The sequence below is a fragment of the Macrotis lagotis genome, chromosome 2 (assembly GCF_037893015.1).
Source record: "Macrotis lagotis isolate mMagLag1 chromosome 2, bilby.v1.9.chrom.fasta, whole genome shotgun sequence".
NCBI classification, from domain to species: Eukaryota; Metazoa; Chordata; class Mammalia; order Peramelemorphia; family Peramelidae; genus Macrotis; species Macrotis lagotis.
In genome coordinates, this window is record NC_133659.1 from 130,318,026 (window position 1) to 130,606,383 (window position 288,358).

Below are 288,358 nucleotides of genomic sequence, written 5' to 3' on the forward strand. Positions count from 1 at the left end.
GCTATAATGAAAAGGCCTTGACTCGGGGCGGGGGGGCTTGTACCTATAGTCTAGCCTGGGCTAGAAGTGCTCCAGACCTCAAAAGTTCATAGAATTAGGAGCTTAGAGGGACCTTGGAGGTCATCTGGTCCAGGCTGCTTACTTAATAGAAGAGTAAAATGAAATTCAGAGAGGTGATGATTTAATAATAATATAATTTTATATAAAGCCTGCTGTGTGATGTTGTTTGTCCTTCATTCTTGAAGAAGACCATGACATGAGGGAGGGTGATGCCATGCATGACAAGCACATGATTTGAATCTGAGTGAGGGGATGCTGTGCTGTGCTAAGTCACCAGCCTGACTCTCTCTCCTCCAGAGCCATCTGGGTCCAATGACCAGGTAGCAAGACAATCGGAGATGGCCCTGGATGTGAGGCAATCAAAGTTAAGTGACTTGCCCAAGGTCACACAGCTAGTAAGTGTTAAGTATCTGAATTCATATTTGAATTCAGGTCCTCCTGACTCCAGGGCTGGTGCTCTATCCCCTGCTCAGAACCTAAGCATTTGATACACGTAACAATTCTTCAAGATAGATGTTACAATTTTACAGTTGAGAAAATTGAGATAAACTTAAGTTACTTGCCCAGGGTCACGTAACTGGTAAATGTCTGTGGTTAGATTTGAACTCAGGTCTTGATTCCAGGTGAAGCCTCTAACCACTATTGCACCCAACTGCCTCAAAGGAAGAGCCAAGACCCAATCCTGCCTCAAAAAAAGTCACCCTGGGCAAGTCACTTAACTTTTTTTTAATTAAAGATTTTATTTATTTTGAGTTTTACAATTTTTCCCCCAATCTTATTTCCCTCCACTACCCCCCCCACAGAAGGCAATTTGTCAGTCTTTACATTGTTTCCATGGTATACATTGATTCAAATTGAGTGTGATGAGAGAGAAATCACATCCTCAAGGAAGAAACATAAAGTATAAGAGGCAGCAAGATCAGACAATAAGATATCAGGTTTTTTTTTCCCTAAATTAAAGGTAATAGTCCTTGGTCTTTGTTCAATCTCCACAGTTCTTTCCCTGAATATAGATGGTATTCTCCATTGCAGACAGCCCCAAATTGTCCCTGATTGTTGCACTGATGGAATGAGCAAATCCATCAAGGTTGATCATCACTCCCATGTTGCTGTTAGGGTGTACAGTGTTTTTCTGGTTCTGCTCATCTCACTCAACATCAGTTCATGCAAATCCTTCCCAGCTTCCCTGAATTCCCACCCTTCCTGGTTTCTAATAAAACAATAGAAGTCACTTAACTTCTATCAATCTTATTTTATTCATTTGTAAAATGAAAATAATAGCACTCACCTCACAGAGTTGTTATAAGCATCACAGCAGAGATAAATAGATTGAATGCAATAAACATAATTTCCAAAATATTGAGCAAAAGAGAGAAAGAGAAGTACAGATAATTGTAAAGCAAAAGGTATGACTGAGTCTTAGTCTGAGCTTTCTCACTGACTGGTGACCTAAAGTAAATCTCTTTCCCTGGTCTCCATGCCAGAAAATTAGGAATAATTGAGTCCAAGAGTGTAGAGTTGACTGAGATCCTAGTATTGTAGACAGAGAGCTGGAAGGGATTTTAGAGGTCCTCTAGCCCAATCTCCTCAATTTACAACATTCAAAGGGGCTGTGATTTACCCAAGATCACATAGCAAGTAAATGACAAAGTCAGGATCCACACTCAGCTCCCTAATCATAAATCCAAAACTCTCTCCACTATACCTTTCCTCTTAGGGGTCTTCTAGTCCAATCCTTTAATTCTGAAGGGAAGGAAACCAAGGTCAAATGATTTGTCCAAAGTCACACGGGAGATAGGTCTCAGAGACCAAATTTGACATCAGATAAATCTGGTGCCCTTACTCCATAGCAGCCCACCTCCATAGGGGTGATGCCTGTTTTTACATCCCTAATAAATGAAATGAAGTTGAAGAGAACGTAGAGGAAAGTTTCTCCCAGAGTTTCTTTCTATCCCCTTTCAGCATTCAGATTGAATAAAGAGAAGTGGAGGGAGTTTCCCCATTTAGAGACAACCAAGAACATCGGGGGGGGGGGCGGTTATGGAGAGGGAGGTAGCATTAGAAACTTTTGGGAGGAAGGAGAAGGTTGAATGATTGTTAAGAAAAACAGAAACTAATATTGCCTCTCTCCACCCCTTACCAAATGAAGCACCCTTCTAAGAAAGCCCAAAAAGGAACCAATGTGACCTAAAAATACTCTCCAAGTGACTCATAATATCCTTATAATTCATGAAAGAGACTAAAAAACTGATACTATTTTCCTGGCCTGTTTGGCTTTTCCTCACAACTGAAACAGGTGCTATGGAATGGGGCTAAGAGATACACTTAATGAACCGTGTGCTGCCCTTCTTTGCCTCTGATATCATCTATTCTTTGGGGCAAGGTTAGCTGGATCCAATTATTAAATGAACTTATTTAAGTTTTTTTATTTTTGATTTATGGAATAAAAAAAATATGAACATATTTAAATAAACCAAGGCCTTGTGGTCTCAAGTTTCACATTCAGACAAGATTGAGTTGGGGTCATCTTATTGCCCCAAGAAAAATGAACTAGTCCCACTAACCCACCCACTTAGGCTGTTTTGCCTTGAAGGTCTATAACTTCTCAATGTGAATTAGTTAATTAACATACTTTATATAAATATATAAGGTTTCTTTGACAGGCCCTGTTCTAACACAGACATTCCACTAAGGGGCCTTTCAAACCTGCTCAGTTAGTCTAACATGGAGCTCACTGTGTCTACTACCATGTGGATTTGGGTAGCCTCCTTTGACTGGGTGTCTACCCCTTTATAACTGATGAGATTGAAGTGAACTTGAGTTCATGGGTGGTTTGGGAATTAAAACTGAGAATGTACTATATAGGAACTATGCTAAAATATGAATATAGTCCCCTTCTCCTCCCCAAACAATGAAGTGATGCACATGCACATGGAATGATGCTTCCCACATGTGGGGGGATGTAAAAACTAATCTGACTGCTACCAGCTAAATGGAACTGGGGTAGAGAAGAATATTCCATATAACTAAGGCAATAACATTGGGGGGCAGGTTCTTCCTTTGCAGAGAGCCTTTTACTCCCTCCCCAAAACCCCAGAGAAGGGGGCATCTGGGTGGTGCAGTGGATAGAGCATCAGTCCTGGAATCAGGAATACCTTTGTTCAAATCTGGCCTCAGACACTTAAAATTACTAAACAGTATGACCTTGGGCAAGTCACATAATCCCATTGCCTTGCAAAGAAACAAACAAAAAAAGTACTACAGAAACTAAGGGAGAAATGGTGAAATATAACCCACTTGGCCTTCAGACAGTAGGAGTCAGGGTGGTCTGTTACATAGAAGACAGGCAGCTTGGTGTTGACAAGTAGTATGGCTTAGTGGATGATGCTGGGCAAGTTATCTGTTCTCTCAATGTGCCAGGTCCCTTTCTAAGACTACAGGTTATGCCTATGTGCATTGGTGGAAAGTTTGCCTGTGCCAATAAAATCATCGGACCAGACCTCCTCCCCCCCAAAAAAATACTGTGAATAGTAGAATCAATCAAATAAAATGAACTTTTTTTCTAGACATTTATTTATGATATACATATTGCTACCTCTTATTATACTATGTTCATATTCTGAGAGGTAAGAAAGGACTCTTTCCAGGCATAGGGGTCAGTTTAGGCAAAGGCATGGAGATGGGAAATGGAATGTCTATTTGCCTCAGTTTCCTCATCTGTAAAGTGAATTAGAAAAGGAAATGACAAACCACTTAGTATCTCTGCCAAGAAAACCTCAAATGGCGTCATGAAGAGTCAGACACAACTGAAAATGACTGAATAACATCTATCAAAGAGTCTATAAGACTTGGACTCTCACTTTCTTCCCTACTTTACTACTTCAAAAGTTCTGCTGTAAATAACTTTGTATATTTGCAATCTTTCTTGCTTTCTTTACTCATCTTAGGTACCTATTAGCTCCTATTCTTTGCGCTGGATCAAAGAGCACATACAGCTTAGTAACTTGCTTAACATCTCCTAAGAAAAACATCTGATCTAGAGAACAGATCAAGAAGAGAAAATATAAGAATAATCAAACTACCCAAATGCACCAGCCCCAGGGTTCAAATCTGGCCTCAGACACTTGATACTGGTGTGTGACCTTGGGCAAATCACTTAACTCTGACAGTCTCACAGCAGGACTACCTCTAGTCTTTCTGATTCATATCTGGTCACTGGACCCAGATGGCCCCAGAGGAAAAAGTAACTTAGCACAGTCTCCCCTCACTCAAATTCAATTCATTTGTATGTCATGGCATCACCTCCCCTGATATCATGGTCTTCTTTGAGAATGAAGGACAAACATCAAACACCATCAAGTTTATTCTAGAACAGAGGAACCAATTCACAGTCCCATCAACAGATTTAATATACCTATGTTCCTACAGTTTGTCCAGCATTCATTTTTTTTCAACTTTGCCAAGTTGATGTTACTAGCCCCTGAATTTCAAATAAATGTTTAGAATATCCATGAGGACCAACTGAAGAGAAGCAATGATATCTAAAAATACCTAGAATCCTCCTCTCTTCTCTTGGCTCTGTATTTGGTTAAGTTCAACATGCTGTTTGTTGCTTCAATCAGCAGGAGTTTAATACACTCTTGCCTTAGGTATGGATCTACCTTTTATGACCAAATATTTGTAGTCCGCCTCTCCAGAATGATGTCAGCTAGTCCTTCCATGACAGACCCCCAGTCCATCCAATGTGTACACTCTTACTCAAAGCCTTTCTAGTTTTGTAAAGTTGGCAGAGTTTATACCCTTTGCTGTGAAAGCCTTCAAGAACCCAAGGTCACCCTTACTTGACTCTGAGGTACAAAGAAAGAACTTAGGTGAGTTCTTATTATTTAGAGAATAGTTCTATTTTCACCAATTTACTATTTTCTCTCTTTACATAAAGATCAAACCATGGAGTCCTTCACTAGGAGGGTTAAGCAGTGAACAAAGAGGTCATGAGATGGGAGGAAAAAATAAAAAGTCAGAGGAAAGCAGAACTGTATCAAAGCTATATCTGTGACTTTCAATGAGCAGGTTTTACATTTCACCACTCTTTCTGAGATTATCTGTTCATGACAACTGGGTTGTGACCAAGTTGAAATCTTTCCAGGTTTTAGCAAGCAGGGTTTGGGTCCCCACTGGGACTATCCTGAAACTGATAAAAAGGAATGATCAAAGGGATTTGAAATAGTACAAAGAAGGTCCAAAGAATTGGGTTTCATGCTCCTGGAGAAGAAATGGCAAAGACTGACTTGATTTATTTTTTTTTTTGGTCATTCAATACAGAAAGGATCTTATGAAGAGGGCACTAATCAGTCATTCTCAGTGACAGAGTAAATTAGGCTAAACGAAATGGGCAATCACTACTTGGGCACAAAGCTAAATTCCTTAGTCCCCAGGGTGATAAGGCACATAGACGCTATATTCTCTTTAGGAATATAAGATGAGAAAGTGACAAAAGAAATAAATTAGAATTAACTAAATTAAAATGTTCTCTAATATTGCCCCTTCTCCCCACAAATATATCAAGGTCTGACTTTGGTCTTGCTCCCTTTCCCAGGTTCAATGTGGCTGCTGTGAATAATCAGTTTTGCCACTCATGACCTTCTCCTAACTCTCTCCATTTACATACCAAGCCAAAAAGTTACAAATTAAATTCTGAAAAAAAAATTGGTGGAGTCAAGACAGCAGAGGAGAGAGTCATCCTAGAAAACAGCTTTAAAAAGAATGCCTTCAACTGAATTTTGGAGCATCCAAATCAACAAAAGGTCAAAGTGGGTCATTTTTCCAATCTAGGACTGCTTAGAAGGTCTTCAGGAGAGGTCTGTGACATGGGGTGAGGACTAATCCTGGGAATACAAGCTACAGCAGCAAGTCCTAGAGGCTATGACAACAGCAGCGGCTTCACAAGCTTTCAGCCCTAGAGATGGTAAGAGAGTCAGACAACTGATCAGAAAGAGACTGCAGAGGACTCTTTGCTAGCACTGGGAGCATCTGGCACTGATTGGTACCTCTATTGCCATAGACAGCTCTGAGTGACAGTTCCAGGGGACAGAGGAGCACTTGTGTCCAGTCACAAAGGAACAGGGGCCCTGGTCACAATTTCAAAGACAGAGAGGAGCACTGGCACTTGCAGGTATAGGAAAGCAAAGAACTTGCTCAAAGTCCCAGAGTCAAGAGGAGTGCTAGGGTTTATGGCTACAGGATAATAGGTGCATTTCAAGGGTCAAGAGGAGCACTAGGACATGCAATGAGGGGAATATGAGCCCTCCCTAAGTAAAGATCAGAGTGCTGGCTAGGGGAGCATTGATCATACCTCTCTAAATATCATAGCCCACTTTTTTTGGTAACAAAAGTACCAAGAACTTAGAGACACCCAGAACTTGTTATGAAAAGAGCAGTTCACCAAAGTCTGAAGTTTGGGACAGGACCTCCCCAATGCCAGGTGAGCAGAAACCAACTTTAACTTAAAGTTAACAGAACATGACCATAAAACAGAAAAGACCGTGACCATTAAAAGTTCCTATGATGGTAGGAAGAACAAGACACAAACTCAGAAGAAGACAACAAAGTGAAAACAGCTACAAACAGAACTCAATGAAAAATGTTAATTGAGCTCAAGTCCAACAAGAAACCTGAATCCAACAACATGTTATTTATAAGAGACATACATGAAACAGAAAAATATACACAGAGTTGAAATTAGGAGATGGAGCCGAATATATTATGCTTTAGCTGAAATAAAAAGTCAGGGATAGCAATCATGAGGTCAGCTAAAGCAAAAGCAGAGACTGATCTAATTAAAATAGATAATCAGGTAAACTACATTTTGATAAAAAGTATAATAGACAATGAATTAATATCAAAATTTTTACAAGTTTTTCTGATTAAACCCCTCTTTCATTAAATATATAGGGAACTAAGTCAAATTTATAAAAATAAGAGCCATTCCCCAACTGATCAATTGACAGGGGATATGAACTGGCATTTTTCAGAAGAAGACACAAATGCTACCTATCGCTACTGAAAAATGCTCTAAATCACTACTGACTGGAGAAAAACAAATTAAAACAACACTTCATACCTATCAAAAATGACAAAAGCTGGAAGGGATGAGGGAAAATGAACTGTTGGTAGAGTTCTAAACTAGTCCAATCATTCTAGAGAACTACTGGAACTATGCCTAAAGAACTATAAAATTGGGGTGACTATGTGGTGCAGTGGATAAAGCACCAGCCCTGGAGTCAGGAGCACCTGGGTTCAAATCCAGTCTCAGACACTTAATAATTACCTAGCTGTGTGGCCTTGGGCAAGCCACTTAACCCTGTTTGCCTTGCAAAAACCTAAAAAAAATAAAGAACTATAAAATTATTCCTACCCATTGACCCAGTAATACTGCTACTAGAGCTATATATCAATGAGGTCAAAGGAAAAGGAAAAGGATTTATATGTACAAAATTATTTATAGAAACTCTTTCTATAGTGACAAAGAATTTGAAATTGAACAGATACCCATGATTTGAGGCTGAAAAAATTGTGGCATACAATTGTGATAGAATACTATTATACTTTTAAAATGACATGACAAGGGGAGGCTAGGTGGCATAGTGGATAAAGCACCAGCCCTGGAGTCAGGAGTACCTGGGTTCAAATCTGGCCTCAGACACTTAATAATTACCTAGCTGTGTGGCTCTGGGCAAGCCATTTAACCCCATTTGCCTTGCAAAAAAACCAAAACAAACCTAAATAAATAAATAAAGATAAAGTGATCCCCTTACACTCTGCATCATTGATATAGGTCTTCTCAGGTTTTCTGAAACCATACTTCTTGCCATGTCATATTTTTTTTAAGTTTTTAGTTCTTTAAAGTTTGTACACATACTTCCATTGATTGCAACAACCTCACAATAACTCTGTAAATTAAGTACTATTATTACACCCATTTTACAAGCGAATTGAAGTTGAAAGCTTAAATGACTTGTCCAAGTCTACATAACTTGTAAATGTTGGAAGAAAGATTATGACTCTGGGTCTTTCTGCAGGTCTAGTCCTATTCATACTACCCCTGCCTGCCTCTCACAGACATAAAAACAATCAAACTATGAAGAAATCTCAAGTAGTGGAATTCTTCTCTACTCCATTAAAAATGGGTATTATATGTCATACTTCCATAAGAGAATGGAAAAAACCTCTCCAGGACAACTGAATGAAGGAAGGATGATAAATGTTTAACAACCTGCTCTCCTATCAGAAAATATACTGTAACACATCTTTAAGTTTTATGGGTGTTTTTTTCCATTACTCTCTTGTCTAGATCATTGATAAAACAACAAATCAAGTCCTAATTTGTAGTGTTTGCTAATTACAAGGCAATGAAGGAAGGAAATGAAGATTTCACAAGTTTCTTCCTGGATTATTAGAGCTGGCTCCAGCTTGCCCATGGGTGTGGGCAATTATTCTTCTATATGTAGGTAGATGAGGTAAGTTTCATTACCTTTTCTAGGCAGATTCTCCCTGACCTGCAGGGAATCCAACCTTGCAACATGATTCTTCTTACCTCCTCTACTCTGCTTTTCACTTTTGATCTCAAGTCCTTCCATCCTCCAAAATCCCTGATTCGATCCTTCCATGCCATTAACTTTCATCCTTTATGTACGCTTTCGCTTTTTTTGGCTCAACTCCTTGAGAACTCTTCCACAATAAGAGACAACAATTTCTCTCCTCCCACTCTTCTTAATCCTTTACAATCTGGTTGCCAACCTCATCATTCCTGCTCTCTCAAAAATGATGATCTGGGTCTTAATTGCCTAATCTGATGATTTTTTCTCAGTCTTCACTTTCTTTGAGCTCTCTTCAGCCTTTGACATTTTTCATCCCTCTCTTCTTGAAATATTCCTCTTTAAGATTTCAGGATACCACTCTCTTCTGGTTATTCTCTTACCCACTGAGGCAGTCTTCTTTACTGGATCCTCACTGAGATCACACCCTCTAAATATAGGTGTCCCTCAGGATTCTGGCATCTTTTCTTCTCCCACCATGCTATTTTATTTGGTGACCTTACCAACTCCCATTAATTTAATGAACATTTCAATGCTCATGATTCTCTAATCTACCTCTACTACCCTAACCTCAATGCCCCCTTCCTGTCTCTTTCATACATCTTAATCTGAACATCTAATAGACATTAACTCAATATGTTCCAAACAGAACTCATTATCTTTTCCCCTAAATCAAGGGTGTTCAAACTTTTAACTCTTCTGGGCCACATCAACTCAACAAAAACTTGTCAAGGGCCACATATTGGATTTAATATTTATTTATGACTGTATTTTCCATCCTCTTCCCCCACTCCCCACCCCCCAATAAACTCCTATGGCTTCCTCTTGCCTACAAGATCAAATACAAAATCCTCCCCTTGGCCTTCGGAACTCTTTCAGTCTTCTTAAACTTCTTATATCAAACCCACCCACCACATACTCTTCCATCGATACTGGCCTCATTGGTGTTCCCTAATCAAAACATGATAGCTTTCCATGATAGCTTCCCCAAGCCTGGAATGCTCTCCCTCCTCATCTCCACTTGCTACTTTCTTTGGCTTCCTTTAAAATCCCATCTTCAAAAGGACACCTTTCCCAACCTATCTAATATTAATTAATGTCTTCTCTCTTAAATTATTTTTTCCTATTTTTCCTGTATATAACTTGCTTGTATATATGTGTTTGGTTACTGACTTCTTCATTAGAGTTAATTCTTGAGGAAAAGTACTGGGTTTTTGCCTCTTTTTTATTCCCAATGCTTAAACATAGGCTTTTCATAAATGTTGTTGACTACTGACTGACTTAGTTATTAAGAGGTTCAGCTGGGTAGTACAGTAGATGGAGCACCAGTCCCAGGAGGGCTTACATTCAAATCTGATCTAATATTTAGTAGCTTGTATGACCCTGGGCAAGTCACCTGACCCTATTTGCCTCAGTTTCCTAATATGTAAAATGAATTAAAGAAGAAAATGGCAAACAACTCCATCACCTTTGCTGAGTCACAGATGGTGGAACAGGGCTGAAACAACTCAACAACAAAACAACTTAAGAGATAGTTGTGATACCTAAAATGGCCACAGGATGGAAGCCTAACTCCATTGTAAAGAATCTACCATACTAAGCATAAACTTGGAAATAAGTCAACTAATTATTATTGTAGGGATACAAGAAAAAAAAAAGCAAGCAAAAAACAGTCCCTGCTCTCAAGGACCTTAAAAGGACTCAAGGATGCCTTTGCATCTAGAAAGCAGATGATAGTAATCTGAAAGAGGAAGGCATTAACTGCAGGAGACCTTGGGGTCCTTTAGAAGACAAAATTTGAGTAATCTTGAAGGAAGCCAGGAAAACTAAGAGTGAGGATGGGAAGGAGAGCTTTTCCAGGTATGGGAAATAGTGAATGCAAAGGTAAGACAAGGAGAGATGGAGTTTCCTGTTCAGAGAATGGCAATTAGGGCAGGGCAGCTGAACCAGAGAGTGCATAGGGGGGGGTCAAGTCAATCAGTCAAAATACATCTATTAAAATAGCACCTCCTCTCTGTCAAATACTGAGTAAAGTCTAAGAAGTCTGGAAATTCAGGAAAATATCAGGTTATAAAGAGTTATTAATGCTAAAATGGAGGGTTTTGTTTTTTTTTTACCCCAGAGGCAACAAGGAGACACTGGAGGTGACAGGGAGAGGACTGGACTGAGGATCAAGCTGGCCAATGTGGCTGAAGTATAGAGTGTCTATTTGGAATAATGTGTAAAAAAGACTAGATGAGTGATTAGAAGCCAAAGGAACTGGCTTCTACTACATATATTAATATATCAATATCCATCTATATCTACAACTCTCTAACTATATACAAATATATATATGTATATATATATATATATATATATATATATATATATATAGAGAGAGAGAGAGAGAGAGAGAGAGAGAGAGAGAGAGAGAGAGAGAGAGAGACAGAGTTAATTTGATCCTAGAACTCATAGGAAACCACTGGAAATGAATTGGTGAGGCACCATGCTCAGACACTTTAGGAAAATCATTTTGTTGGGGAAAGATTAGATGCAAGGAAACCAAATAGAAAATGATTACAATAACCCAGGTGAGAAATGATGCGGACCTGATTTAGTGTGATAACTGTGTGAGTGGTGAAGAAGGACTATATAACAAAGATATTTCAGAGATTAAAAAAAATATAGGAATTAGTAGATGATTGTACTGGGGTTAGTGAGAATTAAGGAGTTAAGGATAAAGCCAGATTGTGAACCTGAATGACTGGAGGAAAGTGATACACTTAATGAGGCAATTAAAAAGTCTGTGGTATAGACAGCTAAGTAGCCAGTGGAGACAATGAGGTTGAGAATCAGGAAGAATGAGTTCAAATTCAGTCTCTTAGTTGTTCACCCTTACTTAGTTGTTCACCCTTGGGCAAGTCATTTAACTTCTGTTTGCCTCAATTTCCTCAAAGGTAAAAATGGGGATGATAATAAAAGCACCTGCTGTGAAAATCAAATGAAGCAATAGTAAAGTAGGGCAGTGCCTGGCTCATAGTAGGTGCTCTATAAATGGTTGTTACCTTCTCCCTGCACCCATCAACCACAGCAGAGAGAAGAGAACTACTTGGAGAAGAGAGGAAAATGTTCTGGTTTTGGATTAAAGTTTGAGATGTCTCCAGACAAGTACCCAATAAATAATTTTGATGCAGACTAGGGCTGGATAAATAGATCTAAGATCCACATGCATCATTATCATTAAATCATGGGAGCCAATGAGGAAACCTAGTGAAAAAAGTAGAAGGAAAAAGAGAAGAGACTCAAGACAGCCTTGAGATACACTCACAGTTAGTAGGCATGACACGGATGATGAATGAACAGACACTAAGGAGCAATCAGAGTTGAAGAGGAGAACCAAGAAAGAAATGATACAAAAAATCCTATAGAAGAGAAAGAAGTCCATAGGTCTATAGTGTCAAATACTGCAGAAAGGTCAAGACAAGTAAAGACTGAGAAAATTAGATTTAATAATTGAGATCATTGCTAATATGTTGAAGGACAGCTTCATTTCATATTTCAGTTTGCTCATCTATTCTTCACTGGCAACTACTCCCTTCCCTTTCAGTTCTTTTCTACACCACCCCCAAAATACCCCTATAACTAGGAAAACAACTATATTTTCTAAAATTAAAAACATTTAGTGAGAAGAAAGAAATTGTTTTACATTTTTTATGTAATATGTAATCTTATGTCTGGCTTAATAGAGGACAGCCTTGGATTCCTATATCCTCTTCTTCATTCATTCTGCATCACAACATATATACTGATATACTGTTTTGGTTAATGTATATAAAGAAAATCCAGCCTCACACTGATAGTTGGAAAAGGAAGGGGTATTTTAATAAGCTAACAACATCTTAGTATTATGGAAATATTTTAAAACCTGTAGGGCCCCTTAAAAAGGTCTTAGGGTACTTACTTAGATACCAGAGGTATTCTGCCCAAAGTTTGAGAACTACTTGGTGTTCATTGTTTTCCTGGCTCTAGTTTATTCATTATATATATATATATATATATTTCATTTTAAGCACAGAAATATCCCTTTACAAGGGTTTTTCATTATTCCCTAATAAATGGGAAGCTACTTGATTTGTTGTTCTTTGCCACCACAAAAATATTGCTACAAATTACTTTATGTACAGCTCATCTTCCTTTGTGAAGCTAGTCCATTTTTGTGATCCCTCATATAAACTTTCATTTTCCTATACCTTTTGTTACTACTTATTACCTCATGGCTCCTTCTGCTACTGCTATTACAGTTGCTGCTGCTGCTGCTGCTGCTGCTGCTAATCTTTCTTTCCTTAAGTTTCTTCTAGGGGCGGCTAGGTGGCGGAGTGGATAAAGCACCGGCCCTGGAGTCAGGAGTACCTGGGTTCAAATTCGGTCTCAGACACTTAATAATTACCTAGCTGTGTGGCCTTGGGCAAGCCACTTAACCCCGTTTGCCTTGCAAAAACCTAAAAAAAAAAGTTTCTTCTAGCCACAGCAATTTCCTAAAAACTTTCTCTTTGTCCCCAAAATAAACCCAAATATATATATATATATATATATATGTATATATATATAGTGACTTTTTTCTTATCAATGATCTCATTAAAGGTATATAGTAGAATGTCTGAGTCAAAGGATATGCATATTTTATCACTTCATTTGCGTAATTTCAAAATTGCTTTCCAAAATGGTTTTATGGGTTCACAAGTTACTGCCAACATTGATGATTCCAATCTTTTGTCATCTTAACACATTTTCTAAATTTGAGATGAAATGTTAGCATTGTTTTGATTTGTGTTTCTTTTATTAGTGATTTGGAGCATTCTTTTGTAGTTTTATTAAATGTAATTCCTTTGAGAATTATTTTTAACTTTTGACTGCTATTTTGGGGAATGGATTTTGGCTTTTCAACTCGCTTGTTGTTTATATATCTTGTATATCTTGAAAAATTTGATTAAGACTTTTGTTTTCCATTTGACTGCTACTCATCTTAACCTTACTGCATTAGTTTTATTTTTCAATTTCATATAATTAAAATGATCTATTTTATGTTTTCTAATTGTTTCTCTCACTTATTTGGCTAAGCATATATTTCCTTACTTAAACATTTTGAAAAACAAATGTAAAATTTTTGTTACATGTATTTGGAGAAAAAATAAAATATTAAGCTATCTATAGTCATATGAAAAATTCTCTAAATCATTACTAATTAGAAAAATGCAAATTAAAGTATCTCTGAGGTACCATCTCATAACTCTCAGATTGACCAATATGACCAGAAAAGAAAATGATCAATGTTGAAGGGGATGTGGGCAATCTGGGACACTAAATGCATTGTTCATGGAGTTGTGAACTTGTCCAACTTTTCTGGAGAGCAATTTGCAATTATGCTCAAAGGGCAATCAAACTGAACATTCCCTTTGATCCAACAATATCATTCTTGGGTCTGTATCCTTAAGAAATCATGAAAAAGGATAAAAACCTCATTTGTACAAAAATATTCATAGCAGCTCTGTTTGTGGTAGCAAAGAATTAGAAATTGAAGGATGTCCATCAAGTGGGGAATGGCTAAACAAATCATGGTATATGTATGTGATGAAACACTATTGTTTTATTAGAAAACAAGAGGGATGGAATTTCAGAGAAGCCTGGAAAGACTTGCACAAAATGATACTGAGTGAGATGAGCAGAACCAGATGAACAATGTATACCCTAACAAAAACATGCAGTGATGGATTTGCTCACTCCATCAGTGCAATAATCAGGGACAATTTAGGGGGATCTGTGGAGCTTGAATGAAGACTAAAGATTATTATCCTCAATTTGTTTTTTTTTAAGTAGACTTAAACATTACAAAATTTTGCTATCCCTACATTTTCTTTCTTAAGGATATATTTTTTCTCTCAACATATTCAATATTGATCTATGCATATCATGGAAACAATATAAAGATTATCAGATTGCTTTCTGTTGGGGGAAGGGGAAGGGAGGGGAGGGAAGGGGAAATATTGCAAAATCCAAAACCTTGCAAAAAATATTGGTAAAAATAAAATATTTAATTTTTAAAAATATGTCCTACTCAAAACTGAAAGGGGGATCCTTTTCTCTTTTAAAATTGCTTTAATAGTATGATCTGTAATATTAAAGTTATGCATTCATTTTGTGATTTTTTAAATATTAAAGTTATGTTAATTTTAAATTTATTATGGAATAGGTAGTAAGATATTAGTCTAAACCTGATTTCTGATAAAGACAGGTAGGTGGGGGTAGCTAGGTGGTGCAGTAGATAGAGCACCAGCCCTGGGGTGAAGAGTACCTGAGTTCAAATCTGGCCTCAGACATTTAACAATTACCTAGCTGTGTGGCCTTGGGTAAGCCACTTAACCCTACTACCTTGCAAAATACAGGTAGCTGTTGCCTGGATCCCAGGGCATAATCTTGTGCCATTCTGCCAAAGGGTGAAGGCTGATAGGAGAGGGGATTAAGGATTCTACACTGTTAATTCATCACCTCATAGACTTCTTGGTGCCTTGACTTATGGAGATAGGTACAAATACTTTTCCTTTTGTATACAATTCTTATTGAGGGAGTTTTGATAGTTTGTGAGAGCTGGAGAAAATGTCCTAGACTTCTATCTTATTGGTCAAATGACCTATATCTTCCCCTATTTAACAGAGCATTAATCAATCTTTGGAGAGAGTTCTTATTCTAAACTCCTACAGTCTACCCCAGACCAAGAGGTGATAGGACTCTAGTTTAAAAATTCTTGGTCTAGATGGGGCCAAGATGGTGGCATGAAGGCAGGAATTACTGGAAACTCGTTCCCCCCAAAACTCCACAAGCTGTCAAATTATGACTCTAGCCAAAATTTAGAGGGGCAGAACCCAGAGAAAGACTAAGTGATACAATTTCCCAGTCCAAAGCAACTTAGAAGTTCCATGGGAAAGGTCTATTCCATCGGGACCAGGTGTTGGAAAAAGCCACTGCGAGCGCAACCTTAGCCACAGCCACAGCCACAGCACAACCAGACTGAGTATCTAGATCCCTGGGTCTCTGGCAGAGGGGGCATTTCCAGACCTCCTCGCCCAGGGATCACTGGTAACAGCTTGACGGGGTGGTGATGCCTCACCAGAGTGATTGTGGAGTGAGCACCTGCCTCAGAGCAGCCCTGTGGTAAGAACTTGCAGCAGGAATTGGGGAAGCCAGCCTGCACCTCCAGGGTGCAGCCCACAACAGTAAGGGGGTCAAGGGAGACTGAGGAAGTCCCTCTGCTCCTGGGGCAAGACTCAGTTGTTTTCCCACACTCAGATCCAGGTTGCACTTTGGGCTTCCATACCACCATAGCCAAGCAGGGATCCTCCTCATAGCTCCAGGGCAGAGGGTATGGCCTGTGGTCATCCACATATCAAAGCACAGGCAAGAGAGCAGTCAGAGCCTCTCATAAGACCTTGGAGGAATTAAAGTTCCAGTGTGGTGTCCCAAAAAAACCCCAAAGTCTTGGAAGTGTGGTAAATCATTCATAGGCTGAGGGAATGAGCAGAGCAAAGAAAAGAAAAGAAGAAGCTGACCATAGAAAATTATTTTGGTCCCATGAAAGATTCAGAAGACAACAAAATCGAAGCTTCTGTATCCAAAACCACCAAGAAAAATGAGCTCAGGCTATGGATGAGCTCAAAAAAAGACTCTGAAAAGCAATTAAGGGAGGTGGAGGAAAAATTGGGAGGAGAAATGAGAGTGATGAAGATAAATCATGAAAACCAAACCAGCAGCTTGGTGAAAGAAATACAAAAAATACTTAAGAAAATAATATGTTAAAAACCAGTTTAGGTCAAATGGAAAAAAGTAACACAAAAGGCAAATGAGTAGAATACTTTGAAAAGCAAAATTGACCAGCTGGAAAAGGAGATTAAAAAAGCTCTCTGAGCAGAATGCAACTAAAGGAAGCTGATGACTTTGCAAGAAATCAGGAAGAAATAAAAATTTAATCTGAAAAAAACAAAAATTAGAAGAAAATGTGAAACACCTCATTGGAAAAACAACCAACCTCTAAAACAGATCCAGTAGAGATAATTTAAAAATTATTGGGCTACCTGAAATTCACAACCAGGAAAAGAGCCTAGACTTCATTTTTCAAGAAATAATATAGCAAAATTGCCCTGAGATCCTAGAAGCAGAGGGTAAAATAGAAATTAAGGGAATTCACTGATCACCTCCTGAAAGAGATCCCAAAGGAAAAACTTCCAGGAATATTATAGCCAAATTCCAAAACTCCCAAGTCAAATAGAAAATACTAAAAGTTGCCAGAAACAAACAATTCAATTACCATAGCTCTATAGTCAGGATTACATAGGATCTGGCAACATCTACATTAAAGGCTTGTAGGACTTGTAATATGATATTCCGGAAGGCAAAAGATCTTGGTTTACAACCAAGAATCAACTACCTAGCAAAACTGAACATCCTCTTTCAGGGGAAAAGATGGATTTTCAATTAAACAGGGGACTTTCAAACTTTCCTACTGAAACAAACAGAGCCGAACAGAAAGTTCAGTCTCCAAGTACAGGACTCAGGTGAACCATAGAGGGGGTGGAAGAGAGGGACTAACTATGAGGAACTTAATGTTAATGAACTGTTTGTATTCCTGCATGGGAAGAAGATATTGATAACTCATATGAACTTTCTCATTTATAAGAGCTGTTAGAAGTAGCAAATATAGACAGGACATGGGAAGGAACAGAATGTAATGGTATAATATAGTAAAAAGATGGAGTCAATGGGTGATAAAGGAAAGTACAGGGAGGAAGGAAAAGGAAGGATAAGGAAGAATAAGCTAAGAAATTTCACATAAGAGTCAAGGAAAAGCTTTTTCAATGGAGTGGAAAGGGGGAAGGCAAGGGGGAATGAGTGAGCCTCCATTCTCATTAAAAAAAATGGCTCAGGGGGCAGCTAGGTGGCGTAGTGGATAAAGCACCAGCCCTGGAGTCAGGAGTACCTAGGTTCAAATCCAGTCTCAGACACTTAATAATTACCTAGCCATGTGGCCTTGGGCAAGCCACTTAACCTTGTTTGCATTGCAAAAACCTAAAAAAATGGCTCAGAGAGGAAATAACATACACACTTAATAGGGAATAGAACTCTACCTTACCCCAGGGAAAAATGAGAAGAAAGGGATGGGATTAGGGAAAATGGGGGGAAGGAAGGGGGAAGTAGGTAATAAGAAGAGAGGGAAGATAGTGGGAGAAGGTACTCTTGGTCTAAAGAATGTCATTAACCTTATTCATAGTCTTGGATTATCAAACCTTAATTCTGTTTGGCTTAGATTCCTTATCTAAATATAAGATCAAAGAATCCTAGATCTAGAAATAAATGTTGTTTGTTATGGTGGTGGTGGTTGTTGGTAGTTATTGTCGGTGTAGTTTTCTCTAACCCTATGACTCCACTTGGGGTTTTCTTGGCAAAGATACTGGAGTGGTTTGCCTTTTTGTTCTCTAACTCATTTTACAGATGAGGAACTAAGGCAAACATAATTAAGTGATTTGCCCAGGGTCACACAGCTAATAGGTATCTAAGGTTGGATATGAACTCAGAAGACAAATCTACATGTTACCAAACCTAGTGTTCTACCACCTACCTATTGGAAGGATCTTAGTGTTCATTGTCCATTCCACTGAAATTTGAATAAACTTTTCACATGAGCTTCAGGGGCTTCAGTGAACTACAAACTCAATGAGTCTGACATGGCAGCCAAAACAAAGCTGTCATCCTGTATATCTCCTCCCATTCATTACCAAACTCCTAGAAAGGGCTGTCTCCTATCTAAATAACCTGTCTCTACTTCCTCACTACCCACTCATTGAATATCCTGCAGCCTGGCCTATTTCCCCATCATCTAACTAAAACAATTCTAGCTAAAATCACACAAAAATCTCTTAATTGCTGATCTTATGACCTTTCCTCAATCCCTATGCCTCTTAAATTCTCAGAAGTTTCTGGTATTGGTGACTACTCCCTACTGAATGTACTTTCCACCCTTGGCTTCTTTGATGCTGCCAAATTTTGTTCTATTTTGTAATATACTCAGTGTTTATTTTCTTCCTAACAACATGACCCCTTCTTCAGTCTCCTTTGCTAGATCATCATCCTTCTCTTGCCTATTTGGCATCTATCTCTTCTGAGGCTTTATCTCAATTCTACAATCTCTTTTGAAAAATCTCATGAGTTTCTATAGGTTCAAATATCTTTTCTTTGGATAAAATTCTTTAACTACAAATCCATTCCAATTTTCAGTCCTGTACTCATACATTGTCATCTGCCTCCTGAACCCTTCCTGGATGCCTCATAGACATGTCAAACTCAACATGCTCTAGATAGAACTCATTATCTCTGTCCCTTCCCCACAAAAACAAAATTTTACCCTCCTTCAAGCTTCTCTTCACTCAGCTTTCAAAGAGATTTCCCAAAAGTGCAGCTATCTCTGACTCCACTTCAAGCAATAAACTCTCCTTGGGTTCCTATCAACTTAAGGGTAAAATAATGTTTGGCATTCAAACCTGTTCCTCTGACCCCTCCAATCTTCTTCCATCAACCTACCCTCACCCCCACCCCTCTTACCCCGCTCTGGACTTGTTATTCTTTCACAAGAGACTCCCCTAAAATGAAATGTTTTTTCTCCCCATTGCTGCTTCCTGACTTCCTTCAAGTACCAGTTAAAATCCCATCTCAATTTGCTATTTCCTCTATATCTCTTTCCATATTTCTAATCTTTCCTGTTTATAGCTTATTTTTACCTAGATGTTTGCATTTTGTCTCCTTCATTAGATTATAATCTCCTTGAGGGAAAGAGTCATTTACTTTTTTTTTGTATCCCTGGTGCTTAGCACATAATAGGCACTTAATAAATATTTCCACTGAAGGCACTACCATACAGTCATCTAAGTTTATATCTTTGAAGTCATCCTCAATTCTTCCTTCTCCTTCATTTCCAGTATGTCTTATCCATTCTACCTCTAGTTTTGGCATCTTCCCCCTTCTCTCCATTTAAAAAGCCATTACCCAAGGAGTGATCTAATTATGTTTCTTCCATTATCTCCCCTTTAAAATCCACTGCCAAAATAATCTTCCTAAGTCATCCAATCTGATTGTAGAAGATATAAGATGGAATGGAGGATGCAGATAGAGCTTGACCTTGACAGAATGATCACTTCAGTCCTACTCAAATTCCAAATCTTTCATTTATTATTTGTGACTCTGGATAAATCATTTAACATCTTTGAGTCTGTTTCCTCATCTGTAAATTGAGGGAGTTGGACTCTATGACCTTTAAGGTCTAAAACCATGATCTTCGGATTTTAGCTGATGCTACTTTTACCTATCTTTTCAAGGAATAAGGGAAGCTGAGAGAGAGAAAAATACATTATATATATATATATATATATATGAGGGGGACAGAGAAAGAAGAGAGAGAGAGAGAGAGAGAGAGAGAGAGAGAGAGAGAGAGAGAGAGAGAGTCAATTTTTGTCCCAGGCTTGTCTAGCAAGAGATAAACTAATATAATCTATTTGCTTCTTTGACCCAAATGTTTCTGTATACTAATTTTTACCTCAAATTTAAAGGGGTGAGTGAACTTCCCCATGACTGGAAATCTTTCATTTCTCTCCCTTGTATTTGTCTCCAACTTTCCCTGTCTTCCTTCAAATTCCTGTTAAAGTAACTTGAACTACTCACTTTATGTCTAAAATCAATGACTGCTTGGACTGAGATTGTGACACCCCCTAAAGCAAGGGGCCCTAAAAAACTCCATGTAGAAAACTTACCAGTTTCCAGAGAGGATAGGCCATTGATTCTCCCTCTTCCCCTCTCCTGAACCTATCTGAAAGTTATGCAAAAAGCTTTAAGAAGCTTCTTTTTCAACTATGGTTTTCTGTCAAAGGGCATACTTGAAATATGTAGAAGTATAAGCTAAAGTCACTTGGAAAAATGCTTAAAATAAAGATAAATGTCAAGATATGCTTTAAAATTTTTTGTTGCTCTTCACTCTTGTTCAACTCTTTGTAACCCAGTGAATCATAGTAAACATGAGGTTTTCTTGGCAAAGATATTAGAAATTTTTGCTATTTTCTTCTCCAGTGGATTAAGATAATCAGAGATTAAGGCACTTCCCCAGGTCATACAGTGTCTGAGGTTGGATTTGAACTCATATCTTCTTAACTCTGGACCCTGTACTCCATCCACAGAGCCACCTCACTGCCTTCTTTGGGGAAAAAAAAATTCTGATTAACCATGGCTACAAAACTAAAAATCAAGGATATTAAAATGTAGGATCACGAAGTTTAGCTTTAGAACAGATCTTGGAGCTATCCACCCCTCCCTGGGATGGAGTAACCCCAAATCTAAGTGTTGAAAAATTCAGGGTTATATACATAATCAATAACTAAGCCAAGATTTAAATCCATGGCTTTCAACTTCAAACGCAAAGTTCTTTCCACAGAGCCTCAGTGTGTGGGAACAAAAAGGGGAATTTTATTTCAAAATTCTAGTCTATCTCTAATATTGACTCTAGACTTAAAGATAAATGGTCTATTGGGAATTGAGCCTGTGTTGAAAATCCCATCCAAGGCTGAGCGGAGCCTTCAGGCAAGTAATGCACTTGGGGTTTTGTCAGGACTTCTTGTGCATGACTGGAGTTCTCTATTTCCATTAGTGTCGTTATAAATGGACCAACAAAGCGGACTGGAGGATCCCGGCTGAGAAGACACTGGTGCTCTGGCTCTGACAGTGAGGCCAGCTGGGACCACAGACATGGCAATGACTCAAGCTTCTGCTGCTCCAGGAGGCTTCCTTCATCCCTGAAATATTTTTTCTTTGAGTCAGCGCCAGTAATACATGCTGTGATGGTTTAATAACTGTAAATGAGAAAGATACAACAAGCAGGGAAGGGCTGTCCCACTGCTCCAACCTTGGTATTAGCAACCACTTGCCTCTTAAAACACAGAAAAACTCTCAAGAATCCTAGGTATGTGAACATACATGTGTTGCCCTAAACCCTGGTTATAAAGACCTTGGCAGTAAAAGATGTTGTATTGGATATTTTTATAACCCATGGCAATTCCAGTGTATTAGTTTGTTTTTCAGGAAAAAAAAACTGGGCCAAAAGTTAGATCCAGGTTTGTGTCTTAGATCCACAGGGGATGTGGACATTTCTGACCAGGTCTCATCTGTACAAATGGGAGAAAGCTGGGTCCTGTCTTACATTCCTAAAATGTCTATAAAACTCTCTATAAAGACATAAGATATAAATACCAGTAACAAATCCCTAAGTCTATTGGCATTTTCTGGAGAAATTTCATTGTGCTAATTCCTCCTTTATTCTTTCTTCCTTGCCTCTCCTCACTTCCAAATTTCATTTTTCCAGAAGTGTGATGCCAGAGAGTAAGAGGAAAAATCAGACACAGAGAGAATGCTAGTCTTGAAACCAAGACCACCAAGTTTAGGTTCTGTCTCTGGACATATGCTTGGTAGTGTGACTCTGGGCAAGTCATTTAAGTGCTTGAGGTCAATGGTGTTCAATAAAAATTAAGTCAAGTAAGCTACCTAAGGACCCCTGTGGGTCACATACTGGTGTAGAAAGTCACACGTTAATAGTTTTATTATTGGAGAAGGAATGGCAAACCATCCACTATCTTCAACAAGAAAACCCCAAATGAGGTCATAGAAAGTGGGATGTAACTGAAATGACTGAACATTTATTTTGTTGAATTTTATTTTAATCTGATTCAGGGTGCCCTTAACCAAACAGCCAGAGTTTGACCCCTCTCTGCTCTAGAGAACTCAAAAGTCAAGGGAATTCCTTCACCTGATACTAATAAAATCATAGTAGTTCCTATCCCCATAAATACTAAAAGATAGGCCATATGAGTGCCAACTTTGGAGTCAAGATCTGGGTTCAAGTTGGCCCCTGACAAGTAGTGAGTGACGACCATCAAAAGCTCCATCAAAAGCTTCCCAAATAGATGACAAAATTCTGGATGCTTCTCTTCCCTCCCAAGATAACCTATCAGTGACTTAACCTCACAGTTCAGCAGTGAATTAATTCATTGACCCTTTCCAATGGCAGTCATTGCTTGAGAAGAAACACACCTGACTAGCAGTTCCTTTCAAAGTGCACTGAGACTTTAGAGTATCTTCTCAATCCATTGTCTTGTTTCCTATTTGGTTACACCTGGGCCAGGGTGCTAGGCATTCATTCCTTCCCACCTAGAGTGCATCATTCATAAACACCTAAAATCATGGGCTGTTCTAATGAAAGATCATAGAGAAAATCTTGTTCCACTGATTTCATTTTACAGTTGGAAACGGTTGAGGTCCAGAGAGGGTGAGATTTTAAGTGTCAGATCCAGGACAGGAACCCAGGTTTCCTGACATCTGGATGCCATTTCCATTAGGCTTGAGCTTAGATGTTCTTTTCTTTGTCTTAGTTGATCCTACCCCAAGCTGGTCCAGAATTTAACTTACGTCATCCACTGTAGAAAATGACTTTTTTGTCTAGCACTTTAGAACTTACAAATTGTTTTCACATATTACTACATTCAATTCTCATGCAATTTTGTAAAATAGGTATATAACTTAAAAATGAGAGAAAAAAGGAATAAGAAGGGTTGTGACTTAACCGAAGTCATATGGTTAGAATTCAATAATCTTTCTGCCAAGTATCTTTAAAGAGATCAGACTCCATGGAAAGAGCTTCCTTCCTACTCATGGTAATAAACATCATTTGAAATTTAGGGTCACCATGTAAGCCTTAGAGGTCTTTTTAATCATAATTTTTTTCTTTTAACTTTTTGATGAGAGGCAGCTTGACTTTAGATAAAATGCTAGGGTCTGCAGATCTGTTTGAATCCTGTCTCAAACATTTAGAGATTCATCTTTATCAGTCTTAGTTTCATCTCTAAGAAAGATTCTAACTCTTAGAAGACCTTCAGAGCATTTCACAATAACTTGTCAAGAACAGTGAATTTATTTATAAATGGCTAGCATCAAAGAAAAGGTTACAATCCAGCCCATATCCAGCAAACATTAGACACAGAGGACAGTAAAAAAACAAATTACACCCCAAGGTTCCTCTTTATCTCATCACTGGGCAGACACCAATTCTTCTTAATATTCCAAAGTGAAAAATAGTAATTTGAAATAGAGAAAGGCCAGTATGCCTATAATTGCAAGTGCTTCACAGCATTGTCATAAGAGGTATCATATCAATGCAACCTCTGTAGGTTAAAATAACGTAGCTAGTACATTTGTGTGTGCATGCACCTATGTAACACCTTAGCATTTGCAAAGCACAAATATTTATTGTCGCAACAATCCTGAAAGAAGGTGCTATTATTGTTTTACATATGATAAAAACAGAGCTGGACAAAGGCTGACTTGTTCAGGGTAACATAGCTAATAAGTACCTGAGGTCAGATTTGAACTTGACCAGCTCTCTAACCACACCCATCTTCCTCAACTAAATAGACTTGGAATACCTATGTGATCTACCATTTTCAAAAAGAAAAAGTTTCAAAAAGGCAATTTACTATGCCCTTGAAATTCAGCTGCTATATTTTCCTCAGGAGATATCTATCACTGGCTGCATCTGAGTTTAGGACCATACTTAAAAGAAGCTAACCCTCCTGTTTTGTGACATCCAATGGCATTACATGAGATAAGATTCCCAGAAATCTTAAAAACATTCGCCCTAATGTTATTTCACACCTGTTTCTAGAACAAGGAGTGGCAAATATTTCTTCCACAAATCCCATTCTTTTGATTACTAGAGCGAAATTGGTGAAATAAATACAAATCTCATTAGTCTTAAGTATTTCAACTTTTATTCGAAAAGATACCAAGAGGCAGAATGAAGCAATTAAAACCAGCAAAGCTGCAAAGTGGGAAAAGGAGAACGTAAGGACAGAATGCATCAGTTCAGTTATGTTGCTTAATGTAAATGTGGAGGGTTCTGATGCTGCAAACCTTAAGTCACATTTGTTCAAATGAGTTCAGTAGGTTTGCTAATGCATCAAACTGGAAGGGCAGAGCCCTAATTTGCTGAGTACTACACATTCTAATAATGTCATGCGCATACAAACACATTGTTTACATGAAATCGCATGCAGTTTACACACAGAATCATTTTGAAGGCACTGTTTTGGGCAGCAAGAGCTGCTACTTTCTGGCAAGTCACTTCATAGGTTGCTTGCAAGTGGTCCTCATTTTCATTTAATTCATTCTCATTTGAAACTTTGGTGAAAAAAACAAGTACCAACTAATCCCATTCTTGCAACTGATTTGGTTTTACTCCCTCTTCAGACCAATCACTTTGAGATGCTAAGCTTAGATGATAGTAGTTAAGAGAACGTGTCTGGACAATAAAGTCCTATCTTATTTACATTTTCAAACTATTTAAAAATAGGCAGCAATTTACAATTTGTAGTTTCAATTTAAAATAAGTAGTTCTCAGGGGTCAACTCAACTACTGTTGAATTTAATAAAGATTTAATGGTAATTTATCAAACTTACCATAGAAAAAAGTAAATTAAGTTTCATGCTAAAACTAACATCCTAATAATTAAAATACCTTGTAATAGTATCAGCCTAGTTAACTTCACTTTAAATCTGTGATCCCATTAAAGGTCCTCATAAGACTTTTAAAGGCTGTGCTATGGTTGACTGCATGTGTTTTATGGATTTTTAGCACAGAAATCATTAGTCACCCATGCAGAGTAATACAGTAAGCATCAAAGCAAGATCACACAAGATTCCAATTCTGAGCAATGGCAGTACATCATGAGAAGTCCAAGCCATCACTAACCATTTGGTCAGACAGAGAATCATCTTTGTGCCACAATGCTAGTCTACCCTTTTAGACAGCAAACCTGAAAGGAAAAAACTTGTTCCAGGCTTTCTAAAATCTGATAGTGTTGAGTTATTTTGACCCACAAGGCTTAGTTAATGCTGCCATGTTCATTCTGAGTGACTTATTTAGACAGGGTATAGAATATATACAATCAGACTAGCTAGTCAAAACTAAAACAGAGACACTGAAAGCTCTTAACAGACATTAGAAATGAGAAGGCTTTAAACCAATGCATATGGAAGAGATATGCTTAAAATCTTGCTTTGCTTTGCTTTTTAATACAATTCTTAGCCCTGCCAGGGATGCTTTCTTTCTATCATGTACCATAAGGTAGAGCCTAGAGCTTTATAACACATTTCTACAATTATGGATCACCAAAAAATCTTTCTTAGTGTTATCAAGCAAGCCAAAAAGTTCATTTCTGTGTAAGCATTTAAATATTTCAAGTGAGAATTGTGGATATACTTTTGGATTAAAAAGACATCTAAATTCACTATGGAGGAAAAACTTCTCATTTTGCATATTTCAAACCATGAATCCATTACTAGGGGGCACCGATAAATGATTTTAACAAATCTAGCATATAAACAGTTGCTTAACATCTGTTGAACCATAAAGAATTAGATAAAACAGGACCTAATCTTCCTAAGACAAAAATCTATCATGCTATATTCTTAATTTCTTCTGTTGCTTATCACCATCTTAAAAAAACAAAAACATAGAACCACACCAAAAAAAAACAAAAACCAAACCTTGGGGAGTAAGACATTTGAGTGGTATAATAATCAAAAATTTGGAACAGCAGAGATCTTGTGATACATTCCTCTGGATTCCTTATAAATAAAAGAAAGGTTAAGAGTCTTCTGAGGTAGAAAGCAACACCCCATCCCACTTCTTTTTCTTTTGTTGGAAGTCAAGAGCATTAGAATTGGAGTTAATGGGTAAAGTCTGGAAGTGAATATGGTTTCTGCTACATATGTTTCACATGACCTAAGGTAAATGAATTTCTTTGGGGTCTCACATTCCTCACCTGTAAAATAAGATAAAATCATCTCTAGGGTTTCTTCCTGTTCTAAATGCAATGATTATGTATTCCTACGTGGTCTCAAAAAGATGGAATGACATGGGAAATGGCACAGAAAAGTAGAAAAATTCATTAACAAAAAAAATGTGTAAGGAGAAAATGTGGCAACTTGGGATACTTGGAATTCTACAGTTTTTAAAGCCTTTATGATAAATGGAAGTACTATCATTGATATATATGGTGGGAGATTCACAAAATCAATTATTTCAACCTTCTATCAGGCCTGAATTGTGGCATTTTATCACTGAATGGGATATTAATGAGTACACTTACATACAAAATATTTAAGGTATCTATCCAATAAAGAGAACCTATAACTATTCTTGGTAACACACCAGTTGTTTCATAATCTTTATTCAACAGAATCCCAACATAACATAGCCTATTCAAGATCAAATAAGACAAACCACACCCATTTAAAAAAAACTTGATATTAATATATAAACACACAGTTTAATTAAACCTATCACCCAACACATGGGTCATAAAATGTATGATTTTACTAAACTGATCTTTTCTAGGAAGGCCTACATGCTTAGTATGATGTAATATACATACTTGTACCAAATCTTGCCTCAACTAACAAGTTAACTCTCAAACTAAATATAAAAAGAGAGAAAGGTTTGAATGACAGTTCTCCTTAATTGTTCCTGTTAAATGAAATATAATTTACTTTGAAGGGTAAGTAGGGGCATTAGGGGTAGGGGAAGGAAAAAAGGACAAGAGTTTTAAGATCTCCCAAGATTTTCTCTATCTTGGGAAGAACAAAGTGAGTTGCTTGTCTTGAATATACAACTTTATGACCTCCTCTCTCCTCTTCCTCACCACTGACCCAACTGTTCCTTCACCAGGTATGGTAGCAAAATGACTTTAGGTCAGTGAAAGGTCAAAAGTGTAAAACATTCTAGTTTTCATTACTATGGCCTTAAAATTAAAAGTGAAATGAGTTAGGTGCTGAGGAACAAAGGTTAGTTTGAGGTAAATAGGGTGGTAGACAGGGTAACATTGCCAATGGACTATTTTGCAACCTACCCTGGCATGAAAAGTTTTATAGTCAACATATGAAAAAATCCAGGTTTTCAAAGAAGCATGCATCAGGAGCACACAAACTGGGTATGGTAAATCTTGCCAGATTAGAAAAGCAACCAAACACCAGCCCAAATATGCTGAGGCCCTCAAAACAAAGGCAACTGGCTTTCTTGGTCACTATTAATACATACAACCTAGCGGACTGTTAATGTATGTTTAAAGGGGAGTTCATACACCAATGAAACATATTTCAAAACACACATGTGAACATGACTATAAATTATGGAGAAATATGTGGTAAACAGCCTCAAAACATGTTTTCTAGGACATTATATGAACTTATATTGTTTTGATTTTTTTTCATTTTTGGAATATTCAATTTTTTTCTTACTTAATACATCCTTATGTGAATATTTAAAATTTTCAAACCCAAAAGCCAAGATGTAGAACAAAATTAACAGTAAGACAGAGCTCAATTTTGTCAGATTAACAAATAGCAAATTCTGTCTAAAAAAAAATTTGGGGACATTAGGATTAAAAGTCATCTGGTCCTGTTCTCTTATTTTTTAAAATAAGAAAATTGTGGTCTGAGGGGAAAATGAGACCTTTCAGAACCATAACAAATGGGAAATAGAAATAGAGGGTCTCAAAACTCAGTTCTTCACAGTAGGGGATAGAAGACAGGAAGACCTAGGCTTGTGATTTTACTGGAAGAGGAAATTCTCAGGAATGGAAACTGCTACCAAAACAGGTTAGCATCTCCTAGTTGTTAAGGATTTGCCTAGGGCGCTGCAGAAGGTAAACAGGTGTCCAGTGTCACACAATCAGGATGCTGTCAGAGGCAGAATTTGAGTAGCAAATTAAGCTTTTCATTCATTTGCCACCTTTCCCACACTAATCCACTTAGTGAGAGACCTTAGGATTAGGGTGTAGATAAAATATAATTTTTCCAGAAAGAATGGTATCCTACCATTTATCAACTAAATTTGGACTTAAGAGATCACAGATTCAAATTCTGCCTTCATTATCATCTGTATTATCTTGGGCAAAATTCTTTTTGCCTTAATTTCATCTTTAAATAAGGAACTTTTATTAGCTGATCTTTAAGTTCTCTTCTTTCATTAGCTATGATCCCATGACCTATGAAGGTCAAATCTGATACGGGAAAAGCAATAATACCTGAAGGGAAAAAATGGTGTTTAGATGATTTAAGAGAAGGAAATTCTTGACCTCTCTCCCATACTAAACAAGAGCCAATCCAAATGACAACAGTGTTGACTGTCTCAACTTCTGAAAGTAAAAGATTAATGCCAGATACTTAACATTTGAAAAGTTTCCTACAAACTTAGTACCTATTAACACTAAATTATACGAGCCTAATACTTATTCCAAGTGAGACTAAAGTCCTTGCCTTAGGTATGTATGTATGTATATACAACTCAGGATCTTAGATCTGGCTTCTGTTTTGGTAAGATGGGAGTAGCCCTTGGGTGGAAGTTTATTTTCACAACTGCCAGGTTTGAAATGGAATGCTTCCTGAGACAAAATAATCAACAAGATTAAGATGACACGGTTCTAGTGATGTTAAAACAAAAAGACAAAACATCCAAAACTACAAAAGAAATCTAAGATGACTTCAGAAATAGTTACAATTTGCCTCATTAATAAATCAAATCAAAGATTTTATTTTCAATAAGTGGAGGCTTCCTTTTTATGATGTCTTTACCTCACCTTTCACAGAACCTGCTCAATTCAGAAATCTTTCCTCTTGACTTTGATCATAAAATACAAAAAGAACAAGTTGATGGTATATTCAAAAGCATTTTAAAATGTCATTCTTGAAATCTTCTAACATTCAACTACAAAGATTAATAAACTAGAATGTTTAACTTTTAAAGTTTCCAAACCTAAAAAAAATCTTTAATTATCATTTTATTGGTGTTATAATCACCATGGTCTTTTTTTAGGGGGAGAAGAGGGAGAACTGCGAACATGCATTCCTAGTCATTATCTTCTCTTACTCCTAACCTCTAGGGTTCATTTTAGAAGCTTGAAGTGGGGGGGCAGCTAGGTGGCACAGTGGATAGAGCACCAGCCCTGGAGTCAGGAGTACCCGAGTTCAAATCTGACCTCAGACACTTAATAATTACCTAGCTGTGTGGCCTTGGGCAAGCCACTTAACCCCATTGCCTTGCAAAAAAAAATCTAAAAAAAAAAAGTATGAAGTGGTCACCTTGCTTCAGAATGAACATGGAATAACTATCCGTGAAAAAATAGAGGGAAAAACTTTTTCAATATGTAAGCCAAATATTAAATGTGACAGGACTATTTAGTATTCTTAAAATATATCTTATGTTAACCTTTTTATCCACTAAAATGTTATTGCCACTACCCACTAAAGTATCAATATCCCCTATCTTCTATGGGGGAAATAATCCAAACACATTAAGACAACACTGTAACACTATTCAACTGGGATAGCTATTTAGATATTGTTCCCTTATTTATTCCTTGATAATCTTAAAATGTAAAAAAAAAAGTATGAAAAAGTTTTGTGTATTCTTTGCTTTTTGGAATTAACATTATTCAATGAAAGTGCCTTTAACCAAAAAAAGTCCATTTTTAATGAGTTATGTTATATAAAAGTAAAGATCTGTTTACAGGATAAGAGCATGGAAGAAACACTCAAGAGTTGAAGGCACTTAAATAATGGCCAACTCCGTGTTATCTTAAGCATCATAATACACAAACAGTTCCTAAATGATGGGAATTGCAGTTATCCTACAAATCTTTTTTTCCTGTTATAATGTTCTTGAATTATCTACACAACTGGTCAAAACAGTGGTGGCCTACACTTTTTCCTTGACTCCCACTACTTCTTTTAATGCAAAACCTGTCAGTGCTGGGGGTGGGGTGGGAGTCCAAAATGTAGATGACAAGGACCCTGACACCTTAAGTTTAATCTAGCAAAAACATTCATTTTATCTTAACTTTGCCTCTTTTTTTGTCTAATAGGCTAAAATTGCAATTGTACTTTTTACCAATAAGTATGCTATACACCTCAAAACTTCTAATATTGAAGGATTTATATATAATTATTAACCTACTTTATTCTGTAGTTTAGTATTTATTGAGCACTTGCTAATTGGTAGATTGTAGAAAATAGGTCAAGAAGAACTGAGTTCAAATCCCACTTATAATACTATTTGTGTAACCTTGGACAAATTATTCAACATCCCTGCATCTCAAGGGTCCTCTGCTCTATTGCTATATGTATTTTTTAAAAAATTCAACTTTTAGAATTTAAATTTGGAAGGGAAAAAAGCTTACATTTTCATTTTTCCATTCTTTTCCCCCAAAAGTGGGGCTTTAGTGGTGGTATTAAAAAAAAAAAGCTTACTGGTCAGAGTGAATCCAAGTCTCACTTGTTAGAGATACTAGCTACCTGACCTAGGCAAATCACTAAGACTCTCAGTGACCCAACTAATTCCTAATTCTTAAGGATCACAAATTTCTTAACACTAGTAAAGGGAAACTAGTTTCAGAGTTACCTATGCCAATGAAGTCATAAAAACCCCTTCTCCCATTCAAGAAATATTTCAAAAGAAATGGGCAATTTTCTCAAGGTCTTTATTATTTTAACAAGGAAAATGCTTGGAAAAATAGAAATAACTTTTAAGTAACTTAAATAACTTTTAGTTAACTAAGTAACTCTTAAGTAACTTATTCATGTTAGAATTTTCATTGGTTTTACCTACCTTATTATGAAACCAAATTTTCTTCTTGCATGGCTTGACCTTTAACATTTATATCTATAATGGATTTAATCTCTTTTGGCTCAAATAATTTGACTAAATTTGATGCTTTCTTGAGCCTTTTCTATAAATTCTAAATGTGATTTATATTCCTGGTTTTGTTTCTACTTGTCACATGAGACTAAAATCATTTTGTTCTTATTCATTAAAAGTAAAAACATTTCCCAGATTTTTCACCAAAAATTTTCATTCTCCAAATGACAATCACTAAAAATGACAGAATCAATATGGATAGAAAGAGCAAGAAATCACTCCACAGTGATTGTAGTAATTCTATAACAGTATTCTAACTCTTCTAATTAACCCACAATAATACAGATTTCCTATCTTGGAATAGTTATACTGTATAACTCCAACATGATATATGGCTCATGTAAATAAACAATCTTTCCTGAGAAGTTATTAAAATAGCAGCATTTCTATCTTAGTTCAATTTATTCACACTCAAATAGGAGCCTTTAAAACACTAACTTAAAAGAGAATTCATTTCCAAATTCTTTGGGTAGCCAACAGTGGAGAAAATAACTGTTTACTGGATTTTTAACCCACAATTTCAGGAAATGAAAATTCCTAATAAAATTAGTCTTAACAATCAAATATCTTCTTATAAGAATTAGATCACCTTTTTTTAAAGTAAATTTTGAGATAATGTCAAGAGACAACAATTCATGAAATTATTCAATTTTTAATTTCCTTGAATATTTCTGTGAGATGGGAAGATACTACAACTCCATCCAATAAAACTCCATTTAGTTTTCCAGAAACAATCAAGTGAATGGTTGCTGAATAAATGTCTAACAAGGTATAGTTATATGGGCTACTTAAGAAACTCTAAGATACCTTTGCACATCGTGCTTTCAAAACCAGAAACTTTGTGTTTATAAATAACATCATTTTAGGAGTTATGCTCAAGGTCTTGTACAAAAAGATTTGAGGAGATTATAATTTACATATGTTCACATTTGCAAAGTGAAAGGGATTTTTTTCTTTATGGATTCAATTTATCTATAGAGGCATTTAAAACAAGACTGATTTGTAAATATACCTTATTCTTTAGGATGGTAGCAGATTTGGGTTATTACTAATACAATGGAGATCAGTCAGAATGGAATTGTATAGACTTGCCCTCCTATAAAAAATGGATGTGAACAAAATTAAAGCAGTCAAAAAATGGGTCTGACAAAAGGAAATGTACAAATCCTTATATTTCTAAATAAGTTCATTAGATAAAAATGGAAGAAATTAAAAAATAACAATGAAACCTCACAATGACACTCTCCAAAGCCCTGATAAAAATAAAAGCAAAAATGTTACCTTTGGGATTTTGAAAGAGTAATAATAAGCATATTGAAAGGGAAAACTACATATATAGGTTTCATAAGAAATTATTTAATGTTCTTTCAATGAAACTATTTTTTCACTCTGAACTTGAAAAGATGAACGTTTGTGACTATAACTGAATTTTAGAAGTTTAATATACGTAAGTAAAAAAAATCTAGCATAAAATGAGGATAAATTAAAAAAGTGTATATGCACAAATATTTAGGCTGTTTGTGTAAAAAAAACTGCATTAAGATACAATAGAAGAAAAGGGCAGACAAGTATAGACATCCATATCTGATTCAAAAGTAGCTGTTAGTTATCATTTCTGGATATTAAGCATTCCTTTCATTTACAGTCTTGGTATATAAAACTTTTCCTTCAAAGAGTAGAAATACCAATATGTAAACCATCAACTAGTGAAATCATGGGACTTCTTCAAAGGTATTTCACATTTACTAGAACTTATTTTAAAATTAATGGATTAATGCAGATTATCTAAAGGTCACAAACAAGTGATTGCAACATGTCTATATTGCAATTTTATTTTAATCGCACAAATGAAAAGTTAGCATGTAAGAAATTTAAATGACACAGTATGGTAAAAATAGCAGAACAAACTGAAAAATAAAATCTAAAAAGGAGGTACACCTAAAGCATGAAAATTCAAACATTCATTAGTGTTTCATCTTCAGTTTTGATTGACACTTGACGTGGAAAATTTTTTTAAAACAATAAACTTTTAAATCATGATGACTCTTCTGAAGAGATTTCAGCACCAGCACTAAGATTTGTACATTCAGTTTGTTTGCGATTGACTTGTTAGCCATTTACAGAGTATATAGTACAGATTTGTCACAGATCAGATCACAGTGTTGAGAAAGCAGTACCTTCCTGGAATTAGAAAGGATCCCCTAAACTGTACTTAGCTTAAGACATCCAATTTACAAAAGCACAAAAACTGTAATATTCGGATTTTAAAGGACATTAATTTTTAACAATAAGGAAAATAACCTTAAGTTTCTATTTCTCACTTTAATTACTGAAATCTCTGGCAATGACATAACTGTCAGGATGACAGCAAATGTTTACAGTAAACCTTAATTCAACAAATTTCCTTTAAAGAACAATTCAGTAATCTGGGGTAACATAAAATACAGATGAAAAGTAGCATGAATCAACATTGGGGTTTTTTTCCTTTTATACAGAAATCATGTTAATTTTTGACCAAGGCACAAAACATTTAGTGCATAAACCAGTTTCTTTCAGGATTCAATGTTTTAGTCTCTTGGACCACTTGTACCCAATATACTATTCCACCAGATTCTGAACTTTTCTAACAAAATCAAACATGATTTCTGACCAGATTGGTGGGGGTGTAAACAATCTTAATGATAAAATGTGTGCTTAAAAAACATTATGTGAACAAAGATGAAAATGCCTCCTAATACTTTTTATAGAGAACAGTACTTTAAAAGCTTGCTTTTTATCTTTAATGCCTTCACTATCACATGCAGAACAATGAACAGTCATTGAAAAGAAGAATTGTATACTATTATAAATTCCATCACAATCTAGTCTTTAAAATGGAATCTCTACAGAAGCAAGAAACATTTTAAAGGGGGTGGGAGGTGGGGGGGAGGGGTAAACATCCCCTATCAACTTTTGTTGAAGTGGTAAGTGCTGTGGATTTGCTTTGGTTAACTTTAGGGGAATATGCTATTTAAAAGCTTTCTGACCTATAAATTGAGACCCAAAGAATCTTACTAATTAAAATTTGACTATTTTTCTAAATTCTGGTAAAATGTCCAATCCCTACAGACTTGAAAACAATATGGCACTAAAATTATGTAGCATAAATCAAAATATGGTGGGACGGGATGGCAGGGGAAGGGGGTCCATGGTGTTAGGTATGATGGAATTTGACTTACTAAAACTTCCCCAAGAACCATACCAGTAGCAACTCAGGAAGATTTTCCCCACTTAATCTTACAAGCTTAAATTAAAAAGGCAAGAGAGAGAAGGTGGATTACACACACACACACACACACACACACACACACACACACACACACACACACGTGTGCGTGCGTACACACAAAATAACTGTTTCTTCTTTCCACCAGCAAAACCTCACTTTATTCCCTAAAGAAAAATGCAGATTCTTCATCACCTTCTCTACTTCCAATATTTTTGTAATTATTACAATTCTTTTTCTTGTTTACTTATCAAAGCAAATTTCAAAAGTAGCCTCAAAGAGAGAGCCAAGAATATGTACCTAGACATTTGTACTCTATATTACTGCAGGGACATGGATGTAATGACTCCCAAATTATGTGATTAAATTTTTTTGAGTTCCACAGTGATAGACAAATGATGTGAAACCCAAACCCATGAAGTTACCTAAGATACAAGTAACTATAAAGAAAGATTAAGTACCTGGTTCTATTAACATGGTTACTGATTAAAGTCACAAAATATTCCTCATTATCTTTCATGCAGAAAATGTCAAGAGGAAAAAATGTATTGCAGAAAATTTAATTTTAAATGAAAAATAATTTCCTTTTTCCTCCCCCAAATAACCCCCCCGGGGTTGTACCTAGAAAAGCTACTTAATGCTTGTGATGTAATTTGATTTGTGTAATAAAAAACAAAAGAAAACAAATTTTGTGGTGGTTGTTACATGTCCACATGCATAAATCTAAAAAAAGCCTGGAAACCTACAGTAAATCTATAACATACTATTTTTTAACATTTGACCACTGATTGTATCATGTAGATTTGGTAAAGCATTGTAACAATTTTAGGAAGGCATCTACATTTTTGAATTTTGGACTGTACTTTTTGTTTTTAATCTATAAAACTGCATGAAGGCTAACGAGAGAGGCTTTCTAATCCTTCTAGAATTCTCCAAACTGGAAAAGTCATGTTTAGGTTTCTTACAAATAACCACTTTTCATAAACACATACATTTCCATTTGTTCCATGTTTTATGAACTGAACTTATACATGTAATAATTCATGGAATATCAAATGTGATAGGAAGACAAAACCTGAGAAACATTTGCAGTACAACAAAATAACTTGCTAAATCCTTCATTAACACTTGAAAACCTCTCTGAAAAGCCTTCTTGAACTTTTCTCCTTTTTGTTTTAACAATGAATTCTGAAAAATGTGCAATCTTATCTTGATATGAGACTATTTCAATGCACTGTGATCTTCTTGCCTGACAGGTATAGAATTTTCTGCATAACCATTACAGTAATTCATAAGACTCTTTTCCATCCTGATGTAAAGGTCAGAAAAAAGCAGCAAACTGGGAGGGAAATAGCAGGTCATCGAAGATGTGTGACAGCTTTATACTATGTTGATTTTCCCTCATTCCAAGTGTTTGTTTCCATTTTCTTCTAACAGCCCACAAAATGTAGTTACTTTATTTTTTTTCCGGTCAAAGTCTTATCTCCTTAGTTTTTTTTTTTTTAAGCAGTATTTGATTTGCTGAGTTCCTGTCTGATTGCTGATTAAAAAGGAGGGGAAAAAAGATTCCATTAGTGATTATTCCAAATCAAATAATTTTCACAAGTAATGACAATAATTAATTGCTCTCAAGCATCTTATTTAAAAAGAGACAATATAAAGATTATTTTTTTCTGAAAACTTTGTAGGTAGAGACTATACATCATTTCATTTCAATCTAAAAGTGCAAGAAATGAAAATGAAGAGTGGCATTATCTTTGAGAAGCTCTTACTCATTTCATTTTATCCTTACTATACTATGTAAGCTTGTATAGCACTAATTATATAAATTCCATTCATTTTCCAAATAAAAAGGTCCTTTCTTTGGGATAGAAATCATTGCTTACAAGCTTAACCTGTCTTAAGATGAATGAAAGTTCAAGTTCAATTCAAAAGCAATGTAGTAATGTAGTTCAAGTACTATTTAAATGGCTATACACTTATTTTTTAATTGTTTTCTTTTAACATCTTAAGTAGCAAACACATTTAAAAACTCACCATCAATGAGCTCTTCTTTTAGTTTTGTTAATTCTTTTCTCATTTCATCTAAAATATCCTAAAATAAGCAGAGAAAAAAAGAAAAGGAAAATAAATGACAGCCACAGACACTTTGATAAATAATTAATATAAACAGAATTTGGCTTTATTGGGAGAAGCAAGAAATGAAGGAGATTATATTTTAAACTAACACAATTACTTCTTTGCCCCAAGGAAAGTATGAATCAGCAAGATTTTTGGAAAGAGTCCAGTTCTTCCTTGACTTAGCTCACTGAATTAAATCAAAAAGGGAAGAAGGAAATGTCTAAGTAGAGAAGCAAGATAGAAATAGTTAAACAGTTGGATTTTAAAAATATTGAATTGCAAATATATACAACATTAAAGCTGAAAGAAGTCAAATGAACATGAAGTTTAACTTCTATTTTGTAAGAAGGTGAAACCCAGGAAGATTGACATTTTTAACATCATAAAAATCCTATATCCAGGGGCGGCTAGGTGGTGCAGTGGATAGAACACTAGCCCTGGAGTCAGGAGTACCTGAGTTCAAATCCAGCCAAAGACACTTAATAATTACCTAGCTGTGTGGCCTTGGCCAAGCCACTTAACCCCATTGCCTTGCAAAAAAAAAAAACCAAAACCTAAAAAAAAAAAAAAAAAAAATTCTATATCCAAAATAAATGAGCAAATAAAAAGCATCTCAGAAATAAGGTAATTTAAGTGGGAAAATGGAATTCAATAAGGAAAAAACCCCCCCTCAATTAACCAAACTTTCAGAAGAAATATGCTATGAAAAATAACCCCATTTCTCAATATTATCTATACCTCTAATCTGTGATGACTATGTTTGTTTTTAAAACCACATTATAGCTGCATTTTTAAAAACCCAATTTAACTTAATATATCTAGCTAGCTAGATAGTTATGTCTTTTTTCCTGAAGATTCATTAAATGAATAAATAAAACTTTATTGTAGGCTTCACCAAATAGTAAACTTTTTGATTATTAAAAAAGAAAAAAACATTTTACTTGCTCAAAATGGGTACTTTACCTAGTTTAACAACTATGTTGTACCATTAAATAGTAAAAAAGACATGTTGAAAACCTGTTTTCATCATATGAAAATGAATTCATAAAAAGAGTTACTATTTCACTGTTTGAAAAAACACAATTTTTAACTTTGTTTATTTTCACGTGTACATTTACCCCCAGATATTCTGGAATAAAGTAAAACTGAATTACAAGTAGAAAAAGATACAAAATATAAATAACTGCCAGTAAATACATTATACCTGTTTCAACCTGTCATAGTCTAGCCCTTCTGACTGCACTCCATTGGCACTGGGTTGCGCAGATGGCGTAGATTTTGGTCTATAGAAAGGAAATTTGGGAAATAAACAAAGGTGAACTTTACTTAAACATTAAATGGTTAACAACTGAATTATTTAAAAATAAATAGTAATTTTAAATTATGTTTTGAAAGAGAAATACATCTGGATAAAAGCTAACCATCCAAAAAAAGTTTTTTCCATTTTTTTCTTCAAGAGAATCTGTTATCTGCTAAAAGTTTAGAAAATAAAAACAAACAGGGGAGGGAAAAGAAGAGTGGAAAGTAGTTCTTTAAGAATATAGAAGGAAAAGAAGATACAGCATGCGAACAAGACAAATATCCCCATTGGGATCATTAAAATCAATAGAATGGTCCATATGGCAGCTTCATTACAAAAACTCTTGTTTTCTTATCTACCAGGTATGTGGCAAAGTGATAGAACAGACAACAGGACTGATTTAGAGCCTATCATTTTTCATCCAACAAGAGTAATTCACAAAAACCATGTACCACAAAAAAGGAATATCAAAGAGAGTTTTCACAAAATAAATATGCCTATTGACTGATTCAAAAATAACAAGAGGCTGGATTTTGAGAAACAAAGACAGTTGTTTATTAGGTTCATGGGAGATCATTATTCAACTTCTTCCACGCAAAATTTTTGGAGAAACTCACCTGATAAAATAGTTTAATACTTCAATGATGTCAGTGTTCACTACATCAAAGTTGACCACCATTCCTCCCTACTTTGTGAACAGGTTTCAATGTGACTCAATATTCATGGGGACTGTTTTTAATGACAAGATTTTCTGTACTTAAGTTAATAGGCTGATTTCTGCATGACGGCCAGTCACCTAAACCACAGCACATACCTGAAGCCACTCCAGTTTGGCAGACTCTACAGACCTTGTGATTCACTGGCATAGACTGAAAACCTAGGGTCACCACCATGCCACCATGAAACATCAGATTAGGATGTTAGTAGAGAAACTGACAAAATAAGCTTATTCTTATTGTATACTACCATGCTTCGTTTAAAATACAGAATCCATTGACAAATATATGGACATATAACCTCTGGTAATTAGGTACATCTTAAGCTCAAATACACTAAAACAAATCACTTTGCCTCTCTTTCTTCGCAAGAAAATAAAACCTTTAATAAAAAAATTAGCTGTAATTGATAACATATTTTAAAAGTTAAAACAGGAGGTTAACTTAAGAGTTCCACATATAAAAAAATTAAAATAGAAATAAGTCATTTAGTTTCAATTTAACAAAGCATTAAAACAATATTAGAACCACAAAGTCTATAAACCATAAAAATAAAATAACTTTTTTATAGAGTATTATTAGATGACAACTTATTTTAATTTACAGTTTTGTGACATCAAATCATCCAATTCTTCCCCCCCCCCCCCTTACACACTTGCCAATGAAGGCTGGAATAGGAAAATCTTTTAGGTGAGAAAAATGCATTTTTGTTAGGCTCTATCCCTCTATTTCCAATGTTTATGCCTTTAGCAAACAGGCTTATCACTTGAGATCTGGAAGGACTTCTATTCCAAACCCCTCATTTTACAGTTGAAGAAATGTAGGAAGATCCAGCATGTAATGTGACTTACCAAGGTCAAAGGAAATGGCATAGCTGGGATTTAATGTTCCAAATTCAGCATTCTGTTCACTATACCACTAAATACTTACTGGGTTGCCCTTGGTATCAGGGTACCTGTTATGTACATATATGGGAATCTGTATGCCTCTGCTATTTCTGCTGTCTATAATTAGCACAAAATAATTAAGCACTGATTGTATTCTAAAATTCTCCTATTTGTATTTCTGGCATATTTCTACTACAGTTAAGTCATTATTTTTTCTTACCTAACTTCCATAATTAATATCTGAATTAACTTCACTAAATGGACAACTATAAGGTGTTATAAAGTATAAAATAGGCCACTGTTTTATCTACTAACAAAAGATCAATTATAATGTTATACAGTAAACTATGGTTGAAACATGCAGTTTTAAAAGACTTAACTCATGCTAACATGCAATCCACCACCAGCACCACCAGGATAATTAGCTAAAGGGGGGAACTTTTCATACTGAAGGAAAGAAGTAATCACCACTTTTTAGAAAAATGTCCCAACTAAAGTGTGAAATAATTTTAGGGAAATGGGCTAGTGAAGAATGAAGTGAACATTTATTTAACTTAACAATGACTAAATTTTCGTGTCACTCTACTATATATATATTAAATATATATTTAAAATTCCATTTGAACCTAGCAAATTAGATATAATCAGAACTAAGTTCAGAAATTATAAATTAAGGCATACTTAAGAAAAAATTACCACTCAAAAAATGTGTGACTGATTACAGAACACCTTAACTGACACCTAATGGCACAAAATGGTTTTTAATATCTGTTCTCAACTGCTTTGGTAAATATTTTAAACAATACACATGTCAAATAATGTGATTAACTTAGCAGTTCTCACTTGTTGGAGTCTTACCTTCACTAGCATAAAGACAAAAGAAAAATAATTATTAGATTTCTGGGACTGTTTCCATTTCATGGGAAAGGAAGAAATGTGCTTAGAGTACTTTCTCATAAGCTATCTAAGATATTATTCAATCTGCTATTAGAATCAATTTAAAAAAAAAGATTTCAAAGCTCTACAATAATCTTTGTGAATCTTTATAACAATATAATTCATGACCAAAAGGCAAAACTTGAGATAAACATTAGTCTATTATTTTAAGTAGGTCAAATGAATTGCTAACTTAAGATGTATTTACTATTAAGAAACTTGGAAACTAAGATGCTTATCAAAAACAAATTGTTAAGACAACAAAGTTTATTTAATCTTGAAAGCCCTCTCAAGATTTCGAGTTTTATTTCTCATGCAGAAGTTGTCCATTTAAAGAAAAAAGTTTCAGATATGTATTGCTAGGGATAACACTTGATCACAGTTTAAGGTAGCCCATTCCTGGCCTGAAAGAAGAGCCAGGAGCACTAATTCATCTGACTCATAAATAAGGCTTTGGTTTTCCTGACCGAGTTCCTTTGGAACTATCTCAAACTAGGGTTTTTGGTTCCAATGAAAGACAGTGTCTCATAGGCAGCTTGAGGTATCAACACACATGACCACTGCTACAACTGTGCAGAGAAATTACTTTCTCAACAAATAGCCATCAGCCAATTTACAAGCTATGACTCCAGGGGAAGAAAAAGCATTAAAAGTTTCTTAATTAAGTTTTTGAGTTCTACCACTCTTAAAATGAATTTTTTAAAAAAGTTGAGAATAGCCAAACTTCATAAAAAAATTTTTTTTGGTGGTGATTACCAATCCATGTAAAAAAAGCTCAGCCCTATCCTGAATACATGTTATTAATAGGTCTCAAATCACAAAATCACAGCAGGATGATACCTGTGTAATGAATCATAGGACCTGTTGTCAAAAACAATCTGATTTTTCCTTGGAGAATCCCGTCTATGAAGGGGAAAAATTATTTAAAAGGGTAACACAGTAGTATGTTTTAAAAGTTTTTATTATGCTACTGTTTTACATGTCTTGCTTTTTGCAAGTTATATCAAATAAAGTAAGGAATAACAGAAGGCAAGAACTACAATATAGCCTTTCAACAAAACCAGAACTAGAAAATTTTTTTTATAAACATTGAAGAAATTCTACTTACTTTTCAATTTTAGTAAGGCAAAAAATTCTGATGTTTACAGTACATTGCCTTAAGAAAGCAGCCTACCAGCACCATAGATCAACCAAAATAAAAGCTGATTATGGATATACTTTTCCAAAAAGCTCTATACTTTAAAGTATCAATCAGGAATCTTTTAAACATATTCAACAAAGCAAAATTATCTCTAATATTTTGAACATACCACCAAATAAAACACTTGATAAAAATCAAGTGAATGACTATATATCAAAGAATCTATAATATGTTTTAGGGAACTTAAAAACTCAAATCAACAAAGTATAATTAATTTATTCTAAACCATTTTCCCCTTCAATTTTCACAGTTGTTGGTTAACATTCTGGCTTAAGGTATATTACTAAGTGTATTAAAACACCCCCCCCCACACACACACACAACCACCCCCACAGACACACACACACACACCGCATGTGATACAGGTCACTATTTCCCTGTACTTCAGAAAGATGAGATGTATTTATATCAGAATATCTGAATATTTGAAACTAGTATTGTTCTTTCAAGTTTACACAGTACTTTATCTACAGTATCTCATTTGATCCCCAGAAATTAAGTTTAATTGCATCTTGTGTGCATGAACTGCTTCTGTGAAGGTGTGGGAAGAGAAGGAAGAGTAGAGTGGGGGAAGAAGGGAAAAGAAAAGGAGGTGGGAGAGAGAACAATAACAACAGTTCAGGGAATCATTGTACTCAATGAACATACAGTCCAAAGTGAATATGAAATGCAAGTCTGCTGAAGCCTCCACCCATCCTCAGATCTCTGGTTTTGCTCCTATGGTACTTTGCTGTGTGGGTATGACTTAGACACTCCTTTCCAACACTGCCAGAGAAAGTCTTTTCAAACTAGCTGGTCTTCCTAATCACTCTGGTCAGCTAGAAACTGTGTTCCTGAAGAATTACTATGAGGTAGTGTTAGCTTCCCTGAATAGAATCTGGTTTATATATGGAAGTCATTCCTTACAGCTAATTCTTTATCTATTTTTATTTTCATCTATGAGTAGAAGTCCTGATTCTAGCAAGAAAGCTGCCTCAAAAAATAGAATTTATAGTTAATTATCTCCACAGCAATAGCCTTGGACCTCCATACTTTCCCATACAGATGGACTTCTTCTTAACCCTTTTCCTACTGCAGCTTTAAAAATACTGTTCTGCCAAAAACAAAAAACCCAAAAATACTGCCTGTACTTTATGGGTGATTCAAAGGCTATTGTGACTAGTCTGACAAAAGCTGACTCTAGCACTTGATTCCCCTCTTATGCTATGTGTTATAGGTATGTTACAGATTAGGAGAAATCACAACTTAGTTGACTAGTCTCAAAGTGACTGGGATGAATTTGGAATTTTCCTGACTCCCAGATGGAGCACCTTCTCCCACTATATCCAAGTAAAAGGGAGGAAAAAAATGAAGGTTCCAAATCTATTAATAGGCTAAAACACATTTAAATTGAATCTTTTAGGGGCAACTAGGTGGCACAGTGGATAGAGTACTAGCCCTGGAGTCAGGAGTACCTGGGTTCAAATCCGGGCTCAAACACATAATAATTACCTAGCTGCATGACCTTGGGCAAATTAGATAACCCCACTGCCTTGTAAAAACAAAAGAAAAATCTTTTACCTAATGTTTTATCTACCAAGACCCTTCTAAAGTTAGTAGTACAATTTTAAAAACAAACATAGTAGTAAGGGGGACTTTCTTAGCCTCAACATCCTAATTTATAAAATGAGGCTAATATTAACTGCACTACCTACCTCACAGAGGTTCTGTGAAAAAGCATAAGCTATTATTATATTCATGGCCAGGAACCATCCAGCATTTTTTACCACTACATACATAAGACTTCATACACAACTGCATGCACACACATACACACAGAGACACAAAAAAAGTGAAAAGGGACGAGGAATAATCTAATTCAATACAACACATATTTACAAAGTGCCTAAATTGGTATGGTACACAGCAAAATTTTATTTCTGGATCACATCTCATTAGCTAACATATCGAATGGAAAGACTATAACAAGACCAATTCTCTAAATGGTGAACTTGTAATACACCTGTCAAGACTTTAAAAGGAAACAGTCTAAATACTTTCAGAAATGAATGAAGCATAATTATGTCACTCATTGTGATCAGAGGGACATCTTTCAATGACCCATCCAAAATTTTATAGGAATCGAATTATGCTCAATTTCAAACATAACAACTATCCTAAAAATGTCCTTTGACTTTTCAATTTGATTTTGATTTGTCAATCCTAGCACTTCACAAATAATTATGTAGAAAAAACTAAGCTTCCTGGGGGAAAAAATCCAGTGTGCTAGCTACGAATATCAGGAAGATGGGTACTATATGGTAACTCCAGGTCCACCCATATGAAATGAATCCTCAGAAGGAAGTACTCTAGCAACCTATGAGAGTTCATTCTCTGCCACGAAATCTGGCCAAATCAGACCTCACAAGTATGGTAACAGTACTTTCCAAACCAATACCTGGGACAAAATCTGACAACTGATATAGAGCTTAAAAAAAAAAAAAAAAACCAAAAAAAAAACCACACCTTGGGCAAATGTATTTTACTCACAATCAAAAGTGCAAGCTTTCTGGGAACTTCAATAATTGAGTCATAAATAGCCACCTGCTTCTAGCAAAAAAAACCACTCACAAAGTCAAATAAAAATATGGGTACAGGTTTAACATAAACCAGATTCGTGAACGTTTCCTTCCTATCTGCTAGATTTCTAAATTCAAAAGTTAAGTGGGTCTAACCTGGAGTAAAATTAGGCAAGGAGCTCAAGAGTTTAGCCTAGAAAGGTCATTGCAAAGAATTCTGTGAAGGAACAACAAATTCAAGGAATTCTGTTTTCTGATGGAGTCTATAAAACTCTATTACAAGGAGCAGCTAGATGGTGCAGTAGATAGAGCACAGGCCCTTGGAGTCAGGAAGACCTGAGTTTAAATCCACTCTCAGACACATAATAATTACCTGTGTGACCTTGGGTACTTAAACCCACTGCCTTGCAAAAAAAAAACAAAAAACAAAAAAACTCCACTACAAATGAAAGGATTTCATTCTTTCATGAGGAAAGCTATAGTATAGTATTGCAGAATGTTAATTTTGACAAGTGTGTGTATGATAAAAACAAGCATTTATGTGATATATATGAAAGTAATATGCCAACTGCTGCTAAATATGAATTGATTGCTTTCCTCTCATTCAAATCACTAAAATCTATTTAATCTAAAAGGTTTTCATGTTTTTAACATGAAACATTAACATTTAACAGTTTTTCAAATCTACTTTTAAAATTTATTAACCAATATGACATGCCATTTTAAAACTATTTCTTCTACAGATAATGATACCTGGAGATAACAGGTGACTTGCTGCCGTTCATTGTATTAGTCCTTTCCCAAGGTTTTCTTGTTGGTTCTTTAAAAATGAGAAACACATACAACCAAAACATAAAACATTTTAAAATTTACAATACAAATTTACTTATCAATTTACACAAAAATGAAAATAACCATGTCTTAATTTGACATTAAGTCAGTCAAAAGGCAAGATCTTCATTCTGATTAAGATGTGTAACAAATTTTCTTATCTTTAACACCAAAGTTCCTCTAGTTCTATATCCTATGATCCTAATAATTATTTTATTATTCCCATTTAAGACTCAAATTCAGAAAATGACTTAGTGTGACAACGGTTGCAGGAAAAACTAGATAACTAGATATAATATACGTTAAAATTTTTATGTTATTTTACTGGTTTTACCATAGGTTGCTAGAATTTTCTTTAATTTTTTCCACTATGCAGAAGGTTCTAATTACTTTTATCATAACAATATTTAAATAAAATACAATAAAAGGGGTTGTCATTTCACTAAAGATGGAATATACAAGTACTTGCTGTAATGTTGTTCTTCTATTGATATATAGATATCAGATTAAGCTCCAATTAAGTTACTCAATACAAAAATTGATCATCTCAATTTAAAATATTTTATGCTACCAAGTTAAACCATCTGCTAAACAGCAACACCAAAAAATAATCCAAATTTAAATTAAAATTAATGGAGGGAGGGCAGCTAGGTGGTGCAATGGATAGAGCACCAGTCCTGGAGTCAGGAGTATCTGAGTTCAAATCCAGCCCCAGACACTTAATAATTTACCTAGCCATGTGGCCTTGGGCAAGCCACTTAACCCCACTGCCTTGCAAAAAAAAAAAAAAAAAAAAATTAATGGGCGCAGGAGGGAGAAGAGAACAAAAATCAGATTAGAGTAGGGTTTCTTAATTTTAGTCACAGAACCCCTCTCAGAATATAATGTTTTTAGTTACATAAAACACACACAAACACACTCTTCTCATATTACAAAGGAAACCAATTATATTGAAATATGGTTATTAAAATATCTTCTCCAAAAAGTATAGTAATTTCACATCACCTCTAAAGGTAAACCAAAAAACTTCCTGAAGATGAAGAAATACAAATATCCTATGAAAATGCCCTGCTTCTGATTCTTACATATGCAGTTAAGGGACCATAAAGTAGAAGAATGCCTATCTTAAATTGATTCTAAGCTCTTCACAACAGAAATTCAATTTCCAAGGAAGAATAATGAGAAGTCATTTTCATTATGGTACAAGAAAAGTAGGAAACTTCTAAAATAAGAAAAGGATAGGGGGAAATAATTTGCATACAGAAGCCAAGTACCATAGAGAGTACCAAGTACCACAAAGAAATTAGAACAGAAAAGGAGACTAATACTATAAGGATGATATTATCTAAGAAATAATCAAGTAATCTATAGCATCATCTAGCAATAAAAAAGCACAGAAAGTATAGGCATGAAAAAGTGAATTAGAAAAGCTATAACAAAAAGGAAATGTGATCTGACAGGTATCACTGAGATTTGATAACCTGAGACATGATTACAATATGGCTCTGAAAGAGGATGCCTCATTCAAAAGAAACAAAAGTATAAAATGAGGATGGGGATTGAGTGGTCTTAAAAGATACATTCAAAAAAAAAAAGGAATCCTAATTTCCAAACAGGAAGATGTGGAAGAAAATATTTGGGGTAAGGAGAAACAGAAACATTATTATTATTATTATTATTATTAATAATAATAATAATAATACCTTAGACTAGACAAAAAGGTGTTTGGAAAAGAGATCACAAAGAATGTGTTGGAGCAGGAGGGGACTTCAATTTTCTTTTTGAAGACATTTCCCTGTCAAAATCAGCACAGCACAAATTTGTAATTTCCTTTAACAATAATTCTAGCCTTCAAAAGGCAAAGGAAAGAACTAAGGAGATTCTGGCTAAGGACCATCAATTACTGGTTGGTTGGTTGGTTCCAAGAACTGTGTTAAAAGATGAACAAAGAAAACCAAAAACCATCACTGCTCCAAAGAAGCTTATATATTAATGGGGAAGACAACATACAAACACAAAAGTACATGTACTTAAGACTGAATACATAAAAGAGAAATCTCAAGTGGATGGAGGATAAGGGGAAAATTTCCTGCAGCGAACGTTACTGGAACTGAGTCTTTACAGAGAACAATCCAAGTCTGAAGTATGTCAGAGCAAAGGTGTGAAGATAAGATACAGTGGATGAGAAAAAGTAAGTAGGGCAGTACCACTGTACCAAAAGAGTGGAGAGGTAAAATGTGAGAATATTAGAAGAAGGAAAGGGTTAGGTGGTGAAGCTCTTTAAATGTCAGCAAAGGATTTTCTATTTCTATTTGAGCTGGGACGGGGTGGGTTGGGGTATGAGAAGAGGGGTCCTACAAATGAGACTAACCTTTTGGTTGCTATGTAGAGGACACACTTAAATGAGAAGAGAAAAGGCAAGGAATCAATCAAAGGGCTATTAGAATAGTTAAGACAAGAGGTTATGAGGACATAAGGTAGAGTAATGGAATTGCAAGTAGAAAAAAGGAAATGTTACGTGAACTAAACTAGAACTAAAAAGATTTAGATAGCATATGAATAAAAATTATAATTGAATCCACAGTAGTTAGATCATCAAGAGAGATAATATGAAGAGGAAAAAAACCCTAAGATATAGGACTGAGCCTCAAAAGATATTCTCATTTAGGTATTGTGCCAATGATGAAGGACCAGAAAAGGACAATGAGAAGCAGCAAGATGATGATGATTCAGGAAGAGAAGGTGATCAATAGCATCAAATGCTACAATCTTCATGAAGGATGAGGATTAAGAAAAGTCTCAGTTTTAGCAATTAAGAGATTAGTAATTATTGCTATCAGAGAGAACATTTCAAGTTGAAATTTGAATTTCAAAGCTACACTGCAGAAGATTTACAAGAGAAGTAAAGATGAATTTTTCAAAAAAGACATGACTACAATATGGCTCTGGAAGAGTATGCCTCATTCAAAAGAAACAAAAGTATAAAATGAGGATGGGCACTGAGTGGTCTTAAAATATATTTAAAAAAAAAGGAAATCCTGATATACAGCAGAAAAATCAAGGAGACAGAAGAATAGCTACCAAGAATGTTAGAATTAAGTGCTAATTTTTTTGAGACCATGGACATGTTTATTAATAGCAAAGAAAGAAATGAAGAGAGACAGAAGATCAGAAAAGAGTTGGCATGGTAGTGCACATGGGAATAAAGGTTACATGCAAAAGACTTATTTATTACAGACTAGAGGGAAGGAGGAATAATAGGGAATGATGTCACAGGAAAGCAAGATGAGGAGTCAATCAATTAGTAATTCTTAAGTGTCTTAAACCAAGCGTGGTGCTAGAGTTGGGGGATTCTCCTATTAGGCTGTGAGTTCTTTAAAGGTAGGTACTGTCTCTTGCTTCTTTTAGAATCGCCCAGGAAATATGGCCAATGAAGTTGGGGAAGGAAAGGTGAAGATAGAAGAAAATGAAGCTTGTGCTTTTGGAAGGGGAAATTTGTTGTTAGGAGGAGGCAGATCTCCAATGAGTCCCAAAAGTTGGGAAAAGTGAGAAAGATAAAAGTTTAAGATGAAAGAAAGGAAAGTTTGTTAACTATGAAAGAAGGCATTTCATAAGACAGAGTGGAGAGGATGGACAAATGTAAATATTGGAAAAAAGAAGTAGGGTTGAGGGGGTTAGATAGTAAGGAAACCCAGAAATGAATGGAGAATGGGGCTAAGGGTTTTACTGGAAGCAGGAAGATGATGAGGTAGAACCTCACCACCTCAAGTAATGAACTGGAGGAATTAGGTGTTTAGAACATTAGGAACCTAAGGGGTGAGTAATCACTGTATTATAGAATATATGAAAGAAAAAAAGGAAAACCAAGCAAAATCTGATGTGTCTTAGAATTTTGTCAGAGAAGATTTCATGGAGGAGTCAGTTAAAATGCAAGCAAAAAATTCAAGGATTCTGAACAAACAACAAGATATTGAGTGTGGGAAAGAACTGCTCCTAGTTAAATAGGAAATTTATCATGAAATTCAGATTATTTTTTAAAAATGCTATTAGATGGAAGAAAAATAATTAAAGAGGAAGACAAAATCATAAGAAGATTCTGCAAAAAATTATGCCAGAAGTACTAAGAGTTAGAATGAAGTGAGACTGGTAATAAAAGCTAAGAAAACAAAATAAAAATTTTTTAAAAAATATTTATATACTATGTATACAGGGGTTGGCAAGAGGAAAATCAAAGAATAATAATGCTGAGTAGGGGCAGAGTAATAAACAAGAACAGCAGTACTGTTCAATTATTTTTGTGTCTGTTTTCTAAGGAAAATGATCTGTGGACTAGGAAGGATAGATCACAAAATGGATTAGTAGGGAATGGAAACTCTAAACAAGTGAGAAGACAGTATCTTCTTGTCCTCAATAAGTTCAAGTCATTAGACCCAGAAAAACTACATTAAAAACACTGAAAGAACTAGAAGATGTGATTAGCAAGTCACTGATGACAATTTTCAAATGACCTTGGAGAATAGGACAGATGATACAGGGCTGGAAAAGAGGAAATGTCCCAATTTTAGGTAGAGTCTGAAAAGTATAAGCAGTGTTAAGGGATGTTTTGTGAACAATTAGAAAAGGAGGCAATGATCATTAAAAGCCTGCAAGATTTCATTAAACACAAATAATGCCAGACCTCATGATTACAGGATCATATATTCAGAGATAAAGAAAATGAGAATTATTTTAACATAAACTGTCATGTATAATTGTATATGGGTAACTGTATAAATGTATAATTTGGAGTTTTTAAATGTAATTTTTTTTTGCTTTAATATCTTGTACTTAAAAGATTAATTCTTATCCTTCTCTGGGGGTAAGAGGTGGAAGTGATTTGACAAAGCAAGTAGAAGAGGGAAGATCTTTAACCAGGGTCTCTGATCTTAAATCCAATTTTTCATTATTCCAAGAAACTTTCCCTATTTTGGAAGAGTAAGATAAGTAGAGAAATAAAATAGAGATATAGTATACTTTAGTCAAAAATAGAGGAGTAAACCAAAACAGCTCTGTGAATACAGCTTTTCAAGAAACTTTGTTTCAAGTAATATGTATAAAATGGATGAATGCTTAAACTTAAAATAGGCAATTTTGAATTTAAGATCACTGAACTAAGATATTTGGAGAATGCTTTTTAGGAGGTAAAACTTCAATGGAGTCTTGAAGAATAGAATCTGAACAGGTGGCAAAGAGGGAGTGTGCTAATGGGAAGAAAGAAATATTTAATGGCAAACCATTAATCCAAACCTTTTAAATAGTCAGATTAATGTTTACCTGCAAAGTCATTTTTTTTTTTTACAAGTCACTTTGCTTATAATTAGATGAAACGAAAATGAAAACTCCTCCTAAGGTAAAATTTTAGTTTCAAGTTCAAAAGTTTCTATCTGGAGAAAAGTGAACAGTTATAAATCACAAAATTTGTAAATCTTTTGCAATCTTGTCCCATCCCTAACCAATCAACATGTTTATTTGCATATGACAGCTTAAAGGAAGTTAACAACATATTTAGCTGGAATTTACCAGGTGTGCTCGTTGAAGAGGTCTTAGAAGCTGAAGGTTCTGCATCTTCCTGAATAAAATGGAAAGTGTATATCACTTATCAAATCTACTGAAAACACAGCCTTTAAAAATCCTCTGATTACACTTTACTCTCTTCATCTCGTCTTTCCTTGCTTTATTTTTATTCAATCTTAATTTGTCTCAGTCCCATTTCGACACTATTCCTCTATCTTTCCATGAATTCCCATGGCTTTGGTTTGTAATCCAATTATCTGAGGCTAATGGTGACAAAGTCCAATACAACAAGCAGAGCTAAGGTAGTTTTAGTATTTATGCTCTCACAGTCACAGAATATTAAGCTGAAAGCCATCTTTAATGTCATTAAGTTCATCTCAATTAATTTTATGGATAAAGAAACTGAAGCATAAGGTTAAATTACTTGTTCACTATTTGCTAAACAGGGGCAGTTTTGATATGCTTAATCTTGTGCTTTTATGTTATACTGTCAATTACCAAAAGATACCCAACAACGAATTTCATTACAAATTTAACGAGAAATGAAAAATAATACCCAACATTTTATAATCCATTTCTAATACTCATATTTAATTTATATTTCATATGACTCCCTTAATTGCTTTTAGGTAGTAAGGTAAAGTGCATCATGTTTACCAACTTACAGTTTTATCCTCTTTTGGTTCTGTTTCTATCGTTGATCCCTTTTCAGCAATTCTTCTTCTAGAATGAAGCAAAACAAAAAAAAAACTGATCTAACTCTGAATGTAAAGAATATTCTCTCTCAAATGAGGGAGAATCTATTTGTAAAAGTTGGTAACTATGATAAATCTCTATTCTGGGCACTGGCATTAAATAATCAAATTTTCAACTTACCTCCTGGCCAGCAGGGCACTCATTTCTTCCATTAAGCCACTACCACCTAAAGGAAGAGGTCCATTACCACGACCTGTGTCTGTTTTAGCTGAAGTTGAGTTCACTCCAATGGCACTTCCTCCACTTGGACTAGATGAGTCCTCAATCTTAATGTAAAAAAAAATAAAAATAAAAATACACATACATATAGGAATACAACAAATATCTAAGTGTTACATTTGTTTATAATCTAGTTCTAAAACAAATGACAACTTTTAATATCAACACATCAGAATCAAGTGTATGCTGGACACTTGTTTAACAAGCAGAGTGCAGTATCAACTGTCAACTACTGGAATCACTTGATATACAAATTCAACACTTTGACCCAATAATTATGAATAACAGTGTTTGATAATAAGAAAAAACTTAGAAATGCATTTACCCGTGAAACTTTCCTAAGTTTGGCTCCAGCAATTGCTGCTGCAAGTCCAGTTAAAGGACGATTGTCTTCTGATACATATGCCACAGAAAATCCAGAGGCAGGAAGGGGAGGGGCAGGGGGTGGTAAGGGAACAGGAAGGGGTGGTGGAGGTGGTGGAGGAGGTGGCCCAGAAGATGGAAGTGGGGGTGGGGGAGGTGGACCTGGGGGAGGTGGGAGTGCTGCTGAAGTCTGGGCTGGACCAGGTGGAAGTGGTGGAGGGGGAGGAGGTGCAGGTGGTCCCAAGACAACACCTAATAAAAAAAAATATTACAAAAGGGTAAAAATTAGAAGGTTAATAGGAACTATTATTGGCAAATGTTATTTATCTAGAAAGTAATAAAAATTGAAATGACACAAATTATCTTATATATGTGTTCAAAGTTAAAATTAGTAAATCTTTATTAATGATCAAAAATTTCTGCTCCTTAAAGCAGTCTGAATAATGCTAATACAACAGAATAAACAAACATTTTGTGAATTGGACTTTTGAAAAAGACATGTCTACATGATATCAAAAAAATTAAATTTACCAGTTAATTGTGGGGAGTTGTGTCTTAATTCAATCTATTTATAGAAGGGTAAAGTTTCTATAGCAACCCTACAGTAGCAAAGAACCCTTTATCTGATTTTATACAAACTCTATACAACTTTATTTACTTAAATGTAGGTCAGAGATTTACTAGGGGCTTAACAAGATTCATAGTCCTTTAATGGCCATGTGCTACAACATCACTGTTGCAGAAGCAACAAAGACAGCTACTTGAATTCTTGTCCTTTTTTTTTGCAAGGCAATGGGGTTAAGTGGCTTGCCCAAGGCCACAAGGCTAGGTAATTAAGTGTCTGAGGCTGGATTTGAAACCAGGTACTACTGATTACAAGCCCGATGCTCTATCCACTGTGCCACCTAGCCACCCATTGAATTCTTGTTCTTAAAGAAAAATTGCCATCTCCTTTCCAGTCTAATTATATGCATGCACATGTTGTGTGAAAATCATAGTAAAATCATAGTAAACACCTAAAACATAATATAAAATGACCTAGCAATGAATTTTTAACTACCCCAAAAAATCATCTGGACTCAATTTTCTTCTTCTTTTCAGTGCTCCATAAGAAAATTAACTAAAAGCAGAATAAACTGAACACAACAAACAAAACATTATGGCTGTTTCATATAGACATAATCTAAATATCTGAAATGAGTAATAAGAATCATTTGAATCTGCAAAGAAATCTGTTAATATTAATTGACATCAATATGAAACAATAACAGCAAAGAAATTAAACAAAGGAATGAGTTTAGGTAAATAATTACAAGATTATAATAATGTCCCTCAAATCTAAATAGGTATATTTTAAGATAATTTTCAAGTTATTTTATATAATGAATGATAAATTTGTGGATTTCATAACCTCCAAGAGTTTATCTGGGATGAAAACAGAAATTGGTTTAATGAATTCATGGATCAATAAATATAAGGCATATTGTGGAAATTAAGTATGGAACTAGATCACGAATTTTTTGAGGCTAACATGCAGAACAAATGGATCCTTACTCAAAATAAGCTTAAGGTGACAGGACAAATATTCTTATATCCAGGACAGGATATAAGGTTGATTAGATTGATTGCACAGCTCCATCTATATAGTTTAAAGACGTTTAAAACTAATTAAGATAAATATATGTATGTCACAAAAGATATGGCAATGTAATTAAGCTACTTGCTTTTCTTAAGAATTTTCAAATTGAGGATATGAAACTGAATTCTGAAACTAACATTTCACAAAAAAAAAAATTAACTGCAAACCTACTAAACAATTTAGATTAACAAACATTTTGAATTTACTTAACATATTTCACCAGGACAGAGATGAAACACTGAGTCTGATTTTCAATGGTAGAAGGAACCTGCCAATGAGGAAACTATTAACTCTTACTTTATAACTTGTAGCCACAGTATGGAGAGGTGAAGTAGCCAAATAACCAAGGTAAGTCAAGAAGCATGTGGACTGAAGTTGTCTTGTCAATGAACTTAGCTCTTTAACAACTAAGTCTTTTTTCCAATATACTTCATAGCTAAAACTATTCTAATCTATGAAAAAATGTGCTTTTATACCTAATGAATATACCATTAATTTTCTTATTAAATATTATAAGGAGCAAATTTTCTAGTTTATAACTTTTCTATATTATTTTTAAAATATTAGCATACACATTAAATAGGAACATATAGATGGGGACTGTGGTACTTTGGTGGAATAATTAAAGTCTGGCTTTACTCATCCATAGAAACCCACAAAGTCTGTTTTCCTGTTCATAATGCAAGTTATTTTTATAATATACAAAATGTATTTTAATGTGCAGAGACAAGATGGGAATTAAGTGATAAAAATGAATAAAAATTAACAAATGATATTCAGAGTAACGTTCAGGTATTTCTATCACATTCCCAACAAGCAAAACACATCTCCTAAGTCACATTTATATCTGAAATTTAAATAAAACAATATTATCATAGTTACCAGCTCCTTATAGATTTCCACATGTGGCACAGTGGAATTAATCCAGGGCTAGGAATCACAGTACCTATGAACTAGAAGTGAAATTTATCTGCTTGTGTCTTGGGGTAAAGTGCAGTTTGCTCTTCTGTAACCTACTGGGGTAAGGTAGGGTGGTGATGATGGAAGTCGACTAAATAATCTCATTAACATTTCTTCAAGTGGTAACATTTTAAGAAATTATTTTCCTCAGCCTTCAAGGTAATTATTCAAGTTGTTGCTATTCAGTGATTAGTGATTAGCAGTAAAAACAGAAAGCCTTACCCTGCGGGGTCGGAGTTTCAGTCGGCTGAGAGGCTGCCTGCAAGGCTGGCTCAGAAGCAGAGGAGTCTCCCAGCACAGAGTTTAGAGAAGTCTCAACAGAGGCAGGGGCAGCTGCAGAGGGAGAAGGGAGAACACTAGGCTTGGATGAGGGAGTTGAGGCAATAGGGGTGCTTGGAGGAGGAGAAGCTTGAGGTCCAGAGTGGGACAGTGACGGAAGGGAAGGCAGTGGAGGTGCTGGAGGTGGTGGTGGCGGAGGTGGAGCTGCTGGACCTGAGGTAGACGGTGAAGGTGCTGGATATGGTACAGAATCAGGAAGCCCATTGGGTGCAGTAGGTGATGGAGGCTTTTGGGGCAACGGATTAGAAACACAAACAGGGAGAACAGGCCTTGGACCAGTAGCTTTGCCTGGAGGGCTGCTAATCATAACTGGAGGTGATGGAGGGAGGGGTGCAAAGTTTGAAGCAGACCAGGCAAAAGGCTTCGTAGCTGGAGGCTGAGAAGGGGGTGCATTCACAGGAGAAGAAGGTCGAGAGTTTTTATTCAGAGGACGAGGAACTGTAGCATAATGGGGCAGAACAGGGTGGAAGGCAGAACCTAAAGAGGTTGCAAAACGTGTCGCTGAGTGTCGTAGTGGTGGTGTAGGGGGTGTGGAAGTAGGTGGTATAGAGGTCACTACAGCATAATCAGGAGTGGCATCTGACACTGGAGCTGAGATGACTTTAGCATATGATGGAGGAGGTGCTGAAGGAGGCTGGCAACTGGAATATTCAGGAAGTGGAGCACTATACAGGGAGTTGTCGAAAGATGGAGCTGGACAGAAGATGGAAAGCAGCAGCAAAAGACAGGATAAAAAAGGGGAGAGAGAGAGAGAAAAAGGGAGCTAATGAAGCAACAAAACCAGCATTCAAACAAAATGTATAAATGTAGACTATAGTTAGTATAAGAGGATTAGGCATATGTGAAAATTATTAGAAGAGTTTGTCAAAAGCTACATTTACTTTTTAGCAACATTCAATATTTTAATTCATAAACAAATTTTTGAAATCTAGAGCACAATTTTTTGTTTTATGTTTCTCAACAATGAAATCATGGTCAGTCTCTAAGACCTTTTTTCTCTTTTTTAGTTAATGAGCTAAAAATTTTGAACTTGTCATTATGAAGTCTACCCAAATGACAGAAAAACGATAGAATTAAAAATAAGATTTCTCAAACCAAAAAGAAAAAAACCCAAAAATTTAGTTAGCAAAAAATTTCCACAAAGACAACCTTTCTTCTCAATGTTTCTATAATTCTTTAGTTTTCTAAGCTGTTCAGTGTTGCTAATACCAAATCTGACAGTATTAAGAACCAAAATACCTCTAAATAGAATTTGGAAAATTAATTTTGTAAAATATTATCCATTGAAATCTGAATTTTAAATGATTTCAGCACATTACTATCCTTAATCAGAAAGTATTAAGAATTTTTATTGCATATGTATGGGAGGAGGGAGAGTACAAGTCTTCAAATGTTTAAACTATACTAAGACATGGGATATTCAATATTATCTATATTTATATACTCCAAACAAATTAGCTGAAATAATGGTATTTAATAATATAACAAGCTTAGTTTTACTAAGTATTTAGAAAGCTAGATCCACAATTACTCATATAGTAAATATATTTCCCACTTACAATTTGAACTTTAGGATCCATGGTACAATCTGGTAACTTAGAATCCCTATTACACTTAATTCTAATATTATGGTGTCTAAAATGTTCTCGTGCTGTTTCACAGGTTGGGAATTTATGATCAGCTTAATCAATCCAAAATTTTCTTCCATAATACATTAACACCTTAAATCTACATCAGGAAGTAAGACAATACCAGACAAAAACTTTCTATAAGGCTATTCTCGTATCTTAATGATATAAAAGGAATAAAAAAAAATGATGAAAATGATGCTCAAACTTAAGTATTTTTTAAAAAACAATTTCATGCAATTTATTCCCAAATTAATTTCAAATAAGTCATCTTTTAAAAAAACCTCAAGTCTCAAAGAACAACATATAAACTTCTTACCAGCATTTGATATTCTTCTTTCTCTTTCCCATTCCAACTGTTCCCTTTCTAACTGTTCTTGCCGCTCTCTTTCTTGTCTTTCCCGTTCAAGCCTCTCCCGATCTTGCCTTTCTCGTTCTAGGCGTTCTTGACGTTCTCTTTCAAGCTGTTCCTGCTCCATTCTCTCCCTTTCAAGTCTTTCCCTTTCTAACCTCTCTCTCTCCAACCTCTCTCGCTCAATTCTTTCACGCTCCAACCTCTCCCGTTCCATCTCCTTCTGACGCTGCTGTTCTTGCAATTGCCTGGAAAAGAAAAAGAAAAAAAGTAAAGATAAGAATCTACCAAATAAAGCTGATGACTGTTTATAAAGTATTTATTGAGGCTAGACTACATGATGACAGAATTGAGATGGAGAAAATGGAAGTAATGGAATGAGGACAATAGTGCTCCATTGGAAATAAAAGATTTTTCCCCCGTTTTTGGCTTGGCAATTATTCTGTGAACTAGTTCTGGACAAAAGAGGAAAGGAAGGATGAGAGGGAGTGAAGGAAACACTTTATAAATATTTTATCATTTGTTTTTTTTTCTAGGTTTTTTCAAGGTAAACGGGGTTAAGTAGCTTGCCCGAGGCCACACAGCTAGGTAATTATTAAGTGTCTGAGGCCAGATTTGAACTCAGGTACTCTTGACTCCAGGGCCGGTGCTTTATCCACTACGCCACCTAGCTGCCCTGAAAATTTGCTTTGCAGGATTATAACAGTGAGGAAGATGTAACTGGTAGAAAATAATTGTTGGAATGATTAAATAGATGATAATAACAGAGAAGGGAGGTGAAGAGATCTTTGCTGATAAAGTTGTATTCATTTTCTTCTTGTGAAGAGGATTTTTCAAAAAAGAATTTATTTAATATAGTGAGAGAATCTAGATGGTTCAAGATGGAATTTCCAGGGGCGGCTAGGTGGCACAGTAGATAGAGCACCAGTCCTGGAGTAAGGAGTACCTGAGTTCAAATCTGGCCTCAGACACTTAATAATTACCTAGCTGTGTGGCCTCGGGCAAGCCACTTAACCCCATTGCCTTGCAAAAAAACTAAAAAAAAAAAGTATTATATAAATGCTATTTATTATTTTTTCTATTTCTTTCAACAAAGAAGAGTGACCAGACCATAGTAGGAACTTTAAAAATGCTTGTTGATTAATCATGACATGTCTTGAATGAATGTGACACTTAGAATGTAATTGGGATTACATTTATCAGATGAAAATTTTATTATGTGTATGTATTTGGTGATATAACTTAAATGCTTGCCAAGACAAGGTTCTAGACATATATGTAAAGAATAAAAAAAAATTCCAACTCACATGGAACTTGTCATATACAATTCATTCTTATTTTTCCTAGAAAATCCTCATTGTTTAATTCTAACAGTCCCTTTACCTTTGAATGGTGTCTTGTTATTTTTTAATCACCATACATTAACAGCACAAAGTTATTAATTTTGAAAATGGGTCTTTATAGATATGGGAAGCTCAGAGTTATGAAATAGCTTTGCAATCAACACCCAGGAATTATACTACATAGTCTGTAGCAATGAATAACTTACCACACAAAAATGAACTATATAAAGTCTATCTTATGAAAACTTAATAATCTTGAGATCATTTTTGACTACTCAAGTAAAAAAAATTGTAGTAGTTAAGTTATAAAATGTTAATTACTGGTATTTTCCTCCTAAGAAAGTCAATTTAACTTGTGGCAAAGATTTTTAAAATCAGGTTACTTAATGACACACAATTACAATGAATTAATGCGAAATCATTAAAATGCATATAAAACATATTTGTGATGTGAATTGCATTTTAAAAAACCTCTAACATATAAGCTTTCTTTAAAAAACAAAATAAATTAATTGTCAAACTTTGCCCATTTTGGAAGCAAAGCGGGGGGGGGGGGGGGGGGGGGGGGGGGGATGCTCTGATAGATAAAAGAAAAATTCTGCTGTTGATACAATAAGTTATTTAGAAGGTCCCAGAAAGTAACTATTTGCTAGTATAATAAAACCTCATCTGTTTTACTTCATTTAAGAAAATTATATTTAATGACATCAAAACTGCGATGTGATGAAACTCTAACAAAATATTATTAGATTTAGTCTCAGTAGAACAAAGAAAAGGTCATAATGGGTTATGAAAATTACTAGGTAATGGTGGAAGTACACAACTGCAAAATTATTTTAAGAGCTAAGAAGAAACTGAGAAATCATCAGTCCAATATCCTAATTTTATAGCATACATCTAATCATTCTGATATTACCCAGATTTGAATTCTGTTCAAAATTTTTTCTAATGTAGACTGACATTGCTATTTACATCCTGTTGTTTATGAACCAGTACTTAAACTCATTTTTAACATCAGAAAAATTAAAATTGTTACTCTGAATCTAGGGTTTGTTTCCCATTAAAGGAGGAAGAAAAAGGAAAAAGAAGAGAGAAGATAAGCATGTCAGGGCACCTAGCTTGTGCTTAGAACTTTACAAATATTTTTGAGAAAATATAAAAGTATTTGTACAGTGACAATAAGGGCCCTTGTTTGATAAAAGGCATAAACAAGACTAAGGATAATATACAACAAATCTTATAAACTCTGAAATTTCAAATGTCATTCTTGGAGATGTCATTCTATGCCATTCTTGGAGAACTTTCAAAAGTTGACCCTAATTGACGGGGGTGGGGGGCGCGCGCCATAGGTGCACAAGAGAAGAGATAAAGTTCAGATAAGACATCTAAACAATGAATAACAAAATAAATTACAAGGCAAACAAAAAATGATAGCAAAAACCTTTATTTAATCAGTATGCCCCAATTTAAAGTCTTAAAATTTTTATATCCTCTAGAATATCATTTTAGCAAGGTATGGGAAATTTCAGCAAGTTATGGGAAATCTACCATTTTCTAATTTTATATGCATGTTTCAAAGAATTACTTATTAAAATACTCAATATGTTTACAAGGACAATATTAAATCCTGGAAATTTTTTTTAAAATAAAAGAATCGAATTAGATATAGAACTTATTCGAAGCAGTGCTAAAACGAGCAAAATTTCTATTTATGGCATAATGAGTGACCTCAATTATGATTATGGGTATGGTTGAAATGACATACAGTGATAAACAAAATGTAAAGTTAAGAGACTTTCCTTGATTCTCAAGGGGATCACTTTTTAAAGCTCTGAAAAATAAGAATTATGTTCAAGAGATAAAATAATTTCAACCATCTCATGTGTGTTTGTGTATGTATGTATGTATGTATGTGTGTCTCTATCAGGCTAGAAGTAAAGTGTGTTGGTCCAAGTGAAGCTAATTCTGTCCCCATGCAAGTCACTTGGTTCTGACACTAAGGTCAATTAACTATGATTTCTCCACTATGGGAGGTGAGACCTTTGAGGTATAATCAACTCCTATGGATCCAATACCAGAGAGGGAAGAGACAGAAATGAAGCCAAAGGGGGGAAAAGAAACAGTGGCAATGGAAACTGCCAAAGATCAAGGTGTCAAAAAACCTCAGTAAAAGACTGAGCATGAACAGATAAATCCAAGAGAGAAATATTAAAGAAGAAAAAAAGTCAGCAGATCATAAATAAGTCTTGATCAGCTATTGCAAACTTAACTGGAGAATGACAAAAATACAATGAGGATTGGGGGATTAAAGAGGAGAAACCCCTTAACAATGAATACCGTGCTTCTATAAAGGGCAAATGTTAAAACTAAGGAGAGGTTTCAAAATGCAAAAGAGAAAAAATACATGTAAAAAACCTATATCTTTTATACGAAAAAAAAAGCATTTTTTTGCAAGAAATACGATAGTTGTAGGAAAGATGAACCTAAGGTCTGAGCTTGTTAGTATTCTTTTTGCCAATATTTCACTAGTTTGTCATCTTTTAATGCATATTTATTATTTATCAAGGACATCTCTTGGCCACTTGGTGAAGATTATACAGAAGAGATTTCAAAAGAATTTCTACTGAACAACATACAATTTAGTAATATCATACATTAAGGCAAGAACCCTAAAATTCAGGTTTCTCTTCTGTAAAATGCAAATAATAGTATCTATTTCACTGGATTGTTATAAGGATCAGAGATAACATGTAAATCACCTTGCAAACCTTAATAGCACTATATAAATGCTAATTATGGTTATTACTATAAACTCAATTCAAATACTACTTCCATTCTTCTAAGACTTCTCGCCCAAACAGACACTACTTTATCCCTCTGACCTTACACATATATGTTATTTAATAATCTTATCATAGAATGAATGTGCAATGATATGAATGGATGGCTTCACACTATCATTTTACTGAACTGCTTTTCTCAAAAGTTATAAAGCCTAATGCATCTGATTCTAAAGAGCACTTTCTATCTCCTATCCAATTGGTTCCTTTTATTTATTCTTCCCCACCTGCTTCCCCCTAAGTCCAGTTTCTCAACCTTTTCCCCCTTTTTTTTATATTCTTTCTTCAAATCTCTTATTTACTTTTATATCTTTAAGAATGATTTCTATACAAATTACTTCCAAATTTTTACCTTGCACCTGTAATGGGCAAGCTACAAGGTACCAAAGCCTCATTTTTATTATTATAAAACAGGGATAATGCCTGTTCTGCCCTTACAAAAATTTTAAGAGGAAAACACTTTGAAAATAAGAATAAAAACTGCAGATGAGTCAAAGGAATCCTAACAGTGGGTGTTAAGTAGGTTGTAACATATTACCAACAATGATTTTGATTCAAGAAGCAGCATAAAAAAAAAAAACAAGCAGCTCTGCAAGGAAGAAAATCTACATTATCTGCATAAATATTTTTTAAAATGCCAAAAATTCCTAATATTTAAAGAAATTCAAGTCAAAGAAAACGCTGAGGTTCCATCCCATGGCCATGATATCGGCAAAGCTGACAAAAGTGGAAAGTGACAAATTTTGGAGAGTTAACCTCCAAAAAGAGATATATTCATCCACTGTTGGTGAAGGCATGAATTTGGTCCATCTATTTTGACAAGTAATTTGGAACTATGAGCAAAACATTTTTAAACTGGCTATATTTTTTAAATGGAATAATGGTAATACCCTAAACAGAAAGAGGGAAGTTATTAAAAAAGGAATCTATTTTGGACATGTTAATGACATCAAATTTGAAAAGTCCAATTGGCAAATGACAAACTAAAGGAGGAAGACTAGGGCTGTGACTCATATGCAGAAAGCTCTTGAGGTTAACAAGAGAGTGAGAATAGAGAAAAAAATGGAAGAGGGAAGAGGAGAAAACCCACAATTTGGAGTTTGAGATATGGAAGATGAGACAGCAAAAGATACTGGTATTCATACTCTTTCCAATAAAATTTTACCTAAAACAGTAATCACCTGACTACTTTCAAAGGGAAGCAGGAAGATTAACATTTTTTAATAGTTCTCTTAAATAATTTTGTAAATAAAATATTAAAGTATATGGTCTTACAGATACTGAACTATTGGGAGAGGTATGTCTCTGTCTTTGTCATTATAGTACTTTGGTAAAAGAAGCAGATGAATGGGACAATGGACAACTGGGGGATGGAATCATGAAGACTCATTTTTCCAAAGTTCATATCTGGCCTCAGATATGTACAAGTTGTGGAATCTTGGGCAATATACGTTAACCTTGTTACATTACCATAAAATGGGTTGGAGAAGGAACTGGCAAAACATTCCAGTATCCTTGCCACCCCCCCCCAACCGAGGTATCACAGTCAGATACATATGAACAGAACAATAAGGGCAGCAAATTTAAGAGAAGCAATTTGAAGTTCCCCCCCAAAATAAACTTGAAGTTTATATTCTATTTCCCAAAGTACCTAAAAACAAAGGCTAAAATAAATTAGAATCTTAAATAAAAGATTACATTATATTTTAAAATCACTTTAGACTTAAGAACTAAAAGCCTTTACATTAAGAGCCTATCAGTTATGCAGTCACTGGGTCACCTAGAATTTGTCAAGTACCTCCTGTGTGATGAACATTGTGCTAAGTTTTATGAATATGAAGAAACATAGTACTCAAAGAAAGACAGTCCCTACACTCAAGGAACTCAAAATTTAATGGGGAAAATGAAAACAGACTTGTATAAATGAGCTTGTCACAGGATTAATTAGAAATAACCAACAGAGAGAGGGGCAGCTAGATGGTGCAGTGGATAGAGCACTGGTCCTGGAGTCATGAGTACCTGAGTTCTAATCTGGCCTCAGACACTTAATAATTACTTAGCTGTGTGGCCTTGGGAAAGCCACTTAACCCCATTGGCTTGCAAAAAAAAAAAAAAAAAGAAATAACCATCAGAGAAAGCACTAAAATAAATGAGGTTGCAGAAGGATTCCTGAGAAAGGTGAGATTTTACCTGGGTCTTAGAAGTTGAGAAAGATAAGAGACAGAGAAGAGGAGGGAAAGCAATCCAGATATGGGAGACTATTAGTGAAAATGGTCAAGATCAGGAGATGGAATGTTTTACCACAGAAAAATAGTTAAAGTGTAAAAAGACTGGAAAATGTTTTTTATTTTATATTTGATCCTGGAGGCCATTAGAAGGTGATATAGTCAGATGAGTATTTTAGCTTGGACCAATTTAACAGCAGCATGAAGGATAAAAAGGAATGAGGAGAGATTTGAGGCAAGGAGACTATTTCAAAAGTGTAGATGTTAGGTTATAAAAAACACTTGTAATCAGGTTAGTGACAAGGTCAAAGAAAAGAAAAAGTCTATGTAAAAAAGTTAGAGATAAAAATATAGGCCTTTCTGACTGAATGAATGCGAGTGCAGATACAAGGATGACCACAGTTGCTCAAATATTATATATACATAAGAAATAGTCTAAGTCATTTGTTGTAGTCATTTGTTACAAGTCATTTTGAAGTTTTCAGTACTATATAAATGAATTCCATTAAAGAACAATGCCAACAATGAAAAAATTTTCCCAAGTAAAACCTTTGGTAGTGTTAAAAGATATCCCTAAAGAGACAAATATCTTATAAAATCAAAGAAGAGGCAAATATTTTTTAATTTAAAGAGTAACGAAAATATGCTATATAAAAATTCTTTATTTAAAAAACACCAACAAAATGTTGTCATTTTAAGGGGTAGAAATCAAAATATGTAACACTGAATCTTACACAGTGTTTAGACAGTAACGTATACTCTATATTTACTCTGTGAAAATCAAAACTCACCAATATTGTCTCTAGAACGAGGATCTTTATGTATTTCAAATATTAAAAGGTAAAGCAAGATGTAAATTCTATAAGTAAATGGGTGACTAAATAAATTAAGCCATCAGTTCTTTTACACTTAGTACTTCATCATCTATAAGAAATAATGACTTCTGTGGGTCAAATTTGGCTAAAACCTAGAGTTAGAAAAATATGTGGATTCTTTTGAGACACCTATATACTAAAGGATTTTTTTACTAAATCCTCTGGTACAACAATCTGAAAAAAGTAGATGGCAGTTTACATTTGTCATTAAATAAAAGCAGATCTATTGTTCTTTGGTGGCATAGTGCTAGTCTTCATACCTTTAAAAATGACTACAAAATTATAAAAAACTTAAGTTTTAACACAGTAACACTTAAGTTTCTCTATCCAGACAATCATCAGTACTTACGAGAGAAGACGGTCAACTTTTGGTCCATTTTGTCTCTGAAGGACAAGCGGAGGGTTATAAACTTTCATTGTTCCAATTCTCCTAAACTTTCTTCCTATGTCTGAGATAAGTATTTCCCTTTTATAACTCTTGTACACAGTAGTAGTGATTTATAAACTATATATAGATATTTTACTAAGCTCTTTGCTAACTGTGACATAATATCCTAGATAATAGTAGCTGACTCATATTTCTTAGGATACATCAACAACTAGGAGAGGAAGAAAGATAGCAAGAATAATAAGGTGAATAGGGCACTAAAGCATGCTATTATATTATTGGAAATACAAAAACAAAATCAGTCATTTTAAGAATTTATTACATGACTATCAATTTGTCAATAAATTGCACAACCATCATTTTCCAAAAGATGCATTAAAGCATATCAAACCCTAAAAATTATGGGAAGTTAAGAGAGAAACTGAAAACCAAAGAGATTATAGAAATGAAACAAAAATCTGGTTCTTTGAAAAGATTAACAATCTGATTAAATAAAAGAAAAATAAATCAAATAAGCAAGTTGAAATCACTTATCCAGCAATTAAATGCTGCCTAAGTTAAACAAATAAAAGAAATAGAGAACACTTTCCAAATTATAAACAGAGCAAATAGAGCAAAATAAAAAAGCTAATCTTGAACAAAGAGACAGAATCAACTAAAAAGAACTATAAAACCTGCTAGGGGGAGGGAAAAGTCCTAGTCCTAATAGACTTTTATTAAAGTTCTAATGGGAAAAAAAAGTACCAATGGCATGCAAATTACTTACAAAATTTGAGAAACATACTAACAAATTCTTTTTATGAGATAAAATAGGGGTAAAACCTAAAGCAAGAAGGATAAAACATAAGAGAACCAAAACCAGTATAAATCAATGAATTTCAACTTAGAGATGTTCAAATCTGGTCAAACAGAGCAAAGAAATATTGTTATTATTATTATTATTATTATGACCATATTGAATTTAGGCCAGGAAGACAAAGATATTCCAACAGTAGAAAAATAATTAGCATAATTAACCATATTAAAAAAGTCAGAAATTTTCAAAACACAACTATGAATAGATGAAGAACCTCTGAGGAAGTATAATATTAAAAACTATAAATATTAGTATGAAAGGTTCTTTTTTAAAAAATGTTATAAAAAAATCTATATAAAACTAAAAAAAATCTCAAATATACTGGAGATACACTGTAAGTTTTCTCAATACAGAATAATGCAAAGGATGTCCATTCTCCCTGATAATATGTAATAGTTCTTTAGAAATACTAGAAATAGGGGGCGGCTAGGTGGCGGCTAGGTGGCGGCTAGGTGGCGGCTAGGTGGCGGCTAGGTGGCGTAGTGGATAAGCACTGGCCTTGGAGTCAGTAGTACCTGGGTTCAAATCCGGTCTCAGACACTTAATAATTACCTAGCTGTGTGGCCTTGGGCAAGCCACTTAACCCCATTTGCCTTGCAAAAACCTAAAAACAAACAAACAAAAAAAAAAAACACCACACAACTAGAAATAGTAGTAAGACAAGAAAAAGAGGCCAAGTGGTAAAGAGAACTGAAAATTTATTTGAAGAAACAAAGGACCTACAAATTCAAGGGAAACAATGAAAAGGAATTAAAAGGGAAGAGGGGGAGAAGCACTTATATTCTAAAACAACTTAAAAGTATTAGTTAAAAAATAGATCAAACAGACTAACTAAGGAAGGAAGAATCAGAAACAATGGAACTCAAGAGTTCCATAAAACATAAATTACTTAGGAAAAAATTCTGGCTTAAGCCAATTTTGTGTCATATTGCTAAATTGAAAAATGAGTCTATGACCTTAATAAAAATCAAACTGAAAAAAAAAACTCAGAAAAAGGATAGATCATATATCTTCCACAGCTATGGGTAAGAGATGTAGTCTTAACCAAAAACATATCTTCAAGTAATAAAATGGATAATATTTTGAATAAGAGAAACTCAAAAGAAAACTCAAAAGCTACTACTGCACAAACAAAATTAATGCATGTAGTGTTAGAAGGGAAGTAATGGAATTTGCATCAATTTCCATGGAGAGGGGTTTGTTGATAATCATGATGTAAGATTTTAACTTCATACCTACATTTTAGTAAGATGGGGAAAAAAGATTTATATAATCTAATAGCATGAGCTAAATAGATTTAAAAAACCAACATGCATACTGACAAACAATGGAAATGGAAAAAAAAAGAATACAAAGTGAATATTGCAAAATTAGAAAGAACAAAAGAAGAGAATGCCAAAGTGACTGAGACCAGACTTGAACCCAGGTACTCCTGACTCCAGGGCCGGTGCTTTATCCACTATGCCACCTAGCTGCCCCTACCCCTATACTATTTAGTTTAGATTATTACAATAGTATCCTAAGTGGACTCTATATTTTAAGTACCTCTCCCTTTGATTACATCCTACAATACTTTGGCGCAAGTGATTTTTCTTAGACACAGAACGGATCATATCATTCCCTATGCAACTAACTCAAGTAGTTTCCTATTACACAGGGATGGTCTTCTATCATTATAGGCCAATATTCATACAGTAGCAAGTCAAAAATAAAGCTGTTATATTTAAAAATTTTTTAAATCATTCAAATTTCCAGGTCCAACAAAGACAGACTGTTTTCTAATTGGACCCTCAGACCTAAGATAGTCAAGGCTTCTCCTACAGGTTCCACCCAGGCAAATAAGCCTTCTCTCTGTTCCTCACATACTGGCTCCCATTCATCTTATCTATAATGTTCTCTCTCTCTCTCTCTCTCTCTCTCTCACCTCTACATAAAAAAAAAGAGAATATCCATTTTCCTAATGCCCACTATATGAGGCATTATGCTAAACTCATTAAAAAAATACCACACTGAATTTTCATGACAAAGATGCTGGAATAGTTTGCCATTTCCTTCACCAAGAGATTAAAACAAATGAGAGTAAGTGACTGAGCCAGGTTCACATAGCTAGTGCCAGGGGCAGATTTTGAACTCATAGCTTACTGACATCTGAGAGTCAGAATGACCAGGCTTTTGGGTGCTGCTGCAACGCATAGATTAACTGTGTGACCTTGGGCAAGGCGATTAAACTCTGGGTTGTGCCAGGGAAAGTCTAAGAATATATGTTGCAAAGATTGTAGAAAACAAGCAATGATAGACGGACTTTGCTCTCAAGCAAGAGAGCTTTGATTCCTGGAAAATGTATGTTTTTGTTGTCATTCCCCAATTCATAAATATCTAACAAAGCCTTCATCCATTAGATTTTTTTTTTCTATTCAAATCTCCAACTCCTTCTGTCTTCCTCTTTGCATAATTAGAGACTTTGGAATCTGTTCAACTTCAAAGCTGAGTAAGCTCTGGGTTAGATGAAGTCTGGTACCCTGGCTCTGATAGGTTTTTAGGATGGCCATTTCTCCAGGCCTCACTATGCTCAACTATAAAAGGAAGAGTTGACCTGATAAAAGTTCAGTGTAAGGCTGTAAGATCATGTAATTGTGAGTCAATGCCACATGGCTATAATATCAGAGGGGAGGTAGGGAAAAAGACTTTAGCCACCTTCTCCAAGCTAAGCACTAATATTATCTCACTTGATCCTTAAAATAATCCTAGAAGGTGGGGGCTATTATGAGGAGAAAACTGCAGTTGAGGAAACTTAGGCCGGTTGAGGTTAACTGACTTTTCTAGGATCATGTGAAGACAAATTTGATCTCAGATCTTACTGAATCAAGTCCAGTCTATTAGCCACTGCAGCACTTAGCTGAGTATACAGATAAGTATACTATAGAATTTTGACAACTGTAACCAACAGAATCCAAGAGCAACTTCTTTAAGAAGTGTGACATAGCTATAAATAACAATACAAACAATTCAGGAATATATTCACTTTGCAGAAGATTGTTTTAGATAGCCTGAAGTTAAAACATCTATTACAGGTCAGAAATTAAGCTAAGAGCTAGGGATACAAAAAAGACATTGCTGCCTTCAAGGAACTCCAGTCTAGTTGGGGAGACAATATGTACACTATAAACACTGTAACAGGATAAATAAGAAATAATCAACAAAGAGAAAAGGCCTAAAGTTAGGACCGAAAGGGAAAGTTAAAGATGGAATTTTAGTTGAAATCTGAAGGAAGCCAGAAATGAAGAGGGAGGGCATTCCAGCAACAGAGGACTTGTGAAAAGGCCCGGATATAGGATGGAGTAGAACACCAAGAAGTCAATGACCCTGAATCACAGAGTAGAAGACTGGAATACTAGGATAGAGCCAGCTTATATATACTGTACTATATTTCCCATGAACTGTTTATAACAACAGAAAAACAATGGATTCCCATGGGGTAATTTAATACCCTAGTCATAAAATGCTTTTAGATTTATTCATTAAATTTTAATAATATCTACTACAACCTTTGTATCCTAAAGTTCCAATTAAAATGTACATTAATTATAAAGTATAAATTTTTTCCTACTTCAAGTATAAAATTTTAAATTTACAAATATATTTTCTAACAATTAAAAAGATTGGTGCAGGGGGCAGCTAAGTAGTGCAGCGGATAAGAGCACCGGCTCTGGAGTCAGGAGTACCTGAGTTCAAATCTGGCCTCAGACATTTAATAATTACCTAGTTGTGTGGCCTTGGGCAAGGTACTTAACCCCATTGCCTTACAAAATAATAATAATAATAATAATAATAATAATAATAATAATAATAATAATAATAATGATGAAAGATTGGTACAGAGCCAAGAAGATAAAGACAGGACTCCCCTAAACTCTCCCCCAGTCCACTCCAAATTCCTTTAAATAATCAAATTTTAGCAGGACAGAACCCACAGCACAGTCCAGGATGCCCCAGAAGAAAATGACTCCAGTCAACCAAGAACAGACCCCAGGGGAGCCTCGGTTCATGGCAGCAATGGTGGTTTCCAGACCTTTCAGTCCTAGGATTGCCAAAGACAATTGGGAAGGTAAACAAGAAAACTGCCACATCAGAGTGAGAACATAGCCCAGGCCAGTGTACGGCTCAGCACAGACCCAGCTCCATGGACCCAGAAGCAGATCTGGGGAACCACTCATCAGCTGCTTCCAAAGTGCTCAGCCCTGTAAGGTGGTCAGGGGAGATTGTAGAGATCTCTTTGCCCATACGCAGATCCAGGTCACAGTCTGAGGACCCAGCCTCAGGAGCAGAGGCAAAAATACAGCTCACTGGCTTCTGTGGAGCAGGGACCCTCCTAAAAGCTCCAGGCAGAGAGGAGTTCTTGTGGTCATCCAGAGACCAGAGCACAGACCAGGAGACCAGTCAAAGCCTCTCCCAAGACCTGGGAGGAACTGAGAACTTGAAAGTCCCTGGGGGGTATTCCTGAAAACCCTCAAAAGTTTGAGAAAGGATTTCCGGGGCAGAGACAATATGCCATGAGCTAGCATGCTCCTGGAGCTTTTTCCCTACAAAATGCTAGATGAAACCACTACAGAGACATTAAAGCTATATACCCCACCAAGAAAAGAAACATTTTTACAACTGTAGACATCATGGAGGATCTTCAGTGAAAGTTTGTTTCTTCAGAGGAAAAGGGGAAGTAAAGACTAGCTGGGGGGAAAAGGGAAAAGCCAGTGGGAGGCTTTAAGCCACCGTGCGGTCCAGGACCCAGAAGCTATAAATAGTAAGCCAGGAGGGGAAGGTCCCAAATCCAAAGAGTCTGAACCCTGGGAACATTGGGGCAAACACAGGACTGGGCTGGGAATGAACCAGTGCATAGGCAGACACAAAGAAGGAAGCTCTACACAGGCAACACCTGAATTGCAAAGGCAGTATCTTGGTCAGTGATAAACAAGGGATCAGATCCCAGACCCAGCACAGAAAAGTTTGGGGCCAACTCCCTATACCCCAGGAGCAGAGCTCAAACATTCAAAATGAGCAAAAAAACTAAAAGGGCACTAACCATAGAAAGTTACTAGAAAGATAGAGATGATAAAAATGCCACCTCAGAAGAAAGCAGTGACAAATTTCCTTTATGGGAAGTCTCAAAGGAGTCTATGGACTGGACTGAAATACAAAACCTTGTTAGGAGATCTTTAAAAAGAATTTTAAAAACTAGGGCAAGAAGAAGAAAAATGAAAAAAAAAAAAAAAAAGAAATTAGAGCCATGCAGGAAAACTATGAAAAATTAACTAAAGAAATCAACTGATCCAACCATTCTGGAGAGCAATATGGAACTATGCCCAAAAAACCAATAAAACTGATCACAACCTTTGACCTAGCAAATCCAATACTAGTCCTGTAACCAAACGAAACCATAAAAAATGGGAAAAGTTCCACAGGTTCCAAAAGAATCATAGTAGCTCTTTTTGAAATGACAAAGAATTGGAAAGGGGGGGGGGGGGGGGCACGGAAATACCCATCAATTGGGAAATGATTGAACAAGTTAAGGTTTATGAATGTTATGGAGTATTATTATTCTATAAGAAATCTTGAATGGTTGGACACTAGAGAAGCATGGAATGAATTATAGAAACTGATGTTGAGTAACAAGAGCAGAACACATTAACAACAATATTGTTAACTGACCAACTGTGATGAATACAGCTCCTCTCAGAAGTTCAGAGAGCTAGGACAACCCTGGGAGACCTGTTATGGACAATGTTATTCATATTCAGAAGAAGGAAAGCAAAAAAAAAAAATGTGAATGACTACATTTACTTTTTTAAAAAATTGGATTTAAGGCAAAGGGGTTAAATGACTTGCCCAAGGTCACACAGCTAGGTAATCATTAAGTATCTGAGGCTGAATTTGAACTCAGGTCCTCCTGACTCCAAGGGCCGGTACTCTATCCACTGTGCAATCTAGCTACTCCTTATATTTACCTTTTAAAAATTTCTCTTATGTTTTTCTTTCCTATCTCATGGATTTTTCCCTTTGCCCCTAAGTCCTAATTCCTCATACAGAAAATGACTAATCTGTAAACATGTTGAACACAAATGTATATGTACAATGTTTACCAGACTGTTTGCTGTTGAGGGGAAGGGAGGGTGGAAGGATATTATGTAATTTGTAACTATGCATATTCATGTAGATGAATGTTGAAAAATTTTTCATAACAACTAATTGGAAACATAAAATAAAATATCAATTATGGAAAAAGAAAACTTCAAACAGTGCATCCTCTACCAGAGAAGCGGAGCCCCGCTTTAACAAGAGCTAAAATGAAGACACAGGCTGGGGAAATGAGCAAACAACAGAAGAAAAAATTCAACATAAACAATTACTTTGGTCTTATGGAGGATGAAAATACATACTCAGACCATAAATCAAAGCTTCTGAATCTAAAGTCTACAAGAAAAATATGAATTGGTTTCAATCTATGGAAGAGCTCAAAAAAGATTTTGAAAATCAAATAAGGAAAAATTGGGAAGAGAATCAGAGTGAGGTAGGAAAATCATGAAAAGCAAGTCTGCAATTTGGAGGAGATACAAATAATATGAAGAAAATAATATCTTCAAAACCAGTCTGGGTCAAATAGAAAAAGCAATCCCAAAGGTCAATGAGGAGAAGAATACCTTAAAAAATAGAACTGGCCAGATGGAAAAGGGTATACAAAAGCTTTCTGAGGAAAATAATTCCTGCAAATGTAGAATGGAGCACAGGGAAGGGAGAGAAATAAAAAAGAATAAAAAAAAATTAAAAGAATGAAAAACTAGCAGAAAATATGAAGTATCTCACTGGAGAGATCCTGATCAGGATCTGAGGGAGAGAATAGAAAAATTATTGGAATACCTGAAAAGTCATGCCCCCAAAAAAGAGCCTAAATGTCATTTTTCAGGAAATTATGCAGAAAAACTGCCCTAATATCCTAGAAGCAGAGGAAAATAGAACTGAAAGAATCCACTGATCATCTCCTAAAAGAGATCTCAAAATGAAAACTGCCAGGAATATCACAGCCAAATTTCAGAACTCCTACATTAAAGAGAAAAAATTATAAGCAGTCAGAAAAAACAATTCAAATATCATGAAGTTAAAGTCAGGATAACACAAGATTTAGCAGCTTCTACATTAGGTTTCATAGGACTTTTAATATAATAATAATAATAATAATAATAATAATAACAACAACAACAACAACAACACCAGAAGGCAGAACAGCTTGGATTACAACCAAGAATCAACTACCCAGCAAAACTGAACATCCTCTTTCAGGGGAAAAGATTCAATGAAATAGGGGACTTTCAAACTTTCCAGATGAAATGATCAGAATTGAACAGAAAGTTTGTTTTTCAAATATAGGACTCAGGTGAAACAGAGAGGGTAGACGGGAAAGGAAAATCATAAGGGCCTTAATGATGCTGAACTGCTTGTATTCCTACATGGGAAAATGATACCAACATCTCATATGAACCTTCTCAATTATTAGAGTAGTGAGAAGATGTATATATAGACAAAACATAGGAGGGAGTTGAATTTGAAGGTATAAGACAGTAAAAAGATGGAGTTAATGGGGGAGAAAGGGAAAGAAGAGGTAGAATGGAGTAAGTTATTTCACATAAAAGAGGCAAGAAAAGTATTTGCAGTGGAGTGGAAGAGGGGAAAGGTAAGGGGGAGTGAGTGAGCCTAACTCTCACTGGAACTGGCTCAGAGAGGGAATAACATACACACTCAATTAGGTATAGAAATCTATCTTACCTTAGAGGATAATAGGAGATGAAAGGGATGGGAGAAAGAAGACGGAAGAAGGGGAAGGGGTGTAGCTGATAGAAGGGAGTGAAGATCATCATGGGAAGGATAGTCAGATGCAACACACTTTTCAGGAGGGACAAGATGAAAGGAGAGAGATAACAGAATAAAGGGGGTGGGGGAATAGAATGGAGGGAAATACAGCTGCAATAGAAACTGTGGGAAAAAATATTGAAGCAATTTCTCTGATGGACTTATGATAAAGAATGCTATCCATCCCAAAGACAGAGCTGATGGTGTCTGAATGCAGACTGAAGCACACTTTTCTTCCCTACTTTATTTTTCTTGAGATTTCTCTTTCTTTGGGGGTGGGAGGGGTGAGGAAAGAATGCTTACTTTTACAACATGACTATTGTGGTAATGTGTTACATGGTTTCACAAGTAATTTGCTTTCTCAATGGGGGTAGGAAGAAGGGAAAGAATTTAGAACTCAAGGTTTTATAAGTTAATATTAAAACTTGCTTTTGCAGGGTCAGTTAGGTGGTGCAGTGAATAGAGCATCAGCCTTGGAGTCAATCAAATCTGGCCTCAGACTCTTAAGGACATCTAGAGCTGGGTGACTGTGGCCAAGTCACTTAACCCCACTGCTTTGAAAAAAAAAAGTAACTGCCTTTGCATGTAGCTGGGAGAAAAATAACAAAAAATTTAAAATGATTATTCAGCAACGTCTCATACTCTTACTACCTGCAAAACTTATTAAATTTCTTATTTTGCAAATTTTTAATGAAATCATTTGCAACTTGAAGATGTTCAAATAGCCACAGAAACAAATTTAATGTTTCAAATATTCACATACTTAATGTTAGAGGGAAATTTTATTTTTTAACATAATTGGACAATTATTTACTGATACCATTAAAGAAATGAACCCAAAGTATGAAGAGGTTAAATAACTTGAGCAGGTAGGAACTGGTATGTGGATGAGGCCAAATTTGAATTATGATCTTCCTGACTAAACCCAAAAACTATATTCACAGCACCACCTAGGTCAAATTTAAAAGTCCACACAGACATACATGCAATTTTTTTTCATATACAAGAATCCCACAGACCACTCCCACTTCCAAGTATTCAATATCTTTCTCTGTCTGTCTCTGTCTCTGTCTCTCTCTCTCTCTCTCCCTCTCCCTTAGTCTTGCCATAGGTCTTCAGTGACACTGGAGGACAGAGTAAAGTTGATGAATTTGCCCAGGACAGCTCCACTTATAACCAATTCATGTGCAAATTAAGATATCACCCTTGTGATGTCATTGGATCTCTTTGAGAACAAAGGACATAAAAACAACAATACAACATTGTTTTTAAATGGAGATTCATTTGCTAGCTAAATAAATGCACAAAACACATCATCAAAAAAGAGTTATAAACTGTTTTAAAAAAACCTCAAAGTCATTTACAATCCACAGCACAAAGAGCTTCCAAGGTCATACAGACAATTACCTGTCAAGAGGTAAATTTGAGCCCTTATGGTTCCTGCATGACAATTCAGGATACTATTCACTACGTCTCACAATTTATAAACTAAGATCAAATTATAGTGACTTTCACATCACAGAACTGGAAACAAAATAGCTGCCCACAAACTATTACCTATAAGGAATGGCTAAAAAGGTTGTGGTAAATGGGGTTTTTAAGGCAATGGGGTTAAGTGGCTTGCCCAAGGTCACACAGCTAGGCAATTATTAGGTATCTGATTCTGGATTTGAACTCAGGTCCCTCCTGACTCCAGGGTCAGTGCTCTAACCACTGTGAAACCTAGCTGGCCCAAGTTGTGGTAAATGAATAAAATGGAATGATATTGTGTTGAAAAATAACAAAAATGATGAAGCACAAGAATACATGAACAGATTCAAAGTAAAGTTAAGCAGAACAAGAAAGCAATATAAACAAAAAAGAATAAATCAAAACCAAATGTCATGAAATTATAAATGAACAACCAATACCAGCTCCAAGAAGATAAGAATCTAATCTTCTTTGAAGAGGTAGGGGACTACAGGCATAAAACACTGCATATAATGACAAATATTGTTCATGAGTTGGTAGTTTTGTTGAACTAGTTTTTAGCCTCCTCTTTATTCTTTATTATAGGGCTGCCTCTCTTAAGAGGTGGTAGGCTGGAATGATACATTCAGGAATAAAGTTGATGTGAAAACAAAACACATCAAAAAAGGTTGCTTAAAAAACAGCAGAGGAGGGGGTGGCTAGGTGGCATAGTAGATAAAGCACTGGCCTTGGAGTCAGGAGTACCTGGGTTCAAATTCGGTCTCAGACACTTAATAATTACCTAGCTGCGTGGCCTTGGGCAAGGCACTTATCCCATTGTATTGCAAAAAAACAAAAAAAACAAAAAAACAAAAAACCCACAGCAGAAACCATCCCTGGAAATCTTAACTTATCATCAACAGATCTTCTATTCCCCAAAACCAACATTCAATCCCACTGGTCCAATAGAACAAAGATAAATAAGCCAAAGACAGTTCAATGGTAAAGGATATCAATATTGTTAATTTAATCTGTTTTTAAGAAATTACAAGAAACTCCCAACTCTCTGCAAATAAGGAGGGTATGATACACTAATAGGAAATATGTACAAGTTTAGCCACTGTTCTAAAATCTTGACTTCCTGAAATGAATTATACCAAAAATGTTTTAAAAAAACTAAACATTACTTTCTTAAGTTTGTGATACACTATGCAGATTATCTACTTTTCTAACTTGAATGTTTTTTATTCTTAATTGTGGATGCTTACAGAAGTTCAGTCTTTATCTCATGTTCTCTTTCTATTTTTTCTTAACTCAAAGATAGTTTCAACTACCACTTTTACTCAAACTATTTACAAACCAATATCTCTTATTCTGCTCTTCCCTTTGTTTCCAAATATGTTCTTGTCATTTCCAATTAACTATCCTGGTGAAACCTTAAAGCAATGTCAAAAACCAAAACAAGCCTCTTTTTTATACTTTTTTTGTTTGGTCAATGAACTACCTACCATGGTTCTTTTAAATATCTCTTCTTTATTACCCTCCTTCCTCTCTTTTTTTCCTTCCCCTTTCCCTTTTCTACTCTCTATTCTCAACCCAACCTACCCCCATTCAATTTGTCACCAATATAAATCTGTTAAAAAGAAATTTCAGGGGTGGCTAGGTGGTGCAGTGGATAGAGCACCGGCCTTGGAGTCAGGAGTACCTGGGTTCAAATCCAACTTCAGACACCTAGTAATTACCTAGCCGTGTGGCCTTGGGCAAGCCACTTAACCCCATTGCCTTGAAAAATCTAAGAAAAAAAAATTTCAAAATTAGATAAGAAAATGTTTACAATTAGGTAACCCTGCTTTTACCTCTCCTTTTCAAATTTCTATTAAATTGTCAGGAAAGAAAAAAAGAGAAATTTCCCTGTGATCCAGATTCCTTGATATCTCTTTTACTACACAGGAACTTTAGCAAACCAACTTCCCTAGAACTTAATTGAAGGAATATTACGATTTCTAAGTTCAGGATCTTTGTTTTATTTTGTTTTGTCCTGATTTGTCTTTTGGAATATCTGTTGCAGTCCCTCCTTCCTTTCTATTTTTCCTAGATCAAGCCTTTATGGCACAACAGGTTTATAATAATACCTCTTAATTTTTCAGTAACCTTCTTTCTAGTCTACAACTCAACTATCTAGGCTGATGTTCTAAAAACAATTCTTTGCATATAGGAGCTTGATAAATAATTTTTGACAAAATGATTTTAACTTATAGAAATTAGGGAGCTATTAAAAACTTTTGACCAATGGAATAAGCACATGGTTCAATTGGCCATGGTACATGTATGTATTCAGGAGGAAAAAGAACTGTGAGCTTTTTTACAGGAGTCTTATCCATATAGCCTAAGCTACAATTACTATATACTACCCGGAGAGCTCATTATCTCTTACCTTCTAAGGAGCAGCATATATTTTTGTCTTCTAATATGAACACATAGAGAAGAGTGCTTAAAACAAATACAAGAGAAAGCTTAGCACTATCCTAGGGTCACTGGTCATCTTTGTTTGCTACATCATATTCTGAAAAGTTATTTTCAGGTTCCCTCTCTCACATATTAGCTGATTTCCAGTTATGATACTATCTCATAAATCACAATAATTCCTCAACACTTAATTTTGAATTTGATTTGTTCCTGTCGTATTATCCACATATTCCTTATTCTGATGATGACTGACCAGTTCTGAGCTCCTGTTAGTATTGTAAACTACAAATCATGTCATTTTATGTTTGTGCTTTTGAACTGTTCACCTAACAAGTGTAGAAGGAAAAATGGGGAATGAGTTTGACTTTATATATAGCTACATAGTCAAATCCAAAATCCTTACCCTGATATTGAAACTCTTCACAATCTTGTCCCAGGCTACCTTTTAATCTGCCATCATTCACAAAATATTTCAGCCTGATCTAATAATTATTATAAGGAGTTAGTCAATCATCTTCTAAAACCATGATACTGCTCATATCAGTTTCCACACCTAAAATGTTCTTCCTTACTACTACCTAAAAACTTCTCTAAAAGTAGATCAAGCACTAGATGTTCTTAATGAAATCTTCTCTGACCAGCTCAGCTTATTGTTATTATTTCCCTACTCTGATGTTACTATTTTTACTACTGACTAGTTAATATTAGCTTTTTCATGTATGTGCTTTTGATTTTTTGCAAGGCAACAGAGTTAAGTGACTTACCCACACAGCTAAGCAATTATTAAGTGTCTGAGGCCAGATATGAACTCAGGTACTCCTGACTTTAGGGCCAGTGTTCTATCCACTGCGCCACCTAGCCGCCCCCCATATATGTGCTTTAATATCTAAACCAAATAAATTCATTGAGATTTCAGAATATGTCTTATGATTCTTTCTATACGGCACTATTCTTATACATATCAGAGGGTTAAAATATGTGTGATGATTACATAAATGTTACTAACAAATTTCTACCACATTCAAAAAGTCAACATTAAGACCACTCCACATCACATTTCTTCAATGGTAGTATGTAAGATGATAGAAAATTACAAATTCCCAATGTGAATTTACCTTCTTTGAATTTCCAATTCTTCTTGTGATGGACCATTCTGCACTTGGGAAGGCAGTTGTGAATTTTGTCTAGGCAATGTAGGACCTATAAAAGGGGAAAACAAGATTATAAATAAGTACTGCTTTTAGATTGATAAGTTGATAAAATATATAAAATCAAAAAAAATACAAAATCATCACAAATATTTACAAATGCATCTTCCTTTTGTAGCAAAACAAAACATAAGCTTTGTAACACACAGCAAATAAAAGAAGACTGCAACAAAATACTGTTATTATTTCCAGAAGACTTACTTGAAACAAATGGAAAAAAATTTCAGGAATAAAGAAAAAAAATAAAAATTTATACATGAAGAGCATAAGAGTAAAAACAAGTATTCAATGAGAATCTGAAGAGGCACCTAAAAACTTGACATTCTTTAAGACAATGAAGGAACATTATCTTTTGAAGTAATTATTCATGGTTGAGGAGAAGGGGGAGGGATGAGAAGGTGCAAAGAGACTCAAAAGGAAGAATCAGAATTGAAAACTCACCTAAATAGAACACTGGAAATGAAAAACAGGAGAGAAAGAGCATGAGAACCTTGTTACTATACTGATTTATGAAGCTACTGCAAATTTAAGGATGCATTATAAATTTGTTGGCCAATTGAAAAATGACTTTTTTTGTTCAATGGTTCAGCATTTCTGGCACTGAATAAAATGATTATTAAATTTAACCATTATAATTAAACTGATTATCTGAATTTTTAACATAGGTAGTCTTCAAGACTTTTATATATAAAGCACTCTCCATACTACCAAAAATGCTTTTTTTGTAGCTCAACAATTCTCACTATATATTCTAATTCTCCAAGTCTATCTTTAACCAACATTCTTCCAGCAATTATTGGAGCAATTTCTTCTCCAAATTATAAAACTGCCCCCCAAATTAGTGACAATAATAAATAGTAAAATAAATTGAAAGCTTTTAAAGATGAGATCAATAAATATTAAAACTATTCCTACATACCATATTTAGGAGTCAAACAATTCAATCTTAAAACTTAGTCCAGTAAAAGAAATGATGATCACCTTCTACTCTTAAATATGAAAACATTTAAACAATATGCCAAAACTTATCAAAAGGGCAAGATATTTATCAATAAAACCAAGAGATATTTACCAAGAGTCATTTTTAAGATCTTCTGAAAAAACCACTAGGCTATTAATATATAAAAAATAAATGTTTCAACAAACTAAATCAAATGTTTAAGATCTGAAAATTGAAAGGGTTAATGTCTAGGCAATATCTTGAGTTTAGATTTTATACTTGAAAGGATCAAATTCATTAGAATTCTGAGGCTAATAGATCCAGCACTAAAGGATCATGATTTACCAGAACTCTATTTTCTCCCTTATACAATGCTCTTTTGGTAATTATTTGCTATGAAATGATTTGTGTTTTCCTGTAAATTAAAGAGTAATTAACTAACATAAATGTTGTAGTACATTTCTTTTATTTCCAAAAAGTAATCCATTCTGAACCTTCAAATGAAGGATATTTAAAATCAACTATTCTCTGTCTTTAAAATTTTACTAATCTCACCTATTCTACACACTGAAGAGTTGAACAATTTTGCAGGCTGGAATGTGTGTTAATTCAGACATAGTAGAGCATATTAAAATATACTGAACCACACACACAGACGCATGCAACCAACCCCCTAATAAAAATATAAATGTAGTTATTATGTTAATTCTTATATTATTAACTATTAACACTTTGGGGGAAGAATGGTTACAACAGGTGGTTGTTTGAATTTCTGTGAAAAGCAGATACAAGTACATGGATAAATTGAAGAAAACAAAAAAAAAGTCTGCATCTAAAGATGGTTACACATTCAGGCCAGTCATATCTAACTATACTAAATAGGCAATTAGCTTTAATACCTGATATCATCACTGTGATTGATCTATTTCCAAGAGTCTGAATAATTTTATCTAGGGTAATTAAATATGAAAATTCATACTGTTGTGAATTTTATACAGGTCAATTTTTTTTACAGGCTAAATAGATGAGGTAGCAATAATTTACAAAAAATAGAATATTTAAAATTTTAAACGCAAAACCATTTATTGGTTTTTTTAGAATTTTTTTTTATAAAAGGTAGTTAAGCTTTCTGTTATGTTGGCAGTGAAATTTTGCTCCAATATTAACATGGCATATAGAAAATATAATGATAAAATGTCTGCAAATGAAATCTTTTTCTTAAAAATAATAGAAATTAAAATATAAAGAGTTAAAAAACTCAATTTCAAGTAGAACATTATGCTAGGGATTTAAGAGACCCTGGGACCTGGACCTAACTCACTGGCTCTCATTTTTTGGTCAACAATAGGCTCTAGGCAAAGCCTCACTTGGTCATTGTTTGGTTCCATATTGTCTCAGAGTGAATATTGCCTCATTTCTTACCTATTCTTAATCACTGAATGGGCCTTAGCTCAGTCAAACTGAGATCTATTAAAGACCTTAACATAAAAAGATCAAGGTCTTTTACTGAATCCAGGGCCATCTTCAGTCATTCTGCTCTGGCCACTAGACTCGGATGGCTCCAGAGGAAAGAGTGAAGCTGGTGATTTTGCACAGCCCTTCTTCACTTAAATCCAATTTACTTGCATGTCATGGCATCATCTCTTTGATGTCATGGTGCTTTAGTTTCTGCTGCCATGGTCCTCTGGGAGAACAAAGGGCAAATAGCAACAACTTAAATTCTGTGAGTTTTTGGAATATAATTTATGATTCTGGGTTCAGGTTCCTCAACTGGAAAAAGGAATTTGAACTAGATGATCTCTAAATCTTTTTCCAATTTCAAAATTCAATGACTTGATGATTCCAGTAAAAACAATATTAATTAATATTTCTATAGTCCATTAAAGTTTACATAGTGTTTGCATACTACATTACTATGAATTCTACAGTGCCTTATTATGAACAATGTCCATGGGTGAATAAGAGATCATACTGGAACCTAGGTCTCCAGCTTTATATTTTCTCACTACATCACATTATCAAGCTACATGTTTTGGAAAACTAAAAACTCAAAAATCTTTCTTAAAGCGAATAATAAAACCTAATTAGTAATTCAAAACAGTGATTTAAGGCTGCTAAAAACCATTAAAATAATCTGGGTAAATATTTTGGCAACCTAACTTACTTATGAAATAATATGCAAATAAAACATTTGCTGATGGTTATAGTTTTACAGACTACTTTAACATGATAATCTAAAAATTTATTAAATTATAGTCTATTAAAAAACTTAACAGAAATAACTTTATAGAAATCTAAAATTATGCACTTTTCAAAAAGAAATTACCTATTATCTTTGAAATAAATATATCAGCAAGACTGAAGTCACAATGGCTAATTCCTTCCACCTAAAAACTTAAAGTTGGTAAAACTGTTTTTTAGGAAACTAATTTCATGAGTTTAAGTGCAGTTTCTTTTATCTAACCAGTCCCATAAATTTTACTAACCTAACAAGTTTTTATATAACTCTTCTTGAATTCACAAAAGTCACAGTAATGATGTATCTAATGATACATTATTGATACTTATCAATATCTCAATTAAGTTTTCTAATAAAAATAGGTCTGTAACATTCTAATATGACTGAATTCTTATTTCTTTCTACCATGAATTGGTTTTTACACTAAATTCATGAGTACCAACCAGGTCATTTGATATTAGAAAAAGCATTTCTCAACAACAACAACAAAAAAAAACCAAACAAACAAAAAAGGGGAAGACTAAAAATCTGCCACTAAACTTTTGTTCATCCTATTCAACATCCAATTATTCAGCAACAGAATTATCCAAATTGTACAGAGTTCTTTTTAAAATGAGCAAAAACTAAATATGTGATTTTAAGATACTGTCTGCAAAACAGCTTTGAACACTTAGGTCTGTCATTTGAGTACCACATGCTGAATGCAACCTGAAAAAAGAAAATGTGAAATGTGGTGGTTTTATTTATTCCAAAGAAACATGTTCCTACATTAATTCAATATTTTAGATAAGAAACCTTGAAGAGATGGGAATTATTTCAAAGTCCTTTTAAAATGATGAAAAGATTCTGAAAAACAAATAGCTCTCACAAGTCTTTTTTAATCTGTTCTGGTAAGTGGAAGTCTTTTCAGACTTCTATTAAAAAAATCATTCAATGACTTGTAGAGCTATAATTCAGAAAAGAAAATCTATCTTAGTTATCTGAATGATATTCATGGAAAGTCTTAGAATTTAGGAAAAAACTACATTTGTTGGTTGAATTTTTTAATATCATATGATAGCTTACTGTCAAATTTTAAATACTTAGAGCACAAAGCATTTTGAATGATTGTCTTGTAATATAAGCATTCTGAAAGTATTAAAAAAAGACAGGATTGAAAAGGATGAATATATTGAAAGAAATGTGGTAACAATTGTCTTTCTTTTTTTATGAGATGATTCATTGGTTTAAAAGAAAAAACAGTTGGCATTGGGTTTCAACTCAAAATAAAACTGGGGGAACCTAAAGTATCAGGTATTCACTGAGAATAGGTAAAGCCATGCATCCTTAAACATCATTACTTTTCCTAAAATATCATAGTCACTATAGAATTCCAAGAAGGGAGAGGCAAATACATGACTCAGAATTTAAAATATTTAAAATTTTAAAAAGCAAGGGGTTGCTAGGTGGCACAGTGAATAGAGCACTGGCCCTGGAATCAGTAGTACCAGAGTTCAAATCCAGCCTCAGACACTTAATAATTACATATCTGTGTGGCCTTGGACAAGCCACTTAACCCCATTTGCCTTGCAAAAACCTTGAAAAAAATATTAAAAAGCAAAACAATAGCATCAAATCTCTTTAACATCAGGGAAATGATTATTTGTACTTTGGCTTTACCTGTCAACATATTTTAAGAGACAGCAATAACTATGATGCATCTAAAAACCTATTCTCTCATAATGAGATTTATAATTATAGGGCAATTTCAAAGACCAAAGTCCTTTATTAGTAGTAGGTGACAAAGGGAATTAAATGAGACAAAGAGATTATTGAAGGAGTGCTCTTTGTTCTTGGTATTATATGAACTGCGTGTTGTTCTTTCATTTTCACCTTTCCATTGAATCCTATTACAGAAATGTTTGGCAGAAGTTAACCTATCCTAGCTGCTGGTGATGGTTGAAAAGATTGCACAGTAGAGAGGGTACAAAAACTCTATTCTTTACCAAAGCAATTGATTTTTATGTCTATTTTTTTTTATTAAGAGGAGAATCTATTAATTGTACTAATACGGTATTTTTCCCATAAAGCATTTTGATCACATTAGGTCTCCCTCAGAAGAATGGCAATGTCAGTATTGAATTCATTATATTCAAATATATTGAATATTTTTGTCCTTTAATTGTCAAGTTGCCAAAAAATCATTCTTTTGTTAACATCACAATATCTATTCCCACTGATAATACAGTTTTCATTCTCTAGACACAAATTAAATTACTTAACCATACATTAAAAGATATTAAAGATTATTAAAATATATTATTTACTTCAACTACATAATACCTTCAAGTTTCAGTGATTTCATAAGTGTGAGTACTTTTTCTATTTACATATTTGAAATTTTTTATAATTTGGAAGAACTTGTATGAATGAAAAATGTTGGCTACCTAAATGGCTGAATCAGATGACAAACCTCCCTAAACTTAGTTAACTTGGTCCTTAAATGACAGCATTGAGTCCATCACTTTGGTTTGAAGCCATTTTAGACTTGATAGGGTCTGACAGAGCTTGTGTTCAATTGGCATAGTCAAGAGAAATTAGGGTCACCTCAACAGCATCATGCAATAGTTAGGATATTTAGTGGAGAATGTCATACACAAATAAAAAATTAAGCTAATAAAATTTTCTTCAAAAAAGAATTGTCATTTCATCATTGAGGATACCTATCTCACTGATAGGTGTTACAACCATGGTTTCAAAAGTTCCTACAGCCAAAAAAATTCATCACTCTTGGAAGTAACTCAGTAGAGTTTGTCAGTGAACACGAAAAATAAAATTCATTATCATGCTATCACACAAACCTTTCTCCTCCTTTCCTTCCATTTCACACTCTATTGGCAAACTTTTCAAAGAACCCATAATCAACCCTACTTCATGAGAACTAGTTAGTAAGGAAGATAATAAACTTTACACTTTTTACTTTCAATGGAAACTCTAAATATTCCTTTCAGGATTCAATTCTGAGGAAACTCAAAAAGAGTAGTTTTTATTTTAATTAAAAAACTGGATTTTTCCCCCCTAGCTTTACTGTCAACTTTCTATAGAATTAATTTGATTGACCAGAGCTGAATTAATCTCTTCTAAATTTACAGAAGGATTGAAAAATTTGCAAACATTATTTTCAGTTAATAGGCCTTAATATAAAAAAGAAATGGTAATGTACCAGAAATGCAAGAAATTTTCAATGAAAACAAGAATAGAATGCCCTTCAAATAGGCATAAATATAGAGGTTTACAATTTTAGACATAATATACATATAAGGCTGCTGAAATGACAGCCTGGATGGCCTCTCTAAGGGAAGAAAATCAGAAATATATGTCCTACAGTACTATAACTAAAGCAAAACATTTTAAGAACATTTTGCTCAACTAGGTAAATGTTGACAAGTTTCAGTCACTGAATGAAAATTGTAAACAATGCAACTGAGGTGTGAATATTACAGTTAAATGCTAATGTTCCATTTTAGTTTTTACTTTGGAATATACAATCAATGCTTTCTTGCTAATTAAAGACAAGCAAGAATATTCACAAATTTAAAATAATTTTCCTTTACCCTTAATAAAGTAAATTAACACTTAAAAGTGCTAGACTCTTGGATACAAAGCTACAAAAGTTGAAATATTCTGAAATGTTCATAGTAATGGAAAAAACCTTAAATGAATTTATACTGTTAACATAAAATCTGAAATATTTTTTTCTCATAAAATCACTAACCTTTTCAAATTATTTAGTACTCTAAATCCTGCCAAATTAAAATTTTTTTTTAGAATTTATAGTTTCAAAACTACAGTTAACTAGAAATATTGCTTGGACACTAAAAGGAAACCAAAAAATGAAAAGTCTAACCAAAAACCAAAGATAGAATGACCAGTTTTTGCTTGGATGTTTTATTTTTTCATAATTTGTCTCATTATAAAATCAAAATGATGTGGGCCCATATATGTGCTCTTGAAAAGGTTACACCTAAGTCACAATAATTTGGCAAACTTATGTCTATCTTTTATTAAGAGGAGAAACTATTAATTGTACTAATATGGTATTTTTCCCATAAAGCTTTTTGGTCACATTAAGTCTTTTTTTTTTTTTGGTAAATTAATAAAGTGTACCCAGGATACCATCCTGTTGATCTTGAAATATAACTTATATTGCCTTTACAGTCATCTAGTATCTGGAGGTAATATTTAAGTCTGAGAGGAGACTTTTTTTTAGCTCCCAATATACCTTAAAAGTATATTATCTTTTTATACATTAAAAACGTTTAAAGAGCATGATAGAGTACAAAGAGCTGATCATGGTCAGGATTTCTCAAAGAGTGATTCTGTACCCCTCCTATGAACAGGTTCAGAAGTTATCAAAGTAATATATACATTTTACAACAACATTGATCACAATATAAAAACAGTAGCTTATAATAAACTCCAATTAATCACATATTAAGACCATGGACTAGGGTTAATAAGACTTATGAAAAGTACAAGCAGCATGTACCACAGCTTGAAAAAAAATAATGTAAATGTAATGTTGCTTACCACAGAAAATACATCGCAAATTAGTGCTGTCCTGGGTAGCAGTAACCTTGCTCTGGGCTGCAACAGACACCTTGGTGTTAGAAGCTTCAAAGGACAAGGGGCCATCTGTAAATGATTAGTCCAGGGACTTCATAGTAGACTAAAAGGTGGTTTTAAATGTTTAGTGTATTATTTATACATACTTCTTGATTATTCCTCTTTTCCCTATAAGTCCTATTAAGAATCTGGTACTCTGTGAGATATATAGATATATAGATATATATAGATATATAGATATATGTGTGTGCATATATACAGATGGACAGATAGTTATATATATATATATGCGCACATATACATAAATTTTTATGACCAAATATTTTTCCCTGTGACCTCATCTATGAGAAGAAAAAAACACCTTATAACAAAACCTATCAGATGAGAAAGTAACATTCATTTCATAAATAAAAGTATAATGAATTTCTGGTTGCTTAAGCTTAAATAGAGATAAGAATCTAAAAGATATGTCATTTTAAGATATGTATCCTATGAACTTGTAGCCTAATTTAAGATAATTTTCACTTGAAAAAATTGGGGATAAGCAAAATATATTTTGAAAGACATCAAAATTGTTTTTTTTCTTGTTTCTATTTATCAAAAAGATTACAGTAACATGAAAAGAGCCTAAAGTAGTTAAGTTTTATATTATAACATGAAAGTAACATTTCATTTGTATTGAAATAGAAAATTATAGTAGCATTGTCTTTTAGTATTCCATTCTGTTGTTTCTTTCCTCCCCCTCAAAATCATTTGTGAAAGTTAATCAACATATGTTTATGTGACAAATAGAAAAAGTGCCAAAATTAACTAACAGTGAATGTCCATGACATAAACTTATTCATATTACCAAATAAATTTAAATTATTAAATGGAACCAAAAATATAAATAATTTCATGGAACTTTAAAAGACTAAGTCTTACTGATTATATCCCAGAAAAAATGAAAGGGGGGGGGGGCAGGGGCACACCTAACAAAAACTTTGTGCAATACTCAAAATTAGATATGAAGAAAAGGAATGGGGGAGAGGAAGAGAGATCTATCTTTATATATACATATATTTTATGAATCTTCAACATCAATATGATCTGTACCAGATTTAAAATTCTTAGATGTTCTCTGTTCTCATTTTCAGTAAATAAGAAACATTTAGTGAGTTAAACATAAACTGGCCCAAATACTGCTAAAAGAAAAATAATTTTTAAAGCAACCACCACACCAAAATCAAAACAGTTTTTTAAGGGGAAAAAAAGGGATACTTTAGAGTACAGCTTGTACTATCTAAAAATAAGGTTTTATAAAAACAGAATGAAACCAGTTTATATTTAGTAGAAGAGTATAAATCTAAAGGTATTTAAATGATAGTATAATACAATAAACCTATTAGGTTTGAAGTAAAGATACTGCAATGTTATAAATGCCTTGCTTTTTAAAGCAGTAATATGTCAGACATTGCTATTTTGAAGATCTATTAAACCATTTTAACACTCAAAACACAACATTCAAAAAGATTTGACAGAAAGGCAAGTCAATAGTCAAAGACTTTCAAAGTATGATAAATATATAGTGATGACATTTAGTAATTTTTTAAAAATTACAAAACTGAATTTATTTTAGAATGCTACTTAATTTTTAAACTAATCTTATAGAATATAGATTAAATTAAAATGAACTAACGGCTGATATTTTAGCTATCTTTTTCTTAAACAATATGCATGTAAAGAAGCATAAGAAAAATAAACACTTACAAGAAAAACTTGAGAAATTATCCCGCTTCTGACAGCACAGAAACTGCCAAATTCTGTTACCAACCATATTGACAAGGAGAGTTGCCAAATACCTCCTGAGAATTGTCAGAATGCAGGTAAGCCATGATTTCTCTTACGCAGTCTTAATGTTTTTAGATCAAAAAAAAAAAATCTGGATCCATAATACAATTTAATCTGCCATAATATTCCTTCAATGAATAGTTTAAACCTTCCTTTACTGATAAGAATTTTCACTTCATGCTGTCAAGCAAAATATTGCTTACTACTCTGATAAAGGTTGCTTGAATTCTTACTGCAGTTTGCATTTCCCGAAGATACTAAATTATTCATTTCATCATATGCATAAGGATAACAGCATTTCCTGCTTAACATCCTTGATGCTATTAACTCTTTCTTTACTAGAAAAGATTAAAACACAGAAGTACAAGCAAAAAGACACTAAACTGAAAATTTTCAACAGAAGATGTTGTAGTAACTTCTAAGCTGGGAGACAAATTTCTGGTCATTTGATGATGACTTTTATACCAGACATTATTTCAGTAAAAAGAATTTCAAAAGAAAAAATGTTTGAAATATTCCCTTATAATAGCAAGATTTGATGATTCTATGCAATACAAATGAACTAATAAATCCTGAAATGCTGTCAGAAGCAGACCAGAGATCCTCAAGAAGGTAACTATAAAATAAACATATCAAATTTGTATGGCACTTTAATTTTTGAATCTTTCTCATTTGTTATCTCATTTGATTCTCATCAGATGGCTGTCAGATAGTCAAGGAAATTATTTTACTAAGTGGGGCTTAATCATTTACCAAAGGTCACCTGGGTTGAGAAAAGAGTAGAATCTTAGATTTCTAGCTGCTGATGTTAAAATAGTATTGTGGAGCTCTATCTTCAGTTTAGGAAGAAGCTTCAGCAATCTCTCCCTCACATTTTTGTGATTAACATTTTTGCTAGATTTTTTTCTATCTTCTCACTAGAATAAAATCTGGCTCTATTATTCAATGACTTTTTACTTTTCCCTTACTGGCTTCTTTAGTGCTAATTCTTCCTAAACCCTCTGTATTATCATTTCATACTATTGGCCATGTCCTCTCGGTTTACATTTTCTTTCCTAAATGCAGCTCTCTGGGGGTCCTCCTCCTAAGTTCCAGACTACCTCCTACTCAATCATCTTTGTTTGATCAACATCCATGTCTTATCCCTTATGCTAGGTGAATCTTTGCCCTTCCCATTTTCTACACATTCTTTCTTGACAATATTGTCAGTTTCCATGGGTTCCATTTAGCATTCCTATGAAGCTGGACTCCCAAACCTACAAAATCTAGCCTTAGCTCTCTCTTGAGCTCCAGTTCCAAATTAACAATTGCCTGTTAGAAGTTTCTATATGGATTTCCCACAGGCATTTCAGACTCAACAAACTTGTTTTAACAAATGAATGTCCCAAATATAATTCCATCTTGTCCCATAAGTCTACCATTCTTCCTAATTTCCCTATTTCTGCTTATGGACATCACTATCTTTTCAGTGACCCAGGTTCACAACTTTAAAGTGATATACTTAGCTTTTCTTCATCTACCACATGTCCTCAATTCTACTTCCACCTTTGCATTACAACCCTTTACATCACCAATTAATTCACAACTGCAACAGCTTCCTATTTAATTGGAGGCTTCCCTAAGCAACATATCCTTCAATTTTTTAAGATATTCCTGAAACACAGTTCTAGGAATTTTCAATAGTTCCCTCTTTGCTCCAGGATGTGTTTAGGATGAAAGGTGTTCATATTCTGTTTCCTGAATATTCTTCTATATTGACTTCATATAACTCCTCTTACACTTCTACACTCCAACCAAACTACTCAATGTGAAGTCTTCCATGCCTTTGCTCACTCCAAGGCTCAGCTAAAGTGTCGCCTTCCTTACTTCCTCTCCCGTCCTCCCTGACAAGTTATATTTTGTCACATGTTTTGCAAATCACTTACCTGTTCATATTTTATATACTCTTTAGTAATATAAGCCCTATGAATGCAAGCTCAGTTTTATTTTATCACAGCACTCCAATGTCACACAATGTGTTTGGCACAAAGTGGGCACTAAATGAATATTTATGAACTGAACTGCATTCTTAAAGTATATGGGGAATCAATATGACTGTAACAAGAAAATAGCTCAGTTAAGAAAGATTAAGTATCACTGATGCAATATAAAAATTTCATTAAATTTCTACATCTAAGCATCTGATAGAAGAGCAGCTAGATAGTACAGGATACAGCACCAGCCCTGGAGTCAGGAGTACCTGAGTTCGAATCTGGCCTCAAACACTTAATAATTACCTAGCTGTGTGACCTTGGGGAAGCCACTTAACCCCACTGCCTTGCAAAAACCTTAAAAAAAAAAAGAATCTGATAGAAAAATACATTAGTCTACATAATCACACACATACACACACACATACACACACACACACACACACACACACACACACAAAACATACTGTAAAAATTTTACTAAGAACCAAATACTGTCAAAAGTGAGTACAGCATTAGGTTGAAAATCCATCCATCACAGGTTATGCATGAATTTTTGTTAATTGTGGATTTTAGTTAGGTAGGCAAGGAAAAAAGAAGACACTAACCCACACTTACTTCCTCTCTCAAATGCAAATTGATTTAAAATATTAACACTAGACAAAGAGGATAGGAAAATATCTAGAAGTCTAATTGTGCCACCTCAGGCAAATCTGACTTAAAATCGAATTTTAAGTAAGATGGGAGTACAAAGACTCAGCTCCAGGAAATAACAAGTATGGAATTCCTTCTTCTCATTCTTATTTTCCTATTTCAATTCATCATGTTGCCAAAACTAGTCCACTACAATGTTAATTCAATTAGATAAACATTTACACAGTATCTACTACACACATAAACATGTTAAGATGCTAGAAGCAGCTAAGTGTGCAATTTAGAACTAAGGCCAGAGTCAGGATGATCTAGTTCAAGATTGAGACAGTCAGACACCAAATATATATGACCTTGGGTAAATTGCTGATCCTTTGTCTGTCTCAGTTTCCTCAAATGTAAAAATCAGGCATAACAAGGTAATTGTGAAAATAAAATGAGATATTTGGAAAGCACTTTGAAAACCTCAAAGTGTTATTTAAATGTTGATTTTAAAAATTATTATCATTAAAGAGATGATGAAAAAGGTTAAAAACAATACTTGTACAAAAACATTCATAGCAGCCCTGTTTGTGGTGGTAAAGAATTGGAAATCAAGTAAATGTCCTTCAATTGGGAAATGGTTTACAAACTTTGATACATGTATGTCATGGAACACTATGGTTCTATTAGAAACCAGGAGGGATGGGAATTCAGTGAAGTCTGGAGGGATCTGCATGAACTGATGCTGAGTGAGATCAGCAGAACCAGAAAAACACTGTACACCCTTAACAGCATCATGGGTGATGATCAACCTTGATGGTCTCAATCATTCCATCAGTGCAACAATCAGGGACAATTTTGGGTTGTCTGCAATGGAGAATACTATCTGTATCCAGATAAAGAACTGTGCAGTTTGAACAAAGACCAAGGACTATTAACTTTAATTTAGAAAAGAAAACTGATTATCTTATTGTCTGATCTTGTTATCTCTTATACTTTATGTTTCTTCCTTAAGAATATGATTTCACTCTCATCACAATTTGGATCAATGTATACTATGGAAACAATGTAAAGACTGGCAAATTACCTTCTGTGCAGAGGTGGAGGGGAGAGAGTAAGATTGGAACAAAAATCTAAAACTCAAAAATTAATAAAATATTTTAAAAAATTATTATCATTAAGCACTGGTTATAAAATGATGGGATTTCCCAGCTTTCAAGATTAAAATATAATAAGGAAAGGATATGTATTTAAGTCAGATATAAGGAATAAAATGATAACTCAGACAAGAACAAGGTAGAAATCTATAAAGTTCTTTGAGACATCTGATGTGGGTAGAGGGAAAGAGATTACTTTCAACTGAGGAAAATAAGTTTATGGAGGCGGTTTCATCAGAACTATACTTTTAAAGGACAAGAATTTTTATAGGCAGATGAGGAGGCAGTATATTCTAGATATGAAAGATGAAATATAGAGACTAAAAAAAAAAAGGCAAGAGGAGATCAGTCTGGAAGTAAAATAGGATCAAATAATACTAGGGAGGTAAGATAGAACCTGACTGTGAAAACTGTAAATATGAGGCTGAGTTATCGTTGTTTTTTGCTTTTGGTTTTTGGGGTTTTTGCAAGGCAATGGGGTTAAGTGACTTGCCCAAGGTCACACAGCTAATTATTAAGTGTCTTGGGTCAAATTTGAACTCAGGTCCTCCTGATTCCAGGGGCCAGTGCTCTATCACTGGTCACCTAGCTCACCCCAATTTATCTTTTTTGGGAAGGAATCACTGAAGTTATTCAATCAGGGGAAAGATACAGTTAGAAATATATATTGGGGGGGGGGGTGGCTAGGTGGCACAATGGATAGAGCACCAGCCCTGGAGTCAGGAGGCCCTGAGCTCCAATCTGGCCTCAGACACTCAGACACCTAGCTGTGTGGCCTTAGGCAAGCCACTTAACCCCATAGCCTTTCAAAAAAAAAAGTATACATTAGGAAAATGATTTGGGCAGCTGTGTGTAAGTCAAACTAGAAAAGCTAAAGGTTAGTGGTAGAGAAATTAGGAGACTAAAATGATATAAAGCAGAGATGATAAGGGATTGAACCAGAATAACTGTCATGAAAAGACTGTAAGTGAAAATGTCCAGTGTCTCCCCTCTACAACTTTACAGTCTCCATTTAGCAGCAAGCGAATGAAAGTAAAATTCTTCTCTTTTTTTTGCTGGCCACCCCAATTCCCATTAGTAGAAAAAGGGTGTAGAGGGAAGTCAGAGACTAAGGGACAGGGAAGGGACTCATTCAGCTCTCATATTAGAATTCTCATTTGTTTCCCTCACATTCAAATGTTGAATTCAGAATATTATGAGCAAAAGAGGTAAGAGAGAAGCAAAGAGAAGAAACACCCCAGTCTACTGCCACCTCAGGACCTTAACTTCTGCTTTTCTTCTTCACTAGCCCCCATCCAAACCACTAAATCAACAGTAATAAAAGATGAGAAAGAAAATGTGACAGGAAATGTACCTGGCCATTCTTTTACACTTCCCTAATTAACTCATCCCACTTTTCATCTCTCCTCAAACCTGTGTTTTCTCCAATAGATTGCCCTGTGGCCTCCCCACATTCTCACTTTTACCTTCAATCTCTCCTTGTATACTGGCTATTTCCCCAACTGCCCATACCTCCCACATCCTCAAAAGTCCTTCACTAGATATTGGACCATCTCTGCCCTCGCCCCATACATACATAAGTGTGTGTGTGTGTGTGTGTGTGTGTGTGTGTGTGTGTATAATCAATGTTTACACTTTCTTTCCTCTCATTTTCTTCTCAACTCTCTAAAAGCCTGGCTTCTACACAAATCATTTAATGGAAGCTACACTCCCCAAAGTTGCCAAATCTTAAGGCCTTTTTGACTCTCTCTGCAGTCTTGAGGGTAATTCACAATCTGTGAATCCTTTTAATAATCTCCTCTGAGGCTTCAAGCCTGCACATATCAAGCTGAATGCTCCATAAATATATCCAAATAGAAATCTTTTTTTTTAGTTTTTTTGCAAGGCAATGCGGTTAAGTGGCTTGCCTGAGGCCACACAGCTAGGTAATTATTAAGTGTCTAAGGCCAGATTTGAACTCAGGTACTCCTGACTCCAAGGCCAGTGTTCTATCCACTGTACCACCTAGCTGCCCCCAAAGAGAAATCTTAAAAACACAGCATATTCAAAACTGAATTCCTTTGGCTTTCTACCACTGTAAAGGGTACTACCAATACCACAGACATCCCGGCTCACAATCTAGGAGTCATTCTCAATTTTTCACTTACCTACTCCCCATATCCGATCAGTTGCTAAGTCCTATCATTTTGACCTTAATAACATTTCTCATATATTCACCTTCAAATCTAGCTATATGATCCTGATCAAGTCACTTACCCCTGCCTGCCTCGATTTCCATATCTGTAAAATTAAAATAAGAATGCCAGCTACTTATCTAGCAGAGAGACTCAAAGGAGATAATGATTATAAATGTTTACTCAAACACATGCCATGCTGTCAAAAAGAAAACACTATATAAATGAAAACTATTATTATACTACCTCCATATTCCACTGACCCCTCAAATCCCCCTCCATTCCCCAAACTATAATCACAGGCTTCCTTAATAAACATTCCCCTCTTCCTGACTTCTCTCATTTCACTGAGAACCATAACAACTTTTTGGTCATTCAATCTTTTTTTTTTTTTGCAGGACAATGGGATTAAAGTGAATTGCCCAAGGTCACACTTAATTATTAAATGTCTGAGGTCACATTTGAACTCAGCTCCTCCTGACTCCAGGGACAGTGCTCTATCCACTGCACCACCTAGCTGCACAAGTCATTCAGACATGCCCACCAACCACTGTGGACTCCTTCCAACTCCATATCATTTCAACTTTTACAGTCTAAAAGTTCATACCCTGTAGAATCTCTTGAATTTTTCCCCTTCCCCTGAATCATATCTTCCAATGCCATTATCCTAACCTAAGTCCACATTATTTCCAGCTTCAACTATTTTAAACAATTACAGTTTATTTTAATTCCCATTCCTCCTTCATATTTTCCCATGCAACCTCCTTCATTCATCATGCTAATTTCATGGTCTCTGGCTCTAAATAAATAGTTAGTGTTTGGTCATTGCCTAATGAGATATGACCTTTAATATTTTGATGGACTTGTGACCTCATTGGCATGGGTCTCATAATGAAAGTCACATACACGTGCCTTTCTTTTCAACTTGAGTTTCAATAAATCCTCCATACAGTTTCCATCCAGTATTCTAAAATGCCACAGCCTACCATTAAGGTCCTTTTCAATAAAGCTCCAACTTAGCTTTTCAGACTTATTTCACATGATACTTCTTTTCATGTAATTTACAAAGCAAAATAGAAACAGACTGTGTAAGCCTTAGGGGCAACTGAATCAGCAGCAGCAACTCTGGAACTCACAGACCCCAGGGACAACTGGTCAGAAAGAGATTATAGGGACTTTTTTTTTTGCAAGGCAATGGGGTTACTTGGCTTGCCCAAGACCACATAGCTAGGTAATTATTAAGTGTCTGAGGCCGGATTTGAACTCAGGGACTCCTGACTCCAGGGCTGGTGCTCTATCCACCCCATTATAGGGACACTTTGCTAGCACTAAGTGCAGGCCTCTGTCCCACTGACCAAATAGGGAACTAGGTCACAGACCCAGGGTGAAGAGGAATATTAGCAGGTTGGAGCATGCAGGCATAAGGGAACAGGGACTCTGGCCACCAGTCCAGACAGAAAACAGTGCTTGGGGTTGAGCACAGGCTGAGAAAGGAAATACCACAAAAACTGATTGAAGAAAAAAAATTGCTTAAAAAGTAGAATTGGCCAAATGGATAAAAAGATCACAAAAGAAAAAAATTCTTTAAAAATTAGATTTGGGGCGGCTAGGTGGTATAGTGGATAGAGCACCGGCCCTGGAGTCAGGAGTACCTGAGTTAAAAATCCGGCCTCAGATACTTAATAATTCCCTAGCTGTGTGGCCTTGAGCAAGCCAAGTAACCCCATTTGCCTTGCAAAATCCTAAAAAAAAAAAAGATTTGGTCCCAGTTGACAAAAGGTCAAAGGATATGCAAAGGCAATTTGTAGATGAGGATATCAGAGCCATCTACAGTCATATACGAAACTACTCTAAATCATTACTGATTAGAGAAAGGCAAATTAAAGTATCTCTGAGGTATCACCTCACACCTCTCAGACTGGTCAATATGACCAGAAAGGACAATGATGGATGTTGGAAGGGATGTGGGAAATCTGGAACAGTAATGCATTGTTGGTGGTGCCGTGAACTGATGCAACCTTTCTGGAGAGCAACTTGGAATTATGCCCAAAGGGCAATAAAAATGTGCATAGCTTTGATCCAGCAATACCACTACTGGGTCTGTTTCCTGAAGAGATCGTGAGAAAGTAAAAGGGTAAAAATATCACTTGTACAAAAATATTCATAGCAGCTCTGTTTGTGATGGCAAATAATTACAAATTGAGTAAATGTCCATCAATTGGGGAAAGACTGAACAAATTGAGGTATATGTATGTTATGGAACACTATTATTCTATTAGGAAGACTATTGTTCTATTAGAAACCAGGAGGGATGGGATTTCAGAGAACCCTGGGAAGACTTATATGAACTGATGCTGAGCAAGATAAGCAAAACCAGAAGAACACTGCAAATCCTAACATGATGATCAATCTTAATGAACTTGTTCAATCCACCAGTGCAATGCAAGAATCAGGGACAATTTTAGGGTATCTGTAATGGAGAATGCCATCTGTATCCAGGGAAAGAACTAAGGAGTTTAAACAAAGACCAAAGATTATTACCTTCAATTTTTAAAAAAAGTTGTCTTGTGTACCACATAATTTTTCTACCTGTGATATTTTATTTCTTCCTCAAGGATATGTTTTTTCTCTCAACACTTTCAATTTTGATCAATGCATAGCATGGAAACAATATAAAGATTATCAGACTGCCATCTGGGGGGAGGAAGGAAAGTGGAAGATAAATTGTAAAATTCAAAACCTTACAAAAATATGATAGTTAGAATAACTACTATTGTATATAATTGGAAAACAAACAAAACATTTATATTAAAAAATATATTTTAAAAATTTGAATTGGGCAAGCAGAAGTTAGATGATTCACATGAAGAAAAAACTTAGAACAATTTTTAAAATCTTTAAAAATTTAAAAAGAAAATGTGATTTAATAGGAAAAAGTGATCCATAAAATAATGGAGATAATTTAAGAAATATTGTGAAAGCCATGATTTAAAAAAAAGAGCATCAACATATTTCCAGAAATTTAAATGGAAAACTGCCCTGATAAAATCCAGAGAATAAAATAGAAATCAAAAATATCCACTGGTTATCTCCTGAAAGAGATTCCAAAATGAAATTAATTCAGCCAAATTCCAAGTTCCCAGGCCAGGAGAAAATACTGCAAGCAGTCAAGATAATAGAAGACTTTGCAGCTTCTACATTGAAGGGTCAGATGAAATGTAGTATAGCATTTTGGAAGGTAAACACCTATCCAAAGAAAGAAAATTATTCTTCAGGGGGAAGAAGAAATATGGGATGGCTAGTGGAGAGGGGATGATCATTTCCCAGATAGGATAAATTGGTAATCTATAATAGAAGAATAAAATCATAACTCACAAAAATATTATACTTAAAAATGTCTTTTTCAAGTATGATCTGATTTTATAATTTTTATTGAATATCAAATTATACTGTGATTCAGTATAGACTGTGAATCAGCTTTTTGATTAAGTCATTAAAATAGAAGTCTTACTAGACTAGTGTAGGGGTTTCACATTGTATTTTCAATTAATTTGCATAATAATAATGTGGTACACTGAAATGTTTCTGCTAATGAATAAAATATGTTTCTATGACAGGGTATTTATCAGAAGTTTCATTGCCAGAGGTAAAAATAAATTAAGATGACAAAAACATCTAAATAATTATAGTATATTACAGCATGGGGTAGTTAGGTTAAGCAATGGATAGAGCAGCAGGAGTCAGAAGGACCTGAGCTTGAATTTGGGTTGAGATACTTACTAGCTTGTGACCCTAAACAAGTCACTTAACTCTGCTTCAATTTCCTCATCTGTAAAATGAGCTAGAGAAGGAAATGGCAAACCACTGCAGTATCTTTGCCTAAAAACCAAATGGGATCACAAAAAAGTTGGACACAACAGATCAACTCCTCCCAACGCCTCCCCCCAAAAAGTAAAGTATAAAAATAACATCAAATTTTAAGGAGAATGATTGGACCTGTGTCTGAAATCACAAAGTATGCTTGGGCAAAGGTAGAGGAGAGCCTGCATTATGGGTGAAGAAAAGAGGCCTAACCTTTTATCATGAAGGCAGAAGACGAAATAGGAAGAAACAACTGAAGGAAAGATAAGACTATTGGTACAACTCAGCAGACACTAAAAATCCTAGAAGCAGTCAGTGCAAAAAATACAAACTTTCACTCCAATGACTTTCCTGAAATAGATCTTTTCTCACTTCCAGCAGGGGCAAAAGTCAAGTAATAGAAGATCCATTGTAAGATTTATATGAATACATCTAGAATGATTTTAGTAAATGTCTTAGGCTACATTTGAATTCAGGTTCTCCTGACTCTGGGGCTGGTGCTCTATCTACGTGGCCACCTAGCTGCTCTATTTCTATAATTTCTTCAGCAGGTGGCATACTGAGATAAAATATTACATATTACACTGACAAGCTCATATAAACACACACACACATACACATACATACACACATACATAATATACATAAATATGTATTATCTGTATATACTCTATAATCATATAATTTAAAATTCAGTAAATATGTCAGTTATTCCCCTGTGTCAAAGAAAAAAATTAATGTGAATGAGAGAGAAAACAGATAAAGAAAACATGGAAGAATTAAACACTGTCAAAATTGACAGTATTCATTCTTCAATGGGGCAAGGACAGAGTATTTAGAGACATTTTTGTCACATAATTTCTTTACTTCACATAATTTATGGAAAATATTTTGTAACCCTTAAGATAAAAAGGAAAAAGGAGCTGACTAAAGAAATTGATGTAAATGTAAAGTGAACTCACTAGTCATTTGGAATTTAAAAGACTATATAAGATGAAGCAATATAGTATGGTATGATTTTATAAGAATGTTAAGAGAGTCAAAGGTGAGACTAAGAAAAAGTTAATTAACAGGAGTTACTGTTTTAGCATTTGGGAAAAGAAGACAAGCACAAAAGGACTAGATCACTGCTTAGGGTAGATATGATTATAATCTACTAGAAAGAAAAGACAAAAGTTAATTTTTACTGTATTATTTTGTCTAATGAGAAAAATTAATCTGAGGGTATCCAAATTAAGGATATGAATCCAAGTCATATGGTCCAGATAAACAATCTGAAAAATTAAAAGAATATTGGGGGGCAGCTAGGTGGCGCAGTGGATAAAGCACCGGACCCGGAGTCAGGAGTACCTGGATTCAAATCTGGTCTCAGGAACTTAATAATTACCTAGCTGTGGGCAAACCACTTAACCCCATTTGCCTTGGCAAAAAAAAAAAGAATATTGGATGCGATTGCTGAGTAATGGCCTTTGAATATTAATGTTAATGATCTTTGAATTATTATCTCAAAATTGAAGATGGATATCTAATGATGTTCTTAATTTTCAAAATAGGAAAAAGAATGAAGTCTGAAAACTACAGGTCAGTGTGAACTTGATTTCTGGTAAAATTTCAAAATACATTATTAAGGGAAGTTTAGGGGTAATCTAGAAAGAGAAATGGTGAAGACAGACAATGTAGCTCTGTCAATCAAAAACAGAAACATTCATTAAGTACCTACTCCATGTCAGGCACTGTGGGAGTTGCTAAACAGTTCCTATTCTTGAGGAGTGCACATTTGTTGGAAGGATAATACATGAAAATGTAAATATGTACAAAATGAACACAAGGTAAGGGAGGATTGGTAGCAGTATTAATACCTCAGTGAGAAAGGTCAATAACAGATCATGTTGAAATAACTGTAATTATTTTACATCTAAATAAAGATTTATTAGCAATTCAGAACTGGCTCAAAAGCTAGAGTCAAAGAAGTTTCTTGAAAGTGAGGAATCTGTACTTGGTCTTATGCTGTTTAATCTTTTTTTATCAATGACTTAAGAGAAGGCATAAAAGAGCAAAAACAATGGGATGGGGGGTGAGGGAGAGAAATAACATCGAACCAAGTCTAAGGAAATTAAATTTAGCTGGAATATTTAGTTAAAACATCAACTTCAAAGTACAAAAAATGAAGATGTGACTAGAAAGCAGCACATCTGAAAAAGACAATTGTGTTGATCTTTCAGATCGAGAAGAGTTGACAGTGAGACATGGTGGCCAAATATGTTAATGGAAACCCAAGCAACCAGGTCTGGTCAGACCACAAGAGTACTGCATACAATACTGTATGAGGACACAGCTACAACCCTAGTTCAAGGATTTATCATCTCTAACCTGGTATATTGCAATAGTCAAATCAAATTAAATCAATTAGTATTTTAACATAGTTACATAAAAACATATTTATAAGATAAACTGGAGATAACCTCAGAGGAAAGGATCCAAAACATTATTAGAAAAGGTTTCTTGGGGCAGCTAGGTGGCCCAGTGGATAAAGCACTGGCCCTGGAGTCAGGAGTACCTGGGTTCAAATCCAGTCTCGGACACTTAATAATTACCTAGCTGTGTGGCCTTGGGCAAGTCACTTAACCCCATTTGCCTTGCAAAAACCTAAAAAAAAAAGATTTCTTGAAGATAAGATTTTATCTGAGAATTAAAGGATGTCAGGAGGTGAAGATGAAAAGTGAGAGAATTCCAGGAACTAGAGCACAACCAATGAAAATTCAAGAAGTCTAGAAATAGAGAGTATATTGCTCTAGGAACATTAAGGAAGCATGGAGAGAAGTAACATGTAAAAAGACTGGAAAGGCAAGAAGAGGACAGTTTTTAAAAACAATATATATTTAATGTTGATGGTAATATGAAGTATTAAAGGGGGCTAGAGACTGGAGGAAACAAAAGTGTAAAAGACTTAAAACAAGGAGACAAACCATCAGGTGACTACAATAAGTCACACATGACCTATATTACCTATATCAAGGTGGTGGCAGTATCAGAGAAGAGAAGGGCATCTACCCAAGAAATATTTCAAACTGATTGAATACAAGGGCATAAAGGGGGGTGGGGGGTGGGAATAGAAGATAACAATAAAAGCTTGACATAAGAGAATGACAGCTTTAAGGAAGTGAGAAAGAAAAGGGTTGGGGGAGGGGAACAAATTCTATTTTGACTTTAAGCTGTCTATGGGACATGCAGTTTAAGTTTTCCAAAAGGTATATGGAGATGCAAGACAGGAGGCCATAAGAGAATTTGGGACTGGAGAAAAAGATTTAAGAATCATTTGCATTGAAATAATAATTGAATCCATGGCTGAGGAGACCACCAAGTGAAAGAGGGAGAGAAGGGGGTCCATGATATATAGTTTCAGGATACCCATTCCTCCCTTCACACCCAGCACAAAATCCAGCATAAAAACCTAGAGAAGAAAATAAAGACAAGAGTGACTGAGAGTGTTCAAAGTCTAAAAAAGAAGTCAAGAATGAGTACTGAGGCAGGCTATTAGTTTTGTTAATTAATGAATCATTGGCAACTTTGGAAAGAGCAGTATCAGTTGAAAGGAACTAACAAATACACAACACAGAAAACAATATCCAACATTTACATAATCAAAATGAACAAATGATTTTCAAAAGAAATTGAGCTTAACCATATGAAAGATTTCTCCAAATCCCTAAAAGAAAATACAAAGCAAAACAATTCAGAGATTTTGCTCCATACCCACAAAATTTTTAAAGATGCTAAAAAATTACAACATACATTGTTGCTTGAACTTTGAATTGATCCAAACATTTTGGAAAGTTCAAAACATTTTGTAATTATACTAAGAAACTGAGAAATTTTACCCAGGTATCTCTCAGTTAGTTATATAGCCCCAAAGTAGCCAAATACTGACAAAAGCATTTCCCATTGTAGTAGTAAGGTGGGGGGGGGGGGGGGGGGGAGAGAATAGCTATCAGCTGTTTAATTGCTAAATCGTAGCACTTAAATATAATGAAATATTAATTAGCTGCCAGATTTTCTTGTTTCTATTACACTATTTCTCGTGGACATTTTCCTCTTCTTGAAAACACAGATACCACACTGGTTCAAAACCTAGTCACCTCTCACCTGGGCACAAGAAGAATATTTCTATTATATACTTTCCCCAAGTTACTAGGTTGCCTGAAACAATTTCTGATATATAAGCAAATTATCAGACACTCTGCCAGCTAGTAATAAAACTAACAAATATAAGGTTCATTTACATATGGCTCAATGACAATTATAACTTAAAGTTATTTATTGCTATGTTTTACAAAAAACTGCACTCACAACAATAGTGCAGGTATTCTTTATTATGGACATTTACATATGCTAATCAAAGATGCAACTGGTTTAAAATAACATTGATTATCAATGGTAGAACCAAAAGATCACTGTAACTCTATTAAGGCACTAAATACATGCAATATCTGTCATCAACTCTGTTCCCTTATCACATTAATCTGGGACAAAACTTTAAGAAATGCTGGTGTCCACTATTGAGTAAAGTGTCAAATGAAAATAACCAACTGGAGTTGAATATTTGCTCTTATGAATAATCAGTTCCAAGATTATGATAAAGAGAAGTTAAAAAAAATCTTAACTTCTGTTCTTACTCATGCACATTTCACAAAAGCAAGAGCTTCTAACCTGGAGTCCATAAACATTTTTTGTTGGATTTTTTATTTCAATAACTTTTTCAACATAATTGGTTTCCATTATACTATATATTTTATAAAGTCAAAAACATTTTTACATGTGATTTCACCGGACTGCCAAAGATAACTAGTTCACACAAAAGTTAAAATGATTTGCCCTAAAAGAAATAAACATACTGTCATCTACATTTTCTCGGTTCTTAATTTGTTTGACATATCTTCTGAACTGGGATTCTAGAGTTATAATTGGGCTTCCAATTCAAGGAATGCTGGGGTTACATTTATTGATAAAAACTTTTAATGAATTGGCATGTGTTTTTGGTGTATCTTTCAAGTAAGACTTGCTTTTGTTTAATAACTGTAAATCTTTCATTTGAATCATTCCTATACCTCTAAAACTTGAAATTGAGCACTGATGGTCCTGTTCATTCAACTTAATATGTGCTATTCAACATGATAAATTGAGTCAATCAAGGATCCTGAAAAGATTGTACGCTAATATCAAGCAATCAAAACACCAAAGACATAAAAGTTGGGGGGAAGGGAGGGAATTCTTCTCTGGACTGTAATTAATTCATAATTGTAACTTGGTTTTCTCAAATATAAAAGGGGGTTATGACAACATAGTATTGTGAGAAATGAGATAACATATATGAAAATGTTTCAAACAATAAAAAGTGCAATACAAATTTGTTTTTTTTAATACATATTTTGTCTAACTTTTAGGGAAAAAAATTTCCCTACCAAGGGCTCTGTTCAATTGAAAAGAGAGGAATCATCAGAATTAGCACAGGATGTTTCTACAAGATTTTTAGATTTTTCTACAAGCCCCCCACTCCATAAAAGGTATCTGAAACAACAGTCTTAAAATAAGATTTATGCAAAATATCTGAATGACAAATCATATATTTTTTAGGTTAAAAAAAGCTGTTCTTCCAATATCATTGTAAAACCTATGGAGAATAACAAAAGGAATTGCATGTTTTAAGTACATGTCAGACACAATTAGCATACAACGGAATGAATTGTGTACATCCATCTCAAATAATTTAAATAGATATTCCTACAGTTACTAAAAACTGTTTTGATAGGAAACGGTCCTTAATTTATATGATAAAAATGCATTAAAAATTAGATTATGGCATTCTTCAAAAAAAGATGTCTAGAATGGGGAAAAGATATAGTGGGAACAATAAGTAATATAAACTCTTAAAGTTTTTTTAAAATCAAGTAATTCTTTGTATTGGTGGCACCGAAATATTGTAAAATAAAAACAACTTTGAATGCCACCTATGATTCATGAACATGGTATTTTTATAAATGACTTTCTGGCTCATCAAATCTCTTAAAAAGTAAAACAGGCTAAATGAATTGTTTTTGGTTTTGTTTGTTTTTTATTTTTTATTTATTAAGGCAATGGGGTTACATGACTTGCCCAAGGTCACACAGCTAGGCCAAATTGTCTGAGGCCAAATTTGAACTCAGGTCCTCCTGACTCCAGGGTTGGTGCTCTATCCACGGCGTCAGCTACCTGCCCCTAGACAAAATTATTTATAATAATATGAGGAGTTACATTTATTATATTGTCATCAATGACTTTTACGAGGTAGCATATAAGCCTGTCTTGAAACCTTCCTGGTTTTTTTCACATTTAAAATGAAGACCGGCTTACATTATACTTATCATCAAATAAAATACTGAATTCGCTGATATAAAAAAGAATTCTAATTTACCTTCTTCCGAAAATGACAAAAAGTATAGGGTCTATGCCTTTAAACCTCAAATATCACCTACTTTCCATGCATTTCAGAATATTCTAGATGAATTTGTATGCCAAGTTCAAAACTAACTAAAAGAAAATATTCCTGGTCATCTATCTTTCAAAAACAAAATGAAAGATAAAAAAAAACAAAATTGTCACTTTAGAGCAGTAAAACATTGTTTTATAAATCTTGTCTTCTTTTTTCTTTAGTGTAATGGTGAGGAGATGTTCTAGCATATGTTCATAACTGTCTAGACTGAGCATCAGCATGAGTTCACTTTTTATCTCAGCAGTATTTACTTAAGATAGAGAGCTAATGCTCTATTTAAGAAAGCATGAGAGTTGAGATAATGCTAAGTTTAACAAAGAAAACACACAAACATACAACATTTTCACTTACACTGAAAAAATACCAATAGTAAAAATTAGTTTCTAAAGTAGTAACTCCTGTGTGTTTACTGTCTAGATAAATTTAATTTGGTGGGTAGAGAAAATGTCAGAAATTGCCAAGTTTGTTAAATTTTTTTCAAATTAGTTTTGTTAGGTTGCCACAAAGTAGGTAATTACCAAGAAGTTGGTAAAGCAAGTAACAGTAGCATTTCTGAGGAGAGTGTAAAAAAAAAAAAGTAAGCTCTGTACACAGTTTAAAAAAATAAATTCTTGGGAAGGGGCGGGAAGTCAATGTAACTCCCCTTTTTATACTCACCATTCTTCCTCCCTCCCTATTTTCTCTGTGGAAAATGTCATATATACACACATATATATCTTAAATCCTGGTCCACATTTTCCCCAGGGATGTTTTATCTATGGTCTAGCTTGCCACATAACCTGTTCCTAAAATAACCTTCACTTAAGGATGATTATAAATGAAATTAAGTTTTGTAAATAGTGTTTAAATATACTCTCCATCACCAATTTAAATATCCAGAATTATGGTTGCTACATTCCCAATTCTGAAATTCTCTGGGATATGCAAGCATCAAGACTTTATTTTTGAGAAATGTTTGTAAGGCAACAAGAATTAAGATATGATGCTTGTCCCCATCTAAAATAATCTCCATTGCTCTCACATTCATCACATTCATCTGGGAAGCAGTTTTAAGAAATCTTGGTGTATTCTATGGGCAAATTATCAGTAAAAATAGCAAATTGGACTATTAAGAAATGTTCCTATTAAGAATCTGTCCTAAGTTTATCAATGAGAAATAAACAGAAAAATTTAATTCTATTCTTACAATAAACCCCTTTATATAAAAGGTCAGTAAAATTTTTAAACATTTTTTGAGAACTATTTCACTATAACTGCTTTCCTTGGTAATCCTAAGCATTTTAAGGAAGGAGTCCATACAATCCCAGACTACCAAATGGGGCTCAATTCATAAAAATGACTATCATTTGTTAACCAGAAAATAACCATAACAAAGATTGATTTAAGTATGGAACTGAAATTGCATAGTTAACCAGCACTTTTAATTATTTAAAAAAAAACCTACAGGAAAGTATATTCAAACACTAGAGGAGTAGCAATCAATTATTTTCCTCAGTTGTCTATTATCATAATTAAAGTGAATCAGTCTCAGTGATACTGGGGGGAAAGAAGAATCTAGAAATTTTATAAGCCATATTAATGGAGGATTGTACTTCAATCCTTTAGAAATGATATTAATACTGTAGAAAGTATAGACTTTAGAAGAATTAGGGCTCTATTCAATTTCCAAGTCTGATATTTAATAGCTTTGACCATGGGCAAATCACTTAACTTTTCATTCTCATCTCAAAAATAGGGACGATAATAATTCAGTAATAATTTCTGAGGAAAGTATTGCATAAATCTCAAAGCACTCAATAAATGAGTCTTTTTGGGAAGACACAACAGTATCATATTCTCCTTCTATAGTGATAACATATTGCCAACAAAGAAGAAAATAACCACAAGCACAAAAGACTATACGACAAGACAATACTTCTTTAGAAAAGGAAATACTGAAGAACATTGGAGGGGCAAGGAATTGTGTTGTAAAGCTTATTTAGATTATAATGCACTCAAAATAAAAAAATTCAATTTTCTGTGCTTCTCATTTTAGCTACAAGGTTACTGGGCATATAATTTATTTTTCCTCAAAATTAAGTAAATAATAATTATCTATTATTTTATCAAAAATATCTACTGTACTTAGTTCTTTATTTGTCAAAAGATCTATACAAAATATTTATGGCCAAGAGTTTAATAAAAAAAAGTATTTAATAAACATTTTTCTCAACAAGAATGCATTTAAGGTTTAAAGTAGTACTACAAAAAAGTAAATCAAGTAAGACTATTCTCTCTAGACCTAACTTCACTAAGGAATTTTTTAATGAAAATATATAACCACATCGAGTCTGTGATACAATTTAATTACCTGTGGTTTGTACTAGTTACACAATTTTGATTAAGTCAGACAACATAAAGGGTGACCACACAGCAGCGATAGGTAGAAAGACACACAAATGAATCTCTTAATATCTATTTTAAGATTTCATAATATTTATGAACTATTAAAATTAAGATCCAGTAAAGATTATTGAATTCTTTAACACATATCTAGCAAATTTCTAACAATAGATATAGAACTCATCTATGTATCATTGCTTTATAGTTATTTAGTAAATTTCCTTTAAAAAATTTAAGAATGGATGTGGATCATTGCATGAACCAGCTGATTTTCCTTCGTTTGCCTTTGCATGGAATATGCCATACGTGTGTGTGTGTGTGTGTGTGTGTGTGTGTGTGTGTGTGTGTTTATGAAATTCTTAGGTCTTCTCCAATATAAAAGTAGGAAATCGTATTTATTCTGTGGCTCAAAAATTTTATTCCACAATGCATCTCAAGGGTCTCTTGAAGAAAGTGTAAGCAAAGAAACCTGGCTAATTTTTATTTATTCTTTGATCAGTATTATAATAAAAGGCTGACGTGATGAAAAATTACAGCATGCTCAAAATGCTTTAAACTAGGAACAAATGACCCATATACTATATGTCCATTAGCAAACACAAGTTTATATTTCTCTAGAATAAATTAATTAGATCAAAGTTTAACTATAAACATGCAAACAAAACAATTTATAATAAAAAAATTTCACTACCCAAAATGCAGCTGTTTTAAAAATAATATTTCATTTTCTAGGGACAATTTAATGTAAAAATTTAACCTTCTATATTAAGCCTAGCTATAAGGATGAAAAATCACTTAGAAACTTTACCTGCTTCCTGTGAATTTAACACTTCTAAGGCATGCATCATGGCACTTGCAAAGACGTTGGCATCTTCTTTACTGCCAAAGTTGAGACCATACACCTGTCTAGCATCTCGCCATTGGTGGAAGGTCTGTGTAGCTTGATTGTACTTCAATCCTTTAGGAATGGCACAATTTATGACGACCTAAAAAAGAATCATTGGTAGTCAATTTTAATGTAATTCAACAAGGATTTAAGGGACTATGATGTAAAATATACTATTCTAAACAGAAGGGATACAAAGACCAAACAGACCCTATCCTCAGGGGATAAGGGAAAAAACATACACAGATATGTAAATATGACTAAGGCAAAGATTAAAAAAAAACTCAGGGGGAGGAGCTGAAGAACTGTCTCAGGGTAGCAACTGAGCTGAGCCCTGAATGTGTGTAGGGATTTCAAGAGGTAGAGGTAAGTTGAGGGTGCAAAATGAGCAAAGAAAAAAAAAAGCACAGATGTGGGAAACATTGTGTGCAAAGAAGAAAGGAAAGAGGGGGTAGCTAGGTGGCACAGTTGATAAGAGTGCGAGATGCAGATTCAAGAGGACCTGAGTCCAAATCTGCCCTCAGACACTTAATAATTACCTAGCTGTGCCACCTCAGGCAAGTTGCTTAACCACATTATCTTGCAAACCACCCCCCCCAAAAAAGAAGGGAAATATGCATTTATCAACAGCTTCTATTTATGTGCCAGAAACTGTACTAAATGCTGGAGATATATATAAAAGTAAAAAGAAAATACAATCCCTTCCTTTAAGGAGTTTTAAGACCAATGGATTTTGGGATTATTTTCAAGATTATCTATCATGTTTGATCAATCACTCCATTTCAATGCAATCATTCATTTAATGCTTGCTATGAACAAACAGCTGTATCTGGAACTGGGAATTCAATAGAAATGAAGCTGGTGATATAATGGGGGAAAAAAGCACAAAGTAAATTACATAACAAAGAAAGAAATACTGATTGCTCAGGGAAATTTGGGAATCAAGGAACAGAGATTATCAAAAAGTAAAATAACCGATCAAATAAAATTGCCAAGCTTTTGTACAAATAAAGTAAATTTAAAAAGATTTAGAAGAAAAATAGAGTTAAGGAAAATATTTGCCACAATTAACAATAAAAACCTGAAGTCCAAAGCATTCGAGGAATTAGAACAAATAATATTAAAAATTATTTTCCAGGAAACCAGTAGTCAAAGATTACAAAGCATATTTCAAAGGGGGTCTAATATCCAAGAAATATAAGGAAAGAATTTAATTGTATAAAAACAAGCTCCATTCCCCCCAACCTCAATTGTCAAATATTTTTCTCAGAGGAAGAAATCAAAGCTATCAACAAATATATGTTTTAAAAATGCTTCAAATCACTAATAACAATGAGAATAAAAAATAAAAATGTTTAAACTACATACTTATCAAATGGAAAAGATTATAAGGGAAAAGTGGCAATTGCTAGAGGAAAGGCACACTAATGCCCTGATCCAAAGACAACAAAAAAGAGGGGGGAATTATTCATGGGGACCAATTATTCCTAACAGAAAAAAACTAAAAATAAATATCCATCTTCTAGAATATAGCAGAAACAATTATGTTACTGAATGCTTTGAAATATTACAAAGCAATAAGAAATGAGAAAAAGAACAGGTGCAGAGAAACCTGTGAAGTACAAGTATGAACTACTAAGAAAGTGAAAATGAGCAGAACCAAAAGAAAAATACATATAATGACCACAACACTATAAAGTAAAACAACTCTGAAATACTTAAGAGCAATGATCAATGTATGACCAATCATGACTCCAGAATATTGATGATGAAATGACTTCTACTTCTTGGAAGTTCAAGCTGAATTAGACTTACAATAATTACCTAGCGGTGTAACCTTAGGCAAGTGATTTAACCCTACTGCCTTAAATATTAAAAAAAAAAAGTTTACAATCTAATGATGGAGGTCAACACACAAAAAGACAATGAAAAGGGGTAATACTAAGCACCAGAACCTGGTGGAGAATTCAGTTAAGTCCCAAAGCAGTGCAGCCAAGTGGGAAATAGACAAAACTCCTGGTATTTCTAATGATATCATATAAATGGTCATACTTCAGATGTGGTATCCATGTGACTAGATTTTATCCTAGATCATATGGAGCTATATTCTTGTAAAATTGTCTCATCTGAAATCAGTCAATAAACATTTATTAAGGATCGATTATGTCCAGGCACTGTGTAAGCACAAGATATACAAAAAGGTAAAAGGAAAGACTTCTGTCAGAAGCTCTCTAATGATACCTGGGAACTGAAAGAAGTCAGGAAAGACAGGAGGCAAAGATGAGAAGATTCTATGTATGGGGGAACAGTCAATGAAAATGCCCAGAAAAAAAAAAGATAAACATCTTGTTTGAGGTGTTTTCCAGGCATGACAAAGATTTTCAGTGGGTTGGTGATAATCTTTCAAAGTATGGTTTTATTTCTTAGAATAAGCAAGCCATTCATTTCTATACTAAGTTCACATCTTCAAAGCTTCTGATCAGTATTTTTAATGTTTTTAAATCCCTTCATAAATTTAAACATATAAATTCTTTGATACCAAATGGTATATCCTTAAGGACCTTTAGAATATTAAGTCAAATAATCTCTCCCTGATATGCATATAGTCAAGAACCCTAGATATCAATCTCAAAACATTACTAATAAAAACTATTTTCTTGTTAATATTGCAGATTGTCATCTATTACTTTAGCAAATCTTTTTGAAAGTTAGTTTCCACATCACAGTCATTAGAAACTTCCCCTCTATACTGAACCCTCCCCTCATAAGCAAAATATGCAATAGAGACCACATCTATATAATAATTATGTACAATCTAATTTCTGACCTGTAATAATGGGTGGGAATTGATCATGAATTCACTTGGACCTTATCTAGTCAATTAATTACTACAAGTTTCTTTTAGTAAAATATTTATGATGTTATAATCACTTTGAATATATTGTTCTCTTGATTTCTGCTTAATTTGTTCACCAATAGTATTTTAAATCTTATAAAATTTTGGGAATAATCTTCTCTGAATTCCTTATTGTCTTTTTTTATAATATTTCAATACATTCATATGATATAATTTTTTTTTGTATTCCCAGTCAATAGCAACATGTTTCTTCAAATACCTAAAGACTGGCATTTTATATCACTACATCTTCTCTTCTTCCACCTAAACATCAACAATCCCTTCAATAAATCCTCATACTAAGAAGTGGGGGCTACATCAACATATATATGTTCCAAATTCTAAAAGTGGCAAGTCTATAACACTCCAACTATATTTCAACAATTTAAGGGCCTTAAATTTAAAAAAAAAAAAGAATTTTTTTTTAAAAAATTGATGAATTTTCTCCATCTTGGCCAAGTAGCACTTTATATGGAGTGGAGGAGTTTTGACCTTCTTAGTTTCTGATGTAGGCAGAATTGTTCCTCCTTAGCAGGTCTCCCAATCCCACGGCCTCATCAAATTAGCAAAAGTATTGTGCAGGATGACTTTGAAAGTAACCTGAGGATTTTGCTGTGTTTCTGGAAAACAGCAAGTTGTATAAATAGAATGAAGAGTATTAGTTTCATGCACAGTTCACTATATTTGAAACTACTTGAGTTTGTTGCTAATGAAATTCAGAATTTTTAAAAAGGATTAATTTATTTTTCAGGAGTACAAATTTATTCAAGATCATGCATGGTTTGTCTAGATGACTGTCAATAGTAAGTTTAATTTTTACATGGTACTAAGCTTAATTTTTATACTTAAAACACAGATCATACTTAGAAGTACTAATTTTAGTTCTTTAGCCAAAATTAATTTAGGGCAATGCTTCTCAAAGTATGGTCCAGGATATCCACAATGTCAAAACTATTTTCATAATAATGCTAATATGTTTCAATTTTGAAAATGGTAACTGTCAACAAATATAACCCTCATAAACAAAAACTATATAGATCTTCAAAAATTTTAAGAGTATAAAAGAATTATGGGACCAAAAAACTTGAGAACATAGGATTTTGAGTGCAGGTAACCCCTTCTAGAATCCTTACATGTACTCAATAAAACAAAATAGGGAGTGTCTAAGGTTGCACAGTGGATAGAGCACCAGTGCTCAAGTCAGGAGTACTTGAGTTCAGATTTGGCCTCAGTCACTTAATAATTACCTAGCTGTGAGGCCTTAAACAACCACTTAACCCCACTGCCTTGCAAAAAAATAAAAAAATAAAATAAAAACAAAAAAAACAAAACAACAAAAAAACCCAGTCTTACCTGATGGTCCTGAATCTTCCTTCCCACAACTCGAAAAGTGTTATTACCCGTATGGTGATATATATGAACTCTGCTGAACCCAGTTGAGCCACCAGCCGGCACCCATTTCTTATTGGCATCATCATAAACCATCACTGCAGCTCTTGCTTGGCAGATACTCTGTTCACTGTAAGAACAAAATTCAGATATTTAAGATTGATAAATCAGTTGATACAAAGTCATAGAAAAGAGTATATATGGTAGTGAACCTGCTCAAAGAAGGAACCCAGATTTTGTCAAGGTCACTGATGACTAATTCATTTACCAAACTGAACATGTTATTTATACATGTATTCAAATGTACATGAAAGCTAATGTTATTTTTATTCATCTATTTGTTCTACTGTATTTTTTTCTTTTACTGCAACTCCATGAAACATGGAAAATCAAAAGATTGAAGAAATATAGGAAGGTGTGAGGAATCTCAGCAAAAACTGACCAGGAAAACAGGGGCAGCTCAAAAATCTTGGGACCAGAAGGCAAAGAATAGAAAGACTCTAGGAGTCATTTCCTGAAAGAAATCTTGGTCAAATGAAATATACTGAAAGTAACTAAAAACAATTAAATGTACCAAAGAGTAAAAGTCAAGATACCATTGGATGTAGCAATCATCACTATAGAAGATGGAGAGCTTGGAATGATATTCCACAGAACAAAAAAACATAAGCTTACATCCAAGAAAAACAGTACAATCTTTTGGTTTAGGGATATGGAAAGGATGCTTTATATTTTAACCAAATAAAGTATACCAAGTATTTCTGGTTTTTTATTTTTTGGCAAGACAATGGGATTAAGTGACTTGCCCAAGGCCACACAGCTAGGTGATTATTAAGTTAGCTCCAACAAGGGAGAAAGTTGAGCATGGATGAGAGTCTCAAAGAGGACAGAAAAGATTAGAGGAATGGAAATGAAGTAGGATATGGATCTTAGTTCAAAAAGGAAATTCAAAAGTCCAAACTTTCCCAATCAGTCAGTAAATATTTTTAAAGTACTTAAGTGCTAAGCACTGGGAATACAAAAAGAGGCAAAAGAGAATTCTTACTTTCCAGGAACAAACAAATATGTACAAGCAATCTACACAAGAGGATAAAGAATAATTAACAGGGAAGGGATTGTAATTAAGAGGAGTAGGAATTTCTAGTGGAACTTCATAGGAAGTCAGGAGAAGCAAGAGGCAGAGATGAAAAGGGAGACATTTCAGGTATGGAAAAGAGCCAAGAGATGGAGAGTAGTAAAGTAGAAGATTGGGGGGGGGGGGGCCCACACCTAGGTTATCAAAGATTTTAAATCCTAGAGAATTTTGTATTTGATCCTACAAGGAACAGGGAATCATTGGAGGGGGTGGACATTGCAGGGTGGGGGCAAAAAGGAAGAGTGGGGAGAGATAAATCATTCAGAAGTCACTCAGATGCAGCAACAGGCCACTGTAATAGTCTAGGCTTGAGATGATAGGGGCCTGTACAGGGGTGGCAGTGCCAGAAGAAAATGGGGTATATTTCAGAGATGTATAGTTGAGGCTGGTAGGCCTTGGCTATAGAAGAGAGCTAGTGAGGAATTGAGGATGACACCAAAGTAGGGGAAAGGGGGAATGACTATAAAATTACTGAATTGTTTTAGATATGGTGCCTTTGAGATATCTAGTAGATATCTTAAAAAGGGGGAAAGACCCATAGGTACAATTTATAGTTCTTTTTTGCAGTGACAAAGCATTGAAAATTGGGGGGATACCCATCAATTAGTAAATGACTAAATAAGTTGTAGTATATGAATGTGCAGTTCTATTGTTCTGTAAGAAATCATGAGCAGCTGGACTTTGAAAAATCCTGGAAAGACTTGTATGAACTGATACTGAGTGAAGTGAGTAGAACCAGGAGAACATTGTACACATTAACAGCAACATTATGTGATGATCAACTACGATGGACTTAGCTATTCTCAGGAGTACAACACAAAGAAAATTCTAAAAGATTTGTGACAGAAAATACGATTCACATTCAGAAAAAGAATGATGGAGTCTAAATGCAGACCAAAGCATAATTTTTCTAAATTTATTTTTTATATTTTTCCTTTCCAAGGTCCCCCCCTCTTTAGTTCTGGTTCTTCTTTCACAACATGACTGACATGAAATGTTTAACATTTATAAATTTTAACAGTTATATACATTTTATACATGTATGCTGTTATACAAATTACTGTCAAAGGAACAGGAGAGAGAAAAATTTGGAACTCAAAATCTTACAAAAAAATGGGACAGCTAGTCCCGGGGCACAATGGCAAGAGTCAGAAGGACTTGTGTTCAAATTCCACTTCAAACACTAGATATTTCCTAGATGTTCCACGGCAAGTCATTTAACCCAATTGCTCCAGAAAAACAAAACAAAAAAGAAGAAGAAGAAGAAGAATAGGACTGGGGAAAGCTCAGCAAATTTGTTAATCAAGAAAAGTAGTGGTAACTTTGGAGAAAGCAACTACAGTTCAGTGATGAGGTCATAAGTCAAACTGCAGGGAGTCAAGGGCAAATAAGAGAAGACCAATTAGATGGAAGCAGCTTTTTCAAGATTGGTTTGAGAGAAAGAGATTTAGAATGATAGCTTGAGGGGATGATAAAAACTTAAGGTTTTTAAAAAATTGGTGAACCTTGGATAGGCTTGAAGGTAGGAGAGAAAGAATTACTAGATGGAATCAAAAGCACGTGTATAGGAGTTGGCTTTGGCTAGATGAGCCTCTTCATTAACAATGCTTTGGATAATGTGAAATTCTAATGTACCTAGTCAGGAAGTTTTGTAACATCTACCAGCTCTAGAGAGCAGCAGGTGAGGAAATGAAAGAAGCAGAAGGGAGTAAGTTTTCACAACAGTTGAGTAGGAACACAACAAGGGGTAAGAGTTCTTAGAATTGAGAACAGCACAGAGCTGAATTGAAAAATAGTAACAACAGAATCATGACTAAAGGAGGAAAGTCAAGTCAAAACAGAAGTAATGAATGGTCTAAGAAAGTACTGAGGAATGGAGGTACTAGAAGTCTCAGTGAAGACCAAAGAAGGGTTCAAGAAGAGTTAGTTATACATAAGGAGAAATGGAACAAGATGATGTACAGACAAGTTATAGTTACATAAAGAATACAAGAATTTACTATTAGGGAAATTCAACACTTATGAGTAATGGGGAGGTCCAAGGTATGTCCATGTCCACATGAGGCTGAGATGGAATGAAGATGATGAAAGTACAAGGGCAAGAGCTGGAAAGGACAGGAAAAAATTAACTAAATGTCAGTATATGGTAGCCATCATAATATGGGTTAAGATAAAAAAAATTTCAACGATGAGAAGCTCCAAACAGATTTTTGAATGTTGGTGAAATCTTTGGGATTAAATAAAGGCAAAGGCAGTGGTGGCAGGAAGGGTCAGGCTTCTGATGTCATCAGAAAGAAACTAGATCACTGGGGGAACTAATAAAGGGAAGGAAGGTCTAAGAAAGAGGATGAGGCTGAAGACAAGTTTGTTCATTATGGAATATGAATTTCAAAGAGCACAGAAGGGAAGGAGGACAAAACTGGAATGAATTAGATGGGTTAAAGATGATCATGATAAAAGAACAGAAAGTGGGGATAGAAGATAGTTTTCTCCTATGTAGATTAAAAACCATTATAAGGGTAGTTGTAGGTAAATAAAAACTAAAGTTCTGAGACATATATACCAAATATAATTATAAGCATTATTTTTTGAGAATTACAATATTACCAAATGGAGATAACAATACTGCAATACAATCTTACATAATATCACATAACTAAATGTTAATAAATGTATCCAAAAGATAAATATTCCAGGGGCGGGGAACTCATCTGATCATCCAATTTGTTGACAAGGTCTGTCGATTTTTTTTTTTTTTGCAAGACAAAGAAAGGGGTTAAGTGGCTTACCCAAGGCCACACAGCTAGGTAATTAAGTAACTGAGGCTGCATTTAAACTCAGGTACTCCTGGCTCCATGGCCAGTGCTCTATCCACTGCACCACCTAGCCCACCCCAAAAGAGCTTTTTTTTTCAATACCATTGTGAAAGCCATTTTTGCTCACATAAACCAGTTATTAAATTCTTTTCCTACTAGACTTGAGTCCTGATAATATTTAACGACCCAAATAAAATTCCACTTCCTCTCAGAAGCCTTCCTTTTGTAGCCATAAACATTCATCTCCCAATATCTTGACTTACTACTTCTTTCTGCAACAAACAACGCCATATTTATATATTCCTTCTCCTGTCTCCCAAACCTTATAAATGCTCTTTCCTCTGAATTGCATAGGTATTTCATGCCTTACTTACTTTTTTGTTTCAGAGCGTTAAAACTATTATTATTGATTGGTTTCTGAGGATGATATGCTTTCATGGAGAAGATATTCTTTGGGAAAGAATGTTATTTGTGACAGTCTGGTTATTAAGATTGGCATAATGTTTATGTAATCATAAGCAAACTAGAAAGCACACGTAAGAAAAAGGAGGATGCTCAGGTAATTAAGAATGATTCATATTTTGAAATTCTAAATTCAAAGGGAAGCTGCTTTCAGATTTGCAAAAAAAAAAAAGACAGTAAACCTCAATACCTAAGATCAACTAAAATCTCAGCCTCCTCTAGTCTTGCAAAATCTTTTTTGTTTTTTTAGGTTTTTTGAAAGGCAAATGGGGTTAAGTGGTTTGCCCAAGGCCACACAGCTAGGTAATTATTAAGTGTCTGAGACTGGACTTGAACCCAGGTACTCCTGACTCCGGGGCTGGTGCTTTATCTACTGCGCCACCTAGACGCCCCTAGTCTTGCTAAATCTTAGTGACATTGCCTTTACTCTGAAAGTTATCTCTAGTTTTCCCTGTAAAAATTGTACACAGATATAGATATATAGATATATATATATATATAGATATAGATATAGATATAAAATTTTATTCTGCCTTTGTTTCCTTAGCACTTTGCAGGGGGGCCAGGCACACTGCAAACAATTAAGAAAGGTCTACTGATTGACAATTATTTGTTCATATCCTCTTGACCATTTATCTATTGGGGAAAGGGTATGTGTGTGGGGAGTGGGGGTATGAATGTATACAAAACCCTTTCAGAGAAATTTGATATAAATTAGACTAAGTAATTGTAAGGACTGAATTTTTTGCTCTGAGTTCAAATTTTTTTTTTTGCATCTGCAACCCTTATGTTGTACCTGACATGTAGTAGATGCTTAAGAAATGATATCTGACATGGACAATATATCACCACATTTATTCTTATCCTAGATAAAATAATTTTGTTTATGCAGAAACTTTTCAGTTTCATGTTATCAAATTTTATTAATTCATTAATTTATCAATCAAATTTTATTAATTTTATTAGCCTTTTCAAAGAAATGACTTGGTTTTATCATTTATATTTTTTTACTTTTGGTTTATTCAATCTTCCTCTAATTTTTAATGTCTTTTTTATATTTACTGGCTCTCATATTTATTGGGGGGGTCCCAAGGCAATGGGGTTAAGTGAGTTGCCAAAGGTCATATAGCTAGATAATTAAATGTCTGAGACCAGATTTGATCTCAAATCCTCCTGATTCCAGGACCATGCTCTATCCACTGAGTCACCTAGCTGCCTCCTTACTGGCTGCTTTCTATTTTATCTTCTGTAATTGCCTCTGTTCCTTGTTTGGATAAGAATATAATCTCCTCTGGAATTTCAGAAAAGCCTGGAAATACTTGCATGAATTGATGCTGAGTGAGATGAGCAGAACCAGAACATTATACACCTTAACAACAATGGGGTGATGATCAAACTTGATGGACTTGCTCATTCCATCACTGTAGTAATCAGGGACAATTTTAGGGGATATGTGATGGAGAATATCATCTGTATCCAAAAAAAATGAACAATGAAGTTTGAAGGAAGATCAAAGCTTATTATCTTCAATTTTTTTAAATTATTTTATTGGTGCAGTGGATAGAGCACTGGCCCTGGAGTCAGGAGTACCTGAGTTCAAATCCGGCCTCAGATACTTTATAATTACCTAGCTGTGTGGCCTTGGGCAAGCCACTTAATCCCATTGCCTTGTAAAAACCTAAAAAACAAACAAAAAAATTATTTTATGTATTACAGAATTTTGCTATCTCTAATATTTTTTCTTCCTTTTTGATCGAATTCTTCTCTCACAACACATTCAATTTCGATCTCTGCTTATCATGGATGCAAATATAAAGCCTCTATCAGACTGCCTTCTTCTGGGGGAGGGGGAAGGGAAGAAAAGGAGGGAGAAAAAATGTAAAACTCAAAACCATACATAAAAAATGATTGGTAGAAATCATCATTTTTGTAACCACAAAACAAATAAATTTATAATAAAAAATAAGAATTTATTTCCTATCTAAAGCTATGACAAGTATGATTTGCTCCTTATTTTCTAAATAGTATTATCTTTGTTATTTCTCCTTCATTCTAACTCTTTATATTACTTACCTTTATAGTCTACGAAAAATTTCACTTTGTTTTTTCGAATGAATACTATAATTTTTTGTTAAATATCCTCTTGTTAATTTGATTAGTATAGCATCATAGAAAGCTAGGCAAAGAGTTGTTAAAACTACTTCAAATTGCTTAGAAAATACTTAATGTCTTTGCTCATTCCATGAAATTTTCTAAGATAGTAGCTTCAAACTTTCAAAAATCAGTGGCATCTATATAATAACAAAATCCAAGAGGCAATGAAAGGGAAATGACATTTCAAATATTTACAAAATGTATAAAATATCTGAGTATCAGGTCATCAAAGCACATGGAAGACATAAAAATTGATTAAATGCTTCAAGAAATAAAGAAGTTAAATAGCTGGAAGAATAGTCAGTACTTAAGTTTGAAACAATATTAAAAATGAGAACATCAATCAAAATTATCAAAGGAATATTTAAAAGAATTCTTTATAATAACTTATTTGCTAGTTTGATGATTTAGTTTTGTGCCCTCTTTTTTTAATTATTTTTTTTTATTTTTGGTTTATCCAGTCTTCCTCTAATTTTTAATTCTCTTTTGTATTTACTGGCTTTCTAATTTTTAAAAATGCATATTAAATCAATTATTTTTCTATTTTGTCTTTGTAGATTTGTACAGATGTGATTTTCCATTCTAGCATTGCTTTAACAGTATGCCATAAATTTAGCATGTTTTAACCACTATTTTCTTTTGCATAATTCTTAATTATTTCTACAATTAATTCTTTCACAAACTCATTATTTAGGGTTTCTTTAGTAAGTCTCCATTTGTGTCTGGGGCTACCCCCCCACAATGATTGCTATTTTTATTGCATTACAGTCTGTAAAGAATGAATTTTATGTCTTTTTATAATTTTTTTTTGTAAAATCTCTGTGCACTGATATAGTAAATGTATAAAATACTTCTACTTATGAAAATACTTTTCAGTACTTCAAGTGATGTCTGAATTTGTTTAGAACAAAAATGACAGACCTACAATTGACAACATTATATCAACATAAGGACATTAAAGATACTATATGAGTGAAGAGATAAATGAAATCGATCAATATCAAAGTTTGAGGAATTCAATCAGTACAGAGCTTCCATGTGGTAATTAAGTTCTTTGAGGTACAGAGAAAACATAGATGCTGTAGCAATCCTATTTTAAAGATGTTAATTGAGTCTTTAACTCTAGTTTCTCCAGGAATTTATTCAATTCTTTATCTTCCCTTTTGTTTAGATGTTATTTAACTTAATAAAGAACACTAAAGTCTTCTGCCACTATTATATTACTGCCTAAGTTTTTTGTGGTTCAATTAATTTCTCCTTTATGAATTTAGATGTTAAAAAGTATTTGCAGCATAAAAGTATAATATTCACATTAGTTTGTTGAACATGGTTCTTTTCAGGAATCTGATATCCTAGTTTATTCCTTTTTATGATGCAAATATTTATTATAATTCTGATAGCATAATTCTACTATTTCTTTTACTTTCCAGGATAATTAAAAAAAATTAGTTTCATTCAGTGTATTTCTTATAAGAAACAGATCAAGGACCTTTGTTTTCTTATCCAAAGTAAACTATCATGTTTTAGACTATTTAAGGCATTCATAACTAAAGTTATAAAAGTCTCTATTATCTATCTCTATTATAAATTTTCCCACATATTATTAACATTTTCCCCTTCTATCATTAACACAGTATTTTGAATCTTCAGTTATTTTAATCTACTTTAAGGCAACATAATTCAAAGTAACTTTCTTTCACCCTAAAACCCTTTCCTCAACTTTAATGCTTAATTTTGTCTAGTTTTAATGTTTTTTTTCTCATGCATAAGCTCCCTTTTTTCATCCCTCTTTTAACCTAATTATAGAACTCTTCCCTTTTTCCTCAGTCAAGAAAAATTCCCCTTTCCCTTTCAACTTAGTTTTGTTCATTGGGTTTTGAAATGATTTTCTGTAAATTTTTATTGAGTAGAACTAAGCTAACAAGCTACTTGTAGAAGAACTCTAAGAGGAAAATGCTTTAATGAACAAAAAAAATGAACATTTTTCAAGATTTTATTAGCACTTAAAATCCAAACCACTTAAGGGTTTGGTACTATGAAACAATTTTAAATATTCTAAAATCTTGTACATGCTATTAATGTGATTTAATAAACCCTTCTGTAGAGGTGGAAATAAAGATAAATTTTAATACAAATTGTCACAAATACCAAATAAAATAAAACATAGGCATGATATGTAAAAATACAACAACCAGGTAACTGGCACCTTCAGTATCAAACCTAGAAGACAAAAAAGTCTATGGCAAAAGAACAAGTGAGTAAGGAAGATAACACATGCTAAGTAAACACTCTAGGTATTGACTGGTTATTTTTGAAGGAAACATTCATAGTAAAATACAAAAAGACAAGAAAGAATCAGAATGCAGGTAGTAGACATTAATGATAGAAACAAGAATTAGGAGGGTCAGTTATTTGAGGGAAGGAAGATGAACAAAAATTGTTGTAAAATTTTCCCATACATACAGATGAGAGCGGTCTCTGCAACTTTACCTTATTATTCCTAATTTTCTCTGGTGGGACAAGAAGTCCAAGAATCACAAAGTTGAAAGGGACTTCAAGAAGCCATCTAGTCCAAATCTGTCATTTTACAAAGACAGATTGTAGCCTAAAGAGCTACTTGTGGACTCCAGCCTAGACTGCTGCCTCCTTAGAGCCAAAAATTCAACCCAAATTCTTTATTTCCTTTCCCTCTTAGAATCCTGTGTTCTATCTACTGTATTAAATTTTATATATAAACACATTATTTATAATATATATATATATAATTTTAATTACTTAATTCCTTTTTCCAGTCAATCCAAATATTTGAAGACATTAATGCAGACCTAACACCAACAATTCTCCTAAATGAAGCTGTCATGGGATGACTGAGGTTCAACCTGATCACCTTGCTTTGGGCCACCATTCAGTTTAGCACTGTTCTTCCTAAAATACAACACCCAAAAATGGAGCAAAATAATCCCTCTGATGTGGTCTAAGCAGGACAGAATATATTAGGACTACTACATCCCTATTCATTTACCCTTTATTTTTTGAATGCAATTCAAATTCTATGAGGTTTTTTTGACTGCCATCTCATACTGCTGACTTATAAGTATCATCTACTACAAATCCTATGTGCAATTCAAAACAATTACAGTTCCTCAAATTATTTGAAGTTGATGAGAGTCACAAAGGATACAAAGATCAAGAGAAGACTTTTTTAGGATCAAGAAGTCCCTGAATCTGATTGCTGTAGATGGAAGTCAGTGACAAAGGTGGGATTTGAAGGCAGGAGAGAAAAGATCAAGGTCCTAAACATTCCTAAAGAATTAACCCAAGGCCCTGATGGATTCACAAGTGAATTCTAAGGGGCAGCTAGGTGGCTTAGTGGATAAAGCACTGGCCTTGGAGTCAGGAGTACCTGGGTTCAAATCTCAGACACTTAATAATTACCTAGCTGTGTGGCCTTGGGCAAGCCACTTAACCCCATTTGCCTTGCAAAAAAAAAAAAACCTAAAAAAAAAAGTAAATTCTACCACACATTTAAGGAACAATTTGGTTCCAATTCTATATAAACTCTTTGAAAAATTGGGGAAGACGGAACTCTAACTCTTTCTATGACACCAATATGGTGTTGATACCTAAACCAGGAAGAGTTAAAGCAGAGAAAGAAAATTATAGACCTATCTCCTTGATGAATATAGATGCAAAAATCTTAAATAAATCTTAGCAAAACAACTACAACAAGTTATCACTAGGATAATACATTTTGACCAAGTAGGATTTATCTCAGGAATGCAGGGTTGGTTCAATATTAGGAAAACTGTTAGTATAATTAAATATATCAACAACAAACCTATCAGAAATTATGATTATATCAATAGATGCTGAAAAAGCTTTTGACAAAATACAGCACCCATTCCTACTAAAAATACTAGAGAGTGTAGGAATAAATGGATTGTTTCTTAGAATAATAAACAGTATCTATCTGAAACCACCAGTAAGCATTATATTCAATGGGGAGAGGCTACTAGAGGTATTCCCAATAAGATCAGCGGTGAAACAAGGATGCCCACTATCACCACTACTATTCAATATCATATTGGAAATGTTAGCTTCAGCAATTAGAGAAGAAAAAGAAATTAAAGGAATTAGAATTGGGAAGGAAGACACAAAACTCTCACTCTTTGCAGATGACTTGATGGTCTACCTAGAGAATCCCAAGAAATCATCCAAAAAATTACTGGAAACAATTAGCAATTTTAGCAAAGTTGCAGGATATAAAATAAACGCTCAAATCCTCAACTTTTCTATATATGACTAGCAAGATACAGCAGGAAGACCTAGAAAGAGAAATCCTATTCAAAGTGACCTCAGGGGTGGTTAGGCGGCATAGTAGATAGAGCACTGGCCCTGGAGTCTGAAGTACCTGAGTTCAAATCTGGCCTCAGGCACTTAATAATTACCTAGCTGTGTGGCCTTGGGCAAGCCACTTAACCCCATTGCCTAGCAAAAACCTATAAAAACAAAAAAGACAAAAGAAAGTGACCTCAGACAGTATAAAATACCTGGGAGTCTATTTACCAAGACAGACTCAAAAACTTTTTGAAAACAATTACAAAACACTTCTCACACAAATTAAATCAGATTTAAATAACTGGGCAAACATCAACTGCTCATAGATAGGTCAAGCCAATATAATAAAAATGACAATTCTACCAAAACTAAACTACCTGTTTAGGCCCTACCAATCAAAATTCCAAAAAATTACTTTAATGAATTAGAAAAAGTTATAAGTAAATTCATATGGAGAAATAAAAAGTTAAGAATTTCCAGGGATTCAATGAAAAAAAGTACAAAAGAAGGGGGCTTGGCCTTCCTGTTCTAAAATTATATTATAAAGCATCAGTCATCAAAACTGTCTGGTATTGGCTAAGAAACAGTAGTGGACCAATGGAATAGACATGGTGCAATAGCAGAAAATGATTATAGTAATCTGCTGTTTGATAAACCCAAAGAGTCCAGCTATTGGGATTAAAAACTCTCTCCAATAAAAACTGCTGGGAAAATTAGAAGTTGGTATGGAAGAAACTTAGATTAGACCAATACCTCACACCCTATACCAAGATAAGATCCATATGGATACAGGATTTAGACATAAAAAAAAATATTATAAGCAAACTAGAAGATCAAGGACTAGTTTACCTGTCAGATCTATGGAAAGGGAAGCAGTTTATGACTAAGGAAGAGATGGAGAACATCACTAAAAACAAACTAGATGATTTTGAATACATTAAATTAAAAATCTTTTGCACAAACAAAACCACTGTAACCAAGAAAAAAAATGTAGTAAACTGGGAAACAATCTTTACAACTAATGATTCTAACAAAGGACTCATTTCTAAAATATACAGAGAACTGAGTCAAATTTAAAAAAAAAAAATCCACTCCCCCCAACTGACAAATGGTCAAAGGATATGCAAAGGCAATTTACAGATGAGATTAAAGCAATCCACAGTCTTATGAAAAATTGCTCTAAATCAAATAGAGAAATGCAAATTCAAGCTTCTCTGAGGTACCACTTCACACCTCTCAGACTGGCCAATATGACCAGAAAGGATAATGGATCATTGTTGGAAGGGTTGGGGGAAATCTGGGATACTATTACATTGTTGATGGAGCTATGATCTCATCCAACCTTTCTGGAGAGCAATTTGGAACTATGACCAAAAGCAACAAAAATATGCATACCCTTTGATCCAGCAATACCACTACTGGGTCTATACCCTGAAGAGATGATGAAAAAGGATAAAAACATCACTTTATACAAAAATATTCATAGTATCCCAGTTTGTGGTGGCAAAGAATTGTAAACCAAGTAAATGTCCTTCAATTAGGAAATGACTTAGCAAACTGTGGTATATGTATATCATGGAACACTGTTGTTCTATTAGAAACCAGGCGGGTGGGAATTCAGGGAAGCCTGGAGGGATTTGCACAAACTGATGCTGAGTGAGATGAGAACCAGAAAAACACTGTATGGGGTGATGGTCAACCTTGATGAACTCACTCATTCCATCAGTGCAACAACCAGAAACAACTTGGGGCTGTCTGTGATGGAGAATAAAAGAACTGTGGAGTTTGAACAAAGACCAAGGACCTTCAATTTAGAAAAAAAAACTGATATCTTATTGTCTGATTTTATCACCTCTTATACTTTATGTTTCTTCCTTAAGGATATGATTTCTCTCTCATCACATTCAATTTGGATCATTGTATACCATGGAGAAAATGTAAGGACTGGCAAATTGCCTTCTGTGGGGAGTGGGGAGCAGGAAGATTAGGGGGGAAATTGTAAAACTATAAAATCTTTAAGGGATTAAAAAAATGAATTAACCCAAGGGGTACCTAGGTGGCACAGCGGATAGAGCACCAGCCCTGGTGTCAGGAGTCAGGGGGATGGACCTGAGTTCAAATTCAGCCTCAGATACTTAATAATTACCTAGCTGTGTGATCTTGGGTAAATAACTTAACCCTATTGCCTTGAAAAAACTAAAATAAGTATTAGCCCTGGCAAGTAGCTAAAGGCCTTCCTTCTAGGGAGGATGAAGTGTCAATGCTAGATGCTGGGCTTGCTCCATCAGAACACGAGGAGTGCAACATAGCCTCCCAGATCTTTTCCTGCCCTATACCATCTGTTCCTCAGTTCTCTGGTCCACACACTGCTATCACAGCAGCATGGAAGTGAGAAATGGGAAGTGAGAAGTCCTTCAGGGGTAGGTCTGATCTCCACTATAAGCCAAGATATGTGTCCTGCCCCATTCTCTTTGTTTCACACCTCTTCTGAACTCTACTATTGAACAGAATACTGCTTGGGCCTATTTTAGCTTGAGTAAATTTCTGCTGTTTAGAGTTTGTACATCTGCAACACTTTAAAGACAGGGGCATGGGGGGAGGATGATATTGGATGTGGAATCTGTGGCAAGTCTATGGATCAGCTCAAGAAGTCATACTACCTAAGTATGCTGAGTAGGTGAGGGAACATAGTATGCACTTATTAGATGGAAGAGAATATTGGTTGTAACTGGTTCAGGGTTTTTTTTCCCCTTGTTTGAGCTCTTGGTATCCTATCCTAGGACCTAGTCCGTGCAGACAGCTAAAATTGCTTTTTCCCTGACACATAATTTCTATTTTGGACAGGTTTGAGAAGTCATGAGAATCAGAGAAAATGTCTAGTCCACTATCTTGTTGCTCACATAATAATGTTTATTATTATTATTATTATTAATCTGAAACAATCTGAGGAATTTTACTAAACAGAAATACAGTTAGGCATGGATAATGGCATAATTAATCCTATTTTCAAGAGTCAGTTATTTACAGAGAGTAAAGTCTATTCATACCTGAGTACCAATCTACCTCTACACTGCCCATTGTGTGCCCAAAACTTTAATTTATTTTTAATACTTTGGAGAATGAGGCATTACATAACTTGAATCCATATAACCTTGAAATTATATTGTTAAAAAAGATGGACCACCATTTATTTCAAGGAGAACCTTGAAGCCTTTAAAAGCAATGCTTCCTCTTTGGTCCAGGTCAACACTTAACCACATATCTGTCCAAGATCTATGAAATGATAAGTTGCTTTATAATACAAACTTCATACCTTAGTCTAGATAATAAGCATTTTCCATCTACTTGTTTTTTGCTGCATATAGTTAGGCCATATAGTGATTATGGATCTCATGGAGGTGACTGAGCACTTTTCTTATCTTGATATGCAGTCAGTACAATGTGATCTACAAGCAGAAGCAAAGGTTTGGTTATCAAGAAATGGAGAATCTGGGTGGCTAGGTAGCACAGCAGATAGAGCACCTGCCCTGGAGTCAGGAGTGCCTGAGTTCAAATCTGACCTCAGACACTTAATAATTACCTAGCTGTGTGGCCTTGGGCAAGCCACTTAAAACCATAGCCTTGCAAAAATCTTTAAAAAAAAAAAAGGGGAGAATCAATCTTCACTTTATGCTCTACAGGATATCTGCAATGACAGTGGTAAACACCACAAGTAAGTATGCGTCTCTCATTTTGGTCTCTTCGAAAATCAGTAAATTAATAAAGATTTATGAAGCACCTTCTCTGCCAGCCGTTTTAGTGCTAGGGGATCCAAAAAGGAGCAAAAGAAAAACTGTCTCTGCCCTTGGAGTAGTTTAATAAGGAAATAATATGTAAAAAAAATACAAACTTCATGAGGGATTAACTGAAAATAATTACCAGAAGTAACATAACTAAGAGGGCTGAGGAAAAATTATTATACAAGGTGGAATTTTAGTTGAGTCTCAAAAGTTTGGGGATTCAGTATTCAGAGCAAAGGAGAAAGAACACTCAGGGTTCTTTGGACAGTCAGTGAAAAAGCTGGGTTCAGACACAGAGCTCATGAACCAATCAAGAGGCCAAGGTCACTGATTCAAACAATACCCTCCAGAGAATAAGGTGTAAGGAAAGCTGTATTATAAAGAGCTTTGAATGCCAAACAGTACATTTTGTATTTCCTTCTAGAGGCAATAGGAAGCTCCTAGAGTGTGAAGGTAACTAGATCTTGAACCTGTACTTTAGGAAAATCATTTTAGTGGTTGAATGGAAGATGAATTGGCATGAGGAGAGTCTTGAGGCAGGCACACCCATCTGAAAGCTCCTGCAATAATTAGACATGAGGTGATATGGGCAGGTAATAATGTGGTGGCAATATTAGAGAAGAGAGCAGATGTGAGAGCTATTGATAGGTCTTGGATATAGGGTAGACAAAAGGTAATATACCTAGGTATTGGGAATGGGAGAAGGTTTATAGGAGGAAAGTTAATGAGTTGTAGACACACTGTTTTAGACACACTGCGTTTCAGATAGCTACTGGACCAATTATTTGAGATGTCAGAAATAATAGGAAATATGAAATTGGAGGCCAACAGAGATTGGGGCAGAAAAGGTAGATTTGAGAATCATCAGCATAGAGATTATATCCATGGGGCTGATGAGATTCTCCAAGTGAAACAGTAAAGAAGAAAAGATTAGATAAGACCAGGACATTCCTAAAGGATACCTGCTGGATAATCTGAAGGAAGATCCAGCAAAGGGAACATCTGAGAATTCATTAAGTCAAATAGGTAAGAGGAAAATCAGAAGAGGGTGGTATCCCAAATTTCTAAAGAAGAGAATATCAAGGAGCAGAGTGATCAACAGTGTCACAGGCTGCAGAGACGTCAAGAAAAATGAAGATGAGAAATGATCATTGGATTTGGCAACTACAAAATGATTAGGAATTTAATGAAATCATTAGTTTAAAAAAACAAAAACAAGGTAAAATTGGAAGTTGAATCTAAGGGGTAAGGAAGAGAGTGGGGATTAAGAAAATGGAAGCACCTAATGTCCTTTTTGAGGAATTTGGCTACAAAGGGCAGAAGAGATAACAGAAAAAATAGCAACAGAAGGATCAAGTGAGGGCTTTTTCAGAATAGGGAAGACATATGCATATTTGCAGGCAGTAGGAAATGAGTCAGGAGACAAAGGGAAAACTGGAAATAAGCAAGAGTGAGTAAGAGGGGGCAATCTGTTGGAGGAGACAGGATGACAAGGACAGGTTGAATAAATAAAGGAATTAACTTCACAAGGAGTAAGGCCACTTCATCATGGAAGACAGGGATGAAGGAAGAAAAAGTGGCAGAAGAGACTTAAATGAGAGGAATAGGGGAGAAGAGAGATTTCAGTATCAATTTTTTCTGTAAAAGCAAGGTCCTTAGTGGAGACAGTAGAAGCCTTAGGAAGTTTGATAAAGGTTTGGAAAAAGTTTGTGAAGAATTAGATAGTGATAAAAAGGGTATAGTAAGATTGCCTAGCACAAATGGGAAGCCAAATGCAATTATGTAACATAAATTTGCATTGGATCAAGTCAAAATCAGTTGAGTGATATTCTCCCCATTCAGCAAGACTTGTGTTTAGAAAGGAAGGAAAGAGTGAGTGATTCAGGTTAAAGGCTTGGCTGGCATAATTAGAATTTGATTCACACTAAGTTGCCCCTGATAATACATCATTCACGAACTCTTAGATGATTTTGACAAAATCATTAGATGACTTTTTTGGAGTTTATAATCTTTTTTGGTTTGTTTTTTTTTTGCAAGGCAAATGGGGTTCAGACACAGCTAGGTAATTATTAAGTGTCTGAGACTGGATTTGAATCCAGGTACTCCTGACTCCAGGGCTGGTGCTTTATCCACTGCACCACCTAGCTGCCCCCAAGTTTATAATCTTTAACAAAGCATTTTGCTCTAGAAAATTAATGGATTTTTTAAACTTTTTTTTTTTCAGTTTTTGCTAGGCAATGGGGTTAAGTGGCTTGCCCAAGGCCACACAGCTAGGTAATTATTAAGTGTCTGAGGCTGGATTTGAACTCAGGTACTCCTGACTCCAGGACTGGTACTCTATCCACTGCGCCACCTAGCTACCCCCTGGAATATCTTTAAAAGTCTGAGTCTGGCACGGCATATAACCTTTTAAAATAATTTTATTTTTTACTAACAACATATAAAAACATATTTGATATTTCAAATTTTTGTAAATTTCTGAATTCTGAATTCTATCCTTCCCTCCCTGAGACAGTAAGCAATCCCATAATAGCTTCTATGTGTGCAATAATGTCAAACATATTTCCATACTAGTCCTTTTTTGAAAGAAAGAAAAAATAAAGCCTCAATCTGTATTCAGATGCCATCAGTTCTTTCTCTGAAGGCAGATAGCATCTTTTATCATGAATTCCTTGGATTGTCTTGGATCACTGTACTGATGAAAATAGCTAAGTTATTCACATGCTCTCCTGGTTCTGCTCACTTCAATCTGTATCAGTTCATGTAAGTCTACCATTTTTTTTCTGAAATCACACTGTTGTCCATTTCTTATAACACAATAATATTCCATTAAAATCAGATACCACGTAGGGGCAGTTAGGTAGAGAAATGAATAGAGCACCGTCCCTGGAGTCAGGAGGACCTGGAATCAAATTCAGCCTCAGACACTTCATATTTATCTGTTTGACCTTGGGCAAGTCACTTAATCCTGGGTGACCAAAAAAAGTCTTAAAAAAAATCATATACCTACAACTTGCAAAGTCATTCCCCATTTGAAGGGAATCCTCTAGATTCCCAATTCTTAACCACCACAAAAAGAGCTATCATTTTTTATTCCAATTTCTTCTATTTCTTTTTCTTTTTTCCACTGCTATTTGCTATGATTCCAATATAATACTGAATGATATAGGTGAACAAAACTCTTGTTTCACAACTTATACATAAGTTCTTTTCCCTATTTTTGCATCTCTTTGGGATACAAACCTGTATCAAAGGATATGAAACAATATCTATAACTTTCAATCAACTGTGACACTATAAAAGTTAATCTGTTATAAGGTATTACTTGCAAAAGCCTTTTTTTCTGCTTATTCCTTCTTTAAGGATGACCTCTGTATGAGAGCATTATTCTCAAAGATTTGTGGAAATGAGAAGTAGACCCATGGGGCAATTATTGTTTTATTCTCGGTTGCTCTTCTTTAGTAATAAAATCCATGAATTTTTTTAAGCATTTGATATTATAACATACCCTCTTTCAATCTTGAGAATAAAACCCTGTATACCATTAAAACTGTATAGAATTCATGCTATTTACTAAGGGGATACTCACGCCAATTATGTCTCTGGAATTGTCAAGAGTGTCTAGAGACTACTAGAATTAAAACACTCTAAAGAGAGTGTTTTTTTCTTCTGGTTTGAGATGAGATCTCCTATCACTCCTAGCTAAAGAACTCATTCACTCTTACAAAGTTTCTTAATATGACTTCCCCATATTTCTGGAAGTTTCCTTAGATAAATGAGTTTATAGTTTACTTACTATTCACTATGTGGAATCATCTTCTATATAACCAGTATTTTAGTTGGAAGGAGCCAAGTTTGCAAATTACCAGATAAGCAGTTTTCCTTTTGAACCTCTCAAACTCTAGATCAGCATTATTTAAGATCATTTAAGAATTTAAGATATAATTCTAATTTAATACCTTAATACCTCTCCTACATTTAGATACAGTAGCCTATCTAGTCATAGTCATTCTTATTAAGGCAGAAATCAGCAGATTTAGATAAAGATGGAACAAAAATCTAGAGATGTCAATCTATTCTCAAGCCAATTCCTCAAATTTAAGTCTTCTCATGTAGACCAACATCTTATGTGGACATGTCATATGTCTTAGATCATCATTATACCTGTTAAGAAAAAATTAAAATTCAAAATACCAAATCATATTTCCTCCTCCAAAGTTAAGTGTGAGGAAGATCTAAATTCAAAGCAAGTATCAGATATATTTACTAGCTGTGTGACCCTGGGCAAATCATTTATTCTGCTGCTTCAACTATTACTATGAATTCTCATAGATAGCACCTACCTCCCTAGGTTGTTGTGAGGATTAAATGAAATAGTATTTGTAAAAGCATATATCACATAGTAATCCTATAATCATTGCTATTTTTCAGCATATATTTACATTTTTCCCTTTCAAAAATATCCCATTTTACAGATAGCCTCTTCTCTATATCCGAAAAAAATTTTAAAGTTAAGCTAACATTTTAGTTAGATCTGCATCAAGCCTGAATCAAAATTTGAAATTCAGTCAACAAACATGCTAGGCATTTAATGTGTCAGAAGTTATTTGAGAGATATATCTTATAAGCAAGATGGAAAATAGGAAATATTAAAATATACACTAGAGATCAATAACATTTAAATTCCTTTTGAACTAAATAGGAACATGCTATTAAAGTGCTTAGAGACTGAGTTTCCAAAAAATATAAAGCTTTCTTATCAAGCAATAAATATGGCTGTACCATGAAAAGATCTAATTACAGCTTAATAATCAAGTTGCAAATGTACTATCTACTTATAAGACAAAGCTCAGAAACAAATTCACCATTCATAAGGAACATAAGCAACAGTTTTCATCCAAACAATGACATACAATTTACAAGCTTTATTCTCATAACAGGCCCAGAGAAAATAATTTTTTAATCAGGAAAAACTGAACACTAATTCTTAAATGACAACTCCTTCCAATGTACAGTAAACCCAAAATTAAAGAACAGTTTGTACTAAAGTGATTATGTTTCTATCATTTGACATTCATATAATTGTTTTTAAAATTTCCTAAGATAATTGGAAATTATATACAAATAATTGTTTTGGCAAAAAAAAGAGAATATTAAGAGTGACTAGATTCGTATGTAACTTAAGATCCAATTTAAAAGAGATATGGAGACTGGATCTACTCAGAATCAGACATGCATACTCTAATAGAAGGGATGAACCAAAGTCTGCCCAAAGCTATGTATCAAAGCAAAAATGAATAATGGATCCGGCAGAGAGAAGTCTGATCTTTCATAGAGAACAAGTAGAAATAGCAATTGGTCACTGCATCATTAAACCACTTGTGGTTCATGGATATGGAAGGGACAGAAGGAGGGAAAATAGAAGTGACACATCCAGGAAAAGCAGCGGCCAAAGACTGTAAATAAAGAGTAAATACAGAAGCAAACAACAGCTGTGTAGTTCTGATCCCTACTAGTAGAGGAGGATTTCAGCAACATTATGACCAAGGCAAGAATCCCAAAAAAAGCAAACCAGCAGTTTAGTCAATGTGAATACCCAGAGATTGAAAATGTTTGTTTGTTTAATGTTACAGTAATGTTTTTTTTATTTTCTCAGTTGAATATAAACAAAAAATTTTTAAAATGTTTTAAAAAAAATTTTAAATGTTATGTTCCATATTATTGTAGAAATCAGGAGGGATGGGATTTCAGAAACTTGGAAAGACGCTCATGAATTGATGCTGAGTGAGATGAGCAGAACCAGAAGAACACTGCACACCTAAAACAACAATGTGGGATGATGATCAATCTTGATGGATTTGCTCACTCCTTCAGTTCAATAATCAAGAGACAATTTTGGAGGATCTGTGATGGAGAATACCATGGGTATCCATAGAAAGAACTGTGGAATTTGAACAAAGATCAAAGATTATCATCTTCAATTTTTAAAAAGTTGTCTTAATATTATATAATTTTGCTATCCCTAATATTTTCTTTCTTCCTTAAGGAACTGCTTTTTTCTCAATACATTCAATATTGATCTATGCATATAAAGGAAACAATGTAAAGACTATTAGATTGTCTTCTGTTGGGGGGAGGCAGGAGGAGGGGGGACTTGTAAAATTCAAAATCTTGCAAAAAAAGATTGATAGAAACTACTATTTATATATAATTGGAAAACAAAATATTTATTTAAAAAAATGTTGTGTTCTAAATTCTCTTCCATGAGAAGGCAATGTGATATGCATTATACATGTGTAATCATAAAAATATTTCCCTATTAACCATGCTGAAAAAGAAAACAGATTAAAAAAACAAAAATAAAGTTTAAAAAGTATGTTTCAGCCTGCTAAAGGTTCTTTCTCTGAATCTCTGTATTGCTGAGAATAGCTAAGTCATTTATAGTTGATCATCACATATTTCTGTTACTATGTAAAATGTTCTCTTAGTTCTGCTTATTTCATTTTATATCAGCTCTTGTCTTATCTGTCATTTCTTATAGAACAAGAGTTTTCCATTGTGATGATCTTTTTTAAAAAATAGAAAGCAAAGGGAAATGGAAATGGGAGTGAAAAATTAATCTCATTTAATTTGGGTGTATAATGGAAAGATAAGGCAGCTAAATGTCATAGTGGCTAGAGTGCCAGACTTGAAGTTACGAAGATCTGAGTTCAAATTTGGCTTTAGATATTTACTAAATTGTGACCATGGACAAGTCACTTAATCCCATTTCCTCATCTATAAAATGAGTTGGAAAAAGAAATGCCAAAGTACTCCAGTATCTTTGCCATGATAACCCCAAATAAAATCATGAAAAGTCAAGACACAACTGAAATGGCATTATAAATAACAAAGGAGAGACAATAAAAATACAAGGAAAAGTTGAGGCAATCAGGGGACACAACTGTCGCTGTCATCTGAAGAAGTCACAAGAGAACACAGTTGTATGTATAAATATATTTCACATAAATGGGAATGGGGAAGGTAGACAAGAGAATAAAATAGGGTAGACTAAGGGAAGGATTAAGCCTAATAAAAAACTAACATAAGATAAAAAACAACCAGTGACTGGGCTCTGGGTGAGAAAAAGAGAAAGGGACCAGGAGCAAGAAATATACCCAATCAAACCTAGAGTAATGGTGCTGAAGCAACCTTACCAAAGCTTCTTTATCAAGAATGGGGGGGGGGGGGGGGGGGGGGGGGGGGGGCGGAGCCAAGATGGGTCACTAAGGACTTTTTGAGAGACACAACCCACAAAGGGACCCAGTGAGGCATTTCTCCTACTCAAGGTAACCTGGAAAAGAGCAGAAAGGCTCTGCTCCCCGGGATCAGAGGGGCGGCCCTCCACCTCGACCCCATGGCAGAGGGGGGCGCTGATGGTCATTCACAGACCAGGAGGGAGGACAGAACCTCACACACTGAGACCCTTGTGGGAGTGTCCCAAAAGCTCAGGCTTAGGCTGGGAAAATGAACAAGCAAAGAAATAAGAAGAAGACCATTGAGAAATATTTTGCAAATGAGCCCAAGAACGATCAAAATACTCAGTTTGAAGATGAGGAAGCACAAGCTCCTGCATCTAAAGACTCCAAGAAAAACAGAAATTGGGCTCAGGCTATTACAGAGCTCAAAAAAGACTTTGAAAATCAAATGAGGGAGTTAGAAGAAAAACTGGGAAAAGAAAGGAGAGAGATGCAGGAAAAACATGAAAATGAAGTCAGCAGCTTAGTCAAGGAAATCCAAAAAAATGCTGAAGAAAATAGCATGCTAAAAACCAGCTTAGGTCAAATGGATAAAACAGTTCAAAAAGTTATGGAGGAGAAGAATGCTTTAAAAAGCAAAATTGGCCAGATGGAAATTGAGATAAGAAAACTCTGAGGAGAACAAATCCTTCAGACAAAGAATAGAATTCAGGGAGATTGATGAATTCACCAGAAATCAGGATTCATTACTTCAAAACAAAAAAAAAAATGAAAAATTAGGAGAAAATGTGAAGTATCTCACTGGAAAAAAAACTGATATGGAAAACAGACTTAGGAAAGATAATTTAAAAATTATTGGAATACCTGAAAGTCATGATCAGGAAAAGAGCCTTGAATTACTACAGGAATATTGCCCTGATATCCTAGAAGCAGAGGGCAAAATAGAAATGGAGAGAATCCACCGATCCCCCAGAGAAAGAGATCCAAAAAACCAACCCCTAGGAATATTATAGCCAAATTCCAGAACTCTCAAGTCAAAGAGAAAATATTACAAGCAGCCAGAAGGACACAGTTCAAATATCGTGGAGCTGCAGTCAGGATCACACAGGACTTAGCAGCAGCTACATTGGAAGCTCGTAGGGCTTGGAATATAATATACCGGAAGGCAAAAGAGCTTAGAATGCAGCCAAGAATGAACTACCCAGCAAGGCTGAATGTCCTCTTCCAGGGAAAAAGATGGACTTTCAATGAACCAGGGGAATTTCAAATGTTCCTGTTGGAATGGCCAGAGCTGAACAGAAGGTTTGATCTTCAGATACAGGACTTGGGTGAAGCATAGAGAATGGAGGAGAGGGGGGAAAATATGAGGGACTTAATGAGGATGAACTGCATGTATTCCTGCATAGAAAAATGACACTGATAATAACTCATATGAACCCTCTCAGTTAATAGAGCAGGTAGAAGGAGCTTTTGTAGTTGAAGCACAGGAGAAAGCTGAGTTCGAAGATAAAATATGGTATAAAAATGGAGTCAATAGAAAAAAAGGGAAATGTAATGGGAGAAAGAAAAAGGAGAGGGGGAATACTCCAAGATATTTCATATAATACGATTTTTTTTAATTACAATGAGCTATTGCAATGATATGGAAGGGGGGGAGGCAAGGGGGAATGAGGGAAACTTTGCTCTCATCAGAGGTGGCTAGGAGAGGAAACAGCAAATATACTCAATGGGGTATAGGCATCTGGAGTAAGAAGGGGGGAGCAGGGGGGGGATGTGAATAAAGGAGGAGAGGATGGGCCATGGGGGGAGAGTGGTCAGATATAACATATTTTCTTTTTTACTTCTTGCAAGGGGCTGGGCTTGCATGGCCTGTCTGGGACCATAGGGCCAGGTAGATGCTGGGCCTAAGGGGTGGTATGGGGGCTCAGGGCTTCTTGGCCCCAGGACCAGGGATCTGTCTGCTGCGCCACTCAGCTACCCTACAGCAGAGTCTGAGTGAAAGGAGAGAGAAAATATAGTACATGGTAGTGGAGAAATACGAAAGGAGGCAGTTGCGATCAGCAATGGCAACGTTGGAAAAATATGGAAGTAACTTTTGTGATGTACTCACCATAAAGAATGTGATCCACCCACGACAGAGTTGTTGGTGTTGGAACAAAGACTGAAGCACATTTTTTTTTATTATTATTATTTGGGGGAGGGTACAGGGCAAATGGGACTGGGTGGCCTGCCTGGGGCCACATAGCAGGGTGATCATTGGGTGTCTGAGGCCAGATTTGGACCCAGGTGCTCCTGGCTCAGGGGCCAATGCTCTGTCTGCCACCCAGCCACCCCTACTATTATTACTATTTTATTTTATTTTGAGTCTTTTTTTTTCTTCTTTTTGGTTTTTGCAGGGCAGTAGGGATCAGGTGGCTTGCATGTCACACAGCTGGGTGATTGTTGGGTGTACAGGGCTGGATGTGGGCTCGGGTGCTTGTGGCTACAGGGCTGGTGCTTCGTCCATTGTGCCACCTGGCCATACCTACAATTATTACTATTTTTTTTTATCTCCCCTTTACTTTATTGCTCAAGCAAGTATATTTATGTGGGGGAGGGGTATTTCATTTACTCTTAAACAAGAATATTTTATTAATGTAATAAAAAACATTTGTACAAAATGAGAATAAAAAAATTTAAAAAAAGATGAAGCACAGGAGAGAGCTGAATTTGAAGATAAAATATGGTGTAAAAATGGAGTCAATAGGAAAAAGGGAAATGTAAGGGGAGAAAGAAAAAGGAGAGGGGGAATAGGCCAAGATATTTCATATAATAAGATTTTTCTTTATTACAATGAGCTATTGCAATGATATGGAAGGGGGGAGGCGAGGGGAAATGAGGGAATCTTCGCTCTCATCAGAGGTGGCTAGGACAGGCAACAGCATATATACTCAATGGGGTATAGACATCTGGAGTAAGAAGAAGGGAGGACAGGGGGAAGGGGGGGACGTGAGTGATGGAAGAGAGGATGGACCATGGAGGGGAGAGACCAAGGGGCTGGGATTGGATGGCCTGTCCGGGACCATAGTGCCAGGTGGATGCTGGGCCTAAGGGGTGGTATGTGGGCTCGGGGCCTCTTGGCCCCAGGGCCATGGATCTGTCTGCTGGGCCACTCAGCTCCCCTACAGCAGAGTCAGTGAAAGGAGAGAGAAAATATAGTATGGAGAAGTATGAAAGGAAGGAGTTGCGATCAGCAATGGCAACGTTGGAAAAGATTGAAGTAACTTTTGTGATGGACTTATCATAAAGAATGTGATCCACCCACGACGGAGTTGGTGGTGTTGGAACACAGACTGAAGCACATTGTTATTATTATTATTATTTGGGGGAGGGTGCAGGCCAAATAGGGCTGGGTGGCCTTCCTGGGGCCGCACAGCAGGGTGATCAATGGGTGTCTGAGGCCGTATTTGAACCCGGGTGCTCCTAGCTCAAAGGTCAGTGCTCTGTCTGCCACTCAGCTGCCCCTACTACTATTACTATTTTATTTTAGGTCTTTTTTTTTCTTTTTTTGGTTCATGCAGGGCAGTGGGGTTGGGATGGTTTGCATGTCACACAACTGGTTGATTGTTGGGTGTACGGAGCCAGATATGGGCTTGGGTGCTCCTGGCTCCAGGGCTGGTGCTCCATCCACTGCACCACCTGTCCCTGTCCATACATACAATTATTACTATTTTTTTATTTTAATTTTAATTTTTTTTCTCCCCTTTACTTTATCACTCAAGTGAGTCTATATTTTGGGGAGGAAGGGATATTTTGTTTACTCTTAAACAAGAATATTTTATTAATGTATTTAAAAATTGTACAAAATGAGAATAAATAAATATTAAAAAAAAAAAAATGAGTGGGCAAGTGATCAATGTAATGACATTAGTCCAGAGGACTGCTGATGATACCTGGTACCTATCCTCCTTTAGAAAGGTAAAATACTCAGGGTAAAGAATAAGAGTTTTTTTAAAATCAACAAAAATCTGCCTTCTTTTCCTCTTTTTCTATCCTCTCATTTGAAAAACAAAAACAAAATCCCTGTAGAAAACATGCATGATCAAGCAAAATAAATTTTCACATATTTTCAAATATGACAATGAAAAAATGTGTTTTTGACTAGGCAAGCGTTACAAGTGCTTTGTTTTTCTTTCAATAAAGGAAGGAGTGGGGCAGCTAGATAGAGCACTAGTGCAGGAATCAGGAGGATCAGAGTTCAGATCCAAACTCATCAGACACTTAATAATTACCTAGTTGTCTGACCTTGGGCAAGTTACTTAACCCCAATGCCTCCCCCCCCCCAAAAAAAATAGAGGAAAGGGAATAGGACGAAGAAGAATTTTCATTAATTTAAAATAAAAAGTTTAGAAAAAGGTTAGAAGTTGAATGAAATATTAGAAGGTAAATAGAACTGGAAAAAAATCATTGCAATAAATGTCTGATAAGTCTCATTTTCAAGATATGTAAGAAAGTAATTCAAATCTATAAGACATTATTGATAAACTGTCAAAGGATATAAAATGGAGGTTTTCAAAGGAAGAAACTAAATCTACCAATAGCCATTGGGGGGTAGGAGGAGAGGGGGAGTGCCCTACAGAAACACAAATGACTGGCAAAGCTGACAAAAAAGGTAACTGAAAAATGTCAAGGGGGGAAGTATTAAAAATAACGTACATTAAAGCATTGCTGGTAAAGCTATTGGCTCAGTCATTCTGTAAAAGAATTTAGAACTATGCATAAAATGTTATTAAACTGTGTTTAATATCCTCAGTCATTGCTACTAGTCACTTAGATACAGCTACTAAGCCTACGTCCTCAAAGAGATCAAAGAAAAAAAGGAAAAGGATCTGTGTGGGCAAATATCTTTATAGCTTCTTTTTATATAGCAAAGAACTGGAAGCTTAAAGAGGAAATTTTCCTTATGGCAATTGGGGAATGACTGAACAAATTATGCCATATGAATGTAAAGGAACATCACTGCCATATATACTATAAAGAAAGGCCATTTTCAAAGTAACCTTTAGAAGACTTGCATTTACTTGGGTTCCAAATTCCATCCCTTCCTCCTACCCCATCTTCCTCCCATTGAGAAAGTAAGTTACTTGGTGTTGGTTTAAAATGTGTAGCCATGAAAAACATTACTATAATAGTGCTGTAAAACTCATGCTATAAAAGTAAACATAAACACCCCACACATTCAGACACAAGAAAAGAAAACACCTCAAGAATTATAAAATGAAGGAAAAAAAATATGCTTCAGTCTGTATTCAGACACCATCAGCTCTGTCCTTGGGATGGATAGCATTCTATCATAAGTCCATCAGAGAAACTGCTTCCCACAGTTGCTACTGCTAGCTGTGCTTCCCTATCCTATTCCCCCTCCCACCCCCATTTATTCTAATGTCTCTCTTTTCACTGTCCCTCCTGAAAAGTGTGTTATATCTGACTACCGTCTCCCACAATCTTTCCTCTCTTCTATCAACTACACTCCCCTCCCCGCTGTTCCCTTTTATCCTACTCCACTGTAAAAGCTTTTTCTTGCCTTTTTTTATGTGAAATAACTTACCCCATTCTACCTCTCTTTTCCCTTTCTCCCAGTCCATTCCTTCCTTCCCCATTAACTCCAATATTTTAATATATTTATACCTTTAAATTCAACTCCCTCCTGTGCCTTGTCTATTATATATGCTCCATCTAACTGACTTAATAAATGAGAAGGTTCATGAGTTATCAATATCATCTTTGCATGCAGGAATAAGCAGTTTTTAGTCTCTTAAATATATTTTTCTATTAGTTTACAAAACTGCAAAATGTTATTCACTAAGTGAATATTATGTGGAGTATTACATTTGCTTTGTATTCACATACAAAATCTGAAGTGAATAATAAAACATAGAAGAATTATAAATACAATCTGAAATGCCATGGGGGGAATATATATATATATGTATGTATATATATATATATATATATATATATACATACATATATATATATATACACACACACACACACACACATATGTGTATATATATACACATATATATGTATATATATACATCTTAAAAATATATGTGTATATCAAAGTTCAAGATCTATAGTTTTCATATTTCTACTAGTACCTCTAAAATCTAACCCAGCAATTGAATCAAAGTCAAAAGATAGCAATATAACTAATTGAAATCTATTGTCCTCAACCTAACACAAAGTGTGATCATAGTGAGAAAGAGTATTGAACTTATCACACTATATTTTACTACATCTACAGCAGGTCTTAGTTTCCCTATTTCAAAAATTAGTAGTCTGGTCTGTACTGCTTTTGTATCTCTAGAAACAATTATCAAAGTTTATTTAAAATCAGTATATACACGTGTCAATCTAATAGGCAAGACAATATGAAGGGGATTCTTCTTTCAAGCACCTTATTAGGTTGACTAACAGAAAGAAGTCAAAGTTAAAGCCTATATATACCACCTACATCTTGGAGGGGGAAGATTAATAACATAACTGATAAGACATTCATTTTTATTTATTTATTTTGGCAAAACAATGGGGTTAAGTGGCTTGCCCAAGCCACACAGCTAGTTAAATTATTAAGTGTGACTCCAGGCCCCATGCTCTATCCACTGTACCACCTAGCCACCCCCAAGACATTCCTTTTAATGGAATGTCTGATATCCAGCTCCCCCAGTCCCATGCTGATTTGGGTCCCCCAATTCTGAGTTGAGGGCTCACTCCCCTGATGGACAAAGATAAAGACTAACTTTTCAGATCCCACCTTTCTGAGATATGAATCCCTCTCCAAAACTCCATTTTGGGGTCCAGTTTTCTAGTTAGGTCTCACTTATACATGCTTATATGCAAACTTAGAGAAATTAATAATATACATGCACTTTAACCTAATTAGGTTTTGCTCTTTCTTGAACCCAAACTCTGGGGGTTAACATTTGTACCTTTGGACAACTGTGAGGCTCAACATGTTTTTAGTATTTTTTTTAAGGCTAAACTCATGTAAGTAGTCAAATCAAATTTATTGAAAACTAGCACCTAAGGTTCAGATTCCATCCACGTAAATATAACAGGCTAAGCTCCAGAAAGTGCATTTTTAGTCTTAGCATCTGACTCACTCAGAGAATAGCTTCCCAGAATTACAAAGACACTAGTTTGCAACAAGGAACTAGAACATACTAGACAAACAGCTCCATCTAGAATTGAGTTGAGGAAAAATCCTGGTCCAGCATGGGATTCAGATTCTACTCGTGCACCACCTGTTTGACAGATCAGTTGACTCATAAATGCAATTCCTATGTAGATAAAACAAAAAGTTAATGAAAATTCTTACATAATGAAAGTATACTGATTTGAAATGATGTAATCTCAAAATGGAATATTAATGACTCTAGTTGGAATAGCATTATTCAGCCAACTGAAAGAATAAGAAGTTTCCCATACCCTAATAAAATTTTACAGAAGAATATAAAAATAATAAGCAAATAACTGGTTATAATTTCTGTAAATAAATTGTTGTGAAGCTATAAAGAACTAAAGACTAAATTAGAATACTCCTTTGCTAAATAGATCCTGAATCAACTGCATTTTTTAAAAATCCAAATATTTTCACTAAAATGTACCTGGCCTACAATCTTAAGGTTTAAAAGAATTAACTTTCAAGTTCTGAGAAAAGCACTTTTTTAACGACCTAGTAATAATATAGATCCTTTTAAAGAAACCCTCATTATGTGCTAATAACTAGGAAAGACCAAATGAATTGAGCTAAAGGGAACAGTAAAGCATTTACTTCAAATTCTGAAGAAATTCAATTTCAGGAACTAGAAGAAAAAAATTTAGCTATGTATCAGTTTACATCTAATTCCCAGAGTGTTCCCGCAGCTGTTAAAGTTTATCATCTAAATCCCCATCTTTATTCATATGGGCCCCTGGAAGAAAATGACCACTTTCCAAACTCATCAGCTTTAAGAACAACTATCTCATCCAATAAATAAATCCAATAATAACTTAAAATTAAAACTAAAAATGCTGTCATTATTTCCCTATTTTTCTCTCTAAATGCTTCTTCAGTGTCTCCTTTTTATTAGTTCCTCCTTTTTGCTAAATAAAAAGCAACACACTGAAATGAGAAGTCACAGCTTGTGATGAGTTTGAGGACATGGTTTCACATATTCTCTAATGAGTTGAGATTTTTCTTATAATACTATGATATATCAGTATAAAATATGCAACAACAAGAAAAAAAAAGCAAAACTTTGATAATCCCAGCACTCAAAACAGAGGATTCTAACTTAACCTATGGATCTCTTCTCAGGATGCTTCTAAGTACATAAAAATAACACAGAATTACAAAAAGTTTTAAAAATAATTTTCTGAAAACCAGATTGTTTTCAAAATATCTTAACATTTTTATACATTTTCCAAACAAAACATCTTTAAAGAAAGACTACACGAGGGGCGGCTAGGTGGCTTAGTGGATAAAGCACCCACTCTGGAGTCAAGAGTACCTGGGTTCAAATCCAGTCTCAGACACTTAATAATTTAGCTGTGTGGCCTTGGGCAAGCCACTTAACCCCGTCTGCATTACAAAAAAAAAATACATGGGTATTTTGCAATATCAAAACAGTATTTTTTTATCTTTATAACTTCTATAATTACCATAATCTCCCTTCAAATTCTTTAATTTATTTTTCTAATAAATAAATTTGTCAGAAATTGGCTTTTCCCTTGAAATATGAAATTCTATTCATGAGACATACAATAACCTAATTTTTTTAAACATGAGTATTATGTGACCTTCATATATGAAAAGAAAACTAACTGTAAATATTACCAATTAATAACAGAAAATGTAAAATGCATGTTTTAAAATAAAACTTAACGATACTTTAAACCTCATCTTTCAGAATATTGAAGAATATGAGGATAAAGGGTACCAAGCATACCAATTTACTATATCCAGTGCCAAGTGACAATGCTTGTTGCATAGCAACAAGGATCTGCTTCCTGAAAACAGTACACAATGCCTTTTCTTGATTTGCCAAGCAACAATTAACCCCATCAGGCTTGCAAAATACATAATATCTATAAGTGTACAGACTCCTGACATCCCAACAATTGAGGAATGGCAGAGCAAAATGTGATATATGCATGCAATGGAACACTATTATTCTATAGGAACTCATGGACAGGCAGGCTTCAGAAAAGCCTGGAATGTCTTATATGAATTGATATTGAATGAAGTAAGCAGAACCAGGAGAATATTATACATGTTTAACAGCAACACTGGGTGATGATCAACTATGATGGATTTAGCTCTCCTTAACAGTACATTAATCAAAGACAATCCAGTCCTATAGGACTTGTGATGGAAAGTACCATCCACATTCAGAGAAATAACTATGGAGTTTTTGTTATATACATAAGTTATATGTTGGGGTTTGTTTTTTTACCCTTTCATGGTTTTGTTTCCTTTTGTTCTGATTCTTCTTTCACATGACTGATATGGAAATATGTTTAACAAAATTATATATGTATATATATATATATGTATAAAACTATATTAGATTTCTTACCATCTCAGGAAAGAGATGGGGAGGGATAGAATTGGAACCTGAAAGTGTTTAAAATTATTTTTATAGTTATTTGAAGGGGGAGAAATTTTTTTAAACTGCTTCTCTACTTATGATAGAGAGCTTCAGCAGATGTCCAATTAAAATCCCTCATATCTTCTTGCTAAGATTGTAATATAGTTTTCTAAGCTCCTCATTATTTCCTTCTGTTTAAGTTCTTCCAAAGTTCTGTTCTTCCAAAATGATACTACTCTCTTTGCATTCAAGGATCTTCATCCAAATGCTCCTCTCATCATATTTTCCTTCAACTGCAATTCCTGAATTGTGTCATAAATTTATCTTTATAATACTATTTCAAACACAAATCATAGCTCATCAGGATTCCCTGGAAACTGTCTCATTTTACGTTTTTTAGGAAACTTGCATCTTGTGCGCATTTGTACCTAGACATCTGGGGAAAAAGGTGTTTTAACATATAGAGTGCGGGATTCAGGAAGAACTGAAATCAAATCTCACTTCAGAACTCACTATCTCTGTGAGCTAGTCGCTTAACATATTTGGCTTCACTTTCAAGTGTAAAATTGGTATAATAATAACACTTCACTCTCAGGCTTCTTGTGAGAGTCAAATGGTATATCTGTAAAGTGCTTAATTAACCCAGAGCCTGGCAGTGATGTATAGGTACGAGATAAATGTTAGACATTATTTAATGTGAATAATTATTGTTATTTTACTACAGGTTCCTTTCTCTAATGACATTGTGCCAATTGCATCAAGCCCCAAGATTATGCAAAAGTTCCTGCAAAAAAGAGACCAGTAATCACTCCTAACAGTTTGGCTCGCTTCTAGAGAATACCAGTAAGAGTCAAATAAACATTGTCTTCCATGTGCCAGGCACTATATTAAGGTGTCAGATACAAATAAAATATGCCAAGAAGCCTTCAAGGACAGTTGAGTGCACTCAGGGGTGCTTTAAAAAAGGTCTCAGCACCTCAGGTGGATCCTTGCGGTGAACCCTCAGGAGAGAAAGATCTGAGTTCAAAATCTACCTCTGATACTAGCTAGAATAAACAAATCACTTACCTAGCTAGGTCAAAGACATACTACAATAGTCCATTAAGAGGTCCCTATAGGGGCAGCAAGGCAGCTCAGTGTTGCAGTGTTGCAGAGTCTCAGTGGATAGAGCACTGGCCCTGGGGTCAGGACAACCTGAGTTCAAATCTGGACTCAGACACTTAATAATTAACTAGCTGTGTGACCATGGGCAAGTCACTTAACCCCATTGCCTTGCAAAAAAAAAAAGGTCCTCATACTAAGAAAATTTTCACCTATGTACTTTTTTCTACTCATTAATGTAAAAATAATTTTTAAAAAATTCATTTCACAAGTATTTTTCATTCTGAAATTTTAGTTTAATCATTTTATCCAAAAAAATTTCAGAAAGCTTCCACATTAAAGTACCCTAAATAACACTGTAAAACAAAGAACTAAAATACATATTTAAAATGACTGAGTAAACAAGATTAAAACTGAATATGTAGTTTTAAAAATTAGAAAAAATAAACCTAAAATTAGAACAAAAGTAGATATTAAAAATTAGAGGGGAAATAGATAAATTCAGAAATAATGCAGAAATGATGAATAAAAGTAAAATAAAAGCTGCTTCTTTGAAAAGACTAATAAAATTAATAAAAATCAGTCAAACCAAAAGAAAAATTAGAACGTGTTTAGTTATATGCTAGAAACACTTAAAACAAAAGAAACAGAATATCTTCAAAAACAAATACCCCAACTATTAAAAAGATGAGATTTAAAATGAGTTTTTTAAAATAGAAATTAGTTATAAAAGAATTGACCAAGGGAGAAAAAACCCTGAAAAATCTATCAAACTTTTCAAGAGTTAGTAGTCATGCTTTACAAATTATTATTGTTATTAAGAAAGCATCTTAACAGAATCCTTTCCTAGACAATTTTTGCCGTAATATCTAACCCAAGGGAGGGAAAAAACACTTAAAACTATAGGCCTTAAAGAACACAGACTCAAACCAAAAAATACAGACTCAAAAATAAAATCTTAACAGACTATAGTGATTTACCATTCCTTATGCTTAACTGGATTTAAAACAGGGATTTAAGGATGGTTCACCAATAGAAAAACAACCAACAATTAATTATATTATCTCAATAGATGCAGAAAGTTTTTAACAATAATGTATAATAATACTCTTTTATGCTAAAAATCCTACCAAATACAGGCATTGACAGATTTATGGTTTTTCATAAAAAGCCTCTATATAAAACCAAAAGCGAGCATCATATGCAATGGGATCCACTAGAACCTTTTCCAGTAAAAAATGGGATGCCCACTCTCCCCACTATTATTTGATGTATATTTCTAGAAATGATAGCAATAAGACATAAGAGAAAAGTTTCAGCAGTTACAAATTACAAAATAAATCCTGAAAGATAAAACAGCATTTTTATAATGTACATAACCATATATAAGAAGAAAGGGAAATCATATTTTGTGGACTATCTAGAGAGCAACCTCCTGATACACTCAAAAGATTGGAAGAGATCCAATTACAAGGCACACAAAGAAAATTTTTTTAAAACCTAAAGCTAAAGGAATATAGTTATCAGGGTAGTGCCAATATAATTAAAAATGTCAGTAACACCAAAGTTAATTTACATTTTTAAAGCTATAGCAATTGAGCTTTAAAAAAAATTAATAAAATTAATTTGAAAAGTCAAAGCTCTAGAATAGCAAGGCAAAAAAAAAGAAAGGACTAAGGAAGAATAGCATTTAACCTCAAAAGATATAAGGAGAACAGCAGTTATTAAAACCATCTGGGGTTAAAGAATAGAAATATAGATCAATGGAACAAAACACATAATGAAGAACCATAAAACAGAATTCAGTACTTGCTATGATGCAAAACATAAGTTACCTAGCAAAAAACTTTATATTCGATAAAAACTTCTGGGTAAACTGTACAGCAGTCTATAAGAAACTATACTTGGAACAGTAACATTCACCACATTGTACAATCCTTTGTGGAAGTGGGAAGACCACAAGAATTACACTTTCTATGTAGTTTTAGACTTTTTCAACACAAATTAGTCAATTATGCTGACTTTCTTCTCTTAAAAAAATACTATTTGGGGGGCGGCTAGGTGGCACAGTAGATAGAACACCGGCCTTGGAGTCAGGAGTACCTGGGTTCAAATCCGATCTCAGACACTTAATAATTACCTAGCTGTGTGGCCTTGGGCAAGACACTTAACCCCATTGCCTTGCAAAATCTAAAAAAAAAAAAAGAAAAATACTATTTGTCATACAGAATCACTCTCAGGCTCTCAGGGAAGGGAGGAATAGGGATACATGGGATACTAAGGTCATGTAAGAAAAAGAAAATATCAATAAAAACTTGAATTAAAAAACTTGAATTAAAAAACTTGGGCTAGATGGTGCAGCCCCGGATTCAGGAGGACCTGAGTTCAAGTTCAGCCTCAGACACTTAATAATTTACCTAGCTGTGTGGCCTTGGGCAAATCACTGAACCCCATTTGCCTTGCAACAAACAAACAAAAAAAAAACTTGGTTTCAGTGATCCATTCTGGCAATTCTATTTCATATAAGTTTTATTTGTTCAAATGAAAATTTGGTGATATGCCACACCCAATTTACTTCAATAAGCATTAATGAATGTGTAAGATACTGGAGATAAGATAAAAAGCAGTCAATAAATATTAATTAAGTGCCTACTACACTCTGCTAATAATTTCCCAAGTTTATATTTTTTACTGGGCTTGAGGAAAAACACTCGTTTCTACAATGAAGCAACAAAATTTTAAAGAAAGTAATCTCAAGAGGGAGAGTACAGATTTTTCTTATTGGCAGTTAGTTTAAAAGGAAGTGGGGAAGTGTAGGTCCAGAGAGCACAATGGAAGGGCATGGAAGAGTGGGGGGACAGAACTTTGGCCCATGCTACCTACAATTCTAAGGAAAATAGAAAGGTAAAGGATATCAAGTCCTTCCCAAAAGCAAGGCAAAATTAACATCAAGAATTTGGGGAAGGAGAGTTGCTCTAGGTGGGAAAGGACAATAACAGGAGACCTGATGATCAAGGTAAGGGTTACGAGAAGGATCAGTGAATAAAGTCCTGGGGCCACACTTTTACCATAGGACTCCATTACTTTGTTATCTATACCAGTGATTTGCAACCAAACACCACTCACCACCACTGACAGCTAACACACATACATACACACACATCTTTCACATCTGTTTATTTATATACAAAAACACATGCATACACACACACACACACACACACACACACACACACACACACACACAAAACCCCTGGGATGGAAGTACTGCTAGGAAAAAATTGTCCTATATACTATGCTTGAAGACCTGATAGCTCTAATTTTTAGGAAGGTTTTCCTTATGTCAAACCTAAATTTGCCTCTTTATAATATTGTTGGGAGGATGTTAGTGTTGGGAGAATATTACTAATCAAAGATGAATTTTTGTTTGGCATAATTAAAAAAATACTTGCAGGGGCGGCTAGGTGGCGCAATGGCTAGAGCACAGGCCCTGGATTCAGGGGTACCCAAGTTCAAATCCTGTCTCAGACACTTAATAATTATCTAGCTATATGGCCTTGGGTAAGCCACTTAACCCTATTTGCCTTGCAAAAATCTAAAAAAAAAATAGTTGCAGGCCATAGCATGTGTTAACCTGGATAAATTAGCAAGTTGCAGTAATATGTATAAGTATTAAGATTTGTTCATAAAAGTAAAAGAAAGAAATCAAATCATCAACATTCCTAAAAGTAGTTAAGTAACACAACATGAATTGTGTCTCAACTCAAAAGAGTTGAGAAAGTGAAGTTGGTGACTTTGCACAGTCCTCCTTCATTTAAATCCAATTCGCTTGCATGTCATAGCATCACCTTCTCAAGTCACGGTCCTCTTCTAGAACAAAGGACAAACACAATAACAACAAATTACAGGTCCTCCTGACTCCAGGGCCAGGGCTTTATCCACTGTGCCACTTGCCCCTCTTACACTTTTTTTTGTTTGGTTTTCTGGGCTTTTTTGCAAGGCAATGAGGTTAAGTGATTTGTCCAAAGTCACACTTTTTTTTTCTTTTAAGGAAAAAAAAGACTAAGTTGGTGAATTTGCTATATACTTCTCCCTCATTCCAATTTTAGTCCAAGGGTCATACTTTCTTTCTCCTCCTGACTCCAGGGTCAGTGCTCTATTCACTGCGCCACCTAGCTGCCCCCATTTCTTTGTCTTAACAGTAAAACTTCACTGCTCTTCCAAAATCTAGGATTCATACCAATTTTCTCATCATTTCCTGTCTTCTATCACAAATTCTAAGATGGAATCATCATATCCTTCCCAAGATTCCCCTCATTTTCACCAAAGTAACCAAATCTCTTTGATGTTGATAATAGATCCAGAAGAAAATATTCCTTCTTTTGGTTCTTTTCATTCTTGAAGAATGAAATTTTCATTAACCTAAGACAAAATATTATTATTAGTCACTGCTTTGGTAGAGAGGAATATAAAGAATGAGTCCAGATAAAATGAATCCACACTAACTATAATTATTCACTTTAAGCTTCTGATTTCCTAAGCTCATCCATTTTCTTCTTTCTTAACAATTATTGTTACTCTGATCATTCTGTTTATATTTCTTTCTCCACTGATCTTCACTCAATCACTCCATTGCCAAACTTCCCACCACTTCCATTTTCTCGACTATCCTTCTTTCTAAACAATACCATTCCATTCATGCCCTTAAACTATCCTGCTGCTTTGAAATAAGATGTGCTTACGCCTGTGTCTCAGTGACACAGCAATTTCAGGAACCTATGACAATAGGATTGGTGACAATATAGTAGTAATAATATGGAAAGATATTGGTCATCCCAAAAATACATGATGTCGGGGTGGGTAGGTAGCATAGTGGATAAAGCACCGACCCTGGAGTCAGGAGTACCTGGGTTCAAATCTGGTCTCAGACACTTAATAATTATCTAGCTGTGCGGCCTTTGGCAAGTCACTTAACCCTGTTTGCCTTGCAAAAATCTAAAAAAAAAAAAAAATACATGCTGTCTGGATATATTATTTTGTGTGTCAATGTCATTTCTCTGATTAGTTGCAAATGACTTAATGATATCATATATCAGAACTATATTCTGCTCATGGATCTCATTCTATCAAATCTGTTTCCTTGCTTTAGAATCAAAGTGCATGAAGGTAAAATGTCTCCCCTTTTTTTGCCTTGATTTTTACTTGATTATTACTCTTGAGATGAACATTTGTTCATGGATACCTGAAATGGTATGTTTTAATTCTGAAACCTTTTGTTTTCAATGAATTTCTTTACTATGATTTTTCCTAGAGCCTGACTGTTCTCTATGCTATCTATTGCTTGGTTAATTCTATGTGTTAGCGGTATTCCTCCCTAACCCATACTCACCTTCCCTACTACTTTGGGCTATTAAATTACTCAAAATAACTGACTAAGCACCCATTATGTTCCAGGTCCTAGAAATACAGAGAATGAAACAATCCCTGCTCATAAGGAATTTAGAGTCAATCACTCTTATGTCCTCTTGCCATACAAATGAACACTCAATCCACATCAAATGTGATAGTAAACCTATCATTTACTTATTGGGGTATTTTCAAATGTTAATACTACTTTCCATAAGATTAGTTTCTTTAAGAACTAAATCAAAAACTCATACCCCTAAGTGACAGTGTACAATGATGTTTGAAAAAAAACACTGAACTTTAAGTCACAGAATCAAAGAATATCAAAGACAGAAGGGACTTCCTAAATTATCCTGTCCACTCCATACCTGAGACACACAGTTCTGTTACCTTGGACAACCAAGTTTTCCCCTCTAGTCTTATTTCACAAGGGTATTGTGAGAATCAAATGAGTTATCACATCTCAGACAATCACATTACACAAATTATTTACATCTATTCAAACTTACCTATCCCCTTCAAGTCTTATTCAAGCATTACTTCGTCTATGCCTATGCCCATAGTAATAGAAAAATTAAATGGCTAAGAAGAATCATTGTCAGAAGATCAGTCCCATGGGGAGGCTAGGTGGCGCAGTAGATACAGAACTGGCCCTGAAGTCAGGAGTACCTGAGTTCAAATCTGGCCTCAGACACTTAATAACTACCTAGCTGTGTGGCCTTGGGCAAGCCACTTAACCCCATTGCCTTGCCAAAAAAAAAAAAACCCCCAAAAAAATCAGTCCCTAATTCAGTAGGTCATGATTTTCTCCAAATGAGTTCTATTTACCCAAGGACTATCCAAACACCTAAAAGAAATCTTATGCTTGCAAAAAAAAAATCTTATGTTCGATGCAATTTACATCTTTCATAATCTATAATTGCTGCATTACAATACTTGAAATCATAAACCTAGAGAGAATATTAGGAGAATATGGTAGTTCTCTCCAAATATCAGCAGGGCAACCAGTCATGAAGATGGAATAGGGAGAAGATTTGTTGTTTGGCCTCAGAAGCAGAATTAAGAGCAACTAATTGATAAAAGTTACAAAGAGGTTAATTTAGACTTGATGCCAGGAAAAACTTCCTAACAATTAAACCTGTCCAAACATATAACATGATGCCCCAATATGTGGTGGTTTCCCCTCAATGGAGATCTTCAGGCTGAGGTTGTATTTGTGGAATGTTACAGTGGGGATTCCTTTTGTGCATGGTTTGTCCTACATAACTACTGAAGGAGATCCATAAAAACTTTCAAATTCCATAATTCTGTGACTATGCGTATTCAGGAATCACAGAAGTTACATAGCTATCCTGATTAAGGGTCACTGCAAATGAAGGTACAGAGCTGAGTGCTATTCTCCCTAGTGTACACTGTTTAACTGATCAACATTTTAGAATCTACCTTGTACAAAATTCATTTGAGGCAGAGAGAAGCAAAATAGCACCAAATAAAAAATGTCTAGAGTAATTTTAATATAACTAATATGTTCTCATTAACAGAATATCACCAAATCCTATTTGTTACAGTTTCATTAAATTACTGTCACCTATTTCATATGAAATATGGAATTATCCCAGAGCCAAAGATGTGCTACAAAAGGCAGTATCAGGAGCAGCTAGTTGGTGCAGTGGATAGATAGAGCAATGGCCCTGGAGTCAGGAGAACCTGAGTTCAAATCCGGCCTCAAACACTTAATAATTACCTAGCTGTGTGGCTTTGGGCAAGCCACTTGACCCCATTGCCTTGTTAAAAAAAAAAACCCTAAAAAAAGGCACTATCACTTTATCAGAATTTAAAGGGACATCTGCAACAGTATTTTATATAGTACAAATACTTTAAAATGCTCAATAGTCCATTAACCTTTGCTTGAAAGGCAACCAGCTGAGGGCTCCCACTACTTCTGTAAGCAATGCATTCCACTTTATCAGTAGTTAGTTTTTTGCTTTTTGTTTTTTTATCCAGCTGAAATCTGCCTCTTTGTAACTTACAACAATTGCTAGTAGTTCTGTCCTTAAAGCCAAATAAAAAAAATTTACTCCCTCTTCAATGTGCCAATCTTTCAAATATCTGGAGAAAATTAATATGTCCTCCTCCCCTAAAAAATTTTAAGTAAAATAAATCCTCAATTCCTTTGCCTAATGTTTATACAGTATAATTGTATGGTCCTGGGGCGGCTAGGTGGCGTAGTGGATAAAGCACCAGCCCTGGAGTCAGGAGGACCTGGGTTCAAATTTGGTCTCAGACACTTAATAATTATCTAGCTGTGTGGCCTTGAGCAAGCACTTAACTCCGTTTGCCTTGCAAAAAACTGAAAAAATAAAAAATAAATAATTGTATGGTCCTTTCTGATATCCTTCCTACTAGATATTCTTCACTATTTTTTATTAGATATCCTAAAATGCAGTGTACAACAAAATTATTTAACTATCTGGAAATTAACCTACAAAGATACACAGGAATTACACAAAAAACTACAAAATGATTTTTACAGAAACAAAAGAACTACTAAGAAATATTCATATGTATGGTTGGGCTGTATAAAAAATAGTAAAAATCACTGTTCTGCAAAAGTTACTATACAGATTTATATCTACACCATTCTATTTTTTTAAAACCAGAACTGGAATATCACTGGTGTAAAGAATTCCCAAGAAGGCAATTTCTTTTACCAATAAAGATATAACTGCTCTATAAGTCCAACAAAAGTCCAGAGAAATATCCATCGACTCTGCCATAACCGTATTAGGCACACTTCTCCAAAAAAAAAGGAAAAAGTAGATGAATAATACTGATATATAGATGGAATGGAATGTTATTTTGTCATAAATAATAAAATAGGACTCAGAGAAGTGTGGAGAAGACACATATGAACTGATATTAAGTAAAGTGAGCAGAGCCAAAAGTATATATCTTGCAAAATGACCAAGTAAACATGATTTTATAAAGACTAATAATGACTTCCTAACCTTGGACAGAAATGACTGAACAACAATAATAAAATAGAATATTCTCATTGACTCTGTTAACCTGGGCAAGTCACTTAACTATTTAGCATTTATATAACATTGCAAGATTTCCTAACTACGCCAAATAAACATAATCAAGTAAAATACATAGTAGGCACAGTGTGAAAATGTACCGTTCTACTTTACTAGTCAGTACCTCTTTTTGTTCATTTGAGCTAACAGTTTAGAGTAACATATTGCTTTTAAAAGCTTAAAAGCCATTCTTAACTAGGTACACATAAGAACAGGCAACCAATAGGACCTGAAGCTATAGGTCCCCAGTCTAATTTATAGACTCCAGTTCTAGTAGCTCACCTGTCTTTTTTTTCTTTTTTTGGGCTTTTGCAAGGCCACGGGGTTAAGTGACTTGCTCAAGGTAAGTAATTATTAAGTGTCTAAGGCTGGATTTGAATTCGGGTCCTCCCTACTCCAGGGTCCTAGTTAAGAATGGCTTTTAAGCTTTTAAAAACAATGTTACTTTAAACTGTTAGCTTAAAGAACAAAAAGAGGTACTGACTAGTAAAGTAGAATGGTACATTTTCACACTTAGTATGTCTACTATTTATTTTACTTGATCATGCTTATTTGGCAAAGATACTAAAGTGATTTGCAAATCTTACAATGCTATATAAATGCTAAATAGTTATATTTTATCATTGTTTTTCACTCATTTCAGTCATGTCCAATTCTTTGTGACCCCATTTGTAATTTTCTAGGCAGAGATATTAGAGCAGTTTGCCATTTCCTTCTCCAGCTCATTTTATAGATAAGGAAACTGAGGCAACATAGTTAAGTAACTCGCCCAAGTTAAAAGAGTTAACGAGAATATCAGGTCAGATTTGAATACATAAAAATGAGTCTTTCTTGATACCCCACCTCAGTCCAGTATTCTATCAAGTGAGCTACCTAGTTGCCTAGGTGTATCTTAAATAGCCTTTAAAAGTCTCCAAAACTTGAGAAGTGTAATTTTTTCAATTAATGTTCAGCTGAAATGTGGAATATGAAACCCTATCAATGAACTTTTTGTACTCTTCCTAAAATCCATTGATATGGTTTGCATTTTGAATGAATCTTTTTACCCATGTGTAATTTTGTAACATTATTCACTGGTCTTTTAGAGAAGAATGTTGGTTCACTAAGTTATGCAAATCTTCCAAATGCTGACACATTCATGATAAAAATGCCCCCCTAAGAAAAACATTTATTCATTATTATCAACATCTAACTCATCAGAAAAATCCTTAAGTATCAGTAAGGTGTCAAACTCAGAAGTGACATAAGTATTTCAAAATTTTAAATTTTCACTTAGAAGTTCAAATTTTATCATTGACAACAAACTGTCAGTTATTTTCCATAGTGACAGGCTTACTTCATTCATTTTATTGTGGTTTTTTTTTTTAGGTTTTTGCAAGGCAATGGGGTTAAGTGGATTGCCCAAGGCCACACAGGTAATTATTAAGTGTCTGAGACTGGATTGGAACCCAGGTACTCCTGACTCCAGGGCCGGTGCTTTATCCACTGCGCCACCTAGCTGCCCTACTTCATTCATTTTAAAGAAAATATCTGTCAAAAAGTTTGTCAGTCAAACAAATTTCAAATAAAAATGTTAATTCTTAAAAACAGCTAGGTCAGCTTGCAATAGCTCCAGTACTTTTCCTCAGAAGAAGCACAGTACCCTTTGATATGTGTAAGTGTTGAATGTATATTTCCCATTTCTTCACAGAGAAAAATTTATTAAATCTATTATTGTATTGCTTCATTAAGGATATTAGGTGAAATCTGTGTTGTTTTTTAAACTAGGAAAATATGCAGTGAAAAATTTCAGTGACTGTTAGTACAGCTTGAGCTTAATGTAGTAGCAGTTTTACCCATCATTGCTTTTGTTCTACCACTGTAAATGTATTCACATTTGATCCAGGGAAAACCATGAGATTCAAAAGTTATTCAGTGTTTTGAATACTTCAGCACCACTTGTATTTGTAAACCACGAATTCACATAAAAAGAGATTTTCAATTAGTTGGTTCTGATATAAGACAAATAAATACAAGTAAAACAGCGAGATTCATCCACTTGAAAGTAAAAGTACAATTCAGTAGAAGAGATATTAAATCAGGGTTCATGTTTGCAGCTAAATCTTTAAATCACAGGTCATGTAACCTCTGGAAAACTTGACTATACATTCATAAATGCGAGTGAGGAGCCTTTCTCTATAATAATGAATATAAAATTGAAAGCTTTTATGAATTAATGCAGTTGTTAATTTTCAAAACTTTCACTCATTGAGAAAGAAATCTTTGCATTAGATATTTCTGACAGAAGTCTGATATCCAAAATCTATAGGGAATGAATACAAATATAGGATTACCAGCCATTCACCAATAGGCAAGTGCTCATCTATAAGTAAGACTGATTAATATCCTGAGATGGAGACATTTTTCAAATTCATACTGCACAATTCAATCAGGCTAGAATGAATTATATATTGTACAAAATTATCACCTGAAATAGTGTGAGTTCAAATGCAAGTGTGATCACTTCAAGGGATTCATTATTTGCACTAATCAGGACCTAATTCTGCAAAATATTGATAACCACCCAAAAAAATGTGCTTCATCTCACACTACAATTAATAAAGACAGCAAAATATTGGAAAAACTGCAGTAAAATGTGCTATGGAAATACTAGAACACTAATTCAGTGCTGAAACAACCTATGAACTGAATCAAAATTTTGGTGAACAATTTGAATTCTGAAAAAAGTAAATAAACTGCTTAAAACATTTTGATCTCAAGATCTCCACTTCTGTCACTATATCCTGAAGAGGTACCTGACAGCAAGAAATGACTTATGTAAAAAAAAAAAGTATTCATATTATCATTGCAATAACAGCAAACAATGTATGTGCAACAAGAGGTCTTCAAAAAAAGGGGTTAGGAGACTACTTTTCAGATAAGTAAATTGGAGGGAAGAGGGGGAGGAAAAGGAATGTGCCTTTCCAGTATGAATTAAACTATACTGATTTTTCCTTCAGATTGAAAGGAAAAGAAAATTAACAAACTTCTTTGAATATTTAGGTGGGCGGGGAATTGGCTTAAAAACAGCATAAGGATATATAGCATTACTACATCCAAAAGTAAGTAACAATTCAGAAACATGGGAAATTCGTGTATGAAGAAATAAACAAGGAGAGCAGAGTCAAAGGAATAGTGTTTTATTCACAAAGACTCCCAGATGGAAATAAAATGGGAACAAAACACTAATCAGTCAATATGTTCCATATACTGCCAAAGCTCAGGAATATAACCTTCCTTTCTGTTCATATCCAGACTGTTTTCTCAGGGAATATACTTTCCAGATAGATTTGTTTGGAAGTTTCTAGAAAATATCACCCGGGTCAAAACAACATCTACTAATTTATTTTTTTTTTAAAAAGAACTACTCATGGCAGCTAGGTGGCGCAGTGAATAGAGCACCAGCCCTGGAGTCAGGAGGTGCTGAGTTCAAATGCAGCTTCAGACACTTAATAATTACCTAGCTGTGTGACCTTGGCCAAGTCACTTAACCCCATTGTCCTGCTCAAAAAAAAACCCTAAAATTTTTTTTAAAAGAACTATTCTCAGAAGAGCTAAGTGTTCAGTGCATAGAGCACCAGTCCTGAACTCAGGAGGACTTGAGTTCAAATTTAGCATCAGGCATTTACTAGCTTGTGACCAAGAAAAGCCACTTAGCCCCTACTGGTCTCAAAAAAAAGTCATTTAGGGGGCAGCTAGATGGGGCAGTGGATAGAGCACTGGCCCTGAAGTCAGGAGGACCTCAGTTCAACTGGGGCCTTAGGCACTTAATTGCCTAGCTGTGTGACCTTGGGCAAGTCACTTAACCCCATTGCCTTAAATATTTTTTTTAAAAAAAAGACATTTTCCTGACAACAAGGTGGCACAGTGGATAGAGTCTCCGCCCTGGAGTCAGGAAGACCTGAGTTCAAATCCAACCTCAGACACTTAAGAATTGGCCTAGCTGTATGACCCTGGGCAAGTCACTTAACCCCATTGCCTTGCCAAAAAAAAAAGACTTCAATAAATAAGTAGCCCAAAGATATTAACAATTATAAAAAGATGAACTGAAAATTCAAAAAAAAAGAACTGTATTAAAGGTCATCCAAATCAAACTCAGGTTGTTCCCCTTACCACCACTACCACCCCCAGCAAATTAGGGAGAAAAAAATGTTGGCAACAGACAAAAGGAAGACAAGCACTCTAATAAAAACAATTGTTGGTGGACCTGTAAATTGATCCAACCATTCTATACAGCACTTTAAAACTGCGATTTTAAAGGGGGGGACCAAAATATTGCACATCTTACCACTAGACTTCAAAAACTGAAAGGTTATATATATATATATATATATATATATATATATATATCCCAAAATATCCATTTGCAACACTTTGAGATAAAAAAGAATTGAAAGCAGAACAGGTTATCCACTTGGGAAAAGACTAAACTGATACATAAATGTAAGAGAAAAACATGGGACTCAAAAAATGGTACCCCAAAAAGTAGTCACTAATAATTTTTATGAACTTGGAAGCAATCAATAAGTATTATTCCTAATCAAAAACAGTATGGCAGAAATTAAGTATAAATCAACAACTCACACCAAGGTAAAGTCAAAATGGGTACATGATTTACACATAAAGGGAGATATCATAAACAAATTAAAAGCATGCAATAGTTCATCTGTCAGATATATACATAAGGGAAGAATTTAGAACCAAAGATATAAAGAGCATTATAAAATATAAATTATGCTTTGATACATAAGTTTGATTATATAAAATTTAAAAGATTTTACATAAACAAAATCAATACAACCAAAATTATAAGGCAGAAAATTGGGGAGAAAATTTTTGCAATGGGTATCTCTGATTAAAAAAGATCTATTTCTCAAAAATAGAGAACTGAGTCAAATTTACAAAAATACAAGTCACTCCTCAATTGAAAAAATGGTCAGAGGATATAAATAAGTAATTTATAGACTCCAAAAAACCCAACAATCCAAAAAAACCCAACCAATCCAAAAAAAAATCCAAAAAAATCATCGAAATATGGAAACAATTCTCTATCATTATTCAACAGAAATCACAAAGTCTAACAACTCTGAGGTACTACTTCACACCTATAAAAGTGGTTATATGACCAAAAAAAAGGAAAATACTGAATGTTGGAGGGGATATGGGAAAATTGGGACCCTTAATGCACTATTGGTAGAGTTGTGAACTGATCCCATCATTCCAGAAATTTGGAAATATTTGGAATAAATATTTGGAAATATGACAAAAGACTATAAAACTGTGCATACCCTTTGATTAAGGTACCACCTATAGGTCTATGTCCCAAAGAGACCATAAAAAAAGGGAAAAGGACCCACATGTATAGGATGGCAAATAGTAAATCAAAGGAATACCATCAATTGGGGAATGACTAAACAAGCTGTGGTACATACATGATCATAAGGGATGTGCTGTAAGAAATGACAAGCAGGATGATTTGAGGAAAAACCTGTAAAGACTTACATGTACAGATGCATAATGAAGTGAACAGAACCAAAACACTACATAGCAATAATAATAAGTTCACTGATGAACTGTGAATGACTTAGCTATTCTCAGCAACACAATGATCCAAGACAATCTATTTGCTGCCAGAGAAAGAACCGATATTTTATAAATATAGCCTGAAGTATGCTATTTTTCATTTTTTTCTTTCATATTTTTCTTTGAGTCTTCTAGTATAAAGTGACTAATATGGAAATGTTTTACATATTGCATATGTATAACCTATATCTGATTACAGTCTTAGGGAGGAGGAAGGGGAGGTAGTTGGTGACAGAATTTGGAACTCAAAACTTTGAATAAAAATGTTACATTTTTTTAATTTATCATACTGTACTAGGCACTAAGGATACAAAGAAAAAGCAAAAAAAAAAATCTCTTCTGCCTTCAAGGCACTTACACTCTGACAGAGGGAGACAAGATGGATGGACATAAATAAGTACAAGAAGTAAGCAAAATCTGGAACATACATAGACCATTTCATTGCAAATATGGGCATATTTAGCAAAAAAAAAAAAATCATCTGCTCTCAAGGAGTTCTCTCAGTCACAACAGGGAGAAAAGAAACAATCACACACAAACAAGACATATAAAAGATAAGCTAGAGTTAATCAAAGAGGGGAGGTGCTAGCCCCAAAAAGGTAGAATTTCACATAGGGCTAAATTGTGTAATACCTTGTAAAAATTAACTCGGCACCAATGAGGTTAAAAGGAACATGAAGGGGCAGCTAGGTGGCATAGTAGATAAAGCACCGGTCTTGGGAGTCAGGAGTACCTGGGTTCAAATCTGATCTCAGACACTTAATAATTACCTAGCTGTGTGGCCTTGGGCAAGCCACTTAACCCCATTTGCCTTGCAAAAACCTAAAAAAAAAAAAGGAACATCTAAAGCAATACTCTCAGTCCTCAAAAACTGGCTTTTTGCTTGTTAAGAAGCATTATACAGATTAGGTAACAAAGCTTATTTACAATACAATACTATTTTAAAGGCTACTCAGGTCAATAAATAAATATTTATATTCCCATTTTGAAAATGAAAATGAGATTTGCCTGAAATTCTATGACTCTATAAAGTGGAAAAGAGATTTGAGATGGTCAGAATTATAAAATCTCACAAAAATCAATTTAATGGCAACTGTTTTCACAAGATGGTTCGAAAGAGTGTTTCTCACCAGATTGTAACAAATAAGTGTACATTCCTTTAACCAACCATCACCATTTAAGCTAATGAAGTCAATGATTATCATTAGAGTAAATGTAATGCATGAGTAGTAAGAAAAGGAAAAAGAAAAGAATTTGAAAACTGTAGGAAAGGTACAGCAGAAAGTAAAAAACAAGAGAATCATGCACTACCAGATCCCAAAGTGATAAGCCAGACTGACTTAGACCTATAGTTTGAACTAATACTGTTAACATTAAGAGGCCTTCCCCTTTCCTGGGATGAATCTTTTAAAATGTATTCAGTAGTATTTTAGAAATTGGATTGAATCCTTGCTTTTTAATAGTACAACTCTTAAATAATATAATTTGCTCACAAATATAAAGAAATAAGATACTTAAACCAAATTGCTATAGGACAAAAAAGCTCAAATCAGGAAAACAATGCAAAGAAAAATATAAGCACATATCACTAATACAAATGAAAACATGAAATAAAATAGAGATGCTGTTATAGCCAATACATTTATAAAATTATTTACAATAACCCTGGTGGTTTATCAATCAAGAAACACATTTCGCGAGTAGAAATGCAAGGGAGAGTTCAATCATTAAGGACCAATAAATGTAACGTCATATTGTAACAAAATAAAAATAACTTTCAAGAGATGTCAAAAATCCCTTAAACAAAAGAAACTATTCATCTATACTAAAAAAATTATATTTATGTCCTTTAACCTAAAAAAGTACACTACTTCATATTCTATGAAGATCTGAGACAGTAGCATCTCATATATACTAAAAGGTTTTTCCTTTGTATTTCAATAAGTGTGGAATGATTTTAAAACTTAATAGGTCACAAAATTCAATGGTTGAGAAGATGAATAATAATTTTAGTGCACATTTTGTTCAAAGATTCTATTATAAAGTCTTTTTGATTTTATCTTCACATCTTGCCTATGCATGGCTTGTCTCCACTTACATGGCCAGCATCCTAGTCCAGGCCCCCATCCAAGTTCAAGTCCTCCTTACCCCACAGACTGAACTATTTTAATAGGCTCCTAATTGGCTTCTCTGCCTCCATCTCTCCACTCTCCCATCCATGCTCTCCACTCATTTGCCAAAGTGATATTCCTCAAACGCAAGTCTCACCATGCCACTCACTGGTTCAATAAATACAAGAAGCTCACTATTACTTCTAGACTCAAGTCCAAACTCCTCTAGTATTTAAAGCTCTTCACAAAAATCTCCGAACTACCTTCAAACTCTTACTACACATGATTCTCCTTCCTATATTCTTCGAAATAGTCAAATTAGCCTCCATGATATTCTGCAAAGACTGTTTCATCTTCCATTTTTATCCTCTGCAAAATCTTTGCCCAGAATCCCTTAGTTTCCTTGAATGTCCAACACCCCCAGCTTCCCAACCTTTCCCTAAGCCTCTCTTATTCTCTCCAACTGTTAAGACCACCTAGTTACCCATTATTTATTTTGAAGATTTTTTTTTTATGTGTCATTTCCCCCAATGGAAGGAACTGTTTCATATTTGCTTTGTTTCATTTTTAACTGTTTCAGTAATCTCAGCAATTAGCACAATGGAAGCCCTGTTGCTAAGACTTTACAAATCTCTTATTGGATTCTCACAATGAACCTTTCAAGGGAAGGAAAGTTATCATCCCCATCCTACAGTGGAAGAAACTGAGGCGAACAGTTCAGTGATTTTCTTCCTGATTCTAGGACTGCTGTCCAATTCCCTGTACCTCTTAGTTGACTTGAAACAGTAGGCACTTAAATGCTTCCTGATTTACTGACATCTAGCAGTAAAAGTTGGATTAAATTGATTTTAGAACTTTGTATGGTTGTTTTTTTTTATACTGTGAAAATCAAAGACAGAATTCGCTCAATTAAATACAACAAAATACTGTCACTATGCTTTCACAAATTATCCATTTATTACTATATGAATGCTTTTGTCGTTGTTTAATAATTTTTCAATTGGGTCAGACTCTTTTTGAAACCATTTAGGGTTTTCTTGGCAGGTGGAGTGGTGGTTTGCCATTTCCTTCTGCAGATCATTTTACAAATGAGGAACTGAGGCAAAAAAGGTTAAGAGACTTTCTCAGGGTCACATGGTGTTTAAGGTCACATTTGCATTCATAACAGGAATCTTCCTGATTCCAAGCTCTTTCCACTGCACTACCTAGAGGGATTCTACATAAGCAAAGAAATAAGATTTTTATCATTTCCAGTTTTCTTTTGAACTGTTAGATGCTGAATACAAAAAAAAAAGACTTCTCTTCCTTTTCAGATCTTCCCCAACTTTATCTTTCCAACTATTAACTTAATTTTGTAAATCTAATGCACATGTCATGTAAGATTGTGATATCTGAATTCTACTAAACTGTAAAACTCCTTTAGGGCACATGTTTATTTGAACTTGCTAAATCAACGTTCATTGCTTTCTTACATTTGTCTACTACACTACAATACATGCACTTTGTAAAGAATTACAACAGATTCCCTGATAGCTTGCCACAGTCACTAGGTCTGGAAGTGTTAGCTATTTTTTCATAAACCATGTCATAGCTGGCATTCATAAGAAGAAACTATCTAGCTCTCACCTCTAAGCTCAAAGACTCAAAAGATTTTATTACAATTGGCCTAGACTTTTTTCCTCTCCTTCCAAACAATGATAAAAGAAAATTTTAACTAGTTTTAAACACATGGTGTCAATATATCCTCTTAAGAGTTTTGGCAGAATTTGCACTGCAATGTTTGGCTATGTAGTTTTTTCCAGGAAACATTTTTAAAAATTAAAAAATGAATTCATTAGTAAAACCTTTATTAAAGGAATAATGAACTGATGGAAATGTTGCTTTGTTTTTCTCACTTGTGCAAATAGATTAAAATATTGTAGTATCCTCTGTATTGTTAGAAACCTTACACGCATAAAATGGTATAAAAATATAAAACTATAACAGCATCAAAAAGTCCAATATACAATGACAATAACAGGGTTAAAAGTTTCAAAATCAAGCAGCCATTCTAAATGGCATGGATTAAAATGAGTCCTAATTTTTAATCTGTTAATCCAGTTATCAATTTAAGATCAAAACTTGGACATTAGCTTCAAAAAGTAAAGTGTTAATTCTAAGCCTTGGATTTTATATTTACAAAGTGGTTTTCTGATCATTTCAGTAAATGTAAACCATTACACAGGTTTTCCACATGAAGAGAACACTGGTTATGATATTTCTCAAATGGAAGCCATCCAATATATTATGTCATAAATGCTTCAAGCACAACAGATTCACTGATCTTCTCTTCAGAGATCTAACTGATGTAAATGTAACTCCCCAGCCAAGTGCACCTATTTCTGGACACACTTTTGAACATTAGCACAATCCCAAAACACCACTACTTCAAAAATACATTTAACTACTCTGATACAGTAATAGTTGCATTATCAGCTAGTCATAGACTGAAAAAAACATGCCATGTAGTACTACTACAGTGTTTAAGCAGCATTTTGAAACAAAGTCAAATGTTGGCATAACTGTCACTCACAGTAGGATCAAATCCACCCAAAAACCTCCTGCAATGCATTCATTATTAAGACTCAACACATATTCCATTTTCTATCCAATTAGAGTTTCCAAGGTTTCACTGCTATATAAGAAAATGCACCCAGATGTACACTGCATTTGTAAAGGGCTATCCACCAATAGTCCTCTTTAACTTCAAGGAGAAAAAAAATGAACTCTTCTTTTTATTCCATTTCTTAAATCACTAAAAGGCAGCTATTTAAAGAGTCTATCCAAATTGACTTGAGATTGACTGAATTTTCATTACCCTTTGTACTATTTACCGGACAGGTAAAAACATCAAGGCATTTGTTGGCTTTCACTGACTCTCACAAAAGTTCGAAAATGGTTATTAAAGTTTCGAGGGTAAAGTTACTTTTTATAACAAGGAATACTTTTGAAGTAAGCAGAATGAAAACTGTACATTGGGTTAGTCTCTCCATTATATAGAAGCTTCTTATTAAAAATTATTATTTTCCATTGTTTTCATTGTTACTGGATTTTAATAAGTACTTAATAAAATAGTGAATAAAATTTTTAATGGTTAGCTTTTAAAATTGAACCCCCACTCCCTCTAAAGATTATAGTATTTTAGTATGGCTGCAGAAATCAATACTAGGTATGAGTTATTTCATTATACAGAGGGTTAAATGTTCACACCTATAAATTAGTAGACAATGTCAATAGACAAATGTCAAAATTTTCAATAAAGCTAACACTTCTCAAAATAATGCAAGCATATTGGTATGCTAAAACTATAGCCACTGGAAATTAAAAGGGAAGATGAGCACAGAATTTTTTAGACTGCCAATTATAAGGGTATAACTGAGAACTTTGGGGAAAAAACCGAATAGAGCATAAATAACTGCATATTGACTACTCAAAGCCAACACAAGGAGATGAATGGGGGGAGGGGAAAACACAAGTCAAGAACTACCCTAGAGAAAAAAAACACATGGAAACAAGTTTCAACTGGAATCTATTTAAGAAAAAAATCCAGTGACTAGACAATTTTTGCAGAAGCAAGGGAATTTTTAGATGATATCATGAGAATCTCATTGTATTACATTATAAAGGTCTTGGCAAATGCTAGCCATTAATCTTTAACACAAAGGATATTCAAGATATTCAAATCCAACCAAATGTAATACAATCTCTTAGAGGGGAAAGGGAAGGAGTCATATACTTTATCCCCAATTCTTTAACCTAAAGGCCAGTAAGGATTATGATAAAGCACAATAGGTCAGCATTCCATCTATCAAGTCCCATTTCTCACGAAGTCTTGCACCAATCCGGAAAAAATAGGTGGCTAAGGAAACAAAACAGGCTTAGAAATGGCTTTAAAAAAAAATGAATGAGACCCCGCATCACGGTTCATTCTCCTACACAATTAGAGAAATGGAAAAAACACCATTAAGCTCATTTTTTTTTTGCCGCTTCAGACTTTACATCTTAAAAAAACAAAAGCCTGCGTTTCGTGTCTCCCCTTGGCGGTGGAGGGATAATCTGACTTATTTTATCGATCACACAGAAGGCAGGAAGGAAGGGGGGAAGCAGCTGCTGCAATGCAACACTGGCTGGCACGGAGGACGGGGAGAAGCGGCCCCGCGCGGGGCGCCCCGAGGGTCCGCACACGCACACGCACACGCAGGGGCGCTCCCGGCCGAAGGGGGTGGGGTGCGGGAGGGGAATGAAGCCCCCGGCTCGCCCCCTCCCCGCGCTCGCCATCCCGGCACACTCGGGCTCCGGCCGCCCCCCGCGGGCACCGGAACGCGGGGCGAGGCTCGCCTTCCGCCCCCCGAGCCCCCCGAGCCCCCCCTCTCCCGCACGCGCGCGCGCACACCCGGGCGGGGGGAGCCGGAGGTGCATAAAGGGGAGTGGGGGAAGGGAAGGGGCTGGGGCGCGGGCCCGGGGCCGGGGCCCCTCACCTCATGGTGCCGGGCGGTGCGGAGGCTTCCGAGGAGGCGGAGCGGAGGCAGCCGGGCTCCGGCGCGCAGGGGGCGGCGGCGTGGGGCTCTGGCGCCGCGGGGACGCTACACCATCCTCGCCCGCCGCACAAAGCCGAGGCGCCCGCCGGCCGGCCGGGAGAGCGAGTGCGTGTGTGAGCGAGGGGGGCGGAGAAGCGGGCAGGGGCGCGGGGCCCCGCGGCGCCGCCTCCGCCGCCGCCGCCGCCGCCGCCGCCTCCGGGGCGCCTGTGCCCGCCCCGCCGCCGCCGCAGCTCCCGCGCCCGCTCCGCGCCGCCGCCGAGGCCGTGTGCACCGGCAGCAGCAGCAGCAGCAGGACCAGGGCCGCCGCCGCCAGCAGCCGGGGAGGGGCGGGGCGCGGGGCGCGGGAGCACGCACGCGCCGGCCGACCCGGGGGAGGCGCCCCCCGCGCCCCTCCCCCGGCCGCCCCCCCCCCCGTCTCCCCTGCAGCGACGGCGGGGAGGGGCGCGCGGGCCGGGAGCCTCTTTGTTGCTGTGGGACCCGGCCCGGCGCGGCCCGCCCTCCTCCTCCCCGCGCCGTCTCTGTTCATTCATTCGTTTCTTTATTTGTTTATTGGGGGGCCTCCCCAAGAAACCTCCTTTGCGGGAGGCCCCGGGATGGCGCGGCGGAGGGAGGGAGGATCTGGGGCCAAACCCCGGCCCGAGGGCCTCCCCGAAATGACGCCGGGGGAGATTCCCCCGGCCGCCCCTCCCCCTCCGCGGGGCCGGGCCGGGCCGGGCCTGGGGGATCCGAACACCTGGGAGCCCGTGCGCGGGGGGCCCCCGCGACGCTCCCCCGAGGGGGCAGCGGCCCTTTAAAAATCCCTGCCTCCCTGGGCGCCCCCGCTCCCGCTGGTCTCCTGTTGCTGCCCCGGTAGCGGGCGGGAGACGCAGCCCTCCGGGCCGGGCCGGGCGCGACTCCCCCGGCCCGCAGCCCCGGCCCGGCCCGGCCCGGAGAAGCCCGGGGACGCTGAGCAGCCCGAGCGGCCCATGTGCTAACTATGGATAGCGATGACTTCATCCGCGTGAAGCGCAGCCCACTTGGGGGGACCCGGGAGCCGCCCCCAGAAGCACCGGCCCCGCGCCGGCCAGGGACGGAAGAACAGCAGCGCGGCCAGTGGACATTCCATTAGCTCACTTTGCACGGACGGCATGTTTTTTTACAGCGCGCTCCTAAGGCGACTTAAAATCCCGGTCATTCACATTCCCCGGGCCTGAAGTCCGGGCCGTGTAAAGGAAGGGGAAGACTCCCGGAGGAAGCAAAGGGCGAGCGGCCGGTCAAGTTCACCAAGGGGGGGGCCGGGCGTCACCTGGAAGACCTGGCCTTGGCTTTGTGTTCTCAAGTGGCGTGCAAAGACGCCGTGGCCCAAGACAAATTACAGCCCTCAGAAGCTCTAAAACACCTTTCTGTTACGAAAATAAAAATAAAATGTGATAGAAAACACTAGTGGCTGCTAGATTCATCTAATTGAGGGGCATGGTGAGAAATGAAAGGACAAACCTTTCTAGTCTCAGTTCAGAAATGTGGGGTTTTTGTAAGGAAATAGGATGATGGTTGAGAACAGAATTTAGGCTCACAAATGGCAGACCCACTGGTCACATGCAGGCTAGTCTTTGTCAATAATAGGAAGGAAGAGTCCAGGGACTGCTTCGGTTTTTAACCTGAAAGGCTTCATTGGATTTTAAACCTCTAAATAGAGGGACTGAATTATAGTTTCCTGCTGGGACCTGCCCTTGCCCATCTACAGCCCTCATATCAAAATGCCCCTGGAACTCTTGGCAAAAGGCTGAAGTCTCTTGTCCCTACTTTGGGTGCCTTAAGTAAAGTATACCCATTAACATAGTAAATGTCTTCTAGGTACATAATTGTTTGCATGTTATCTTCCTCATTAGAAAATGAACTCCTTGAGGGAAGGAACCTGGTTTTGCTTTTCTGTATATAGTCCTTGGTCTTATCACATAGAAAGTGATTACTTTAAATGCTTCTTGTTAAATTATAGAAATTCCCACCCTTTAATCATCCCTAAGGCCTTTGATCGAGGGATATTATTAAGTTTTTTTTTCCTAAGGTAATCAGGATTAAAAGACCAGAGTTACACAGCTAGTAAGTGTCAGAAGGTTCATTTGTATTCAGGTCCTTCTGGACTCCAGGGTTCTGCTCTAGCCACTTCATCATCTAACTGCCCCCTTATTAATCTTTACAATACAGTTTCTAATATATAGTAAGTGTTGAACAAATGCTTTTTCACTTATTCATTTATATACCTTTTCGAATCACCCAATCACTCCCCAAAAAATCCCTATTAACTTTATAAATTCCTCTACTGTACATGTCCTGTACACACTGTTCTTTCCCCTAATAGAGTGTAAACACCTAGAGGGCAAGGATTTTCATTTTGTCTTCCCCACCATTTCTAACTCATAGTAGAAAATTGATAAATGTTGAATGAATGAAATAAATTATTTTATTGTTATTCTATTATAAATGTCGATGCTAAAGTACTGTGATAGTTTACAGTATGAGTTAATAGAAGAGACATGATTAAAAATCACAACTACTAACTTGGGACCACATATTTATTCTACAATCTACATCATGTAAAAAGCATTTCGTTTTGGATTAGCCTTCAAGCAAAAGATTTTGTGTGTGTATTCTAGTAAGAATTGTTATTCTAAGGCATTTCAGTGCATCTCCCTCTTTTAAAGATGAAGAAACTGAGATGAGAAGTATTGCCTACAGTCACAAAGATATCTGGGTAGCAGAGGCAGGATTTGAATGCAGCTCCTCCTTATACAGTTGTGTTTTTGCTAATAAGACCCGGGAGATTAAAGTCATTGGTGCCTGAACAAGTCCATTCATGTCAATGCAAAGAAAACTTCAGAGTTCAAATTCCAAAGCACATCACTACAGAGGGCCAAAAGAGGTGGTAATTTTCAGAAGAGTGACTCTTACTTTCTGCCAAGGCCAAGGGACAAGGGCATAATTCTTCTCATAATACAGTCTAACTTTCTTCTTGTTTAAGAAAATGAACTGGAGTTAGGTAAGTGAGCATTCAAATTGTTAATAGTTATCCTTAATTATTATAATTCATTTAAATGTAATAACCAAAAGTTTTAGATACAACTAAATTCTTCATGCTTGCCAAATCATGGTCATTCTGCAATTAGATATAGATATAGATAGATTATAATAGATGGTTTGGTCTGCTGGAGTCTAGAAGACCTGCATTGAAATCCAGCCTTAGATAACACAGCTGTGTGACCCTGGATAAATCACTTAGCCTCCATTTGCCTCAGTTCCCTCAACTTAAAATCAAGGTAATGACAGCACCTACCTACATCACAGAGTCATTATAGGGTGAGGATAAGACAAGATAATATTTGTAAAGTAGTTTGCAAATTTGATAACTTCTACCTAAATAATGCTAACTATTATCAATATTATTTATGGTATAATGATTTTCTTAAAAATATTTTTCTTATTGGGTTATTCGTTATTTGTTTAAAAACTTTTATTAAGCAGCTGGTATATGCAAAGCGTTGTGCCAGTGTATATCTTTCTTACTTTTTTTATTGCTTCTCATTTATATTAGGTATAACAATCAAAGAAACAGGGAAAGGTGTGGACATTCAGAGAACACCTTTGATCATAGAGGGTATGTCACAGTATAAGAATGTAGTACCTTTTCATGTTTTAATATGAGTGCTGAAATAGCAAAATCAGAGATGTTCTCTGGCTAAGAATTAGTTCTGACATTGTTGAATCAGACATGGTCTAAGATCAGCACTCTTTTAGTTTTTGAAAGAAGCATCACACCCTAAATATTTTGTCTCATCCAAATTTTAGTTCCCACGATCTGTAAGTAATCCTCAACCTTTTCTACCACTAATATGCAGATGCACTGAGTTCTTTCTCCCTCCATGACCTTGGTGTATACAGTCATCAGGAACCAGTCTACAAATGTCTGCTAGCAGTGTGCAACCAAGCATAAAATGAAACAAACTGTGCTTCTGTTTAAGATCGATTAGCTGCAGGACTGTTGTCAGTCTGGCTCTGAGGTTTCTTTCTGAATATACTCTGTTTGAGTCAGTCTGATATCATCAGTGTCCGCCATCATCCATTTATGGGCATGAGGAGGATGCATGACTAATGCTACTCAGCAGTCTGGAAATCAGTTCTGAGCATAGCTGGGAGAATCTCCTTTCTCACCTAAAGAAGGTATTCCCTTTAAAAATTAGAGTTTACATGAATAGGAGTGAAGAGTAGGGGGAGGTGGGGTGCTGTTTGGGATTGAATGAGATTGCTTGATCACCCCACTAGTACTTTCTGTGTTCTGTTTCCTTTTATTGCTAGTGCCTCATTGTAATTTTTGTCTATATTCCCAAGAATGAGAAAAAAATGTGAAAGTGGGATTCAAGAAGTTACCATTTTGTCATCCCTTTTCAACCTTAGCTGTATATAAAGATATACAGAAACATGTCTCTTATCTGTATTTTCCTTCGTTTTTGTCATTTTTCTTTCTGACAGATTATGATTAAATTGGCTAATTTTATTTCTCCCCAATTTCTCTTTCTTTTCTTAGCTCTATGCTGATTGAAACAGTAAGAAGACTGAAATCCATGAATAATATTGGACTGTTATCATTGGTCTAATGCATGCATAATCTTATACAAAATGAAATGAATGATGTTTCTCATTTAACAGCCATTCATTCAATAATCCACAATAATATGCCTATGCAAAACACTATAAATTTGGCCATTTCTAAAGAACAATCAAAGCACTTGACTTTTTTTGAGCACTATTGTCTATTACTCCCCCTTTCTACACTCTTTAGTCCAGTCAAACTGATCTCCTCAATGTTGATCAGCCAAGACACTATGCCTCCTGTCTCCACCATCCCTTAAGCTCTAGCACAGGTTGGCTGTCCCTCAAATCTGAAATGCACTTACTTTTCCTCTCAGAATCCCTAGATTCTCTTCAGAGCTCAGTTCTATTGTCACCTCCTACATCAGGTCTTTCCTAAACTTTCCTGGCTAGGACTTCTCCAAATTGCCTTATATTTAATGCATCTATATTTTGTGTTATACTTACATTTTATATATCTTTACATATATACATATTATCTCCCACTAAAGAATGTAAGTTCCTTGAGGGAAGAACTGTTCCTTTTTCTATTTGTTTCTCCAATGCCTAACAAAGCCTAGAACGTAGATGTTCATGTGTACTTAATAAATGCTTATTGGTTGATTACTTAGGAACTAGAAAGAGAGGCAGTGTAGATGTAAGCTTTAAGATTCTTTCCAGTTCTAAAACATAATTATTCTAATTCAGGACATTTTATAAGATCCAGCTATTAGCTTATCCTCTTTGACGCATCGAATTCTTTCACTGTAGACACAGTGGAGAATTATCAATCAATATCAAGCTAGATATTGTGGTTTCAATATGCCCTTGAAGCATTTTCCTAAAGGAGAATGGGAGGGTGAGAGGACAAGAAATTATTTTCTGAAAAATCATAACAAAGGAGAAAGATGACATCATTGACCATTTTTAGTGTTCCTAAGATATGAACATTTTACCCAAGATCTACCTAAAATGTATACTTCTTAGGCAAGTGGACTATGCCTGGCAATTTATTCAGACACTATTTCTGTTTCTTTTTAAACTGCTTTCTTTCATTTCAGGTGAATTTCAAAACCAAGATTCTTACATATGGTATTTCTTTTTTTTTTTATTTTTATTTAAGGCAATGGGGTTAAGTGACTTGCCTAAGGTCACACTGCTAAGGCAATTACGTGTCTAAAGTTAGATTTGAATTCAGGTCCTCCTGACTCCAGGGCCAGTGCTCTATCCACTACTCCACCTACCTGCCCCCAAAACTACCATGGTATCTCTTTGATATAGTCATGGCACTTCTGTTTGAGAATTTCTGTCTCTTGAGGTGACCTGGATAAGTTCTAATCCATTTCTTTTTCATATCTTTATTTTACTGTTTAGTTGTTAAATGTCAAAATTCAACTTATAGTAAGGTAAATAATTATTCAAGCAATCAACCCAGGCCACATCATTAATCATAATATTTTCATTAGGCTTCAAAGTTTATGATTATCCTTAATTCATCAGGTTTTCTTTTTAGAAGAGCAAGTCATTTATCCTCTCTGTCTGCCTTAGTTGCTTCATCTGTAAAACAGAAATAATAACACCTACCTTCCAGGATTAATATGATGATCAAATGTGAGGATATTTGTAAAGTGCTTTGCAATCCATAAAGTGCCACATATGTGCTAACTATTATTATTATTACTTATTTTATATGTGAAAAAGTATATCACAAGCACTTCAGCACAGTGAGTAGAAAAAATATGGAAATTCCTTTTTTTGATATTTTGGAATGTCACAAGGACAAAGAGGTAGTATTTACTATGAATCAGGCACTGTGTTTAACAATATCTATTCTCAAGAGGTTTACATTCTAATGTAATATGCACAAATATAAATATATTCATAATTTAAATAATATAAATAAAAGGTAGTTTGAGGAAGGAGTGTCCTAGCCCTGGATAATTAATAAAGAAGTTGGTGCTATTTTTTTGGTTAGGAAAATGGGAGATTCTAAGAAGCAGAAATGAGGAGGAAGAATATTAGAGATACATGGCAGGGCCACCCAGTGTAAAAATTCAGAGTTTGGAGATGAAAGGGGAGTAAGAAGGGAACTAGAGAGAGGGAAAGGGCAACAAATAGATCCAAACAGTGAGTATAAGTAGGCGAGTAATATTGTAAGACAAGAAAGGAAGGACAAGAATAATCATCTATCTTTGTCCTTATGAGATTTTTTTAGTATTTCAATGTTTGTGCCTACAAATTTATTACTTGTGCAAATATAGCATGTCTTCCTTTCCTTAGAAGCTGTCAAAATACTTTGTAGCATAAATGATGCCAGTGTTTGATAGAACACAATACTCCCAAGTACATGAACATGATTAAAATATAATTGGGAGATATTTAACAAAATAAATAAAAATACAATAGGACATAGTGTTAATATGTGATTTTTCTAAATCAATATGATGCCCCCAGAGATTCTTATGTATAATTTAGCACCTAGCTGTTTCTCTTTGAGTTTGACACCACTCTGCTATAGAAGGGTCAAGTACAAGCTTTGCTATTTACTCTCTGTGTGAAACACAGGCAATTCCTTTAGCCTTGGTGGGGGGGTATCCATAAAATGAGATAATATTATTTTGCACTACCTATCTCATCATGTTTCTGTGAAGAATCCATGAGATCATGCATGTAAAAGGCTTTGTAAACCTAAGGACAAGATAGAAATATATTGACTCTGATTTTCCCCAATAACTTTGTGTCAGGGTTATATCCATGGCAGTGAGTGGAAATTATATTTTGAGAGGCTTTTACACATTATTAATCTTGAACCCACCCTCACTCAGAAAACTTGAGAAAATCTTTTTTACTACTAGATATTCCAATATGCAGGCACCAACTCCTATTTATAAGCACACTTTGAAAATTTTGAGATGCTATCAATTTGGGTACTCCTTCCAGTGGTGCAAATAGTCATATTCTCTCTTCTTTTCTGACTTATTAGCCAAGACCTTCTGCAAATCTTCTATGGGAATTCCAACCAGCATGTGGAAGGGCTGGAAGGGAAGAATTCCTCTCAGAGTCATAATTAGGACAAGATAACTAAGATCTTCCGCCCAGAGCAAAATTATTTAGAAGGCGCTAACACTAGTTGGCAAAAATAATTAGTTAAAAAAGGAAGCTTTTAGGTGGACCACCATCCCATACTTCTTTCACATGGAAAAGCTCCTTCTTAGCTAGTTGCTTCACTCAGCAACCCCTCTAGGCATTCATATCAATTCATATCCTGGGGTCTTCACTTACAGGGGTCTGGTGTCCCAAAATATCTATCTTTTCCCCACCGGACAATCAATGACCCTAAGATCTCTCCCCTTATTGGTTCTTACCTTATTGAACCTTCCTTTCCTAAAATGAATTTGTCTTAATGAGAGCACATTTTATGAAGCCTGCCCTGAATACCTGCCTTTGCCTGATTTTCTGAAATTACTAGTTACAGCTGTACTTCCTCTAGCTTTCTTGGCATTGTGTAAACGTCAATAGGGTCTGTCAGCTGCCTATTGGATATTCCTCATGCTCCCTACATTACCAACCCACCTTCTTTTCTATTCATACATCTCAATGATGATATTCTTTTCACTCTTATCCTAAACAATTTTTGTTAGTAATATACCACAGAGTCCATGACTTGTAAATTTGCTAGAATTATATAGAAAAAGGAAGAAAGAATTCTAGAATTCCAAAGTATGTGTGACTCCCCACAATCCTCCCAACTTTGACAATATCTGTATGCCTCTTATGATCTTGGTCAATTTTGTGGTACTGAGGTAAAACCTCAAAATTGATTTAATTTGTAATTCCCTTTTTCTGGATTTGAAATGTTTTTCTTATGAGTGAATAGTTTGCAATTCTTTTCAAATTGTTCATATTTTTGCCTAAGTATTTGTTGAAAAATGAGTTTGGGATATATATATATAACAATCTATCGCATATATTCCATACTGCTGAACTTAAAATTTTCAATTATTCAATTTGGCCAATATGAGAATTATAACTATGCATTATGATTCTGTTTCCTGTTATCTTTGTGACTTTAGGGAAGTCACTTAATCTGTGTGCTTCAGTTGCCTCATCTGTAAAATGAAGTGATTTGGCAAAAGCTTACACTTATAAGAAGTGTAAACACTTTACTATTGTGTTAAGCACAATCCTCATGACAACCCTAGGAGGTAGATACTATTAGTAAGCCCATTTTACAGATGAGGAAACTGAGGCACAAAGTTAAGTGACTTACCCAGTCACCTAGTAAGTATCTGATGCTGAATTTGACCTCAGTGCACTAACCTCTGTATCATCTATACTAAATTACCTCTACTCTTCCAATTCTAAATATATGTCTATGAATGACTCTCACTATTTATCCAAACCATCTCAAATAGAAAAAGAATTCTCTCTACAATCTATCTAATGAATAGTCATCAGCTTTTTCTTAAAAACTTCCAACTTAATAACTTCTAAAATAGTGAGCTGTATATTGGATACATCTAATTGATTAGGAAGTTTTCCTTTCAGCAAGCTTAAATTTCTCCCCTGTGCTGCTTCCTCCCATTACTTCTGTCTCTGCTTTCTGGGGACAATTAGAAATCTAATGTTATCATATACTCCACAAGTGAATTGTGGTCTAATTTCCACAAGGTGCCACAGTGGGAGGCCCCCAGTGTTGCTCACAGCCTTAGCACACAAGTATCTCCATCCTAAAGTTTCCTTATTCTAAGATCCTCTATTAGTCTATATTTCATAGGTTTTTGCCACAATCTTTACATTTTTCCTGATGTTGTTAATACAGCTAGAAGGAAGATAATCTTCAGGATCAGAAAGGCAACAGAAACTTTTATTAGTCCCCTAAAAAAGGGGACAAATTTCTCTCCTACTCTGAGACATCCAGGATATAAAAGCCTGAGTTGTTTGGTCAATAAGCATCTCCCAGACTTGTGTTTAGGCTAGTCCATTATGTTGCAGTGATACAGCTCCAATATTTGAAGGCTACATTTTGTGAAACGTCCTGAATTTGAAGGAAAGACATCAAGAGAGCCAGGTGGCCAGCTGGAATTGACTTCAGAATCCTAGTGATTGAGGTCAGTAACAGATCTATGCTTTACTCCTGTGTGGTATATGTTTGGGGAATCTTATTTGCAAGGCTGTACTGCAAATTTTACAAGATCTGGGATACAGAAAATTTGGAAGGGTTGGACATTGAGCATCCAAGCACAAATGGCTGAACAAGCTTTTATCAGGTGCCTACTAGGTATCAGTTGCTGATAGATGCCAAAAAAACAAAACCCTGAAAGAGTTCACATTCCAGGAGAATGAACTGGGGCAACATTTAGACAAATAAGTATACAGATATTACTCACAAGCCAGGATGAACCCTGGGGTTCAATACTAGAGGGTTAGTCTTTATTCAATTTATTTAACAATAATTAGATACCTGCCAAGTGTCAGACACAGCATTAAGTGATACAAACAAAAAAGAAAAGGAAAGACAGTCCCTCTCCTCAAGGAGTTTACATTCTAAAGGAGAAAAACAACACAAAAGGAAGCTGAAAAGAGAGGTAGGTCACCATGGAATGTGGGAGGGAGGGAGAAATGCCCTGAGGAAGGTTGTGGGAGGGTTTTAGTGTGCCACCCTGCAGTTCTTCAATCAGAAAGGAAGATGTAAAGGCCAAAATCATTCAATCAGCTTAAAGATGAGATTTCAGGTTATCAGCTTATCCTGGGTGGCCCATCCTGTTCTGCATCCAAGCAAAGCTATTGATGGAAATAGAAAGGAGGCTTTTTAAAAATGGAACCAATTGACCAGGAGCAGTAACCTCTGACTTTGACCCTAAAGTAGGATCAATCTCCAGGATAATCTTTAAAGCAGTGTTTAGTTATGGTCTAGTCCACAGTTTCCCCGTATGTTAATAGAAAACCCCACTCCCACAATTGCATTTAATGTGCAATATGAGTATCTAGTGTGACCAGAAACAGAAAACAGTTATTACAATAGCTCTTTTAGGTTTGAACCTCTTGACAGCTGGGGGTAGATGCTTTCATCCACATTTTGCAGATAAGAACACTGCAACTAAGTTTCAGAGGTCACATTTGAACTCCAATCTCCTTGCTTCAAGCTCCAGAACTCTGTCCAACTTATCACCTACCTCCCTGAAACCCAAAGGACTCACAGGTGTACATGAATAAATACAGGAAAAATTAAACACCTGAATATTACATTTATTTTATTGCCCCCAAGAAATCACTCTTTTGTCAGATAATTTCGACTCACCTGAAACCTGCACTGTCTGAGCATGTCATAGCATTTATCATTATTACCTTGGCAAGGTCCAGATCTCCAGCCCAATCTCTGTACAGTTTGGTCCACCAACTTCAGGATCCTTTCCTTGGAATTCATAGTGTCCTCTGAGAAGTGAGTTGTTAAAGACATCTCTCTCTAGTCAACTAGTGTCCAACTCTCCAACCCAAGGTTACTCAAGAGGTAACCTCCAGTGCTGGAAATATCCATTTTTAGACTTTACTGAACCATACTCAGAAAAATGAAATATAAGAGCAAAAGGAGGCAACCAGGAAGGAAGTCCAGGAATTCTTATCCTAGAATCAAGGAATGTCCCATCTCCCACATTCACTCTTGGTATATTCCAGTTTGGAAACTCCGAGGAGACCAAAAATAAAAATGGGTCACATCTTAGATAACACACTTTTAATGGGGGATGATAGTTCCTCCAAAGAGTCTGTCCTAGGATGCCTCTAAGTTGCCAATCATCTTCAAGGAAGTAAGGGGGAACCAACTGGGAGGAGTTCAACATATCTCTCCTTCATGAAACCAAGAAACTTGTATCTCAGCAAGTGACCAGGTTACATGTTTAGCTCCCTGGAAGATATATCCTTTTAACAAAGGTTCACACTTTACAATCTCATCCAGTTTATTAAGGGTCCCATCAGGGTTCTCCTGATCAGCTCTGCTAACAAAATGTATACAAAGAATAAAATAATAGAGACTTGAGAAATGTATAGTTCAGAGAGACAAGCAGAGCAAATTGCAACTTTGGATCTTGGAAAAGGAAGGAGGAATTAAGTCATTCCTAGGAGTTCTTAAAATGAAACATAAGTCTTAAGAATATTGTAAGGAAAGGAAGGAACTTCAAATGGCTGAATAGCAGCAGCAATGGGGTTAATTTTCCCAAGCCCTACCCAAGAATTAAGGAAACAGATTATAAAGAATGGGTGGTACCAGGGCAATGGATAAAAGGAGAGAGAGAAAAGCAGAGCATAAAAGACCAAGGACAGCCATGATTCCTACAGGCATCTCCAGAATTAAAGCTATTTTTTTTAGAACGGAGGGAAATTCTAAGAGATCTGTTGTTTCCCCAATTTCCTCTCTCTATTAATAAACACTGAAAAGTACTCTGCTTTCTTCTTTACTTGAGAATTTCTAGTAACCCAAATTTTGCCCCTACCAGAATGTGATCAGAACAGTTGAACCAATATCCAACATAAACCTAAATTAGTTTAGAGAGTCATTTTTATTTGTCCTTTGTTCTGGAAGAGACTGTAGCATTGGGAATGTGATATCATGACTTGCAAGTGGATTGGTCTGAAATAAGGGAGAACTATGCAAAGTCATCAACCTCACTCTCCTCTAGAGTCATTTGGGTCCAGTGGCAAGATATAGATCAGGGTAACGGGAAGTAACCCTCTAATAATGCTTGCATTTTCATAAAAGTGGTCAGTGATACTCTTGAATGCCAAAGACCAATTTAGAGAATCAAACCTTTGCCTAAAAGTTAGAACCTTTCCTAACTAAAGGCTCTGAGATAAATTTGTACTCCTTAACTTTTTGCTTAAAAATAAACTCCACAGGGCGGCTAGGTGGCGTAGTGGATAAAACACCGGCCTTGGAGTCAGGAGTACCTGGGTTCAAATCTGGTCTCAGATACTTAATAATTACCTATCTGTGTGGCCTTGGGCAAGCCACTTAACCCCGTTTGCCTTGCAAAAACCTAAAAAACAAAACAAAAAAATAAACTCCACAAAGCAGAAGAGGGGACCAAGACAAACCTTAAAGGCAGTGGTTATATAGGGTATCTCAAAAGTCTTACTTGTAGTAAGTTACTACAGTAAAGACTTTTGGGCATTGTCCCTAGGCTTAAAAAGAGCAAGTTGTTTAAACAAGGTATGGTTCATTAAATCTCCATAAATTATTGGGGTAGGGAAATGGTAAGAATTTGTTGCCTAACTATACCCTTCACAGTGACATCCACAACCTCTGATGTTACAAAACTCATTAGGGTAAAAGCCCAAGTAACAAGGGGCAGCAGAAAAGGCTTCATATTTGTAAGAGGTGGTGCTTAAAGCTAAGCTTTGAAGCAAACTAGATTCTAAGATAGCTTGGAGTCACAGTGAATAAATAGCACATTGAGTCTTTGTCCTGAGTTCAAACATGACCTCAGGCACTGACTAGCTCTATGGCCCTGGGCAAGACACTTAACCTTGTTTGCCTCAGTTCCCTCATTTGTAAAATAAACTGGTGAAGGAAAAAGAAAACCACTCCAGTATTGTGTCAAATGGGGTCACAAAGAGTCAGACACAACTGAAAGCAACTGAATAAAAGGAATGTACTCCTTAGGAAAATTTCTTTATCTCTTGAGGTTCCCTTTGTATTGATGGGATAGTCTAAGAATTCATCTAATCTATTGGTGGGTTATGGATTTACCAGACAGTATTCATAGCTCTAGTAATCAGGTTCCAGACTGAGGGTTTCCCCCTTGTTGAGGCTTATTATTTCCATATGTAGATTCACCCTGTTAGCCCAGTAGGGGAGGCAACATAGTGGAATATTTATTGCAATATTTATTGCCTAGGATGTGCACAGTAATGATGAAAATATAAATCTTTCTGATATGTCTACTCTTGGTGGAGTTGTATATAGATAGCATATTTAAGTGGGAGAAGCAATGTAACTTAGGATCACAGAAAGGACTTTGAAGGGCATCCAGTCCCACCAAGACAGCAGTGTGCTGGTAAATGTTTAACAGTCAGTTCTTTGGGAGTGAGGGAGTATGTTTATATGACTTTTTTTTAATTTAATGTTATTTTTTTTATTTTTCAATTACTTGCAAAGATAGTTTTCATAAGCTTTTGGGTTCCACACTTTTCTACCTGCCTCACTTCCCACCCCACACCCCACCCATGATAGTGAGTAATCTGATATAGGTTATACAATACAATCATGTTTAACATATTTCCATATTAATAATATGACATTCTTTTAAACTTAATCTGCAATAACAAAACATTAAAGCAAACCTTGTTTTGTGGTATTTTTTATAAAAGGAGCAGCTAGGTAACACAGTGGATGGGGTGACAGACCAGGAGTCTAATCTTCTTGAATTTATTGTTTTGTGGTTTTTTTTTAGATTTTTGCAAGGCAGATGGGGTTAAGTGGCTTGCCCAAGGCCACACAGCTAGGTAATTATTAAGTGTCTAAGACCGGATTTGAACCCAGGTACTCCTGACTCCAGAACCAGTGCTTTATCCACTACACCACCTAGCCGCCCCTATCTTCTTGAATTTAAATCTGGCCTCAGACATTTACCAGTTGGGTGACCCTGGGTAAGTCACTGAACCCTGTTTGCCTCAGTTTCCTCATCTATAAAATGAAGTAGAGTAGGAAATGGCAAACTCCATTATACCCATTATCTCCAATATCCAAGAGAACCCCAAATGGGGTCATAGAGTCAGACAACTCTGAAAGAACTGAACAGGATATAAATTAAACAATCTACCAGTCATTTAGCTAAGCCCTGAAGTCTGAGTGGGTACCCTCTGCAACGTCTTTGACTAGAGGTCATCCAATCTCTTCTAAGAGATCCCTTATATATGGTGTTGTTGATCATTTAATTATTACCTTTATGCTTCTTTCAACAAAGGAATAGAAAACAGGGAAGAGTAAAGGGAGAGTTTTGGGGGAGAAAAGCACCAGTGTTCCTATTGTCCCAGGTTCCCAGAAAAATTATCTCCCACATATGAGTTTTTGTGCTCATCTGGGGATCTTTCTATTCCTAAAACACTTTGATGTTTAGCACTGTAGGGAATGAACCTTGATGTGCTTATGCATTTAAATATGATCTGTGCTTTCTGAGAATTTAATTCTGATGGAGTGATCCATTGGATATAACTAGTAGAACTCCCTTCAATCTCTGTATATACACACAGACTTACTTGGAAGTATAGTCCATGCTAACTTCCAGAATGACACATTCTCCTCTGGTTTTACCTCTTCTTAAAGAGGATGAATGGTATAGTGGAGAAGGCACTGAACTCACATTAAGGGGCCTTCTCCCTTAATGACTCTAAGTAACCCATTTAAGCTCTATTCCTTAATTTCTTCATCTGCAATATAGGGGCAGCTAGGTGACACCATGGATAGAGCTCTGGGCCTGAAAACAGAAGACTCCTCTTATGGAGTTCAAATCTAGCCTCAGTTGCTTACTGTAGGAAAGTAACTTTAATCTTGTTTCCCTTAGTTTCATCACCTGTAAAATGAAGAAGGAAATGGCAAATCTCCTCATTATCTTTACCAAGAAAATCCCAAAAGAAGTCATGAATAACAACAACAACAACAAAAAATTTGGAGGGATGGGGAAGGGTGGATGGAGGATGGCCTCTAGAATCCCTTTTAGCTCTAAATCCAATTAACCTATTCCACCCTCCTCTCCAGTCCCAAATACAAATTTGCATAGGGTTTAGGCATTTCTCCCTAAGGCACATATTCCTCAGTATACCCAAATTGTTCCCCAAATTCATTTCAAGCACTGACTCTGGAGGCAAAGGACCTGGTCCAAATGCCTCCTCTGAGATATGACCTGAAGCAATTCTTTTAATCTCCCTGGGATTAGTTTCCTTTTCTATAAAAAGTGGAGGACTGGATGATTTCAGAGGTCCCATCTAGTCCTAAATCTAAAACCCCATGATCTCAAGATTATTCAAATGACACAGGATGGGGTCCTGTCTCTCAGTAGCAAATAAAATATGAATTTGCATCCTAAAAAAGACATTTTGTATAAATATATGTATATTTTATATATAATCTCAAACTTGTATGTGAGATTAATTTGGGGAGCAATCTGGGTAAACTGAGGAATATGTATCTGGGGAAAAATGCCTAAATTCAGTAGCTTATAATTTATATATTTATATTTATAAATATATAATATTTCTAAAATGCCAAGTGCTTTATAATTCATTTGATCATCACAATAACTCTTGGAGGCTGGTGTTTTATCATTCCCCATTTTATGGGTTGAGGAAACTGAAGCAAATAATAATAGATAACATTGATATAATAGTTTGTGCTAGGTACTGTGATTTATAATCATCTCATTTGATTTTTAGAATTGTGGGAAGTAGGTGCTTATTATCATTATTAACAATTTTACAATTTAGGAAACAGATAAATAAAGACTACTTGCTCAGGGTCACACAGACAGTAAATATCTGAGGTCAGCTTTGAAGTCTATCCACTGTACTACCCATTAGAAATGTAAACTGAGGGGCAGATAGGTGGTGCAGTGGATAAAGCACCCACCCTGGAGTCAGGAGTACCTGGGTTCAAATCTGGTCTCAGACACTTAATAATTACCTATCTGTGTGGCCTTGGGCAAGTCACTTGATTCCATTGCCCTGCAAAAACCTAAAAAAAAATGTAAACTGATTGACAGGGATTTCCTTAATTATTCTCAGAAGTTAATGAAGTATCTGGCAGTAGGTAGTGAATGAATGCTTTTTTAGTGATGATGCAGCCCTTAGGTCACTTCTAATTCAGTTTTTTGGGAAAGGAGTGGGTTATTCTATCATTATGAGCTATATGCTCATTGTCCCCTCCCCCCCAAAAAAATAAACAAAACTTGAAGTAAAGAGAGAGACTTACAGGTGTCATGTCTAAGGTCACGCAGAAAATCAGAGAAAGACCCAAGATGGAGCTTAAGCATACCTGCTACTCATCTGATGTCTTCTTTTCCAAATCAAGCTCCATTGTTGACTTGTCATCTTGGAACAATTTTGGCTTTGGGCAGCCTCTGTTTGTTTTTGATGTTGCTCTCACTCAGCATCTTGTTCTATTTGTATTTTATTCAGTGTCTCTCACATGCAATAATATTTCCCTTCTAAAGTCCACAGTCTGGTCTTTTCTTTCTTATTATTTTACTTTAATTTTCTCTCCTAATGCTAATGAGATGGTAATTCCTAATTTATTTTATAATCACTTCATGTCTTCAGTCCTCTGTTTAATACTAAGTCTGATTTAGCTTTTTCCCCTACTGGGCAATGCCCAAATTAAGTTAGGAAACAATTCTGCAGGAAACCAGCCTGGGATTCTTCATCTCATTCTGGTATCCCAGGCATGTGAATGTCTGTTTAATAGAGTGTGGTCATAATGATCATACCGTACTTGGGAGTTCTCTCAAATGTGAATGTTGTACTGGGGAACTTCAAAGTTTATATTAGGTTTGACTCTTAAAGGAGTTCTGTTTTGAAACTAAGTGGGACAGTGAGAGGAAGGAGATTTTGAGGATGGGTATGAGAAAATCTGGGGAGCATTATTAAATACCTGTTGTATCCTTGTCTCTACTCTAAGAACCGGGAATACAAAGACAAAAAAATAAAACAATCCCTGTCCTCAAAGAGCTTAATTTCTATCAGAAAAAAACAATGTGTACACACACACATATATTAAAGGCAATTAGGCAGCACTGAACCTGAAGTGCTGGGCCTGGAGTCAAGAAAACCTGAGTTCAAATCCTGTCTGAGATATTTATTTAGTTTTGTGATCCAGGGTAAGTCTTTCTGATTTGGTTTCCTCATCTGTCAAATAAAGATATATAAATTTTGGTATTAAAAAAGCACCTATTTCTCAGTTGAAGCTGTGAGGGTAAAATGAAATAATCCCTGTAAACTGCTTAGCAAACCTTAATGTTTCTCTCCCTCTCCACACATTTAACTTGCACATATAATAATATTTTTCATTTGAAAGCAATCCTTCCACTCCCTGCTAAATCATTGTTCTAACTCACTGTTCCTAGGAACACTATGCCAATTGGGTCAGTGGAAAGGGATGAATTTGGAGTTAGGTTCAAATACTTTTTTTGCTATTTTTTTGTCTCTTTGGCATTGAGCAAATGACTTTTTTTATAATTTTTTTTATTTAAGGCAATGGGACTAAATGACTTGCCAAGGTCACACAGCTAGATAATTATTAAATGTCTGAGGCTGGATTTGAACTCTCCAGGGCCAGTGCCCTATCTACTGTGTCACCTAGCTGCCCCCTGGGCAAGTGACTTAATCTTGAGGGTCTTCAATTTCCAACTCTGTAAGTATGGTGGTTGGATTTGATAGCCTCTAGTGACCCCATGATCCCTTTTTATGAGCATGAAAGCCCTACAGAGATTATTTATGTAATAACCCCTCTTCTGATCCTACAAGAAATTCTCTTCCCTTTCTGACCTTTTATGAGTAGTCTATCACTTCACCCTGAACCATGTAGACAGGTGAAGTCAAATGGTTAGGTAGACTTAGTTTTGCCTTTCCTCAGCTATACCCACTAGCCTAAAAGGACAGGGTCCTTAGTGTTAACACTCCCATGTTACGTCAGCCCAAGATTGGGACCAGAATCAGAGCATTAGCTCTCTCTACTTGAGAACCATAACATCATAATGAAATTTGCTCTCAAACTTGGAAGAAGAGGGAAAGAAAATGAGAAAGCAATAATAACCAACATATCTTAGAATTTCAGAACCTGAGTTTCAGGAGTGGTGATTCAAGGTGGCAATAGAAATTGCTATAAGTGAGTGGGTAACACCTCACCTCCAAGGCTCAGTTTTATTATCTGCAAAATTAGAGTTGGACTAGATGAGGACTAAGTTCACTTCCAGATCTAACAGGCTATAAGTAGACTGAAGAGATAGAATGTAAATTTGGGAAGAAGTCCAGAGACAAGGAATCTGCTTTAAGGGTCAATAGGATGTTTTGATAGATTCCTTTTCAATAAAGGAGTGGGGAGGAGGGGGAGGGCTGAGTAGTAATGTGAGGAGTTTATCTTTCCACCCAAGGTGTATTTATAAATTATTAGGATAAGAATAATAATGAAGGAAATAAAGAAAAAAATTTTAAATTACCAGCTTTAAAGGATAGTTATTTTATTAAGTCTAAATATCAAGAGAAGAAATGAATTTATTTATACCTTACAGGAAAATTCTAGGGAAGAAGCTCCTGTGGAGAAAAAGTCAGTCGTTCCCACTAACCACCTATCGACTGCCAATCACTGGGCAGTCAAGGCAGCCTAACTGAAGAAGCAAGATATCCTCAAGAGAGACAGGAGGAAGCATAAATTGAACCACCACCACCACCTTGACCATCTTCCCTCAGATTCTGATGGAGCCAACCTAGCACCCAGAATCTAAGAGTCTTGGGAGTAGCAGTGTCTCCCACCAGACTCGCTTCCTGTTTTGTTCTTGTAGGAGTGACCTCCTTCACTGAGGGAGCTGGGACCCAAAGCATTACCACCTGCAGAAAATACCAATCAACTGCCACCAATAGGCAAATATAGATTACACAAGATTTTTGAGAGGTCAGCGCCTTTGAGAACATTGGTCCTGTTCTCACACAGTATTAGTCATATCAAGAGAGGCAATTCCCATGGAGAAGGGAATAGTCATCTCTACCAACTGCCAACCAACTACCACACACAGGGCAAGGCTGCCTAAATAGAAACCCTGAAAAAAGAACAGGAGGCAGCATTTGTCAAATAGGTCAAACCATCACTATAACTTTGATCACCATCTCCCCTCACACTCTGATGAAGACAATCCAGCATCCTGAATCGGGTCCTTAGAATAGCTATGCTTCTGGTCTATTGCCTACTATAGTCAATATTCTGGGAAGCAACCAGGTAAATGTTCCTGCAGGTGCCAAGGCTTCTGAAGACCCAAAAGACTGCCACCACAGTCCTTGATACTATCAAATGATTCAAAATCAGAAACTTATGATTTAACCCGTGGAGATGACATTAAGGAGACATTGCCATCTACTTTGCTGCTGAATATTAAGGACTGTGGGACCTTCCCATATGATTTGCAGCTGAAACTATTTTCGTGTTGTTTTCCCCATTAGAATATGAACAACTTGAAAGCAAAAATGTTTTACTTTTTATCATTTGTAGTCCCAGCATTTTAGTATAATGATCTGTTCATTTCTTCATTCATGTCTTTAAATGAATGAAAAACAGTGCATTAAAATTCCTAGAATAAATTATTTCCAGTTCTATTTGTGCTTTCCAGTATAATGTAAGACTTTTTCTTTATAACTTATACAATAGTGTCTTAGTAGGCACTCAATAAATGTTAGAATGACCTCTCTAAGTAAATGAACAAATGAATGAATGAAAAAGGATATATTATATTGGTCTATTAATTTTATATTATATAAATTCTCTCCTCTAGAACAGTTGGTTGACAGGTGGAGCGAGAATGCCATCTATATTGTCTTCTGTCTATATCAATTTGTGATCTTATTAAGACAGCAATTCCTGATGAAATAGAACAAAGGAAAAACAGTTTTTCCAAAACAGATCTATTGTGTTTTTGGTTTTTTCCTCACCCACCAGTCAAAGTTCAATTTACTTTGAAATTGTGTTAACTTTGACTCTGACTAAAGAAAGGTTTAATAGATTTTTGTTCTAAATATAATTTGGTGTAAGCAAGTAAAAAGAAAGAAACATTTTGAAGCCATTTTCCAGCATATTAAAAACAAAATGGTACTGAAGATAGAGATAGGGTAAGCAGTTTAGTCTGAATTATCCTAATTCATTCATTCATTCTTCTTCCCTTACCTCTCCCCCACCCAAAAAAATATATTGCATTACCAATACATTAACATTGTGCTGGTGGTTACAGAAGATTCCAAGATGTAAAAGATATGATCACTAAAATCAAACGACTTGTTTCTTAGAGAAGATAAACCATATACATAAATAGCTATAAAAACAAGGCAGAGTAGATGCTTTAAAAGTGATAAAACCAAAGGATTATAGGCATTCAGAAGAATTGATATCATACTTTATAGTAGATATCTGCCCTTTCAAAATTTACCAAGTAATTGCCTAACTTGACCAGGTTAATTAGGTTAATTGATTCCTGTTTCCTTCTCCCCTGATGTCAAAGTCAAGGGTTCAATTTCTATATGAGCCAGTTAGCTTTATAGTAGTTTATAAGGGAAGCTCTCATTTGTAATCACCAACAACCATTACTGGTAACAAAAAGAATGACTGAAAAATACTAATGAGCTAGTATAATCTTTCACCACTATGGGATGAGAGGCACAGGACACTTACCCTGCTTCAGAATAATATCACCTCTGAAAACAAGGGACAGTTCATCCATTAACTACTTTTTTGATTGATATTACTTTTGAGTAGAAAAAAGCCAAGAGAGTGAATTGTTTTAGATTATTGCTGTATTGTTGAAATGTTTCATTACTCTGTGTCATATTGAGAACTGAAGTTCAAAGGCACTCCAAAAAATTGTCTTCTTATTGTTTCCATATAATCAAACTGGCTTTTTGGAAGTCACTTTCCCCTAAACTCTTCTAATATGATTATTTTAATTTTAGGAATCAAGATACATATTCAAATCAAGGTCTTCATCTTCCCCATATTGTTATTTATTATATCTTCTTGACTTTAGCATTTAAAACAAATTTTATATTTATTTTATAATTATTTTATTCAGGCAACCTCACCAGTTTTTCCTCAAATTAATGTATTAATGTGGTTTTTCCTCAAAAAATGTTCTCTTTCTCTATTTTTTGATCCTATTTGAGAACTAAGAGTTCAAGGTAACTTTTACAGTATTCTCTTAAGATTTAAAGAAATTCAACAGCAATTTGCTCATATTTTTAATATATTGTTATTACTATATGTGATCTGGGGAAAGACATTTAGCTACTCTAAACCTCAGTTTCTTCATTTGTAAAATGGGGGGGATGGGTAGGAATAACATCTACCTCAGAGGGTTGTTATGAAGATCAAATCTGGTAATACATGTGGATTACTTGGCTCCTGGGCTTTTGCCCAGAGAGTGTTGCCATAGAGATGTCATTCTGTAAATGGATATTACAAGCAGATTCCTTCCCAGAATTCACCAGCTTTGGTGATGTGAAATTTGTTGTTGTGAGAGGGAATCCTTAGAGGAAAAAAGAAAAGAGAGAATTCTTCCATCTTGGTGCCATTGGGAAGGAAGAATAAGCAAGGCTGAGCAGGTAAGTCTGAACTCTGGTTGTCTGCTCTCCTGACCTATTCCCTTCCAGTCTTCGGTGGGCTGCTATGATGAAACAGAAAAAAGAGAGGTGGGAGCTTTTTGTACACAAAGCATCCAGTACTCATCTATTTTCTTTCTTCTTCAAATTCCCCTTTGTGTTATCATATAAGTTCTGTGTCTGATTATAAAACAAAACTGTATCCTTGTTATGTGCTGGTGTAGATATCAATGTCAGTAAATATTTATTAAGCATCTTAGCAGTGCCAACCACTATGCTAAGAATTGCCCTCCCCCAGGCAAAAAATTGGATTCCACCTAAGGCCCTACCATTAGGAGTCGATTCTTGAATTATAGCCAAATACATGATGTGAAGGACCTGCAGTCCCCAGGTCAACTCAATATATATTTATCTCTCATCAAGGTGGAGATTTGAGTAGATCCCAAAGTGAGAGCAGTATAGAAGGAGAAGAGAAGTCCAGGAAAGAATCCTGAAGGACATCTCCAGGAATACCTAAGAGGATATAATCTGGAAGAAGATCCAGTAAAGAGAAGGTGCAGTCAGATAGGTAGAGGAGGGCTAGGACAGAAAGTACCACAAAGGAGAGAATGATCAATTATATCAAATGTTGCAGAGAGATTAAAGAGAAAGAGGACTGAGAAAAGGTCACTGAATTTGGCGGTTAAGTTTCAAATGAATGATAAGATCACAAGTTGGATTGAAAGGAGTTAAAAAGAAAATGAGAAGAGAGTTGAGATGTTTAGATCCCTTTAAAGAGGAAAGAGACATTATTATTGCTTCCCTAGGTGTTCTGTTGCCAGGGGAAGGGTAGGCACTGACTTTCTTTGGATTTCCCACAAACATGAGGGATGTCCTATAATCATTCCCCTGGGCAGATGCAAGTTTTTCATAAATAAGAGAGTCCATATAAACATATATCATCATAATGTGTATTCTCTGGTTTATTCTGCCAGAGCCGAGTCTGCTACCAGGATGGGAATCCTGAGAGGTTTGCAAGTATCTTTCTTCAAATGTCATTGGTTTTATCCCTCACTGATTGTATTCCCCCAAATTTTAATGCCAATGAGTAGCTAGTACCCTAGTTCCATTTAGTCACTTAGCATCAATTAAATTTTAGAAAAGGATATTTACTCCAAAGCAAAGTCATAACAATAAAAATAGTACAAATGTTTTCTTCAACTTCTTGGGATACTTTCTTCCTTACACCTCCTCAGGCTCTGGAGATTTTACTTATTTTTGGTACAGTTCCCATCATAGAACTAATCCTACTGAGTTCATATCCAGATGAGGCATGACTTCTAGATGAGTCTTCATTTCCATTACCCTTGTGCTAATGACTGAAGGTTCTCCTGAAAGTTACTGCTTGTTTCCCAGGATATCAATGATTATTTGGTTACAAAAACCTGACCCCTGGGATACAGGGACACCAAGAATCTTGAATGTTCAGAGACTCACTCTCCTGACCTTTGGAAACTGGTAAAGTCAGAGTCTTCCAGAGTCTCTACTCCTTTCAACTAAAATGGAATAGAACAAACACAGAGGCAAAAGACTGAGGCCCATTTCTTAGGGCCACATTCTTGTTTTTTTTTTTGTTTTTTTTTTTTTAGGTTTTTGCAAGGCAAATGGGGTTAAGTGGCTTGCCCAAGGCCATGCAGCTAGGTAATCATTAAGTGTCTGAGACCAGATTTGAACCCAGGTACTCCTGACTCCAAGGCTGGTACTTTATCCACTACACCACCTAGCTGCCCCAAGGCCACATTCTAAAGGATAGAAAATGTCTTCAAGACCTTTCCCCTCATAGGGTTGTCACTCACTGGACATCTGAGGAGTCAAACTAACAGACTATAGAACAACTGAAGAGAAAATTGTTGAGGCTCTGGTTACTAGTGATTTTTGATGGTAGCCATAGTTCTAGCCATGCAGTCAATCCTCTCTACTCCCTTGGCAGACCAAAACCAGTTACAGAATATTTATGAATACTTAAGTCTTTCCAAGACATTTTTATTATACTTCATCACAATTCTGAAAGCAGGCTTGAAAACCTTGGGAGGCACTGTCAAAAATATTTTACTTGAGTGCCAGTTCCTGTTATACATTAATTGAAATATACCCCTAGACCTAATACCAATAAGTCCTATGGCATGGGAGAACCCAGTCAGAATAAACTTCATAAAGTGAACATTTTGAGCAAAACTTCTCTTCGGAAACTTCTGATGTGATAGCTTTGGGCAATAAGGGAGTTTCCCCACCTGAGAACACCTTCTTCACCTTTGATCACTCAGTCATCATTATTGCTATCAGACAAACTCTGTGGCATTATATGTTAACATTACCTCTTGCCTCTGCATGAGGAGTTCCCTTCATATCTATTACAGTGGAATTGTATAACCTTTTCTCAATCTCTATTACTCTCTGAGATGGAACTCCTGATACCTTTCTATTTATTATTAGTGACAAAACTGTTAAAAATGGTGTACCCCTTCATCCTTTACACATATAAAGTGTTTTGCAAACCTTAATGTGATATGTATGTATATATATATATATATATATATATTCATATATATATGAAAAATACAGCCCTGACATTTAAAGCTCTTTATATTCTGTACTTCTAGAATAACACATCATTCCCATTTATGTACTCCTTGTTCCAGGTAATAATACTACTTGTCATTCCTGATTCATAATATTCTAGTTCACCTCTTTATCACTTAATACTTGAACTAAACTTCCCTACTAGTTATCTCCAAACTTAATATGTCATCTCCCACCTCTATGACTTTGTGCAAACTCTAACCCAACTGTGGAATGCCTTCTCTTCAGTGCTTTGTAGAATCCCTAGCTTCCTTCAAAACACAGCTTGGTTGCCAGCTGCTTCAGGAGGTCTACCCTAATCTCTCAAGCTGTTATTGCTCTTTCCCTTTCTTTACTCTCTACCCAAGAAATTGTCTTGCATTTATTCTACAAATTTTTTGGTTTTCTTAAGTGTATACATATTATTTTCCCCAATAGAGTATAAGCTACTGAAGGTCAAGGGATTGATTTGTTTTTATTGTTTCATCGCTAAGCACCTAGAGTAGTACCTACCACAGAAGTGATAATAAATGCCTGTTGAATCTGTGTGGTCTTGGGCAAGCCACTTAACCCCACTGCCTTGCAAAAAAACCAAAACAAAACCTAAAAAAGAAAATGCTTGTTGAATTGAACCAGCTATAATTCCCCCACTAAAGACCTATTCTAATGCTTTCTCTTTGTCTTGGAGATGATCCTGTTTTCTTGAAGGTATTACCAGTGAAACACAAACTGTGGCAGGTTCTGATAGGCTTAAGAGACTTCATGTATGGACCCTTGATGAATTCTTTGTCTGCCCTCCAATGACCAGATTCACCATGTTGTTTTCAGATTGATGAATTTTTCAACTACAGCAACTCTCTTCAAATAACCTCCTAAATCAAAGAGGGTCTGTGATCTGTTTCAGAAGAGGGATGACACTCATCAACAACATCACAGATTCTTGAAGTATTGACAATTTAGAAATAATTAAAATTTATGAAGTTAATCGAGAATGCAGATATTCAATTTATTTGACCTTGTCTTTGCTAATGCATAAAACTTAGCTATAGATATCTCTGATAATGAACATTAGGTGAGATTCTTTTCATAATCAACTCTTTAAGGATAAGATTTTTTATATATAAAATATATCTTGATCTCTCCTCTCAAATATCTTCCTCCCTTTAAATTTCCTAGAAGTGGAGAGAATTTTAATCCAAATCCACAAGGACCAAATATATCTTTTTACAATAAAGAGCCTTTAGGTGTCAAAAAAATATATATGTATATATATATCTTTTTCTCTTTTCCTGTCTTGTGTGTGTGTGTGTGTGTGTATTTGTGTATATTAATTTCAATTCAATAAACACATTATTAAAATTTTGGCAAAGAAGGCTCTGTACCATGTTTTGGGGGATTCAAAGACAAAATTGAAACAGGAACTTACATTCTGCTGGGAGATGGGACAGATACATGGAGCAGTCAATATAAAGTAATATTTTCAGGAGAGAGCACTAACAACCATAGAGCACAGGAAAGATACCTTGCAAGATGTAATTCCTGAACTGAGCCAAGAAGGATTCCAAGGTGGGGCTAAGGAAAGAGTGAATTCTTGACTCTGGGGACTAACTACCTATACCAAAAAAGTACAAAGGGAGGGAGGAAGAAGGCACATCAAGCCTGCAGAATAGCTTATAGGTCAGTTTGGTTTGAAAATAGAGCATAAAGGGAAAAAAAGATGAATTGAATTTTTTTAAAAGGAAAAAGAATGGAAGCACTTAGGAATTATTTCTACTGTTTGGCTAAGTAGTCACAATTGAGACAGTCTGGTAATTACTTAAGTTGTAACTTGTATTTATAATCTAGAACAGGAAAAAAACAGTTCAGTTTACTCAAGCATGTTATGTTATAAATATAGGATGAAAAATTTTTTCCATGTGGGAAATGACAGAAATTGTTTCAACTAATGCAAATGATTAGTCTGTATCATATTCTCTGGTCTGGAAATCCAGGAGTTTCTTTTTCACATGATCAGACTGGATGAAGTTAGAAATTGAAGCAGACCATGATAGCTTCTTAACTTCTTTCCAATATTACACCATTTGTCAGCTGGCAACAGTCACAGCCAAATCCACAACTTGGATTTCAGATTTAGTAAATGGTAAGTCATTTGTAAGACCCAAAATACACAAAGCTGCAGTAGCAGCAATCTCCTTCCTAAGCACTTTAGAAAGATCACAAATGCTGCCAAAATTAATTAATTGCTCTACAGAAAGGCACCCATGAAGGTCTGAGGCCCCAAAATTTTGAAAATGCCAATACACCACTAGATTTACCATTAATTGTCAATTAACACTATAGTACTAGATGTCCAGCATGGCAGAGTGAATAGAAAACTGGAATTAGTGTCAGGAAGATTCCAGAGTTTGAATGCTGACTCTGACACTAACTTTGTAACAATAGGCAACTCATCTCATACCCCTTAGACTGGATTTCCTCATATATAAATTAGGAATAATAATAACATTCATTTCCCAGGACTGTTGTGAGGACCAACTGAAACATAGGAAAAGCTATATGAATGCCAGATATTATCAAATTATCAGCTCATAGTTATATGTTGTTTTGTAGTCTACAAAACCCATCATAGCATCCTTGCAAAGTAGGCATCATGAGTATTATTTTTCTTTTTCTTTTTCAACTTAGATTTTTTATTTCAACCTTAATAACAAAATAAGAAAAGAAAAAAAAGAACATTGCAATATACAAAGGAGAACATGAGAGGATACAAAATATAAAGCAATAAATTTCCATTTCAAGATAGTCTATAGAATCATCACAAGTTATCATCTCTGTTTTGAATTTGAGAAAGTTGTCTCATGCAATGACTTGTTCAAGATCTTAGACTTTATTATGTCACATAGGTAATAAATGTCAAGCCAGTATAGTAAGCTAATAAGACTCCAGTTCAGGTCTTCTGACTACAAGTACAACAGAGCACAATAGAAAGCCTTTTTCATCATTAATTTCATCACAGTACTTATTATGGACTAAGCATTTTACAATTACTCTCTCATTTGATCATCACAACAGTCCTGAGAGGTAGGTAGGGGCTGTTATTATCTCCATTTTACAGATGAGGTACCTGAGGTAGACAGATGTTAGGCAACTTACCCAGGGTTATCCAGCTAGTGTCTGGGACTGGATTTTCATCTTCCTGACTCCAGGTTAGGCTCTCTATCCTCCATAACCAGCAAGTCACTATCCCTCTCAGTTATCTCATGTATAGAATAAATAAGTTGACAATATCTAAGGTCTTTTCTTGTCCATATTCTATGATGTTTTATTTTCATTTTTCAAATTGTGTAATTTCTTGAAATAGGAAGGGATTTTAAAAGGGTTTGTTGGATTTTTTTTGTTTATCTTTGCTTTGCATTATATATGCTTTTTGTGTATCATTTTCTTTAAGATATAAGTAAATTGGTAACTATAAATAGCATCATCATCTTATGGGTACAGCTAGGAATCAAGAAATCTATGTTGTTTTTCTCATTCAACCTGTCATTCACCATATCAGCTTGAGGAAAACACTTAACATTGTTGACTCTTTTTTTCTCTAATTCTAAAATAGGAATAAACCTTACCACCTGCTTACCTCTCAGGAATTTTCTAAGGATAAATTCAGCTTCTTAAAAAAACATAACAAAACTTTAATTAGAAAATTAAGCACATGGCTCACTTCCCAGTTCACATACCTACTGACAAGTTTTGTCCCCAGAAAGACAACTTCTATGTTGGCTTATAGAGGTGACACCATAGAGTGACTACTCTGACAATTAAGTCTTTCCTGCTTATTAGGACGTGCCAGTTTGCCTTTCATTGATATTCATTTGCTTCCTACCAACTATTAGAATCAATTCACTCTTTTAAAATATTTATTAAATGACAGTAATGGTAGTGGCATTTCTTCCCAGGACCTAGGTAGCACTCTCCCATAAAAACATTCAGAGATGGGGAGGGGGCACAGACTTAAAGTATAATGATAATGACATCCATGTGTAGGGGAGACATGTAACCAAGATAATTCTCAAGTATGACAAGGCTTTAATATCCTTTCTTTCTCCAGAGAATCCTCATGAATTTTGCTGTGGGATGGTATATCAGTGATTGGTAATGGAGGAGACATTTCACTGCTAGGCTAGCTAGACTGACCCCCATGGTGACTCAGTTGGACAAGTGTTTCAGCTGGGCTTACTCCTTGCAAAGTCCCTCATCTATTGGATGAATTCATCTTCCTCTGGAATGAACTGAGCACATAGGTCCTCTGTTAGGGTTGGCTCATCTCAAGATGCAATTGCTGTTGAATATATTCCTCAAAGGATATGATTGCTATTGGGCTGGACCAAGCAAGTCACTCAAGCATTGGGCTGGCTCCTTATGGGGCTGCAGGACATGATAGATATGTCCATCGATCCACCAGACTCCCTGGGCTCACTCTTAGCATTTTCCAGTTTCAGAACTGACTAGCTGTTTCTGTACTTTTTTAGGTGAGGTTTAATAATCCTCTATTCAACAGGAATGTTATTGCACTCTTCCAAAAAAGATAGAGAGGGGCACCTAGGTGGTGCAGTGGATAAAAAGCACTGGTCCTTGAGTTAGGAGTACCTGAGCTCAAATCCAGCCTCAGACACTTAATTATCTAGCTGTGTGGCCTTGGGCAAGTCACTTAACCCCATTGCTTTGCAAAAAAACCCAAACCCCAAAAAGGATAGAGAACCAGTATGTACAAAAAGATTAAATATTAAATAAGATGGTTACATGTCTCCCCTACACATGGATGTCATTATCATTATACTTTAAGTCTGTACCCCCTCCCCATTTTCTTTGGGAAGCTATGTGGTACAATGGTATTGGCTCTGGGCCAATAGTTAAGGAGCTTCTGAGTGTTAAGCCAAGGACACTTTTGAGTTAGGTGACTCTAGGCAAGTCACTTAACCTCTGCCTCCAGTACCTCAACTGTAAATGGAGACAATAACAACACCTAGGGGCAGCTAGGTAGTGCAGTGGATAGAGCACTGGCCTTGGAGTCAGAAGGATCAGAGTTCAAATTTGACCTCTGACACTTAATAATTACCTAGCTGTGTGACCTTGGGCAAGTCGCTTAACCCTATTACCTTAAATTTAAAAAAAATACAAAAAAAAACCCTCAACACCTACCTCCCAGAATTGTTTTGAGGATCAAGTGAGATAATATTTCAAAAGCACCTGGAACAGTACCCATGCACAAAGTATTTTAATAAATGCTAATTCTTTTTCCTTTATTAGTGACAAAAAACTGGAGACTAAAGAAGCCTCATCAAGTAGGGAAGGGTTGAACAAAATTACAACATTAATATAATGAATATTACCATTGTGCCTTAAGAAATGGCACAAGGGATGGTTGAGGAGAAATCTAGGAAGATTTATATGAACTTATGCAGAGCGAAAATGATCAGAAGCAGGAGAACAATTTATATAATAATGACATTGTAAAGGCAATCATCTTTGAACTCTAAACTCTGATCTATGCAATGACCAACTATGATTCCAGAAGACCAGTGATAAACTATGTCGTTTACCACCTGAAAAAAAGATGATAGATTCAAATGAGAAACCTGGTTTTGGAAGTTGACAATATGGAGATTTGCTTTGCTTAACTACAGCTATCTGCTACAAGATTTTCTTTTTCTTTTTTTTAAATTTCAAAGGGAAGAGGAATTAGGTCTCTTAAGACCTTCAACTTTATTGAAATCTAAAGTGAATATACCTTTATTTTTATAAAACCTGAATTCACCACATTCAATAAATATTTATTGAATTAGAAATGATTGTTTCACAGAATGATTCTTCATTTTATCAAAAGATTCATCATAGGTTTTTTCAAGTAGTCTTGATGCTTTCAAATATGATTCTATTTACATAAAAATAAGAGAAAGATACAGCAGGTAATTAAATCACGTCCCACTTTATCTTATTCAAAAATGTAATTAACATTAAAAAAAGAAAATGAATAAAGGAAAAACATCAATAGAGTCTATCATAATTTCCTATAAAGTTTAATTGGTAAAGCAAACACACAATGAAAATTCCAAAAGGTTGCTTCAATCTGCAAACTTTTGATTTCCTGGTCCTGAGCATTCTCTGACTGTCCCTCATGCTTGGATCTCCCTCCTCCACTCCAACTATTGAGCTCCCTGGCTGTAAATCTCAACTAAAATCTTTTCTTTTAAGAAAGACTTCCTCAACTTCTCAATTCTAGTGCTAATTATTTCCTTTGTTAATTATGTCCTTTTTATTCTTTTATATCCTTATATAGCTAGCTTTTCATCCATTTGTTTACATGTTTTCTTACCCATTAGATTGTAAGCTCTTTGAGGAAAGGAATTGTCTTTTGCCTTTTTTTTATAGCCTCAACACTAAACACAGTGTCTTTTTTTTAGGTTGTTTTTTTTTACAAGGCAAATGGGGTTAAGTGGCTTGCCCAAGGCCACACAGTTAGGTAATTATTGTCTGAGATCGGATTTGAACCCAGGTACTCCTGACTCCAGGGCTGGTGCTTTATCCACTTCACCACCTAGCTGCCTCCTAAATACAGGGTCTTAATGTTTATTGTTGATTTATTGATTATAGATCAAAGAGACATGGAACCCAAGAATGATAACACTGGAGCAAAACTTAAACTCATTTTTAAAACCTCATGGAAAAGAATAGTAAAAGATTGTGAATGACTTATCCTCTTTAAACCAAGTAGAGTGCTAGAGGTTTCAATAAATCTGTAGAATGTTTGTTTGAGACCAAGTTAAACCAGGTCATTCTAAGAACGTTTAAAGTTGAAGAAAAATGCTACAGAATAAAAACATGCCACAAATGTAACATTTTTCAGAATTTCTATAACAAAATATTTTCATCACTGATGATAATGGAACATTTAGATTCTAACATCTAGAATAATATTGCTATATAATCAGTTAGAGGAATATGAACACAGGAAGGGTGACTGAACCAAACTAAATATGTATATTTGTGTACAATGCACAATATATATATGGATTCCATGCTGAGAACAACACAATTTTGAAAGCATTGAGAGATCATTTCTCTAGACACATTAAAGATGGAAGAGTATCAAATGGAACAGAAAAAACACAATGATAATATTATGAAAAATAGGCAACAAAGACTTTTGACTATTTTATTTACATATAGTTTTTATGAGAATGATCTATATAAGTACTGAGGGTATGATGAAGATGTAAGAAAGAGAAACCACAGTTGTGTATGTAATATACACATATTTGTATTTTTATATATATATATGTCTCTCTGCATGTGTATGTATATGTATGTTTTATATAAATATACATTCAGGTAGATATTGTTATATCAATGAATATGTTTAATAGACTACTTAACAGATCTTCATAGTTACACAACTGAAAGATGGTGCAGAGAATACATCAGATAATGTTTGCTGATTTATAAAAAAACAGTCAGTTAAGCAGAACAAAGTTTAGCTTTAAAGGTTCTCTTTAAACAAGGTATTTTCAATGCAATTATTAAAATAATACTCTTACTGATAAATATACCAAATTTGCTGATAAATACAACAGTTAATTTTGTGCAAAAATCCTCTTTTACCCAGATACAAAAAAAAGAGATATATGTTCATCTACTTTGTTGGTCACTGTCACTAAGCAGTGATAGAATGGAGAGAATCCTGAGTCCTGGACCAGTATAAATCTAGGGTTCATTCCTGCCTCACACTCTTAATAGTTCTGGAGTTATAGTCAATTCTCTAAACCTCAGTTTCCTTATATGTAAAATGAGGAGAATAATACTTCTAGTCCTTCACTCACATGATTATTGTAAAGATAAAATGAGGTAACATACTTAAGACACAGCTGGCATTTATATAATGCTTTCTTATGACTAGCCCAGTCCAAATGAGAAAAGGATTCCCTAGAGCTGCTGATACTCCTTTTTAAAGTCTCAGAACTCTCCAGAAACTTATTAATGATTTCGGCTGAACAATCTGCTCAGGAAAAATGAATTGGATAAAATGGTTAGAGAATGCGTATTGTTCCAAATATGAACTATAGTTGGACAGACAGCTCATTGACTTAACTAGTAAGTATATTTATCTGAGGCAAAATCCACAGAGACACAAAGTTGAACTCCATCAAATGGGAATAAATGAGTAGACTGAATTGCATTTGAGAAATCATGCTCATTAGATTGAGACTACTATAAGGTCAGTCTTAGCACAGTGTCTGGTCCATAGTAGGCACTTTAATAAATGTTTATTGATTGACTGATTGACTCTTAATGATCTCAAACTGTTCCCTAAAACAAAATATCTATTTTTTAAAAATTAATGTCTACATACTATCAATGATATCTGAAGCAGAAGAACTGATGTAAAAAAAATATGCTGTAGGAGATAGATGCTCAAAAAGGAATCATTCTGAAGCAAGACCAGTAGAGAGCCAGGGAAAAAATCTTTTTTAGCTCAAGTGCTGCACAGATACCTGAGTAATGTGATGGACTGCAATCTCCAGTTTTGGAAGAAACACCTAAATTGGTGAAATTGCAAATCTACTAAAATATCTTTATAAAAATGCAGTTTTCAGAACTATTCAGAAACATGCCCCTTGTCTATAAGGAGACAGACTAATAAAACTTCTTGTACAATAATATGTCTCTTGCCTACTTGTCAATAACCTATTAACCCTGTTATCTGGAATGCAGCCATGAATCAGGAAGTTAACTGAAAAAGGCCTCTGAGCAGTTAAAATCAATGTCACAGAGGGCTAAAACTCATCCTTTGTACATTAGAGGATGTAATGTATCCTCTCCCTCAAAACCTATTCTCTCTTAATTTAGACACATTCTAAGGGGATATTATTAGATTAGAAACACCAAATCAGGAGGGAGTAGAGTCGGGGCTGCCTTCTGAAGGAAGGAATTTCAAGTAACAACCTCACAGATATGGAAGGAAAACAGAAAAATTATGAAAAACAGACACAAGGGCTCAGGCTAAAAGGTTGGCATCATTCAAGACAAAAGTAAAGATCCCTGTACCCCTAAATAGCTCCTGAATACAATGATTAATTTTTTAAATGATGACATTGAGTTATGAGGGAAAACCTACAGTTAAATTCTGAATATATTGTTGAAACAGGCAGAAAAATATGACTTTGAGAGGGTTCCATTTAACATTATTAAACTTTTTTAAATGTTGGCACTTAATTCAAGCCAACAAACACATTACTTAAAGGGAGTATGTGAAAATTCACTTCAGTGATTTATCTCATTCCCCCACTATGCTGAATATATGAAATATTATTGAAAACATTAGTGATATCTAATAATCACTTAAATTCAGGCATTACAAGCTTGCATGGTTTTTCTCAACTAGTATTATCGCCTTGGTTACAGTCTCTCAGGCAAAGATTCATTCATTTAAGCTTATGATGCAACATTTTCTCTGCAGGCATATGCTTCCAGGTCTCCAGATTTCTGGTTGGCTTCTTACACAGACTCTTCATTGTAACAACTGATCCTTTCTGAAGGGTTGGACATTGCAGCTGCCCCTGTGTGTGATATTCCCTTTGGAATCAATGAGCGTTCCTTGCTGAGCAGCTGCAGTATTGGGTCCTGAAGGAGGTGAATTCATGTGGGTGTGAATAAGCCTCACAACATTCTTTAACCATCATTCAAATCTTTTTCTCTGATATAGTATACTTCAATGTAATTTCTTTCCACCTCTGCCTCCACTTAGAAATAAAGAAATCTGCAAAACAACAATTTATGTAATATGCAACATCATGAAAAAGTGAGGTTTGGGGCAAGCCTTTGGGGTATCAATTATCACAATAATCAATTGGAAAAACTATAAAATAGGGAGGTTGAAGTAGATAGTATTTAGTGTTCCTTTCAGACCTAAGAAGCTATGTCCCTCAGTCAAAATTCAATTCAACATGGTTTGTGAGCATTTAAGAAGGAAAGGACTAAGCAGCAGTAGTAGCAAGTATTTATTAAGTGCATGCTATAAGCCAGATATTGATCTAGACACCGGTGAGATAAAGACATAAATTAAATAGTCTCAGCCTCCATTCTGGAAGCTTCCATCTTCCAAATAACTTTGCTGACTGGCACCTTGCTCTCTATTACCTCAGAGGTGGAAAGTCAACAAAAGAGCCTGAGTGAGATCCTATCCTTTTCTATTAAGCTCATACTCTCCAGCTTGCCCTAATACAAAGAATACAAGAGACCTAAGAGTTTTCTCCATGAACAGTAGTGAAAGCTTGTGTAAAATGTGGCAGACAATCCTGGGAGATTTCTCTGAAGGAGTCTTCTTTGGACTCCACACTGTGAAGTCCTGAAGACAATTAGATCCAAGACTTTGGCAATCTCCCTGACTTTCCTTTTCATGATGTGGAGGTATCAATTGCTGCCTTTGAGACCATGCTACCCGAATGACCTTCCATTGTTTCCCCAACTGTCCCTCCATATTCCCATCTTTGGATATCTCCTTGTGGTTGTCACTACAACACATAGATTCAAAGGATCAGAGGATCATATATTTAGAGCTGGAAGAGATCTCAGAGTTTATCTAATTCAATCCCCAAATTTTAGAGACAAGGAAACTGGGGTCTGGGGGAGTGGTGGAAAATGACTTACCCCTGAGCAACAAGAAAAACAGTAGAATTGGATTTCAAACTTAGCAATTCTGACTTCAGACCCAGAAATCTTTCAATCATCAGTGAGATCAAGAAAATTGACCCCAGGTATGATATTATTGTGTGTGGAATAACCTGCTTTGCCTTATGCAAAGTGGAGTACCTTTCAATCCGTTTTATGGAATGAAAAAAAAAATAGAAAGTATAATGGAAGAAACAAAGGTCAGCTAAAGTTTGAATTTCTATAATAATTAGCAACTATATTGTTGTAAAAAACTTCAAGAATCCAAGATGTTTTTAGTATGGATATAATCTCCTTCTCAGGCTAAAACTGAGTTTATTATTTTTCCCCTACAACCTCCACCCTCGAACTTTTTAATTTTTCTATTACTGTTGACCGTGCAGCTATCCTCCCATCCTCAGTTCTCATCCTCCCTCTCTCTTAATCCCAATATCCAGTCAATGTTTTGGTCCCATCTTTTTTATTTTCACAACACTTCTAGTTCATGCTCACTCTTCTCTGACATTGCTGCCACCCACTACAAGATTTCATCACCTCAGGTCTATTACAATTGCCTACTGCTGGGTCTCCCAGCCTCAAATCTCTGCCCAGTACAAACAATCCTCTATTCAGCTGTCAAACTGGTCTTCCTGAAGCTCCAATCTGATGATGAGACTTGAACCCAATCTTTCTGACTCTAGTTTCAGTCCCCCCATCCCTTATAACACACCATCTTCTCCTTCTATGCTATTAGTAAGCCAGGAATAGGATGATGTCCTACTTAACTATGAAATAAAATAATTAGGAATGCTAAAACAAAAAGTCTTCTATTTTTCTACATTACATACAGCCCCTGGCATTTTTCAGATTATGATTTTGTGGAATCTTGTGTGTCTCATGGAGCTAATACAAACATAACATTGTATTGGAGACTCCATTGTTCATGGTAACTTTGTACCTGTCATAGGTTGATGAATCATCCACAGAATTTGTTTGGCCAAAGAGTAGAGAAGATTAAGATAAAGGGGAGAATGGTGTTTTCTTCTCCCCCCAACACCAACCCTCTTCCCAGCACATGCACAATTTACATCATTTGTTTTCAAAGTAATCTAAGAAATATCATGATAAATGTGTAGAAATATGGGAATAAATAACATTTTGTATTTAGAGCATGCATGTCGTTCAAGCTCTGAGTGGGCCAAACTCTATGAAATTCCTTCTGTGCCCTTTTACAGGCAGAGGATGCAACAATATCCTATTTCACAGTTAAATAAAGAAATGGAGAAATTTGTGGAAATTTACCAACATCAGAGGCAAAAATAGGATTGGATCTGACATTTACTGGCTAGACCCTTTCTGGACTAGACCAAGCTGGTCTCTCCCAAGTTTACTAAATTCTACTAAAGATTGTTCTGGAAGTTATTTGTAAAACATTATTGTTGTGAGTGAAGATGCAATTCACCAGTATTTAACTAATTGATTAAAATTTGCCAGTTTATCACCAAGTTTGTTGCCATTATCACAACCCCCATATCTATAGTTGATGTGATTTGCCAGGGGACCCTACTCCCTTCTTCTATTCAAGCATTCTATAGCTATTTTGCCAGGAGCCTGCTGGAACCTGCTCATACTGATTGAAGAGCTAATTGTTAAACTTGAGCATTTATGTCAAGGAAATTGGCAAATGCTACAAATGAGGACTGTTTTTATAGTTCTGTTGATTGCTAGACTTAAGAAACAATGAAAAAAATGTTAATAATTTAGATTAAACTGAAAACTATATCCTGAAGACATCCCTTCTTCCCTAGAGTTGGTTGTTAAACATTTACCAGCAGAGCTTTGCCTGACCCCTATAAAAAATTTTTGTTTGATGTATTTGTTGAATTGGATTCAGACAATCAAAACAATAGTTCAGCTTCACAAAAAGTTTGAAGACTTCTGATGTAAATTTTTTTTATCAATTTCAAATCAGAGTGTTTGAAATTATAATCGTTTAGTCACATTACTTCAGTCATTTCTTCCTACTTATTGAATATATTCAAACATTTTTGCTGGGTATACAAAACCATCAAAAATTTGGTACCATCCTACTTTTCCAGCTCTGTATTATAGTACTATCCTCCCTCCATTTGTGTTGTATATTGTGGTCAAATTGGAGGATTCACTGTCCCTATGCCCCCTTATGGTTTTCTAGCCTTGGGTCTTTGTTGGTATGTTCTCCTTTGAATGGAATGCCCTTCCTCACCCTCAATACCTATTGAATACCCTCACTCTTGTTTAAAAATAGTTTTATTTATTTATTTTTCCAAGTACATGCAACAACAGTCTTAAATAATCATTTTTGCAAGGTTTTGAGTTTCACGTTTTTCTCCCTCTCGCCCTTCCATCTCCCCTTCCCCTGAGGGAAAACAATCAAATATAGATTATGATATATAACTTTGTTAAAAATAAATCCATATTAATCATGTTGTGAAAGAAGAATCAAATTGAAATGGGGAAAAACAGAGGAAAAAACATAATACATAAAACAATTTTTAAAAATTGAAGAGAGATAGTTTTGGTCTGCATTCAAACTTCATAGTTCTTTTTCTGGATATGGATGGTATTTTCCATCACAAGTCTTTTTTTTTTTGTATTGACTCCTCCAAACCTTTATTTTTTTTAAAGGTTTTATTTATTTTGACTTTTACAAATTTTCTCCTAATCTGGCTTCCCTCCCCCCCACCCCCTACAGAAGGCAGTCTGTTAGTCTTTACATTGTTTCCATGGTATACATTGATCTAAGTTGAATGCATCACAAGTCTTTTAGAATTGCTTTTAATAATTGAACTGCTGAAATGAACAAGTCTATCATAGTTGATCATCACCCAATGTTGCTGTTGGTGTATACAATGTTCTTCTGGTTTTGTTCACTTGACTAAGCATTAATTCATGCAAGTCCCCATTCACTCTTTTTTTTTTTAGATTTTTTTCCAAGGCAATGGGGTTAAGTGGCTTGCCCAAAGCCACACGGCTAGGTGGCTAGGTAATTATTAAGTGTCTGAGGTGAGATCTGAACCCAGGTACTCCTGACTCCAAGGTCGGTGCTCTATCCACTGCGCTACCTAGCCACCCCCCCCCCCATTCACTCTTGAAAGCTTAATGCAGATACCAGCAGGATCCTCCCTGATGCTCATCCCCTGAGAACTTGGCTAGTATTTTGTTGTGAACCTTTCTCATATACTTACATTATAAAAATAGATATTGCAAGAGATGAAATATGGTAAAGTGGATAGAGTGCTGGCCTTAGAATAAAGGAAATGAGTTCAAATCTTGCCTTAGACACTTATAAATTGCATAAAGATTGGAAACTTACTTAACCATGTAGAACCTCATTTTCCTCATCAGTAAAAGAGGATGATGCTTGTATTATCAACCTCACAGGGTTGTTGAAATTGTGAAGAATGTGTTTTATTAGTGTGAGTTGCTATTACTGAGTTTGGGGAGGGGGGAGGATTGTATCTTAATAGTCTACTAGACCATAATCTCTGTGGAGCCAAAGACTGAATTTTATCTAAATTTTATATTTCCTCTAGTTCCTAGTATCAAACCCTTCACACAGTAAAAATAATAAATGTTTATTGAATTGAATTATGAATATAACCTGAATAATAACCAGCTTTGTTCTCATCCCAAGATGTGGTTATCCCATCAGTTACTCCTGTATCTCAAAAACTCAAATTAAAAGGAATTGCAAATAAATATCTTCAAATATCTGATGGTAGAATTTGGCTCATGATCCATAGTGCAATTATGCTGGTAACTTAAACTCTAGCTAATTTAATCTTAGCTAGCAATTCACATTACAAAACTGGTTTTTTTCCCTAGGAATTTTCAAGTCTCAATTTTCTTAAACTCTTAAAAAAATTAAGGTAGTATTATTTGAATTTACATTTACATATTAGTCTATAGTAAAATTCCAATAACATTGATGGTACCACCCACTAAAAAAAAAGTTTTGTAATTGATAATGTAGAAACACACACACACACATACATCCCAAATCACACTAACAATCACTTTCCTTGATTATAATGATTGTCCAAAAACTCCTAACCTTATTTGAAGGAGATATTGACTCATGCAGTGAAATGATTCCTGGAACAAGGAACCATTCATTTGCTCTGATTATACCAGTAGGAGTGAATTACCATCTCTTTAAAGCACCTTTTCAAAGCAAGAAATTAACCCTAAAATATACACATATTGCCAAAGAGTCAGGTAATGGGATCTAGATTGTTTTTTGCTCCTTTTCTTTGGTTCCAATTTGACACAGCACCATATTATGTCTGAAAGTAGATACCAAGTGGAAGTTTTCTGGCTGATTTCTAAATTTACCATCTCAGTTCAGTTCCTCATAGAGAGGGATTCATATTATTTTAACAAGCAATTGATACTCTTACTTGATAATCTCAGCAGAGAAGTCAAAAGCTGAATCATCCATGGAGATCATAGAGAGCCCTGCTTTCTGAAGCATGCTAAAGGAATAATGAAGGAAGGTGAGAGAACCAAGAGCCAGGGTGCCTATGGTCAACTTGGACCTTATCATTCTTTACCTAGAGTTTTTTCTGAAAACTCATGAAATGGGGGACTAGCCAAAAGAAGCCTAGTCTTTCAGTTATACATTATTTTTTCCTCCTGGTAACAATCCATGTGAATATTTAGGTAACCTGTTTCTAGAAAAGTAGAAATGATTTCTTTAGAATTTTCCATCTAGAAACTTATATGAGGGTTGAATTCACATAAAAACCAAAGAACCGAGACTGATCTTATAATAAATTGAGAGTCAGTAAAATTTTATAATTATAGTCACCAATTTGGCAGATAGAAGGGAAAAAAAAATCTCTTCCAGTCATTGGGATCATTTAGTTGAGTAAGTCTTGATTTTCAGTAGGAAGGTATAAATGGAAATTAAAAAGTTCAGCCTGGCATACCAGAAAGAATGAGGTGCCTATAATTCAATTGATATAAATCTTCCATTAGTCTTCATAAAGCATCAGAAGCTAAATGGTTAGTATTAGCTTCACTTTATCCACAAGGAGTCTGAACCTCAATAAGGAAGAAGTAAGGTTCATGTAAGTTTTCTCTAAGATTACCTTCTACTTTCTTTTTAAGTATTTTGAAGATACATATAGTATCTTCCTCATTGGAATATTCCTCTATGTTAAAAGACTATGAAATTGTGAATACTTTTGACCCAGCAATATCACTACTAGGTCTATACTACAAGAAGAATAAAGAAAAAAGGGAAAGGATTCATATATATATATATATATATATATATATATATATATATATATATATATATATGAAAAACATTTATAACACCTCTTTATGTGGTGGTAAAGCATTTGGAAACTGACGGTGTGCCCATCAAATGAGAAATGACTGGACAAATTGTGGTATATAAATGTGATAAAATATTATTGTTCTCTAAGTAATGATAAGGAGATAGTTTTGGAAAAACCTGGCAAGACATGATTAACTGATACAAAGTGAAGCAGAAAGAACCAGTGGAACAATCTACATTGTAACATCAATATTGTAAGGAAAATCAACTGTGAAAGATTTGTTGTTCAGTCATGTCTGACTCTTTATGATCCCAATTGAGATTTTCTTGGCAAAAATACTAGAGTGTTTCACCATTTCCTTCTCCAGATCATTTTATGATGGGAGAAACAGAGGTAAACAGAGTCACACAGATATTAAGTGTCTGAGGCCAGATTTGAACTCAGGAAGATGATTCCAGGCCCAGCAATCTACTCACTGAATCATATACTTACTCCAATCAGTACAAGGATCCACTACAACACCAAGGAACTCATGATGTGTAAAATGCTACCTACTTCTAAATAGAGAACTGATGTACAAAGATTGAACACTGAAGCATTTTTTTCCCTTTATTTTTCTGGGGTTTTTTTTGGAACATGGCTAATATGGAACTGGTTTGTATTTCTTCATATACATATATATATATGTATATATATATATACATATATATACATATATATATGTATATATATATATAATCATATTTCCTTGCCTTCTCAGTGGATGGGGGGAGGGTAGAGGAGGAAAAGAATTTGGAACTGAAAATAAAAATAAAATAAAAAAAAACACACAACACTGGTCCAGAAAAATAAATGATAATAGAATATAAGAGGATTGGGGGTGAAGAATTTATGTTTCTTGATCACAGGGACTTTTTTTTTGCTTTTGCTTATATCACTAGTTTTTAGCACTGGGTTTGGGTCATACTAGACATTTAATGAATACTGGTTGATTGATTGCAGTGGACTTTGAGGATCAGGACACCAGATTCCAGCCTTTCCCTTGCTCTTTGGCCACTTTGTGCTGCTGGGGAAGTCACTTTTATCTCTGGGTCTCAGTTTCTTTATGAAATAAGGGTTTAGGTGAAAATAGATGATTTTTATGGGCCATTAGTATTCTAATAATTTATGGTCCTAAGATTTACCTATGATTTTCTGATTTTCATTGTGGACCAAGTTATGCCCTATAATCAAAATCTAAGAAGGGATCCTTTCTCCAGAAACAACTACAATACTTGATCAGGCTAATCAGGACCCTCAAGTTGGCTAACCCTCCTAGCCAAATCTGATTTAGAGGCTGCTTCACTTACCTATAACCAATTAAAAACACTGTCCTAGAAAAGAAGTTCTTGCTTCTCAAGCTGATAATATCTCATATTTTTTTCCCCACAAAACCATTCTCCCTTAACCTTGGGTTTTCTCACCAAGCAGGGAGAAAAATTTTTCCCTCTTTGCATGACTTGGATCCTGCCCAAGGCCCCAGACTGTATCTCAATCTAGTGCTCCATCAGAAGCAAGTCCTTAATTAATGTCTTTATCTATTCATAGCCAGTTCCCATTTGGCCATCTTCTCTCACAACAAAGGTTCAAGTCCCTGAACAGAGAACTCTTTTACTTTTTTTTAATAATAGATCATCTCTATCTCTAATGCATCACAACATTGCAATATTATAATGCACTCCATTACTTACAATACAAAACTTCACTACACAGTTCTTACTCACACTATCTTTTGTAAGACTTTAATTTTATCTGCATTTACCAGAGCAACAGAGTTCAAGCTTCATCTCTGAAATAAGGTAGAGCCCAAATCAACCTTAATTGTTCAGTGCTTGCATTTCATGAAGGTCACTCTACCCACACTGATAAATACATAAATACTCTCCTATCTCTGTCACTGTCACAGTAACTGTCTCTCGTATTTAGGCTCTGTTTTTTTCCATCAACTGGTAAAATTAGAGTTTGATTACAGGATACATATTTTCCTTTATTTTCCAGGAAAAACTTCTCCTGTTGGTTTTCAGATAAATAAAAACAATGTCCATCAAAGCATTTTCTTTTATATGAAAGAAAAGGAGATTATCCCAATGGAAATTTTGAGTTCATGTTTAGTCCAAAATCTCTCAATTGATAGAGTAACTGAGGTCTAGAAAAGTAAGTGACTTCCTCAAAGTTTTATACACAGGCATGTTAACTAAAAGTTAAGTACTCTTTTCCCTTCATGTCACTGTATTTTTATATAATCAACAAGTCAGATGTCCAGAAGTTTAAAAAATATTATCTCAAACCCATGTATGTTTTATGTATATGAGACAAGGAAAGTTAAATTATTGAACAAAGAAATATGTCCCAGGGCCTATCCAACTCTGAAGTCTCTGAGGGAAGGTTCCAAATCAAAGGTTACAGAGGGTTCTGTAAGTATGAGTCATTCTATTTTGACAATGGGTACATCCCCCAGGACTTCTTTGTCTGTCACTATCACAGATACTCATTTGAAGTTTGTTGGGTTTTTTATTTGTTAGTTTTATTGACTAGTAAAATTAGAGCAAATAATATAAACTTCATTGCTATATGCTATAACAAGCAGCACACCATTTGGCACATAATTGGAACTTACATGATTTTTTATTCACCTGTTCTTTAAACATATTGTAAATATAGTCAAAATAATGACCATTTAAAGAGGAAATTAAAGACTTTCCTACGGCTTGCAACACCAAAGATATGATATTTCATCTCACAACTGACCATCTTCTTTAGATTCCCTCATGTCCCAGGTAACACTGTCATTGGGGAAACTCACCATCCTTTAAGATTGCATCATTATATAACTTCTATCCTCCCTGCCCCCCCCCCCCACTCTTTCAGCTTGATAGTAAGCTCCTAGAGGGCAGGGACTCTCTTTTTTATATTTGTATCTCTAGACCTTAGCACTATGCCAGATATCTAGTTGTCACTTAAAGTTTATTGACTGACTGAAGAGTGTTGTTGACAACTTTCCAATATAATTAATTCCTTTTCTGAAACTTTATTCTATCAAATCTTTAGGATTTTGGATTTTTTTTCATTAAATGCTTAATTTCGGAATAGCAATTTTTTTTCTAGATTTTTGCAAGACAATGGGGTTAAGTGGCTTGCCCAAGGCCATACAGCTAGGTAATTATTAAGTGTCTGAGATCAGATTTGAACCCAGGTACTCCTGACTCTAGGGCTGGTGCTCTATCCACTGCGCCACCTAGCTGCCCCCTGAATAGCAATTTTTTAAGAAAGATTTTATGTATTTTGAATTTTATAATTTTTACCTTAATCTTGCTTCCCTTCCCCCATCCCACACAGAAGACAGTCTGTTAGTCTTTATATTGTTTCCATGGTACGCACTTATCTAAGTTGAATGTGATGAGAGAGAAATCATATCCTTAAGGGAAAAAAATAAAGTATAAGAGATAGCAAAATTACATAATAAGATGATGTGTGTTTTTTTTAAATTAAAGGTAATAGTTTTCTCTGAATACAGATGGTATTCTCCATTGAAGATATCCCCAAATTGTCCCTGATTGTTGCACTGATGGAATGAGCAAGTCCATTAAGGTTGATCATAACCCCCATGTTGTGAATAGTAATTTTTTGATGAGCATAATAGTTCTTGTTTTATGATATCTCTATTGTGACCAATTTGAAATCTGTCTACAGAAACATTTATCTAGTATGGATAGTTGGTTAATTGTTGTCCATCATTCTCCAAAAACTTGTAAGGGATGACTTTTCTTCCATATCACTCAAAGTTCAAAAAGCACAAAAGCAGAATACCATAAACAAATGCAGAAAACACATTATGGATATATATATATATTATATATTATATAATATATATATCTGTATGTATAAGCAATCCACACAATTAGCCACTATCAATGAAATCCATTCTCCAGAAGTTGTCAAAGAGTATACCTATTCTTTTTCTAGGACTATACTATGAAAGCTCCATAAAAAAGTTGACACCATATAAAATCATTAAATTAATTGTGGGGGTGAGGGAGGAAGGAAAGAAGGAAAGGAAAATGAAGGAATGTGGAAGGAAGACAGGAAGGAAGAGGAAGGAAGCAAGGAAGAAATCCTTTTGATTTATCCCTACACTTAAATTCCTTATAAATTGTGGGGTGTTTTTTTAAAATTCTAAAATCTCTAAGAAAACAAATACTTAAATACATGAACAAGGAAAAAGAATCACAGAACCTCAGAATTGGAAGGTACTTGAGAGGCAAAGTCATCTAACAGATACTTGAATAAGAATGCCTTCTTAGATATGCCTGACAAGTAGTCTCACCCAGTCTTCCTCTGAAGATCCATATTAAGGGACAATTCACAGCTCCCTAAGATATCTCATTCCACTTTGAGGTAAAAATTTTTGCTAGAAAGTTTTCTTTATTCCCATGTAAAGCCTGCATCTCTATAACTTTACTTGGGTCTAGGCAGAATAAGTTTATCCCTCTTCTACATAATGGATATTCAAGGACAGGTTAAACATGATTTTTCTAGGTCTTCTCTCCAAATCTAAACACCTCCAGTTCTTTCATTGACTATATGCTATGATTTCAAGGTCTTTTGCCAACCTGTTTCTTCTTCCTTGGATGGCATTATATTTAACAAGATAATGACAAAAAATTCCTTTTTGCTGCTATGTTCCTTTGTGAACTTTTGTTTATTGATGTTGATGACTTCTAATCTCCTTTAACAGTCACCGGGTGTGCCTTTCTGGAGGTCTTGGCATAATTTATAAGGGACATAGATCCTGAATTTGGGAGGAGTCATTCCTCTTGGCATGTCCTTCTGGACATACCTCCTAGTAGGTGTTTCTGATATCCAGTCCTATCCTAAACTGAGTGCCATTTCCTTCCTTGATGGAATAGTTTTTTAAATCCAGCTTCTGATAGTGGAATATATCAGAACCTAGTTCCAAAACTCCATCTTGAGGGTCTGGTGCTCTAGTCAGGGTGCCTGCTTAATCGGCAATCTTAGAGAAAAATTAATAAATGTGTATGTTAAGCTAATCCTGTTTTGCTCTTTCTTGGGGCCAAAACTTTGATGTTAACATTTGTCCCTTAATAGGACAAATTCTGAAGGTTAACATATATTTAATCTAATTATTATTTTTAAGGTAAAACACAGATATCCTCAACGTTTGATTATTAATAATGATAACAATTAATATTTATAGAATATTGACCATGTATCAGGAACTGTGCTAAGCAATATACAAATGTTTCCTCATTTGTGAAATACTATTTATGAGAAATGATGAGCAGGATGCTTTCAAAAAAAGAATCTGGAGAGACTTTCACAAACTGATGCAAAGTGAAATGAACAGAACCAGGAGGTCATCACCAGGGACTGAAATATTATATCATGATTAAGTATGAATAACTTAGCTTTTCTCAGAAGTGTAATGATCTAATTTTGAAGGACCCGTGATGTTGGCCAGCTCCAGAGAAAAAACTGAGTCTGAATGCAGATTGAAGAGTACTTTTTCATAAATTTCTATATTTTCTTGTTTTTTGTTTCTGTGTTATATTTCAAAATGTGACTAACATGGAAATATGTTTTACATGACTACACATGTATAATCAATATATTGACGTCTTATAGTGGGGGGGGGGGCTGAAGGGAGAAGGGGAGGAAGGGAAGGGAAGGAAAAAATTTGGACTTCCAAAGTTTTGATAAACAAATTTTACAAATTGCTTTTACATGTAATTGGGGAAAGAATAAAATATATATTTTTTAAAAAGCTATTACCTCATTTGACCCCCAGAATAACCCTGGAAAACAGGGACTATTATTATCCTCATTTTACAGATAAGGAAACAAGTAAATAAAAGTTAAGTAACTTCTTAAGGTCACATAACAAGTATTTTGAGACTGGATTTGAAATTCAGGTATTCCTGATTCCAGGTTCAGTGTACCACCTAGCTGCCTTAATTATCTTTATTAATGTAATGTTTTTATATATTTGTCATGGATATTTTTCTGACTCTGCTTTCTTTACATTTCATTTCTACATGTGTCTTCCTATATTTCTTTAGATTTTTGGACTATTATAATCACTTTCTTGGTTTTCCTATCTCCATCTTTCTGCTCTTCTGTATATTTTACTCAGCTGTAAAGGGATAAATCTCACCAAGTCACTCCCCTGTTCCAGAAGCTATTATGGACCTCTGCTTCTACAATAAAATGCAAATTTCTCTGTCTAGCATTTAGAGTCCCCACACCGGCTGCTTTCCACCTACCTTTCCAAGTTTATAGCCAGTTGTTCTCCTTTGTACATGTTACCTTCCTGCCAAATTGTCTTACTTGCTTTCTCTTCATGCCTGAATTGCTCTCTCACCTAATGCTAACCCTAGCCTCTTGACCTCCATCTCAGCTTCCTACAGGTCTCCTCCATTCAAGTGCCCCAGTCAATACAAGATCTATTCTTATACCCACAGTAGCTGATGATTTTGGCTGCCACCACCACATAAGTTCATATATATTTTGTATTACTTTGTCTTTATTTATATCCAAACATGTTGTCTCTCCCTAATCAAATGTAAGTTTTTTGAGGACAGGAACTGTTTCCCTTTTCCCTAAAATCCTCAACAGCTAGTAGAGTGCCTTGAACATGATTAAGATTCAATAAACATTGAATAAATTCATAGTTTTCATTTTATGATATGCAAATATTTTGTTTTATTAATATACTGCAATTTATTCATCCATTCACCAAATAGGAGTGATTTCCAGGTTTTTTTTTTCTTTTACAAGTAGTATTATTAAGAATATTTTTATTCTCTTTCAGATGGTAGAATCTTAATAACGAGATTATTAGGTCAAAGGTGATGAACAGCTTTGTAGTTCTTAGTGTGGTCAACAGTGAGTTTTGCCTTTCTAATAATTATATTTCTGGCTCTCTAAGAATAGAGCTTGGGTGATGGCAAATTTTAATTTAAATACTAAAGAAGGTCTCTTGGTCATCAAATCAATTTAGCATTTGTAAAGGGTGCTTAGAGACAACTCTCTTAATTGTAAAACAGAACAGAGGCTTTCCTTCTTAATCCCATCAAGTTCCCCCTAAACTATATAGTCTTTCAGATGATGTCAGTTCCCCTCCATCTCCCATTTCTCCCTCTGCCTCTCCCATTTTTCTCTCCTCCCACATTCCATCTTAAGGGGGGGGGGTGGCACTCTGATTACACAAGCTGGATGTGCTATTTCAACCACTTCTTCAATTGACAAGGCTATTTAAGGGCCTTCATTTTGAGGAATCTGACTCTCTAACTAGAGCACACACACCCCCATCCCCACCCAGGCATGCTGCTGAAGTCTATTAAAGAGAAACATCAATAAATTTGCTGTTAACCTGCTTTGTTCTTAAACCCAAAACCTCTAGTAATGTTTGTCCCTCATTTGGACAAATGCTGGGAAAGTTAATACATTTATTTCCAACAAGTCAAAACTCAGTGAGGATACTTCCTTATTTTGGGGGTGTCCCTTTCACAGTTTATAATTCTTATTTGCTTTCCAAAAGAAATTGTATAAAATTACCAATCCACCAGTAATGTAGCAGCATGCTCCAAAGTCCTACCAACCTTTAATTTTATCATTTTAAAACTTATTTTGCCACTTTTTCAGATGATTATTGATAATCAGTTTGCCTTTTTGAAAACTGTTCATCTCCTTTGACAATTTATCTATTAGATGAATGGATCTTATTCTTAAGAATTTGTACCATCAGATATTATATTTTTATTAGAAATATTTATGGCAAATATTTTTCCCCATTCTATTCTTCCCTTTTTTAGTCTGAATATGTTTTTTGTTTTATAAAAACTTATCTTTATATAACCAAATCTATTTTGTCTTTCATTAGCTATTTTATTGAATAGATTAGATATTTTCTCTTTTGCAACTGCATTGGGCATATTTATTACAATTTATTGCAATCTCTGGTATAAGATATGAACTTAATCTCATTTTTTGCCTCACTGCTATCCAATTTTCTGAACAGGTTTCATTGAGTCCTTCTACCTAGTATTCTGTGATCTGAGATTTAGGAAACATTGGTCTTTTATATTCCTTTAATTCTAATTCTGGATTATATAACTTTGTTCCATTGTTCTCATTTTCTTTTTTTTTTTTTTAGGTTTTTGCAAGGCAAATGGGGTTAAGTAGCTTGCTCAAGGCCACACAGCTAGGTAATTATTAAGTGTCTGAGGCCAGATTTAAACCCAGGTACTCCTGACTTCAGGGCCGGTGCTTTATCCACTATGCCACCTAGCCACCCCTTTTTAAAAATTTTTTAAAATTTATTTAAGGCAATGGGGTTAAGTGACTTGCCCAAGGTCACACAGCTAGGTAATTATCAAGTGTCTGAGGTCACATTTGAACTCAGGTCCTCCTGACTCCAGGGCTCGTGCTATATGTACTGTGCCATCTAGCTACAATTGGTCTCATTTTCTATTTTTTTCATCTAAGACCAGATAATTATTGCTTTATAGTATAATTCAAAATCTCTAAAAACAAGTCCCCATTTCTCCTTTTCTTTCCGATATCACAAATTAATTTATATAATATTGGTTCAATCTAACCAAATACATTTATTTTTATGGATTTTGGAACTTGATTTTTCAAAGCAAAAATCATGCCTAGATTCCAGTTAGTGTTAACTTAAGGGGAAGTAATAAATTTCAATATTTTGTATGAGAGCCATAAACAAAAGAAGTTTACTAATAAAAGTCATAGGCTATCCTTGTCCCAATCCATTGTAGCTGCTTTTAAAACTTAGAGACTTTCAAAGAATAGACTAGTCAGTCACTTTTAAAATAACAATTCTTCATTACAAATACATTTTAATTAACTACAAAGGAAAGTGGGGAGGGATGAAAGAAAAGGATTCTGGGATAGGGTATATCACTAAAGAAACAAGGGTACAACTAGGATCTCAAGTTACTGGAGGGCAGAATCAGTATGCCACAGTAGAGGGAGGATGGGAATTAATGGTCTTGCAAAAATCTGTTCTTTGGACTTTCATTCAGATATTGCTAAGCTCTTGTCATTCCTATATCCATGCAGGGTCATCTGGGTTCCATCATCTATTCAAAATGAACTCAATGGTACAGATAAGGGCCTGGAGTTCCTAGCAGGTGCATCTAATTGGATTTCTATCTCATGTCACAGTCATGAGACATCAAGATTCATTAATAAGTTGAGTACTGTAGCTTGGATCTGGAAATGCTAGTATGGAAGATTCTAGATGTGGAAAATTCCAGAAAAGTGAAAGCAAATAGGTGCCAAGGTGAGGTAGACAGTAGGTCTAGAGCAGAGACAGTCTTTCTAAAAAAAAAAGGGGGTGGCTAGGTGGCATAGTGGATAAAGCACCGGCCCTGGAGTCAGGAGTACCTGGGTTCAAATCTGGTCTTAGACACTTAATAATTACCTGGCTGTGTGGCCTTGGGCAAGCCACTTAGCCCCATTTGCCTTGTAAAAACCTAAAAAAAAAATTGGGGTCCAGTTAATTGGAAAAGCTTCCTTACTATCCCAAACCCCAAATTCCCATAAGTAAAAATGAAAATCTTTTGCAAAAATAGATTCAGGCAAAATAATCCATTTTAAAGACTGCAGGGAAGATTGAAAAAGGTAGAGGAGAACACAATCAGTTAATAGCATTGTAGATAAACTCTGGTACTGTGTTCAGTCCTAGGGGATGGAAGCTGGCTTCTAATGAGAATAGGGTTGAGCTTTGTGTTTTTATACTCATGGGATTTTTAAAACTTCTAACCTAGAAGTCAAAGACAAATTTTGTTGAGATTTAGATTGTGGCTCCTAATAGAATTTCCCCAGAAAAGAGGAACAAAACAACGTTTAATGTACAATGGACAGGTATTTCTACACATAAAGGAAATCAAAATATTCAAAGCATTCATGAACAGAACTAAAAAGGACTCAGAGGGTGGCTAGGTGGCACAGTGGATAAAGCACCGGCCCTGGAGTCAGGAGTACCTGGGTTCAAATATGGTCTCAGACATTAAATAATTACCTAGCTGTGTGGCCTTGTGCAAGCCACTTAACTACATTTGCCTTGCAAAAACCTTAAAAAAAAAAGTACTCAGAAGCAATTATAACTACTATTATAATCTTCTAAGAGAAGTAATACTTAAATCTCATCAAAACATTTCACCCTGGTTCTGCACTGTCTAAACAACTGCTAAAACCTTATCTTCTGGTTAAATGACCAGATTTAGGTCAAATCTCTTCTTGGTAGTCATTCTTTCCAAGAATTCCAGAGGAGATTCCAGGGTTACTCTTGTCTGCCACCAATCAGCCTCAACTCATTGGGATTCAACACTTCCAGATTTTTTTAACTGACAAGGTCACCTTTACAAAACCTGCTTCTTTCCCTCTAGTAAGTATTATAATTCTATGTGTAAAGATGTCAACTTCCTTCTTGGAATATAGGAAATTTGCCTGATTATCTTTCTGATAATAATTATAAATTCCCCTATTGTATCAATAGTCATTGGATGGTAATGTAAATTTTGGAGAGGGGAAGAAGAATATCATGTTTTTTGGAAATTTGTGGCTGCTAAGGTCCAGATATCTTGAGTCATGACAAGGCATTTTTCTCCTTAATGCAGGGCAGGGAACGTCTGGTCTGGCTGTGTGAAGACTCAAAATCATTGATCTGGCGCTGCCAAGGTAACTGCAGGCAGGACTCAAAATTCAACAAATTTAGGAACTTTTAGGGGTAAATTAAGTATTTGTCCAAATTTAGCAGAATAATTTTTAAGTTTTTGACCCTTGACAGAATAAAGTATCCCCATCCCTGCATTAATGGGATCCCTGATGGCAAGACATGAAGGAGACATCCTAAATCAGGAAAAGTATAATATATGCTATGACATCTTTATGAAAGAAAATGTTATTTCATTGGCTGCTGCAAATAATTTTATGGCCCTTTGTCTACTCTCTTTAAATATGTGTACTGAGATTTCATGGAGAATAGGGGTGGAGGGGGGTGGGGGTTGGATTCATAGCCAGAATTCCATGCATAGACATTTTGACTACAGAACTTAGAAGAACTATTAAACATGTATATAACCTAATTTCTGTTTGTTCCTAAGACCAAAAACTCTTGGGGCTAACACAAGTAACCTAATTTTGTTTTTCCCTTATTGGGGTAAACTCTGAAGGTTAACACATGTAGTTCTGTTCTTTACTAGGGACAAAACATCATGAGATTTTGTCACCTCCAAGACTAAACATCCATTTTGGGATCAGTAAATAAAGCCAAAGCTTCCCAAGATAGGGCACAGATTTTTTTTTTAAATGTTGTATGATTTTAACTCCCAGACTTGCTCCCAAAAATTGATAAAATTAACTTCCTCTTTGCAAAGTTAAAAGGAAGCTTATGGATATCAAATTTGTCATTTACTATTTTTAAATTTTTATTTTATTTTATTTTTAGTTTTGAATTCTCTATCTTCCCTTCCTCCCCATCATGAAATCCCAATTCCAATATGTTTAGACACACAAAATAAATTCACATGCACATATCCTACTGTGTAACAGGCATAGGACTAAGGGTTTTTAAAAGTTAACCACCCTGGAAGGTAGGTGCTATTATTATCCCCACTTTGCTGTTGAGGAATCTGAGGCAAAGATTGAGTGACCTGTCTAGAGTTACAGAGTTTATATGTGTCTGACGTTGTATTTGCACTCAGGTCTTCCTAATTCCAGGTGTAGCACTGTGCCACCTAGTTTTATGAGTACTGAAGGAACTCTGCTTTAGATGCCATGTATTCATGGCCACATGGGGGCCAGGGTATGGGTTAGGGAGCCTCTTGAAACAATCCAAACCCATTTCACAGATGGGAAGGAAGAGAGTCTTGGGGTTGCTTCTTTTTATATTTCCATTGAATTAACTGCCCTTCTGGTTTTAAAGTCAATAAGGATTAATTCTCTCAAAATACATGCCCTTTAGCCCTAAGTTACTGGTGACTGGAAGCATACCCCAAAATCCCATGTGACTGACCAAAATCAGGAATGATGACTCTGAGCTCACATCATAGGCTACATAAGTAGGGATGTGATGGAGTCTGGTGCTCTCAGGAACAACTGCTAAACTTTCAGTGTAAGCATTGAGAAATCGACAAATTTGACTAAGGATGGTTTGATGTTTTGTTGATTGTCTAGACTTCAGAAAATGATGGAGAAAATATTATTAATGCAATCTAAATGTCAAAATATGTCACATTCACTTTTTTTTTTGGCCAGCTGGTTGTTAACCATTTATTGATACATTCCTATTATAGACCGATTCAGACTCACTAGTATAAGAAAATATGTGATGGGCAGTTGGGCTAACAGATAGGGTCTGAGTACCATAAAGAGTTCCTAGAATTTGCTGTATTCAATCTCCTATTTCAATCTTCTATTTCTAGCAAAGTGGGATTAGCCATAGCTACCTTTATTGTTGTTGTTTAGTTGTTTTTAATCATGTCCTAACTTTTTTTTGCTCAAATCACTTTTATTATTACAATAATTTTTTATAAGAGTAAACATAAGCCCCACTTCCCCCCAAGAAGATGAGAAACCTCAAGAATAGTGAGAGAGAGAGAAAAACAGATGTACTTCAGTCTGTGTTCAGATTCCAATGGCTCTGTCTCTGGGGTGAGTTGCTTTCTTTAGCATAAGTCCACCAGAGAAGTTGCTTCAATATTTTTCCCACAGTTGCTATTAGTAGCTGTATTTCCCACTACTCTATTCCTCCCCACTCTCATTTATTCTATTGTCTCTCTCCTTTCATCCTGGTCCTGTCCAAAACTGTATTGTATCTGAGTACCCTCTCCCACAATCTTCCCTCTCTTCTATCACCTATTCCCCCTTCCCTCCCCCCATTCCCCCTCAGCACTTCCCTCTGCCCTGGAGCTGTAGGGAAGAGTCCTGTATGGCTATATTAGTATGGCAGCCCAAACTGCAAACTGGATCTGAGTGTGGGCAAACAGGAGAGTCCTGCCCAGGGGGAGCAGAGAGACCTCTGCAGTCTCCCCTGACCCCCTTACCATCTGTGGGCTGTGCTCTGGAGGTGCAGGCTGGTTTCTCCAGATCTCACTACAGGTGCTGCTTCCAGTGCTCCTCACTCCACCCTCATTCTGGTGTTGCAGAATTCTCTTGCCGCTCCTTCAAGTTATTCGTGTCCTAACTCTTTGTGAAGGGGTTTACTTGGCAAATATACTAGAGTGGTTTGACATATCCTTCTCCAGACTAACTTATAGATGAGGAATCTCAGACAATCAAGTTTAAGGTACTTACTCAGGGTCATACAGCTACCTGGAGTCAAATTTGAACTCAGGAAGATGAATTTTCCTAACTCTAAGAACAACTCTATGCACTTTGCCAATTGGTAGTCCTTATATTTCTGAGGGAAAAAATATGGCTGGCTAAAGCTTTGGGCAGAACATGAAAGAATTCATGCAAAAAAAAACCCAAACAACTCTGACTCAGAAGGAATTTTAGGGCCAAAAAAAGTTTATTTATTTCTATGTTAAGGGAAAGAAGAACTAAAATAAAGGCAGGAAACCATTGATCCCTAAGCAGAGAAAAAAAAAAACAAAACGAAAGAACAACCTAAGCAAACTAAACTTTTATGAGAGTCTGAGCAGTAAGGAAAGGTATAGGGGAGAGAGGTTATATAGGGAATTATTCTCCCTAAAAGACAGCTCTTCCAAAGGAGGACAAGCAACTGAGGAGTGAGCCAGCTTTTTAAGGAGGATTTAGGGAGATATAGGAGATACAGGTGGGGACTGGTAGCTCAGAAAGGAGAAATGAAGTAATTAGGGACATATTGATAAGGGATGATAAATTAATGACCTAATCCTTTCAGGTTGATAAGGAGGGGAAAGGTACTTTACATAAAGTTCATTGACCTCTCTCAATAACTTGAACAATGGGATGAGTAGAGGGGAAGATACTTGGTCAGTACAGAGGTTACAAATAAATAACTATAAAATATATTTCTGTTTAATATTTCCCATTTCCCATACTTAACTATTTTTAAATCTCCCCTAAACAAATTGAAGCTGCTACTCTAGTTGAGGCACATACTTTTAAGTTAATAGCCATCCACCTAAACAGCAATAGTAGACTTTTAGACAGTTCCAGAAAACGGAATTCTCTCTATTTCTATTCTCTCTAATAATGACTTTACCTAAGGATGGAGATGTTTGTCCTTCATTCTCTTTTTTTTTTTTGGGGGGGGGGTTGCAAGGCAATGGGGTTAAGTGACTTGCTGAAGGCCATACAGTAAGTGTCTAAGGTCACATTTGAACTCAGGTCCTCCTGACTCCAGGGTCAATGTTCTGTCTATTGTAGCACCTAGCTGCCCCTGTCCATTTCCAAAGAAGACCATAAGATCAAGGAGGTGATGCTATGACATGTCCATGAATTGGATTTGAGTGAGGGGTCTCCTGTACTAAGTCACCAGCTTCACTTTCTCCTCCATAGTCCAGATATGAGTTCTGAGATGGCCCTAGATGTGAGGCAGAGTTAAAAGACTTGCCCAAGGTCACACAGCTAGTAAGTATCTGAGGCCAGATTTTAACTCAGGTCCTCCTGACTTCAGGGATGTTGCTCTAACCACTGCACCAGTAGGCATGTGAATAATAAAAAGATCTTTATTTCAGTTATGACCTCTTTTATAGGATTGTAATCCATGGGTCTTGCCTATCATTCCTCTGAGTCTTTTGAAACCTGTTCTCTTACAACCTTTAGGACTCTTATGTCCAGCTCCTTCCCCATGAGGTAGTAGTTATTTCCATCACAGATTCCCATGATTTCCACCTCAGCAACCAAATGCTTCCAGTTAATGGGAATCAGATGTGGAATAGAATTCTCTCCAGTTAGCTCCTCTATCAATTGGGAATTTGGGCAGGCTCCTGCTGCTGCGGTAGTGGTTGGGGCTTAGGCCAGCTCTAGGCCTTTTGCACTGGTGGTTTGAATTATAAAAAGTCTGTCCTGGGGGAAAGGAAGATTGTCTGATATAAAGAGTTAACCCTCCCCCTTCTCGAACTGCCTGCCGGGAACTTCCTTTACTTCTTGTGGGTTGATTGGGAGTTGTGTTTTAAATCCTTTTGTTTCATGTATAGGGTTTTTACAGTTATCAAATTGGTTTTAATTAGATCACTCAAAAGACTGAGTCAAATTTAAATTTAGTTCAATTAGCCCACAAGTTTTGAAGAATGGAAGTATCTTTATGGCAAATCTAAAAGTTCATTGGATCAGAGATCTAGATTGAGAAGGCACCTCAGAAGCCCTCTGTAGTCCAAACACTTTTTTTTTCAGATGAAGAAACTGAGTTCCAGGAAGTTAAATGACTTGTTCTATATAGGTCACATAGGTAGCAAGCTTTAGTGGACTGTTTTTAGCATAGAGACAAAGCTTCAGTTGATGTTTGGATACCTGTTCGCCTCCTACTCCCTAGCCCCACCACTATAGTATTCCTTTGTACCAGGCTTATGAGTTGTTCCATCTTTCTACTTTGTTCAGGTCATTTGGTGGATATCACTGCTTAATGGGAAGGATCCAGGACTAAGACTTTCTCACTCAAACCCTTTAAGGTAGGGGTTTTTAACTTTATGTTTCATCAATGATTTTGAGAGATAAGAGATAGCTATGAACTCTTTAGAATGTTTATAAATACATAAAATAAAAATACATAGTATTAAAAAGGAAACCAATAACATTAAAAAACATTTGCCAAAAAAAATCTATTTTTCCACTGTTTATAGACCCCAGGTTTACAACTTCTGTTTGAGGGTGCAGTGAAAATGCTTTGGTCCTGAAATCAGGAAGACCTAAGTTCAAATCCACCCAAAGATACTTACTAGCTGTGGTATAACCCTGGGTGAGTCACTTAATCCCTCTTAGACTGTTTTCCTATCTGTAAAATAGGAATAATTACAGACTCTATTTCACAGGGTTGTTGAGAGAATCAAATGAGAGACTATAAAGTATACCCAGTGCCAGGTGCATAGTAGGATCTATGTAAAAAAGTAAAATGTAAGTTATTATTAGGATCAAGATTCAAGGATTGCTCAATTTTATACTCACCCTACTTATCTATTTTCTCTCCAGTACCATGAATTGTAGCCTTTCCTTTGAACCCATGGAGTTTGGAAAGAATGGGTTCAAAGGAAAGGCTGTGATAGAACATTATAGTGCTATAAGTAATGATAAGTGGGAAGATTTCAGAAAAACCTGAAAAGACTTATATGAACTGATACAATACTGCAAGTAGCAGAACCAGAACACTATACACAGTAACACAATATTGTTCTGTGAAGAATTATGAATGACTTAGCTACTTTCAGTAATGCAGTGATGCCAGACAATCCCAAAGGACTAATGATGAACTGAAGACAAAACACTGATATTGTGTGAATACAGACTGAAGAATGCTGTTTTCCACTTTCTCTCATTTTTTTTTATTTGTCTTCTTGTCCAATACTGCTTAAGAAGGGGGTGGGGAAGAGCAATGGTGGGATTTAGATAAATTAACAACCTCTGCCCTATTGACTATTTTAAATATACAAAAAGATATACCAAAAGGAAAGGTAGTTTAGTATTTCATGAATTTAAAATACTTGAATAAGAACAATAAACTAGATTGTTATATTATTCATAGTAAGCAAACATATCCTTATGGAGTTGACCATAGAAGACAATGTTGGACCATATGTAGAACCAAAATTCATTCTACTTATTCAAACTTTTTTTTCTACTTTTATTTCCATGACTTCCAAAATGGGTGATAAGATAACCCTTGAAATCAGTATTTCTGTTGGTTCATTGTGTCTCAGTTTCCTATTGGTTTTCCTGTTCAGGGAACACTAGCACACTTATACTATCTCAGGGGAATTTTAGGTAGAAACACAAAGAGGAACCAAATGACAGCTTGTCATCCCTTGGTTATATGGCACTTTTTCTCTTTACATTATATTTTTGTTTACTAAAGTGAGGGAATTACTATTTACTAAAAATGAGGGAATTAAACTGTATTATTTCATCAAAGGTATAAGCTTTAAGAAATAAATCAATAGGAGCAGGTGATAGAGCACCAGCCCTGGAATCAGGTATACCTGAGTTCAAATCTGACCTTAGACACTTAATAATTGCCTAGCTGTGTGACCTTGGGCAAGTCACTTAACCCCATTGCCTTAAAAAATTATATATATGTAAAAAGAAAGAAATGAATCAATAAATATTGCAAGCATAGCTCTGTCAATTTTTTTTTCACCTAAGGATGGAATGAACATTACTACAGGCACTTAGAAAAAGCTGTTGTGCAGATGAATGGTAAAAAAGAGTAAGGAATATAAATTTGTGATTTCCACATTGGGCGGCTGCCCAGGCACCCACTTTAGAGAGAACCCTGATTAAGTGCCATTTTAACAAAAGGTTCACCCAACTCAACATAAAATTAGGTATCCCTTCTGCAGAACTGGTGCAAATCGATTGAATCTCATCACTGGAGAAGAGGGAGGGAAGGAGAGTTAGAACTTGGAACTCAAAACTTGAAAAAAATCCAAAAGTTTAAAAATTTATTTTAACATGAAATGGGGAAAAATAAAATATTGCATATTTTAAAAAAGTGAAAAAAAATGCCACAACAATCATCTGAATATTTTAAGCCTTCACAAAGGACTTTAGTTTGAGTTTCTTAAAAAGAAGTTTCTTCATCTGTTTTTCTACTTTTCTTTGGTTTTTACCTGCCATTCACCATAGTCCCTCCCAAACAATAAGTTTAGACTTGAAGGGGAAAATATGTCATCAAAGCAAAACATGAGGGAAGTGTGGGAGAGGAAGGAAGGGCTGATACCTAAGCTATGTTGATGTGAGGTGATCATTGGGTAAATTGCATGCATAAATCACAAGGCTTTTTTAACATTATTGCTGTCACATCCTTCACCCTAACATTCCTGGGTCACTTGTCCACAGTAATGTAAGGCTCCAAATTTATTTGTTCAGATGCATTTGATGTTATTGGAGGAAACTGTTGAATGATATAAAAAGATGATGAGAATTATAGTTATTAGATAGCATCAAGTGAGTAGAAAATCCTAATAAGAATCTTCCAAATAAGGTTTTGCATCAGTTTTAAGATCCTCTAGTTTCTCTGACACCTTATGAATGGTTCTCTTCTTCACTCAGTTCTATTTTGTTCCACCTCCAGGTTCTGCTTGATTTCTAGATTCTGACTTTGGGGGCATCTCCAACACTGCCTCATTTTTGATCACTGGTTTTTGCATCTGATGAGGTTCAAAAGATATAGGTTCAAAAGATCATCAATGAAAGGCAAATTGGAAAAGAACTTAAAAGACATGTGATCAAACCTCCTCACTTTATGGATGAGAAAACAGAGGCCCAGAATGAGTAGGTGACTTGCTCCACATTACACAAGTAGAATCCAGACAGTTTTCTTTTCCCCATATATCCTGATTCTGCACTTTGCTTCCACTTTCTACTGTATTTCCTGGCCCTGGTCCTACATATCAGATTAACTGCTGCATCCTCTGCCTCCCATCTCTCATCCCCCAAGGAGCTCAGGCTGATATAGATACCTTCAGGAATATTTGGGATAGGTAATAAGTGACTCATACCTTTCAAACACCAGGAAACCTCGGAATGCAGTCACTGACAGGCTACAAACCTCTCCTTTCCCTTTTCCCATGACATTTCTCATGATCTGCCAAAAGGCTAATATTTCTTCCTTCTCAGCTGATCTCCTTCAGTTCCTTCATGGTGGTTTTCCTAGCCTGTCCCTGTTCTTTGATCTCCATGGAATAACCATTCCTTGATGGGCAGCCAACCATGACAGAATTGGCCTGGAACCATAACACTGAAAGGAATCATAGAATCATGGAATTGTTCATTTGTAAATGACCTAAGATAGTATCTAGTCTATTGTTCCCATACCTATTTGTAAAGAGGAGCTTCTTTTATTATTTTTTTATTTTGGGTTTTTTGGGGGGTGGGGGGAGTGTTGAGGAAAAAAGGAAAGAAAAAATTAGAAAGGGATAGTCATAAAGGAAACCTTGAGAAGAAGAGAGGAAGGAGCACCATGACTGGATATACTTTTCTTTCTCCTGGGAACTCCAGCAAACTAGAGAGAACACTTTATCACAGTTGAGGAGGCAGAACAGTTGGGCTGTGGGAGCAGAAAGCCAGAAGCTGCTGCCAATAGCCCTAACAAGGGCATCAACATCAACATCAACACACTTTGAAACAGGTCTCATGAGAACATCAATGTTGGATGACTTAAGCTGAGAAGAATATGACTAAAGGAAAAAAAATTTTCCCAGAGCTGTAAAAATCTAAGAGAATTCATAGCTATTTCAAAAATAAAATTTTAATTTTACTTGTAAGTAGCTAGAAAAGACTTCTGCCGGTGCTTTCCCCATGATCACTTTGTTTCTATATTCTATATCCATAGATATCCATATCTATGTCTATATCTATATATAGATACACATATATATGTATACATACATATATACATATATGTATGTATATCTGGTCTACCAAATACACATATATGTCGATGGAGCTGAGGACAGAGCACCAACCTTGGGACCTGGAGGACCTGAGTTCACATTTGATCTCAGGCACTTGGCATTTACTAATTGTGTGACCTTGGGCAAGTCATTTAACCCTGATTACCTTACATCCAGGGTCATCTCCAGTAATCCTGATTCTTATGTGATCACTGGATCCAGAAGACTTTGAAAGAGAAAGTGATGCTGTTGACTTAGCACAAGGAAGGAAGGACAAGCATGTCATAACAAATATTTGAGTATATACACATATATACATATACACAGACATATGCATATACAGCTACATCTTCATCTATATCTATACCAATACATATACAGTTATTTCTTCCATTTTCTTGACTTTCAATATTTTGATAAATTATGGGTCAGCATAAGAAATTAAATGGGAATTTGGGAGGAGTTTTGGTAAAGCCACAGATCACATTTGAAGGCTAACATGATATAGGAAAAGTTTAGGAGCCCAGAAATATATAAAATATATATTAGTATGGTATAATACCAACCCAAATTTCACAGTTAGGTGCTATAAATACCCCATAAAAGAAAAAAGAAAAAATTTAGACTTCTTCTGTCTTATGAAGGGATGGTCAAAAAAAGTTTTACTAGGACTTTCCAGATCAAGGGGGCTAAGTGCCCCCTAACCCCTCAGGATATATATATATATATATGTATATATATATATACATATATATATACACACACATATATATATGTATATACATATATACACACACACACACACACACACACACACACACACAAACAGACATACATTTTCACTCAAGTAAGCTCCCAAGGAGCAGAGACTATTTTATTTTTTCTTTGTAAACCCAATACCATATAGGAGATACTTAATAACTGCTTATTGATTTATTAACAGATTAGTCAGTCTTTTTCATAATTACAAGCTATCCTTAGGCAATAAATAAAAACAAAAAAAAAAAAGAGTCCAGAATTCATGGACTGATAATCTCAAAACTAGTCCTTGTTGTAGTTATGGAGCTAATTATATTGACAGGAGATGGAGCCAACTCTTCATAACAGAATAATGCAGGTGTTTTGGGGGCAGGGAAGGTGACTTTTCCTTTGGGTTTTTGTTCCTCTGTATATAGTATATCCCAGGTAAAGTTTTAAGTACTAGGTTGTACTACAAGTTATCTGAGGTCTTGGGCACAAAAATACTAAAGAATTTAGGTGATGACTATGTGTCACAAGGTCAGTAACAGCTGTGACCTTGGCTAGGCTGTTGTAAAGAAGTTTTGTCCTTCCTTATTCTCTAAGGCAAACTTTTTTCCAGAAGTCATATAATCTACAGAGAGGGTCCTAAAAATTACAAGAATCTCTTAAAAGATCTACCAGATAAAGTTTAAACACCTGCAGAGGAGTGCTAATCTGATTAAGGATTCAATCTAAACTAATTCCTTTATTTTATGGATGAGAAAACTGAAGTCTAAAGATATTAGAGGATTTGCCTAATAGACTGTAGCGGCAAGCTGAAGATGATGATGTTGCTTGTCCTTCATTTTTGAATAATTCCAGGACTTTAGAGAGGTGATGAATTGGATTTTGAGTGAAGGGGGTGCTATGCTAACTCACATTCTGCTTTAGAGCTTTTTGGGTCCAGTAGCCAGATAGGAATGGAGATGGCTGTGGATGGTAGGCAATCAGGGTGAAATGACTTATTCAAGGTCACACAGCAAGTAAGTATTAAATGTCTAAGGCTACATTTGAACTCAGATCCTCCTGACTCTAAGGTCAGTATTCTATCCACTGCACTTCCTTGCACTAAGGTCTCTACCAATACCAGATAGGTCAATGATAACACACTATGGCTATAGCACATTGCAATCTCCATGAGGACAGGAACCATCTTCTGCCTCTTTTTTGTATCCCTAATGATTAGCACAGGGTATGGAATATAGTAGGTGCTTAATAAATGTTTCTTAATTGATTTATTCAAAACTAATTAATCAGCATTCATGCAATAGGACTGATATTTCTGTATCTTTGCCATGCAGCCTGGTTATATAAACAAGCCGTGGTGAATTTCTTAATCAAATTGTACAATTTGCCTTTTTCATACAGAAACAGTTTGCATATCTATTATTCTTTAGCCACCTGTTCATTCTCAAGACTTTCCTTGCTTTCCTTGCAAATCCTTCTTTCCCAGGGTCCAGTTATTATTTGCTCTCCTATCTTTTCCTTCTCTGTTCCTTTCTGATTTTCTCTCTTTTTTTTTCATTGGCATGCCCAATTTTCTTCCAATAACCTCACTGTTATTCTCAAACACTGTTGGCATTGGCTGTTCCTAGAATTTCAAAATTACAAAAAAATAGGCAAAGAATTAAGATATCAAACAGTAATATACCATCAATGAGTCCATCCATTTGTGTTTTTTGTTGTTCAATCATATCTAAATTTCTGTGATCCAATTTGGAGTTTTCTTTTCTTTTTTCCTTTTTTTTTTTAATTTTTGCAAGGCAATGGGGTTAAGTGGCTTGCCCAAGGCCACACAGCTAGGTAATTATTAAATGTCTGAGGTCAGATTTGAACTCAGGTACTCCTGACTCCAGTGCTCTATCCACTGTGCCACCTAGCCACCCCCTGGAGTTTTCTTAATAGAATTACTGGAGTGATTTGCCATTTCCTTCTCCAGATCATTTTATAGTTGAAGAAACTGAGTCAAATAGAATTAAGTGACTTGCTCAGGGTCATACAACTAGTTGTGTCTGAGACCAGATTTGAACTTAGGAAGATGAGTCTTCTTGACTCCAGGCCCAACACTCTATCAACTGTGCCACTTAGTTCCTGTCTACTTTGCAAATTTCACAAATGAAATTTTTTTTTTAAATTTAAGGAAATGGGGTTAAGAGTGACTTGTGCAAGGTCATACAGCTAGGCAATTATTAAGTGTCTGAGGCTGGCTTTTAACTCAAGTCCTCCTGACTCCAGCGCTGGTGCTCTATACACTGTGCCACCTAGCTGCCTCCTGTCTACTTTTGTAGACTTTATTAGTTGTCAAGCCCATCCTCTGCTGTTCTGACCCTGGGTCTGGCTTGGGCCCTGCTTCCTCCCTCACATCTACCTCTTTTCAGATGTTCTCTTAGACTCCTCCCATAATCTTAGCTAAGAAAGATGATCCTGAAGGATGCTAAGTGATTCTCCCAAGAAACAGATCCAGGACCCTGAATCCTAATCTTTTAACTCCATTTCTGGGTCTCTTTCTTTCACATCACCCTGCCTATCCTATTTGCCAAGGCAAACAGGGCAAAGTAATCAAGAGTACATCTTAGGAAATCTAGGGACAAATGTGTAGCAAGCCATAAATGGGGTCAAGATCTGTGAGTCTGGGAAACATGGTCTAGAAAATGAGATCTGTGTGTTCAAATGAAAAGACCCCTGGCAGGAAAGGGCAGAGAATTTCCCTAAGAGGACATAGCCTCTTATATCATCCCACTTCTCTTGTCAGCACCTTATTGAAAAGAAATGAGAAAACTGCCTTTTTGGGTTTCATTCCTAAGCTGTTTAGACCCACGCCATCAGTCACCTCACATTCTTTCAATGTTCCATGTTCCTTTTCTTTCTCTCCTTTCTTTCTTCTGCAAACACAGATCAGTTACTCAACAGGGGTCAAGGCTTAAAATAAACTCCTTGCTTCAGGGAGCTAATTTGTGACCTATGACGCCATTTACTGTATTTTTGGGTCTTCAGGGTCAACACAAACACATGCATAAAACAAATAAGTAAAACCTCAAACTTGTAAACCACAGCTGGGAGTCTAAGATATTGCAGTGACTTTTTAGTCCCTGGATTTTGTTTCATAGAGATTTTATAGAAAAAAAAAAATTTCTCCATTAACAGATCACCTTTCATTTCAGAAACTTAACTGGCTTTGCAGAAATTCAAAAGAAGTCACAACTCCCCAAGGAGATTGGAGTTAGAATCCTTGTTTTTTTAAATAGGAAACTGAGGGGAAAAAAAAGGTTGGGACAGTCTAAGTGATCTAGAGGTCTTTTATATTTGGCAGAATGCATCCTGAAGACCTTTGCTTAAGAAGGAGGGAGACTTGAAAAGGAGAGAGAGCCCACTCTCACACAATCTTTCCAGTAAAGTTCCATAGACCTAAAACAAAAACCCACCAGAAGGAACAATGATAAAAAAAAAAGAGAGAGAGAGAGATTTTCTGAAGGCTATATATGCCCTGAGGAGAGAAAAGCAAGGTAAGGTAGCAGCTGAAGGTCCCTGAAGCCCACTCAAGAGATAGCCCCTTGGTCCCCTGGGAGCCTTCAAAGGGACTGCTACTGGAGCAGCTGATGACATTACACTGGGACCTGGTCAGGGCCACAGCAAGCAATAGAGAAAATTCTCAACTAGGAACAGTGTAAGAACAGAAAAAAACCCCCAAGTGTAAGACAGAAAAAACCCAAGTAGAGCCCTAGGAGACTAAGGCAGGGCTTTCTCCTAACCACTAGTTCCAGAAAGGCAGAGGTTGTAGCATCCAGTTTACATAAGGTGTAGGAACAATTGGGAGCTGACTGCTCCATCTAAGAGTGCAAAAGAGAGTAGAGTCTGACTTAAAAATCAAGTCTCAATATAGAAACTGAGGTTGAGATAAATCTAAATTTAAGAAAATGCTGAATGTAAGAAAGCAAAATCATATATGTTGAAAGAAGCCCAATAAGTTCAAATGGAACCTCATAAAACAGAATAATTTGACCAAAGGACAAGAAGAATTAGCTGAATGAAATGAAGCAGCTAATTTTTAAAAAAATAAGAAAGCAAAGAAAGACCAGCCTAGAGGGGGCAGCTAGGTAGTGTAGCAGATAGAGCACCGGCCCTGGAGTCAGGAGGACCTGAGTTCAAATGTGACCTCACTTAATAATTGCCTAGCTGTGTCACTTAGGCAAATCACTTACCCCCATTGCCTTCAATAAATTTAAAAAAAAGTAAAAAAGAACAGCCTAGAACAGAAGGTGGAAAACATCAATGAAATAGAAAGTCATTGGAAAAAAGAATAAAGCAATCAAAATCTAGCAACTCTGTGAAACAAAGAGAAATATTATAAAAAAATTAAAAGACAGAAAATACAAGCAAATGTAAACCAAATATATATTATCAAAAATAAGCAATATAGGGGGGGAAAAAGGTAAAGGAAAGATAATTGAAGAATTTATCAGACTTTTTGAAAACAATAGCCAAAAAAAAAAAGCCAACCCTGGATAATATATTTCCAAAAGTCACACCTGGCCCAGATTTATTGGAAATAAAGGACAAAGGAAAATAGAAAGAATGTACCAATCGCCTCCTCTAAGAAACCCCAAATTGAAAATGGACAGGAACATCATAGCCCAAATCCTAAATTTCCATGCCAAGTGACCCAAGGAGCTCTTAGCAGCCAAGCTGGGGGTGGATGATATTTGTTTGAAAGTCCAGTTCTGCATTCTGATCCCTATCTTATCCCTATTAGACATTTTGGCAGTCATGGGATGCTGAGGGATAGGTTTTCTGAGGAAATTAATTCAGTGGTCTTGGCCCAGGATACAATAATGGGAAACTAACAATACCAGAACAACACACTCTTCCAACCATCCCTTACATCTTGGGAAGGCTAGGAGGTTTTGGTTAACCAAAGCTAGAATTCCAGAACTCAAATTACAGAAGCAGAGAGGGGTCAGGGGAGTTTCTGTTGGCTTGATGAGGAATTTTCTATGACCAGCTCTGCTTTGATTTGTTCTGAAAAATTTCACTTGAAACATGAGAAACTTGCCTTCTCTCCTTTGCTAATAAGGAACTCAGGGTTTGAATAAGGAAAATGCCAAGTCATAAAGATATTTTATAGACTTTTGAACTTGGATATGCTTTCAAGAAGATATTTCCTGATTGTCATCCTTATTACTTTTGGGAAATGAACTTCCTGTTATCATGTCTATGCTGATGATTCTCAAATCTACTTATGCAACCCTAAACTGGATAAACAGCCAACCTCTGGTCTTGCATTTCTAACAGCCTACTAGACATCTTGAATTAAATGTCCACAGATATCTTAAACTCAGCATGTCCAAAATGTCTTTTACTTTTTTTTACCACCATCAGCCCTAAATTCTCCTTCCTTTAAAACCTCCCCATTATTCTTTTTTTTTTTAACTTCCTTATTATTGTTAAGATCGAATACTACCATCCTCTCCATCCCCCAGGTTCTCAATTCAGGGGTCATCCTTGATTCCTCACTCTTTCTTACTCATCATATTCAATCTATTACCTATTGATTTCACCTTTTCAATCGTTCTTGACTTTTTCTCTCCTGATACTGTTCTTACCCTTGTACAGGTCTTCATCTCTACACACCTGTACTATTGTAATAATCTTCTGGTTGATCTTTTGTCTTTCTTTGTGTCCCCAGGGCAGTAGCATAGTGGCTGCCACAAGATAGGGACTGTGTAAATGTTTATTGACTGACTCTTTTCTGTAAATTCCCTTTGGTAAGACAAAAAGGAAAGCACAGGAGACACCAACCACTTAGTTTATGTTCAGGACTTTCTGAATGTTTAACAGCTGTCTCTCTAGGAAAATAAAAGTATATACAATACACTTTTAAATTTAATCTGCAGTGTTAACATTTTCTCTATTGTTTTCTTAATCTAGACAAGCAACAAAGCAATAAATCAAGCCCTGATTTGTAGAATTTGCAGATTTCCAAGATGTAAATGCTCCACTGAAAATTTGATAGTTGTTAACAAAAAAAAAATGAATGTTAAAAACTATCTTTACATGTATTTGGGAAAAAAATAAAGAAAAAAAGAAAAAAAAAGAAAATTTGACAATTGTCAGTTTGACTTGACTCCAGTATGATACTGGCTATTTAGATATCACTCATTTTGCTATTTCAAAATTCACATGTACATATATGTATTCACATACAGCATTTGATATCAACATACATGCATCTGTACATACATATTGCCTTATATTTTTAGCTGCTCCTTGCACATATACTCTATGCACTGGCAAACAGTAAGTGCTTAATAAATTCTCTTCAACTAGATTTTTAAGCTCCCTGAAGTCCTAGATTATATCTTATATTTACCTCCCCTGGAACAAATTATGTAGGACATCAGAACAATAAATCATGTCTGATTAGAAACATAGTCATTATTAGAAATAAAGGACAAAGTAAAATAGAAAGAATGTGAGTGACAATGAATGAAAAATTAGCCTCATGAAAGAGAGATAAAGTTTTGTTTCAACCATTATTTGGCTTGGGCAAGACATTCTTTTCTCTATTCTTCATTTTCCCCATCTATAAAAAAAAAGAAGTTTCATCTTTAAATAAGTCTGTGAGTCTAGGAAGTGAGTGTAGCCATGTCATGAAATACTCAACAAATGTTTCTAGAGTGCCAAACATAGCTATGACACCCAGTGAAAGAGCTGCCTGGGCCAAATTTCTGGAGTTCCGTGACAGACTGCACCCTTCTGAAGACTTCCTAGACTGAGGAAGATGCAGGCCCAATAAGAGGCTCTGCATTACTCTTCCTCTTCCATCCCTACTAACAACATTCACTAGCTACCTGAAGACAGAATCATTAGGTGATGTTACAGGAAACAGTGAACTCCATAGGAACTGGATGACAGATGAGCATTCAACCAGCCAGAGTTTACAGAGCTTTGTGATTTTCTGATGGGGCTTGGTTATAATAAAAATAACAATAACTGGCATTTGCCTAGGATTTTCAAGTCTAAAAAAGCACTCTGCATAGATTGTCTTATTTGAGTCTTCCAAGAACTCCATGAAGTAGATGCTATAGATTGTATGATCCTTGTTTACTGATAGGAAAACAGAGCAATTATGCAATTTGTCCAGTGTCATATAACTAGTAAGTAGCAGACAGGAAATTTGAACTAGCTCTCCCAGACATAAAGGCTAGCCCTCTTCTCATTATGCTATGCTGGCAATCTGATATAGAATGTATTATTGATATTTTTCTAATAATTGCTTATATTATATTATTATGTTGTTATATTATATAAATTAATTAGTTGTTTGTTTTTCCAACTACATGCAAGGATAGTTTTCACCGATGATTTTTTTTTTAAGTTTTTGCAAGGCAATGGGGTTAAGTGGATTGCCCAAGGCCACACAGCTAGGTAATTATTAAGTGTCTGAGATCGGATTTGAACCCAGGTACTCCTGACTCCAGGGCGGGTGCTTCATCCACCGCGCCACCTAGCCGCCCTCACCAATGATTTTTTGTAAGGTTTTGAGTTTCACATTTTTCTTCCTCTCTCCCCTCCCTTTTCCCCCTGACAGAAAGCTATCTAATATAAGTTATACATGCATAACTATGTTAAACATTTTTCATATTCAGCATGTTGTGAAAGAAGAATCAAGTATAAAAGGAAAAATAGGGAAAAATATAATTCATACAACAACTTTTAAAAATGGAAAATAGTAAGCTTTGGTCTGCAATCAAACTTTATAGTTCCGGGGCGGCTAGGTGGCGCAGTGGATGAAGCACCGGCCCTGGAGTCAGGAGTACCTGGGTTCAAATGTGAGCTCAGACACTTAATAATTACCTAGCTGTGTGGCCTTGGGCAAGCCACTTAACCCCATTTGCCTTGCAAAAATCTAAAACAAATAAATAAATAAATAAACTTTATAGTTCCTTCTCTAGTTGTAGTGTATAACAGATATTAATGGGAGGCAGTATTGGTGAGAGGTGACTTTATTCAATATACAAATATACATGTGTAAGGCCAACTTCATCTAGTCCCTCTACATCTGGGAGGAAAATCAATCAGTCAATCAGATAAATAAGCATTTATTATACATTTACATTATTCTAATCAATTAATAAACATTAATGAGCCCTTACGGTAGGTATGCCAGATATCGTCCAAGGTATTGTCCTAGGTACATAGACAAAAATGAAAATAGTCCCTACTTTCATGGAATTTACAGTTCAGCAAAGGAAGATAACATCCATGTGCATATATTTTATATGAATACAAATGTGCATACACACAAGAATATATACACACATTCCCAGGCTCACATATAGAACACATGCATATACATACACCAAACATACACACATCCTTCCATACACACCTAGATATCCACACATCCATACACACACACACACACACACACACACACGCGCACACACACATAAACATGCACATACACTAAAAAGATACAAAGCAATTTGGAGGGAAGGCACCAGAAACTGGGAGATCAAGAAAGAACTCATGTAGAAGTTTGTACATGGACGAAACCTTGAAGGAAATAAGGGAGGGAGTATGTTCTAGGCCTAAAGGACATCCAGAATCAGACACATGGAATCACTTTGGGCAAGTGACTTAATGTTTCTGTATCTCAATGCTTCCCAAAGTGGAAAGGAAAAGAAGATCACACTTGTCACTTGATCAGTATGATAGAAAGTCGGTGGTATGCTTTAGAACCTTTAGTTAAAGCATTCTAAATGATACCCAACACTGTGGATATTTTGTTTCTTCACTGTGTTATGATGTGCTTTTAAAACATGCTTATTTAAAAAGCCTCTTTAAAGGGTAGGACTAAAAAGTCAGAAAACTTGGATGTTGTTTCTGTATATATATATATATATATATATATATGTGTGTGTGTGTGTGTGTATACATATATACATTTATATCTATCTATATCTATATAGATATAGATCTATATATAGATATAGATGGGGCATAGCATTGGACCTCAGGCAAGTCATCAAATCACTTGTTTTCAAAGTTTACCTCTAAACAAAATGAGGATAATAATATTCTACCAGTAATTGCCAATTAGATAATAAACTAAAATCCCTTAAGAAATGAAGACTTCTGAATATACCATTATTCCTTGGGAGTTTAATATATAATGCTGTGTTAGGCAGTGCTGTACTATTATTAGTACAACACAAGCAATGTTCTTTAATATTTCCAGTATTTGCCTGCATTATCTCCATCCTAGGGGAACAGAAAAGATTATGAGATAGTACAGTGAGCCAGCAGGCCTGTCCCATTTCCCTTGAGCTATGGTTTTCATGCCTGGTCCCTTTGCTTTGTGGTTTCAAATACAGAAAAAATAACCTTTTTTTTTCTGATTTCAATCAAATCCCTGGCAAGGCAATAAAGAAGACTCAGTTTAATCCTGGTCCGTGGATGGGGTGGGGGTTGGAGTTAACACTTAGAAAAGGAAGGGTTGGAGAAAAGGAAAGCAGCTGTGGTAGGAAATTTCCCCTTCACATACACACATCCTCACACTCAGCCCCACACTCCTACCCCCCCTCCCCATAAGTCAAGGAAAGAGTGCAGGAGAAAGAAATGTCAGGAATAGACCCAAGCAGTTGTTTTCTCCCTGTCCCAAATATCTTTCAATGAATCAGGAGAGGACCTTCCTCACTCATTTTCCTTTCTCAGCAAGTGTTTCTGGGATTGGAGAGGGAAGAAGGTTTTTGAATGATCTCTGCCAAAAGTTCACATTCACAAAGGCATAGTGTCATGACTATGTTTCTCTATTCAGTCAATCAACAAATATTTATAAGCAGTGCACTAGGCCCTGAGATTTAAAAGAAAGAGTCTTTGCCCTCATGGAGCTTACATTCTATCCTTAAGGGTTTGAATATCAGAGAGAGACAGACTTGTGGTTAATGTGGGGAATTTCCATCACCAATAGCCTGGTAACAAGTTTATGATTTTGTATAGACTTAGTAAAATGGTTTTCAAACTTGATGAACCAAAACCCCCTTATTACAATAAAATTATATTCCCACCTCACACTTTTCACATAATAGTCTTCACAAATAATTTTAGTTTGTATTTTATTCATATATAATTAAATTTAGTATAATTTGCAACCTCAAAAAACCCTCAAACCTACAACAAAAATAACATACACCAATATTTGTTTATTGATAAGAATTCTTTAGATTACTTCATATGAAATGCCATTTTATTTGTACTGTATTAGCATTATACCTTAAATGAATTAACAAAATTGCCAAACATATAAGATATCCCAAAAGTATTAGTGCCATTTTAAGATTTACTAGCTTAACCTGCATATATTTTAGGTTGTATTAAATAATTGCTGAATTCCATTTATTGACTCTTAGAATTAACAAGTTAGTTTTGATTTTAAATTTGTTTTCATTAAAAATAGCAGATAATCAAAATATGTTTCTGTTCACTTTATATAAGAATATTCATGTAGGACTTGAAAATATCTTAGAATTTTTGCCACTGCTTTCTACTTCAGTGATTCCACTCTCAGGCCATGAGGTCTTGAGGATGGGCTTCACAACCTGGAAAATTATGACTTAGATAAATCCTAAGTTGTTATTGGGTCCAGAGACAGAGTGGTTTTCCCAGAGACATATAGCCAGTAGGTCAGAAATTGAACTCAGTTCTTCTTGCCTCCAAATCTGGAACTACAGGCCCTGCCACCATTCTCCCTAAAAATACCAGTTATTTTTTTATTAAGGCACAATTCATCTTAACGGCATCAAGAAACATAACCTTTCCTTTTGTATATGTGAGGATTGGATGAGATGATTCCTAAGATCTCTTCCAGCTCTGTGTTTGATAATACTTCATCTCAAGGATATATTATTAATATATATGTTAAAGGATTAAGAAAGCTCTGTTAGGTAAATTCTTCATGCAAAATAGTTAACTAGTTGAACTAATTTCTAGAATAAGGAACAATGACTTGCATGCTTGTCTTTGAACTAAAATGCCCTACAAAAACAATGCATATACTCTTTCTGTAGACTTAACACATTTGCATCAATGGGTTTTTTTAAGATATTGTACAATCATTGGAAATCTGTTAGATTTTTAACAGTTATTAATAAACATTGCATAAAGAAAATGTCTCTCATGACCTAGCACAGTGTTCAACATAGTAGGTGCTTAATAAGTTTTTGTTAAGTGAAAGAATGAATAAACCAGGATTAAATATTTTTGCATCAGCCTTAAATAATCAACATAAAGGATACTAAGTATTTCAACTCTGTACTTACTCATTTTACATGTGAACATATAATATATAAGATCTTTATGGATACATGAAAGGTCCTTTGAAATTCAAAGATGACAAGTGCTAATGATGCTATAGCTTATTTTAAACTTCCTGCTGTTGGAAGGGCTTAGTCGCTGTTATTTATAAAGGTGAAGGCTTGCATTGCACTATCCACATTCTCTCCCATGTCCCAATGACCTGGTGGTATGCTGAACAGGCCTGCTGGCAGTCATTAAGTGAAGCCTGAATATTTATATATAGAGACAAAGTTGATCACAAACATCTTCTAGACCATTAAAAGTCAGTACAAAAATAGCAATAAAAATATTTTATGATTAGAAAATAATCAGTTCCAAAGCACTTTCTTAGTTTCCGCTTTCTTAATTAGGAATGTGTTGAATATTTTTTTAATGTAGCATCAGACAGTGTCATATTTGTTATGTTTATATAGCAATGGAAAACTGAATAAATATTTATGTGGTTACAAAACCTCTAACAAGCCAAAAATTCAGACTAATCTCAGAGAAAATAAACCACTCCATTTTCTGCAATTATAAATCTAGTCTTGTCAACGTGACTTCTACATGGGAGAGAAGGAAACCCTCAAGAATGATGGCTAGAGCCAGCCAATTCAGGCAGAAAAAAAGACTGAGAATAAGGGGCTTTGGCACTGCTGGCTCAAGCCCCCTCAGCCTCCCATCAGTTTGCTAATTCACAACAGTAGTAGACTCGGCAGCAGTAGTGGCCATGGCTGTGGCATTTTGCACTTGTCAGCTGTTACTTGGTGGATGCCTGCATGATAAATGAATAATAAGATCCACCAGGTTCTTCTTACACTAAAAAATTCAGAGCATATGGTTCTGGCCAATATTCTATCCCATCCTATCTTTTTTTTTTAAGCCCTGGAAGTACATTTGTTCCATGGATCCCAAATGGTGTAGGGACAGAAGCTCAGGGTGGGAGGGAGGGTTCCTGACACAAAGGAAACCATTCAAAATCATGTTGTTTTCCTCAGTCAATGGGGACATCTTGAAGATGCTCTTACAGAGTCAAGGGAGACCTACAAAAATAAAAAGCTAATACAAGAGTTTAAATAGGGACCAGGTGAGAAAGTCACAAGGTGATATGGGCTAATAATACTTGGATAACCTTCTCTTTTTAGACACTGGAAGGAATAGTGTTTGGAAATCTATTTTTATATGAGATCAAATATTCTTATAATATGGTAAAACAACATCCAGTTTCATTCATCCAATAAGCATTTATGAAATAAATACATACTGTGTGTCAGATACTATGCTATAAAGACAAAAATAGAAACCATATGCTTAGTAAGTGATTAATAATAATAAATATCTCTCAAATCCAGGTTATCTGGCTGGGGTAAGGCCAAAAAACTGAACTTGGAGTGAGGAAGATGAGTTAAAATTTGGACCCAGACACTTATTAGTTATGAGACAGTAATGCTTTACCTCTCTCAGTCTTGATTTCCTCAACAACAGGTAAAGTGAGAAAGTGGGACTCGATGACCTATAGGGTCGCTTCCAACTCTAAATCTGTGATCTTGCGGAACATCTTTAGCATTTGAAAATCTTAATGGTATAGGATGAGGGTGTTAGTTTTGCAAGGGCAAACCCCAGCTTTGCTATTTACTTACCTGTGTGAACTGGAAAAGGTCACTTCCCTTCCCCCATCTCAGTTTCCTCTTCTGTAAAATGATTAAATTAGGTTAGTTCATTAAGTTCTCCCATCTCTAAATCTATTATTTCATTAGGTTTCTAAAATATAGTACCTTACTCCTCCTACCCCACACCCACTTCATCAGGACCTCTAAAAAAATCAGACAGACCCTTTGGATTCTGAATGAATATTTTTATGATGCCTATCCTCTGAAATCTAAGCCTTACAAGCTTAGACAGTATATCTCTGCACAGGTGGAGAAATGCATTGTGCCTAAATTCAGTTGAGCCCAGAAATGGGGGGGGGAGAGAGGGGAGTCTCTAGCTACTTCTCGATGCTTGGGCAGTTCAAAGTGTTCTTCAAAACTTGTGCTCTTCTGTGAAACCTGAAATAGCTTTCATCCAAGCTGATGACTAACAGCTGTGACCACTGCAGTTGTTAGCCCAACTCACTGCCATCAGACTATGGATATGGGGACTCAGGCAACTGCTCCTGACACCCCAAATTCCTAAGTGGCTGAGATGTTGAGGAGGAAAGGACAGAATCTGGATGAAGAACTCATTCCTATTTCCTCTCCCATCATTTACACACTATATAAATTAATATTTTTAGAGAATTTCACCAAATTTTCTTTCCCAGCAACCCTATGAACTAGGTTGCTCAAATATTATCACCATTCCCATTTTACAGGGAAGAAAAATGAAATTCATAGAAGTGACTTGTACAAGGTCACATAACTAATTAAGAGTAAGAGTCAGAGGCCAGCTCAAGACTGACCTGATTTCCATTCTAGGCTCTCACCAGAATCCTAACTGGTGTCTGGGACCTAGCATTGCTGCTTGGGTCAAACAGTATAAAACACACCCTGGATGTGTTGAGGGAGGCCTTGGGACCATGGTAAGGAGACAAGGAGGCTGCTCCACCTGGAAGTGGGCCAAGAGCTGGTTAGGGGAGGTGAAGGGGATATTGCCTGGAGAGGAAATATGACCTCTAGTAACTTCCTATTTGAACTATTTCTGTTCACTAGGTGCTAAGCTCAGTTGTTTCTATGATATTAAAGTAAAAATGATGCCAGTGTCCTCTCAATTTCAGTGCCCTAGGACAAAGTCCCTATTGCCCCAATCTAGGAACAGCTCTCATTAACACACTCTACTTAGTTGACCTGTCAGCTCCAGGGCAATATAAAGTCTTTCTTGCTTTACTTTTGGGCTATTCCATTCTTCCTTCTCACTTTGAAAATTCAATTGAACAGAATAGAAACTTAATATGCATATTTGGGGGCATAATGCTACTGATTATTGTTTGAACATGTAGAGAAGTTACTACAAGTTCAAGGAAAATGTAGAAAATTTGAGACTTAAAAAGTTAAATTATTTCCTTTCAAAACAGGAAGTTTGTTTTGTCCTGAGTAAGTGGCCTTGGACATTTTAGGTTCAAGTATAGTTCAGAATGTTCACTGCCTGGTTTTGAAGAGGGTCTAAATTTGGTATAGTTTTTTCTTCTATTATCTACTGCTCACTGATAGAAGCTTTCTATGTCCGGGTGTCCAATTTAGTTTTAGAGAGTTATGCTCCAGATCAGGAGGTTTAGAGGTTTGTCTAAGATCACACAACCAGTATATGTCAGAGTTGAACCAAGATCCTGGCTTTGAGGCAAGCTCTCCAAGCTGGCTCTCTAATAATAAACAAGCAATTCATAAATGTATTTACAGTAGCAGTTTCAAGGTCACAGGGACATGAAGGCCACTCCTAATTCAGAATTTCTTTCAGAGCTCATCAATGGGCTTCCAGCCTCCTTATGGACCAGAGAGTGAATATTCTTTATCCCCTAAATCTCAGCATTTCACATTTTAATTTGGTTTATGATTTTAATACATCTATTCCCTTTGACATATAAATACCCCTTTATGGGAGCCCCTTTGTTGGGTATGAGAGCTTAATGGTCTGTTTTGATTCTAACTTTGTCCCTAAGATATCAGCTGGGGGCATTCTTCCCACTTTGTCTGATCTCATGGAATTATTTTTAGTAAGGTCTGGTTTGCCTTGAAAGACAGCTTATAATCTTAAAAAGCCTTTTATATTGAAGTCATATGGGCTTCATGACAGCTAGTGTCTAGAATTACAATGTTTTCCCTGTCATAGGGAGTACCTTTGAATTCACCCTTATTTTGTGTTTCTGAAAGGAGAAATAAGCTGAGCTGAATATAGTAACTGTAACATGTAGCATTTTGGACACTGACTTCCTGAATCTCATCTATGAATGCTGAAGATACTATTTTTATTGGTCTTCAACAGTGTTAAAATGTGCAAAAGAAAACAAATATTTGATTGTGGGAGCAGCCAAATCATATCTTCCCATCGAATTTTTCCAAAGGGTAACAATGCTGGCTTATTTGGAATTTTTACAGAGACACTTAACAAATGGAATGCACAATCCATTTTGCTAAAGCCCCTTTGGATAAACATGGAAAAATTGCAAGGAGCCGTGTCACGAACCACAAGGGTTTCATGTCCTATGTAATTTGAAGACAGGATTCCTTTGCTATGTGTCACTTACCTTCTATATTACCACTGTCGCCCAATATTTCGTAACCAAGCATTCTTTGCCAGTGCCCACATGCAAAGATAGGTTTGTATTAAAAAATAAATGAGAACAGCACATTCTGATGCAGTGTTGTATGTCCGTATTTTCCACAAGAAGCTTCATTGCTTGGCCTTTCCCTTTTGGGAAACAAAGGATACTTAGGTACTACCTGCTTATCCTATTACAGTTCCTTCCAGTGTGTGAGGTAAGGGGATGGTACAGCAGGAATGAGAAGGAAGAGATCTTTCAAGATACCTAATTTTTTCAAAGATAGGGAAAAGGTCAGAAGGAGCAACAAACTGCCCAGTCCCCTGCTGGTCTGACTTTCATGGCTGTCTATTCCCGATTATACAATTCTATTCACTTTTAGAAAGATTATAGGACTGAATCAAATATATTTAAAACAGTAGGTAGTGAGTTGGTTTCAAGGGGCCCTGCCTGAATCAAACAAACCTATATGAACAAGGAAAGCAGAGCAATACAGGGCAAAGGGTTCTGGATTTGGAGTTAGAACCAAGGGTAGAATTCTGGTTCTTACTTTGTGCATGTCCTTAGATGAGTCATTTAATTTCCATATCTGCAAAATGAGGGATTCGGATAAAGGTCCCTTCTAGCTTTAAATCTATGATTCTGTGGAAATATCAGAAGAAGAAATCATCTTGGGGATGATAATTTGTGAAAAATTCCAAACATCCTAACAAAGGTTAGGCCCAAGTATCATCAAGACTGCTTACCTGAAATACTTCATGGTTAGAACTGAATGCCTGTAGTGTAAGGCAGTTACCTGTTAAAAAGGGAATCCCCTTGGGATGGTTAGCCAGCTCTAAGCTATTTTCAGTCATTTACACCTTACTGTGATTAAAGTATCCAAGAATAGATTTAAGAATGGAACATTTAACTTCTTCCACAAATAAGCCATGTTTGCTACACCTTATTCCCTCTGCTTATCCACATAGTAACCATCCTACCAGGTGCTGCTCAAGTCCCACCTGCTCCAGGAAGTCTTTACTCACACTGCTCTTCACTCCTCTAAAAATCTACTGCATCTATAATCTATAACTTTACAATTTAGCATTTTTTGATATTCAGTTAGATATTGTTTAACTCTGCACAATGCCTTCTCCAAGGTAAATTTAATAAGTACTTTTCCATTCATTCATTCTATGCACTGCAGTGAAGGAACATTTTAAGATCCAAGGGGGAGTTGTTCCAACAATGGGGCACTGATTTCTTTCCGAGGCAGCCCATTCCAGTTTGGGGTTGAGAATTTTCTCTGGCACTTATTGGAATTTAGAAAGCAAGAGTGGAGGAGATGGTGAGCAAGGGCAAAGGGATTAGCTTTTTATATATATATCTCCATAGTTTCATTAATTTCAAACCTGAATGAATGTGAAGCTTAGAAAGGTAGGAGGTTGTGAGCCCCAGTTCAGCTCCAAATAGGATGGAGGAAGAGCTGATCCCCTGCCAGTGTGAGTACATGTTGGAATCATGATATTGTTGGGTTCTGGAAAATTATGGAGCAACATGATGAAGTCTGCAGTACCCACAATATGATCATACCCACTATTTTTCATTGGTTTTAATAACAGTTTTGTTGCTAAGCCTATGTAATTTTATTTCCAACATCATATCAAACCTCAGGAACACAGCAGCTTTTAATTCTGTAACATTTTGAAGGATGTGTATGTTTTAACTGATTCAAGTCTTCACTGGAGATGAGAAAAATAACACACATGTATTTTCTTTTTTTCTACAACCTCCAGCCAGGGTAGATTTCATATTTGATCTATAAAGCAATGTGGCATAGTTGAAAGAATAAAGGGAGCAAGAATCTAATTAAGAACCTACTATGAACCAGGCACTATGCTACGTGCTTTACAAATATATTATTTGATGATACTGATAATACTGAAAGGGCACTGGACTTGCTTTCAGAAGAATGGAATTAGATTCCGAACCTCAGTTTCTTCATCTGAAAAATAGGAATAGGGGGCATCTAAGTGACGCAGTGGATAGAGCACCAGCCCTGGAGTCAGGAAAAATAGAAATAGCAGTACTTGTACCCCCTCATTCACAGGGATTGATTGAAACTAAGTCATAATTCTTTTTTGTTGTTTGTCTGTTTTCGTGGTGTAAGGGGGTTAAATGACTTGCCCAAAGTTACATAGTAAATATCAAGTGTCTGAGGTCAAATTTGAACTCAGGTACACCTGGTTCCAGGCTGGTACTCTATGCATTGCACCATCTAACTGCCCACTATTTTGATTCTTAAAGTGACAGATAAATGTAAACTCTAGATATATCAATTTGAAGAGACCTGTTAAGAGTTGTTTTTTGTTTAGGAAAAAGAGGAAAGCACTTATTTATAGTTGTTCTTATGACAACGGTTGGACTGACTGGACATAAGACCATGTGATCTTGTGGTCACTTTCCCTAGAGGAGGGAGGGAGGAAGGATTGGTTTTTATGGTCTCTGGGTGTAGATATTCTAAGACCAAATCCAATAGTGATGATAATTATAGCTTCTTTTTCCTGATTTTGAGTTTACAAAGGGCTCCTTTGTTCATCAGAACTTGAAAAGACAGTTTATCTCCCCATTATCAGCTTTTGGACTGGGGGAGGATGGTCCTCTCTACCTGCAATGCACACCTTCCTCATCTCCACATCTCAGAATCCCTAAATTAAATTCCTTCAAAGCACAAATTCAGATGCTTCTTCCTACACACTCTTTCTTGTGATTGCTTCCAGCTGTAACTGTCCTGTACTCTTTGGAGTTTCTGTGTTTATAATGTACTGCAGTCACAGAATGGAACCTCCCTGAGGGAAGCTCCCTAGCAGAGTTCCTAGAAACCAGTGGGTGCTGAATAAACTGAATTGATCCATCACTCCCTGGATGAGTTATGTTGAAGTCACTTTGAATTTGGAAAGAGAAATTTTCTAAATTCAGTGATAAGGGATAAGAGAAGCTACCATCTTAGATGATCATTTGAACATATGTAAAGTTAAACTTTCTACTTTGAAGATGATGAAAATGAGGTCAAAAGGGGAAATGACTTACCCAAGGTCACAGGCAGTAAATGGCAAAGCCAGGATTTTAAAATTGAGATCCTTTTACTCAAAATCCAGTTCTTTCCAACTATTGCTTCAGGGATTCTCAAGAGAAAGATGGTACCAGGTATAGGGAAGATGCATTTTGACTTGTAGTTTTACCTAACCTTATATAACGAGCTGTTTTATACAGTTGATTTGTTTTTAACTATCACTCATAATGTTCCCCACCCCCCCACCTCTGGAACCAAGAATAAGTTCTGAGACTCAGACAGTTTAATTTATCCCTTCTAGCTCTGTAGAAAGTAATAACATGTCTTATAGAGCAGGAATCACAAAGAGGGGGCCTTAGACCCTGAGCTATGACCTGACCCCAAAGGATCTAGATTCTTTTTTCAAAGGATTGGAAGATGGATTACCATGTCTGTTTCCAACACAATCACACCTATCCTTATCCCTCCATTCTTCATTCTATCCTCTCCCTCCTATGTTTCAGTTTCTAATTTCTCAATCAATGACTCAACCAGGGAGAGTCACTAGAGGTAGTTCTAGCCTAACTACTATCTGAGCAGCAGGTAGGTGCCTTATCCTCTTATCAAAAGCATTCCCTTGAGGCTGCTAAGTGGTAGGAGAGGGTAAAAAGCTGAGAAAGTCAGGAAAACTTATAATCTGCATCTTGCCTCAGACATGTACTAATTATATAGCCCTGGACAAGTCATTTAACCTCCTTGTGTGCCTCAGATTCCCCATCTGTAAAATGTAATGGAGGTAAGAATAGAAATTGCCTCACTGAGTTGTTTTGAGGATCAAATGAAATAATATAATAAGATAGTTTTCAAAATTTACAGCACTATATAAATGCTATTATTATTATTATTATTTATTATTATTATTGCTAGGGTCAATTAGATGGTACAGTGAATAGAGTGGCAGGGCCTGGAATCAAGAACAATCATGTTTCAGAGTTCAAACAATTATTAGCTGCGTGACCCTGAACAAGTCCCTTAACCCTGTTTGCCTCAGTTCCCTCATCTGTAAAATGAACTGGAGAAGGAAATGGCAAACGCTTTGCCAAGAAGATCCCAAAAGGGATCAGGAAGAGTCGCATACAGCTGAAATAGCACAAAAATCATTATTGCCTGTCCTCTGCACCTTAGAACATATAATGGTTGCTCCAGCTGACCCTCAGAACTTGCTCGTTAGCTAAAGTTCCCTCCTCCTTTTTCTTTTTTTTTAAAGAGTTTATTTATTTTTACAAGTTCCCCTTCATTCTTGCTTCCCTCCCCCCATTACCCACAGAAGGCATTCTGTTAGTGTTTACATTGGTTCCATGTTATACATTGATCTCAGTTGAATGTGATGACAGAAAAATCATATCCTTAAGGAAGAAAAATAAAGTATGAGATAGTAAAATTACATAATAATATAATGCTTTTTTTTTTCTAATTTGATGGTAATAGTCTTTGGTCTTTGTTCAAAGTCCATAATTCTTTTTATGGATACAGATGGTATTCTTTATTGCAGATAGCTCAAAATTGTCCCTGGTTGTTGCACTGAAGGTATGAGCAAGTCCATCAAGGTTGATCATCACCCCCATGTTGCTGTTAGGGTGTACAATGTTTTTCTGGTTCTGCTCATCTCGCTCAGCATCAGTTCATGTAAATCTTTCTAGGCTTCCCTGAATTCCCATCCCTCCTGGTTTCTAATAGAACAATAGTGTTACATGACATACGTATAACACAGTTTGTTAAGCCATTCCCCAATTGACGGCCATTCACTTAATTTCCAATTTTTTGCCACCACAAACAGGGCTGCAATAAATATTTTTGTACAAGGGATGTTTTTATGCTTTTTTTAACATCTCTTCAGGGTATAGACCCAGTAGCAGTGTTGCTGGATCAAAGGATATGCACATTTTTTGTTGCCCTTTGGCATAATCCGGAATTGCTCTCCAGAAAGGTTGGATGAGTTCACACCTCCACCAACAATGTATTAGTGCCCCAGATTTCCCACATTCCTTCCAACATTGATCACTGTCCTTTCTGGTCATATTGGCCAGTCTTAGAGGTATGAGGTGGTATCTCAGAGATGCTTTAATTTGCATTTCTCTAATAAGTAACGATTTCCCTCCTCCTTTTTCATTTTGTGTGAAATAGAGCAAGTCACAAAGATGAGCAGGAATGCATGGATTGTGATCCACTTTCAAGGTCTCATTACATTGTCTTCTCCCTGTCTCCCTCTCACATACCCAAATCTTCTTCAAAATTATTCCGTCACTTTTTTTTTAGGTTTTTGCAAGGCAGATGAGGTTAAGTGGCTTGTCCAAGGCCACACAGCTAGGTCATTATTAAGTGTTTGAGATCGGATTTGAATCCAGGTACTCCTGACTCCAGGGCCGGTGCTTTATCCACTGTGCCACCTAGCCGCTCTATTCTGTCACTTTCAATGGGACCATCACCCAGTCATTTATAGAGAGTTTTAAGATTTGTAAAATACTTTACAAATATTATCTTTTATGACAACTCTGGAAGGTAGGTGCCATATGATCCTATTTCACAGTTAAGAAAAACTGAAGTAGTAAAAGTTAAATGCCTTGTCCAAGATCACAGAGCTAACAAAGCATTCGAGGTAAAATTTGAAATCAACTCTACCTGACTCCAGCCTCAACACTCTATCCACTGTGCCACCTTGCTGCCTCACTGTAATCCAATTCTATTTTCTTTTTCCCCATATATCCAGTCACCAAATCTTATTTCTACCTCCACAGTATCTTTCTGTATCTAATTATTAGTACCATGTAATTTTTAAATAAGTAAATATACTTATATGGGAATATATGTTAAATTTTTTTTATTAAAATGGTGCCTTATCAAATTGCTTTGAAGGTACAGAGATAATAAAATTAAGCAGTTAATAATCAATAAGCTTTTATTATACTCTTAGAATGGTGCTGGGTCCTGTAAGGGATGACAAGTCTCTGTCCTGAAAGAGTTTTTGACCACCTACTTATGGAGACAATACTGGTAGGTATGTAATAACAGTGTATTCTACCTTCATAGTATAGGTTTTTGTATATATATATAAAAATGAATTAAGAGTTACTTTAATTTCTGAAAACATTAAATTAACCAAAACCACCCCTCCCCCAACCAACAATTGACAGTTAAATTGTCAGTGTTTTATAAGTAATTCCTAGAAGTCCAAACATCAAAAACAATCAAAAAGTAATGGCTAGGGGTGGCTAGGTGGCTAGGTGGCACAGTTGAGAGAGAACTGGCCCTGGAGTAGGGAGGACCTGAGTTCAAATCCAACCTCAGACACTTGATAACTTCTTGTCTATGTGACTCTGGGCACATCATTTAACCCCAATTGCCTTGCCAAAAGAAAAGTGATAACTGATACCTAACAAAAAATGGTAGTCACCAATAAAATAAAATACAAAAAGGCTTTCTGAGTTCACAAATGTTATAATAGAAAGATAAGTGATTCAAGTACAGCACTGTTCTAAAGTTATTCCAATAATAAATAACAATGCATTTTGTATTTTTTAACCATTTATGGCACAAATGATATTAATTGTATAAGAATTAAAAGAAGAAAGAGATCACTAAGACTTGCAAAGTGGATTTGAACTGTACCTTTGAAGGCCAAGTAGGATTGGATAATTAGAGGGCTGGTGGGTTTCCTTGTGTATATGTTGTACCCCACTCCTAGATTATAAACTCCATGAAGGCAAGGGCCTATATTTTGTCAAACTTTAAATTTCCTCAGAGCTAGCTAAGTACTCTGAATACAACAAGTACTTAATAAATGTATACTGTTGTTGACTTGAATGAATTCCAGGTCAAGGGAACAAAAATTTAGTGAATTTTCTATTAAAACACAACTTTATTCCTGCTTAGGGCAGGAATCACTCAGATATCTCCTGTTGTCTTGACTTGCACAGTCTCTGAAAACAATGTAGTAAGCTAGTCCTATAAGTTTATAGGGGCTGCAGGTGTCCAATTTGGATAAGTTGGGATTGTGCAAGCTATGGACGTTGGCACTCCTCCAGGCAGTGGGGTTAGGAGCCTAAATGATACAGCAGCCTTGGACAGAGTGGAGTTCATACAGACAAATACCCTCAAAGTTTACTCTAGCTTTGTTTCCATTTTTCCAATAAGTCATAGAATGGAAAATCAGATTCATTGTTTTATTGGCTATTACAAGAATTCTGTGAGATTAGACAGGTGGGAAATAAGTATTATTTTCCCATTAGACAGAAAGGACAACTGAGGCACAGAGAGAAACCAAATTTTCAAAAGTTTCTCATTCTAACCATGGTGAGCCATTCTAGATTGGTGTTAAAACTGTCTCCTCTACTAGTGTGAGTATAAAGAGGAAAAAATAAAATAAAGATAATTTGAATCCTCTCTGTCAGATAGCTACCCTTTTGGATGAAGATAGACTAGCTCTTCTGGAACTTTCACCCCTTTTCCTCCTTGCTGGCTGTATTTTCCAGTCCCTTTTGATCCCACTGGTATTTTTACCACCCTAACACCTGACCAATCTCATGAAGAATGATCACTTGTCATTGTAACAGAGTTTATGAAAACAAACTGCTCAAGACTGGAAAAGGAATGTTTTCAGAGATGACTTTAGGATAAGAAACCAGGTTTTAGGTGACTTACCACAAAGTAATAAGATATTAGAACTGAAAGTCTAATGCATTTATTTTACCTGTAAGGAAACAGAGATCCAGAGAGTAAAGGTTTGAACTTGTCACATAAACAAAGGTAAAACTTAAACTCAGTTCTCCCAACTCCAAGTCCCTGAGAGACTTTGCATTCCAATCTTCTTAGAGAAGCCTTTGGAGTAGGGAGAATCTTAGGACAATGTAAAAGGAGGGATGCTTAAGGAAGGAGGTAGAGGTTAGGGCTAGAGGGAATAGGTATAAATGTTACCCCAGTACTTCCCTTCTTGGAGAACCTTGAAAAAAAATCCCCACTCCTCTCTTGGATTTGTAGTCAGAGGTTGAGTCTTGAAATCTACATTTTACTTTAAATCTCTAAGACTGTTTCCTGATTGGTAAAATGAGGAAATTAGATTTAGATGACCTTTAAGATCCACTTTGATTCTATTATCTCCTTAGAGGGCAGACCAAGGGACTTTGCAAACTTTGATAGTTATTCAAAATCAAAACAGTCATTTTCTGAAGCTCTTCCCACCTCCCCCAATCCCCAATTTGCCCTTGTTCAGGATTCCAGAAGTCAGCTGCCAGGCTGCTCCCAAAACAGTCTTAAATCTCTAAAACCTCAACAATAACACCTCTGACCCATCTTTGCCCTCTCAGTGTGCAGAACTTTCTGTCTACAGATGAGCCTGAATCTCTATCAGAGCATCAGTTTTCCTAAAATGTTCAGTAATGAGACTCTATGATTGACCAAGGGAACAGTTAACCAGTACAAAAAAAGATGAATATATATAATATACATTTATATAATATCTGTAGATATCACATAATAATTTGTGAGATATATGTATGTCTTCACACACACACACACACACACACACACACACACACACACACACATATTCCCCAATCTGACAGCAGTGAACCATTCTTGATTGATATTAAAACTATCTCCTCCTCTAGGTCTGCAAACTTATTTTTTGGATAAGTATGTTTTTAATTTTTAATAATGACATTTGAATAAATTGGGTTTTGTTAAAATCCTATAGATTTTATTTTATGCATTTAGAAATATATTTCTGAGAAGTACAAAGCCTTCATCAGATTATTAAAAAGTTCCATGACACAAAAAAAGGTTAAGAACCCTTTCCTTATGTTTTTCAAAATACTTTCATTGTTATCTTATTTTATTCTCAATTCTGTGAGGTAGTTCTATGTTGTGATCTCCATTTTACAAATGATGAAAGTGAGAAGTCAAACAATTTACCTCAAGGTCACATAGCTACTATCTAGGGCACTAAACCCTGGGTTTCTTGACTGAATATATAATATATACATTTAACAGAATGTACAGAATAGAGGCATTGCATATAATAAAATATTGCATGCATTATAGTATTTATATTATATATGTGTTTATATCTCTGTGTATACATAGCAATTATACATATATACATATAACATATGTATAAATATGTTGGATAAATATACATATAAGTGCATTGAATACATGCATATATGTATCTTTTTATTACATTTATTTTTTATTTTTTGCAAGGCAATGGGGTTAAGTGGCTTGCCCAAGGCCACACAGCTAGGTAATTAAGTTTCTGAGGCTGGATCTGAACTCAGGTACTCCTGACTCCAGGGTCAGTGTTCTAACCACTGTGCAACCTAGCTGCCCCCATATATGTATCTTGAGAAAGAATTTAAGGGAATGCAGTGCTAACTCCACAAGACGCTCAGAAGCAGCATTGTAAACAGTACATCATAAGGGAAACTTGGCTCTATCGAAACTTCCACTTGCCACTTGAGGAAGGGAACCTCTGGCTAAGGGAGATGACATATGTCACTGAGGGTATTTATTTTATACTTTGGGCAAAAGACTATCTACATGTGCACCCTGCTGACTGGCAAAAGAAACAGGACAATCTAAAAGAGAGCCAATCAGAGGCTTGACATGCCTCTGGCAAGGCTGAGGGCTTGGGGTGGGTGGAAGAGATATGACATGTTAGCAGCCAAAGACTCTTTCACAGGAAACCAAAATCTTAAAAATCAAGCCTTTGCTTAGAAATTTATATCCAGGAGAGTAAAGAACAGCTAAAGCATTGCTCACCCTATTTTAAATATTAACACCACTACTCCCCTAACTCTCCTCACCAAAAATTTGGATAACACTATTTTTGGTATACTTTTAACCTGGTGTCAGTGAGTGTGTGTGTGTGTGTGTGTGTGTGTGTGTTTCATTTTTGATAACTATATTTGAACAAAATTGGATGTCTTTGAAATCATATATATTTTATTTTATGCATTTAGAAACATGATTCTAAACAGTCCACAGATTGCCAAAGGAAACCATAATCCAAAAACATTTAAGAAGTTCTTTTTCTTTTCCAAATAGTTTCACTATTATCTCATTTGATTCTCAGTTCTATGAGGTATTTATATATTGTGATCTCTATTTTACAGATGACGAAAGTGCCAAATGAGACAACTTAGCCAAAAGTCATATAACTACATATTCTGGGACTCTGACACTAAACTGTGGGTTCCTGACCCAGTGCTATTTCCATTGCATTAAAAAGTTTAAACTTTTAGATCTAAGGTTGACCTCACTTGAGTTGGTTGCTTATAGAGGGATATTTTTACAGGGATATAAGAAAGCATGCTTCTTGAACAACCACTGTGTAGAGAGATATGTACCAGGCTTTGGAGACAGACCTTTGGAGACAGGCAGGAGGGTCCACAGCATGAATGGATGAATTCCTGGGAAATGAGAGACAGTATTATCTTTTCCCACTCTGTTTGAAACTCTTATGGGGTACTAGATGGTGCAATAGATATAGTACCAGTCCTGGAGTCAGAAGGACCTGAGTTCAAATATAGCCTCAGACACTTAATACTTAGCTATGAGACCTTAGACAAGTCACTTAACCCAATTGCCTTGCAAAAATCCGCCACCCCCCCCCCCAAAAAAAAAGAAAGAAAGAAAGAAAGAAACTCTTTGGAGAGTAAAATTTGTAGTTAGGATAAGGCTCTTTTTGGGTTTTGGGGTTTTTTGAGTTTTGAAAGGCAATGGGATTGTGACTTGCCCAAGGTCACACAACTAATTATTAAGTCTTCCTGACCCCAGGGCTGGTACTCTATCCACTGTGCCTCCTAGCTGTCCTAAGGTGAGGATCTTGAAGAGTGTTAGGGCAACTTGGTATAGGCATGCATGATAGGGGAGAGAGGATTCTGAGAGAGATTATGGAGGAGATGGGTAGTGTTTGAGCCTGATTTTGGGTGAATTTTCTTCCATTTCCACCCCCTTTCCAACTGAGAAAATAAATGATTAAATCCAGAGGTTTTTTGCTCTTAAAAATTATTTATATTTTTGTTAGCATAAAAATAGGTCCTTTTGATATAAAAGATTTTTCCTAATTGCTTTTGAGCTGTGTGTGGTCCTTAGTAAAAAACAGAGGGACTTAAGAGAGGTCTGATATTAGTAAATAGAAATGCAGAAAGAATAAAATTCCAAACCATGGAGCAGAGATAAGTCCAAAATTAATCTCATGGTTCTGATTATTAATAGTATTTGATAAAATTTCCAAAAAGTAGAATTAAAATGAATGTGGATTTTTCCCATTGACCTAGATTTAAAAAAATTAGAATATCATTTGTTGTCTGAGACAAAAATGAGTTGTTACATCATATGTACTCAATTATTTCTTCTCATCTCCTTTTTCGTAGGTTCAAGGAAAGCTCTCTTTAGGAGGGGAAAGACCAAGAATTAGGGAATATGAGTTCACCTGAAGAAAAAGAACTTGTGGCTGGATTTGAGCAGTTACATGCACATTCCAAAGGTTGGGACCAGAAAAGGGAGTAGTCCTTCACCTTTGACCCCCAAAGCAATATTCTACCAGGAGGTGATAAATAGATAGATAGATAGATAGATAGATAGATAGATAGATAGATAGATAGATGATGGATAGATAGATAGATGGATAGATAGATAGCTGGATAGTTGGATGGATAGATGGATGGATGAATGGGAGATAGATAGATAGATAGATAGATAGTTAAATAGACTAACATAACTAATTAGCAAACATTCAGTAAGTACCTTCTATGTACCAGCATCAAGATAGACATACTTTCCACAAAGTCTGAGTCTGATACCTCACTATATTGTAGAGTTGGCCTTGGATTCTTGATGGCTATGCCAATAGATGCTATCAATGGTAGATTTTATCACATTGTAATATATGGTGCAGGCAACTTCGTTTATCCATTGAGAAATGGCTCTTATTCTTAGATATCTGCATCTGTTTCCTAAATATCTGATGTATTAGATCTTTATCACAGAAACTAGCTGTAAATATTTTTGCTAGTTAACTATTTCCCTTCTACTTTTAATTATGCTAATTATGTTTGTACAAAAGTCTTTTCCATTTTAAATAATCAAAATAGTCTATTTTGTCTTCTGTGATGCCTCCATCACTAGCTGGGTCATGAACTCTTTGGTTATTTGTGGCTGTCAAAGCATTTTCTTCCTTGCTGCTCTAATTTGTTTATGCTGTGACCTTTCTACATTTGCCATATAGTGATTAAGAACTTATCTTGGCATGTTGTATGAGTCTTTTGTTGAAGTGCTTTCCAGTTTTTACAGACATTTTTTATCAGTAAGTCTTTCAATAGTTGAGGTCATTGGGTTTATCAAATACACTATTATTTTCTTTTGCTACTGTGTATTCCTCTAATCAATTAAAAAAATGTTTACTACTACAAAATTGTTTTGATGATAGCTCCTTTATACTATAGTTTGAAGTCTTATATAAGTATAGGCCTTCTCTTTTTATTTTAAAAAATAATTTCCTTTAAAATTCCTAAATTTTTGATGAATTGATGATTTTGATGAATTTTTTTCTAGTTCTATAATGTATTCTTTTGCTAGTTAGATTGGTCTAGTACTGAATAGATAAACAAAAGTATGTAGTAGTACCATTTTAATTATATTGGTCTGGCCCAACTATGAACAATTGATATCCCTCTAATTTTCAACTCTGTCTTTCTATAAAGTATTTTGTAGTTCAATTCATAATACCTGTGTATATTTTGGTAGATATTCTTCCAGATGTGTCTAACATTCTATAGTTATTTTGAATGGAATTTCTCTTTCTATTCTTCCTACTCAGTTTTGCTGGTAGTATACAGAAAACTTGATGATTTATAAAGGTTTGTTTTATATTCTTTTGCTTTGCTAAAGTTATTATTTCAATTAATTTTTCAGCTGACTCTCTAGAGTTCTTTAAGTAGACAATAACATCATCTAAAAAAAGGAATAATTTTGTTTCCTCTTTGCCTGTACTTATTCACCAAATTTCTTTTTATTTTCTTGTTGCTTTGGTTAGCAGATCTAGCTCTGTATAAAATAATAGTGATGATAAAATGGATATTTTTATTTTACTCCTAGTTTGAAAAGGTCTTTGGTTCATCTTGATTATATACATAAAGCTGCCTCATGGTTTTTAGGTAAATACTATTTATTGTATTAAAGGAAGATCTATGCGATTTTTACAAATGTTTTTAGTATTCTATATTTTCTCAAAATATATAATAAAATATAGAATATTTTTTGGATTTATATAATCATGCAACTTTTACTATATTAGTTATTAAAATGTCCTTTTGTGATTTTAACTTTCCTAATAGGAATCAAATTTTATTCCTAATATAATTCAACCTAGTTATAGGTCATAAGATTTTTTGATATATTCTTATAGAAAATTGTTAATATTTTATTTAATTTTTTGTATTCATATTTATTAAGGATATTAGTTTATAATTTTCTCTGTTCTATTTTTCTCTCCCAGATTTGGGTGTCAAAATCATATTATATCATAGAAAGAATTTAGTAGGATCCTTTCTTTTACAATTTCTGCCAATAGCAATGTTTTAAAATATTTTTAGAACTTGTTTGTAAATCCATCTGATTCTAGGGTTTATTTTCTTTGACAATATATTTAGGGCTTATTTAATTTTGAGAATTTGGAAAATTTTACTTAAATTTTCTATTTTTTTTCTTCTGTTAAGCTTTATATTTTTAGAGCTATTCATACATTTAATTTATGTTGTTAGTTTTATTGACATACAATGAATAGAATAGTTTTTAAAATTTCTTTTATTTCTCCTCTTTAACTTTTGAAAATAGAAATTTAGTTTTCATCTCTTTTAAAAATTAGGCTATCTAATGATATATCTATTTTAATTTTTTAAAAAGAAGTTCCTGGGGGCAGCTAGGTGGCTCAGTGGATAGAGCACCGGACCTGGAGTCAGGAGTACCTGAGTTCAAATTTGACCTCAGACACTTAATCATTACTTAGCTGTGTGGCCTTGGGCAAGCCATTTAACCCCATTGCCTTGCAAAAAAAAAAAACAACCTAAAAAAATAAAAAGTAGTTCCTGGTTTTATTTCTCAATCCAATGGTTGATTTTTTTTTCTTTCATTTTTGTCAATTCTTTGGTTGTTCACAATTTCTATTTTGATGCTTAGTTGGAGAATTTTGGATTTATTGTTGCTGCTTGCTTTTTTTTTAGAAGGTGATTTCTTTTTTTTTAGGTTTTTTTTTTTGCAAGGCAAATGGGATTAAGTGGCTTGCCCAAGGGCACTCGGCTGAGACCGGATTTGAACCCAGGTACTCCTTGACTCCAGGGCCGGTGCTTTATCCACTGCGCCACCTAGCCGCCCCTAGAAGGTGATTTCTTGCAAGTAGGAATTGTTCTTTATCTATTTTAATACCCCCCCCCCCCCCAGGACTTATCATAATGTCTGGTGCAGAGTAGGTGCTAAATGACCAACTTACTTCCATGCCCAACTCATGGATTTGTTCTATCTTTTGTTGATGAAAATATTTATAGATACAAAATTTCCCCCAAGGATTGCCTTGGCTATCCTTAAAATTTTATTATGTTGTCTCATGGTTTTCATAGACTTTAATTAAATTATCTACTGTTTTTATGATTTGTTATTTAGCTCACTATTTTTTTGAGGAATATATTATTTAATCTCTAATTTAATTCTTTCTTCAAAGGTCCTTTTAATAATAAAATGGATTTTGGTTTCTAGCAGCTATGTTTAACAAAGGGTATGCTTAAGATTTTTGATTTGATTTGTTTATGAGGGTTTTATGCTTCAATATTTGTTCAATTTTTGTACACATCCTGTGCATCTAAGAAATATTACTTTCTTTTCCTATTCACTAATTGCCAGAGAACTATCATATCTAATTTTTCCAGAATTCTACTCAGGTCCTTAACTTTTTATCCTTTTTTAAAGCTATGTCTAGTTCTGAATGCAGTAGAATGAGATTCCCATTTCTCCCTACAAATTACTTAAACTGTCCTTTAAGATGTTATGCCATTCAATAATTCTGAGAGGTAGAAATGAAGACAAAATACATTCTAGGAAAAAGGGATGGCCTTTGGGAATGTATAAATCTTCATTCTGAGCAACTAGTAGTCAGATTTTGGCTGTAACACAGTTTGTGGAGACAGAGATAATACGTAATAAAGTTGGATAGGTAAACAAGGGAAAGGATATGGAAGATCCTAAATGTTAGACTGAAGTTTATATTTTATATTAGGGGGAACTTTTTAGATATTATGTGAAAGATGGATTGAAATAGGGAGAGAAGTTGTATTTGGTATGGGTAGATGTGACTGCTAAGCTACTGTCAATTATCTTTGAAAGATGATAGAGGAGTGGAACAGGACTAGAAAATGTAAATAGATGTATTGATTTTTTCAAGAAAGGGGGGAAAGAATGGAGACTACAAACTATAAATCAGTGAACTTATTTTTCATTCTTGTTGGGGTTACATGGCTTGCCCAAGGCCACATAGCTAGGTAATTATTAAGTGTCTGAGGTCGGATTTGAACTCAGGTACTACTGACTCCAGGGCCGGTGTTCTATCCACTGCACCACCTAGCAGCCCCTTATTTTTCATTCTTGGCAAAAAAGTCTAGAAAACATTATTAAAAGGATTATTAATGAATGCATAGAAAAGGAAGTAGTGTTCATAAAGAGTAATAAAGATTCTTCAAGAATAGGACATCTAAGATTAGACTCTTTTTCCTTTTTGACACAGCTACTAGATTGTCAGAACAGGGTACATAAAGTATCAAGATTAAGTACAACATTTAACAAAGTTTCTCATACTATTCTTTGCAGAAAAGATAGAGAGATGGGGACTAAATAGTAGTACAGTTAGGTGGATTTGGGGCTGTTAACAATGGTTATGACTCAGAATACTCATTAATAATTAGATATCAGTTTGGAAGTTCTCTGGTGGAGTGCTGGAAGGGTCTGAGGTTGATGTTGAACTGTTTAAGAAGGGGAAAATAGGTTGATCAAAACAGGATGTGAAAAGATCTCAACTTTTGGACCAAATTTGAATGACATTTTACAGAAAAATTCTTGGATTCAATAAGTAAACTTTATAAGTGCAAGATATAGGAGCCATGGTTAGACCATCATTTTGAAAAGATATGGGGGATTTAATAACCTGAAAGCACAATGAGGGCAAGGATTATTTCATTTTTGTATTTCCTTGCCCAGAAATTGACACAGTGCTTGAAAATATTTGTTGATTGATTACTATGGCAGTCAAGAAATCTAATGTAATCTTTGGCTGCATTAAGAGGATCAAAGTATCTAGGAATAGGAAGGCAAACAGTCCTGCTCCACTCTTCCTTAGATAATAACTTGTTGAGTTTTGGGTAGTACATGGTAGAAGGACATTGGTAAGTTGGCAAGTATCCAGAGGAAGGAAAGAATGATGCTGAAGATCTAATAATATAAGGATTATTTGAAGGAAGTGGTGATGTTTATGATTGACAAGAAAGAGGAGACCTGGTGAGGTATTTGCACTAAAAGAGAGAGGACATTTTAGCTATCTTTCAATATTTGAATATATGGAGGAGATATGAGATTTATTCTGTTTGGCTACAGAAAGAACTAGGAGTAATGAGAGAATGATGCAGAGGGGCAGATTTAAGCTTGATGTAACAAAAACTTCCTATCAGAGTTATCCAAAAGTTGAATGGTCTGCCTTAGGCAGCATTGGGGTCTTCAATCAAAAGTTAGATGATCATATAAATTGTATAAGGGATTATTTGTGAATTACAGCTTGGAGCAGATGGCCACTGAGCTCCTTCCCGATTCTTAGATTTTTTTTTGTTGTGAAGCAGATAGGTAGTGCAGTGGTTAGAGTACCTAGACTGGAGAAAAGAAGAAATGAGTTCAAATCTGCCCTCAAACACTTCCTAGGGAGAAACCACTTAACCCTGTTTGCCTCAGTTTCCTCACCTGTAAAATAAAGTGGAGAAGAAAATGACAAAGTACTCTACTATCTTTTCCCAAATCAGGTCATGAAATCAAATATGAAAATGGTGAACAATAAAACAACAACATAATAATCTATATGAAAGATGATAAGCACTTGAACTGGTATGGGAGCTGGGTGAGTGAAGAAAAGGAAATAGATGTGAGAATGTTGTGGAGTTAGAACTGACAAGATTTGAGAGTTGATTAAATATAGATAATGAGGAGATGAAAGATGACTTCAAGATGATAAATCTTGGTAACTTGGAAAAAGATACTATTTCATTTTTCAACAGAAATAGAAGAATTTGAAGGAAAAGTAGATTTAGGGGAGATGAATTCCATTCTTGATTCTGAATTTTAAATGCCTTTCAAACATCTAGATTGCCAAGAGGTAGTTGATGGAGTAGGGCTAGAATTAAGAAAGAAATTAGAGTCAGGATATATAGGTTAGAAAGACAGTTGAGTAGGGACGATAGCTGAGCCTATGGGACCAGATAAGACTACACTGGTAGAGACAACATAATGAGAAGAGCAGAGACCCAGGGTGGGGCCTGGGAGACACCCATACTAAGAGTGTGGGAAATAAATGTTGAAGAGAGGCAGTATGGTAAAGGGGATAAAGGACTATATTTCAAAATCAAGTAAACACACGTTTGACAATTACTAGTTGGGTGACCATAGATAAGTCACTTAATCTTTTTAAACCCCACTTTCTTCATCTTTAAAATGGGGATATTAATGTCCACCATTACAGCAGTATCTAACGAAAAAAAATAAATGTAAAGCATTTGGTCAATTTTAAATTTTATTATCCAGCAGAGGAGTTTTAAGGGGTCTTCAAACAGGTAGAAAGCAAACCAAGAAAGCAGTATGATAGAAGCTAACAGAAGAGAGAGTACCTTAGGAGAAGGGTCAATAATATCAAAAGCTGCAATGCTCAAAGAGGATGAGGACAAAGTAAAGGTCATTAGATGTATCAGATTGGGACATAGACTATTGTTAATCTTGGGGAGAACAATTTCATTCAAGAAGTGCTGTGTGAAGCCAGATTATAAGGGAATGAGGAGTGAGCAGTAAAGTAGGAGGTGACAAATATAAGCATTTTTTTTCACAATACTGAAGAATATAGTATGGCAGCAGAAAAGCATGACAATTTTTGAGGGTATGGCAATGAGATTTTTAAAATATGTAGTAGACTTGATCATATCTGTGTAGCAAGGAAAAAGCCAGTAGATAACAACTGATGATGTGAGTAGAGAAGAGAAATCCTTGTTTTTGTATTTTATTTTTTTCTAATACATGTAAAGATATTTTTCAACATTCACTTTTGTAAGGTTTTTATTCCTTATTTTTCTACCTCCTTTCCTTTCCTCCCTCCTCCCCAAGACAAGTAATCTAATCTATCTGTCTGTCTGTATGTTTGTCTCTCTCTCTCTCTCTCTCTCTCTCTCTCTCTCTCTATCTATCTATCCATCCAAAATCATGTTTAACACCTTTTCCATATTAGTCATGTTGTGAAAAAAGAATCAGAACAAAAGGGGGGGAATCATGAGAAAGATAAAAACTTAAAATAAGTTTTAAAAAGTGAACATAGTATGCCTTGCTCTGTATTCAAACTCTATAGTTCTTTCTCTGGATCTGGATGGCATTTTTCATCACAAGTCTTTGAAATTGCCTCTGATCATCATATTGTTGAGAAGAGTTAAATTTATCATAGTTGATCATCACACAATGTTGCTGTTAATGTGTGTGTGAATATTCTCCTGGTTCTGCTCACCTCATTTAGTATCAGTTCAAATAAATCTTTCCAGGTTTTTAGAAATCCACCTGCTCAAAATTTCTTACAGAACAATAGTACATCATCATGTTAATATACTCCACATTTTTCAGCCATTTCCCAATTAATGGACATCTCCAAGAGGAGGAATTATTAAAAAGAAAAACTACTTAAAAGATGTGATTGAGATCACAGAGATAGAGCTCAGCCCTGGCATAGAGAAGAGCCATCTTTAAGTTGAATGAAGATGTAGCCATTTTTGAGGTGTAGTGAAGTGGAAATAGGGAACATCACTAGTGATAGTTTTTAATTTTCTAATAAAGTGGGACAAGGATATTTGCCTAAAAAGAAAGCTATGGGTGGTACAGGAGGAAAGAATAAGTGCTACAGGGGAAAAAAAGAGAAGGTTTATAAAAGCTGCTCAGAGAGGAACAGAAAGTCAATCAATTTTTCCCATTAAGAAATTAATTGGGAAGAAAAGAGAATAGTACACACACACACACACACACACACACACACACACACACACACACATATATATATATATATGGTGTCTATGATGTGCTAAGTGCCTTACAAATATCTCATTTGATCTTCACAACAATTCTGGGAGGTAGATGCTATTATTATCCTCATTTTACAGCTGAGGAAATTGAGGCACACAGGATAAAGTGACTTGCCCAAGGTCAGAGAGTTAGTAAGTAAGCATCTGAGGCACAACTTACCCTCTGGTCTTCCTGACTCCAGGTCCAGTGCTTTATTCACTATACCCTCTTATTGCATTTAAATAAATGGATAAATGCAAATTGGTTTGGGAATTTGGCTCATTAAATGAAATTTCTCCCATCTTTCCAACTACTAACATAATTAGCCATTATCAGTGATTAACATTTTAATTTGCCTTCATTTATCTTTGAATTGTACAATGTCAGTCTATTTATTCCAACTCCTGTATCCCAACAACTTTTTCAATGGGACAGTTAATTGAGACCAGTCATTTTAGGGAAAAGTGGAGAAGTGGAGACAAAGATGAGATCCAAGGTTTAGGATGAGGAACTGTCTTATCTTCCAGAGATGACTTTGGAGAGATGCCAATCAAATATAACTCATTCCAACTAACAAATATCTCCTAGGAGAATACAAGGAAAATAATCTCTGCCCTCAAGGAGTTTATATTCTACTGACATTGCTGCATCCAAATAGGTGAAGGTTTATATCATGGAACTAGAATTACATTTATTCTTTTTGGAGCTAAAGGATACAACTAGGACTTATAGGTAGAAATTATGTGGAGACAGCTTGCTGATCCACGTAAAGAAAAACTTACCAACAATTCAAGTTGCCTCAAAATGCTATGCTTTGAATAGAAGTTAGGCTAAATAGCCTCCTGTGATCCTTTTTAACTCTACATTTCAATGACTTTAGTCTATTCCACAATGAAGGGTGTCCAAAGACAGAATAAAATACCTGGCACAGTCATGTTGATGTCCTGAGTGGAGAAAAAGGTATTGGAAGAGGAAATGGGAAGATATGAGATGTAACTCTTCTCCACAATTTTGCCCAGGACCAGCTACCTCTATTTGGAACAGGGATCTTTAGTTCTGAGTTCACTAGGGCACCTGAGTTGGTCTCAGGATAGCAAAATTTGAAAGGTGCTAATTCTTGGTAGATAGAAACTTAACACCTAGTTAGGAAGATTAATCCATTAAAATAGGAAGCTATCAGAGATAGGACCTACCTCATGATATGACAAACTCCCCATTTTCAATTCAGGTTTGTATCCTGGAGTCTGGTTCACTTCAACTGAGGATACTTTATTCCATTTTGTTCCCCCCTACAAAAATTTCTAGTTAACTTTATTTTCGCAATAATCTTGAAGTGTTTCCTGTTGTCTAAAGGGGATACCTTGAAATCCTCAAACATCTTTCTAAACAAAATTTATTTTAATTCCCTTTCATTTTTAAAATAAACCTGCAGTTCCTAGCAATTTCAAGAGCTTGTGTATTGTGTTAAAGAAGTAACAAACAGTAAGGTGTTATAATTCTGAAAAGACTTAATAAGAGTGTACAGTTCTTTTAGTAAGTAGGCTTTTCCCTGGAAAAACAAATTATCCTGTCATTATAATCATCCTAATTTATAAAAGACAGAAAATGCTTCCCTTCCCACGCCACTGGAATGTCACCATCCCAAGAACAAACCATGCCAAGCTAATGCCTGGCACTCAGACGGTTTTGGGCCTTGGGAATGTTAACAGATAGTGCCAGGGCCCTTGGGGAGGCAAAACTGAATGATGGGACCAGCCGGCTGAAAATTGGCTGAGAAATCTATCTAGGCTAACCTACAAAGCTTACAATTGGCATCCTGGGAACTCTCTGGAGGTCAGGACCTTGGCTTTCATTCTAAAAGATGCTACCTCAAATGGTTGAGGTATCCCTCTTTATACTGTTCTGGTCAACTATTTATTGGTAGTATAAAGAGAGGTTGAAAGAACAAATCAATCTTATTTTCATAATAGGTAAAGGCAAGATTCCTACCATCTGTTAGCTTGAAAAGATGTTTAGAGTAAACTAACCAGTTGATGATGGGAAAACAATTGTGTTAACACTAACTTATGGGGAACTTTTTGACCAGGAGGTCAATGAATATTTAGGTTTTTTTCAGCTGTGCACAATGACAATTCAGTTTTAGTGGATATGTAGGAGTAATTGGCTCACTTCAATTCAATTCAACAAACATTTATTAATTATCTAAGAAGTATCAGGGATTGTAGGAAGTGTTGAGGATAGAAAGACAAAAATGAAACAGTTCTGGTCCTCAGGGAGTTTACTAGATCTATATTGAAATACAACATGTACACAGATATGTAGATTCAAATTAATTTGAGGGACAGTAATGGCTAGGAGATCAGGAAAGGTCTTGTGTGGTAAGTGACAAGTAACCTGAGCTTTGAAGGGTGCTTGGGATTCCAAGAAATGGAGATGGAGAGAGAGAGAACATGCTAGTCATGGGTGAGAGCCTGAGGGAAAGTATGGGAGATGAAGTATAGGGAACAGCTAGTGGGTCAGCATGATTGGAAAGGAGAATGTGTGAGGGGGAGTAATATGAAATCATAAGATAAGTTTGAGCCAGATTGTGTGGGCTTTAAATACCAAACAGGAGTTTATATTTTATCACAGAGTTAATAGTGAGCTGCTGAAGCAGGGGAGTAACATGATCAGACTTGTACATTAGGAAGATCAACTTGGCATCCATGGAGATTCAAATTGGAGAGGGGCAGAACTTCACAGTGGTAATCCTTCAGCAAGGTCAGGTGGTCTCCTTGTCTGAAAGCTTCAATTCTGGCTGGAGTCAAAATCAGACAAACTAGTGGGCTCTGGTAATGAAGCCAAGCAGGTAATATGACACAGATGTTCCCTGTGATTTTGCCAGACTGAAGAAAAGAGCTGTATCTTTAAGAGTGGGGGGTAGTAATTTCCACTTCACAGAGCAAAGCAAAAGGAAAGGTTTTTCTCTCCTATGTACACCAGAAAGAACCCTCCTCCCAGCACAGGATCCGGTCAGGTTAAACAAACAAACATTTATTAGGTCCCTAGTGTGTGGCAAGGACTGGGGACATAAAGGTGAAAGACGCCCTTGAGGAGCTCACGGTCTGAGGGGGATGAAGATAGGGGTCAACATGCAAACAACCACACACAAACAAGATATGTGCAGGATAAATTGGAGATGATTCACAGAGGAAAAGTATTAGCATTAAGGGGAATGGGGAAAAACTTTTCACAGAAAGTAAGATTTTAGCTGGGTCAATGAAAATGCATTGGGAAGGATAAAGATTATTGTCAAATGTACTTATTGTCTTTCATAGAGAGGGGAAAGCAATGAAACAGACTTATCTTCCTAACTGTCCTCTCCAAAGTAGACCAAAAGGTTAATGGTGTCCTCTAGATTTCCTGTGATGAGTTCAGTAAACATACTCTACTTTTAAAAGTGGCATGCAGAATAGGGCATGGGGTATGTCTGAGTTATTTCCCTTCACAGTGAGGATGGGGTTTCAATATAGATATGATCAAAGAAAGGCATGCATGTCCAGGGTTATCTCTTGTTGTAATGTTGTTTTTCCCTGATTCATGCTGGAGGAGTGTCTCACCCTCAATTAACATTCTACTCTGTCCCACTGAATTTGCCGGATCATCAGACAAATGAGCCTTGTGGAAAGAGCACTGGAATGGGAGTCAAGAAAACTGGGTTCAAGTTCAACTCTACTCCTTACTAATAATGTGACCTTGACCATCCTGAGCCTCAGCTTCCTCATCTGTAAAATGAGAGGATTGAATACATACAAAATGACCTTTAAGATCCCTTTTAGTTTTAACCATTCTTTGCCTTGATCCACAATTCCTTCGCTCAGCCCCAAGAGGAAGTGAAGCTCCATTCCACCCAGGATTTCTCTGCAGGTGGTAGCAGAGTGGATATCATTTATAAAACAGGGGACAAATTAACATAAGTACCTATCTGACAGAATTGTTATAAAATTCAAATGATATATACATATATACATACACACACATACATTGCAAACTTTAAAGCACTATGGAAATTGTGGCTACTATCATTGTTGTTGCTGTTGTTATGGCAGGGATTCCATTTGTATTATTTTCTATTTTCTGACCCTCCCCTGTAACCACACACACACACACACACACACACACACACACACACACACCACACACGCAGACACACACAGAGCTTTGATCACCACTGCTTCTAGCTAAACTCAACCCTGGGGTAACCTGGAGGAATTCCAACATTCCAGCTCATGAACTTGCATTCAGACCCATTAGTGGTTTGGGTGGGATAATCACTTTTCCCTTCTTTTCCAAAGTTGCTGGGGAAAGAGTTACTGATAAGTGACACATTCAGTAGTTTTCCATGTTAACATTCCATTGATGACCGGCTGGTGAGAGGGTTGATTTGAGCTCCGAGCTCTCTGTTGGTCAGGAGAAGGTTGCTGCTTAGCATTCGTGCTAGGGGAGGGTAGCTACACTTTGCTTAGTTAAGCAACAGGATAGAAACTCATGAGTCAGGAATTCTAACAGAGGTTTGCTTTCTAGATAGCTTGCCTTGCCTATGGTAATTTAAGATCATAGACAATTTGAGTTGGAAAGGACATGGAAAGTCATCTGGTCCAGCCCCTTACTTGTTCAAGGTCACACAGATTACTTTCTTCTGGCTTTCATTTTCTTTTTCTTCCTTTTTTTTCCCCTAAAAATGAGAATTGCTTCTAGGGGTGGTTTCAGAAGAGTCAGTAATAAAAAATAATTGTAAAGTTTGTTGCTAAATATAATGCATAGCATAAATACTTAATGACAAAAAAAATACATTTTCTTTTTACTGCCTGGGAAACTTTCTGAGCTACAGAATCAATATTTGTCCAGACTCGGCCCCCCACCAGGCAGTATATCTAAATCATTACATAGAGGATGGTCCTGCCTGGTCCTGCCCTTGAAGATAGGTGTAGCCCAGGATGTACCCAGCAGGGACTGCTGGGTCTCTCTCAGGGCTATAATTGACCATGTTGCTCTTTCCTTTTCTAGGGCTCTGGCCAAGTGCTGGGATTGCATATTTCTCCAGACAGAAGACAGACCCATTTCTTGTCTCTGAATTTTTCACTGTGGCCCCCCTGCTATATCCTTCTCCACCCTGTTTATTCTTCATGGGTCTTGCTGTTGACCATTTGACCCTTCAGATTTAGTAAAAAGCATACTACACACAGGCTAGAGTCAATACCAGGATGCCTGCCTATACTCTGGTGAAAACCCTCAGTATAAAGCTACTGGTCCTTGCCTCCCTGGGCAATAAGAAAAGGATGTCCTCCCCCCTGCATTGATATTTTATTTTTCTAATTACATGTCATGAAAATTTTTCAACATTCATCCAAATGAATATGCATAGTTTTAAGTTACATAACTTCCTTTCACCCCCACCCCCACCCCTTCCTAGCCCCATCTCCTCAGTGGCAGTCAAGTGAATATTGTACATACACATTTGTATTTAATATGTTTACAGATTAGTCATTTTCTGTATGAGGAATTAGAATTAAGGGAAAAGAAAGAAAATCATGATAGGAAAGAAATAAAGAGAAATTTTTAAAAGTGAATGTAGTGTTTATTCAGATTCTGAAGGTTTTGTTTTGTTTTTCTTCCTCTGAATGCAGATAGCATTATCCATAACAGATCACCTAAGGTTGTCCTAGCTCTATGAACTTCTGAGAGGAGCTGCAGCCATCAAGGTTGGTAGACTCACAATGTTGTTGTTAATGTGTGCAATGTTCTCTTGGTTCTACTCCTTTCACTCAGCATCAGATCCTATAATTCATTCCATGCTTCTCTAGAGTCTGATCATTTATGGTTTCTTATAGAGCAATAGTATTCCATTAACTTCATATACTATAACTTGTTTAGCCATTCCCCAATTGATGGGAAAGAGATGTCCTTCTTATTCAAGTCCTGGAAACAAATGAGGATGGATCCTGGGCAAAGATTGTTCTAGCAACCCTTGAAAGACTTAAAGGTCAAGTCATGGTAGCAGGGCTAATTGTCCTACAAACTGCATTTTATACATGTTACCAGAATGCTGCAAAAGACTGATTTTAAAGGTAACACATGCGACAGCTAAACTTCCTCAACTTTCATTTGAAAAAAAAAAGCAAAGCTCTGCTTTGGAGATCATTTACTTATTTTGTTAAAGTTGATTGTTAGAAGTGTAGTGGTTGAAAAAAAAATTTAAGTGTAGTGGTTGGAATGGTAGGCATGAAGACAGAAATCCTGGGTTTGAATTCTATCCCAGATAACAAAGGTATTTGATCAAGGGAATGACACTTGAGTCTTAATTTCCTCATCTATAATAATAATAATAATAATAATAATAATAAAAATAATAAAATAAAAATAATAATCTTGTACTACTACCTACCTCCCAGAATGGTTTTGAGGAAAGTGTTGTGTGAATCTTAAAGTGTCATATAAGTATGTTATTTTTAATATTATTATCATGAATACTGAGTTCCTCAGACTTCTGTTGTATGCATATAGAAATGTAAAAGATAATGGAACTCATGTTAGAATAAGGGAATCACTTGTTCACTGTCATCTTTTCCTAGGTGTAAATATTTCCTACAAGTTTTTAAGAAATGTTATATAGATTTACAATGAACAAAAATAATGAGGCTCTTCTTAATTTTTTGCATAGAGCTCTAGGACATCTAGCTGTTTCTGCTTCTATACTTTCGCCTTCACACACACCCGCAACCAATTCAGTCTAACAGAAAATATAATGAACTCCACATTATCCTGGATTATCCAAACATTTCTCAGAGCTAATGTTGTCTGAAGGACAGGCATCCCAGTACTAGTGTCTAGGGCATTTCAATTTAACAGCTATTTATTAAGCACTCACTATATGCAAGGCAGCTAGGTGGTATAGGAGAGCACCAATCCTGGAGTCAGGAGGTCCTGAATTCAAATCTGATCTCTTACACTTGATATTTACTAGCTGTGTGACCCTGATTGCCTCATATCCAGGGCCATCTCCAGTCCCCCTGATCCATATCTGGCCACTACACCCAGATGGTTCCAAAGGAGAAAGTGAAGTTGATGATTTAGCACAGCACCTCATTCAAATTCAATTCATGTGTTTGTCATGGTATCACCTCCCTGATGTTGCAGTTTTCATCATCATCATCATCATCATCATCATGATCATCATGATGCAAGGCAGTGTGTTGGCTCAAGAATATAAAGATAAAAACCAAAATGTTCCTGCCTTCAAGGAGCTTCCATCACTAGAAAGGACACAAAAAGTGTGCTATTATAGTAACCATGAGGTAATTTAATGATAAAGAGCATTAACAACTGAGATATCAGGAATGCTCCCATAAAGGAGGAGGCATCTGAAATCAGTGTTTAAGAAAACCAGAGATTGGAAGCTAGAGATACTAAGAGGCAGAGGGGAGGAAGGAGCATGGGTTGTAATCTCAGGAGAAGACCATTACAAAGGCATAGTGATGGGAATGAAGCATTTAGATCAGAATGCAAAGTGGAGAGTTTGAAGGAAGCAATATGAAGTAAGACTGGAAAGAGGGATAAGGGTCAAATCATGGAGGGTTTATAAAAATATTTTGATAACTATATTTCAATATAATTGGTTTTCTTTGTAATCTCACACATTTTATCTTATGTATTTAAAAACAATGTCTTGAGAAATGCATAGGGTTCACCTGATTACCAAAGAGATGGATGAAACAAAAAGTTATCAGCAGGTACAGCATCCTGAAGATGATTAAAGAATACATTTCTGATGGCAGCAGAGACTTTACCATTCAGGCCAGAAACTGATTTTCAGGAACCAGACTGAGAAGCAACAATCATTACATAAAAGCATCATATCCCCATATAATTATGCCTGTGATTGAGAGGGTCATTTATTTTTTCTTCACAATACACTCATGATATTCTGTGTTACAGTGACATTTTTTAAAAAGCACACTTGAAAAATAATTAAAGAGCTATTAAGACTGATTTATGACAAAGAGCAAAATTTAGGAAAAGATGTGATTTTATTTGCATCCTATGAGTCTGTCAAACCTGTGTAGGTAGTTGAGGATTAGGATTTGGAAAGGTGGAGGGGGGAGAAATGCGCCAATGGCTTCAGTGAAGTCACCATACTAGTGCTGAGTCATCCCTGTATTTGATAATTGGTTGGTTCTGGTTTCAATATTTCTTAAAATGATGGTGCTAAGGTCCAAGATATCTTATTAGGTCTAATATGAAAGGTGAAACTAAGTTGTTCCATCTCTCCAGAATCCTTATAACTGGAAATGATTCTGGGGTCCAGGTATCTTGGGATCATTCCTTAGTAGTGAGAGTCTTGAGGATTCACTCTGTTCCAAGCATGAACTCAGCCTTGCAGAGAAATTTAACAACTTTAAATGCTACAGATGCCTTTTTTCTACTCCTTTCAGGAAAATAAAAGTCAAGAGAATAAAAGGAAAAGGAAAAAGTGAAGATAGGTGAAAATAAAATAAGAAAGAGAGAGAAGCCAAAGGAGATAGACTATTTACCTCTATCCATTGAGATTAATCATTTCACTTTAATTTTAATTTCTACAAAACAGAATTTCTTTGTGACCAGATAATAGTCTTCAAAGAACTCTAATTTTTCAGGGAAGAGGTGGGCTAGGTCAGTATTCAGTTCTATATCTGGCAGGATAGTATCTCCACCCTCTACTGGCTTCCTCATAAAAAAATGCTGTCCTTAAGTGAAGGTGATGCTATTGATCCATTAAGAATAGACTCTGTGCTTGGAGCTGTGCTTTTAAGTAATGGTGATAGATTTGTTGTGAGTCATTCACATTCTCCCATGTGGCCTCCCTTGTATCCAAGGGGTCATATTTGCTAGGACAATTGGTTTAGGATTATAATACTAGTCAGTGGTAATGAAATAGAATTATGCTAACTGTCCTGTGGGATGATTGAATCCAAGAATTTGACCTGTGATCTAACCAGCTGGACAACTGGCTCCATAATTGCCATGTCTACATTTTCCATTTCAGACCTTTAAGATCTCTTTCCTGACTCAGCCAATTTCTTACATTTACTTCAAACATTCACTCACTGTTCCAGGTTTCACAACTCCATTGCTTCTTCTTTCTCAGCTGAGGAGAACAATATTTCATTTGGGAAAGACAGAACAGAAATGATTAAAGGGAAGTTGGAAACTCAAGGAAAAGGAGAAAAAGGGGAAAAAAGCATCTAGCTACTCTCAACCTAAATTAACCGGCTTGAATGAGTTCCATCTCAGGGTACTGAAAGAACTAGGGAATAAGATTGTTGAATCATTGCCAATGATCTTCAAGAGATTGGGGGCGGCTAGGTGGTGCAGTGGATAAAGCACCGGCCTTGGAGTCAGGAGTACCTGGGTTCAAATCCGGACTCAGACACTTAATAATTACCTAGTTGTGTGGCCTTGGGCAAGCCACTTAACTCCATTTGCCTTGCAAAAACCTAAAAAAAAATACAAAAAAAAGATTAAGGAGATTGATAAAAATGCTGTATGACTGGAAAAAGGCAAATGTAACAATTTTAATAAAAGGGAAGAGGATAAAATCTTCATATTCTTGATTTTGACCTCTGGAAAACTGTGGAATATGATATTTAGAGGAATGGTTTATGAACTTTTCTAAAGGGAAATGGTGATCATTAAGTTCCAACTTGGCTTCATTAATAACTAGTTTCCCCAGATTAACTTCATTTCCTTTTTTTTGGAAAGGGTTGCAAATGGATGAATATTGAAAACTACCTTTGCAAGTAATTAGAAAAATTAAATAAAATTTCAATTACAAAAGTATATATATATATATATATATATATATATATATATATATATATGTATATATACATATATGGATGTTTGGTTTTAGTTCATGACCAAAAGGTGAAATAAAATAAAAATAAAGACAATTATATCATCAAAACAAACAAACAACTAAATAAATAATATGGAAAGATGTGATCTAGATGGCAATAAAGTGAATTAACATTGAGAAAGACTAGAAGAGTACATTATATTGTTGCTTAAACATTTTTATCAATATTTAGGTGAAAGCTTATGTGACATACTTACAATCTGCAAATACAAAAGCAAGAAGAATGACTAACCAAGAACAGAGTCAAGATTCAAAAATGGATCAATGGATTAGAAGAATGGGTCAAACCTAGGAATAACTTTAATAAGTATAAGTATAAATAATTGTATTTAAATTTTAAAAAATCAACCAGAGAGGGTAGAGCCAAGATGGCAGAGTAAAGGCAGGGACTTGCTCAAGTTCTCCCCAAACCACTCCAAATACCTTTAAATAATGACTTAAAACAAATTCTAGAGTGGCAGAACCACAAAAAGACTGAGTGAAACACTTTCTAAATCCAAGACAATTTGGAAGATCTGAAGGAAGGGTGTCCTGCTCCAGGATAAGAAAAGTGCACAGAGTAGCAGGGACCAGGCCTGACTGAATTGGTCTCCCACTATGTAGGAACAGGAAGGGGTGGGACTGAATCAGTGGCAGTGCTGGGTATTTCTAGACCTCTTAGCCCAGAGACTACCAAGGACAGTTTGGAAGGTCAACTGCACTGGGATGAGAGTAAAGCACAGCCCAACATGGGCCTCAGCAGAGCAAACCCAGACCCCACAGACCAGGACCCATCCTCCGTAGTCATTGTATCAGCTGTGGCAGCTGCTTTCAAAATTCTCAGTCCACAGATGGTAAGGGAAGGAGATTACAAGGGTCTCTTTGCTTTCACTGAGTGAGGACCCTGTTGCTTTGCCCATTCTCAGAACTGTGTAGCAGTCTAGGGTCCCAATCTGGTTAAGGGAGCAGAAGCACAACAGAACTTACTGCCCCAACAGAGAAGGAACCCTCCTCACAGTTCTAGGGCAGAAAGAAGTGTTTGTGATCATCCTCAGACCAAAGCACAGTCAAGAGAATGGGGCAAACCTTTCCTTAGATCATAAGACTTTGGAAGAATTGAAATAGAAGTATTTCTGAAAACAACTGCAAAAACCTCCCAAAGCTTGAGACAGTGTACATTTTGTCCTGAAAGCAGAGTCCTACCTTAACAAAGAGTTAAAATCAAGTCATAAGCTGGGGAAATGAGCAAACAACAGAAGAAAAAAAATTCTGACCATAAACAGTAACTGTGGGGATAAGAAAGATCAAAATATACACTCAGAAGAAGATAATAAAGTCAGAGTTTCTATATACAATGTTTCTAACAAAAATATAAATTGGTCTCAGACCATGAAAGCATTCAAAAAGAATCTTGAAAATCAAGTTAAGGGAGGTAGAGAAAAAATTGGGAAGAGAAATGAGAGCGATATGGGAAAATCATGAAAACCAAGTCAGCAACTTAGTGAAGGAGACACAAAAAGATACTAAGAAAATAGCATCTTAAAAACCAGACTTGGTCAAATGAAAAAAGATTAAAAAAGTTATTTAGAAGAAGAAAACTTTGAAAAGTAGAATTGATTAAATGGAAAAGGAAATGCAAAAAGCTCACTGAAGAAAATGATTCCATATAAAATATAGAATTGAGCAAAGAAAAGTTGATGATTTTGTGAGAAAGCAAGAAACAATCAAACAAAACCAAAAGAATGAAAAACTAGAAGAAAATGTGAAATATCTCTTTGGAAAAACAACTGATCTGAAAAATAGATCCAAGAGAGATAATTTAAAAATTATTGGACTACCTGAAAGCCATGATCAAAATTTTACAAGTGACTAGACATCTTCTTACTAGAAATTATGAAGGAAAAAACTATCCTGATATTATAGAAGTAGAGGGTAAAATAGAAATTAAAAGAATCCATCAGTCACCTCCTGAAAAAGATCCTAAGATGAAAACCACCAGGAATATTATGGCTAAATTTCAGAGCTTCCAGGTCAAGGAGAAAATATTGCAAACAGTCACAAAGAAACAATTCAATTATCATGGAGCTATAGCTCCATGAAATATAGCTTCTACTTTAAAGGATCATAGGGATTGGAATATGATATTCTGGAAGGCAAAAAAGCTTGGCTTACAATCAAGAATCAACTACCCAACAAAATTGAATATACCCTTTCAGGGAAAAAGATGGATATTCAATGAAATAGATGATTTTCAAAATTTCCTGATAAAAAGACCAAAACTGAATATAAAATTTGATTTTCAAGTATGAGATCCAAATAAAGCAAAAAAAAAAAAAGGTAATGAGGAAAGGCAAATCATAAGGGATTGAATAATGTTGAACTGCTCATATACCTTCATGGGATGATGATACTGATAATTCATATGTCCTTTCTCATTTATTAGGGCAGTTAGAAAGAGCTTATATAGATATGGTACAGATGGGAGTTGAATAGAAGATATATTAAAAAGATGGAATTAAGGAATGGTGAAGAATGTACTGGGGGAAAGGAAAAGGGGAGATAGAGTGGGTTATTTCACATATAAGAGGTAGGAAAAAGCTTTTGCTGTGGAATGGAAGGGGAGGAGGTAAGGGGTGAGTGAGCCTTATTCTCATTGGAATTGGCTCAGAGAGGGAATGAGATGCAGTATAGAAATGAGTATAGAAAGCTATTTCACCCTAGAGGAAAGAAAGAGGGGAAGGGAATGAGAGAAGGAAGGGAAGGAAGTGAAAGAAGGGAGGGAAGACTGCAGGGAGAGAGTCAGATACAAAACACTTTTGAGGAAGGACAGGATGAAAGGAGAGAGTATAGAATAAATAGGAATGAGAGGAATAGGATGGAGGGAAATACAGTAAGCAATAGTAAATGTGAGAAAAAATATTGAATCAAATTACTCTGATGGCGGCTAGGTGGTGCAGTGGATAAAGCACCGGCCTTGGAGTCAGGAGTACCTGGGTTCAAATCTGGCCTCAGACACTTAATAATTACATAGCTGTGTGGCCTTGGGCAAGCCACTTAACCCCATTTGCCTTGCAAAAACCTAAAAAAAAATTACTCTGATAAAGACTTCATTCTCAAACACAGAGAACTGAATCAAATTTATAAAAAAATAAAAGCCATTTCCCCAATTGATAAAAAGATATGATCAGTTTTCAAATGAGGTTATCGATGTTACTGCCATATTTTAAAAAATTGTCCCAACTCACTATTTTTTTCCACAGAAAGTAGTTTAGTTTTATTTTTCATAGCCGAAAAATTAGTTTCTAAATTTCTGCACCTTTGGTAAGTTTTTTCTTTTTTTTTTAAATTTTCTTTTGTTTGTTAAGAAAAATTTTGAGTTTTATAATTTTCCCTCTAATCTTGCTTCCCTCCCCTCACCCCCACAGAAAGCAGTCTGTTAGTCTTTACATTGTTTCCATGGTATACATTGATCTAAGTTGAATATGAGGAGAGAGAAATCATATCCTTAAGGAAGAAAAATAAAGTATAGGAGATAGCAAAATTACATAACATAGTTTTTTTTCCTAAGTTAAAGGTAATAGTCTTTGGTCTTTGTTTAAATTCCACAATTCTTTCTCTGGATACAGATGGTATTTTCCATCGCAGATAGCCCAAAATTGTCCCTGATTGTTGCACTGATGGAATGAGCAAATCCATCAAGGTTGCTGTTAGGGTGTACAATGCTTTTCTGGTTCTGCCCATCTCACTCAGCATCAATTTAGGCAGATCCTTCCAGGTTTCCCTGAATTCCCATCCCTCCTGGTTTCTTTTTTGTGTGTGTATTTATTTTTATTTACACATTACTAAAATATTCTTGTTTAAGAGTAAACATAATACCCCTTCCCTCACAAAAATACCTTCCTCCCCCTACCCTTTCTCTCATGAGAAATAAAGTGAAAGAAAGAGAAAAAAACTGTTTCATTCCATGTTCTGATACCACCAGCTGTCTTGGGTGGATCACGTTCCATCATAGAAGTTACTTCCATATTTTTCCACAGTTGCTGTTGCTGATTGTAATTCCTTCCATCCATTCCTCCCCACTACCATCTATTATATTTTCTCTCTCCTTTTACTCTGTCCCTCTTCAAAAATGTGCTGTGGGGCAGCCAAGTGACACAGTGGACAGAGCACCATCCCTGGGCCCAAGAGGCCCCAAACCTATGTCCCACCCCAGAGACTCAGCAACCACCTGGTCCCATGGTCCCAGACAAGCCACCCAATCCCAGCACCTTGCAAAAAGTAAAAAAGAAAATGTGTTATTTCTGACTTTTCTCTCCTATGATCTACCCTCACCTCTATCACCCACATCCCCCTTCCCTTTCCCTGTCCCCCTTCTCTCCTTTTTCTTCTATATTTCTATATACTATTGCCTAACTCACTATTGATTAGAGAAATGCAAATTCTGACACACTACCTTAGATCTATTGGATTGGCTAATAGGACAGAAAGAGACAATGACAAATGTTGGAGATGATGAATGAAAAATGAGATATTTAGTGCATTGTTGAAAGAGTCATGAAATAATTCAACAATACTGTAGAGTTATTTGGAACTATGTCCAAAGAGTTTTAGAACCATACCTCCCCTTTGACCTAATAATGTTAGGTGAAATTTCAGAAGAGATGAAAAACAGGAAGAAAAAGGAACTGTATATATAAGAATATTTCTAGCAGTTCTTTTCTGGTGGCAAGAAACTAAAAATTGAGGAGATGCCCATCAGCTGGGGAATGACTGAATAAATTGTGGTATGTGATTATGATGGAATACTATTCTACTATAAGAAATGATGAACAGGATGCTCTCAGTAAAACTTGGAAATATATGAACTGATGCAATGGGAAATGTACTATTTACAAAGTAATAGCAATATTGCTATTTTTATCTTTTCTCAGCAATGCTATGACCCAAGAAAATCCTGAAGGAGTTGTGATAAAGAATACTATCCATCCTCAAAGACAGAGCTAATGGTGTTGACTACAGATATAAGAATACTTTTTTCCTTCTTTATTTTTCTTGGGGTTTCTCTTTTTTGGGGGGTTTCTCTATTTTTACTTTCACAATATGATTATTATGATAAAATTTTACATAACTACATATTTTTAAACTAAATAAAATAACTTGCTTTCTCAATGAAGGGAAGTGGGGTAGAAGAAGGGAGAGAATTCAGAACTCAAAGTTTAAAAAATGAATGTTAAAACTTGTTTTTGCATATAACTGGGGAAAATAAAGTATAAAAAATTAAAAGTTAAAAAAATGTCAGAAGAAAAGAATAAAGGAACATGACTATATAACAGCTTGTGCAAAATAGATCTGAAAATTTTAGCAGAAAGCAAATTTCATGTTAACAATATAATATGGCTACCAAAAAGGAAATGTAACTCAGACTAAATTAAAAGAGCATGGTATACAGAATGAAGGATGTGATAGTTCTATTACAATCTGGTCTTGTCAGACCCCATCTGCCGTACCATTCTCGATATTGAGGATCATATAGATAAGATATGAATGTCTAAGAGACAGTGAGGTGAGAGACCTTGCTCTGCAAGAATCAGATAAGGGAAACTAAGTAGAGTTGGCCTAGAAAAATATCTGAACTGATGCTGAGTGAGATGAGCAAAACAAGAAAAACACTGTACACCTAACAGCAACATGGGGGTGATGATCAACCTTGATGGACTTGCTCATTCCATCAGTGCAACAATCAGGGACAATTTTGGGCTGTCTGCAATGGATAATACCATCTGTATCCAGATAAAGATCTGTGGAGTTTGAACAAAGTTCAAGGACTATTCCCTTTAATTTAGGGAAAAAAACTGATATTTTATTGTCTGATCTTGTTATCTCTAATACTTTATGTTTCTTCCTTAAGGATATGATTTCTCTCTTATCACATTCAATTTGGATCAATATACAACATGGAAACAATGTAAAGACTGACAAATTGCTTTCTGTGGGGGGTGGGGGAGGGAAGTAAGTAAGATGGGGGAAAAATTGTAAAACTCAAAATAAATCTTTAATTAAAAAAAAATCACTGAATACATGGTAGCTATCCTCTGTCAATTCAAGTATTTGAAGACTATTAGGAGGAAGGAGGGAATAATTGCCCCTTGAACATAAAAGCAGTTACAGTGTTGTGGTGGAAATAGAATGAACTTGGAGGTTAAAAAAATTGAGTAAAGATCATACCTTTTCCACTTACTAGTGGAATCAAGGGCAATGTATTTTGAGTCTTAGTATCCTCATCTTTAAAAGGGGGGGTAATAATAGCTATAATATTTAACTCATAATATTATTGGGAGGATGATATGAGATAAAGTAAAATGCTTTGAAATCATAAAGCATTACTGAAATGTCAAATGATGGCTATGATTAACTAAGAGCAATGAATAAAAACTACAGAGGGGTCAAAAAGTGAAATGGACTGTTTTGGGAGATGGTTATTTCAGTTTTCTAGTTATAGGCTCTTGGTTTTCTCATCTTTAGAATTATTGGACTTCTATAGTCCTTCCTGGATCTAAATCTGCATTGTAGGTTGGATTCCTCTCCACCGGAGGTTATCAGGTAAAGGCTAAATAATTATTTGCTGGGGTTGTTGAAGCAGAGATTCCTGTTCACATATAGAGTGGACTAGAGGTCTCCTCCAACTCTAAAACTCTGATTGTGTGAACAACTTCTATATCACTTCAGCCTTCTTTTCCTCACTGCTCCCCATGTCATCTTCTTTTCTTTGTTCTCCTTCAGGATTCTCTCCAAACTCCATATTGAAAATACCCTTCAAGTCCTTATCAACATAGCATCCTCCTGCACTTGCCCTTCCATCCTTGTACATCCAGACACCTATAGAAGCTCTGCCTGTGAATTCTTATTCCACAGGACAAGATAGTCCTGTGCATTAGGGTATTTTTTTCTTCTTTCATCTTTGAGATTCAGCAAGAATATACCATCTGGGGAAAAACAAACACAATAAAAAAACAACATCTCACTTTAAAGTTTGTGAATCGATTTACAAGCATTGTCTCATTTGATTTTCTCATCTATCCCTTGAAGTAAGCCCTATTTTTATCCCCACCCTACAGATTAGGAAACTGAGGCTCAGAGAGATTACCTGGCATGTGTTTGAAGTGGGATTTGAAAGGAGGTCTCACTGACTCCAAGTCCAATGTTTTGCTGGGGGAGGAAAAAAAAAAGAACAGATCTATTCTAGCTGTAATCAAGAATAAAATCCCCAATCAACAAGCTGATAGAGAAATATGCCTCCACAGTGAGTTATCTGAAAGGCAATCAACAAGTAATGAGGGTATTCTAGGAACATTCTCTTTCCCACCTACAAGAGCCTCACTGCTACCCCTTTGTTACTATGCTGTCCTATTCAATTCTTGCATCAGGAGGAGGGGATCTAAGCCTCCCTGTCACTGGTGCTTTTTCTCTGACATCCTTGACAACGGTTCTCCTCGCTAGGGGTAACAGCAGAATTTTGTATTGGGCTGCCAGAATCTTCTGGCAGGAAAAAACACTGTCTGAGTCAGAGCAGGAAAGTAATTAACCCTCATGTTATTTCTTGGAGGACCGAACAAATAGCTAAACCAGATGCAGGGAGTGCTCCAGTCATCTTGCTTGTGAAAGGAATGAAATTCAAAGTGTTCTCAAGCTGGGAGGTCTGTTTGCCGCTCCCAGGTCTAACAACTGACTAGGTGCCCTAGGTGCCCTAGGTGCCCCCTCCCCAAAGGGTCCTACTCCCAACCAATGGCTACCTGCTGTTTGTGGATCCTCAACCCTCAGGATTGAATTTGCACAGACCTAGTGCTAACATTCCCCCAGAGTAACTTCCTTAGATCTTGAATATAATTATGAACATCCACCTGAAACACAAGTCAAAAAGTTAGTCATTTCAATAAAAGTCTCTCCATATACTGATTCTGTAGAGGCTTTTAGATGAACACACACACACACAAAATGTAAGAACCAATTTTCACCATCAAGGACTTTAGCCTTTAGATGGTGGAGACGAGACAAACACACAAAAAAAAGACATTGTAATGTAAGACCAATAAGTATAAGGAAGTGGAAGAAATCAAGAAAGAGTTTTAGGAAATAATGCAAAGAGAAAAAAACAGAATCAGAGGAATTGAGTACATATTAACAATATTGATATAAGGGGGGGAAAGGGAATGGAGGAAGGGGCAAAGAATGCTGATGAAACTTAGAAAAGTTAGGAGAGTTTGAACATTGTCATTAATTTGCATGGAAATGGTTATTCAGAAAGTTTGATTTCTTCTGAATTCAAAATTACACATGTATAATAAATCATTTAATTTTAAAACACATTAAACTAGCCAGGCTCTATTGATTACATGTTATTCAGATCTGGGAAGAAGGGTGGGAAGATGTTTCCTAGAACCTAAGTACATAATCACACATTTAGAAGCAAGCTTTTGTACAAAGAGGGCAAAGTAATCACTAATGATGATACTTTTATTTGCATCTGTTCTTCCTTTTAAGAAGCTAGTAGAACTCTCTGACATTATCTTAATAATTCTTAGTCACAGATTTCTATCTTATCCTACAGATTCTTTAAGGACCATTAACTGCCTTTTTTTTACAAATTACTGCCATTTTACAAATGAGAAGGCTAAAAAAGAACACAGATCAAGCTAATTGCCAAGGTCATATACAGAATCAGAGCTCAATCAAGCAACTAGTACATATCAAGCACATAATATATGCCAGATACTGTGTGCTAGGTATAGGAAATTCCAATATAAAGAATGAAATCATCTCTATTCTCAAGGAACTGACATTCTAAAGGAGGAAACAAGTGCATTTAGAAGTATATATCCCTAGAGTCAGGAGTACCTGGGTTCAAATCTGGCCTCAGACACTTAATAATTACCTAGCTGTGTGGCCTTGGGCAAGCCACTTAACCCCATTTGCCTTGCAAAAAAAACCTTTAAAAAAAGAAGTATATATATAGCAATAACTATAAATATATATTTATATTTATACAGGCAATAAATGCAAACAAATAAGATAGGAAGGGTCCTGCAGTCAGGCAAATCAATAAAAGTTTCAAATAGAAGGTGATCCTTGAATTGTTCCTTAAAGAGAGGGATTCTGTAATATAAAAATGAAATGCATTTCAGATATGGGGGATGACCAGTGCAGTCTGGTCTGAGTTTGTTGTAGAGTGTTATGTGCAAAGAATATTTAGGCATGGGTGTGAGGAGATTTGTAATGTCCAGTGTGGCTGGATAGAGAGATCTGGGTCAGCTCATTGTAGGGCTTTATAAGCCAAACAGAGTTGTTTATATGATCCTACAGGCAATAGGGAGCCACTGAATTTTATCGAAAAGGAGAGGGAAGTGGTCAAATCTATGCTTAAGGAAAATCACTGGCAGCTATCTAGAACATGGACTGGCGTGGGGAGAGCTTTGAAGCAGGGAGGTATTAGGAGATAGAGCCTGAGGAGAGAAAGAGGGTCAGATGTGAGAGATGTTATTGTGGTTTAGATAGAAATATTTGGCAACTAATTGGTGGGTGAGGATACCACAAGAATTTAGGAAACATATGACTCCTGATCATCATCATTCTCCTTCCCCTCTTCCTCTTCATTTTCCTCTTCCTTCTCCACAATCAACATTTTTAAGTGTTTAATTGTTTAAACATCTTCCAAAAGAATCAGAGAGAGAGCAGCTAGGTGGTGCAGATGATAGAGTATCGGCCCTGGAGTCAGGAGGACCTGAGTTCAAATGTGACCTCAGACCTTGGGCAAGTCACTCTTAACCCCATTGCCTTAAATAAATAAAAAATCAAATTATTAAACAAAATAATCAGGGAATTACAGCAATCCATTCAGGGTTTATGGGCCAATAAAGGTAATAGAGACACAGTTAAATATTGCATTAGCTATACACAACTGCTATTCTCCTGCATGCCCTTGGGAGGGAATTTGACCCAGGGAAGCAAGACTATGGGTACCTGAAGCCATCCATAGCCCTCACTGAATGATGCACAGTGAGGCTTTCATAAAAGTTTCCCTGAACTTCTTGAACAAAGATATACAGTAGAGTCAGCTGGCAAGCATGGAATTAGAAGGCAAATGAAGACACACAGGTGTGGAGGTGTGCAGAGGAAGAGCAGCAAAAGTCACTACTCTTGAATAGCAGTCTAGAAGGACTGAAGCAGGTGAACTGAGCATCTTCATGTTACAGATGAAGACATTACTATGATGATGAATGACTAGTATCTACATATCACTTGAAGGTTTGCAAAGTGCTTTCTCATTGGATCCTCTCAACAACCCTTTGATCTAGATGCCACAATTTCCTCCATTTTACAGAAGAGGAAACTGAGAATGATAGTGGTTAAGTGACTTGCCTGGGATTACATAGCTAGTAAGTATCTGAATTTGAACTCAAGTTTTCCTGACTTCAGGCACAGTGCTTTATCCACCATACCAAGAATCAGGTTTTCTAGAGAACAGGTTCTTAATGTGGGGGACATGAACTTATTTTTAAAATTTTATTTTAATAATTATATTTCATTTCTTTTTTTTAATGGGAGGCAGAGTTAAGTGACTTGCTCAGGGTCACGCAGCTAGTGTCTGAGGTCACTTTTGAACTCAGGTTCTCCTGACTCCAAGTGCTCTATCCATTGTGATACCTAGCTGCTCCTATAATTGAATTTCAATATGATTGTTATCCTTTATAATTCTATGTATTTTATTACAAACATTTGAGACTGATTCTGAGGAGGGGTCCATAGGCTTCACCTGTATTTCCAAGGGGTCATGACATAAAAAAGGTGAATAAGTCCTGATCTGATAGAAAAATTTCCAGTCAATATGAACCAGCCATACAAGCAATATTAGGTATCATTCTGTCCACAAACATGCAACATCTAGGGAACCTGCTTGATTGGAGTCTATATCATGGAACAATACCCTGACTGAGAAAATAGGCGCATTGGGTCAGGACCTCGTTTGTTTCTTTCTGTGTCCTCAAATCTAACTAATATTCAGTTAGATTGGGAGGAAAAATCACTTGAATTAGCCATAGGCTAGGCAGCTAGGTAACTCAGTGGTTAGAACATTACACCTGGAGTCAGTAAGACCTCAGTTCAAATCCAGTTGCTTCCTAACTGAACAAAGTTAACTTCAGTCTGCCTCAGTTTCCTCATCTTAAGTTGCTAGCTTTAAATGTCAGTTATTATTATTAGACTGGCTTCCCTCATGCCTGAGGCACAGGCTCTACACATTCCTGTATTTTCCTCCTGGCTACAATCAATAATAAATACCAACAGGTATTTATTGAGTGCCTACTATGTACAAGACCCTATGCTAGGCACTGGAGAAACAAAAGCATTTTTTAATGTTTGTTTGTCCTTTATTCTCAAAAGAAGACCATGACATCAGAGAGGTGATGCCATGACAAGCACATAAATTGGATTTGTGTGAGGGAGTGCTGTGCTAAGTCACCAGTTTCACTTTCTCCTCTAGAGCCATCTTGGTGCAGTGGTCAGATATGAAGCAGCAGACTGGAGATGGCCCTGGATGCCCAAGGTCACACAGTTAGTGAATGTCTGAAGTCAAATTTGAATTCAGATCCTTCTGATTTCAGGGCCAGTGTCTACCCATTACATTATCTAGTTGCCCAAAGATTAAACACAAAATAGTCCCTGGCTTCAAGGAGTTCACATTCTATTGGAAGCACCCTGAGAAAATACAGACTAAAATTAGATTGACAAGCCAAAGACATTGATATGTCAAAATAAAAAAAGTCATCAAAAATAAAACTTATACAAATGCATACAATGAAATCAGAAATTAAGGATTTTCAAAGTATGTCCAGGATGAGTACATAACTGAAGTGGAGAAAAGAGGGAGTAACCATTGGAGCAGAGTTTGGCTCTTGCTGCTAATGAGCTGAGTGATCTGATATTCAGTCTCACCTTTTCTCATCTATAAAAGAAAGGAGTTAAACTAAAGGATCTTTAAGTTTCCTTAAGGATTCAAATGTCTATGATTTACAATGAATAATTCTCAAATTCCTATGAGTTATAATCTCAGGAAAGAGTAGATCTTGTCTTTTATTTTCAATACAGCAAGAAAAGTTACCAAACTCTCAGGGGAAGCAGGTGTATGGGAGGCCACAAGAATGGGAGGTAGAGGTTAGCCAGTCTGGGAGTGCAAGCCAGACAGAGAACTTCATGCCATCTGTTGTAAGAGTTGCCAGGCCAAATAAGCTTTGCCACTGCTTAGAGAACCCTGTCCTTTGTCCCACTGAGAAGCACAGTTGGCACTCTTGCTGAGAACCAAGATTGACAGCTTCCCACACTGGGGCTCTTTGGAAGGAACTGGTGGAATTAGTGAAGTCTATGGGGATCTGTTCTCCAATCCGGCAAAGAAACACTTCCTTCAGGCCTCAAATCTCCTCCCATCTTGGTCAATCAGTCAAGGTAGTACTTGATTATCTCTAACAATCTAAAGCACTACATGCCCACTGTGGCTGGGCAAGGTCTTGGGAGATTCAGTGGAGGAATTCCTAAGAAACAAAAGACAGGTCCCTACCTTTAGGGAATACCCTATCTTTATGATAATCTACATAATAGGAACATGAGAGGAGGAGGCATTAGACCCAGCTCCAAGACAGATGAAGATCCATTTACTCTTTTGAGTTTTTACTCCTTAGACTCTTTCCAGCTTGTGGAGAAGAGGTTCCCCCAACTCCCCCTCCCCCCAGATACTGAATTGCTAGAAATCAACCGTACCAAGTGCCTGGTACAAATTTTCGTCTGGAATAAAATAGCTCTAAGATCCCATTATCAAGGCTTCTAGTCACTCAAGCCCCTTATGTAAAAGCTTCTTAATTAAACACATTAACCAGGCTTCCATTGAGAGGGTTGTCTGGGACACAGGCAGCACATGGGTTTACATAGCAAAGCCAGGTGACAGGAGCCCAACACACAGTTCATGTTGCTGAGTGAAGGGGATGCTGTCCTCTCCTTTGCTGGGTAGACTTAGAGCTATGAGGAAAGGAGCCCAAGGCTCAGTGAGGATGTGAGCCAAGCCTTAAGTCAAGGGTTCTTGCCTTGGGGGGTCTGTGAACTTATATATAAAGGAAAATAATCTTACTTTTCCTTGAGCTTTAACTGAAATTTAGCATATTCTTCAATTATAAATCTATCTATCTGTCTGTTTGTCTGTCTGTCTGTCTTTGAGGCTAAATCCTTCTACTCTACCTCCCACTCTAGTGAAATCATCAAATTGGAGCTGCATTCTCTCCTGATACTCAATTAACTATAGCCCCATTAGTCAGTCAGGTAAGCATTTATTAGGTACTTCATCATTTAAATTCAACTCATTTGCATGTCACGGCATTGCCTTCCAGATATGATGGTGTCCTTCTGAAATGAAGGGCAAACAACCTCTGAGAATAGAAAAGAAGGCAAAGAACAGTCCCTGTCTCCAAGGAGCTCTCCATTATAATGGGGAAGAATATACTATAGTTTGGAGTTAACAAGCTCAAGCATTCTATCAGCCTCAACCTACCCTAGCAGCCATGTTTACAGTTCTATTTATGACTTAAAACAAAACAAAACAATACAAAGCAACAAAAAAGTTCTACCACTTTAGTCTGAGGAGCCCACAGGCTTCATTCTATGACCAAAATGGTACATGGTATATTCAAAAAAGGTTAAGAACCATTGCCTAAATCTTGAGTGATAAAAAATACCCCAAATCCCCATGATTAGAAAACTCAAATGCTTGTAAGATCCAAACTGCATTAGAAAATTCAACAAAGATTTGTGTGTCTGTGTGTGTGTGAGAAAACTTTTCAGTACCGTAAAGGACAATTTCTTATAGTACCATATGCTAGTGAGCCATCTGAAAATTGTGAACCTAGGATCAATAAAATGATCCAGATTCAGGAAGAACTACGAATGCTGGTCCACAATTCAAGAGAAGACACATTTCATTCTTCTTTCCACATCATTGTGTTTTCCTAGACAACCTGTAGTCATCCTTTCAGTTTAACTGCCAATTCTGTCTCTAGTCTATATTCCTCAGTTCACAGAGAATCCTAGATTTGAACTCAGAGTATCTCCATGTCTTGAACCTGCTGTTCTCTCCTTTTGTGACCTTGGATAAGTAATTCCACCCCTCTGGGCTTCAGTTTCTTGAACTGTAAATAAAAGGGTTGGATCCCATGATATTAGAAGTTTCTTCCATCTCTAAATCTGTGATGCTATGATCCCTTGTGAGATCATCATCCGCTGCTGGTTTCTGGTCCTGTCCACCAAGACATACCCTCACCAAAACTCTTAAAAAAATTCATCTTTGACCCTTCCACTCCTTTCATAGCCCCTCTACTTCTTTGGACCTATCCTTCCTTTTTCTAACTTCTCAGTGACCTAACAACAGATATTCATTCTGTTTTTAACTCCTGCAGAGTCTGGTTCAGTTAGCTGCTGACCTTCTAAAGTGTTTGGGACTGATGGCTTAAAGTGTTATGCCTCTAGAAGGCTTTGGATTCATAATAGGAGATTCCTGAAGATTAATTAGAACATCTTCAAGACCTAAAGGAATAACTCCAATCGTGGAATATTTACACATTGGAACAGATATATGGGGAAATGTTTTTTGGGCTGGGATCAAAGGAGAAGGAAGAAGGAAGATCCCTTTAAGAGGCCAGGGCAAAATTATGACTCTCTCTGCATTTCTGATACCAGACCCTATCTCCACCCAGATGCCCCTAAACAGTGTGGCATCCAAGCAACCACTGGGACTGTAAGCACAAGACTCACCCAACCCAGTCCTTGGGGGACAAAACCAAGCAAAGCAGAGAACAGATTTATATGCAGTAGTCCCTCCTGGAAGCCAGCTGCACAAACCATGCTTTAACTGAAATCAGTCAATGCAAACAAAAAAAAGGAGTATATCTTAGAGGTCATGCTCTAAATCTGCTGTCTCCCACTGTCTAGGGATTTGAATACCAAGCCCAAAACAAATAGAAACATTATTTCTCTTTTTAAACAATTTACCAGTATTTGAAAGAGTACCTATGGACTAGTACTTGATGATGGATTGCAAATTGTCAACCAATTTAGTTAGGAGGTATTATTGGTTAGGGGGTTCCGTGATTTTTTTTCTGCTGTGGGAAAAACCAGTCAACTAACAAATATATTTTGAGGCTTAGGATGGGGGTACCCCAAGGTACCATGGTAGGCATTCTTGGAGTTATAAATGACATTTATATCATCCCGACATTTTAAGGTATGGACTCTTACCCTAATGGTTTACAGACCCTGCATAGACTTCAGGGTGTCATTGGATTTATTTGGATGAGAAAAAATTTACATTTTTATTCCAGTATAATTGATTTCTCTTATGATCTTTATTTTATGTATTTTAAAAAAATATTCTAAGATTGGGTCCACAGTCTTTCCTGGATTGTCGAAGAAGTTGATGACACAAGAACATTTGCATTAAGGAATAAAAATTTATAAGATATAAATTATCTTACTTGAGACTTACAGCAAACCTGTGAGGTAGAAAGGGTAGGTTTTATCTTCATTTTAAAGATGGGGATCCTGAAGATTTGAGAGATAGATTAGGTTATTTTGTTCATGATCATAGAGCTAATAAGTGCAGAGATAGGTTTTTACAGTCAGATCTTCTGACTCCAAATTCAGGGTAGTACTGAAGCCATTCTAGTACCCCCACACCTCTACCCACCCTGTCCCCCCAAAAGTATAATAGGTGGTCCCTGCTCTTAATAAGTTTACAATCTAGATACTATGAAAAAAAAAGAAAGATTAACTATACTGGAAAATAAATAATATTTCCAGATAACCTGTAAAAGAGGTCAGGAAAGGAAGAGAAGACTAGCCAGTCAGAAGTTTTCTGGAACCCTACCCTTATTAGAATTGACTGTAAAACCAGTTGGATATAGAAATTTCTTTTACCCTACAGGAAAAGGGGGACCGGGGGGCTAAGAGAAGGTAGGAACTGGTAGGAGTGCAGCAGAGAATTTAGGGAAGGGTATGATTTTATTAAGGGAAGGAGCAGCAAAGGTGGAAGCAAAGTCAGGAAGAAGAAAATGCATTAAGAATGTTATAGTAATGATGAATAGGTCTATTTGGCTACAGTTTAGAATAGAAATGAAATAGTAACTGATATTCATGGTACTTTACAATTTGCACAATGCTGTGCAAATATGTGACCAGAACCTCAAAGTCCATTGGTCTAGGATTCTCTCCTCCTCCACTAATGAGTGGAGATTGATTGCTCGTTGCTTGAAGGGTGAAGCTAGAGAATGAAAGAGAGAATCATTCTAACTTCTCCTGTACCTGGAAAGAAAGACTGTGGGAAGAAGCCAATGTATAAAGGAGCTAGCAATCTCTTAACATGTCCCTCCCTATCCTCATCTTGCTACATTAGAGACAGAAGAATTTCCCCTTGAGTGAGATTTGGAACTCCCTCTATTGATCTGAGTTATCTCCCTCTCAAAGGGAGAACTCATTAAATCTGTATTGTTTGCTATATAGTCTCATATGTATACTTTCTCTAGTTTCTGATTGCTATGAGTTTGGTAAAATGGGTTTATTTGTGATTTGTTATATGTGTTCACTGTGGAACTGGCATTTGGAGAGAGAAAAAAGCCAAGTCTTGGATATATTGTTTGAGATACTCCTCCGTTTAAGGAATAGGGATTAGGGTGAAGTTTGAATTTAAAAATTATTTTCCTATACTAACAATATTTAAAGGAGCAAATAGATATAATTCTGACATCTTCTTTGTCTGAGGAAAGTAGAGTGGTCAACTTCTGG

The 288,358-nt window shown here is 35.7% G+C and overlaps 1 protein-coding gene across 15 annotated transcripts; it reads right to left on the reverse strand.

Annotated features, from left to right (window-relative positions):
* Window positions 1–34,854: 34,854 nt before the first annotated feature.
* Window positions 34,855–182,625, reverse strand: ENAH (ENAH actin regulator). 15 transcript variants are annotated; one of them, XM_074222800.1, is made up of 17 exons: window positions 182,246–182,622; window positions 112,147–112,312; window positions 107,820–107,997; window positions 86,443–86,499; window positions 78,602–78,686; window positions 57,116–57,396; window positions 55,646–55,861; window positions 55,052–55,162; window positions 52,193–52,482; window positions 51,769–51,914; window positions 51,558–51,615; window positions 50,899–50,947; window positions 45,262–45,328; window positions 41,590–41,652; window positions 38,115–38,193; window positions 36,827–36,884; window positions 34,855–36,329 (listed from the first exon to the last, which is right to left on the reverse strand). In XM_074222800.1, the coding sequence occupies exons 1-17, from the start codon at window positions 182,299–182,301 to the stop codon at window positions 36,292–36,294; spliced, it is 1,998 nt and encodes a 665-aa protein (XP_074078901.1). In that variant the 5' UTR covers window positions 182,302–182,622; the 3' UTR covers window positions 34,855–36,291. The 15 variants fall into 15 exon arrangements, with proteins under 15 accessions (XP_074078901.1, XP_074078893.1, XP_074078902.1 ...); XM_074222792.1 differs by having other exon boundaries at window positions 55,052–55,861; window positions 182,246–182,625; XM_074222801.1 differs by lacking the exon at window positions 55,646–55,861 and having other exon boundaries at window positions 182,246–182,620.
* Between the last annotated feature and the right edge of the window lie 105,733 nt (window positions 182,626–288,358).

What these genes read in the sequence shown, in the direction of transcription:
- ENAH (XM_074222792.1), bottom strand. Translation starts at nt 182,301, where the DNA reads ATGACAAGTCAACAATGGAGCTTGATTTGGAAAAGAAGACATCAGATG. An exon ending in TTTGCGATGTATTTTCTGTG is followed by an intron (nt 78,687 to 86,442) that starts GTAAGCAACATT and finishes CCCCTTTTATAG; the next exon opens with GTCCTACATTGCCTAGACAA. An exon ending in ACTATGACAGGTTGAAACAG is followed by an intron (nt 36,885 to 38,114) that starts GTATAATGTATT and finishes TGCTTATTTTAG; the next exon opens with GATATTTTAGATGAAATGAG.